The 288358-nt window shown below is 39.6% G+C and overlaps 2 protein-coding genes and 1 pseudogene across 2 annotated transcripts; 2 read left to right on the top strand and 1 right to left on the bottom strand.

Annotated features, from left to right (window-relative positions):
• The first annotated feature begins 36495 nt into the window (after positions 1–36495).
• PODXL (podocalyxin like) lies at positions 36496–46385 on the top strand. The gene is made up of 7 exons (XM_068972623.1): positions 36496–36991; positions 37926–38146; positions 38666–38737; positions 40570–40717; positions 40928–40989; positions 41253–41420; positions 42437–46385. Exons 1-7 carry the CDS (start codon positions 36526–36528, stop codon positions 42629–42631), a joined length of 1332 nt encoding a protein of 443 aa, XP_068828724.1. The 5' UTR covers positions 36496–36525; the 3' UTR covers positions 42632–46385.
• Positions 46386–58737: 12352 nt separating this feature from the next.
• Positions 58738–262261, bottom strand: MKLN1 (muskelin 1). The gene is made up of 18 exons (XM_068972702.1): positions 262164–262261; positions 208295–208364; positions 188155–188297; positions 186377–186465; positions 175523–175632; positions 172301–172493; positions 153768–153845; positions 151025–151090; positions 137271–137383; positions 126549–126761; positions 119081–119302; positions 116114–116243; positions 84504–84651; positions 83411–83525; positions 81389–81528; positions 75315–75417; positions 64391–64445; positions 58738–59045 (listed from the first exon to the last, which is right to left on the bottom strand). Exons 1-18 carry the CDS (start codon positions 262259–262261, stop codon positions 58924–58926), a joined length of 2208 nt encoding a protein of 735 aa, XP_068828803.1. The 3' UTR covers positions 58738–58923.
• On the top strand, positions 128072–128667 carry LOC138080164 (transcription factor BTF3 pseudogene; annotated as a pseudogene).
• Positions 262262–288358: the final 26097 nt, after the last annotated feature.

The raw sequence follows: 288358 nt of genomic DNA, 5'->3' as shown, positions 1-288358 counted from the left end.
CCCTCTCCCCACCCGTCTGCTGGCCAGGTACACTGAGGCTTGGAGCCGCTTTGTCACTCAAGAGTTAGGCTCCCCTGTCAGAGTGCTGGCCCCACGTGTCGTGATTGCATGTCTTTTCTCCCATTGCCTGGGCACCTCTGGTATCCGCAGCATGGAGGCAGAATCCAGTTCAAAGAGCAGGTGAGAAGTGATTGTTCGAGGACTAGTGCACAAAAGCAACATCATTTGCAGATTCAGGAGCAGCCCCTCCCCACGTGCCCCTCCCCACCTGCCGCCCTCCCCACGTGCCCCCCACCCCATGTACCCCCACACCACGGGCCCCTCCCCACGTGCCCCCGCCCTGTGCTCTCATACATGCGCTGCCGTGGACCACTCCCACAACCGGCACAGATCCCCAGCCTCTTGGACTCCCAGCCACCCATCCTCCCACTGTCCCCACCCCTTGCCCTGGCACGCACCACCACCACCCTCTCTTCCTTTGTAGCCTTACCTCCCTCGGGTCAGCCACCTCCAACTTCCCTAGGGCCAGGGCGCAGGGTGGCACCCTGTCCGCCAATTGTCATGGCCGGAAGGCTGTGGGCCTCAGCCCAGCGGGGAGAGAGTGTGGAGGAACGTCCATGTGGGGCTGGCCGTGCAGCTCTGGCTTGGGGTGCAGAGGACCCTCCCAGAGTTGGACCCCTGGAGATGCATGGGCTGACCTGGGAGCCCACAGCTGTCTGACCTCTAACTTTCCAGCTCAGGTCAGTGTGGAAGGGACAGTGGGAAGGCCAGGACACTTTGTAATTCTTCAACTGAACGTAGGCAAGGTTGAAGCCATGCCCCCTTTGCAGCAGGAATTCATGGAGCTCTGTCCGAGGGATCCCTCCATCTCCATCTGGTCTGATTCCTCTGCTCATCTGCTCAGATCCTGCTGACTGGAGTGAGACTTTCCAGCCAGGGCCACCGAGGTTGCCTATGGACAGCCTCTATCGCACAGATTATTCCAGAGAGGGGAAATGGAGGCCCCAGGCACCAAGGGCCACGGTAGACCACATAAGCAGCTCTTATTCCCCATGTGCACCTGCCTCATCTGACGTTTCCTTCAGCTCTCTGCTGCAGTGCCAGCTTCTCAGAGAAGCTTTCGGGCCTCCACACCCCGAGCCCTTCTCCCCTGAGGCTTTTCTCCATCTCTCCTGATGGGCATTCATTTCTTGGTCCCTCCGCTGAGTTCCACAAGGGCAGGGACTTCTGTTGGTCAGTGCTGTAGCCATAGTACCCACAGTATTACCTGGCACAAATAGGTATACGGTAACTATTTGCTGAGTGAGTGAGTGAGCAAGAGGCAGAGCGAGCTGTATTAGAACCTGAAATCTTGTCTGCCAGTTCTGGCTCTTCGACTGTGAGGCTCCTGACCTGACTCCAGCAGAGAGGCAGGTGGTAGGGAGGCTGGCCTCATCCATGGAGGAGTGGACACAGAGGCAGGAGGGTGAGCTGCCTTGTGGACCAAGGTGGCTACTCAGGCTCCAGTTGTCAGGAGAAAGGAACAGGAAGGCTGCAGCTGTTCTGCTAGAAACCACACACAGCCCATCCAGTTACAGTTTGTTGAATGAAACTTGGTACTATGCTCACATGTAGCTGCAAGGGAAGCGGGAAGAGTGAGCTTTATTTCAGGCAGACATGTGCCTAACCAACAATCAGTGCTTCTGTTGTGAAGAAGTGAAGGATGGTGGATATTGGAATAGGTCCCTGGCACATGCTATCATAGTCCTGCTCACTGGTTTTCTCTTCCCTCAGTCCTCTTACCTTGTAGTAAGATCCACTTTGCACCTGTCTGCACAAATGAAACAAGCAGTTGGCCCCTGTGACCTGAGGCTTTGCCACCTTCCGGTTCAGCCACATCCAGCTTGGCCCTTGCTTTCTGTGGCTCCAGCCTTTTCGTTTTGATGGAGCAGTTCCTTGTGATGCTCAGGGAAACCCAGCTCCCTCCCTCTCCAGTCCCTCAGCCACAAGCTGCACCAGTGAGCCAGGTGCGCTGGGGTCATCCCATGAGCAGGGCCTCAGCCAGGGCAAGCATGGGGGACTCCTGTCCCCCACATTTCTCTGGATGGGAAAGAAGAGTTTCTGAGCCCCATGCTCCTCTTCCCACCTCAGCAGGGCAAGTGCAGGGCAGCGGGAGGTACCGTTCTTAGGAGTTTGGTCCATGGACTCTTGCGAGAGCAGCAGCTGGAGGCCAGTGACACTTGAACCTGGTGGAGAGGTTCTGTGAACTGTTTTAGGGGCCTCCAAGAGCTTGGGGTACATTCCTGGAGGAGAAAACTAAGAGTAGGTCAGTTTGGAGGGATCCAGTTCACATCCCATTCACTTGGTGAGGCTCTGCATTTATCTGTTCTATAGCGTTGGTCTCCACAAAAGAAGTCTTTTGAGAGAAGTTCTGTCTGTAGTCAAAGAAAAATAGAAATCTCCTGGCATAATGCCCCAGGCTTCAAAGTCAGAAGCTTGAATCCCAAGTGGCTTGGTAGTAAAGAATCCACCTGTCAATGCAGGGGTTCTCTGGGTCAGGAAGATTCCCTGGAGGAGAAAATGGCAACCCACTCCAGTCTTCTTGTCTGGAGGATTCCGTGGACGGAGGAGCCTGGCAGGCTGCAGTTCGTGGGGTCACAGAGTTGGCTGACTGAGCAACTGAGCTTTTGTGGCTTACTAGCCTTGTGATTTCAGGCTTGTTTCCTGGCTTCTGCTTCCTCCGGCCTTCCTCAGTGAGGGTTGAATATTGCATGTGTCATGTCAGCGATGGGCCTGACTTGCTTAGGTTTTATTGCTTTAACTGACTTCAGCTCTAACCCAAGGTGAGGTGTGATGAAACAGATCCTGCCACTGCCCCCTCCCACACTGGTGCATCTGCCGTGGCCTCGCTGGGCTGAGCTTTCTCCTCCGTGACCTTTTCCCACTGAGTCACTGCAGCCAGGCCTCTCAGGATGAGGGCCTCGGTTCTGGGGGATTGGTTGCACACTGTAGTCCTGGGTGAGGGTGTGCTTAGCTACGAAGCGGCTCCGATGGTCAGGTCCTTCCTTCCAGGTTCCCACCCAGGTGCTTCTCACTTCACCCTTAGGGGGCACTGCCCTTCACTTTTGGGCTTCAAGTCAGAACAGGCTTTCCTGAAGCCCCTCAGATCCTGACCCTGGCAGCCTCTGAGGTTCTTCTGCCCATCACCCTATGAAATGGAGTCTCCCATCACATGGCTCTTTTTCCTTTTTTTCCTACAAATTTTATTTAGCTATAGTTGATTTACGATACTGTGTTATTTTCAAGTGGACACTTCAGATTCTGTCTATTATAGGTTATCAGTTAAACATAGTCCCCTGTGTTTTTGCAGGAGATCCTTGTTCTTTATTTTTCAATATAGTGGTACTTACGCTCAGTCGCTCCAGCCGTGTCCAACTCTTTGTGTCCCCGTGGACTGTAGCCCTCCAGGCTTCTCTGTGCATGGGGTTCTCCAAGCAAGAATCCTGGAGTGGGTTGCCATGCCTTCCTCCAGGGGATCTTCCTGCCCCAGGGATTGAATCCACGTCTCCTGCACTGCAGGCAGTCTTTATCCACTCAGCCACCCCGGAAGCCCCTAGTCATTGTGGTGTCCAACTCTTTGCAGCCTTATAGACTGTAGCCCGCCAGGCTCCTCTGTCCGTGAAATTCTCCAGGCTAGAATACTGCAGTGGATAGCCATTCCCTTCTCCAGGGGATCTATAGTGATGCATATCTATTAATCCCGTACTCCTAATTTATGCCTCCCTCCCCCTCTTCCCCTTTGGTAACTGTAAATTTGTTTTCTATGTCTGTGAGTCTGTTTCTGCTTTGTAAATAAGTTGATTTGTTCCATTTTCTAGATTACACATAGAAATGATAAATAATATGTGTCTTTCTTTGTCAGACTTAGTATGAGAATCTCTTAAGTCCATCCATGTTGGTGCAAATGGCATTATTTCACTCTCTTATGGTTGAGTAGTTATCCACTGCATGCATATATGTTACACACACACACACTCTCCATCTTCTTTATGCACTTACCTGTCAGCGGACATTTAGGTTGCTTCCTGTCTTGGCTATTGCAAATAGTCCATCTCTCGTTTTTCACCTTGGACAAGTGCTCCTCCCGCCACCCGTGCTCCACTGCCCTGTCCAGCATGTGGGTCTGAGTCTCTCCCTCTCAGTGGCTTCCTTTCTCCATCCATCCTCACTGTGACTCTGCGCCAAACTCCCAGTGACTCCAGCCAAGCCAACCAGTGAAGTGTGCCATTGGTCTTTGCACAGCCACCTCTATATTTTCTTTCTCCGGGCAGGAAAGGAGGGGAGGCCCTGGGGTTTACAATCCAGCCTCTGATGAAAACCAGGCAAACAAGTAGTTCCTCACAAAGTAGGAGGAAGATAGGAACTCCTCTTGGAGCTGCCTTTGGTTTTCTCCACAATAAACGCCAGTGGGGCATGTCCCTGTGCCCCTGTTTACTGAGATGGTAAATCTGGGCTAGCACCATATGGGCTTTTTTTTTTTTTTTTCCCTTTCACAGTTCAGTGAGATGAGCTGTGTCCCAAACTGTCCCAAAAGAACACTCAGTTCAGTTCAGTTCAGTTGCTCAGTCATGTCCAACTCTTTGCAACCCCGTGAATTGCAGCACGCCAGGCCTCCCTGTCCATCACCAACTCCCAGAGTTCACTCAAACTCACATCCATCGAGTCGGTGATGCCATCCAGCCATCTCATCCTCTGTCGTCCCCTTCTCCTCCTGCCCCCAATCCCTCCCAGCATCAGTCTTTTCCAGTGAGTCAACTCTTTGCATGAGGTGGCCAAAGTACTGGAGCTTCAGCTTTAGCATCATTCCTTCCAAAGAACACCCAGTACTACTCAAAATTTTAATAATTATGCTCTCAGTAAATGTTTGATAAGTGAATAAAATATTGTTTTATGAATAAAAGGGAACCATGATCCAAAACATTTGGGAAATGCTGCCTACTCTGCTCCCCTCGGTGGAAAGTCAACATATGCTAGGATCTGAAGTGGCCTGAAGGGGGCCCTCATTACTTTTGTTTAACCGTGAGATCTTCAGACACACGTTAACCGTGGAACCTTTTCCTCTTTTCCTTCCTCTTTTTAATAGAACATCTATTGGGGGAATGCCAATGTGAAGTTAGTGACCAACTGTCCCAGTTTACCCAGGATTGAGAGATGGTCTGGGATGGGTGGGTGACTTTCAGAGCCAAAACCCAGACAATCCTACGTAAAGAGCTCTGTGAGTGTGCTCAGTCATGTCCAGCTGACTTTTTGTGACCTTGTGGACTGTAGCCCCCCAGGCTCCTCTGTCCATGGGATTCTCCGGGCAAGAATACTGGAGTGGGTTGCCATTCCCTTCTCTGGGAGATCTTCCCGACCCAGGGATCGAACCTGTGTCTCTTGAGTCTCCTGAATGGCAGGTGGATTCTTTACCATTGTGCCACCTGAGCAGCCCATGTAAAGGCCTGGGCCAGGTTAAATGTAAAAACACAACTGGCTGTGTCTGAAGTGTTGCAAAGCAGGATCTTCTATTTATTTGTTACTTGCGTGTTCGTTTGGCTGCCCCGAGTCTTAGCTGCAGCACACATTATCCTCATTGTGGCACTTGGCTTCCAGAGCACAAGGGCTCAGTAGTAGCCCCCATGGAATGTGGGATCTTAGTTCCCCAGCCAGGCATCAAACCTGTATCCCTTGCACTGCAAGTCAGATTCTTAACCAGTGGGTGACCCCCAGGGAAGTCCCCTAAGCAAGATCTTCTTGACGTGGTGATGGAGCAGGAGCAGGCCCTCCTTCCTTAGGGGCTTCATAGGAAACTTCCTGGAAGGCTGTGGCTACTAGGAAAGCTGCTTGTACCTGAGTCTGGGCAGGATGAGTGGCATTCAAGGCTACTGGCCTCTCCTGGGTGCTTAAAGGTCAAAGCGTTTCTCACATGGAAGTTGGAGTTATCGTGAGGACTGCGGTTGTGTGTGTTCTGATGGTTGACCTTTTCGCTCCAATGGGAGCAAACGCAGTTTGCCAGTTACTTCCAGCTTCTTTCCTGTTGTGTGCCTCTGCCCCTGCTCTTTTGAGCCCCTGACCCTGACATCGTGATGTCTCTGTTTCCATTTCGATCTGAGTCTGTCATCTTGTCTCGAGCCTCGGAGAAGGGGGCTTCCAGAGCCAGTCCCCTAAAACGGCTCACCAGAGGCAGTGATGCTGGGACTTTCCACTCAGTGCTAAGATCTCATCCACCCTCGGTCTGTCATTTTCCTGGGACTCAGGGAACCACATGGCTGAAAGGAGTGTGTTTTTGTCTGCTGAGTCACCAGCTTGCCTGTGCTTCCCAAGCTGCCCCTGGCAGGTGAGGCCCCTACCTTCTCCCAGGCAGGTCCATGAGCTGGGAGCCCCTTGCTCAGGCAGGCTTAGTCCTGCACCCCAGCTTTAGGGGGCACTGCTGAGTAGTGTGGGCTGAGTCCCTGCCTTCCCACTGCGCTGTGCTGTCAGCCCACTCCCCAATGCACCCCTTCACCAGAAGACCCTTAGAACATCATGCAAGATTGCTTACCACCCCGCACCCACCTCTAGGTTATCCTGGTGTCAACTTCTCTGCAGATACAGTGGGTCAGGGCACTAGAGAGCTTATGCTATGGACAGCTAGCTTTTTGAGAGTCAGGCTCTTGTCCTCCCCTCCCGCTCCCCGCCTCGCCCCCCACATCCTGGGAGGTTGCAAGTAGCTAGAGAAACACTTTGGCTTTGCTGTGAATCCTGGGGGCAATCTGGAATCTGATCCTGACCACACAAATTCCCATCTCTGAATTCCATGGGCAGCTGTTTCAAGATACCTCCTATAAGTGCCCCTGAGGTCTCCTGACAGTTAAGGTAGGGGTGTGTGTGTGTGTGAGTGTGTACATGTGTTTTCTCATCTGTGAGTGAGGGGCTGTTACTCGGTGGTCTGAAAAGGACTGATTGCCTGATGGTCTCAGCCCCAGAACTACTGGCATATGGGAATGGATTCAAGCTTGTGGATCCATCTGGGGACCTGGGGAGTAGGGAGACCGGGGGAGACTAGACCTGGCAGCATGATGCTCTTGGGGATGGCGATGGAGGTGACGGGGTGGGGGCTGTTCTCATCACCGTTGGAGGACTGCCAGTGACCCCTTGAACTCCTGGAAGATGTCAGCTGCTCTCTCCTCTTCATCTCACCCCAAGTCAGATGGTTCCTCCTCCCTGTCTGAAGGCAAGGAGAGGCAGGACCTGGAACCAGGAGCGTAGGGCATATGCCCCCAGGATAGACAGCCACACTGGGAATTGGACCACAGAGTTCTGCTTACCAAAGGAGGCGTGATCTGTTGCCCAGGACGCTATCTGTTTGCCCATCTCTCCCGTGATGGAGGGGGAATCCATGATTTCTAGGGTCCCTCTGGTTCTGACGGCTTCCTGGTTAGTTCAGCTGGTAAAGAATCTGCCTGCATTGCGGGAGACCCTGGTTCGATCCCTGGGTGGGGAAGTTTGCTTGAGAAGGGATAGGCTACCCACTCCAGTATTCTTGGGCTTCCCTGGTGGCTCAGACGGTTAAGAATCCGCCTGCAATGTGGGAGACCTGAGTTTGATCCCTGGGTTGAGAAGATCCCCTGGAGAAGGGAAAGGCTACCCACTCCAGAATTCCATGGACTGTATAGTCCATGGGGTTGCAAAGAGTCAGGCGCAACGGAGTGACTTTCGCTTTCACTTTCTGGTTCTGACAGTATGACCCAGGGATGCAGAGGAAAGTGATGCCTGCACGGCTTCTAGAGCAGAGGACATACCCAGAATAGTCACAGAGGAATGTATACTGAGCTACATCCGGCCCTGTCTGCTCTGTAACTCTCTGCCTCTCTCTGGCCCCTGCTTCCCCAGCCTGAGGGGTGGGCATCGGCTACTCCTCTGGCTGCATCTTCAGGCATGATGCTGCCACTCTAAAAGCAAAGACCGTCTATAAAGGACCAGCCTCTCTGAAATCCTATGGCCCTGGATGTGCCACCTCCAGAGCACTGCACCCACTTTCCAGATGGGAAATTCGAGGCAGGAGGATCATGGTGGTTTACCAGAGTCCGTCTTCCACTTGAACACTTCTGTCTTAGTGCTTGAGATGTCGGGATACCAGAGACACTTGGCACAGACATCCAGGCTTCTGCACCCACTCGGAAGGTGGTGAGATGCAGTGAAGAGAGTGGGGAACAGTAGGGTCAGGAGCCTGTGAGGCCGAGGACAAGAGGTGGTGCCTCGCGTTCTCCACCTAGGAGAAGGAGCCCTGGGTCTGACTTCAGAATCACCCTTGTGTGACCCAAGCAACCCTGAACCCCGTCCTGACCTTTGGAACCTTGGAAGGAAACATTTCATTTTGCTTCTAGTTTCTTCTGAAAAGAACAACTGTGAAATCACTGCATGGGGTGTGGGTGTTCACACCTTCTGTCCTGGTGACATGGAGCCTCCTTGGCTACTTTTCAGTTCAGTTCAGTTCAGTCGCTCAGTCATGTCTGACTTTTTGTGACTCCATGGACTGCAGCACGACAGGCCTCCCTGTCCATCACCAACTCCCAGAGCTTGCCCAAACTCATGTCCATCAAACTGGTGATGCCATCCAACCATCTCATCCTCTGTCGTCCTCTTCTCCTACTGTCTTCAATCCCTCCCAACATCAGGGTCTTTTCCAATGATCAGCTTTTTGCATCAGGTGGCCAAAGTATTGGAGTTTCAGCTTCAGCATCAGTCCTTCCAATGAATATTCAGGACTGATCTCCTTTAGGATGGACTGGTTGGATCTCCTTGCAGTCCAAGGGACTCTCAGGAGTCTTCACCAAAACCACAGTTCAAAAGCATCAATTCTTCGGCACTCAGCTTTCTTTGTAGTCCAACTCTCACATCCATACATGACTACTGGGCAAACCATAGCTTTGACCAGACAAGCCTTTGCTGGCAAAGTAATGTCTCTGCTTTTTAATATGCTGTTTAGGTTGGTCATAGCTTTTCTTCCAGAGAGCAAGCGTCTTTTAATTTCATGGCTGCAGTCCCCATCTGCAGTGATTTTGGAGCCCAAGAAGATAAAGTCTGACACTGTTTCCATTGTTTTTCTCTCTATTTGCCATGATCTTCGTTTTTTGAATGTTGAGCTTTAAGCCAGCTTTTTCACTGTCCTCTTTCACTTTCATCAAGAGGCTTTTTAGTTCCTCTTCACTTTCTGCCATAAGGGTGGTGGCATCTGCGTACTGAGGTTATTGCTATTTCTCCCAGCAGTCTTGATTCCAGCTTGTGCTTCTTCCAGCCCAGCATTTCGCATGATGTACTCTGCATATAAGTTAAATAAGTAGGGTGACAGTATACAGCCTTGATGTACTCCTTTCCCAGTTTGGAACCAGTTCATTGTTCCATGTCTGGTTCTAACTGTTGCTTCTTGACCTGAATACAGATTTCTCAGGAGGCAGATCAGGTGGTCTGGTATTCCCATCTCTTTCAGAATTTTCCACAGTTTGTTGTGATCCACACAGTCAAAGGCTTTGGTGTAGTAAATAAAGCAGGTGTTTCTCTGGAACGCTCTTGCTTTTTCAATGATCCAATGAATATTTGATCTCTGGCTCCTTTGCCTTTTCTAAATCCTCTTGAACATCTGGAAGTTCTCGGTTCACGTACTGCCGAAGCCTGGCTTGGATAATTTTGAGCATTATTTTGCTAGCATGTGAGATGTGTGCAATTGTGTGGTAGTTTGAACATTCTTTGGCATTGCTTTTCTCTGGGTTGGAATGAAAACTGACCTTTTCCAATCCTGTGGCCACTGCTGAGTTTTCTAACTTTGCTGGCATATTGAGTGCAGCCCTTTCACAGCATCATCTTTTAGGATTTGATGTAGCTCAACTGGAATTGACCCCTTGACTACTACTTTTTGGGGGTGACTTTACAGTCATTCGGATACCTGGCTGTGGCCGGGCCTGACCCTGGGATTCCTGATTCACTTCCTAGGCGGGGTGAATAGGAAACTGAGCTTCCTTAACTGGGCTCTAAGGCCCAAACATGAGGACAACTTGGCTTTGTTTAAAAGGAACGTGGCTTTTAACTTTTCCTGCAGGCCTTGGTGGGGGACAGGGGGCGGGGCTCGCCCTCAATTGTTTGGCCATATTCATTTGGGAGGATTGTTTGTTCTTTTAAGCAGCACCCGACCAGACCCCCACTCCCCACCAGCCAGTCCTCCAACACCAAAGAAACCCAGGTTTCCTGCTCTGCAAGGGGAGGGGTAGTCTGCCTTCCCCCTGCTTCTCTGGGCCAAGTGCAGAGCAGAGTCATGGGTGATGGGGTTGGGGCTTTATTTAACCCACTTTGTAGAGTTAAGTGGGGTTTCACGCTGGGAGCACACTGACCTCAGCTCCTACCCACCCCCTCTCTCCCAAAGCGCTGCACATTTAGTGTGGGGACTGCGTCCTAACGTGGGTTTTCCTGCAGCAAGAAAGATGCAGGTGTTATTCCTGGAAGCGGAGGCTTCTCTCCAGGACAGGAAAAAAAAAGGTTTGGAAATTTGGAAAGCTGAGCCTGCGGCCTTCACCTTCAGCTTCCAGCAGGTGGAAATCTGTTGTTCCCTGGGAAAATTGCAGGCTGCCTTTCACAGAGCTTGCTCCCTCGGCTCCCAGCGGCCACCGGCAGTCAGTGCGGGACTTCCCTCTGGCTCCTGGTCCTTGTTTTGTTTTTGGCCCGAAAGTGGCGACTGGTCCCTGGCGGAGGTTTCCAGGGGCAGCTGAGAAACCCGTACACATCTGGCGATTTTCATGGCCTCGGGAGGAGGGGAAGGTGGCCGTGGGAACGACAGCGTGCTCCTGCGGAAAAATATTTACCAGTGTGTTTTTGAACTGGCTGCTGAGGAAGGAGTGGGATGCCAAACGCGCTCCTGCGTTGGCTGCATCCCAGGGCCTGGGAGCAGCAGGTGCGGTGCGGGGGGAGGGGCAAGGGCAAGGAGAATGTGGGCCTGCAGGGGGATAGGGGGAGAGCCACCTCCACGGACAGAGCCCCTCCCCAACCAAAGTCATGCTCCCCAGGCTGTGCCTGTATCTCCGCAGCCCGGGGCTCCATTACAAGGAGCATCATGAGGGCACCTCCCCAACACCGGATCGGGGAGACCCAGATGGGACCCTGCTCAGTCTGGCGGCTCAGTGTCTCGTCAATAAGACAGGCGCAGCAGTGCTGCTTATAAGCTCAGAGGAATGAGGATACACTCTTTCTGATAGTGGTTGGTAGAAAACTGCATGGTGAGAAGAGAGAGGAAACACATACCTGCCTGTGCCCTTGGCCTCAGGCATGGCACAGGTGCAGCAGGGCGTGAAGCCCCCCCCCCCCCCGTCTTGAGCTCTGGGCACAGCGTTTGTGGCTCCAGCGTTCAGCAGGCTGTTGGCACGGTGGTCAGCCCACCTTCCCATCCCAGCAGACCTGAAGAACTGGAGTATTTTGACACTCCCCCTTCAATGCTTAGACATTTTAAAAACATTCACTTTGTTCTAAGGGAGGCCTTTCTCTTTCCCCTAACCAGAAGACCAGGCCCCCCCAGGAAGCCCCAGGCTCATTCAGGACCCGGGTCTCTCTCCCACCCTCTAAGCTCCTTCTCCTGGTGGAGGCTTGTACATCACGCTCAGGGTCCTTGAAACAGACCTTAAGGAGAATCTGAAGGCGCTCTGCCCCTTCCCCAGGGTGCTGTCCCAACATCCTGACCTTTGTACGGGAGCCCAACTCCCCGGCGATGCCCAGTCAGCCGGGCATCACCCCGCCCACCGCAGGTCAGTGGGTTGGCGGCTGCTGGGCCGGCTGCCCACTCACACAGATCAGGCTTCACATGGTCGGCAGCAGACCGAGGGATTAGGAGGCCCGGGTAGGGTGTTGTTTTAAGGGGGTTAGTCTGTCTTTTCAGTACAGGAAGAGCCGCAGGCCTACCACGAAGCCTGATACCCTATGCCCAGCCTCCCTTAGGCACAGCAGTGAAGGTGGCTCAGAGGCAGGAGGCTGGTGCAGGCCGGGCACCTTGATGCGGGGGCTGAGGAGGAACCAGGAGGGGCTGCAGGCGCTCAGGTAGAGATGGGCTGACATCCTGGGTGGCCAGAGTTGACGAATTCCAAGCTCTCCTCTTTCCTCTCTGCCATCAGCAACAGCATTATGAGTAATCCAGAGAACGCGTTTTGAAGCGTCTTGTTACAGGGTGGGGATGGGGTTCTGCCCTCTGACCCCACCTGGAGAGCATCTGCTGGGGGTGGGGTGGGGGTGTGCAGCCAGCTCTGGCCTGGGGTTGTCACTAGGAGGGATCACAGAGCTTGCTGAAGGCCCCCTGTGCTAGCCTGGGGGATGGGGGAGATGAGAGCAGGGCTGCCCCATAGCAGGCCTCCTGGCTCCCCCACCCTGCTCCTGCCCCTCCAAACCTTCAAGGCCCACAGCACTGAAAGCCCACCCTTGAGTGGCAGCCAGCCAGTCGAGAGTGGTTCTGGGGCAACAGCCAAGTAGAGGGGCCCACTCTGGGGGCCTGAGATTCTGCCTGACTCTGGGACCCGGGTGGCAAGGGAGGCGCTCAGGAGGTGGGCCTGGGGCCAGCCCTCCCATCCTCGCCCTCCCATCCTCCCCCTCCCTGCACTCCAGCGCGCACCCATCCATGCAGCTCAGCTTCCACACGGACCCGCCCAAAGCGCGGCCCATGCCCCAGGGCCTGCCCCGAGGCCGCCCCAGTGCCCACCACCAGTAGGACAGACAGACACACAGAGCAGAGTACCACAGGGCAGTGAGTGGATGGTCCACACCTACATGCCACGATGAATCACACAAATGAAATGCCGAGGGAATGAAGCCAGACCCCAGGGTCACACTGTGTGATGTCATTGATCCAAAATTCCAGGCCAGGCAAGTGATACTTAAAGTCAGGAGAGAGGTTGCTTTGGGGATGGAGAGTGACTGGAAGGGAACAAAGGGAAGGCTTTGAGATGAGGTGTCTCTTCTGCCATCTGGGCGTTGGTTGTGTGTCCTCCCCTGTGGTGGGTGGTACATAGCTCTTCAGTGAGACCTTGCTAAAATAAAGGGGGAGGGGGCTGTCCTGAGGCTCCCCTGATGGCACGCCGCAGGAGCTACCTGAACCCACAGAAGCAGATGCTCAGTAGCCAAAACCCCGGGGCCCCAGGCAGACAATTCCGGTGCGCCAGCCTGGGAGAGAAGCTCTGTGGATGGGAGCAACCAGCCCCTGAGAAGAGAAAGGGAGCCAAGTTGGGTGCTACTGACCTGGGCGTCGGGCTGGCCAGCCCTGCCCCTGCCCCCAGCTGTCACTGGCCATTGCCCTAAGGGTCAGAGGGAGTTCCAACCAGGGGCTCCATCCCTGGGAACACTGGTGCTGTGCAGATTACAGGGCATGAAGGGTATGACTGTGTGGCCACTTCCATGAGCATCGCTTATACATGGTAACAGTCAAAGGGTGGCGGGGCAGCTCTGTGAGGACCGCTGCCCGGCTCACCCCTCTAGTGTCTGTTACTGGACTGCGGTGCTCTTAGATTTTTAGTATTTATTCTTTCTTTTTAGGGCTTTGCTCGTAGCTCAGTTGGTAAAGAATCCGCCTGCAATGCAGGAGACCTGGGTTCAATTCCTGGGTCGAGAAGATCCCCTAGAGAAGGAAACAGCAGCCCACTGCAGTATACTTGCCTGGAGAATTCCATGGACAGAGAAGCCTGGCGGGCTCTCATCCATGGAGTCGCAAGAGTCAGACACGACTTAGCAACCAAACCACTACTTACTTTTTAATTTGTTTTTTGAATAGGTAATGATTTAGGTGTTTCCCCTCGTTTGTGACCTGAGTAGCAAACACTTGTCCTGGTTAGCTATATCATGGCTGGATTTCCACCAGCAGGCCTGTGTCAGCGGCCCTTGTTGGGCTTTCCCGGGACATCACATAATGGGGTCCACAGCTGGATAAAAACCTAGCCTGCTAGCCCCAGACCCAGGAGGGATCGTGTGTATCAGGGGCTGGCAAACTGCAGCCTCGCTGCCTGTATCTGTATAAATATAGTTTTACTGGAAAGCAGCCACGTCTCTCTATTCACACACTGCTTGTGCTTGCTTGCTCTTGGGCTACAGTGGGGTTGGGTAATTGTGGCCAAGACTGTGTGGCTAGCAAGGTCTAAAATACTTAACTCTCTGTACTTCCCTGGTGGTCCCATGGCTGAGATTTCACACTCCCAATACAGGGGGCCTGGGTTCCATTTCTGGTCAGGGAACCAGATCCCAACTGCCGCAACCGAGACACAGCACAGCCAAATAAAGAAATAAACGTTAAAAAAAAAAAAAAACTCTTCACAGAAAAAGTCTGCCAACCCATGTTTTACAGTTCCCTGGCACAATATCATTATCCTGCAAATGGGAGGCAGGGCTCAAGAAATGCAAATGTCTTGCCCAGATAGTAGCATGCCCCCACCCCCATCTAGAGCCAGCCCCTGACTCCTCGTCAGCCTGTTCTTCAGCCCCACACCCTGCTTTGGAGGCCTAAGCCACCTGCGCACCACTTTCTATGGCGCTGAACAAGGTAGATATCGTTTCCCACCTTATTTTCTTAATAACAGAAACTTTTTTTGAGTTTTTTCCGTAAAAGCCCTGGCCCTCGGTTGATAGTATTATTTTATTTTTATTGAAGTATAATCAACTTACAATATTGTGTTTATTTCTGTTGTATAGCAAAGTGATTCAGTTGTACATACATATATAGGTACGTTCTTTTTTCTAGATTCCATATATGAGTGATAGTGTAAGGTATTTGTCATTTTCTTTCTGACTTATTTCACTTAGTGCAATGATCTCTAGGTCTATGCATGTTGTTGCAAATGGCATTATTTCATCCTTTTTTATGACTGAGTAATATTCCATTCATTAAAAAGAGTGAAATAATTCCATTTGCAGCAACTTGGATGTAACTAGAGATTATCATCCTAAGTGAAATAAGTCAAAGAGAAAGACAAATACCATAAATATCACTTATATATGGACTCTATTGAAAAAGGAATGTATTATGGACAACTGAGTCAGTCTGCCAACTGATATTCCATGGGGCTTCCCTGGCGGCTCTGCAGTAAAGAATCCACCTGCCTGTGCAGGAGACATGGGTTCAATCCCTGGATCGGGAAGATCCCCTAGAGTAGGAAATGGCAACTCACTCTATTATTTTTGGCTGGGAAATCCCATGGACAGAGGAGCCTAGTGAGCTTCAGGGTCACTAGGGGTCCCAAAGAGTTGGACACAGCTTAGCGGCTAAACAACAACAACAACAACATTCCATTGTACATGCACCACATCTTTATCCATTCCTCTGCTGATGGACAGATAGGTTGCTTCTGTTTCTCGCCTGTTGTGAATAGTGATGCTGTGAACATAGGGGTCCATGAATCTTTTCAAATTATAGTTTTGTCTGGTTACATGCCCGGGAGTGAGATTGCTGGATCATATGGCAACTCTATTTTTAGTTTTGTGAGGAACCTCCATAACGTTTCCCGTAGTGGCTGTACCAACTTAACATTCCCACCAACAATAGCTGAGGGTTCCTTTTTCTCCACGCCCTCTCCAGGGTTTCTTATTTGTAGACTTTCCAATGATGGCCATTCTGACCGGTGTGAAGTGATACCCCCTTGTCATTTTGATGTGCATGCCCTACTGATTCAGTGTTGAGCATCTTTTCATGTGCCGCTTGGCCGTCTGTGTGTCTTCTTTGGAGAAATGTCTATGTAGGTCTTCCGGTCAATACATCCTAATACATGAGTTGCTCACCTTCTTCACCCAGAGTCAGACGCTTCCTCAGACTCTTTCATCCTCCCCCACACCCCTCAGGATTGGGCTGGGGAAGGAAGCAGAAGTGTCACGGAAACTTTGTTTTGAAACTTGAAGCTTTGTTTCACTGGAGGAGGAAGCCCAGGCTGAGAGGGAGAGGGGCGTGCCCAGCATCCCTTCCCTAGCCCACCATGTGGTCCCTAACTCCAAACCCCGGTCCTGGAGCCCAGTCGGCCTTTAACGGCTCTCCCAGGAGGGAGGCTCAGGCCGCCAGTTGCCTCTGGGGTAGCTGAGCAGCCTGCAGGAAAGCCCCTGCCTCACTGCCTGTCTCTGCTCCGCCTCTCCCTTAGGCTTCTCTGTGAGGAAACACTTCCCTGGAGCCAGGCCACACCCTGGCCTCCGGTTCCTCTTCCTTCTCCAAGAAAATTCTGGCTTAGCCCCTGGTCTGAGAATTCACTGGACCACAGTCACCCTGGTGCTGTCATCTCCCCCACCCTACACGCCAGGCCTCACTGGGAAAGCTGGGGAGAGCCTCGCATCCCCCCGTCTGCAACACGAACATCTCAGGGGAGATGGTGGGACCTGACTTGGCAGGAATCTGAGACTCTTCCCCGCTCCCTTAGAATACCTGAGCATTTCCCCTGTGTGCTCACTGCTCTGAATGCCTAGAGGTGTGAGCTATAGTTACCATTAATCACCTTCCTCCACTTTTGACGGAAGGGGAAACTGAGGACCAGAGTGAAGACACGTGCCTGGCACATGACCAGGACGCGATGGAACAGGGCCTTAACCCAGCGGGTTGGGCTCCCAGCTGCAGGCTCTTAACCCCGCCCGCCTGCCCCCCCACCGGTCCCACTTTCAGAGTGAGGGTGGGGGAAGGGGTCACAGTGTAGGACTGGGCAGGGGTGTGTCCCCATCGGACCCACCTGCTTCAGGCTCGGGCCACATGCCAGGTGTAGGGCCAGGAAAGAAGGAAGAACTGCTGGCCTGGAAAAGAGGAGGAGCAGGTCCTCTGGCCACAGCGCCCACCCCTGTGGGGAACAAGGTGCCCGAGGGGAGCCTGCCCTTCTCCCGGGAGATACCCGTGCTAGACAGTGGCAGCCCTCTCCGGTGCTGGGAAACCGCCAGACAAGGCCCCACCCTGGGAGCAAGTGTCAGGCAGGCCAGCTGAAACAAGCTGATAAGGGCAGAACAATTCCAGATTTGAAGAATGCCTGGAAGCATCTCCCCGAGGGGGCAGCTCTGAGTCCCTCCGGGAGAGGCGATGCAGAGGAGCTGGGCCTGATACCCCCCTGGGGCGCTGTTCTGTTGTGCCGAGGCACCAGGGAGTCAGAGCTGCCGGGCCCTGGGGGAGGGACAGGGCGGATGGAGCATGGCCAGAACCTGTGGGTGCACTTGTCTGCCTGACCACTTGGGCTGACAGGGACAATGAGGGTGGCCTAAACAGCAGACCCGCCTGTCTCACAGTCCGGGGATCTGGAAGGGCTGAGATGAGGGTGGCGCCAGAGTCGTCTCCTGGTGAGGACCCTCTTCCTGGCTGGTAGATGGCCACCATCTGGTGTGTCCTCATGTGGCAGAGACTGGAAGCTCCGGTGACTTCTCTTCTTCTGTCGTGGGACCCCAACCCCTAATACCATCGCACTAGGGGGTAGGGCTTCAACATCCAAGTTGAGGGGGAGAGAGACCTTCAGTCCCAGAGCACCCCTTATGCCAGGAAAGTTGACCAGGCGCATCTTTGGGGCCCTCCATCCAAGCAGGGGGCCGTTTGGAGGGGTACAGAGAAGACTCAAAGATTATTGTCCTCATTTTTCAGATGGGGGGACCATGGCAGTCTAAAAAAAATCCACCCTTCCCAAAAGATAAGTACATCAAATCCCTGAAACCGATGATCACTGTCTTTGGACAGAGGGTCTTTGCTAATGTTACTGATACTAAGCTAAGGATGAGGTCATCCTGGAGTATCTGCATGGGCCCTAGATTCAGTGACTCAGAGACATAGCGGGGGAGGAGGCAGCAGTGTGGCCCCGCCCCGGTGGTGGAGATGGCAGGGATGCTGCCGCCAGCGAAGGAATGCCAACAGCCCCCAGACGCTGGAAGAGGCAAGGAAGGGTTCCCCGTGGAGCCCCCAGGCGGAGTGGAGTCCTGCCGACACCTGGATCTCACACTTCTGGCCGCCAGAGCTGTTAGGGAATCGGTTTCTTGTAAGCACCCCTGTTTGTGTTGTGGCAGCCCAAGGACATAGGACCCGAGGCCCAGAGAGGGTCCAGGCTCTCCCAGGCCCAGCGCAGCCCCGGGAGAGTGCCCACAGCCAGGTGGTCGAGGTGAGGCGAGTCCGCCTCCCTGTTCCTCTCCCTGGGCCTGCAGCCCAGAGCCCTGACCCCCCTTTCCCAGCTGTCGCCACTCCGAGCTGATGCTGTTCACCCAGGTCAGGCTCCCACTCCCTCCCTGCCCCTCACAAGCTTAAGAACTTTTCGGGGGGGTAGCTGACTTTGTTACAGCCACAGAGGACAAGCATTATGGCTCAGATGGTAAAGAATCTGCCTGCGATGCAGGAGACCTGGGTTCGATCCCTGGTGCGGGGAAGATCCCCTGGAGAAGGGAATGGCTACTCACTCCAGTACTCTTGCCTAGAGAATTCCATGGACCAGAGGGGCCTGGTGGGCTACAATCCATGGGGTTGCAGAGTCGGACACAATTGAGTGACTAACACTTTACTTCTCACCACGCAGAGGACTAATGAGATACCCAGGGCAGAACACCAGAGCAGGCAGCCTCCAAAGACAGGACTCGGCTGAGGCAGAAGCAGATCCAGAGAGGCCCCCTGGTGGAAGGCCTGGAGCTCTCAGCTGTGCAGGAGGGCGTGGCTGGGGAGGATGGCCAGACCCCCAGGTGTGGGGCTTGAGACCCACCTGGAGCGAGGAGTGTAGCTCAGCTCCTGGAGGGAAGAGGTGCAAGAAGCAGATGTCACGGGCTGGGAAAATGAGTTTCAAGGTCAGGCGGCTGAGTCAATAAAACTCTAGAAGCACGGAGGCAGGGACAGTACATGGTGGCAAGGGAGGGGGCATCAGATCTTTCAAAATGAGGGTAAGAGGGAGTGTGAGGGGGCTGAATGCAGGGTGAAGAGAGGACGTCTGATCTACTGGCCGTGGGGAAACATCCTGGCCAGGCAAACAGTGGGCCTGCAGCTCCTCTCAGCTCCTAGGACAGCCCCAGGTCCCTGCCCCACCCAAGAGTCTGGAGGTCTGTGTCCTTCCAAAGCTCCCCCCATCCTGCCCCACTCCTACTGAAGTGAATTCCCAGCTGCCATACAGAAGCCTGGCAATAATAAATGGGCCAGTTCAAGAGGGGCAGCAGGATTGGGGTGCTGAGGATGGGGGGCCCTAGAGAGCTGGGCAGGGCTCAGATTCCCACCAGGCTGAACCTGCGGCAGCATCACAGCGCGCCCTCCCCCGACATGCACAGAGCCTGCTCCTGGGAGGGAAGGAGGTGGCTTCCGAAGCAGATGTATGTCACAGGCTGGGAGAATGCATTTCAAGGTCAGACAGCTCTTGGAAAGGAGCTGGCCTCTGAAGTGGCTTGTTCCGCTGGCTCCGTTACCATGTCAAAAGCAGTGTTGTGCTTGGGAAAGTTGCATATACCTTCTTGGGAGACCTTAGAAGCGACACAGCCCATTTCACAGGTTTCAAGAGGGCCAAGGGCTTGCCTCCCACCCTTGGGGCTCAGAGAACCAGGACTAGAGGCTTCCGTTTGGCTTCGCGCCTTCCTTGATCACATCCTTCCATGAAGATGTTGGTTCATCCTGCCTGGTTTCTGCCCCTTTCGCTGCCTCCCCCTAGCTGCCCAAGAAGCTTCTTGGTTTTAACCACACTCAGGGGAGGTGAACTGGAGGAAACAAAAGACGAGGGGGTGGATGCTGGTGTCCAGGCCTAGGTCCTCCCATCTCCTGGCCTTCCCTGTGCACACCCTCTTCCTGGGGCATTCTTTTGAGCTTCCTTTCCCCCCCGCTATTAATAGTCCAGAGTCCATCCCAGATAAGAAAATGGCCAGGAGCCGGAGAAAGCAGGGCCTCAGACTGAGAGCAGCGCTCCTCTCATCCCAGGGGAGAGGAGTGGAGTCAGCCTTCTCCCACTCCTGTTTGGTCTCCCCGCTGGAGGTCAGCGTAGGGAGGAACTGGCTCCTTGCTAGCTCGACCCTTCACACCAGCTTCATTCTCAGCTCCTCACTGCTGCTCTCTGCCTACCTCTTCACTCCCCACCACTCATTCCTTCCTCTATGTCAATTCCCATCCTCTTTCTTGGGGAGCTCAGTACACATTCGGATAAACACTTAAATAGCCTGGCCTCCCATTTTCTTGACCTTTTTCCATCTCTACTCCTGCTAAGTTGCTTCAGTCGTGTCCGACTCTGTGCGACCCCATAGACGGCAGCCCACCAGGCTCCCCCGTCCCTGGGACCCTCCAGGCAAGAACACTGGAGTGGGTTGCCATTTCCCCTGCTGGTATTCCCATTTCACCCCCTGAACTTTATCATCCCCACGCTGTGCAGCACCTCTGCATTTCGTTCTTTGATCACTGTTTCTTTCCCTTCCAGTTCATTTGCTCAGGTATACCTGGACCACACTGCTTGAACAGAAGGCAGCCACTCTGATGACCCATGACTTTGTCACTGCCTCTCAGCCCCTGTCTGTTTTATCCACCCTATACGTCACCATCTACCATTATAATCCCAACCTTACAAATATGCTGAGGTCTCTTGCATCTTCTGCCATCATAACTCACCTGGCAAAAACTCCATTCCCGGGTGAACCCTGTCTCCTGTTCCTATGCCTACCTGCAGACAGTGGAAGGAAAAAAAATCACACAGTGGCTGATTGGGTTACTATTTTAAAATTCAGGATTTCTGGCCCAATTTGGCACCAGATACCACTTGACAGTCATCCTGTATTTTTCCGGTTGAGTGGTTCTGAAAGTGTGGTCCTCAGACCAACAGCAACAGAGTCACTTGGCAACTTGTTAAAATGCAAACTGTGATGCCCCACCCCAGATCTGTTGAATCAGAAATTTGGGCTGAGTTCCTAAACAGGTATGTTCACAAGCTCCCCAGGTGATTCTGATGCTCCCTAGAGTTTGAGCACCATTTTTCTAGTAGGCTCCCTTCAGTTCAGTTATTCAGTTCAGTCACTTAGTTGTGTCCAACTCTTTGTGACCTCATGGATCGCAGCATGCCAGGCCTCCCTGTCCATTACTAACTCCCGGAATTGACTCATGTCCATTGAGTAAGTGATGCCATCCAACCATCTCATCCTCTGTCGTCCCCTTCTCCTCTCGCCTTCAATCTTTGCCAGCATCAGGGTCTTTTCAAATAAGTCAGTTCCTCACATCAGGTGGCCAAAGTATTGGAGTTTCAGCTTCAGTGTCAGTCCTTCCAGTGAATATTCAGGACTGATTTCCTTTAGGATGACTGGTTGGATCTCCTTGCAGTCCAAGGGACTCTCAAGAGTCTTCCCAACACCACAGTTCAAAAGCATCAATTCTTTGGCACTCTGCTCCCTTTCCTACCCTAATGAGTATTTCATACTTTCGCTTCCACATTATTCCTCCTCCTCTCTTATTTCATCCTTGTCGGTATACTGATTTCCTCTAGACTTGGCTGAGAGAACTGAGGATGTCAAATGGAAACTTGTCGTCCTGTTACCACCGTTTCCAATGTCTTGATGGCTGTATCCATCTTCTTCCCTCTGGTTTCATAGGCAGAAGTATCCTACCATCTAATACACGGGTGTCTCCCTCTGCATCTTTAGGAGGGAATGAAACAAAAGGAGCATCCTTCTCAGCTCTAGCATCTCTCACCTTCAAGGAGAAAAGCAAAACGTTCCTGACTACTGCAGTTCCTTTCCAGCAACTGCCTTTTAATAGCTCGCCACTCCTTTTAATAGCTAACATTTGATAAAGTTCTTGTGCTTCCCAGGTGCCTGCCAGTGCAGGAGATGTAAGAGACTTGGGCTCCATCCCAAGATTCCCTGGAGGAGGGCATGGTAAACCACTCCAGTATTCTTGCCTGGACAATTCCACAGACAGAGGAGCCTGGCAGGCAATAGTCCATGGGGTCACAGAGTCGGACACGACTGAAGCAACTTAGCACCTTTGTCAGCATGATAAAGTTATTTACACACAGAAGCTCACTTCCCTGCCATTTACTCATCTTCTATCAGCCCCAGTTAGGCTTCCACCTGCACTGTTCCCATGGAAACTGCAAGTTGAGGTTGCTGGGAACTTCCATGTTGGCAGTTTCATCATCCAACACCATCAGCCACTCCCTCCTTGGAGAGGAAAAAAAAATCAGATGTCCCTGTTGCATCTTCCTATTTCCCCCAGAAGTGGCTGTTATCCTAAATTTAGTATTAAATTCTGTGTATAATGTAAATATTTTCTGTGTCTCTATTTCTAAAACTATATTGTTTAATTTTGTAGATTTTAAATCCTATAAGTAAAACCATATACATTTTTGTTTTGGTTTTTGTTGTTCAGTATAGTTTTTAGATTGATTCATGTTAATACACATATGTGAAAGTTGCTCAGTTGTGTCCAACTCTTTGCAACCCCATTGACTATACAGTCCATGGAGTTCTCCAGGCCAGAATACTGGAGTGGGTAGCCTTTCCCTTCTCCAGGGGATCTTCCCAACCCAGGGATCAAACCCAGGTCTCTCGCACTGCAGGTGGATTCCTTACCAGCTGAGCCACAAGGGAAGCCCAAGAATACTGGAGCGGGTAGCCTATCCCTTCTCCAGTGGATCTTCCTGACCCAGGAATCGAACCAGGGTCTTCTGCATTATAGGTGAATTCTTAACCAACTGAGCTATCAGGGAAGCCCTAATACATGTATCATAATACATAATATGTATATTACACAGATAAACATATATGTAACAATATAATACCTGTCTCTGATTTTCAGTGCTATGTGATACTCTGGTCTATGATTCTAAAGTAACTTATTTGTCACCAATGTTAATAACATTTGCTTGTTACCTGTATGGAGCCACGTTCCGTGGGACACTAAGTGCACAGGCCACAACTACTGAGCCCGCGCCACAACTAGAGAGTCTGAGCTGCCATGGAAGATGCCACGAGCCACAACTAAGACCCAAGCAACCAAAATAAATACTGAAAAACATTTTTACAAATCTTTAAAGTAATTTAGATTTACAGAAGAGCTGCAGAGATGATGCAGAGTGGCAGATACCTTTCCTTCATCTTCCCCTAATATTAGCATCTTATAAACCATGGTCCTCTTAACAAAACTACGAAATTAACTGTACAGTGCTATCACCTAACCTACAGACTTCATTCCTATTTAATCAGTATGTCTACTAATGATCTTTTTTGTTCCAGAATAGAGCACTGCATTTCACCATGTCTCATCTCTTCCAAATTGTGGCGGTTCTCTGGTTGCAGCGAGCAAGGGCGTGGGCCTCTCACTGCGGTGGCCTCTCTTGTTGGGGAGCGTGGGCTCAAGGGTAGCTATGGCTCATGGACTTAGTTGCTCTGCAGCACGTGGGATCTTCCCGAGTCAGGGATCAAGCTGGTGTCTCCTGCATTGACAGGGGGATTCCCCTCAGTCCCATATTTTTTAATTTTGTTGATCAGAGTTTTCCAGGTTTGCCTAGTGGGAGGTCTCAGGTTGGTTCCCTGAGAGCTGGACTTGCCTACTATTTTGTTTTTGCCTTTTTTTTAAAGCGCTTCTTTACTTTCTGTTACAAGATGTTCCAGGCTCATCTTGTATTTTATACACTGCTGGTGGGCATGTACTATGGTGCAGCCACTTTGGAAGATTGTTTGGCTATTCCTCAGAACACTAAATATAGAGTTACCATGTGACCCAGAAATTCCACTCCTAGGTATATCCCCAAGAGAAATGAAACATCCACACAAAAACTTGTACACAAATGTTCCGAGCAGCACTGTTTATAGTACCTAAAAAGTGGAAACAGCTTGAATGTTCGTCAGCTGATGAGCGGGAAAACAAAATGTAGACTATCCCTACCACGGAATATCATTCGGCAATAAAAATAAAAAACTGACGTGTGCCGCCACATGGATGAACCTCAAAAACGGGTGAATAAGTGAAAGGAGCCGCACACCGTGCACTTGCCTTTGTGGATCAGCGGTTGCCTGAAGCACGGCTTTTCTTCTGCTGAGTCGTCAGCGTGAGGGTTTATGTTCATCTAATCAGTGGGGCTGACTTGTTAACTTTTAAGTTAATGTTGGGAACTTGCCTGGCAGTCCAGCTGTTAAGACTTTGCCTTCCGATGCAGGGGGTGCAGGTTCGATCCCTGGTCGAGTGGCTAAGATACCAGGTGTTTTAAACCAACACATAAAGCCATATTGTAACAAATTCAATAAAGACTTAAAAACAAAGGGGAAACGGAAACCAAAACGGAAACGAAAAACAAAACAAAGAAGCAAACCCCTAACTTGATGTTACGCAGGTGAGACCCTGGTCCCTGCTTGCCTGTCAGTCTTCCTTTCTGCTGCTCCCAGGGAGCCTGACTTCGGCAGCCCCCTCCAGCTATACTCCACCTATCTTTACTTCATACTTGCTAGCATTTTGAGTTCACGGCAGGGTAGAAGCATATTCCCAGATATGTGCAAAGGCACTGGAACCTGGGGCTGGAGGGTGTGGGCTCTGCTAGTGTTCCTGTCTCTTTTCTAGAAATCCTGCTGGACTTAGCACGGATTCCTGCCCTCTCCCAGGAGCAAAGAGCTTTTTTATTTTTCTTGTTCCCTTCCCCAGCTGCAGTGGGTTTCCACCACTTCCTTCAGGTTATGCTTTTTTACCTTTCTCCTGCAGCTGAATGCCTTTGTCTTCCAGCAGAGAGAGGGGTGATGGATCTGGGCAGCATCTCCGTGGTGTTTCACCGGTACCTGTCATTTCCTCCCCCAGCTGTGGTGGGGTTTCCACCAGTGGCCTCAGGCCATAGATTTGGTTGCTGTCCATTGACAAGTCAGGCTTTTCCCCCCCAGGTGATAGGTCGCTGTGTAGAGTGTCAGCCCTCACTGCTGTTTCTTCTCTGCAGCCAGCCCCACGGGGGACGCTTTCTCAAGGCTGTTTCTGGGCATCTTTACCAGCCCTTGGTGGCCTTCCTGGTGCTGGGGGAGCCTCTACAAGTGTGTGAAGCTTTTGATTTCGGCAGTTCTCAGGTTTCCACTTTTACAGGAGCCCATGGTCAGCCTTTAGCAATTCATTAAACATTTTAACTTTAATCTTCTTGCCAAATTCTGTCATGTAAGCAAACCCTTGAGTCTGGTTTCTCCCTGTGGTTGACTCTCCAGTTTTGAGGCTAGTTGTTGTTTGCCCATGACCCAAGTTTGCCAGTGGGTTCAAGAAAAGTCATTAATTTTCCGTTTCTCCAGCTTTTTGCTGTTGTAAGGGTGGAGAAACATGCCTCAAACTTGTTAGCATTTGCTCATAATGGCCTATATTATAAATATATTACTGGTTTTATACCTCATATTTTGTATTTATGCCTTTCTGGGTTGTTATTCCCCTTTGGTCATCACCAAGGGTTATTTCCCTTACTGCTTTATTAGCCTTTTTTAAAAAATCAATTTTTAACTGTGCTGGTATTTGCTATTGTCCTTCATTCATTTGCTATCATCACATCATTTGAGAATGTGAAAAGATTCAGTCCTGATAACTGGACGAGCAGCTGCTTGTGTCTCTACTGTGGTGATTCAGCCTAGGTCTCAGTTTGCTGGGCTCAGAGGTAGCACTTTAACCCATTTTGATCCTAAAAAACACATGATTATTAGCCACTGTCCAGTTCCCCTCGTCAGACTACCCTGATTACCATGCTGGTCCTGCTGCCTAGGATATGGTTGTTGTTCAATTTCTAAGTCATGCTAGGCTATGGTAGAAGAGAAGGACTTTCTCAGTTGTGTCCGACTCTTTACAACCCCATGGACTATACAGTCCATGGAATTTTCCAGGCCAGAATACTGGAGTGGGCAGTCTTTCCCTTCTCCAGGGGATCTTCCCAACCCAGGGATAGAACCCAGGTCTCCCGCATTGCAGGCGGATTCTTTACCAGCTGAGCCACAAGGGAACCCCCGAGGGTACAAGCCACAAGGGTATGGTACCCACTTTTTTCCTGGAAATGAAATTCTGCTCATGCCCCGCTACCCAAGGAACGTGCTGTCCATTGCCACTGAAACCAGCAGCATCTCCTACCAGCATGTCGTTGTCATTGTTATTCAGACGCTCAATCATGTTTGACTCTTTGCGACCCCATGAACAGCAGCACACCAGGCCGTCCTGTCCTTCACCATCTCCTGGAGTTTGCTCAAACTCATGTCAATTGAGTCAGTGATGCCATCCAACCATCTCATCCTCTGTCATCCCCTTCTCCTCCTGCCCTCTATCTTTCCTAGCATCAGGGTCTTTTCCAGTGAGTTGGCTCTTTGCATCAGGTGGCCAAAGTATTGGAGCTTCAGCTTCAGCATCAGTCCTTTCAGTGAATATTCAGGGCTGACTTCCTTTAGGATTGACTGGTTTGATCTCCTTATAGTCTAAAGCCTTTGACTGTGTGGATCACAACAAACTGTGAAAAATTCTTAGAGATGGGAATACCAGACCACCTCACCTGCCTCCTGAGAAACCTATATGCAGGTCAAGAAGCAACAGAACTGGACATGGAACAATAGACTGATTCCAAATTGGGGAAAGAGTACATCAAGGCTGTATATCATCACCCTGCTTATTTTACTTACATGCAGAGTACATCATGCAAAATCCCAGGTTGGATGAGTCACAGGCTGAAATCAAGATTGCCGGCAGAAATATCAACAACTTACCAGCATACCAGGCTGATGAACAGTCAAAATAACATGCTCCTATTCCCCCAACAACACACCAAATTTAATCAAAATCCAGAACACCATCAAAAATAAAATGCACTATATTTTACGAACCATGCAGGGGAGAAAAAACACTGCCAGAGTGTGCCTTAAAATAATTTATAATTCATCCTCAGCTCAAAGACATGAAACGATGTCCTTTTTAGAGCACACGAAATACAGTACTTCTCAAAACCTTGAGGAAGGGAGTGTCATTTGAGCTCTCTGAACTGTGAACTCCCTGATGTTCAAGCTGGGTTTAGAAAAGACAGAGGAACCAGAGATCAAATTGCCAACATCCGTTGGATCATGGAAAAAGCAAGAGAGTTCCAGAAAAACATCTATTTCTGCTTTATTGACTACGCCAAATCCTTTGACTGTGTGGATCACAATAAACTGGAAAATTCTAAAAGAGATGGGAATACCAGACCACCTAACCTGCCTCTTGAGAAATCTATATGCAGGTCAGGAAGCAACAGTTAGAACTGGACACGGAACAACAGATTGGTTCCAAATAAGAAAAGGAGTACGTCAAGGCTGTATATTGTCACCCTGCTTGTTTAACTTCTATGCAGAGTACATCATGAGAAACGCTGGACTGGAAGAAACACAAGCTGGAATCAAGATTGCGGGAGAAATATCAATAACCTCAGATACGCAGATGACACCACCCTTATGGCAGAAAGTGAAGAGGAGCTAAAAAGCCTCTTGATGAAAGTGAAAGAGGAGAGCGAAAAAGTTGGCTTAAAGCTCAACATTCAGAAAACGAAGATCATGGCATCCGGTCCCATCAGTTCATGGGAAATCGATGGGGAAACAGTGGAAACAGTATCAGACTTAATTTGGGGGGGCTCCAAAATCACTGCAGATGGTGACTGCAGCCATGAAATTAAAAGACGCCTACTCCTTGGAAGAAAAGTTATGACCAACCTAGATAGTATATTCAAAAGCAGAGACATTACTTTGCCAACTAAGGTCTGTCTAGTCAAGGCTATGGTTTTTCCTGTGGTCATGTATGGATGTGAGAGTTGGACTGTGAAGAAGGCTGAGCGCCAAAGAATTAATGCTTTTGAACTGTGGTGTTGGAGAAGACTCTTGAGAGTCCCTTGGACTGCAAGGAGATCCAACCAGTCCATTCTGAAGGAGATCAGCCGTGGGTGTTCTTCGGAAGGAATGATGCTAAAGCTGAAACTCCAGTACTTTGGCCACCTCATGCGAAGCGTTGACTCATTGGAAAAGACTCTGATGCTGGGAGGGATTGGGGGCGTGAGGAGAAGGGGACGAGAGAGGATGAGATGGCTGGATGGCATCACGGACTCGATGGACGTGAGTCTGAGTGAACTCGGGGAGATGGTGATGGACAGGGAGGCCTGGCGTGCTGCGATTCATGGGGTCGCAAAGAGTCGGACACGACTGAGCAACTGAACTGAACTGATGGAAAAAAGAGTGTGAGCGAGCAGACCATACATGATAAACCACTGGAACACTTCCTATTCATTATTCCAGAGAATTTCTGGCAACTTTAATATGTAGACTACCATTGAGTTCTGGTTCAGTCAACCAGCTAAAACAGTTAGTACTGCTTCCAGCTGGTTGAGTCAGCATGATGGCCCCAGATCCCTGGTATGCACACCCAGATTGAGAAATTCAGCCTGATAAGAATTGTGATCGTCCTTCTCTGATCTAGCATCCTTACAGTCTATCATCCAGGCTTATTTGCTACACTTTTTGCAGATGTTTTTTTTTAAAATAGAAGCCTTCTTCTGGGTTAGACTCTGTCTTTCCCAGGCATCTGACTGTTATCACAGGTTTGAAAAACATGAAGAGTGGTAGAGATGATGGAAGGATATGGCTTTCTTTGTCACTGAGCTCAAGTAAGGTTATTGAGTTTTCAAGCAGGATAAAAACTGCATCATCAGACAGGAGAAAAGTGGTTGAGTCCTCCAAGCATGTTCCATCGCAGATTGAGCCTTTTTTAAAAAACTTTTTAGTTATTTATTTGGCTGTGTTGGGTCTCAGTTGTGGCACACAGGATCTTTCTTCCTTGCAGGATCTTTGTTGAGTCGTGTAGGATCCTCCGCCACAGCCCACTGACTCTCTGCTTGTGGTGAGTGGGCTTAGTTGCTGTGCGGCTTGTGGTATCTTAGTTTCCTGACCAGTGACTGAACCCGCATCTTCTGCCAGTTATCCCAGCTGGGAAGGGTACTATGTGTCTTACTATCATCTAGTAGCTAGAGACCTAACAACATCCCACACTGCATAGGATACTCTCCATAACAAAAGTACCCAGCCCAAGGGGCTTCCCACGTGGCACTAGTGGTAAAGAACCCACCTGCCAGTGCAGGAAATGTAAGAGACACAGGTTCGATGCCGGGGTTGGGAAGATCCCCTGGAGGAGGGCATGGCAACCCATTCCAGTATTCTTGCCTGGAGAAAATCCCATAGACAGAGGAGCCTGGTGGGCTTCAGTCCATAGAGTTGTAAAGAGTCAGACACAACTGAAGTGACTTAGCATGCATACATTCAGCCCCAAATGTCAACAGTTTGGGGTTTGAAAACCTCTACTTTCAGCTAGTCATCTTTGTAAGAAGTAACCATCCCACCCCGCATCCTTAATTTATTAAATATGCTGATGTTCCTCTCCAGCAATCTCATTTTTTGCCAGAAAGGTACTCTGATGTGATCAGTTATAAGAAGTACCACTGTCAAATCATAACACTACATTGATTTTTAACACATGTCCTTTTATGTATGCCCTTTATATTGTTCTGTGATAGTAGCCACTCAGTCCTGCCAAAGCCACTTTATGGGCACTTCATTCTGGATGGGGGGTGATGTTGTGACTGCCTCTCTGTGAGATGCTGTAGGATAGTAAAGTCACGTCACTTCGTGTCTGCAGAATTCCGCCTACCTTTAACCCCAGTAAGGTTGAGAAACTAGTTCTCACATTTCTATTGCCCAAGCCACTCCTCATGCAAATTTCTGATTCTCATTAGCACAATGTATGTGTGTTCATGCACACACATGAAAGCTGTTGGGTCGTTCTCCAGCTTATGAAGGAGCTGGGATTGCTGATGACCACACTTCGTTGTTGTTTAGTCGCTAAGTCGTGTCCAACTCTTTTGCGACCCTGTGGACTGCAGCCCACCAGGCTCCTCTGTCCATGGGATTTCCCAGGCAAGAATACTGGAGTGGGTAGTCATGCCCTCCTCCAGGGGATCTTCCCCACCCACTACCACTGAACCATCAGGGAAGCCCTGAAGACCACGTTTAGGGTCACCCTAAACGTCATCCGAGACAGGCTTATAGAACTTGTGGACGGCCCCTTCACTCACTGGCCCAGCTGGAGCTGACTCATTCATAGCAGCTTAGTGCATACCTAGGCTCTAGTCATAAGAGAGGCTGGCATTTTTCAGCATCTATAGTGTAACAAGAGGCAAATCCTGCTTCCATCGGTCTTACTGTGTGGGGAATTCCCCAAGCATAGCACTAGATTACAGATTCTGATTGGCTGTGAAGAATGGCCAGAGTCCACTTCGCTGAGTCCCAGCTCTCTCTCCCTTCTGCTCAAAACAGAAAACCAGGAGTCATCCTGACTTCTCCTCTTCCCCTCCCTTAGTACATCAGCAAGTAGTTGATTCTTTCTCCAAAATACAGTCTTGAATCCATCCTTGTTTTGGCTCTTGTGTCAAGGACTTGCTGCAGCTATTACCCACTTCATCTGAATTTCTGTAACAGCCTCTTTTCTTCCCATCTCCACGTCCGTGTTCTCCAGAGCAGCAAGGGGATGCGTCTTTGTAAATCACCCTCTCAAACTTGTTTGCTTTGTATAAGCCTTCAGTGACTTTTTTGAGCACTTAAAATCCCAAATCCTATTTTGGTCTAAGGAGGGTGATCTTATGTCTTCTTTTACATAGGATACAGTTTTTAAGAGAGCTTCTGTTTTATTCTCAAAACCCTACTGTTTGGACAGCATGTTAGTGCCCATTCACTGTGAGGCCCTAAGTTTTCTGGGCCCTGCCCATCCCCCCTCCACCAGAAAACTGCACTCAGATTTGTGTTCTCTGAGCTCTTATCCCTCCTTTAGGGACTTGCAGGTTCTTTCCTTCTCCCTGGTACACTTTTCCTCACCTTCATCGCTCTCGGCTTATTGTCCTTCAGACCTTAGCTTCATGAGGCGCTTTTCCTTAACTCTCTGTCCCTGAGGCGCTTTTCCTTAACTCTCTGTCTAACAGCATCACTTCCTTGTTCTTTGCATCATTTCCTTGTTCATTTCCTCCACGGAGTCACCAGAATGTGATGTTTAATTGTCTGTTGATGTTCAGTCATTCAGTCGTGTCTGACTCTTTGCAACCCCATGAACAGCAGCACGCCAGGCTTCCCTGTCCATCACCAACTCCTGGAGCTTGCTCAAACTCATGTCCATTGAGTCAGTGATGCCAGCCAACCATTTCATCATCTGTTGTCCCCTTCTCCTCCTGCCTTCAGTCTTTCCCAGCATCAGGGTCTTTTCAAATGAGTCAGCTGTTCGCATCAGGCAGCCAAAGTATTGGAGTTTCAGCTTCAACATCAGTCCTTCCAGTGAATATTCAGGACTGATTTCCTTTAGGATGGACTGACTGGTTGGATCTCCTTGCAGTCCAAGGGACTCTCAAGTGTCTTCTCCAACACCACAGTTCAAAAGCATCAATTCTTTGGCGTTCAGCTTTCTTTATCGTCCAACTCTCACATCCATACATGACTACTGGAAAAACCATAGCCTTGACTAGATGGACCTTTGTTGGCAAAGTAATGTCTCTGCTTTTGAATATAGTGTCTAGGTTGGTCATAACTTTCCTTCCAAGGAGTAAGCATCTTTTAATTTCATGGCTGCAGTCACCATCTGCAGTGATTTTGGAGCCCCTCAAAATAAAGTCTACCACTGGTTCCCCATCTATTTGCCATGAAGTGATGGGACTGGATGCTATGATCTTCGTTTTTTGAATGTTGAGTTTTAAGCCAGCTTTTTCACTGTCCTCTTTCACTTTCATCAGTCAAGAGGCTCTTTAGTGCTTTGCTTTCTGCCATAAGAGTGGTGTCATCTGCATATCTGAGGTTATTGATATTTCTCCTGGCAATCTTGATTCCAGCTTGTGCTTCATCCAGTCTGGTATTTTGCATGATGTACTCTGCATGTAAGTTAAATAAGCAAGATGGCAATATACACCTTTGATGTACTCCTTTCGCAATCTGGAACCATCTGTTGTTCCATGTCTTATTCTAACGATTGCTTCTTGACCTGAATACAGATTTCTCAGGAGGCAGGTCAGGTGATCTGGTATTCCCATCTCTTTCAGAATTTTCCACAGTTTGTTGTGATTCACACAGTCAAAGGCTTTAGCATAGTCAATGAAGCAGAAATAGATGTTTTTCTGGAATTCTCTTGCTTTTTCTATGATCCAGTGGATGTTGGTAATTTGATCTCTGGTTCCTCTCTGCTTTTTCTCAATCCAGCTTGAACATCTGGACGTTCACGGTTCACATACTGTTGAAGCCTGGCTTGGAGAATTTTGAGCATTACTTTACTAGTGTGTGAGATGCGTGCAATTGTGTGGTAGTTTGAACATTCTTTGGCATTGCCTTTCTTTGGGATTGGCATGAAAATTTACTTTTTCCAGTCCTGTGGCCACTGCTGAGTTTTCCAAATTTGCTGGCATATTGAGTGCAGCACTTTGACAGCATCGTCTTCTGCTGCTGCTAAGTCACTTCAGTCGTGTCCGACTCTGTGCAACCCCATAAACGTCAGCCCACCAGGCTCCCCCATCCCTGGGATTCTCCAGGCAAGAATACTGGAGTGGGCTGCCATATCCCTCTCCAATGCATGTAAGTGAAAAGTGAAAGTGAAGTTGCTTAGTTGTGTCCGACTCTTAGCAACCCCATGGACTGCAGCCTACCAGGCTCCTCTGTCCATGGGATTTTCCAGGCAAGAGTACTGGAGTGGGGTGCCATTGCATCATCTTCTAGGATTTGAAATAGCTCAACTGGAATTCTATCACCTTCACTAGCTGTTTTTTATAGTGATACTTCCTAAGGCCCACTTGACTTTGCAGTCTAGGATGTCTGGCTCTAGGTGAGTGATCACACCATCGTAGTTATCTGGGTCATTAAGATCTTTTTTGTATAGCTCTTCTATGTATTCTTGCCACTTTTTCTGAATATCTTCTGCTTCTGTTAGGTCCATACCATTTCTGTCCTTTATTGTGCCCATCTTTGCATGAAATGTTCCCTTGGTATCTTTGATTTTCTTAAAGAGATCTCTAGTCTTTCCCGTTCTATTGTTTTCTTCTATTTCTTTGCGTTGATCACTTAGGAAGGCTTTCTTATCTCTCCTTGCTCTTCTTTGGAACTCTGCATTCAGATGGATATCTTTCCTTCTCTCCTTTGCCTTTAGCTTCTCTTCTTTTCTCAGCTATTTGTAAGGCCTCCTCACCAGGTGGTTTTTTGAGAAGGAAATGGCAACCCACTCCAGTACTTTTGCCTAGAAAATCCCATGGAGGAGCATGGTAGGCTACAGTTCATGGGGTCACAAAGAGTCGGACACGACTGAGCAACTTCACTTTCTCAGACAACCATTTTGCCTTTCTGCATTTCTTTTTCTTGGAGATGGTTTTGATCACTGCCTCCTATACAATGTTACGAACCTCCGTCCATAGTTCTTCAGGCACTCTGTCTATCAAATCTAATCTGTTGAATCTATTTGTCACTTCCACTGTATAATCATAAGGGATTTGATTTAGGTTATACCTGAATGGTCTAGTGGTTTTCCCTACTTTCTTCAATTTAAGTCTGAATTTGGCAATAAGTAGTTCATAATCTGAGCCACAGTCAGCTCCTGGTCTTGTTTTTGCTGACTGTATAGAGCTTCTCCATCTTCGGCTGCCAAGAATATAATCAATCTGATTTTTGTATTGACCATCTGGTGATGTCCATGTGTAGAGTCTTCTCTTGTGTTGTTGGAAGAGGGTGTTTGCTATGACCAGTGCATTCTCTTGGCAAAACTCTGTTAGGCTTTGCCCTGCTTCATTTTGTACTTGAAGGCCAAGCTTGCTTGTTACTCCAGGGATTTCTTGATTTCCTTCTTTTGCATTCCAGTCCCTTATGATGAAAAGGACATCTTTTTTTTTTTTTTTGGTGTTAGGTCTAGAAGGTCTTGTAGGTCATAGAACTGTCCAACTTCAGCTTCTTTGGCATTAGTGGTTGGGGCATAGATTTGGATTACTGTAATATTAAATGGTTTCCCTTGGAAACAAACAGATCAATTGTTCTGTCATTTTTGAGACTGCACCCAAGTACTGCGTTTCGAACTCTCTTGTTGATTATGAGGGTTACTCCATTTCTTGTAAGGGATTCTTGCCCACAGTAGTAGATATAATGGTCATCTGAATTAAATTCACCCATTCTGGTCCATTTTAGTTTACTGATTCCTGAAATGTCAATGTTCACTCTTGCCATCTCCCATTTGACCACTTCCAGTTTACCTTGATTCATGGACCTGACATTCCAGGTTCCTGTACAGTACTGTTCTTTACAGCATCGGACTTGACTTCCATCACCAGTCACATCCACACCTGGGCATTGGTTTTGCTTTGGCTCCATCTCTTGATTCTTTCTGGAGTTCTTTCTCCACTCTTCTTCAGTAGCATATTGGGCACCTACCAACCTGGAGAGTTCATCTTTCAGTGTCATATCTTTTTGCCTTTTCATACTATGCATGGGGTTCTCAAGGCAAGAATACTGAGGTGGTTTGTCATTCCCTTCTCCAGTGGACCATGTTTTGTCAGAACTCTCCACCATGACCCATCTGTCTTGGGTGGCCCTACACGGCATGGCTCATAGTTTCATTGAGTTAAGACAAGGCCGTGGTCCATGTGATCAGTTTGGTTAGTTTTCTGTAATTGTGGTTTCCATTCTGTCTGCCCTCTGATGGATAAGGGTAAGAGGCTTGTGGAAGCTTCCTGATGGGAGGCACTGACTGTGGGAGAATCTGGGTCTTGCTCTGATGGGTAGGGCCATGCTCAGTAAATCTTTAATCCAATTTTCTGTGGATGGGCAGAAAACTGTGTTCCCTCCCTTTTTGGCCTGACGCCAAACTATGGTAGGGATAATGGTGGTAATGGCGGCCTCCTTCAGAAGGACTTAAGCCAGGATTGTTGTATTCAGTGCCCCCGACCTCATGGCAGGCAACTGTCAACCCACGCCTCTGCCAGAGACTCCTGGACACTCACAGCCAAGCCTACCTCAGTCTCCTGTGGGATCACTGCTCCTTTCTCCTGGGTCCTAGTGCGTACAAGATTTTGTTTGTGCCCTCCAAGAGTCTGTTTACCCAGTCCTGTGGAAGTTCTGTAATCAAATACTGCTGGCCTTCAGAGTCAAATTCCCTGGGAGTTCTCAGTCCCCGTGTTGGATCCCCAGGTTGGGAAATCTGTTGTGGGTCCTAGAACTTTAGGGCCGCACAAGTAAGCATCTGTGTCTTACTTTCCATTGTAATCCCAGGGCCTGAACCTGTCACTTAACTGTTCCCTCACTCAATCCCTGTTGTTGCTGTTCAGTCGCTCAGTCGTGTCTGACTCTTTGCAACCCCATGGACCTCAGCATGCCAGGCTTCCCTGTCCTTCACCATCTCCCGGACCTTGTTCAAACTCATGTCCATTGAGTCAGTGATGCCAGCCAACCATCTTATCCTCTGTTGTCCCCTTCTCCTCCTGCCTTCAATCTTTCCCAGCATCAGGGTCTTTTCTAATGAGCTGGCTCTTTGCATCAGGTGGCCAAAGTACTGGAGTTTTACCTTCAGCATCAGTCCTTCCAATGAATATTCAGGACTGATTCTTTTAGGATTGACTGGTTTGATCTCCTTGCAGTCCAAGGGACTCTCAAGAGTCTTCTCCAACACCACAGTTCAAAAGCATCAATTCTTTGGCTCTCAGCGTTCTTTAAGGTCCAACTCTCACATCCATACATGACTGCTGGGAAAACCATAGCTTTGACTAGACAGACCTTTGTTGGCAAAGTGATGTCTCTGCTTTTTAATATGCTCAGTCTCTGGCCCCTTGACAAGGCTGAGCTCCCATGCTAGATACAGAGAACCCCCTCAGTGTGTCTCATAGTTGTCCTTAAGTAGCAATTTTTGTAATTTCACTTTTCCAGTTTCTCCTTCTAGATAGATTTCCAGAGGAACAGAGGTCCCTCATGCCATGTTTAGAACAGGGCACTGGGATATGTGTGAGTCTGCTGTGTTTTCTGTAAGCTCCTGGGTCTGGGAGAAGGAGGCAGGAATGATGAGGGTTCTGGCTGGGATGTGGAAACCTTGAACGGTGCATGCCTGGGGCTGGATGGGGAGGGCAGAGAATGCACTGCAGGCTCCCACAGGCAGTGGGACTAGGTGCTGAGTCCTTCTCTGGAGAAGAATTTCTCTTGACTTCCTCTGCTTTCTCCTCAGCCTTCCTCTTAGAGGCTTCTTGAACCCCAGAGAAATCTGGGCACATCAAGGGCCCAGACTGTTTAGAGGTGGCAGGGATGTGAGCAAGGCCTCTGGATCCTGGGGAAGAGCTGGAGCAATGGAGAGAGAGACTTTCAGCTGATACCCTAATTGATTCTGTGTTATCTTTGTCCGTAGGAGATGCCCTAGAAACGACAACCGGCAAAATGTCAGCCCAAGCACCCAGGCAACATCCACAGAAGCCAAGTGTCAGCCTAAGCACCCAGGCAACATCCACAGAAGCCAATCATCAGAATTCTGATTTAACCGCAGTCAAACAAAGTACAGCTCCGACATCCAGTGTGACACCCACAGTGCTGACCACCGTATCCATGCCTAAAACATCTGTCACAAGTGTGGTATCAACCTCAGCCAAGCAAAACACAACTGCTGCAGCCAGGAGCACCTCTTTTGTGGCTCCTAAAGATCCTACAGCCGCATCAACCACCGTCTCAACAAATCCTGAAAGCATGAGCAGCCAGAATGCAATGAATGATTCGTCCACATCCGGAATCCCAGGTGCCCACAGTGTGACCACAGCCGGCGGGACCACTACGAAAGGCAGTCAGACGGTCTCCACCGCTCCAGACCCGAACATCACCCCGAGCAGCTCTCCTACTCTGTCTTCCTCGACCAGCCTCGCAGGCGCTCAGCAGCCTAGCGGCGGCCCTGTGACTCCAGCCCCTGGGCCTCCACAGCCCACAGGCAGCTCCCCTGCAGGATCAGACAAAATGACTGTAACTGCGAGTTTAGGCAGAAAGACAAGTCCCACCTTCACAGCCCGGGTGACCACACCGAGTAAGTGCTGCCTTGCCTTTTTGAAGCAGAAAGAAACTTTCAGATGTCTATGTTCTGTACCGTTGTTCAACTAGAAGGTGGAGATTGATGCTATGGGTTAAAGAGCGTAAATGTGTACCACCTTCGCTCAGCCTGTTTCCCATCCAGCGGTGAGCTGCGGCCAGCAGAGCTGTGTGCTGTGATGAGAGCTCGAGGTTTTGAACTGCCCAGTGGAGTATTTTCCTTTTTTTAAGTGCTAGTCTTAGTCCAGTAAATTCATTTCAAGCCTCACTGATGGATCATGAGCCTCATGGCCCATTTGAGATGTATTGCATCAGAGTCTCTTGGTGTGAATCTGAGCATTCGCATTTCGGGGGACCCTCCCACCCCATCCCACCCCTCTCCCCCTCCTGCTGCCATGTCATGTGGGTACATGGTGAAGTTACTAGAGAACCACACCCCAAGAGCACAGTTATGTCCTGCATAAGAGCAAGGGCCCTGAGTTGGATAAACCTGGATTCCAGCCCCTGCTCTGCCATGCGCTAGTGCGGAATTCATGAAGCTCCTCTGAGGCTCCATTGCCTTGTCTATGAAAGGGGTGATTATGGTACTTTCCTCAGAGTCACTGTGAGGCCTGAAGAAGAGAGTAGGACCCTGGCAGAAGCAGTTACTCAGCTGACATCTGCTCTGGCATTGTCACTGCTGTTGATACTTCTTCTCTCGGGTTCCCACACTGGCTCATCCAGTCTGCTCATCCTGTACTAGGTGACGGGACCTGGCTTCCTCCATCTGCCTCCTCTTTCTCATAGCTTGCCTCCTTCTGCTTGTGGTCTGTAAAGCCAAAGTGGGGTGGGAGAAGACTGGAGAACCTCAGAAAACTGAGAACAGGAAAAGACTGTCCTTTTTCTGTTTAAACCACTCACCTTTCCTCATAAGCTTTGTTTTCCATTTATAGAAACACAGGTCACTGTTGAAGGAACTCAGCACACCTCCAGGAAGACACCAGCTGTCACCATCACCGCTGGAGTTCAGCAACCCACAGGCTCTTCACTGGGACCTGGGACCACATCTCTGGTCAGGAGATCCACCATCTCCAGCACTCAGTTGACGTCAAATGCCCCCCAAAGTTCCAGCACCCGTTCTCCCACCTCAGTAATTCCAACAAATATAGGGCAGGTAAGAGAGCCCAGACTCAGAGAGAAAGGGACTCCAGGAAGAGCATCTTCACCCTTCTCTACCAGAGCCCCTGGTGGGGGTGTGAGGAGCCAGTATCCTTCACCCACTGTCTCTGGTTTTGCTGGACTCGGCCTTAGAGAACGGGATAACCAGGAACATACCTGGCTGTCAGACCCCAGCTGGCCAGCTCCCAGTTTGCCGCAAGTTACTTGCCTGGTGTCACCCACCTAACTGTGTATGTGTGTGTCAGTCGCTTCAGTCGTGTCCAGCTCTTTGCAACCCCATGGACTATAGCCTGCCAGGCTTCTCTGTCCATGGGATTCTCCAGGCAAGAATACTGGAGAGGGTTTTCATTCCCTCCTCCAGGGGAGTCTTCCCAACCCAGGGATCGAACCCTGGTCTCCTGCATTGCAGGCAGATTCTGAGCCACCAGGGAAGCACCTAAGGGAGGGAGGGAGGATTCAAAGATGAGATCTTATCAAGTTCAGCCTGGCCCTTAATCCCAGTGGCTTCTTTCAGATCCAGTGCCGTCCTCCTGAAAAGCTGAATGAGAGCAAACTCTCCCTGAACATCTCGGGAGCCAACAGTTGTGTGAGTACCTTGCTCCTCTGGGCCCCATCCTGACCTGCATCTTCCAAAGGCGGTTTAGCTCCAGGATCACTGACAGTGGAAGGGAATGGAGTGTTCCTTGTAGAAAGGAGCTGAGAGATGTGTTCATTTCCTGCCCTTGTTTTTGGTCCTTCCAATCTTACAGAGGGTCAGAACCAGCTTCTCTAAAGGAACCCCCGCCCACAGGACTGCTACAGGGCCAGAAATACCAGGTCTCCTGAGCTTTCATTTCTGAGAGTCTGACCCAAGCCCTGGTTCTTGCTTGCTTCTAGTTCAGGATGTGACTTTGCTAAGCCCATCTCTTTGGGCTTCAGAGGCCTCAGTTGAAAAGAAGAGGCTTAGTCTGCCTAACTTTCGTTGTTCTAAGAGTCTGTGGTTTTATATCTCCTGCTCCATGTATCATCTGACAGCCTGCCTCTAACCCAGGGGAGCCGTTGCCAACAGCTGTTCGTCCTCTCAGGGTGGTGTGTGTGTGTATTGTTTGAGGGAGCTGGTGTCAGCACGTGTGTGAGTCTGTTTGCATGAAAGAAAGAGTGTAGCCGTGTTGTCCACTGCCTTCAGACTGCCAGTCTCCCTAGGATTAAGGGCTTTAGTCTGGGGATATCTGCCGCAGTGCTTACTCAGTAGCTGAGGTCCGGGTGAGTGCTGGTGATGGATGGCTCACTGCCGCCCTCTCCTGGTCAGTGGCTATTTTGCAAACACCCCTAGGAACCAGAAAGTGAAAGCAAGCGGCAGGGAAAACTTGGATTTACAATACTTTAATGCTACCTATTTTCTGCAGTTGTTTTCTTTTGGGTGTCCATTTTGCTGGAATTTTCCAAGTGAACTATAGAAAAGCTGGAGTTTTCAAACAGAGTAGGGTTTTCCTGGGATTGGGCTTGTTGGACAAGGCGAGAACCACGCTGACGCTTGCCCAGCCTTTCCTCCAGCTCTCTTTTTGGCTGAAACTTGGCAGGGGTGTGTTTGGTGGTAAGCCTTCTTTTCCTTTGCCGTAAATGGGAAGAGGAAAGCCCTGCATCTTTACCTGGTAGGAGGGCTGGGAGTTAGTAGGCCTAAGGAAATTCCAGGTAGAAAACCCAAGGGATGGTTTGTGGGACAAGCCAAAGCAAGAGTCCTTTTCTTCATCTTGGTGTCCTTATTCCAAAGTCTGAGAAACACCAGTTTGGGGTGCCTCTGGATGACTGGATAAATCTCCCCACACTTTGCTTCCTCACCCTCAGCCCTAAAGCCACATCAGCCATGCTCTTTCTGCTTAGAAATATAGAGGAAGCCCCTCAAAGATGTCCTGTGCGTCTTTCAGACACTCCTGAGTCCCCCCCTGTGCAGTGATGGCCTTGCCCTTCTCTTGTCAGCCTATTTAGGTTTTTGGTCTTAGCCGAGGGATGGATGACCTTGAGCTGAGAGCCGGGCACTTCCCCTCCTGAGGTCTCTGAACCAGCATCAAGGACTGGTGAATGCAGGTTCATTTGGCATCTTTGCACTGGCAGTGCCTCCGCAGGTCCTTCCAGGGGAGAGAAATGATGACGGGCAGCAGGTCATGATTAAAGAGCTCTGAGAGAGAGGGGCACACTCAGGGGAATGGCATTATTCAACCAAGATGAGATAAACGGGACGGGGGGTCGAGGGAGGAGACGTCCACCTGAGCCAGAGAAGGCAGGGGCTGGCCCAGGAGGAGAGCATGTCACCCGCCAGTCCAGGCAATCGGTTCACAGCTGGCAACAGCCTTGTCCTGACCTTAGCTTGCAAGGGCGGCCCTGCAAGCCTAGGCTGCTGTCGTGATCCCCGAGCAATTACCTGTGGTCTTCCCACAACAGAACACAGTCGCTTCGAATCACAAACTGGTTGAGGTGTTGTGCCAAGCAGTAAAACCCTCCTTCAACAAAACTCAAGATCAGTGCTATATAGAGATGGCTCCTGGTTCACATGCCCAGGAAGTGGACATCAAACACATTACCATCATCAGTGAGTTGAGGGCCAGGGCGGGGAGGCCTCTCTGGGGTGGGAATGGGGCAGGGGGGTGACAGGAGCCACAAGGATGGGTCAGTTGTCAACTCTCCGTCACCTGCACGAGAGACACACTGCTCAGGAGACGGACGAACAGGAAGCCCCCTGTCCCTGCCGTGTCTCTCTGAGCTAGACCACTGAACCGGCATCTCTCCCTCTCCCCCTCAGCAAAGCTCCATCCCACGGACGTTTATAAATTGCTGAAAGACAACTGGGACAAACTAGAAGACGTAAGTGGGCAGCCCCACATGCTGGGACAGACTGGGTCAGGAGCCTGTCCCTCAGAAGCCCGCGGTTCCCCGGTTCCACTGTTTCTCATTGTTGAGGAACCTCTGGTTTGCAAGCATCTAGATGGGAGGATAAAACGGGACAGCAGGGTGGTGGAATAGGCCCCCCAAACCCCACGTGGAAGAGCTTGTAAGTGAATGGGAGTTCTGAGAGAGAGAGACCCAGAACCCGTTTTCTGCTATGTCACTCTCTCCTTCCTGGCCAGGTGGGAGTCAGAGACATGCAGTTTGATGGGCAAGGACCACCAGAAGAGATGGAGGACCGGTTCAGCATGCCTCTGATCATCACTATTGTCTGCATGGCATCCTTCTTGCTCCTGGTGGCGGCCCTCTATGCCTGCTGCCACCAGCGCCTCTCCCATAGGAAGGACCAGGTGAGGACCAAGCAGTCCAGTTCACTGGATGACTTTCACCCTGTTATTCCCGTGTTAGAGAAAAGCCGTGGGCCCTTTCGGATAGGCAGAGGTCACCATCCCTTATAGGAAATAGAAATTTGCCTGAAGAATTAAAGAGGTGGCAAGGGTTTTGGAGTCAAAGAAGACTTGGGTTAAACCCTAGCTCTGCCTCTGATTAACTGGGTAACCTTGAGCAAGTCATAATCTCTGAGCTTCAGGTTTCTCACCTGCGTAGTGGGAATATCCACCTTGCAGAGTTGCTCTGTGGATCCATTCCTGTAAATGGGCTGAGGCATACCCGTCTAACCAGAAGGTTTTTCATCTACCTTACTAGGATTCCCTTGTAACAGTTCTGCCCAGATTCAGGGTTCTCAACCCTGGCTGCACGCTGTGGAGAGCTTTAAAAGAAATCCCGCTGCTTAGTTTCCTCAAACCCCAACTGAAACGGCATTTCTGGGTCACTGTATTCGTTTAAAGCTTGCCAGGGACGGTCCTCTGCCACTGAGGTTGTATCCTGGGTAAAGAAGGAGAGAAAGCTCCCTTCAGATGGTTTCCACCTGCAGCGGGAGGGCAAAAGTTTCTGTATGTGTCATGTTTGGCCCTAGAGAAGTCCCAGTCATTCAGCCTGATGAAAGTCATTTTCTTAGAGTTCTTCCCTGTTCAGAGAAGTGGTGAGGAGGGACCTTGAGAGGAAGGTTTGATGGGGAAGGAGTGGAGGAGAGGAGATGGGAGAACAAAGTCCGTCTCTGCTGACGCCACATATTTGCTGCCAGGGGCCGAGCTGGGAATTCTAGGGATGCTGGGCAGGTTCTCATCTCGGACTTTCCCTGAGGCAGGCCAGCAGTCAGAATTGGCCTCCAGGACCACCTGTTGTTCACATTAGCTAAATTGGGGCTCCTGAATTATAGGGGTAGACGTGCCAATATTAAGGCTAGAGCAAGGCTGACAACTCTCAAAAACTACCCTTTTATCTTGGGTCACCTCTCGCACTCTAGCAACGACTAACAGAGGAGCTACAGACGGTGGAGAATGGTTACCATGACAACCCGACACTGGAGGTGATGGAGACCTCCTCAGAGATGCAGGAGAAGAAGGTGGCGAACCTCAACGGGGAGCTGGGGGACAGCTGGATCGTGCCTCTGGACAATCTGACCAAAGACGACCTCGAAGAGGAAGACACACACCTCTAATCGGGGCTGCTGGCCGTCTCTGACGGTGCAGAGCTCCAGCCCAGCCACCTCAAGTGCCATTTGTAAGGGGAGGAGGAAGATCCTTCCCCTTAGAGGGAAAGACTGGGGAAGGAGAGCAGACTCGGCGGGTCCCCTCCTCCCAGTCCCCACAGGCCTTAATTTTTCCCTTTTCAATCTGAACAAATCACATTCTGTGTAGAATCCTCTTGTAGAATAACCCACTAGTGCCTGAGCGCAGTGCTGCTGGGAGAACAGGAAAGAGCCATAGAAGGAACTTTTCGAGACCATCTACTAGCCTCCATTTACAGACGAGATGACCGAGGCCTAAAGAGGGTAAAGTCAAGGTCACACAGCCACTGGGTGACACGTCGGGATGAAAACAGAGATCCTTCATTCAGGCCAGTGCCCATTCCCACCGCACCACGCTGCTGGCATCACCCGTGCCCTCCCTCCAGAGCTAGCCCAGGCAGGGGCAGAAGCTGCCCATCAGCGGGTGGGCTGGGGGCAGAGCGGGGCTGGATCCTGCCTCCACAGGGTCTGGCTCCTTGAAAGGACAGGTCCCGTTCCTGTCTCATCTGCCGGCCTCGTCTACCTGCCTGTGTTCCTGTCCTTTGCTCTCCCTCCCTTCATTCAGTTTTTTCATCCCCACTCTGTTCCAGGGCCTCTGGGACTAACAGAGGTCATTCATGACCTTCAGTCTCGATTCTGGAGTCTAGTTTCCTGGCGTCTGCTTATGAGATCGGCACTGAGAGAGCACACTAGTCTCCCCCTGTGAACATGTCTGCCCACCAGCCAGCTACAGACGAAGAGAGAAAGGGAAGCCCCTCTTTCCAGGATGGGTCCCCACCTACCCCCAGGGCTCCCCAGTGCTGCCTGGCCTCCCCGTCCCACGGGGACTGAAGTCCACAGCAGCTACTAATGGCAAGATGCTTCCTGTTTCATTGTCGTTGCTCAGCCGATGCAATAGAGAGGAGATCCCAGCTCAGTCTTCCCCTCTGAGGTTCAGCGTGAATGAGCAGCTTTGGGACAGAGCTTCCTCAGGCCCAGTCAGCAGAGAGGTGTCTGATCAGACAATCGACTGGAGCAGCAGGAAGGACAGGCTTTACTTTTCCATCTCACTGGACACTCAGGGGCTTTGCAAGTTGTTGAGAGTTTTCTCTTTTAATCCAGCCCTCTACTGCCAAAGGCCAAAGCTCAAATCATTGAGACGTTTGAAGATTCCAGTCTTCTGTGCACAGGGCAAGAAGAGCCTGGAGGGGAGGTGCCCTTCACGCTGCGTAAGGAGCAGCCAGCCCAAGTAGAATCCCAGCGACCTTTCACTGTCAGGCATGGAGCTAGGCCATGCCGTGTGCCCTCCTCGGTATTCCTAGTGGGCTGGCTGCCCGGCGCTCCTGCAGGTTCTGGTGGCATCTCAGGGAAGCACAGTGCCGACTGTTGCCCAGTGGAGGGGTTTGGAGGGAGCTTAGCAGGTGTCAGCTACACAGACGGCACCTGAGGACTGAGCACAGCGAGCTTTCACCTGATTTTCTGAGGAGAGGGGATTCTGCGCGGAATTGTGAACTCTGCCCACGGTCTCTCTGTTGCTAGGCTTAATGCTCCTAGAGCTACTAGGAAGATGCTTCGGAGAATGAAAACGGTCACTTGGCCTAGGCTGCAATAGGCCTGAGAGAATAGGCTCTCTGCTTTGGGATGTCATTTTTTTTAAAGGAGAGGATCTTCGGGGGACAATCTGTCTTTCCTTGGCCTAATTCCCTCTTCATAGTCTTTAGCCATTTGATACCAAGGGGAAGAGGAAGGCCAGTGGTTCAAGTAGGGCCCCCAGTGAGTTTCCCACAAGCTAGAAAGATGCTAAGGTAACAAAGATCCTGAAGTATTTGCCCTGATTCTTCCCTGTTTGGAGGCTGGCAGGATGGAGAATACCCAGTTTGGGGGGAAATAGAGGAAAATGCTGTCTCACTGGGAAAAGACCTGTTTGCTTCTTTCCTACCCAGCATTTGGCTCTTTCTACCCAGTGGGTTTCTATCATGGCCACTGTGGGAGAGGCCAGCCTGGATTACTCCTTTGCTGATTCTGGGTCTCATTCCACCAGCCAGGTTTAGACAGAGACAGCAAATACATTCTGGAAGCCAATCAAAGGCCATAACCCACAGGCCTCTTGGGGAGCGAGAAGGTGACTGGCAAGGACCAGAGAGTAAAAATGAGGCTTGGTCAAGAGGAATGACTGTGGCTCTGTCCAGAGACAGCCTTGACAAGCTCTGGGCTGGTTCAGAGGCTCCTTTGGGTGCATCTGAACTGTATTCTAGCTTTCTGGGCAATTTGCCCTGGCTTGCTCTTGCCACTAGACACCTATGTCAAAGACCATATTGCCGTGGCATCTGTGTGGTCGTCATCTTCCCACATCTTTGCTGGTCTCTGATGCTATCTGGTTAATTCAGATTCTGGGGCTGAGAAAAGAGAAGAAAGCTGAGAACTCAGCATTGACTTGAAACAATCTGTGCCAGAGAGATTATAAACTCTTTTATTTTGGTGGCACACTGGTTTCCCTAAACTTCATAAAAGGCCAGAAACCATGAATCTGATGACTGGACGAAAGCCAGGGGTAAGCACAGTCAGTGGGGAGAGACGCAGCAATGCTTATGAAGGGGGTCACAGAATATTCTTTTGCGTCATAGGACAAGATACAGGTTTAATCGTCTAGATGCAAGACTGTTCTTTCCCTTCTTGATAAGGAAAGCTAGCAGAAAGTTTATTTAAATCACTTCTTGAGCTTTTTATCTTTTTGACAATATACTGGAGAAACTTTGAAAAACCAGTTCCAGCTGATACATATATATGTATTTTTTGAAAATGTAAATACAGCAGCCACATGTTAATCCACCCTGCACTGCTTTGAGTGAATATACTTCGAAAAAAACCTTTGTTAAGAGAGGCTTTTTTCCCTCTCAACAGGAATGTAAATGTCTATTTTACTAGAAATAACAAGCTTTTGTTTTTCTTTAATGAAAAATGAAATACGAGACAGGCTGATGATGAAGTATTTGTCTTCTAGACTGGGCATTTTTATTTTTAAATATGGTCCTCATCCCCTCCCCGTAAAGTCCCAGCATGTTACAATAAGGGTTGCAGTCAGCATGCACTGGTTGGGAAGAGACTCTCTAGTCATAGAGGGGTCTTAGAACCCAATCCAATCTTTATTTTTTCAAGAGAAGAAGAGTCTCAAGCCCAGAAAGATAAAGTGGCCTAGCGAAACTCACGTATTTAGTGACAGAAAACAGGCTTAAAACCTGGACTGGAAGACTGTCCAGGGCTCTGTGCCTCAGGAAGAATCCAACAAATTAAGGGGAGTGATAGCAAGGACAGATCTGCAGCAAGGGCAGGGAGAGCATGAAGACAAAAACAGGAACCTTACTGGTCTGTGGCTTATTTAGATCTAAGACTTATATGAGCAATTCTGTTCTCCCAGGAATAGTTTTGAATAGTTTCTACATATAGGACTAAGGATCAAAGGGAACAAGATGGGAAGGCAGAGGGGGCGAGAGTAAAGCAATGGCTTTCATCACTGTCTAGCTGACTAACTCAGGTTTGGTGAAAACCCTACCCTGAGTCAAAGGAGGGGATTACTATTTGCTCCACATCTTTTTGAAAAAATTAGTGAATGTTAAAAAGAGTTTGCTCAGGAGACTAGGGGAGCTGTGTCTTAGTGGACAGGGGTCTAAAGTACACTGGAATTTACTGAGAAACTTGTTTGTAAAGATTATTACTTATTGCCATTTTCTTACAAAAGTATATTTTGGAAAGTTGTATACTGTCAATTAAACTGCTTTTGTCTAAGCTGGCTCAAGCCCTGGTATTTCACTCTGACTGGCTTCCATTCTTCACCTGCACACACGACTCATCACTGAGGACACAGCGGGGCAACCCCTGCTTAGTTGTGCCTGCTTAACTACACAGGCCCAGAGCAAAAGGACAGGAGCGAGAGAAAGGACAAAGGGGATTCTGGAGGTGATGCCAAGTTCTCCAGATATTCTCAGGCTGCTTTAGTGAGGAGAACCAAAAGTGCCCCATTTTCCCTCACAACACATTTATCAATGTTTTACCCTCTTCCTTCTCTTTGTTTGCCTCAGAAAAAAATGTAACTCACCCACCACCAAAGATCCCAAGGGGGCTGCTGAACCCTGATCAGGTACGAAACAGTTTTAAGGACACAGCAAACATTAATAAAAATACAAAAAAAAATTTAAAGGCTTCTGTTCTGCCACTAAAAGGATCAGTTTACTTGTCAGAAGCCTATGCCTGTCCCTTACCCAGAGATATGCGAACATGTCCAGTAATGTCAGACTCAGACCCCATGGAGCCTTCCATGCTCCGCTGTCCCTGGGATTCTCCAGGCAAGGACACTGGAGTGGGTTGTCATTTGCGCCTCCAGGGGATCTTCCTGACCCAGGGATTGAACCCACCTCCTCCTCCATTTCCTGTGTTAGCAGGTGGATTCTTTCTCCAGAGATGTAGTGACGATGAAGGAGGCTCAGGAAAGGAACTGCTCAAAGGTGATTCTGATTCTCTTCATCTCTTGGGGTGGTAATTATCTATCCTAACATGCTTCTTCACTGCAAGAAGAAAACTTTATCATTCTTCATCTGCTGCAGGGAAACAGGTGTTCTGGTCCATGCTCATACTTGGCTATATGGCAGTGTCTTCTGTTTGCCTGGCATCTTACAGTTTACACATCTTATTTAGGAGTTGTCACCGTTCTACCAATAGCGAAACTGGGGACAGAAATGGAGGATTCTCTCAAGATCACACAGCTAGTTAACTGTACTCGGCCTCGAATCTGTATCTTTTCCTTCCAAAGTCCTACGTTTTCTCAACACCATATTGATGCCTGTGTTCCAACAACAACAAAGTATGTTTCCAGAATGCAATTATAATAGGATTTTCCTTTTACATGGGAGTTCTGAAAGGCAGTTAACATCCTTAAGGGTGCCAGAGTTGGGCCAAGGGCATTTTGAGGTTAACTTCAAGAGTGTGCCAAGAATACAAAAAGGAGTACCAAGAACTCAGGAAGGCCTCTGGCCATGCTCGAGGTACACTGTTCTAAGAGAATGACTCATCATTTATCACGGTCACAAAGACCTATGACTCCATCCTCTTCCTGAAGAGGCCATTCACCCTGCTCCCTGCCCTGCCAACCAAGAGGCACTCTCAGTTGTCATTTTTGTTATGCCTCTTGTAGTCACTGATAAGTCCCCATTTTACAAGCTCCCTCCCAAACCACATATTTATTTTGAATCCTAAGGGTCAAAAAATTAAATAGGACTAGCCACTATAATTAACATAGGTGATACTGAGATAGCTAGGATTTTTCAATGGCCTTGGCATCTTACAGATTAAAAGTCACTGGGAGCCTAGCAAACAGGGTCTTCTACCAGCATTTACTTAAAAGGGAAGGTGAGGCAAAGGAGTTGAGACTGCCCAGTGCTGCACAGAAGTCACTGGTGGATCTAGATATGAGCCTGGGATTCCTGACTCCTGCCCTGGACCACCCATCCTTACAGCCTGAGTTCAGAGGGCAGGTAGACAACAAGTGCTACAGACATTATACCAAATGTTTCTAACCTCCCCTTTGAAGTTTTACCAAACATCAGACTTACTAGCCTGGCAGTGGACAGACCAACAGTAGGAAAGCTACTTCCACTATAGCTTTTCTTTCTTCCCTGTAATACGAATGTTTCTGGACAGAATATAACTTGACGGCCTTCATCCACACTTGATATGGGAGCAGCTACCATCTCAACTGTGTTAAACACAAAGCCTTCTCTGCTTATTGCTCCCTTCCCACCAGATGACAAATACATCAAGGGAGAGGAGGTGGTGACCCACATTTCCATCCTTTTAATTCTCTAGAGGATTAACCCAGGAAAGGCCAATTCCTTACCTTATCACCACACACCATTTTCCTGTTTTGAAAACAGAGAAATGTTACTCATGGGCCATGCTCAAAGCACACTCTAGTAAAATGGATTATTTTTGATTTGTAAAGTGAAGAGAACATAATCCCTATTTTGAATAATATCAGTGGACAACTAACACCAGAATACAGGATCACACACAAAACCAAGAAAAATGTAAACCAGACCAGGAGATAGAAAGGGCCAAGAGGAAAGCTCTTTGGTAAGAGTGTCTGGAAAGCTCATACAACTCAGCCCAAACAATCTGTTATCTTTGTTGAGCATATTTCTGAGTTCATTTTTTTCAAGGATCAGCCCTTAAAATTTCTTCCCCTTCTTTGGGATCTGGAATTTTACCAGCCTTCAGATTCTCTTTATTATCTTTTCTACAATTAATTTTCAGTTGTTTTTTTCCTTCTGGTTCCTAACCTGTACAAGCATGCCCCCACTTAAAGAAAACCTGGGAAACCCAAGTCCAGATTTACAAAATGGATAAAGTAGGACTGGTCGTTAACAGCAGATGAAGAAAACACCACTTTATGAAGTCACTTACCAGTGCTCTTTAAAAATGGAAACTTCCCCTAGAAACTCAGTTAAGATCCACCAGAGCCAACACTGCCTCAAAGATAACAAGGTCTTTCTACAGTGTATGTAATTTGCCTGAATAAAACTCACCTGTTTGAGGGAAAATATTAACTTTGTAAATACAAAGTATGTAAATATTTCAAAAGTTGACTTCAAAAGTTTTACCAAACACAAGAGACATCTTGTAGTGTCCATATATAACTTTTTATTAAGAAAATGAACAAAATACATTCTTTCTCCATATGTACATTACATACAATGTAATTCTACAACTGCGACTGTTCAGCAGATCACCTATTTATTCACAAAGCAGTGTTAACACGTTCACCAAACCTGGGATCAGACCATTACTCATACTAAGAAAGAAAGCAAAACCCTAAAAAGGCCATACTGATAGGGCAAAAGTGAGATCAAACAGAGGATCATGAGCGGGGTGAGGGAGATTACAGAGCACACTCGACAGAGCCCAACAATTTAGAACATTAATGATGCCGGAGGATACCTGATGCCCCCAAAACGCTTCTGTTTAAACATTCTAGCTAGCCCATGCCAGTGGTTCCAGACCTATCTCATGATCTCCACTTCTGATTTAGGTACCCAAGGATACAGGATCTGTGTTGCTATAGAAGAGGAGAGGAAAGGAAGGGGTAGAATCCTGAAAGGTGGCAGTTTCTTCCTTCATACATTAAGAAAAGGACTCTCATGAAACACAAAGCTCCTAAATCTTAGCTGGTAACCAGAGAAATACATTTTTGGAGAGACAGTTGCTAAGCATGGTAAGGGAAATCTTGTATCAAGGACTCCTTATTTATATACTTATGCTCATCTCTTCTCTTGCTTTGCTCTTCTCTGCTTTTCCTTTGGCCTTGGAAAAGTACCTTATCCTTCTTAGGTGTGAGTTTAATGATGATTACATTAAAATAAAGTCCATCTAAACAGAAAACTCTTTGTTATGAATATGCTCCAAATGTCTACACTGGTACATAAAGGGTTTAAAAATCCAAATTAATCTTAGAGATAAAATTTCAAATGACCTGAACAAGGCATTTCCCTATATAGCTTTTGGGTAGTATCTTGTATCTATAGTTTAGGCTTAAAAATTACATTTCAACAGAATTATTTTCAGGCGGTTTATCTAAAAAGGATAATGTTTTAAAGGAATATGGTAAGAATAGAGAAAAATGCTTGTGGACAATGGAATGGCTGTGTCAAGACTTTTTATTTTTTTCCTGGTCTTTACCATGTCGGTAACAGAAGGAAGTCAGGAAAGTAAAATGAGTAAGTCTCACCAGTTAAATAAGAGTGGCTTTCCTTCTTCACACTCTGTAATTTCCTAAATTTCTATGATAAACATACTTTTATAATTACAAAACCAATAAAAGCTATTATTTAAAAGTCCCATTAGAAATGTTTAACACTCTTCAACTTTCAGATGAGCTGGCTGCTCTAACACCATATTTCCAGTCTGGGGGATGTTCTAACAGAGAGAAGGAACTATCCACAGCGTCAATAAGCAGATCCAGAAAGACAAATTTCACTGGCTGTGGATGAGCTGCACCGTTCTGCTCAACCTAATCCGCAGTCCAACTTTGGTTCTGAGGATCTATCTCTATCTAAATGGATCTTAATTTCTGGCCAAGAGATACGTCTAATTTGTAAGAGTTGACCAAAAAAAATTCTAACATCTTTCCCAAGCTGCATTCACAACCTCCCAACCCCCCCACCCCGACCCCCCATCTTTTCCATTGAAAAGGTGGAATATTGTTTGTTGCCAAGACCAACACAAGAAAAGGAGGCCCTAAGTTTTCCTATACTCTTCTGAGGCTGCAGACTCAGCTGTGGGAAGAAATCTCATTAAAAACAAAAACCTATTTCCATAAAAGAATCTGCCCACAGAAAAATGTCTCTTTACAGTTTCTAAACTGAGCTATACATAGAGGAAAATTAATACTATATTATTTAATTTGTTCACTTCAAAAGACATTTTATGACAAGTCAGAAAAGCAAGCTGGCTTAAAGAATAACAATCACAGTGTATCTTGGTTAGGCTAAATGTAATGCTTAAGAAAGTGAGCCCACTTTTATTTCTGTAAATGTGTGGTTTACAATTGAGGGGAAAATTGTTTTAAAACTGGTTACCAAAATCATTTTTCTGGGAAAGGAAAAAAAAAAATCTCAAAAAGGAAACTAAGTACATGACTGTTAAAAACATAGCTTCTCCACAGAAGATTGCTCACATTTAAACTTTTGGACTTTGATATCCTACAATCAAACTTGGGGTTTATAGCTAATGTGTATGTGTAAATCGTATCCGACTCTGCAAGCCCATGGACTATACAGCCCATGGAATTCTCCAGGCCAGAACACTTCGAGTGGGTAGCCTATCCCTTCTTCAGAGGATCTTCCAGATCCAGGAATCAAACCAGGGTCTCCAGAAAAGCCAAGTGAATTTAAGCTAAGCCTTTATAAAGGTGCAAATATCCTAAGACTTTTAAAGTACATAATTTTAAAAATGTAAAGCTACACATTTCTGTCCTGTTTCCCGCCTTTTACCTTAAGAAGGTAAACACAGCAACTACAAGGCAACATGCTGAAACAGTCACTTGCCAAAACCTGATGGCATAGGAGCCTCTCCTTTGCTGCAAAATGAATTTATAGAGCTCTGCCAGTTACTGTGGAATTAAACTCATTCTAGATACTTTCTCTAAGGTAGTCACTTCACAGATGGGGAGGAAACCCAAAGAACAAACCAAAATTATTAAGTACTCCTAATGCCAAGCCCAGAACTCATTTACTTCCTGGCAAAGTCAAATAAAGAGACTTTCTAGAGTATGTATAATTTATTTATTTTAAAACACAGAAACTAGAGTGATATCAGTTCAATTCTGTATGGGTTAGAAGTTAAGCATGAAATGATAATTTTCTTCCTAAAGGGCTAGAAAATGAATGCCAACCACATGACACTAGCTAAACCGTAACAAAGGTTTTCTTGAGATTTGTTAACAAAAGGAGAGAAATTAAGCTCAAAATTGGCTACTTGAGTAACTCCTTAATCATGCACAAAGGCCTGTTCAGTACATCACACAGTGTTTTTCCTTTCTGCCAATTAATTTTGCATTCATTAAGCACTGAATGAAACTGAAGAATGACGATCTTTTCGGGTTGGTATTCGCATGGCAGACAGCTCAGATATCCAAACTAACTGCTGTGAATAGCATCCCAGATGGTACAGAGCTGTGTGCAGCAAGAGCTTAAACTTGATAAAAAAAACAAGTTCCCTGGGAGCCCAAAAAACTTGTGTGTTAAAATGTTTTATTGCTGGTTTTTCCTCTGGATCCTTATCAAGGAACTGGCTGTACATAAGAAACTGCTCACCTACTTTAAGATCTAGAGCCCATTATAACTGGGTTCTGTTTCAAGATCTGTATCAGCTATTTGGGAGAGTGAGAAAAGCAACTAACCAAGAAATGCTGTTTCTAAAGACTGTTCAGAATAACTGCGCTTTGATCCCTTTTGACAGGCTTCTTCTCAGCACTGCAATAGATTAATTTATGGTTAGAAACGAAGAACTTTCTTTCTCATTTAGATCTGTGGACCTTCAAATCCATGGGCAAAAAGCTCCTATTTTTCCTTCTCTAACAAACCCTCGAATCTCCTATACAGATCTGTTCCTAAAGTTCAATACTTCTAAGTGAAAATGCCAAACAGCCAAAACAGGACATTACATATAATTGTTTAATAGTTCATCGAAACTGTTTCAACAGTGGATAAAAAGAAAAAGAAGCCAAATTAGTTCATAATTCCAAGCGATACACCTGGTCTATTTCCCTGCTCAACATTTCCCTCTTTATTGTTGCCAGCCCTGTGCCTGGCTCTCCGGTAACATCCACATAACACTCTGTTTACAATAAAGCCAGGCAGTGTTTGAGGACACGATAGTACGTATTTGTAAGTTTTACTTCCAAAGAATGGCTACTGTGGAAGATAAACTAGAATTACCCTTTGATTTTCAGGTTTTTACGTTATGAATTGAACTGGAGCTCAAGATCTGTAACTTCAGAGTTCTAAGAGAAAAAAGAATACAGATTCCCACAAGGGCATCTCCGTGTTCTATGAGAAAATCTGGTTTACTATCATTCCTAATGACTCCTTAGGTTAAGGGCTGTAAATCTACTGTCAGAGAATTTATAGGATTTATCACTGGCAAAGACTGGGAATAGGATTTAGTTATTTAAAATTTGAGCTAAATTCACATTCTTTGTTGTTGTTATTCTTTTTGCCCATGTGGTATGGCTTATGGAATCTCAGTTCCTTGACTAGGGATCAAACCCAGGGCCTTGGCAATGAAAATGTGGCGTCCTAACCACTGACCACCAGGGAATTCACTAAATTTACATACTTAAGGGGAAGAGACATTTATAAGACTGTACTACACTTTTAAATTTTTATTTATTTTTTTGGTCACATCAAGAGGCACGTGGGATCTTAGTTCCTTGACCAAGGATTGATCTGCACCCTCTGCACTGGAAGTGTGGAATCCTAAACACTAGACCACCAGGAAGTCCCTGTTCTATTTTAAGTAAAAAAAAAAAAACAAAAAAAAACAAGATGAATACCAATCATTTCATGGCAATTAAAGCTATTCCTGATATTCAATTATCTCAGAAATTGAAAGTCAACTCTTAACACAAAATTCAACTTTAGCAGAAAATCAATGCTACTCAGGGGAGGTAAGAATAGGAGACTGAAAGTTGCTCAGTGTCCGACTCTGCAACCCCATGGACTATACCATGGAATTCTTCAGGCCAGAATACTGGAGTGGGTAGACTTTCCCTTCTCCAAAGGATCTTCCCAACCCAGGGATCGAATCCAGGTCCCCAGCATTGCAGGTGGAATCTTTACCAGCTGAGCCACAAGGGAAGCCCAAGAATTCTGGAGTGGGTAGCCTATCCCTTCTCCAGGGGATCTTCCCGATATAGGAATCGAACTGGGGTCTCCTGCATTGCAGGCAGATTCTTTACCAGTTGAGCTACCAAGGAGGCTCTAAGAACAGGGGGAAAGAGGCAAAGAAATACAAAGACAACAGGCAAATGAAAATTCTGGTGATGTGCTAAATTCCATGAGCTCTGCTATGAAACTTGCACCTCATCTCTAGTGTAACTATACTTCTTAGTGCCAGGCAAAGCAACACTGGCTCTTCCATTAAAAGAATGCTATAAGCTATAAGCCATATTACTATCCCCCAAATGAAAATAATTCAAGCATTTTTATAGCAGTGTCTGGACGTTATAAATTCTTTAATAACATACAATTTTAAATTTCACTCATCTATTGTCATTATCAAGGATAAAAGAGCATGTTTGCTTCAGAATCATTTTGAAAACCCAGGAAGTCTAGGGCTAAAAAAGCCCCGAATAAAGTTATAATCACTAAGAAAAATAATGGAAGCACAATTCATAGTATTTGGGGGATAGGAAGAAATCAAGGTTTAAAAATTATGTATAAATAAAATCTCTTAAGACAGCATTTTTTTTTTTTAATAAAAAGAACATTTGGTGAAGAAATCAATTAACTGTAGTTATGAGTTCTCCCTGTCAAAACAAACAGTGCTGACTGACATCATTCAGCTGATCTAGCTGGCTCCTAATTATTTCAACCAACATCAAAATTTCCACCTTCAACTGAATTACCTCCAGATTAGAAGTTTGGGGCACCCATATCATTTCAGCATTAATACAAACCACAGGGAAATGTAGGCCATAGTCAAAAATCACAAAAGAATAATGCTATTTGACTAATAAGGAATACAAAAAATTTGAGTGAAAGAACCTGAAGACCTAATCTACAACTACTGTTATATACAGGCTCTCTCTGATTAATCCTCTAATAACTATAAACTTTCTCTAAGAAGCCTGTGTATCTTAGATTAAGGACTATCTTAAGAATTTAAAACGTAGTTAAAGTTCAGGCTAGAATTTCTGCAAAAGTTTGAAACTGCATGTGCTAAGTCGCTTCAATCGTGTCTGACTCTTTGCAATCCTATGTATTGTAGCTCTCCAGGCTCTTCTGTCCATGGGATTCTCCAGGCAAGAATACTGGAGTGGGCTGCCATTTCCTTCTCCAGGGGGTCTTCCCAACCCAGGGGCTGAACCTGCATCTCATGTGTCTCCTGCATTGCAGGCAGATTCTTTATCATTGAGCGACTGGGATATGAACGGGTATTGTTTGAGAGGAAAAAAAAAAGATTACAAAGGGTATATTTTTTAAAAGCTAGATGATGTTGTTTAAAGTACACATTGTGTGATCCTCTCCCATAGAAATAATTTCAAACCATAATTCTCAACTGCTTTGTAACACCCTACCAGCTAAAGAGGTAGCACGACATTCAGCTAGGAAATAATCAAATGACCCACAGTTACCTCATGAATTTCATCTTGTGTTAAGAATAATTATAGGGTAACTCCTTACATGACACTGAGTTTAATTCAGAAAACAAAATCAGAACCATACTGCTTTATAAGTGCGTTTGAGCCATTTAGTATTATTCACAATCTCTCATTGTGTCTCAAACTAGTTTCTGTTTATAAATCAAATTTTAAAACTGTTTTATTACCTGAAACTCTATTAACGTATCTCTAAATAGCACTTTTAAGGCAGATGTGAAGAGATCTACCAGAAAGATAAGTTGGCAAATCATTTATGTTCAAGACATATTTCACGGATGAATGTAGTTTTACAATCTTAAAACACTGAGCTCTAAACCCAACATGCTTTTCTGTGATCAATCAGTGTATTAACTTTCTAATGTTTTCTATCAGTTTTAAAGAAAACCAGGTCTAAAAGCCAATCTTGCTAAAGGTTAATACTGTCAGCTTTAGCACAGAGCTAGGCACCCAAGTCTCAATTCCTTTGCTTCACAGGAGGCCAATACATGTGAATCAATCAGGTTGGCCACATGAGGTCTCTGTCATTCCACAAGATCCAAGTGCATTTTGGAAGTATCTTACAAATCAGATAATTATCACGAGGTACAATCACTGAAAATAGTGTTAGAGCCTAGTCTATTTCTAGTTTATTATTCTGGAATAATATATTCCAGTGGAAAAAAGAGAATGGGGATGAGGTTGAAGTTAGGGGTAATGAATCTGAGCAAACTGTACTCCACTAATGAATGCATCTAAAACCAGGGTGTCTCAACTGGGGGCTCACTAAGCTAGGACAAAAGAATTTTTAAGTAGTAAAGCATAGATATTTGGCTACCTGAACAATGTATATAAATACCAAATTAGATTAAATTGTATAATATACTACTAGAATACTTGGAAATATATGTAGCTTTTCACTAAATATATAAACAAGTTATACATCAGGGTTTGGATGTCAAAAGTGAGCAGAGTGTCAATCTTGGTGGGTATAATGAAGCCCTACATTCTCCTGCAATCATTCCCAGCACTGCCCCAGGGTACAAATTCTGATTTACCTAGTCAATAACTTCCTAAATACAGTCTATGTCACTTAAGCAACACTAAATGGTTTGCTATGACTCAATCCTATTTCAACACGTTAGTGAAAAATATATATATATGTGAAAAAAAGAGAAAAGGTTTCACTTAAAGTGAGGAAAGATGAAATTAGAACAAGAATATTTAGAAAACAATCGGTAGAAAATCAGTTAGGGAAAAATAAAAGTAAACAAAATCACTGAGTCCAAGAACTAAGTTTCCTCCAAATACGGAATCTAAAGAACTACAGGAAAAAAATGGCCAAAAAAAGGGGGGGAAGGGTGCGGACCACCATAATAAAATAATTATCCTCCAATTAAAATAAATAAATTAATTAAAAAAATAAATGGCGGAGGGCAGCAGAATTTCATTTGGTTATTGTCTTTAAAAGTGCCAGAATTCACAGTGAGTAAAACTAGAGCTTTTAAATTTAGAGACTCTTTCCAAGTTCTTTCCTATCAACTTACTGATTTGTACTTGATTCCACAAAAAGACTTCAATAGATTATAATATTAGCAATAATGTTTTATGTTCTTGACTGTCACTTAGGGAAATCTTTTAAGTAGTAAGTAGATTCTACTTGCTCACCTGTAAAGTCAATGGGTTATTCTGCAGCTACATAGTGAGGTACTTCCTGAATTATGTATCCTTCATAAATCTAATTGTTTTATAAATCACTACTGATTGCTTTAGAATGCTTGAAAAGCCAAGGATCCCAAGATTCAAAGCTAGGAGTAGGAGAGATATATTTCTATCCATCTCCAAAAGATGAGAAACCATGCAGTAATGACTGACTGCAGAGGGATTGCAAAGTCTCATTCCTATACATGAGACTTTTCCAAAGTGCAAATCAATTTCTTCTTTCTTTGGTGAGGCCTAACCTTGCTACTCGGGACATACTAAATTCTCTGAAGGCATTCACTTGGAAGAGTCACTGGACGGGTAGACATTTATTATACTTGGTCTGCTTTAAGCGTGGTGGGTGTCAGCTGCATACAGCATACTTCTTGGCCAGGTATAAGTTTCCTATGCTGCATTCCAGAGCACCTCAAGGAATACATGTCTCCAATCTCCCCAACAAAAGGAACTGTGGAACTGCCTTTCTTCTAGTTAAATAAAAAAATATTTGCACCACTATTTTTCTTTTTCTCTGTTAAAAAAAGCCTGGTCTATGTGTTATTTGAAATGCCTGTCAGTTGTAGTCCACTGGACTACAAACCATTATTCTTTAAAATATCAGTATATAGAAGCAGACATAGGGAGCTAATGTGTATGGAAATAACACAGCTCTGAAACCCATTATCCCAAATGGAAATGCTACAAAGAGACAGCATTTATAGGAAGAAATTGACAGCATACAGGAAGAAATTGAAGCCCTGGCCTTGAACAGCTCTGCCACGGGAAGGAGTTGTTTTCTTCCAGAATTACTTCAACAGTATCAATGAACGTATCAGCAGCAACCAGAATCCTCCTGCTGGTAATTTTGAGAACGGCTCTTAAAGGTTCTGAAGTATATTCTCTCCTCGGTTTAAGGTTTCTGTGACTCAAAGTTTTGTAATAATCACTATAAAATATATCATTATAGGAACACTATATACCGATCTCAGATAAGTGCGTGGGTCAATCTCAGGTTTTGCCTTTTAGTTCTATGACAAGGAGCCCTCTGTCCCTCCCACTGTTTAATGTAATACAAGACTCTAGTCAACAAAGACACATATATCACTTAAACATACAGCAACTGCCCTACAGAACTATATACTGTTAAGAATGAAGTAAAGAGGTAACAGATGATATAAATCACTTACAAGCAGTTGGATGATGCAAGGTAAAGTGAAATGGGACGAAAAGAAAAAGAAAGAAAAGACAAAACAAGCCAACAACAAAATCCAAATCCTTGTAGCACTGAGTCCGTGAACAGGGCTTACTTGTCCCAATTTTAGAAAAATGAAATAAAAATCACTGCCTGATTATTTTTTTCTTTTATACTCATGAATTCTTAAAAGTTAAAGAAAATATATATATTTAATGGAAAGTATATACCAATTTTACTTTATTAGCCTAATTTAGGAATGGGATGAGGACGACGGGGTCAAGGTCAGGTGTGAAGGAAGAGGGTTAAAACTTGTGACAGCAAAGATCCCTTCAAAACTCTGGTGCAGTCCTCAGTCACTGTAGCCTAACTGTCAGTCAACAGAGCTGAAATCCAGAATACCAAAAGCAGACTCCTGTGCTCCAGTTCTGTCCAGGGGCTCTTCAGTCACAGTGTGATGAGGTCCACCAGGTTGCCTTTAGGAGGTGTCATGCTGTCAGGAAAGAAATTTACTAAGGTGTCAAAGAGCTGAGTTCTTTGAGCATAGGTGTGATCCACGTCCGAAAAGCCTGGTGAAAGAAAGATAACAAAGAAACTCATCCACTGTGTTTAACGCTCTACACATAACAGTAAAGCTAGTTGACAAAAGCAGCAATGTATAATGGAAAAATCAAAACCAAATCAGGCTTTGAAACTAGAGAGTGATGGGCTCTGATTCCAGTTCTGCGACACAGCAATGGTATGATCTTACGTAAAGTAAGCAGCCTTTCTACAACTGTTTCCTCAGCTACAAATCTGTGATAATCCTGTTTATGTCATAACCTTCACAGTGCAGATTAAATGCAATCATCTGAATACCATCCAGCAGAATGATTAGTATTTTAGTAACTAATATTGATTTCTCTTCCTTTCCTTGTAAGCATTTTCCTTTTCTGGTCCACTGAGGAATTTTCATTTCTCTTTTCTTTTTAATGCTTTTGGCCACTAAAATTGTTTTGATAATAAAAATCTAATAATATTAAAGGGCTCTTTAGAAAGTAGTGGGCTTCCCTTGTAGCTAGCTCAGTCAGTAAAGAATCTGCCTGCAGTGCAGGAGACCAGGGTTCGATCCCTGGGTTGGGAAGATCCCTTGGAGAAGGAAATGGCAACCCACTCCAGCATTCTTGCCTGGAAGATCCCATGGACAGAGGAGCCTGTTGGGCTGCAGTCCATGGGGTCACAAAGAGTTGGGCATGACTGTGCGACTAACACTTACACTTACTTAGAAAGCAGTATAAAATCATTATGCCACTGACAGCTGGAAGAAGTCTCAAAGAACTGAGTGAAAATTCAGATAATCCAGAAGAATGTCCTTCCAGAGGATGGAAGCAACATTTTTTATTTTTTTAAATTTATTTTTAATTGGAGGGTTATTGCTTTACAATGTTGCATTGGTTTCTGCCGTACAACAACAAGCATCAGCTGGAACTATACATATATCTCCTCTCTCTTGTGCTTCCTGGCCACCACCCCCATCCCAGCCCTCTAGGTCATCACAGAGCACCAAGTTGAGCTCCCGTGTCATACAGCAGCCTCCCACTAGCTAGCTGTTTCACACACTGCACTGCATATATGTCAGTGCTACCCTCTCGTATCATGTCCACAGGTCTGCTCTCTAAATCTATGTCTCTATTCTTGCACTGCAAATAGGTTTATCAGTACTATATTTCAAGATTCCATATACGTGTATTAATATACGATAACTGTTTTTCTCTTTCTGATTTACTCCATTACTTTTTGAGTACCTCCTCACTTTCTGGCACAGTAGGACCTCCAAGCTTATCTTTACACAGCTTTGGAATCTATCATTTTCCCTAACAGTTCTAATTCCTTTTAGTGGCAAATGATATTTACAAACCAAGATCAGTGGTGCTGTTTCTAGGACTATATATATGCACACATATAATACGCATATCTCTTTAAAAGGAATAAAATCATTAGTCCATGCTTTTACTGCTAATTTGTTTTTTAAGGAACCTCACAGGATTCTTCCTCTCCTTATTTCATTCCATATTTATATCTCTTTTCTCCTACTAGGGAAACCATCTCTCTCAGCAATACCATCGTATGTATTCATTTGCTCAACCTAAAACACACACAAAAGAAGTTCCAGAATTACTATACCCCAATCAGTACCAGCAAAATTCAAGATTTCCTTGCTTTTGCTATCTTTAGAATATACGTCACTTAGAGTATACAGTTTAAGCTGTACTTAAAAGACTTAATTCTCTTTTTTCCCCTATTGTCTGATTATGTCACAAATTCAATAAACATGTCTGTTTCTGCTCACATTCAACTTCAGGGCATTCTCCACCTTTGCTTCATTTGTAAGAATGTTGTGGTGTAAAAAAATGTTGTGGTGTACTGTATTTTTAAGAGAGGACATTGATTCTGTGGTAGTACTTATAATATCATTGTCATGAGATCAAATGATATGGGAGGGAAGGAAATAAACAGAGTCTCCTACTACCTGCTAGGTTCTTCATGTATGACCACATTTCACTGTCACAAAAATCATATGAAGTAGTTACCATAAACTCCAATTTCAGATGAGACACTTAAGAGAGATTCATTCATTCAATAACGTATCACAGTTGGAGAGGAAAGAGAATGGAGTGTGAACCCATGTCTGTCCGACTCTAAAGCTCATTTATTTATTTTTATCAAGTATCTGAGTACTTATTAAATAGAAAACCTATTTTTTATTTTTATTCACCATTTACCAATAAGGAACGTGGAATTTACACTATCATTAGATGAATGGTTAAATTATGGTAGATCCCTATTATGGGACATTGTGTATCACTTACAAATACGATAAATCTAGTATAGTTTCACATAAGCATCTCCAAGCCACATTGTTAAATTTTAGAGTTATGTGGAGAATACACATTTTTATATTACATAATAAATAGAACCAGAACACATAAAACAAAACATCTGTGTGTGTGTGTGTACACGTATACAGTTGATCCTCATTATTCACAGATTTCATATTTGTGCGTTTGTCTACCTGTTAAATTTGTAATCCCTAAATCAGTATTGTGCCACTTTTGTGGTCAATCACAGACAGGCACCAAGTGGCAAAAAAATCTCAGCTGCCACATGTAACTATACGTTCTCAGTTGAGGTCAAACTAGATAGTGCTCTGCCCACTTGTTTCAGCTCTCAGACTATAAACAAGCGCTCTTTTCACAATCTACTTGGTGTCATGTTCTTCACATTTTGTTTTCTGTTGGTGACTTCACTGCTTAAAATGCCCCCCAAGTGAGGTGCTGAAGTGATGGCTAGTGTTTCTAAGTGCAAGAAGGCTGTGATGTTCTTTATGAAGAAAACACGTGTTAGATAAGATTTGCTCAGGGTGAGATACAGTGCTATTGGCATGAGTTCAATGGTAATGAATCAATAATATAAATATGTAAGTAAGGTATGTTCCTGCTGTAGCAAAACTTTATGTATTAATTAGTTGAAAAAATTCTGTGACAAGAGGCTTGAAGGACCCTAACTCTGTATTTTCCATAGGAGCAATGGGTCAGTATTAAACAAATGCAGGGTTACAGGTAACTGTATAGAATATTATTGTGAATTGTGGGAATCAACTCTATCTGTATGCCTGTGTGTAAAGATCTGCCAAATGCAAGCAGTCACACTTGAAGGAAGGAGACAGAGATTGAGGGAAGTTGTTCAAAGACAACCTGAATATTAAAAAAAAACAAAAACCCTTTAAAATGTGTGGGGCACCGGGAAACTCAGCAACATTACTACATAAATGGTAGTGACAGGACAAAAAGGCTGTATTGATTTTAACTTTCATGTTCTTAAAACATACCTTGCTGAAAATATGCTTTTAAAATTAGCTAAAAGTCAGAAGTCAAGCTTCAAAGTGTCCACAGCCATAGCCACAGCAGCCTAAGCTAAAGATCCTCAAAGGTTATTTTTCTCTGAAGTCATTTTTCAAAACTAAGACAATGCCAGCAGTGTGTAAACCATTTTCCATCTTTCTAAATTTTTAAATTACAAATAACATTAGCAAATACTTATTAATTCTGAGAGGTTAAGATAAACTGGATGAATTCTGAAGGAAGTCAAATTTTAGTTGAGCCAATTTGGTGGGTAACATAATTTAGAAAATGAAAGTTATTTATACATGAAAAGTGTACACATCCATACTTTAAAAAAAATAACCCACTAGATTTAAATTCTCAGTGGAGTGAAGGTAAAACAATCAGATAGAAAATGAACGAGAAGAACTAGGAACTCTAAATAGGCATGAAACCTTATGAAAAAGACTTTTTAAAACAAATGTCAAATTTCTCTTTATGAAAATTGGCATATAGCCTGAATTTACTCCATATTTAAATTCACCAATGTTACAAAGCTTACATTTATAAGGCAGGTAACAGAAGTGGTACTCTAAATAGAACACTTACTAAGCATTTCATTTTGCTGTTTTCAAGAATACTTAATTCTCTCAACAACCTGAGGTCACTACTCTGCTTACCTTCATTTTACAGATGAAGAAATTAATGATTCATGATTAGAAAGGTGACTTGTTCAAAGTCACTTTTAAAATTAGCAAGTGGCAAAGCTGATATCTAAACCTAGATTCTGACCTTTAACCACTATACTACATTCTTCCAGAGCTCTTAACTACTACACTGCTTCCCTTCAGACAAGGTAGGAAACAAAACTCCACAGAAAATTTCCCTTTTTGTATTTATTTTCTGTTGTGTCTGTACTGATCTCAGTGTATCTAAGGTCTGTTTAGAATCCAAGTAAAACAAACTGTTCCTGACAAAGTATATTAACTGACAGTGAATAGACCAAAGGAAAGAGTTAAGCTAAAGGTAAAATATTTGCTGACAATAGTTTAATATATTTAAATGACTGCCAAGAAATTCTTGTTCTAAAGGCTAAATATAAGTCAGCCAGAGACATTTTAGTGCTATCTACCATTAAAATAAATGGCTCTGGGCTGCGGTATTCATACATAACAAGGCACGCATTCACTCAAACTCAATATCTACGTGCCAGGCTCCCAGTTTGTCTATCACTAAATCCATTTCAAAAGATAAAATTCAAAAGGGCATGAACTTTCTAAAATAATGCATATAACTAGACTCTATCTCAGGGTTGAGATTCCTAACAACCTGAATACACTTAAAAATTTTTTTTTAACTAGTTTATTTATTTATGGCTGTGCTGGGTCTTTGTTGCTGTGTGCGGGGGGCCTTCTCTAGTTGGGGCGAGCCAGGGCTACTCTTCACTGCATTGCACAGGCTTCTCCTTGCGGTAGCTTCTCTTGTTGTAGAGCGAGGGTTCGAGAGTGCAGGCCCAGTAGTTGTGGTGTGTGGGCTTAGTTGCCCCGCAGCATGTGGAATCTTCCTGGACCAGGGATCGAATCCATGTCCCTTGCATTGCAAGGCAGATTCTTAACCACTGGACTGCCAGGGAAGTCCTTTTTAAAAAGCCTTTCTGTGTGTGGAATGGTGGTAAACCATTATGTCAATTTTTAGAAGAACCTTCTGAAGTTATGTTTTATAGCAGTCCTCTCGCCTTGTGGTGGAATGTTAACTCATGGTAAGTATATCAGTAATACAGTCTGCATTCCAAAAAAATGGTACACAAATTATTTTGACCAGGCTTCTGTGCCGTCTATTTGCATAATAACCCAGCAACTGGTACAACAGGAACTGCAAACTGACCCATGAACTGGGAACTGATGCCAGTTATCAAGAATTTTTTGCATGTTACCTTGAGACCTGTTTCATTTGTTTGGATGACATCTCATCTAATGTTTCATTTTGAAGAAATCAAAATCAAACCTCCCCAATGCTAGGGCATATGGCCAGATAAAGTACACTGCAATACTTACCTAAAGCTGTGAAATCTGAACCAGATTTAAATAGAGCTGAAGCTAGGAGCTGAAACTGTGGGGAAAAAAAGAAAGCAAATTAGCTTAGCTAGGAACTGCAGTGTCAGTCACTCAGTCGTGTCCGACTCTTTGCAACCTCATGGACTGTAGCCTGCCAGGCTCCTCCATCCATGGGTTTTCCTAGGCAAAGATACTGGAGTAGGTTGCCATTTCCTTCTCCAAGCTAGGTAAGCACACTGGAGAAAAAAAATTCCTATAATTTCAACCATTTATTAGTTACTGGATGTTTCTCCATATGTATTGCTTAGGTCTATTTACCAAACAGAAAGACTGAAGGCGGGAGAAGGGGACAACAGAGGATGAGATTGTTGGATGGCATCATCGACTCAATGGACATGAGCTTGGATAAGCTCTGAGAGTTGGTGATTGACAGGGAAGCCTGGCATGCTGCAGTCCATGAGGTCACAAAGAGTCGGACACAACTGAGCGACTGAACTATACCAAACTGATTCACCACCAAACAGTGGAAAGAAGAACATTGTATTTAGATTAAAGAATATGCTAAATTTTTTTACTGGACTCTCTTATCATTTTTCAAAATACTAGACTAAGTCCTGGAATTATTTTATTTTAAAAATATATTAAAGTATGTACTTGTTAAGGAACAATTTAGTCCCTAGTACTGTCTTCAGTCGTGTCTGATTCTGTTGGAATCCCCTGGACTATAGCCCACCAGGCTCCTAAGGAACAAGAGGTCAACTGAAATAAAAAATTACTGCTACCATGTGATCCAATAATTTCACTCCTGAGTACATATATACAAAGAAAATGAAAACATTAATTGGAAAAGATATATACACTCTGATGTTTCATAGTACCATTATTTACAATAGCTTGATATGGAAGCAACCTAATTGTCCATCAACAGATGCATGGATAAAAATGTGGTATGTATACACACATCCACACCCACAACCCCCTACACACTGGAATACTACTCAGCAATAAAAAAGAAAAAAATTCTGCCATTTGCAACAACATGGATGGATCTGGAGGGTGTTATGCTAAGTGAAATAAGTCAGACAGAGAATAAATACTGGATGTCAACATTTACATATAGAAACTAAAAAATAAATGAATGAATAAAACAAAAGAGAAACAGACTCACAAACAGAACAAAACAGTGGTTACCAATGGGAACACAGGAAGGGTAGGGGTGAAACAAGGGTAAGATTAAGAGGTACAAACTACTATATATATATATAAAAACTAGACACAAAGATATATTATTCAGTACAGGGAATATAGCCAGTATCTTACAATAAACCTAAATGGAGTATAATCTGTAAAATACCGAATCACTATATTATACATCTGAAACTAATACAATATTATAAATCAACTATACTTTGATTAAAAGAAAAAGAAAATTACTTATGTGGGAATCTATCATAGAGAGATTGATGCCCAAAATACAGTTACTGAACTTTAGGGATGGCTTATACATAATATAAACTACAACTTAGACTGGTATTCCATGGTATGTATAATTGTAGTATTATATAATTATATAATTTTAAAGGCTCAAAGTGAAAAAATGTTGTGTTGATTAGATTCTCAGATTAGTCAGTCAGTTTAAATCAGACAATGTAGCTGAATGACGACAAAATAAAATAAGACAAAACTATTGCACTGGGGTACTTTAATAAGTTGGTAAACAAAAATTTAGGCTTCCCTGGTGTCTCAGATGGTAAAGAATCCACCTGCAGTGCAGGAGACTTGGGTTTGATCCCTGGGTTGGGAAGATCCCTTGGAGGGCATGGCAACCCACTCCAGTATTCCTGCCTGGAGAATCCTCATGGGCAGAGGAGCCTGGTGGGCTACAGTCCATGGGGTGGAAAAGATGGACATGACTAAGCGACTAAGCACATGAGATAAAAATTTAGGAGAACTACTGATATTTATCTTGACTGAGGATCCTGGAAAACAGGTCAGGTAAAGGTCAAATAAACAGAATCTCAACAGAGTTACTTGACACTTTGCAAAGCTTGAGCCACTGATTCTTCAGGATGAATTTCACACTTATTCTTGTAGCCTTTAAAATTTCAGCTATCAGTCACCTGATTAATCATCCTTTGAAGGTAAGAAACTGGACAAATAATCCAGAAGCAACTAACCAAGAGTTAGAGGGGGAAAAGGGGTATAAAAGGAAGAGTTACAAATATATGAAACTTCTTCATGTATTTTGGGTATCAGTACTGTGTCAGACATATCTACTACAAATATTATCTGGTCTGTGCCTTGTCTTTTTTTTTTTTTATTATTGCACCGTTTAGCTTCTGGGATATTAGTTCCTTCAGCCAGGGATCGAACCCAGGCCCTCTGCCGTGAAAGTGGGAAGTCCCAACCACTGGACCACCAGGGAATTCCCTTCTATCTTTTAAAAAAATTTTTTTGACAATGTCATTTAATGAGTAGAAATTTTAATTGTGTTGAAGTTCAATTTGTCAAGTTTTCTCTTGTCATATCCAAGAAAGCTTTGCTTATCCCAAGGTGGTGAAGATAATCCGTTTTCTTCTTTTAGTTAGTTAGTTCAGTCACCCAGTCGTGTCTGACTCTTTGCGACCCCATGAATCACAGCACGCCAGGCCACCCTGTCCATCATCAACTCCTGGAGTTCACCCATACTCACGTCAATCGAGTCAGTGATGCCATTCAGCCATCTCATCCTCTGTTGTCCCCTTCTCCTCCTGCCCCCAATCCCTCCCAGCATCAGAGTCTTTTCCAATGAGTCAACTCTTCCCATGAGGTGGCCAAAGTACTGGAGTTTCAGCTTTAGCATCATTCCTTCCAAAGAAATCCCAGGGCTGAACTCCTTCAGGATGGACTGGTTGGATCTCCTTGCAGTCCAAGGGACTCTCAAGGGTCTTCTCCAACACCACAGTTCAAAAGCATCAATTCTTTGGCGCTCAGCTTTCTTCACAGTCCAACTCTCACATCCATACATGACCACAGGAAAAACCATAGCCTTAACTAGACAGACCTTTGTTGGCAAAGTAATGTCTCTGCTTTTCAATATGCTATCTAGGTTGCTCATAACTTTTCTTTTAAGGAGTAAGTGTCTTTTAATTTCATGGCTGTAGCCACCATGGCTGCAGTGATTTTGGAGCCCAAACAAAGTCTGACACTATTTCCAGTTTCCCCATCTATTTCCCATGAAGTGATGGGACCAGATGCCATGATCTTCATTTTCTGAATGTTGAGCTTTAAGCCAACTTTTTCACTCTCCTCTTTCACTTTCATCAAAAGGCTTTTTAGTTCCTCTTCACTTTCTGCCATAAGGGTGGTGTCATCTGCATATCTGAGGTGATTGAGATTTCCCCGGCAATCTTGATTCCAGCTTGTGCTTTTTCCAGCCCAGCATTTCTCATGATGTACTCTGCATAGAAGTTAAATAACCAGGGTGACAATATACAGCCTTGATGTACTCCTTTTCCTGTTTGGAACCAGTCTACTGTTCCATGTCTAGTTCTAACTGTTGCTTCCTGACCTGCATATAGGTTTCCCAAGAGGCAGGTCAAGTGGTCTGGTATTCCCATCTCTTTCAGAATTTTCCACAGTTTATTGCGATCCACATAGTCAAAGGCTTTGGCATAGTCAATAAAGCAGAAATAGATGTGTTTCTGGAACTCTCTTGCTTTTTCAATGATCCAGCGGATGTTGGCAATTTGATCTCTGGTTCCTCTGCCTTTTCTAAAACCAGCTTGAACATCAGGAAGTTCACGGTTCACGTATTGCTGAAGCCTGGCTTGGAGAATTTTGAGCATTACTTTACTAGCGTGTGAGATGCGTGCAATTGTGCGGTAGTTTGAGCATTCTTTGGCATTGCCTTTCGTAGGGATTGGAATGAAAACTGACCTTTTTGAGTCCTGTGGCCACTGCTGAATTTTCCAAATTTGCTGGCAAATTGAGTGCAGCACTTTCACAGCACCATCTTTCAGGATTTGAAAGATTTTCTTCTTAAGGATGGACTATTTTGGGTTTTATATTTAGATCCATAATCCATCTTAATTTTTGTGTTAAGAGTGAAACAGGGGTTGAGATATCCAACTATTTAGCATCATTTGTTAAAAGGACTTTCTTTTCTCTATTGAACTTGGTGCTTTGGTAAAAAAAAAAAAAAATCAACTGACTGCATATGTAGGAGTCTATTTCTGAATTTTATTCTGTTCTTTTGATCTATTTGTCTATCCTTAAGGCAATACCATACCCCTGTGATTACTATGGCTCTATACAGAGCCCTGAATTCAGGTAGTAAGTATGAGACCGTCAACTTTTTTTTCAAGATTCTTTTAGCTAGTCTAGAGTCTTCACATTTCCACTGAATTTTAGAATAAGTTGGGATACTGACAGAAACTGCAGTTTAAATTGGTTTAAATTATAAACCAATTTGGGGAGAATGGGCATCTCAACACTTCTACAGTCTTTCAAACCATAAATGTGGTTTCTCTCTCCATTTATTCAGGTGTTGTTTAATTTCTTTTAATTACTTACTTCTGTATATTTGATTATGATATTAATATAAAAATTTAAAATTTTTCATTCTCTTTTTTTTTGAAGCAAGGAAAATGACTTTATTTGGAAAGCCATCTGACCAAGAAGATGGCAGGTTAGCACCTCAAAATACTCATCTTATCAGGGTCTGGATGCCAGGTTCTTTTTTATAGATCAGAGAGAAAAAAGCAGTGAGGAACTAAAGTGAAAAGGCAGAATACAGAGAAAGTAAATAGTTCATTTCTAAGTGCTCATTGCTAGTATAACATTGGAACTGCTTTTTAATTCTATTGGCCTTGTATTCTGTAAGCTTGTTGAATTCAGTTATCTTAGTATATCTTTTGTAGAGTGCATGATGTTTTCTATGTACACAATAACGTCATTGAAAGATGCAAATGGTTTCACTTGCTCCTTTTAAATCTATATGCTGTTTATTTCTTTTCTTATTGCACTAGCTAGTACTTCTGGCACAATACTGAATAGAGGTGTTGACAGCAGACATCTTTTCCTTGTCATAATCTTAACGGAGAGGGTTTAATGTTTTATAATGAAGTGTGGCACTAGCTGTATATCTTTCATAGATGCCCTTTATGAGGCTTATGATTTTTTTTTATTCCCACTTTGTTAAGAATTTTTATAATGAATGGGTTTTGGATTCTGTCAGATGCTTTCTTCACTTACTGAGATGATCTATGGTTTTTCTCTTTCATTCTGCCAATGTGGTGAAATATAGTGACAGATTTTTAAAAGTTAAAACAACACTGTACTCTAGCATAAACCCCCTTGGCCACTGTGCATTAGCCTTTTCATACAGCTGGATTCAAGTGGCTAAAACGTTCTTAAGAATTTTGTATCTACATTTACAAGGGGTATTGGTCTGCAATACTTCTTTGCTTCTAATGTCTCTTTTGAGTTTTCATACCAGAGTTAAGCTGCTTCCTAAAAGGATTTAGAAACTGTTTTGTTTTCTTCTGATATCTAAGAATCTATACCAAATTGGCATTTTTTTCTTCCTTAAAGTGTTGATAGAATTTACTGATATAACCATCTAGCCCTAGCATTTCCTCTATTGGAAAGTTTTCAATTACAAATTCAACCTCTAATTCCTTAAGATTTTCTAATTCTTCTTGTTTTTGTAAGTTGTATCTTTAAAGAAATTTGTTTATTTTATCAAGCTGTTGAATTTGACAAGTTGTTTATAATATTTCTGTAATATACTTTTAATGTACAGAGGCTTGTAATGATTTCCCCTTTTCATCTGTGATGTTGATAATGTGTTTTTATTTCTTTTCTTGATAAGTCTTGCTAGAGATTGACTAACTTTAGTTACTTTTTCATAGAACCAACATTTCACTTTTTACATTTTTTTAATTATAATCCATTTTACTAATTTCCTATATTCTAAACACTTATTTGGGATTAATTTGTTCTTCTTTTCTAACTTCAAAGATGAAAGATAAACTTCATAGGCTCTATGTAGATGTGGGGGGGTGGGGAACTGTTATTTTCACTATTCAATTAAGTAAGTAGCGCTGATATGTACTGGCCTAGAATTTTAACAGGTACCAAGCCTACTCTAGTACTCTTGCCTGGAGAATCCCATGGATGGAGGAGTCTGGTGGGCTATAGTCCATGGGGTCGCTAAGAGTCAGACACGACTGAGCGACTTCACTTTCATTTTTCACTTTCATGCATTGGAGAAGGAAATGGCAATCCACTCCAGTGTTCTTGCCTGGAGAATCCCAGAGGTCGCACAGAGTCAGACACGACTGACGAGACTCAGCAACAGCAACAACAGCAACAAGTAGCAGTACACAGTCTGAATAAAGTCAGACCTCTCCCTGCAACTCCAGACTTGAATATCCAACTCTCACTTCAACATCTCGAGTAGGCTATTGCATAGGCATCTCGAACTGAACACATGAAAAATTAAACTCCCAATTCGAGTCAGAAGTCTCCACCTTCTCATTTCATCCGACAATAACTCCATCCTTTAGTTTTTCAGGCTCAATACTCTAGAGTTATTTCTTTCAACCCTATATCCAATCATAAAATGTTGTTGGTTCCACCTTTAAAATATATTGAGAATCAAAGCTATTTTACTCATCATTTCTATCATTACTATTCTGATCTAAGCAATATAATCCCCCTTGCTTAGATTTATACACCTCCCTCAGAGCTCTCTTTGCCTCCATCTGTGTTCCTTTTCAGCCCATTTTGAATACAGTAATCAGTGTGACCTAATTAACACATAAAGCAGATTGTATCACTCCTCTGCATGCACAATACCCTGATCTGGCTCCCTATTCAGAGTAAAAACCAAAGTTCTAACAATGACTTACAAAGTTATTTATAATCTATTCTGCCAATAGCTGTTCTTACCTCTCTGCTGCTGCTGCTAAGTCGTTTCAGTCATGTCCAACTCTGTGCGATCCCAGAGACAGCAGCCCACCAGGCTCCCTCGTCCCTGGGATTCTCCAGGCAAGAACTCTGGAGTGGGTTGCCATTTCCTTCTCCAATGCATGAAAGTGAAAAGTGAAAGTGAAGTCGCTCAGTCGTGTCCAACTGTTTGCAACCCCACAGACTGCAGCCTACCAGGCTCCTCCGTCCAAGGGATTTTCCACCTACCTCTCTGACCTCACCTCTAATTACTGTCTCCTTACCTCTCTATTCTAGCCACAAGGGGTGTCTCCTTGATGTTCTAAACAAAGCCACATCCTCTCATCCTAAGGTCTTTGTTCTAGCCCTCCTTTTGCTAGGAACTACCTTCCCCAAACTGTCTACTTAGATCACTCCCTCATAATTCTTCAACTTTCTGTGCACATCTGATTTCTAAATGAGGTCTACTATGATTACTCTACTTAATAGCCACAACTGTCCAATTCTTACCCCATATATTTTTAATTCTGTTTAACTTTCCTATAATCCTTATCAAATTCTAATGCACTATATTTGTTTATTTAGTATGTTTATTGCTCCTCCCCACTAGCTTGTAAGTATCTCCTGGGCAAGTATCTTGTTTGGTTCACTGGTGTCTCTCGTATGCCTGGCATATTGTAGAGACTCTACACATCTGTTAAATAAATGACACCAGTACTTCAGAAGCTCAGTAGAAGATAATTAATACAAAATGTGCAAAACTGCCTGAAAACTTTTTTTTCTCATTCCTTCTTTATTATAGAACTCTCTCTAAAAAATGGTAGAATCAGTTTTAGGCAACCTTTTCTTGGCCCTTTCCTAGAAAAAAAAATATAATTTTCATAAACTTTATTATAATCTCATCACCAATTTAGAATCCACGTTCTGGAGACTGAAGAAAGCAAAGAACCATTACTGGGTACATAGTTGACAGTCTACCAGCATTTTCTCACTAACAGGCACAATGATGATTCAAAAAAGGGGGAGAAAAATCTAAAAACCATTTTTGAAAGTGAAAGTCACTCAGTCATGTCCAACTCTTAGCGACCCCATGGAGTATACAGTCTATGGAATTCTCTAGCCCAGAATACCAGAGTGGGTAGTCTTTCCTTTCTTCAGGGGGTCTTCCCAACCCAGGGACTGAACCCAGGTCTCCTGCATTGCAGGTGGATTCTTTACCAGCTGAGCCACAAGGGAAGCCCAAGAATACTGGAGTGGGTAGTCTATCCCTTCTCTAGTGGCTCTTCCCAACCCAGGAATCGAACTGGGGTCTCCTGCACTGCAGGAGTATTCTTTACCAACTGAACTATCAGGGAAGCCAATTGCTGATAAAATCATTTAACATTTTGTAAAACATACACAGAAAGCAAAACCAAGCTACTACAGAAAATGAACAGCAGTATAGGCCTTTTTCAGTAAGGGGAATGATTTCTTACAAAGAAAAGTGAAGATCTACATGCCCCACTAACAAATACTGTAAGTACATATACATACTGGAGCTGTCACCAAGGGATTTCTTTCCCCAAACAAAATCTGGCCACACATTTTTAAACAAAACAATAAACTTACAGATCAGCAATCCTCAATGTTTTAGATGTGTTTTCAGTTTTCCATTATAAAAGAGTAGACAGAGAAGAATCTTCGAGTGTGGGTATTGTTTTGAAAAAGTTTCTAAAGTGATTCTGATGCTGACACATACATGAATAAAAAGAATAACATCACTTTTTCCTAACTTCTACGCTATTTAAGAAATAGAATGGAAGTCTGTGGCATACAAAATCATAATTTGATAGTCTTCAGGAAAACAGAAACTCATCATCAAAATTCTTAATATGACTATTTGAACTTGAGATACCTCCCTGTCCTGGTTTTTCCCATTAGCTTAGCTTTAAGAACAAACTGTCTGTTTTCTTTGGCCTACTTGCAGCTCACACAGCTGAAATTATTTACGCAGTATTTTGTTTTGGTTTGGTTTTTAAAAATAAGAGAAAAATGAGTGTTCCCGGATTATAGCCATTTTAGACAGAGTATAGTGAAAACACAAGAAAATCCATTTATCTCCCAAACATACAAGTCTAACAAAATGAACAATAATGCACTTTTCACAACTATCTTCAGCTTATTAATATAATTCATAACAGATTAATCTAAATATATTCTGCTACTTGGCAAAATCATGATTACTGTTATAGCTAATCTGTGCCCGACTCTTTGTGACCTCACGCAGCACACCAGGCTTCCCTGTCCTCCACTATCTCCCAGAGTTTGCTCAAATTCAAGTCTGTTGAGTCCATATCCATCTCATCCTCTGGTGCCCTCTTCTCCTTTTGCCTTCAATCTCTCCAAGCATTAGGGGATTTTCCAATAAGTTGCCTCTTCACATCAGGAGGTCAACTTATTGGAGCTTCAGATTCAGTATCAGTCCTTCCAATGCATATTCCGGGTTGACTTCCCTTAGGATAGACTGGTTTGATCTCCGTGCAATCTAAGGGACTCTCAAAAGTCTTCTCCAACACCACAATTCGAAAGTATCACTTCTTCAGCACTCAGCCTTCTTTATGGTTCAACTCTCATGTCCGGACATGACTAGGGAAAAACCACAGCTTTGACTATATGGACCTTTGCTGGCAAAGTGATGTCTCTGCTTTTTAATACCCTGTCTAGGCTGGCCATAGCTTTCCTTCCAAGGAGCAAGCAGCTTTTAATTTCATGGCTGCAGTCACTGTCTGCACTGACTTTGGAGCCCAAGAAAATAAAATCTGTCACTGCTTCCACTTTTTCCCCTTCTACTTGCCATGAACTGTTGGGAGTAGATGCCATGATCTTTCTTCAGGAGGTTTTAAATTGTGTTTTGCTGATCCTCCACCTGCTGAAGGGCTGTAACCAATACTGAGTAAGAGAACTGGGACTTATTTTCATCGTAGGCAACTATGAAAGACTATTTATTTGTTTTGGTGCCAAGAACATGCAGACTCTTCTGCTTGAAAGTACAATGAACCTGGTGCCTGAAAGTCATTCGACATTAAATCTGAAATCTGTGTCAATGCTGAACAGAGAAAAACACTGTGTGATGTTGCTATTATGAAGCCAAAGGACTGCAACAGCTAACAGGGAAATAGATGAAGGAAGGGAACCACGTATGGTCACCAATTCTGAGAATGAAGGTAAATGGACTGCAGTTCAGATGCTGTTGAATGAAGCATGAACAAGAATAGCTGGTGAAAGGAAGAAGTGACAAAAGGAGTCTTAGAAGTTAGCAGGAAGAAACATTAGTAAGACCATGAAACTCACGGCAGGTGTATTCACATAATAGGGATAAGCAGATACACCCTAAGAATATTCTTACAAACAGCTGCTTCCGTCCCATGTTATGTATCAAAAGAGAAAACCGAAAAGTAATGATCTGTTACTAATTTCTCAAGCTTAGGGGCTACTGATGAACAAAGCTTGAGGCCTATAGTAAAACTGTAGTGCTATAACATTCATATAACATTCATATCAAGCCAGCAAAGATGTTATTCCTACCAACCTCTCTTCACTCTCTTCTTGTATTAAAGGAGAGTTTTCCTTCTTCTTTTAAGGGATTTTGAAGTACTGATAGAAAAAGTTTATACTGAACGTTACATAACCCTTAAGTAAAAGAAGCATGGAACTATGGTAGAAGTAAAATTTTCTATTTCCTTCCCAATACAAACACTAATGTATAAGTTACAACTTCATACCTGAGAATTCTTTTCTGAATGGATCACAAGTTTCTGACTTGAATCTTACATTATTAAATAGAAATATGTCTATTCAATTTCTATTTCATCTGCTCCATACCATTTTAAAACTATTTAGTGTTATCATATATTCCTCACTTCCCTTTAAACACTCAAGAACAAAGTCAACAAATGTAAGTTAGAAACTTTTTTAAAAACATTCAATTTCTGAAATTTATTATCACCTTTACCTCTTTAGTCTCTTCTGGGTCTGAATGATCCACAGTTATATAAAGATCATTTTGTAAATATTTCAGAGCACTAAGGGGATCCATTTGGGCCTTTTCTTCAAACCTAGAAAATGCAAACAAGAATAGTAATTGCTTTAGAGTTATGAAAAAGCATCAGAAATGTCTTTCAAATCTGGAGAGAAATACTCTGTATCTGAGGAGATATTGTGGATATACAAAAAATCTGTGTTTAAGAATCCAGAAGTAAGAATACTGCCACTTATATAAACAGTGTACATGTGGAGCCTCTGGAAACAATGGTAATGCCAGGCTGTGGTGCTAGAGACTAGATAAGAACATATCCTACCCTATTCTTACGGACTTCCCTGGTGGCTCAGACAGTAAAGTGCCTGGCTACAATGTGGAGACCCGGGTTCAATCCCTGGGTCGGGAAGATCTTCTGGAGAAGGAAACGGCAACCCACTCCAGTATTCTTGCCTGGAAAATGCCATGGACGGAGGAGCCTGGTAGGCTACATTCCATGGGGCTGCAAGAGTTCACTACCCTCTTCTTAAAACTATAAGCTAAGATTAAGTCAACTACTAACACAGTAGATGTATCAAATATTTTTTATAACAGAACTACAAAACAGTCAAGTGTGTTTCATAAAAACGTAAGTAGGGATAAAATAAAAATACTTTCCTAGATTTGCGTCACATACTTTCCACTGGAGGTGTTTAATAGATACTTCAGAAAACAAAATGACTATAGTTTCTTTTAATGATTATTTTTTAATGAGACTACTTTCACATCTCAGTCAGTAATAACAATAACAAAAACAACTGTACTAACCATTTATCAATTGTTTGTGCTAGATACCATATCAAGCATCTTATATATATCATTTCATTTATCCTCACATAACCTCTATGACAAGTTGATGATCATTTAAAAAGCAAAAGAGATGAAGAACTGTTGCCCAGTAAATGAATTTGGCCATGCTAAAACCTAGTAAGCAGCAGAAACAGAATTAAACTCAAGTTTCTCTGATTCCAAAGCAGAAAGGAAACAATGAGTTCTCCTAAATTAAAAGTCTGCTTCAACTATGTATTTAAATAATGATAATTCCTTTTGTAACAGAATTATATATGGATTTATTTCCAAAAAATTGGTATGCTTTTCAAAGTATTATACAAAAGGAAAGAAAAGACATTAAATTTCATTTGGAAAAGGAAAATAGTAATAAGCCTTTCATGACTATGTTCAGCTGACAGCATCAACAATTTCCTGTGTTTAGAACTAACCTAAGTGAAAGGGTACCTGCAAGGAGGGGCAAAGACTGGCAAAATATTACAGTTTTCCTGTATCAGATAATACCCTGATTGTCACCAGCCTTACAACCCTCAGATGAGAGTTTTAGTCATGTTATACTACCATCCTGTCCACAATGAATTAGTTTTGGCACCTGAACCAAAAGCAGTCATCTTGAGCTTGCTGAGCCATTTATAAAGTAGTCTGGCAAAATTCTTTCCAGGATACACTCTCCAGGGAACTTTCTCTAAGATAAGCTCTTAGAGAAACTGAATGAGAGATACACAAGAACACAAAAACACAAACCACAGAAGGCAACAGGTAGAAGACATGAAATGGTAGATCCTTTCCCTTCTTTCCTCTCCCTTCCTACCTAGCTACCTACCAAAGCCGTAAGGGAAGACAGAGTCAGGAAGTAGAACAAGAAAACCAGACAGAAAGAAGCAGAAAGAGAAAGGCTCAATTACAAGGAAAGTTACTTCAGTAGCTTCTAGCTAATCAGAATTGTCTCAGTATCTTAAACAATTCTTCATTAGGCTTCAATGTTCAAGTGCTAAGAAAGTACTTTAATTCTCTGGATATACTCTTTCTTTTCCAGTGAGATACTCTAAGTATGTCTTTATCCTTTGTAATCTGATAACTTAATCAATACATATCTATGGTTCTATTAAATAAATCCAGCAAAAGCATCCTTTTTCCTGGAAATTGTGTTTTTTCTAAGCTTTTTTGGTTAGCCTGCTAAAACTTATTACTGGACTTATGTCTGCCATATAGAATTATATTTCAGCCAATAACTGTGCCCTCTACCTAAAAGAACAAGGGACTAATCCTATCAATAACAGTTTTCTTTTGCCCCTTTCTATCCCCCAATCATATGTTTGGAAACTTGAATGTTACAGAATAGTGGCACTTTATTTTCTGTATCATGTTGGCACCATTAAGAACAAAGACACATTCTTGGCAGTCAACACACTCCTCTCCCTCCAAATTTGTATTTTAACTAAAATTTATATTTTAACTAAATAGTAACAAATTTCAAAGGCTTATTATTTGCTCAATCACACAAAACTGTCTTTCAACTTCAGTCACTTTATTTCATGAATCACACTCACAAGATTTACTAGTCTTTCTTCATATAATTACAAATTTAAATAATTTGTTACTGATTATTATTTTCCTTATTCACTTTCATGCCTCACTTTGTGCATATACTAGCACAAGTCACTAACAATGATGCTTTGTATCTAAAACTTAAAAGATGCCATAATATTTCATAGTATTTCAGATTCCCATAAATTGTCATTTTGCCTGCCCACTGATAGATTTTTAAAGGAGAAAAACTGCCAAAGATCAAAAATAATGTAGCCTGCCAGACTCCTCTGCCCATGAGATTCTCCAGGCAAGAATACTGGAGTGTGTTGCCACTTCCTTCTCCAGAGGATCTTCCCGATCCAGGGATCGAACCCAGGCCTCCTGGATTGCAGGTTGATTCTTGACCATCTGAGCCACCAGAGAAGCCACAGAGGAGCACACAGACTTACATGATAACATTAACCACACTGTTATTTCTGTTATTTATAACTGCAAATAAGTTAGAAATAATCTAAATATTCTACAAAAGGAGACTAGTTATGTAAATTATACAGAGTAGAACACTATGTAGCCATTATATTTACTAATGTAAGGAATAAGACGTTTATAGTACATCACTTATTAAAAGAAATCAGATTCAAAGCAAGATGATTCCTATTTTTTAGTTAAAGCAACAGAAATTTATTTGTGCACCTACAGTTCACGGGATACATAACCAAAATATTATTTCTGAATGGTGGGATGAGGGATGATTCAATTCTCTGCAGTAGAGAGAGAGGACTTTTTTATCCTTTTTTAACCATGTATTACTTTTCTAATTAAAGGCCAGAGGGAAGTATTTACAAGTAAATTCCAATTCTTTTCATATAGTACTACACAGCTCTTTTAAATCTCTAGTGGGCTTTTGGTCAGGAAATTGTTTTCAAAAACCAAACTCAACATTCTAACTATAGTTGTTGTATCTGACGTAGGGAAGGAAAAAAAAAAAAAAAACCGACTATGATTTTCCCAAACCTGTCTTATCCCTTTAAAAACAAAGTTTAACATTAAGTAAAATACCAAGGAACAAAATTTTAGCAATGCAAAATAACATTAGCTGAAGGAAAGTTATGACCAACCTATCCATATTGAAAAGCAGAGACATTACTTTGCCAACAAAGGTCCGTCTAGTCAAGGCTATGGTTTTTCCAGTGGTCATGTATGGATGTGAGAGTTGGACTATGAAGAAAGCTGAGTGCCGAAGAATTGATGCTTTTGAACTGTGGTGTTGGAGAAGACTCTTTGAGAGTCCCTTGGACTGCAAGGAGATTCAACCAGTCCATTCTAAAGGAGATCAGCCCTGGGTGTTCATTGGAAGGAATGATGCTAAAGCTGAAACTCTAATACTTCGGCCACTTCATGCAAAGAGTTGACTCATTGGAAAAGACCCTGATGCTGGGAGGGATTGGGGGCAGGAGGAGAAGGGGACAACAAGAGGATGAGATGGTTGGATGGCATCACCAATTCGATGGATGTGAGTCTGAGTAAACTCTGGCAGTTGGTGATGGACAGGGAGGCCTGGCGTGCTGCGATTCATGGGGTAGTAAAGAGTCGGACACGACTGAGTGACTGAACTGGAACTGGACTGGAAGGTACTTTAAGCTTAAATGTTGCTAGTAAGACAGAATTGATCTCTTGCTATCCATCCAACCTGACAGTTCAGCCCCTTTCTCCTATAGATTCTATAGGAAATACTCTTACTTATTCATAGTAATGACAAAGCAACAGAAACACCTCATATCTCTTATCAATTTGTTTCTTAAGCACAACTTGTGAAAGCAGAGTAAGAAATAACAGGTAAACATGATATGATAAAGAAATAAAAATCTATTTTATACCTACACAGAGGTTTTAATTTTATTCTATATATTAATAAAATATAATACATAATTATATAATAAACATATAAATACACATAAGTATGCATGTCTGTGTATATACATATGTGTATGAAGTAGAAGTGGTGGTGGTGGTGAAGTGGTAAAAACTCTGGAGTCAGAATACTCAGGATCAAATCCTGCTGTTACAGCTGAATGACCTTAGATAAGTTACACAATCCACTTAAAAATGGCTCCATTTCCTCTTTTACAAAAAGAGTAACTGTAACAGTAACTTCTCCACTGACTTATTGTGCAAATAACATGCAGGATTTAGCATACAAAAATTGTTCATCAGTTCAGTTCAGTTCAGTCACTCAGTCGTGTCCGACTCTTTATGACCCCATGAATCGCAGCACGCAGGCCTCCCTGTCCATCACCAACTCCCAGAGTTCACTCAGACTCACATCCATCGAGTCAGTGATGCCATCCAGCCATCTCATCCTCTGTCGTCCCCTTCTCCTCCTGCCCCCCAATCCCTCCCAGCATCAGAGTCTTCTCCAATGAGTCAACTCTTTGCATGAGGTGGCCAAAGTATTAGAGTTTCAGCTTCAGCATCATTCCCTCCAAAGAAATCCCAGGGCTGATCTCCTTTAGAATGGACTGGTTGGATCTCCTTGCAGTCCAAGGGACTCTCAAAGAGTCTTCGCCAACACCACAGTTCAAAAGCATCAATTCTTCGGCGCTCAGCTTTCTTCATAGTCCAACTCTCACATCCATACATGACCACTGGAAAACCATAGCCTTGACTAGATGGACCTTTGTTGGCAAAGTAATGTCTCTGCTTTTGAATGTGCTATCTAGGTTGGTCATAACTTTTCTTCCAAGGAGTAAGCATCTTTTAATTTCATGGCTGCATTCACCATCTGCAGTGATTTTGGAGCCCCCCAAAAATGAAGTCTGACACTGTTTCCCCATCTATTTCCCATGAAGTGATGGGACCAGATGCCATGATCTTCATTTTCTGAATGTTGAGCTTTAAGCCAACTTTTTCACTCTCCTCTTTCACTTTCATCAAGAGGCTTTTTAGTTCCCCTTCACTTTCTGCCATAAAGGTGGTGTCATCTGCATATCTGAGGTTATTGATATTTCTCCTGGCAATCTATTATCATCATTAAAAGCTGTCTCTCCCCCCGAACTGTAAATTTTGATTACAATCTAACACTATTAGCAACCAAGGGAACAGATGTATTTTTCTACATTTTTCAGTAGCTTATCATTTGCTAAGGCTAAAAAACAAACAAGACTGAGGAGATATATATGAAAATGTTTGATTACATGATTTTGCAATTATATTGCAAAATTAATGATGCAAAACTATAACATTTTAAATTGTATTCTGAAACATCAAAGTATAAAGATTATTTGGTCAACTATATCATCATATTTACTGTTAAGAGAATCAACAATAGGTCTGTCAAATGCCAATAATTCTAGAAATGATATTATTTGCAGTGTGTTAGGCCTTTAGTTACTTGAAGGTAAGTTCATCATGTTCATAGAAACATTTTCCATTATTTTGACAGTTGCAATATATCCTTGCTTATCTTTAATAACTTTTAGCATTAAGATCTATCTTCACTTTGTACCTTTCTTTAAAAGAGAAAGAAAAAAATAAGGAGAGTAACAGAGCATTTACAAAAGTCATGATCTTCACAGTATTTACACTGTCGTGTCACTAAATTTCCAAAGATAAAGTCACATCTCCAAAGCTTAGGTAATATCAACAATAGCTGATAATGCTAAATAATAGTTTTTAGAGAATTATTTTTATACCTGTGTTTTCTTATGAGGTACTTGCAATGCCGCAGTAAGTAATCTTTTGAAGGCCTACACAATTTCAGTGACCAGAAGTCATCTAATCTCATCTTTGGGGAGCATGATTTTCCTGGATTCCCACCAAATAAATAATGAACCTATAATAAATAAAGAAAATCAGATATTTTAAAAATGCATGCATACTCAGGAAAGTCGTAGTAAAATTTCTTCATTTTGGTAGTAGTGTATAACATGTAACTTGTTTAGCTTTACTCATACCAAAAAAACTAAAACATTCCTGCATGTACCAAAGGCTTCCTCTGATTTTTCTCAAGTTTTCATTTTACTTTAAAGTACTGTGATTACTTCCTTAAATTACATTTCATGTTAAAATAAGCTGTATTATCACAGTTACACTGAAAATGAAAGACATAAAAATAGAGCAATGGTAGTAAGAAGCTATCCTAAGATACAGTTTGCTTAGGCAACAAATAATGGGGATTATCAAGTTAATCAAGGGTCGATCATAATAAAAAATCATCTTTTAAAAAAACTGACACACAAGTTGAATTACTGAAGGTCAAAAATAGCTAGAAGTTTTAAAAATTTTAGCATCTTAACTTTTGTTGAATATGTTTCAATATGAATATAATTGAATATTAGCCTTAATGCTGAATATTAAATGAGATGTACGATTTGTGAAATAACTTTTAAAATATTATTCTATCATATAATTAATACTGTTAGATAGTTAGAATAGGAAACAGGAGTCCAATATAGCAGTGGCTAAAAGACAAAGAAAGGAAAAAGACCACAAAAACAGAACAAAGGAAGTTCCAAGGACTGGAGTGAGAACCTCAGGTGAAGCAAACAGCCCTCCTGGCTAGCCCGATTTACACAGGGCAGGCTCAGGGGGAGGAGAAAAGTCATATAAAAAGAGGAGTCAAAATTGAGCCCAGCGCTTCTTTTGGGTTGGCCCACCCTCACTCCTAGAGGATGCATTTTCCCTTGCTTGCCAAATAAAACTGAGCTGTAACTGAGCTGTAGCACTGGTCCACTGCTTAAACTGAGCTGTAACCAAGCTGTAGCACTGGTCCACTGCTTAAACTGAGCTGTAACCAAGCTGTAACACTGGTCTGCCACTTCAATTTTTGCTGTGGCAGGACAGAATGAGGAAATTACACGCTCCCCTGACAATACCACACAAGAAATGTGAAAGGAATGCAATAATGGCATAATGACACTATTAAAGGTTTAGTAATAGTCTGTATTCAAAGTGGTAAAGCATTTTTTGATATTTTGAAACATTTATAATCAGCAGTGTTATACAACAGAGATATTAGTTCTATCCTATAGATGGGAATTCATTTAACCTTCACTTTGGGAGACTCTCAGAGAAAGGGGTTTTAGTTATTCAAATGGTATCATTTACCTAAAGATCTCAAATGATTGAGAATTTAACAGAAAGAATATGGTTCTGTCAGTAATTTACTATATAATCTGAGCCCAATTATTAAACTATATGTAAAGTTTAAGGGAGAAATACCTAAAGAAACCACACTAAACACTTAGTGACACGAAAACTTCAGAATTCAGAACTATTTTCACAAGGCTGATGGAATAGATATGTCAATCATAGGAAAAATAAAGATTTCTTACACAACAGGAAAATCTAAAATCAGGAAGTTATATATATCTTTTCATATCATGGAAAAAGGTATACAAGTGCTGAAAACTGTGTATCTTCTACTTGAATATTCATATTATAGAAACAATAGGCCATGCTATATATCAGATCTATGCAGCTAAGAAGCAATAGCCACTGGCCATTTTCATAAGAAATGTGCCAGGAACTATGGATTATGCAAAAATGTTTATTCTTTTAAGGAATTTCAGGGAGAAGTGATATCTGTGCTACATATTCTAGTAAATGTTGGTTATTTTTATTCAGATCTACTGAAAATAATCAGAAACAGTTATTTTGAGATTCTTTCTGATTGTACGTCATAGAAAGTTTACCGGTCAATGTAGTTAGGATACCTTGTGTAATTCATCATATACAAGCTGATGGGCAAATCTTGGACATGGTTCTTCCTCCTGAAGACTTTTACTTGGATTATCCTTTGCAGCTTGATCATTCTTATAGACACAAGACCTGTAAGACATTGCTTTTAAGGCATTCTATCCTAGAAAATTAGCAGTACACATAAGGTTAATATAATTGTAGCAAGCAAGTTAATGCAATGTCTAATTACCAACAAAAGATTTATAAATTTGTTCACATCAAATCTTAAGGTTCTAGTCACTCTCATATAAAATAATCCGAGTTTGTTAGAACTGAGTTCTGAAGTTCTTTAATGTCCATCAAAATCTCATTTAAGAACAACCTACTTTGTGTTATGAAATAGGATCAGCATATATGAAGGCTTAAACCAAAGGTTGAAAGAGATGATATCATGTTTATCTATTATACAATAAAAACTCACAACAGATTGCTTTCATTCTTACTATAAATAAATGTCCTATTTAGAAGATAACAAATCCCTTAGTTGCCGAGCATCACCTTCCATTACAGAATGGAAGTTCTCAGAAGTTCCTCTGTTCTGGAGAGTATTCACTTAGGTAGTACTACAGAACATTAGAGCTGGGTCCTCTAGGTCAGTGTTTTTCAAAGAAAAATGTATAGCAGTTCTGTGAAGTGCTCTGTGACAAAAGGGTCCTAGGTTTGAATATGCTAAATAATAATACTCCCCTTCCCTCAATCTTGCTCTAGTCAAACTGCTTCATTTCATAAAAACTAAGAAAGGCCTGGGAACATTAAAAATACATTGTTCTCAAGCTTAACCATCTACATGGTAGCAATAGCTAGACTAAAATATAATTCTCCTGATGCTCAGACCAGGAGATATCTACTAACTGAAAAATTCAGAGGTAAAATCCATTGCTGGACATCATTGTAAACATGGGCACCAATACTGACTCTTCCAATCCCTAATACTGATATTAAAATATATGACATCACAAACTAAGGTAAGCCTTCTACCTCCCTCTTCTTCTGAATAAACCGACAACCTCAACCTTAACCTCAAAGAAATGTTACACAGGGATTTCAACACAGACAAGAGCTACTTACCAACTATTTCTTACAATATCATAAATCCAGAATGAATTTCTGACATTCTCTTCCCTCTTTTCCTTGTCTTTGCTGAGTCCAGATAAGACATGTATTTCATTCAGCTCTGGATCAATGGTTGCTCTCTGTGTGAATCCTGTCATTGGAACTATAAATTGAAAGAGAAAACAAGAGGACAGTGTTAGCATTAGGTAACAGGTTAGTACTACTTCAGCACTTATCTTCTAACATATGACATAACTTTTATATTAAACAACAATCAAATGTTTATTGCCCTCTCCTCACTCTAAAACATAAGCTCTATAAGGGCAAAGGTTGTTTGGATCACTGTTTTGTTCCCAGTACCTAAAACAACTGCCAGGCATGTAACAGTTACTCAACTATTTGCTGAAATAAATGAATGATAACTATCAGGATGGAGTTAGAAGGAGAAAAGAGGTAGAACGAGTGCGCAATATAATTATTTTTATTGAGGGAAGGGGCAATGCTTTATTTAACTGATTTATTCTCTTGACTGGTTCTAATTTAATAGCAGAGACAAAATATTTCAATCTTGACTAAGAAAAACAAAAATTTGACGCACAGGTTTGTTTAATAAAGTCAAAGTCATCTAAAATACCTGTTCAAGACATATAATGAAATGACAAAGATTCCAGGAAAAATACATATCTGGGGGTAAAATATGTCATTTTGTTTTCCAGAGTGGTTTGCACTCCCTCAGTCAGTCAGTTCAGTCGCTCAGTCGTGTCCAAATCTTTGCGACCCCATGAATCGCAGCACGCCAGGCCTCCCTGTCCATCACCAACTCCCGGACTTCACTCAGACTCGTGTTCATCAGGTCACTGATGCCATCCAGCCATCTCATCCTCTGTCGTCCCCTTCTCCTCCTGCCCCCAATCCCTCCCAGCATCAGAGTCTTCTCCAGTGAGTCAACTCTTCACATGAGGTGGCCAAAGTATTGGAGTTTCAGCTTTAGCATCATTCCTTCCAAAGAAATCCCAGGATTGATCTCCTTCAGAATGGACTGGTTGGATCTCCTTGCAGTCCAAGGGACTCTCAAGAGTCTTCTCCAACACCACAATTCAAAAGCATCAATTCTTCGGCGCTCAGCTTTCTTCATAGTCCAACTCTCACATCCATACACGACTACTGGAAAAACCATAGCCTTGACTAGACGGACCTTAGTTGGCAAAGTAATGTCTCTGCTTTTGAATGCGCTATCTAGGTTGGTCATAACTTTTCTTCCAAGGAGTAAGCATCTTTTAATTTCATGGCTGCAGTCACCATCTGCAGTGATTTTGGAGCTGAAAAAAATAAAGTCTGACACTGTTTCCACTGTTTCTCCATCTATTTCCCATGGAGTGATGGGATTGGATGCCATGATCTTCGTTTAGAGTCAATTTTATGAGAAAATATTTTCCTGAGAAACCCATTAAATGAGTGATGGTCATTTTGCATTATCCAGTAATTTGCAAAACAGTGAAATGGCAAATGCAAATCTTCTCACTATTGTTACTTGGAAATATTCAGTTCAGTTCAGTAGCTCAGTCGTGTCTGACTCTTTGCGACCCCATGAACTGCAGCACGCCAGGCCTCCCTGTCCATCACCAACTTCCGGACTTCACTCAGACTCACGTCCATCGAGTCAGTGATGCCATCCAGCCATCTCATCCTCTGTCGTCCCCTTCTCCTCCCGCCCCCCAATCCCTCCCAGCATCAGAGTCTTTTCCAGTGAGTCAACTCTTCGCATAAGGTGGCCAAAGTGCTGGAGTTTCAGCTTTAGCATCAGTCCTTCCAATGAACACCCAGGACTGATCTCCTTTAGAATGGACTGGTTGGATCTCCTTGCAGTCCAAGGGACTCTCAAAGAGTCTTCTCCAACACCACAGTTCAAAAGCATCAATTCTTCAGCACTCAGCTTTCTTCACAGTCCAACTCTCACATCCATACATGACCACTGGAAAAACCATAGCCTTGACTAGACGGACCTTTGTTGGCAAAGTAATGTCTCTGCTTTTCAATATGCTAACTAGGTTGGTCATAACTTTCCTTCCAAGGAGTAAGCGTCTTTTAATTTCATGGCTGCAGTCACCATCTGCAGTGATTTGGGAGCCCCCCAAAAACACCTATTTCCCATGAAGTGATGGGACCAGATGCCATGATCTTCGTTTTCTGAATGTTGAGCTTTAGGCCAACTTTTTCACTCTCCTCTTTCACTTTCATCAAAAGGCTTTTTAGTTCCTCTTCACTTTCTGCCATAAGGGTGGTGTCATCTGCATATCTGAGGTTATTGATATTTCTCCCCGCAATCTTGATTCCAGCTTGTGCTTCTTGCAGCCCAGCAATTCTCATGATGTACTCTGCATATAAGTTACATAAGCAGGGTGACAATATTCAGCCTTGACGTACTCCTTTTCCTATTTGGAACCAGTCTGTTTTTCCATGTCCAGTTCTAACTGTTGCTTCCTGACCTGCATACAAGTTTCTCAAGAGGCACGTCAGGTGGTCTGGTATTCCCATCTCTTTCAGAATTTTCCACAGTTTATTGTGATCTGCACAGTAGTAGAAATATAATTTTGTGATTGACAACATACTTGCCACAGATCTAAAAACAATGTCGTTGTTACAGTATTAAATTTCCTTTATACAAAGTATCATATACTGGAAAAGCTACACAAACATCAGCTTGAAGTAAAACATCTCAATCAATCCATAATAATACGGAAGCAGATGCTAACCACACCGATACTCATTCATCTTCATCTACTTTAGTAGGGTCAAATAATGCAATATTGACTTTTTCCTAGTTTAATCCATCTATCTTTATATTCATATTCAATAAATTTGTTAGGAATATTTTAGAGACTATCCGAATGTACCCCACAGTAAATATAGTAAAAACTGTATGCACACACACATATGTAACATATGCATCCATAGAAAAACACATTTATCTTAATACACACATACACCAACCTAACCTTAATAATAACCTCAACTCTCATTCTACACCATTTTTAGTGGTCATGTAAAGCCTTGTATTTTCTAATTAAACCCTGGTAAACTTTCAAAAGTACCTTGGTTCTGACCTGTTCCTCAGATAATCTTGGAAGATAAAACAGTAAAGAAATGAAATCATTTTCATTAATGGTAGAAGCAGAGGACATAACTGCCTAAATTTTTTGCCCTGAAATTTCTTCATTCCATTTAGAATTCTATAGCATGGGTTGACAAACTATGGCTCCATCTGATTTGCTTAGGTTCAAATCAGGCCTCAGTCAATCATTCACACTGTGTCTGTGGCTGATTTCACCCCACAATAGCAAGGTTGAGTAGCTGCAATGGCAATAATTACAGCTGGTTCTTCACAGAAAACATCTGCTAATCCCTATTCTATAATCTTTTAAAATGCAAATATCAGAGATGTATGACTTATAAATGAATGCAGCAAACTGCTTACCTTAAATAAGGACCCACTGAGGAAATGGAAATTTCTGGGTGGAATGGACATCAGTAGAGTGGGAAAGAGATTTTGAATTATATTAAAACAGGGCTGGAGTCACTAAGAGGACAATAAAGGAGTCCTGGGCTACACAAGGCAAGGAAGAATGCAGAGGGATGTAAGACCAAGTTTTACATGCTTCCTCGTCCATACTGTCACATTTTTACCTAGAAGCAGCTTTGTAACACATGAAAAAAATGACAAGTGTTCCTTCTTAAAAACAAAAGCAGTGGGCCAGTTTACAATACTTAGGGAGGCAAGACTTCCATGTTTACCAAATGTGTATTATAAGAATTATAAAAAGTTATTTTGATTATAAAGCATATTAGAAAACATATACTTCCCATTTCTTTGCTCTTTCACATACAATATGTCTTTTACTCTACGTAACACTGATTTTCGCATCAGACTTATATATTTAAATCTTTTATTGGCTTTTTAAACAACTTTACTGAATATTAACCAAATACCATGTGATTCACCTATTTACATAGCTGGGTTGTTTTTTTTTTTTTTATCCACTGTAAAAATATCATCATAATCTAGTTTTAGAATATTTTCATCACTCCAAAAACAAACCCTGTACCCATCAGGAGTCATTTCCCACCCCCTTTTGCCCACTGGGTCACAGCATCATTTGACATGTCTACCAACAATGAGTGTGCAGCAGAGACAGGCACAGTGAGAGGATCCTGAGACACAGAGATCAATCAGAAGGCTGTTAAGAATGCAATAGAGTGGAATGAACAAAAGCAGGAAGGAAGTATCAATAAACAAGCATTTATTTCCATCAGCACAAAAATATAAAACTCTCTGAACTGGCTTAAGAGAGACGTGGAATGGAAACTTGTGAAAAATAAGAGTAAAAATGTTTCACTGAAATTTTTTGGAGGTTTTCAAATATTTTACTCTAAAATATTCAAATGCAAAATCTCTCAAGGACAGAATTTCTACTAATTCTTAAGTTTACAGATCTTTACAAATATAAGTTTTATTGCATACTAATGACAAGAAAAATGTTCACATATAAAATATTTACATACATGTGAATAGAAAAAAATATGAAAGTACATAAAAATAATAGTTACTGGAGAGGGGGAAGTTAGGACATTTTAACTTTCTAACTGTATAATATGAAAACTTCCAATATATATTGCTTTTATAGTTATAAGAAAAGAAGAACAATCTAAATCAAAATATAGAAAAAAAAATCTGGGTATACATACTGGGAACTTTTAGTAATAAGTGAAAAACTCACACATCCTCTCAAATTTCTCAAGGACAAAATATTTTACATTAATATTTGAAATGCTGCTATTTACATGGAAAGAGAATTCAGGTTTCAAAAGACAATTTTAATGGCACTAAAAAACCCTTTGTTTTTAAATCATTTAGTTACAAACTAAAACTAGAGATTAAAGTATTTTTTCTCTAAAAACTAAAAATGAAAACTTATATCTAAAGAGTTCCTAAAATTAAGGGTTAATTCAAACTTACACTGAATGCATCTATGTTAATGGCCTTTCGCTTAAATTTTACAAACTGTACTTAAGTTTAATTCCTATTTCCATTCCACTCTACAGACACTAACAATTCAAAGAACATTTCAATAAGAAACCAATAAAAATAAAGCTTTTCCTCTAATTTGAAAAGATACACCCAGCCCAGTATTCATAGAAACAATCTTTTCAATAACCAAGACATGGAAGAGATTTAAATGTCCACTAACAGGTAAAAGGATAAAGAAGATGTATGTGTGTAGAAATATATATAAACACGACTCCGCCACAAAAAGAATGAAATAATGCCATTTGTAGCAACATGGATTTTGCCTTTTCATACTGTTCATAGACAGATGGGCACAATAAAGGACAGAAATGGCAAGGACCTAACAGAAGCAGAAGAGTTTAAGAAAAGGTGGCAAGAATACACAGAACTATACTAAAAAAGATCTTAATGACCCAGATAATCACGATGGTGTGATCACTCACCTAGAGCCAGACATCCTGGAATGGGAAATCAAGCGGGCCTTAAGAAGCATCACTATGAACAAAGCTAGTGGAGGTGATGGAATTCCAGCTGAGCTATTTCTAACTCTAAAAGATGATGCTGCTAAACTGCCACACTCAATATGCCAGCAAATTTAGAAAACACAGCAGTGGCCACAGGACTGGAAAAGGTCAGTCTTCATTCCAATCCCAAAGAAAGGCAATGCCAAAGAATGCTCAAACTATCAGACAACTCCACTCATTTCACATGCTAGTAAGGTTATGCTCAAAATCCTTCAAGCTAGGCTTCAGCAGAACATGAACCAAGAACTTCCAGATGTACAGGCTGGATTTAGAAAAAGCAGAGGAACCAGAGATCTAGTTGTCAACATCGGGTGGATCATAAAGAAAGCAAGAGAGCTCCAGAAAAACATCTACTTCTGCCTCATTGACTACACTAAACCCCTTGACTGTGTGGATCACATCAAAGAGTGGAAAATCCTTAAAGAGATAGGAATACTCAGTTCAGTTCAGCCGCTTAGTTCTGTCCATCTCTTTGCGACCCCATGGATTGCAGGACACCAGGCCTCCCTTCCATCACCAATACCCAGGGTTTACTCAAACTCATGTCTGTTGAGTCAGTGATGACATTCAACCATCTCATCCTCTGTCGTCCCCTTCTCCTCCTGCCTTCAATCTTTCCCAGCATTAGGGTCTTTTCAAATGAGTCAGCTCTTTGCCTCAGGTAGCCAAAGTATTGGAATTTCAGCTTCAACATCAGTCCTTCCAATGTATATTCAGTACTGATTTCCTTTCCTTTCCTTGGTCCTCCTTGCAGTCCAAGGGACTCTCAAGAGTCTTCTCCAACACCACAATTCAAAAGCATCAATTCTTTGGCACTCAGCTTTCTTTATAGTCCAACTCTCAAATCCATACATGACTACTGGAAAAACCATAGCTTTGACTAGACGGACCTTTGTCAGCAAAGTAATGTCTCTGCTTTTAAATACGCTGTCTAGGTTGGTCATAACTTTTCTTCCAAGGAGTAGGCGTCTTTTAATTTCATGACTGCAGTCACCATCTGCAGTGATTTTGGAGCCCGTCAAAAATAAAGTCTGTCACTGTTTCCACTGTTAAAAATACTAGACCACCTTATTTGTCTCTTGAGAATACTGTATGCAGGACAAGGAACAACAGTTAGAACTGGACACAGAACAACAGACTGACTCAAAATTGAGAAAGGAAGTATGTCAAAGCTGTATACTGCCACCCTGCTTATTTAACTCATATGCAGAGTACATCACGCAAAAGACTGGGCTGGATGAATCACGAGCTGGAATTAAGACTGCCAGAAGAAGTATCAACAACCTCAGATATGCAGATGATACTACCCTACTGGCAGAAAGCAAAGAGGAACTAAAGAACTTCTAAATGAAGGTGAAAAAGGAGAGTGAAAAAGCTGACTTAAAACTCAACATTCAAAAAACTAAGATCATGGCCATCTAGTCTCAACACTTAGTGGCAAATAGATGGGGGAAAAGTGTTAATTAACAGTGACAGATTTCATTTTCTTGGGCTCCAAAGTCACTGCGGACAGTGACTGCAGCCACAAAATTCAAAGATGCTTGGTCCTTGGAAGAAAAGCTACGACAAACCTAGACAGTATATTAAAAAGCAGAGACATCACTTTATCAACAAAAATCCATATAGTCAAAGTTATGGTTTTTCTAGTAGTCATGTACAGATATGAGAGTTGGACCATAAAGAAGGCTGAGCACCAAAGAATTGATTGTTTCAAACTTTAATGCTGCAGAAGACTCTGAAGAGTCTCTTGGACTACAAGGAGATCAAACTAGTCAATCCAAAAGGAAATTAACCCTGAATATTCATTTGAAGGATTGATGTTGAAGTTGAAGTGCCAATACTCTGGGCTCCCTGATGCAAAGAGCTGACTCATTGGAAAAGACCCTGATGCCAGGAAAGACTGAGGGCAGAAGAGGGAGACAGAGTTTGAGATGGTTGGATGGCATCACCGACTCAGTAGACATGAGTTTGAGCAAACTCTGGGAGATAGTGAAGAACAAGGAAGCCTGGCATGCTGCAGTTCACGGGGTCGCAAAGAGTTGGACAAGACTTAGTGACTGAACAATGACAACAGCAACATGGATGCACCTAGCAATTGTTATACTAAGTGAAGTCTTTAGAAAAAGACAAATACCATCACTTATATGTGGAATCTAAAATATGACACAAATGAACATATTCAGAGAACAGGACCAGACTCACAGATAGAAAATAAACTTATGGTTACCAAAGGAGAAAGGGTAGGAAGGGATAAACTAGGAGTTTGGGATTTGCAGATACAAATCACTACATCCAAAATAAACAACAAGGTCCTATTTATGGCACAGGGAACTATATTCAGTATCCTGAATAATCTATAATGGAAAAGGATATGATGGAATCATTTTGCTGTACCAGAAACTAATACAGCATTGTAATTCAATTAAAAAAAAAATAAAGTTTTTCATATCTACCTTCAAAAGAAGTCTGGATTTGTTACCTCCTTTGTAAACAGAAGGAAAAAAAACTTACTTTTCATTTTAAGCAAAGATTTTATGAATTCTTACTAAAGAAAATTACATGTTAAATGTTACATATATATAGAAACCAAAAGTTATGGTCTAGCCCTAGTAGGCATTTTAGAGTTGAATTTTTACTACCAACAGCTGCTGCTTATTAAATCAAAAGGTTGGGGCTTTTGGTTTTAGATAGCAAGCTAAACCTTAACCACATTTTTCTTCCTTCCCAGCATCCCACTTGAAATGGCAGAATTCTAGCCAAAAGAAAAACAAAAAAACAGGACTGGAAATGTCAAGAAAGTACCAACAGATAAGAAATTCTGAGGTATCTTGAGAAACAGCAGTTGGGATTATACTGACAAAGAAATCACAGCCAAGGAAGAGAGCCCAACCCACTAGCAATATAAGATGGAAAATTTCTGAGTAAATTATCAAATACAAAAAGCAGGAGTGGACCCTGAGAAAGACTCCTGTGGGGAGCTTATAATAAGGACAAAGGGGCCTGAGCAAGAATGAGAGCAGAGCTTTAGTGACTCCAAATCTTCACCACAGATGCTAGATGAAGATAGGAAACAAGGCAGCTGTGCTTTGATAACCATGTACATGTCCCAGCCTGCCTTCCTATCCTCAGTTTATGCATCCTGTAAGAAAGCCTGCATGCATATAAGCTTGCATTCTGTAAGAAAGGTTGCAAAACTGTCAGTCAGAGTCTGGTTAAAGTGAGATGTCTACTGAAAAAAAAGAGACATACAATGCACAGGAAACCACTGTCAACTACCTTCTTTAACTAATATAGTCCTTTATTAAAGAATTTTGATGTTTAGATAAGAATCACATGATAATATAAGAAAAAAAAATCAGCAATGTAAAGAGAGGGACCTAGATGAACAAACAGAACAACAAGAAAAGATAAATCACAGAAAGGAACAGAACTCTGAAGAAAAAACACAAACTCATTTTCCTTGTAGAAAGTAAAGAAAATATTACATGTATAACACAAAAATAAACTTCCACAAAAAAGAGGCAGAAATTATGAAAAGACATTAAAAAGTAAAACTATAACAGAAAATCAAATAGAATGAAAACAAAATGTGTATAGGAAAAACAAAGTCAGTCATTTCAAGATATAACTGACAAAGTATTAGAATATATAGCATAAAGATATAGAAATTATGATTAAGATATAGAAAAATGTTAAGGGACACAGAGGATAAACCCATGGAAGTAAAAATTTTCTCTGAAAAGTACGCCAGAAGGAGAAATGAAATAATGTAGAAAAAAGAAATAAAGAAAACTTTCCTGAACAAAAGAAATAAGTGGGTGTTCTGTTTGAAAGAGCCTGGGGTACTAAGCACACACATATACACACATCTCCCAGTGAAATTTCAAAAATTCAGGGATTAAAAGAAAATTCTAAAAGCTTCCAGAGAGAAAAAGCAGGTTATTATATACAGAGGAATAAGTATCAAACTAACATTAGACCTTTTATCAGTAATAAAGAATGCTAGAATATAACTAAGCAATTAACAAAATTTTTCTTGGAAATAAAGATATGGAACTAAAAATTCTATTTCCTATTAAACTAGCAATCCCAATAGTGAGGGCAAAATAAAGGGATTTTTGGACCAGCAAATATATTTAAGTTTATACTGATGACTGCATCTGAAAAAATTCTTTGAGGAGCTAGTCCAACTAAACAAAAATGAATCCAACAAAAAGAAAGACATGGGATAGAAGAAACAGTGGCAGTGATTCAGTGATAGTGAAGTCACTCAGTCGTGGCCGATTCTTTGCGACCCTGTGGACTGTGTCCATGGGATTCTCCAGGCAAGAATACTGGAGTGGGTTGCCATTTCCTTCTCCAGGGGATCTTCCCGACCTAGGATCGAACCCAGGTCTCCCGCACTGTAGGCAGATGTTTTACCATCTGAGCCACCAGGGAAGTCTATATATGTGATATATGACACAGGAAAAGAAAAGGAAGCTTGAAAGGAAATGAAGGCCCATTAGGTCTTAAGCACTGTGTATAAGACATTTTGGAATGAAAAAGTTTTAATAATGTAGAACATTTTTTCCTCTGTAAGTCCAATCACAACACTTGAATTTATATAGTGCCCCTTCCCCCTCTGTCATATTTGGATGCTTAGAATTTTGATCCTAATGTTTCCCTTCAGTCAATAATAAATTTCCTCAAGATAATTTGATTACCACCTCTCACCTCTAGATTTCTCATGTCTCACTTTCAAATGGGTTTCAATATGGGTCTTCATTTGGTAAACTTCAAGGCAAAAACATCTGATAATATTTTATTTTATCACCATATGAAAGTTAGGGGGATATAAATTGCTTGGTTCACAGACATTTTCCTTGAGTATTTTCAAAGTTTACTATTTTCTTCCATTCACTTTGCTGTTGAAATGATACCTAGCTATCTTGTTCCCTACAGATCACCAACTCTTTCTCTGAAATCTTTAAGAATTTGCTTTACATCTTTAACATTCCTAATTTTACTTTAATAAATATGTCTTAAGTATGTGTTCTCCCTTATTTTTCCCATTTAGCATACTATAAACCCTTTCACCAATCTGAAGCCTTTTATCTTTGAATTCTAGGAAACTTATCTCTTCAATTATCTTTATTTCTTCAATTATTTCATCTTCTTAAAATTTCATTTTTGTCTTCTCCTGGAATTGCTGTTAAGATGTTGGTACTTGCACAGTTCTTTTCTATATCTTTTCCTTTCCCATATATATGAGTGTCTCATTTCAAATTATTTTCCCATTTAAGTTATTACTATTTACTGAGAATTCTCTGTGCTAATTAGTAGGTCTGTTGGTTATCTATTTTGAATATAAAGTAGTGCACACCTGTCAATCCCAAACTTCTAATCTATCCCTCCCCCATGACACTGGCCCTCTGATAACCAAAAATTGGTTCTCTAAGTCTGTGAGTCTGTTTCTGTTTCATAAATAAGTGCAATTTGTATCATTTTTTTTAAGATTCTGCATATGCATGACATCATATATCTTTCTCTGATTTACTTTATTCAGTATGATAATCTCTGGGTCCATCCATGTTGCTGTAAATGGCATTACTTCATTCTTTTTAATGGCGGAGTAATATTTCATTGTATATATATGTACCAATCTTCTTTATCCATTCATCTGCTGATGGCCCTTTAGGTTGCTTCCATGTCTTGGTTATTGTAAACAGTGCTGCAATGAACACTGGGTGCTGCTCTTTCTATTTTCCATCTCTTCATCTTTATTTCTTTCCTATTTCTTCCTGGAAGAGTAGTCATTCTAATCTTTCAACTAATTAATTCATTCATATCCATTCTATTTATAATATTTGTTACATTCTTCATTTCAAATATATTTTTCATACTTAATATCTCCATTTGGTTCTATTTTTATAATCTTATTTCATTTTATGAATATGTGTTTCCTCATATCTTTATACTGATCACAGTTGTTTTAAATTCATGGTTCATCTATTATAATAATCCTGCTTTAGATCATGTATGCTGTTACCTTACTAATTTCTTTAGGGACAGCTGAAATCCTCAAATGTTTAGCTTTATTGGTCTGTGAGATAATGTTTCTCGGGTATCAGCAATTCTATCAAGATATGTACTAGGGGTCACCAGAGGCCAGGCCTTAACTACCATCAGCACCAATGAGTTTAAAAAAACTGGAGGGAAAGAGTCATCGGGTAGATAATGAAGCATAGAAACTGAGAATCGATACATCACATACATCCACACCTTTATGCAAGTATTTCCTAGGTTGAAACCCTTCGGAGGAAGTAGAAGGTAGTCTCCCTGGACTTGAAGTTACAGAGAGGAAGAAATGAATTACTGAGAGTAGATGGTCAGTCCACATCTGTTTTTATCAGTACTTCACTGCACTAGGGTTTCTGCATTGCCATAATGTTGTTCTCTGGATTCTGGAACTAGTGGTATGGGCTACTACTGCCAGTTTCCATAGTGAAGGAACAAGAATTAACTCAAGGTATTTTAGTGGAGAGGCTGCCTGAGTCTCCGAGTTCATGGAGGCCAGCTGCCTCTCATTTTATTTTTTCAAGAATGATTTTGGGAAAAGGAAACAGCAGCTTAGGTTAGTTAGCTATGTTGGCAGAAATACTTTTCATTTCGTAGCATTCTATATTATTTGAACTATTTTATTAATTATGCATAACATCATTTCTGCAATAATTTTATAAAAATAAAAACTAGTCTAACAAAATTGGCATTATCAAAAACTAAAAAGACCTAAAGGTCAAAACTAAGAAAGAAGTTTTCTGTCCAACATGTCATAATGATTAATTCTGTATTAGTTCTCTTCCCAAGAAGAAAACAAGCCTGTCTTGAAAAGATTTAATAGTTTTTAATGGTAAGAGAAACCCAAGTAAGGTAGGTGTTCCAAGAGGGCATCAGAGGGCAGACACACTAAAATCATAATCACAGAAAACTAGTCAATCGGATCACATGGACCACAGCCTTGTCTAACTCAATGAAACTAAGCCATGCCGTGTGGGGCCACCCAAGACGGGCGGGTCATGGTGGAGAGGTCTGACAGAAAGTGGTCCACTGGAGAAGGGAATGGCAAACCACTTCAGTATTCTTGCCTTGAGAACCCCATGAACAGTATGAACAGGCAAAATGAAAGGATACTGAAAGAGGAACTCCCCAGGTCATTAGGTGCCCAATATGCTACAGGAGTTCAGTGGAGAAATAACTCCAGAAAGAATGAAAGGATGGAGCCAAAGCAAAAACAATACCCAGTTGTGGATATGACTGGTGATAGAAGCAAGGTCTGATACTATAAAGAGCAATATTGCATAGGAACCTGGAATGTTAGGTCCATGAATCAAGGCAAATTGGAAGTGGTCAAAGAGAAGATGGCCAAGAGTGAACGTCGACAGTCTAGGAATCAGCGAACTAAAATGGATTTTAATGGGTGAATTTAACTCAGATGACCATTATATCTACTACTGCGGGTAGGAATCCCTTAGAAGAAATGGAGTAGCCATCATGGTCAACTAGAGTCCAAAATGCAACACTTGGATGCAGTCTCAAATGATGCAATCTCAAAAACGACAGAATGATCTCTGTTCATTTCCAAGGCAAACCATTCAATATCACAGGAATCCAAGCGCATGCCCCAACCAGTGATGCTGAAGAAGCTGAAGTTGAACGGTTCTATGAAGACCTACAAGACCTTTTAGAACTAACACCCAAAAAAGATGTCCTTTTATTATAGGGGACGGGAATGCAAAAGTTGGAAGTCAAGAAACACCTGGGGTTAACAGGCAAATTTCGCCTTGGAATATGGAATGAAGCAGGGCAAAGGCTAATAGAGTTTTGCCAAGAAAATGCACTGGTCATAGCAAACACCCTTTTCCAACAACAGAAGAGAAGACTCTACACATGGACATCACCAGATGGTCAACACCAAAATCAGACTGATTATATTCCTGGCAGCCAAAGACGGAGAAGCTCTATACAGTCAACAAAAACAAGACCAGGAGCTGACTGTGGCTTAGATCATGAACTCTTTATTGCCAAATTCAGACTTAAATTGAAGAAAGTAGGGAAAACCACTAGACCATTCAGGTATGACCTAAATCAAATCCCTTATGATTATACAGTGGAAGTGAGAAATAGGGACTAGATCTGATAGATAGAGTGCCTGAAGAACTATGAATGGAGGTTCGTGACACTGTACAGGAGACAGGGAGCAAGACCATCCTCATGGAAAAGAAATGCAAAAAAGCAAACTAGCTATCTGGGGAGGCCTTACAAATAGCTGTGAAAAGAAGAGAAGCGAAAAGCAAAGGAGAAAAAGAAAGATATAAGCACCTGAATGCAGAGTTCCAAAGAAAGGCAAGGAGAGATAAAGCCTTCCTCAGCAATCAATGCAAAGAAATAGAGGAAAACAGAATGAGAAAGATTAGAGATCTCTTCAAGAAAATTAGAGACACCAAGGGAACATTTCATGCAAAGATGGGCTCGATAAAGGACAGAAATGGTCTGGACCTAACAGAAGCAGAAGATATTAATCAAGATGGTGTGGTCACTTACCTAGAGCCAGACATCCTGGAATCCAGACATCCTTGACTTCCATCCTGGAAACCAAGTGGGCCTTAGAAAGCATCACTATGAACAAAGCTAGTGGAGGTGATGGAATTTCAGTTGAGCTATTTCAAATCCTGAAAGATGATGCTGTGAAAACTGCTGCACTCAATATGCCAGCAAATTTGGAAAATTCAGCAGTGGCCACAGGACTCAAAAAGGTCAGTTTTCATTCCAATCCCTAAGAAAGGCAATGCCAAAGAATGCTCAAACTACTGCACAACTCCACTCATCTCACACGCTAGTAAAGTAATGCTCAAAATTCTCCAAGCCAGGCTTCAGCAATACGTGAACCGTGAACTTCCTGATGTTCAAGCTGGTTTTAGAAAAGGCAGAGGAACCAGAGATCAAATTGCCAACATCCACTGGATCATGGAAAAGGCAAGAGTTCCAGAAAAACATCTATTTCTGCTTTATTGTCTATGCCAAAGCCTTTGACTATGTGGATCACAATAAACTGTGGAAAATTCTGAAAGAGATGGGAATACCAGACCACTTGACCTCCCTCTTGAGAAACCTATATGCACGTCAGGAAGCAATAGTTAGAACTGGACATGGAACAACAGACTGGTTCCAAATAGGAAAAGGAATATGTCAAGGCTGTATATTGTCACCCTGCTTGTTTAACTTCTATGCAGAGAACATCATGAGAAACGCTGGACTGGAAGAAACACAAGCTGGAATCAAGATTGCCGGGAGAAATCTCAATCACCTCAGCTATGCAGATGACACCACCCTTATGGCAGAAAGTGAAGAGGAACTAAAAAGCCTCTTGATGAAAGAGGAGAGTGAAGAAGTTGGCTTAAAGCTCAACATTCAGAAAACGAAGATCATGGCATCTGGTCCCATCATTTCATGGGAAATAGATGGGGAAACAGTGGAAACAGTGTCAGACTTTGTCTGGGCTGCAAAATCACTGCAGATGGTGACTGCAGCCATGAAATTAAAAGATGCTTACTCCTTGGAAAGAAAGTTATGATCAACCTGTTGCTAAGTCACTTCAGTCATGTCCGACTGTGTGACCCCACAGAAGGCAGCCCACCAGGCTCCACCATCCCTGGGATTCTCCAGGCAAGAACACTGGAGTGGGTTGCCATTTCTGTCTCCAATGCATGAAAGTGAAAAGTGAAAGTAAAGTCACTCAGTTGTGTCTGACTCTTTGCGACCCCATGGACTGCAGCCCACCAGGCTCCTCCGTCCATGGGATTCTCCAGGCAAGAGTACTGGAGTGGGTTGCCATTGCCTTCTCATGTTAGCATATTAAAAAACAGAGACATTACTTTGCCAACAAAGGTCCGTCTAGTCAAGGGTATGGTTTTTCCAGTGGTCATGTATGGATTTGAGAGTTGGACTGTGAAGAAAGCTGAGCGCCGAAGAATTGATTTTGAACTGTGGTGTTGGAGAAGACTCTTGAGAGTCCCTTGGACTGCAAGGAGATCCAACCAGTCCATCCTAAAGGAGATCAGTCCTGGGAATTCTTTGGAAGGAATGATGCTAAAGCTGAAACTCCAATACTTCGGCCACCTCATGCGAAGAGTTGACTCACTGGAAAAGACTCATGCTGGGAGGGATTGGGGGCGTGAGGAGAAGCGGACGACAGAGGAAGAAATGGCTGGATGGCATCACACCGACTCGATGGACATGAGTTTGAGTGAACTGGAGTTGGTCATGGACAGGGAGGCCTGGCGTGCTGTTGTTCATGGGGTCGCAAAGAGTCGGACATGACTGAGCAACTGAACTGAACTGAACTGAATGGGTAGTACCCACAGGAGGGGCAAAGGACAGAAGATCTGCAACATATAATATTTTAAAGCATTTCAGATTCAACTGCTAAAAAGTGACTGAATGCCCAGGAACTTTAACCGTTCTTGAAAAATGGACTCAAAGTAAAATTAATCAAACAGATCAGCCAACAAGATCGTATGTTAGTCAGGAACACATTTTGGAAGGACACTTGTCTGTGAAAATAGAGAATAAGAATTGTACAACATACAACTATTATTGCCAATCTGTTATTTTTATAGTTTTTCCAAGAAATTACAATGATAATCATTCAACTCTACTATTTTTTTGTTAGCATCTTTAAAACTTGAAATAGAACTGATAAAAGGGAAATCCAGTAAAATATTTTATCTGACAGACTCACATTTTTTTTTTCCCTTTGATTTACCTAATAGGAGAGTACCAGAATTTGTAATACAAGGAAACCTTATAGGGAGGATAAAAACATAAAAAATTATTTCAATTTCTGAGGAGATACCTTTTTGCCTTCATGAACTAATCTGAACTCTATTTTTGCTTCATGATCCAATGCACCTACATTTTCATTATTATTGCTTTAAGACAGGAAAAAATAATTTTTAGAATTGACACAGAAAAATAAGCTTCCCTTGTGGCTCAGACGGTAAAGAATCTAGCTGCAATGCAGGAGACCTGGGTTCAATCTCTGTGTTGGGAAGATCCCCTGGAGAAGGGAATGGCTACCCACTGCAGTATTCTTGCTTGGAGAATTCCATAGACAGAGGAGCCTGGCAGGGTTGAAAGAGGCGGACACAACTGAGTGACTTTCACAGAAATATGAAGTTTAACAAAAACAGATTTCCACAAATTCTCTGTTAGAATATTTTCAGCTTCAAGTAACAGGAAATCTGAATAATTATAAATTAGTTCATAAAATATATTTTTGCAAGTAGATAGTTCCAGAATGGTTTCAGCAATTCAACCAAATAATAATGCTAGGTTATCATTCTTAGAATTCTCTTGGCTTTCCATTCTTTTCAAGTTGCCAGTACCAGCTCTAAGCATCACATTGTTTTATAGAGTATTCAAACCAGAGAGGGAAAGGACTCTTTCGGCATTTGTTTTCTTCTGGAAAATAGTTTTTGCAAGTGTCCTCCTGGAGCCTTTCCTTGTGCTCACTGGCCAGAACTGTATCATGTGGAAGGCAGGGAAAATGAAATAATCTGGCAAAGGATAAAAATGACTATTTTAGAATAATCACTATTCAACTCCTGGGGTTGGGCAACTTGTCAGTAAATAAAATCATGGTTTGGTTAACAAGAGCTAATGATTATAGGGTAGCAACTGACAGTGTCTGCCACATTCTTTTCTTCTAAATCTGGGACATTTAAAGTTTTGAATGAGATCCTACTCAGTTTCAGCTCCAGTTTAAAACTTCTACTATTTGCTTTCATTGAAATTGATTTATTGTTAGTTTTAGGTGTACAGCACAGTGATTCTTTTTTCTGTAGATTATATTCCATTATGTGCTGTGTGCTCAGTCATGTTCAACTCTTTGTGAGTCCATGGACAACAGCCTACCAGGCTACGCTGTCCATGGGATTTTTCAGGCACAAATACTGGAGTGGCTCACCATTTCCTTCTCCAGGTAGTCCATTATGGGTTATTATAACATATTGGGTACAATTCCTTGTGTTATACAGTAAATCCCTGTTGCTTATGTGTTGATAAACAGTAGTTTGCATCTGTTAATCCCTTATTCTTAATTTGTCCCTCCTTCCTCGTCTCTTTAGGTAACCAGAAGTTCATTTTCTATATATATTCATTTGTATTATTTTTTTAGATTCCACATACAAGGGATTATATATTATATAGTATTTGTCTTCTTCTGACAAGTCACTAATCATTATATTCTCTAAGTCCATCCATGTTGCTGCAAATGGGAGTATTTCATTCTTATTTTATGGCTGAGAGGAGCCTGGGGAAGCAGGCTACATATAGCCCATGGGGAAGCAAAGAGTCAGACACGACTGAGCAACTAACCCACAAAAATATTTATACACACACAGACACAGTGAGCCATCTTCTTAGGTCAACTGTCTGTTGACAGGCACTTGGGTTACTTTCATGTCTTGGCTATTATAAATAGTGTTGCTATTAACATCGGGGTTCATGTATCCTTGCAAATTAAAGCTTGTACTTTTTCCATATATACACCCAGGAGTGGAACAGCTGTATCATATAATAGTTCTATCTTTAGCTTTTAAAGTAACCTCCATATTGTTTTACATAGTGGCTGCATTGATTTACATTTATACCAACAGAATACAAGGGTTCCCTTTCCTCCACATCCCCTCCAACATTTGCTATTTGTATACATATTGATGATAGCTATTCTGATAGGTGTGAAGCAATACCACTGTGGTTTTTGATTTGCATTTCTCTAATAATTAGCAATGCTGTGAATCATTTTGGGCTTCCCTGGTGGCTCAGACGGTAAAGAATTAGGAGACTTGGGTTTGATCCCTGGGTTGGGAAGATCCCCAGAAGATGGAAATGGCTACTCGTGTCAGTATTCTTGCTTGGAGAACTCCACGGACAGAGGAGCCTGGCAGGTTACAGTCATGGGGCCGCAGAGTCAGACACAACTGACTAACAGCCAGTTAGCCATCAGAAAGTCTTCTTTGGAAAAATTTATATTCAGGTCTTCTGCCCACTTTTTGATTGGGTTGTTTTTCGACACTAAGTTGTATGAGCTGTTTGCATATTCTGGATATTAATTTCTTGTTAGCTGCATCACTTGCAAATGTGTTCTCTCATTGCATAGATCATCTTTTCATTTTGTTGACCATTTCCTTTGTTGTGCAAAACCTTTTAAAATTTCATTCAGTTCAGTCGCTCAGTCGTGTCTGACTTTGCAACCCCATGAATCGCAACATGCTAGGCCTCCCTGTCCATCACCAACTGCTGGAGTTCACCCAAACTCACGTCCATCGAGTCGGTGATGCCATGCAGCCATCTCATCCTCTGTCGTCCCCTTCTCCTCCCGCTCTCAATCCCTCCCAGCATCAGGGTCTTTTCCAATGAGTCAACTCTTCGCATGAGGTGGCCAAAGTATTGGAGTTTCAGCTTTAGCATCAGTCCTTCCAATGAACACCCATTAGGCCCCATTTACTTTTGCTTTTATTTCTTTTGCCTTGAGAGTAATCTAAGAAAATACTGCTAAGATGTATGTCAGTGTTGCACCTATGTCTTCTAGGAGTTTTATGGTGTCGTCATACATTTAGGTCTTTAAACCATTTTGAGTTTATTTCTGTATATGGATGAACTTGAGTTTATTTTTGGACAAGGGAATGTTCTAATTTCATTGTTTTGCACATAGTTGTCCAGTTTTCCCAATACTACTTGTTGAAGACTGTCTTTTCTCCACTGTATATTCTTGCCTCATTTGTTGTAGATTAACTGACCATAAGTATGTGGGTTTATTTCTGGGCTTCCTTTTCTGTTCTGTTGATCTGTTCTGTGTGAATACCATGCTGTTTTGATTACTGCACTTTGTAGTATAGTCTGAAGTCTGGAAGGGTTATACTTCCAGCTTTTTCCTTCTTTCTCAGGATTACTTTGGCAATTCTGGGTCTTCTGCAGTTCCACATAAACTTTTGGATTTTATTAAAACTATTATTTTACCTGAACCTAGGTTTCTACTACTCATTATTTGCCTTCTGTAAAATTCCAACTAGCTTTTGACACCCAACAATGTAGTATTCATTAATCTATCTTAATTGCATGAAATTACAAAGAATTCATCTCATTGAATAGAGCAAACATAACTGGTTAGCTACTGGTGGATAAAGTTGTTTCTGTATTTCTTAACTCTTGCAAACAATGTCACATTAAGTATCTCTGTATAACTTACTTTTATGCATCAGTACATGTGTGAGCAGGGTAAATTCTGGAAAAAAATGCTTGGTCAAAGAGTATATGTATACTTTATTAGATAAAAACATTCAATGAGTGATCCTTTAATTTACATTTTAAAAATTATGAATGGAGCTGTGCATTATACAAAAGTAAATCTGTCAGCTACCTGAGTTGTATTTTTCTTTGAACTATCTAGTTCTATCATTTGTCACTGTTCTACTAGAAAATTATTCCTTTTTTTAATTGATTGGTAAGAGTCTTTTGTTTAAAAAATAGGACATTAACCTCTGTCTCAGTTTCCAGTTTGTCATTTATCATTTGATATTTAAATATTTATATATATATATAAATTTTAATTTGCAAAAAATCAATCTCTCTCTTTTTTTTTACAGCTTCTGGGTTTTCTGTCATGGTTGGAAAGGCTTCTCTATCCTAAATTATTAAAAGCAACTAGACTGATATTTTTGTTTGTTAAGTATAAAACTTGAGTGTACCCAGAATTTTTTTTGTGATATATAGACATCAATTAGAGTCAGGATTTTGCTTTTTGCTGGTCAGGTCTTAAGTGACATCTCAGTATCATTTACTGCATAATCTATTTTCCTTCTCTGACTGGCAATGACACTTTACCATATACTAAATTCTCATATGTAATTAGGTATATTTTATAGTGTCTGCTGCATTCCATTCCATTAATCTGCACAAAATTATAGCTTTCTAAATACTTGGTAATATTATATTATCTTTCATTTTCAAAACTATCTTTAGTGTTCTTGAATGCTTCTTTTTACAGGTGAACTTTAATTCACATTTACTATCAAATGACCTAAGTCTTATTTTTTCACTTTTGGCTGCACTGGTTCTTTGTTTTATGCAGCCTTTCTCTAGCTATGGCAAGGGTGGCTACTCTTCGTTGTGGTGCACAGGTTTCTCATGGCAGTCGCTTCTCCTGCTGTGGAGCACAGGCTCTAGGAGCACGGGCTTCAGCAGCTGTAGCACACAGGCTCAGCAGTTGTGGCTTGCAGGCCCTAGAGCATGGGCACATGGGCTTAGCTGCTCTCAGCACGTGGAATCTTCCCAGACCAAGGACTGAGCCCGTGTCCCCTACACTGGCAGGCTGATTCTTATCCATTGCTCCATCAGGGAAGTCTCATATGACCTAAATTTTATATTGAAAATATGAAATACCTTTATAAGCTTATAACTAGCAAAAATACCCCTGCAAGAGTGAAAGGGGGAAGTTATGGAAAGTTATTACCACCAGTAATGTTGAGAAGAAAAAAAGTACATAATCCAGTTTATCAGAATATAAAAGATGCTAAACAGAAAGCAATGAAGTCTAGTTACATTAAAAATAGGCACTCTCATCTCCTAGCTCAGTAACTAATCTGTGTAAATGACAGCAAAATATTAGTTTCAGAGTCTTCTCTACACTGCCGAACTGGCCTTATTTAGTTAACTGTTAAGAGTAAAAGGGTCAAAAATATAGGAACTTACACACACACAAAGATTAAAGAAAAACAAAACACCAATGTCAATAAGCACATTCCAAGGCTGAAAATCAGTAGATTTTGCATTTAAAGTTTTCATGAAAATGTTTATAGATAAATCAAATCTTGCAGACCTGACTAACACAGCCCTCATTTTTTATTTTCACAGCCTGATAACGGCAAAAAGGAACAAAATTTAACTGTCAAAATTTTGGAGCTAAATGACGAGCCTTTAAGATCAACTGGTCCAATTCCCTGTTTTCAGATGAACAATCAGGTCCAGAGAAATTACACAATTTTGCCAAAGCTACGGAAGAATGAGTGGCAGACCCAGATGAAGAAAGATCAGATCCTCTGATTCTGAATTCACTATTCTTTCAATTATAACAAGCTGCCACTATGGTTAAGACAGAATGGTATAAACACTGGCAGATGTGGGAAAATAGAGTCGACAGAATTTAAGGAACACAACAAGTAAACACACTAATTACTACAGAATAGGAACTAGATGTTTGTAAGAGTTCTGTATCATCAATGCCCTATTTAGTATCTGGCAAATGTTGAAGACACAATATATGTTTGTTACCTTGAATAAAAAAAACAGATATGAGAAAGTAGTTCCATTATTGTCAGCTGAGTTTCTAGAGCAAACCATAAAGTTCTGGTTGTGTGACAGATCTTCTAAACATAATTTTCAATTAGTGTTAAACAGAGCTTACATATGGGAAGTCTGCTAAACCCCCTGTGTTCACAGACCTATTGCCAAAAGTTATGCAGAAATAAACTCAAATTTTTGATGTGCTGAATTCTGATGTAATTATGTATGTGTTAGACACAATACCAGTAAATCCTTTTTTCCTAAGCAGCTGTCAATCCACTGATTTAAATTTTAATTTGCTTCTAAGGAAAACACAAAACTGTTATACTCTAGTTAAAAAAATTAGAGTTGAAAAAAAAAAAGAGTTGATGTTTCTTTAGGTCTTAAAATGCTAAATCTGAGTTAATTCATTTAAGTCATAAATAGCAATCATTTAAGATTTTACAGTATTTGATACAATAAGAAATTATAACAAGAAGCAGTAATTTTACAACTAGATATACTATCTCTAATTGGTGGTCTCAACAGTTCATACAAATTTCTATTATGACTGTAAACAATCCAATTTGAAGCTCACATAAAAGCAGTTTTCATCAGATAACTCACATTACTGAATCACAGAAACATAGCAATTATGTGTTAAGTCCATCTCAAATTATACTAATTAACTATAATAAAACAGGTTTAGAAGAACAGTTAATAAATAGAATGTTTAAATAAACTACAGAGCATCCATATAATAAAATTGGTATTTTCTAAGGATATTTAATAATATAGAAGTTTAAATAGTACTGTGTCTTATCCTTAAAAGGACTTTGAATGGCTTACAAAGTAAGTAATTATCTAACAAGATAAAATTAAAATTTAAACAGACTTTAAAAAATCAGCTAAAAGTAACTCTATGGGAGGACAATACATACACCATAGTTCTGACCTGAGGTCTTCTAATTGGTCTAACTTAAGCCAGTGAAAAAAATTTTAGACTAGGAGTACTGAAAAGATTGAATACTCTTTAAGAAATCCTGAATAAAGTCTGTGTATTTCAGTTTTTTTTTTTGAGGTTTTGAAAAGCAGAGTCAAGATTATACTGCCAGATGGATATTCAGAATCATGTTAACAACTAAGGTTAAAACAATATGCTCTAATCCCTAACCTGGGTTTGAGGAGTTAAAGAATTTCAGGAGACAATGCTCTATAAGCTAAGATCTGAAACATGAGCAAAAATCAGCTACACTTTGGAGGTAGGAGGAGTGACTTAGGTAGGGAGAACACTATGGGAAAAACCTCAAAGGCATGAAAAATATGCCATTGATAATTAATATTCACTGGTCATGAAAAAAAGAATTGGTGGCAAGGTGAGGGTGGGTATCAAGAATGGGGAACTAACTAAGCTGAGGCATATTGTAAAGGAATCTGTGAGTTAGGCTGAGTTTAGATTTAATCTGAGGGCAAAGAAGAACAATTAAAAAAAAAATCTTAAGCAAGGGAGAGAAAAATGATCAGGTTTCTATTTTTAAAAGATTTTCTGGGAATCCTGGGGTGGTCTAGTGATAAGGACTTGGAGCTTTCACTGCTGGGAGCCTGGGTTCGATCCCACAAGCTGTGTCACATGGCCAAAAATAAGGGTATTTTCTTCTCTTATTAGTACTAATCAAAAGGTAAGGTGTTAATCTACTATTTTTTCTTCCCTATGCACAACTATAAGATCCATGAAGTTAGAGCTCTTATTTATAGTTTTATCCCTAGTGCTTAGATTATCTGGCACCTAGAACATGACCAAAAGGTATTTGTTGAATAAATGTTAAAGTATACGGCTCTGTACTTAATTGGTAACACAGAAACAGTTGCATTCTGCTCAAAGTGTGAAGAATGGTTTAGGGGAGGGATGGGATACACAGGAAGAAGAATACTAGAGACATAGGTCAAGCAGGTGCTAGCAGTCCAAACTAGTGAAATAGCAATGAGAACAGAGAGAAGATGGAGGTAAAACTAATATGACTTGATTACTGGATAGATCAATGAACCTGTAGGCCGTATTGACATACACTTGTGAAAACTGAGGTACCCAACAATAACACCAGCTCAAACTAGTGTCAATCCACTTCTACTCCTAGAGTGGCTATAAATGAGATACCATTTTACTTAAAATATAATTTGGGTCACTTATAGACACGCAAAGTAAGGCTTAACATTAAGTAACCTGTCCATGCTTACTTGATTAAGGACTGAGATAGGCTCTGGAGAGCTAGAAGAGTGATTCTTAATCCTGGCCACTATTTAGAAGTCCCTCTTAAGGAAGGAGTGGAGGATGCACCAAGAAGACAGACAGAGAGAAAAAAGGGGACTTAAAGAAGGGAGCAGAGAAGGGGAAAATGGAAAGGAAGAGAGAGGAGTAAAGGAAGGAGGGATGGAAGGAAGTGACCTAAGGAAAGGAGAAAGGGAGAGATGGAAAAAACAAGAAAGAAAAATGAAAAGAAAGTAATTTCAGTTTCATTCTAATATGCCAGCAGAGACACTGAGGTTTCACAACTCCAAGTAGTAATGCCAACAGTTTTAGGCAGGTTCTAACCAGATGCTCAACTCTGCCATAAAAATCTTCAGTTAAAGGATGTACACATAGCCTGTTGTATACATAACCTTTGGACAATGCAATTTACAGGCATACTGTTAATATTAAACACTTGGAAGATGTACATTTAGACAAAAGAATAATATTTTCAAAACTTTAATCAGATCAAAACCCTAGCATTCATTTTCAGCAACATGGATGGAACTAGAGATTATCATTTGAACTGAAGTAAATCAGACAGAGAAAGACAAAAATCATAAGATATCACTTACATGTGGAACCTGAAACACGACACAAACAAACTTATGTACAAAATGGAAACAGGCTCACAGACAAAACAAACTAATGGTTACCAAAGTGGAAAGGATGGGGATGGAGGGATAAAGTAAGTATTTGGGATTAGCAGATACAAATTACTATATGTAAAATAGATAAATAACAAGGTCCTACTGTATATTATAGAAAACTTTACATTTAGTATAATAAACTACAATGGAAAAGAATCAAAAAAAGAGCATATATATACACACATAAATATGTATACACACATACTCAGTTCAGTTCACTCGCACAGTCGTGTGTGACTCTGCGACCCCAGGGACTGCAGCACGCTAGTTTCTAGAGTATGTGTGTATTCTTGGCAAGAGGTGGCAAGAATACGCACATACTATAGAAAATTAAATCAACTGTATGCCAGAAACTAACAGAACACTGTAAATCAACTACACTTCAATTAAAACAACAACAAAAAAGCCCTTAGCATTAAACCTTTCGATAATCTTCTATATTTTTTAGGGGAAAAAAAAACAAATTTCTTGTATTTGTATTGTACAAGGCACTGAATAATCAGACTTAACTATTTCTCCAACCTCACTTCACGTAACTTGTCTCACCTTTGATATGCACTAGCTCCCTCTGCTTTGGGAACACATTAAATTCTTTTCTGCTTTGAAATCTTTGTATATGCACTTCCCTCAGTTCGTAACACAGTTCTTCCTAACTCTCTGTTTCTTGTCTGAAATCTTAAAGATTGCCTCCCTGGAAACAGTTTCCCAACCTATTCTATCTAAGTGGGTCCTCTCATGTTACTCACTATTATAGCATTCAATTTTTTTTCTTCACAGTACTCAGAAAGCAAGCGTAGGTCTCTCTTCACTAAAATGAGTCCTTTGAGAGAAGGTATCTTATCCTCTAGTCCACAGCTATGAACCTAAACATACTTAGCATACATAAGGCACTGAAATATATTGGGAGAAAGGGAGGGAGAAGGCCAAACTTCGATGTTAGTAGATGATCAACAATTACTATTAAATTAACAAAAAAACTTGCTTGCACTGTGGGATAATTCACCACAAAGCAATAAAAAAATTAAAGAACCCATAGCAATATTGGTGACTTTCATTTTATAAAAGTTGATTAAAGCAGTAATTAAGCAATAAATCCACTTATCTTTTGGTAATAAAACCATAATGACAAAAATATACCACAATTTAATGTAAGTTTAAAAACAGAACTGTCAGTCACTCAGTGGTGTCTGACTCTTTGTAACCCCATGGACTACAGCACACCAGGCTCCTGTGTTCATGGGACTTCCCAGGCAAGAATACTGGAGTGGGTTGCCATTCCCTTCTCCAGGGACAGAATATAAAATTGTGCTAAATTTTATAAAATAAATAAGCTTAAAAAGACTAGAAGGAAATACATTAATAAAATTTTAACAGATTATGTCTGAATGGTTTGATATAGTTTCTTTTTTACATCTTTCTGTATTTTTCAAATTCTCTACAACAAGCATATTATTACTCTTATAATCAAAACAAAATTGAACAAAAAGAACAATTATGGCCATTCATTGCTGGCCTTAAAGTTAGCCATAGCAATGAATGAAATATATTGACCAATTCTGCAAATTACTAAATAATAATAATTCATTTTTAAAATATTCAAATGATAGTTATTAAAGCCTATTTATTGTCATAGTGCATTTTTTTTTGCTCAGTCTTTACCACTATCACTTCACCACTTTTTCCTTTTAATCTTGGGGAGTACTTTAGGATGGTCAAGAATAAAAAACCGAAAAAACCTTTGCACCTCAAAAAAACAAACAAAAAACCTTCTTTGCACCTCAACTTCTAAACCCTGGCTGTATCATTATCTAGTTGTATATTAATAAGACAGTACTTCACTAAGTTTAATTTTTCTCATCTAGTAAATGAGACTAATACTACCAATAAGAACAATTTATGAAGTTCCATGCTTAGTAACTGGCATTTAGGGTCTAAATAAAGAATAGCCATTAGGAAATCAACTCTGAATATTCATCAGAAGGACTGATGCTGAAGCTGAAGCTCCAATATTTAGCCACCTACTGTGAAGAGCCGACTCAAGGGAAAAGACCCTGACAGTCAAAAGATCGAGGGCAGCAGAAGAGGTGGCAGAGAATGAGATGGCTGGAAAGCATCATCGATTCAATGGACATGAGTTTCAGCAAACTCTGAGAGAAAGTGAAGGACAGGGATGGCAAGCTGCAATTCATGGGGTCACAACGAGTTGGACATGACTTACCAACTGATCAACTATAATCCATCAGAACTTTACTTACTAGATATATTATAAGCACTCTGAGAGACCATGATCATCTAGTTCCAATGTATCCCCAGTCTAGCATGAGCCAGCATGTAGAAGTTTTTAACACATACCTATCGAATCAATTACTATTTTCACTACCTGTTTTTCAGGCAGAGCTGCGTCAGAATTGTAGGGGATTATTATTCCATCTTCCTAGTAATTTAAATGGAAAACTAGATTAAGTTTTAAAAGCTAGAGGAAATCAAAGATTAAATCATATGCCTCCACATTATCCTATGGTAGTAGAAAATAAATGAGTAAACAAGATGGAAAATTTTAGACATGATAAATAACATTATTAGTCATTTCTTAGAATATTTCTTTCTATGGAATTTCAGTCCATGGAATTCTCCAGGCCAGAATACTGGAGTGGGTAGCTATTCCCTTCTCCAGGGGATCTTCCTAACCCAGGTCTCCCAAACTGCAAACAGATTCTTTACCAGCTGAGCCACAAGGGAAGCCCACTTCTTTCCATAGTTTTACATTATATCAGCACCTACTGACTTCTGGTTATAGTAGATGAAGAATTTTACTACCTTGATGCAATCTTCCCACTAAATTTTATCCCAATTTTTGGTTAAATTGATTTTAGCTTTTGCATTATTATGAAGAGGGGAATACTGCTCATTGTAGAGCCAAAAACTAGACTATGATGAGGTCTGCTTTTTAAAAATATTTTCTTTTCCTACTGTGTTCCTATCCTCTTACATCAGATATTATTTACCGATTAATACCTTTTATATTCCAATTGTTCAGCATCTATTTAGTCTACTTTTATCTTTTATCTACTTTGAGTCAACCTCACTTTTTGGTGAGGAGGAGAGGTCTATTTTCCTATGTCCTGCTGCTCCAATATAAACTGGGTGTTCATACATTTGTTGTGCAGGTATCATGTTGGGATGGACCTTCATTGCTTTCCTGTGTTAGATTCTCTTTTCCTCAGTTCTCAGAATGTTTTCTTTTTAACTACTTTTACTCCCTTTTGTTAGTATATATGTCGTACTAACTTCTGAAAAAGAGTGCATAAAAGATGATCATTTTTTAAATCTTGTGTGGCAGACACTGTTAACTGCATGATCCAATAGCCATTTCCAAATCCCTTACTCCGTATACTATACAAAGGCTGGAAAAGCTAAATGCTTGCTTTCCCAGACTCTCCTGAAGCCATGTTTCATAGTTCTAGTCAATGAAATGTCAGTAGGGAGCTTTCTGGGCACATTTGGCTCTCCTTCCTTTTTTCCAATTTGGAAGGAAGGCTTGATGTTAGAGGTGTGTCAGTCAACTTGCCACCATGAGGTTCAGTTCAGTTCAGTCACTCAGTCGTGTCCGACTCTTTGCGACCCCATGAATCGCAGCACGCCAGGCCTCCCTGTCCATCACCAACTCGAGCAGTTCACTCAAACTCATGTCCATTGAGTCGGTGATGCCACCCAGCCATCTCATCCTCTGTCATCCCTTTCTCCTCCTGCCCCCAATCCCTCCCACCATCAGAGTCTTTTCCAATGAGTCAGCTCCTCACATGAGGTGTCCAAAGTACTGGAGTTTCAGCTTTAGCATCAGTCCTTCCAATGAACACCCAGGACTGATCTCCTTTAGGATGGACTGGCTGGATCTCCTTGCTGTCCAAGGGACTCTCAAGAGTCTTCTCCAACACCACAGTTCAAAAGCATCAATTCTCTGGCGCTCAGCTTTCTTTCTAGTCCAACTCTCACATCCATACATGACCACAGGAAAAACCATAGCCTTGACTAGACGGACCTTTGTTGGCAAAGTAATGTCTCTGCTTTTGAATATGCTATCTAGGTTGGTCGTAACTTTCCTTCCAAGGAGGAAGCGTCTTTTAATTGCATGGCTGCAGTCACCATCTGCAGTGATTTTGGAGCCCAAAAAAATAAAAGTCTGACATTGTTTCCGCATCTATTTCCCATGAAGTGATGGGACCAGATGCCATGATCTTCATTTTCTGAATGCTGAGCTTTAAGCCAACTTTTTCACTCTCCTCTTTCATCAAGAGGCTTTTTAGTTCCTCTTCACTTTCTGCCATAAAGGTGGTGTCATCTGCATAGCTGAGGTTATTGATATTTCTCCCAGCAATCTTGATTCCAGCTTGTGCTTCTTCCAGCCCAGCGTTTCTCATGATGTACTCTGCATATAAGTTAAATAAGCAGGGTGACAATATACAGCCTTGACGTACTCCTTTTCCTATTTGGAACAAGCCTGTTGTTCCATGTCCAGTTCTAACTGTTGCTTCCTGACCTACATATAGGTTTCTCAAGAGGCAGATCAGGTGGTCTGGTATTTCCATCTCTTTCAGAATTTTCCACAGTTTATTGTGATCTACACAGTCAAAGGCTTTGGCATAGTCAATAAACCAGTTAAAAATAGAAAAACATATGAAAAAGAACCTGAGAGCATTTATGACATTTCTTATACATCAGTCCCAGATTATCTACATCTGGATTTCTCATCCTGTGAGACAAAAGATTCCCGATTTGTTTAAGCCATTCTCTTGGTTTTCTATTATGTGCAAACACACACATACCCCACTGATAAACCTGGTATATCTGAAAATATCATTTCTTCCCTCATTTCCTTGGTGTTTGGCTAGAAATAGAATTCAAGGTTGATGATAATTTTCCCTCAGAATTTTTAAGACCTTGTTTCCCCCTTTAGCTTCCAATGTTGCTGAAATTTCTAGCATTCTAAGACCTGTTTCTTTGAATGTGACCTCATTTTACACTGGTAGCTTTTCAGATATTCTTTTTATGACTGATATGTAAAATTCCACAATGAGCAATGATGTGTCATCTGATTGAGAAGTGTTTGTTTTTTAATTCAAAGTACTGACATTCAAAAGGGGCCATTTATAATCTGCAGACCAACACTTTTCAGTTTAGGGAAATTTTCTGTTAGTCCTTCATTTTATAATCTTGTCTCGCACATTCTCCTTGCTCTCCATAGTTAGAGAAACTCTAATTAGTTTAACACCAGACCTCTTACACTGATTTTCTAAGGTCCTTATTTTCTCCAATTTCTACCATTTCTGTCTCTTTGTCTATTTCTCAGGAGATGTCTTACTACTCTTCTACTTTTTAACAAAATTTATTTCCAAAAGGTCTTTCTTAGTCTCTGATCTTTCATTGTATCCTATTACTGTTTTATGGATGCAATATCCCTTTCTCTTAGAAAACCGATCTTGATCATTAACTGACAGTTCATTTACAGTGAAGAAATAAAATTTAACTGAAAATAGCATTTATACAATGGGGAACACCGCAGGGGAACTGGGCCATGAAAGTAACCACTGTACTGGGGGCTAGCCAGAAAGATCAGACATCTTAGTGGAGGCCGGTACCCCAAACAACTGTATCTGGAAATCTTTTCTATGACACCACATATTTCCTCTAGAGAAGGTGATACTAAACTTTTGTAGGAGACACATGCCTAGAATCCTAACAGCAGGGAAAGGGTTAGAAGTTCCACTATTCAGTACATGGACTTAATTCTCCTATTTTACACCCTGTTCTCTCTTCCTTCACAGAGCCTATATTTCTCCAGGATATGAAATTCTAGCCTCTGCCCAATAGGAAGTATGGGGGAAGGATCCTGAGGGTCAAACTGCCTCGCATGTACTTTTTTATTACAGTGTTATCTTTCTTTAAAAAAACTCTTCCTAAATATAAGCAACTATTATAAATATATATATATAATAAATAGTAAAAGGAAAAGCAAAAACAAATAGATAAAAGGAAAAGCAAGCTAATCTAATTTCTTACCCTAATGCTCTAATTAGGCACTTTAAAGCACTGAGTCTTAAACAAATATCATTATTCTGTGTATACTAAATGCAGGCAAAGAGACTACTAAGCAGGGTAACTATGTAAGTTTTCTAAAATAAGAAACTTTTGAGAATGAATGGGACACTATTAATAATTATGTAGAAACTGGGATTATTTCAGGCAAACTAATCACCTTATTATCAGGAGAATAACTTTCTGAATGCTGAGAATATAAAGTTATAAGGCATTACCAATGAACGATGTGAAGTCTTCCCTCAAGAACAAAGATATACTCTACTATATGTGTCTAACATATAAGTCATCTTAGCGAAAATGGAAGGTGGAAAGAACTAGGAAACATAGGATCATACAGTTTTCAAAAGGTATTAATTCTTATAATCACCCTTAACAAGCGCACATATAAATAATCTCTTTACAAATTTGCATATTGTCTTTCTGTTAAAGGGAATCATCATAATAATAATTCATATAGCATTTTTAAACAGGTTGAACTAAATAATTTAGCTGGTAGAGACTTTTTTCCTCTTACTCAGAATTACTTTGATTAAGCAAATGGGAAAAGCATTAAGAATGGTTAGAAAGAAAAGCTAATGGGTTATAGTCTTCTACCTGAAGTAGAATTAAGACATGAGAGAAGAATCACTAATTGCGTTTACCCATTCCAGAGTCTTTCTTGGTACCATCTGATATTATGTCTACATGATCAGAATCCACATCATAACTAAAGAAATCATTCAAATAGGTCTTCGATCGCTGGCCACCAAATACATATAAGCAACGATTTTTCTGTAAAATAAAAAAAAAAAGGGAAAGAAGAAAAAAAAGTCATTTTCACAAAGAATTCAGAATAATTCTTTTAAAATTTAAACGTCTAGAGAAGTAATTTATGAGTGATTCCATGCAATGAAGTACTTACTGTACTGGTATAAAGTGGAAAAGGAAGCTCTGCATATACTGCTAAGGGATAATCGCTAGGATATCCTACTGAAGTAAAAAAAACCCCCCAAGGTGCAGAGTAATGCATATAGGGTGCTACCTCTGTGTATGGAAGGAGAAAAAGGAATGTGTGTTGTGTTTGTTTCTTTCTTCAAAACGAAACAAAGGAAACTAGTAACAACATAATTAGCTACAGGGAAAGGAACAGAACAGAAAGACAGGGAAAATAACCCTATCTCTCCAACAGCATAATGACAGTTTTGCCTTGAGAACTATGTAAATGTTTTTCCTTAATTAGAAAATAAAAGTAAAAGAAAAAATAATGTCTGAAATTTGGAAAAAAAAAAAAAGAAACAAGTAAGCCTATATACAAAACCTATATACAAAGATACAATTGGACAGAGACACATGATCATGCAGACAAGTAATAGTATTTCTAGTGATTTTAATTCTCTCTTTTTGACTACCCATCCCTAGTGGGCTATATCCTAAACAGAAAAATAATCAGAAAGAAATCTTAAATGGCATTCAGTGATTCTATTAGTTTTGCTATCCAGTAAGCTACCATAGAAAGAGCAAGTAACATATCATCAGAAAGTAGGATTTTAACCATAAAGTTTCACAAAATCAAAGATACAAAATTTTAAATTCTATAATCTTAAATTTAACTTGGATATATCAGTATAAACTCATGATTTTTTTTCTCTTACTAAAAAAGACATATGTATATATGTGTGTGTATATATGCAAAGGTATACTAGGACGTGGGTACTCCCACTGGTCAAAGATGGAGAAAAATTAGGGAATCAGAAAGAATAATGACAGCAAGTTAAATACATCAAATACATAAAAATCCATGAGTTTATAATAATACTTATGAAAAACTCACTGGTAAATTTTGGAGCCTCAGCTCATTAAAATGAAAAGACAATAGAGGAAAAGAATCAAAATATTTATATTACCTATCCTGTGTGGTTTACATATTAGAGTAGCCAATTAGTTAATGAGGATAAGTTTTTATAGCAGAATCAGTTAATAAATAAAGAAAAAGGTAATTAGAAAAATGACCACTCATCAAACCCTACTAAAATCTAGTCTATGACTATAGACTATAGTGACTGCTAAAACCATTAGATAAAAAGTTGACAGGAAACTTAATAACTGATCAATCAGGTTGATAACACCTAAACCCATCTGAACAATTTTAACACCACCAAAGTTGTGACAGCTAGACATTAAATGCTCTTTATATTTTATAATCGGATCAGCTGTGAAGTATACTTGCAAGTCCCCTTTTGGCCCACCCAAAAAAGGAGAGGAATCTAAAATTAAGCCTCCGAGTCTAAATACCAGCTCACAGGAAATATGGAAAACAGAGGATCATGTTAAATGACACTATAATAAAAATCAGTCAAACTGAGAACATGGGAAATTCCAAAGCACACATGAGACTTTCTTAAACAAAAAAGCAGTATACAGAGGGGGGCAAAAAAAGGAAGCGGGAGTATTCTCATGGATTAGAAGAAATTTAAGACCTATTAACAACCAAATGCAATACACAGACCTTTTCTGGATCCTGACTTTATAAACCAACTATGAAAAGTATTTTTCAGCATGGCAGGGGAAAAATGAGTGCAGTATTAAATGATGTAAAGAAATTGCTTTTACTTTGGTTGGGTTTCATAACCATACTCGGAGAAGGCAATGGCACCCCATTCCCGTACTCTTGCCTGGAAAATCCCATGGACGGAGAAGCCTGGTGAGCTGCAGTCCATGGGGTCGCTAAGAGTCGGACATGACTAAGCGACTTCACCTTCACTTTTCACTTTCATGCATTGGAGAAGGAAATGGCAACCCACTCCAGTGTTCTTGCCTAGAGAATCCCAGGGACGGGGGAGCCTGGTGGGCTACCATCTATGGGGTCACAGAGAGTCGGACATGACTGAAGTGACTTAGCAGCAGCAGCATAACCGTACTACAATTATGTTTTTAAAAAATATTTATGTTAGTGACACACTATGGTATTTATAGTTGTAATGATATAATGTCTGGAATTTGCTTTAAAATACCCAACACAATAAAATTTAAGAATAGACATAGAATAATAGTAATTGTTGAAACTGGTAAATAAGTACGTAGGAATTTATTATACTGTTCTGTCCACTTTGGTAATATGTTAAACATCTTTCATAGTATATTTTTAAAGTTTTGTTCATAGCAGGAGCCCATGTTCTCATTATAACACTTAAAAAAATTAAATGTCTGTATGCTGGTTTTTGCTGATAAATTCTAATTCCAATTCTATAAAGTCAATTCTTAATTCTTTGCACTTAATGGAGAGTAACAAAAGAGAAAATAAGAACAGATAATAAAATCAACCTTCCAGATACTAAGAGAGAACAGTAAGTAAAAAGCTATGTAAGAAAGAGAAATAGCTACAACATATAAACACTGAAGTCAGTCATAAAAATGCTGAGATAACTACTTAGGAATTATTAGGCTGATGGGAAATATACTTAGCAAACAGTTCACCAATAAAGGTGGTTTTGTTTTTCCTTATCATTGTCAACACTTATTCATTTCTAATGAAAAGTTTTGCTCTCTTACTGAAGAATTAGATTGCATCACTTCTCCTATTGAGAGATACATGACAAAATAACATAAGACAATGTACAGAATATTCTTACTGAGTGGAAGAGCATGCAGTGTCCTATCCGAGACTGGATGTCCTCAGGACCAGCATTACAGGAGTCCTCTCGAAGAAGTTTCCAGGTTTGACATTGGCAGTTGAAAGCAAACAATCCACTGAATTGTGGTTCACTGGCTCTGCTGTCGTCTACACTGCCATTACATGTCAAAATCCTACCACCAAAGGTGTAGATCATGTGTTTTTCCGAGTCCATACACATCTACAGAACAAGGCAACAGGTTGAATAGCTTTAGACTGTTCCTGTCGTATGAGTTAAAATTAAACCAACGTGTGTAGTTTTAGAATCTAAAAAAACTGAATATTGTCCAATACCATCCCTGATTATTATATGCATTTATTAATTCATATTAAAATCCTGCTCTGCTCACTACATGGAAGAGATTCAGGATCGATTTCAAAATAGGTTGAAATCGATCCAGGTTTCCTCTTTTTTTTTCCCCAGTGAGAATATAATATGTCAGGTTAAGGAGTTTTATGCTTTCTCAAGTTGCATAATTTTTACCAAATCAACCAAAAATAATTTAGTTATGGATTTAATACTGAACATATTCTGCGGGTAAACCGTGATCATATCATCCTTATAAAAACTCCCTTTTTTCCATTCTAGTACGTGCATGCTAAGTTGCTTCAGTCGTGTCCAACTCTTTGAGACCTTATGGACTGTAGCTTGCCAGGCTCCTTTGTCCATGGGATTCTCCAGGCAAGAATACTGGATTGGATTGCCATGCCCTCCTCCAGGGGATCTTCCCGACCCAGGGATTGAACTCACATCTCTTATGTCTCCTGCATTGGCAGGGCGGGTTTTTTTTTACCACTAGTGCCACCTGAGAAGCCCTTTCCATTCTAGGCAAGCATTCTATTCCTCTTGCTACCATTTAATAAAAGAAAGGATATGTGAATAAGCGTGATGTAGCTTGTATCATTTTGTATTTATTTTACAAAATTCTCCCAGTTATGTTTTTACCAAAACAAACATACGAAAAGACATTTGCAGCAATCCACCTTTGGGCTGACTTCTGTGGTATGATGAATCTTGCCTCTTTTTAACACAATATGTAAATTTAATTTTCTTTGAGGTACGTCAAGCAATTCATCTTCAAAAGCCAACCCTGACTCTTCCATTCTTTCAACTCAAGATTGTTTTTACAAAAATATCTCTGGGAAAACAGCCACTGGTCACAGGACAATAAATAAGAAACAAATTCTATTTCAAAGAATACATAAGTACAAATTGGTAATCAGAGACTGAATACAAGTGGCATTTATGCTTAAGTAATAAATTGTATACATAAAACATCTATTTTTTGTTGTTGCTAAAGCACAAATACTGGCATTATATGTTCAGTTCTCTCCTCCTATCAAACTACTTCTGCTGTTTATCTATTTCTGGTATTGTTTTTAACCAAAAAACTAAATAATAATAAAGCTTATTTTAAAATTAGTATTTCATCTTAAGAAGAAAGGATTCTAGTCTAGCACCTCCAAATCTTTACCACTAAAGATTCACTCACTTGCCATTTCCCAGGTTTCTGGCAGACTTCTATAAATTAAGATGAAAATCTGTAATTCCCAGGGGTGAAATCTTGGGGAGCACAGTTCAAAAACTATGATGTCAAAGTTTTCATGTCCCTGGCACTCAGAAGAAAAGTGATCCTATGCTTGAATCTTAAATGATTATATCATGAAAAGCAATCCATTATATCCAAGAAATCCAACTATATCATGAAAAGCAATCCATACATTGCTGAGGGACACATATAATGTGAGCGCATTTTCATTTTCTTAAATTCACAGAGTCATACTCATTTTGTTCAGTCTCTGTTATCTAGCTGTTATGGTTCTACTTCAATATGACTACAAAGGGCATTTCTCTTTCCTTTGGGGGATATTTAACTTTATTTTTGATATGGCTATTCTCATTTGTTATCAGAGAAGCATAAACATCTTTATTTGGTAGCTCTTTCTTGCACAGCAGGCCAAACTCAAAGACAGAGGAAGATACTGCAGTAGCTTGACGAGTCTTTCTCATATCTTAGAACAAACAGGACACAAAATAGAAATAATTTTATTCCTTTAGCTTGGGTGTTCCCTGTAAGACACCTAGTTTCAGTGAGGGCCGATTATCAGATAACAAGTTTTAATCACTCCAGAAAACTCTGCTGTTCATCAGTTTATGGTTTCAAATTTTTATCTCTGAAAAATGTTTTGAAAATCCAATGGCTTATTCAACTATGCAATCCACAGAATCTCTTCCCTCAAGAAATCTTGAGTCTACTCTGTCAGGACAGGTATTTAATTTCTAAAATCAAATAAATAATGGATAGCCACTTATTCCTCACATCTATCCCCAATTGTCCTTTAATTTGAAAGTATCTTATTTTACTTTATCACATGAACACAAGGTTGGCTAGGATTAGGGTAGGTTCAAAATTAATTTCCTCCTCACAAAATCTGAAGAAATTATTATAAAGCTTTCTAAGTAGTGTTGTCCAACCCATTACCCTACCTCCCAGCAACATCCAAAAATCCTCATGTTAAATTGATTCTTGTGTATGTTATGCATTTGTGACCCCATGGACTGTAGCCTGCCACTCTCCTCTGTCCATGGAGTTTTCCAGGCAAGAATACTGGAGCACATTGCCACTTGCTCCTTCAGGGGGTCTTCCTGACCCATGGAACAAATCCAAGTCTCTTGTGTCTCCTGCATGGGCAGGCGGCTCCTTTACCACTAGTGCCACCTAGGAGTCTGACACTTACTACTCTCGAAGGTAACCAGTTTTTTTCTCTGTAACTTATAGGATTTTCTCTTTCTTGATTCTGAAATATCATTAAGGAAGTATCTAGGCAGGGATATTTTTCACTTATCCTGATCTTTACTAGGAATTTCTTTCATTCTGAAAAGTATCTTTCTTCAGTTCTGATAATTTTCTTCATTTTTACCTTGAGTGGGGTTTTTGTTTGTTTTTTGGCTTCCATTCTCTTTCTAGAACTATCAGGTGCATGTTTGAATTTCAGGTCCTTTTGTTTAATTTTTCTCTCATAATTTCAGAGAGAAACGTAATAATTTAGTAACCATTTAGAGGTGAGGATGTCCACATCGCTTTTTAATCTATTTACTGAGATTTTTAAATTTCACTATCAAATCTTTAATTGATCATTTTTCTATATATTTCCTTTTCATGGATGCAATGGCCTCCTGAATTGCTCTAATCACTTAAAGATGTCCTCAGTTCACACTACAAGCTGTGTTTAAGTCTTAATTTGTTGAGTTCAGTATCTCTTGTCTCGTAGTATTAAATTATCTTCAAATATTTGGATTTGGGCATTACTGTTTTAGCCTTCTTCGTATCTGAGAACCCCTATTCATCTGCCTGTTGCATATACAGTCTACCTAAGGGACTGTGTAGGGCAAGACAAGACATAACGCTGTGAAGGGTGCTACAGCAGCTCTCCAGTGCTTTATCTGTCCAGCTCCAATGTCCACACTGAACACTTGACCTGTTAATAATGACCACAGTCCAGCGTGACTCAAACTGGAAACTGTCCAGCTGTTTCATCCCCAGTTGATCATGTGCTGTTTGCCCCAAAATACATACTGCGAGACTCCAGTTGCTGCTGTCTTATCGCTTTTGGTTTATTTTGGTTGGATCTAATCCTACCTGCTTTCTAACTCACAGGAATTCCCTCAAATATTTTAAGTTCCCTAAGGGCAATCTTTCTTGTTTTTCTACACAATTACTGACGTATTCTCTTGTCATTTCACAGGATGCTGGGCAGGAAGATGGTAAAAGTGCATGTTCAATGATCCACACCGGCCCAGGGAGAATGTCAGTAAGCCAAGATCTGCAATCTTGTGACTGAAGTTCCTCCTGTCATTTCTTGATTAGCTCATTTTACATTTTCTAGTACTTTATGTCAAGTCCTTGGCTCATACTGTCTTTTCTTTGAAAACCTTCTAGATACTGTCTCTTAGCACTGAATGTAACTGTAGAGAAATCTGATACTAGTTTTGTTTCACCTCTGGATTATTTTGTCTAATTCCCCCAAAATGGCTTCTTTATCTTTGAAATTCAATGTCACTAATATATTATCACAGTTGAATTTTTTAGAGTTGAATGCCTAGGGCAATTTTCTCTGGCTATAACACATCCTTTTACACTATGTGCAATAGGTTTCCTTCTTGAGGAAATTCTTCTTGAACTTTATGTATAAATATTTCTTCTGTTCCACTGTTTTGGTTTTCTTCTTTAATGTGTCCAATAATGTATACGTTGGCTCTCTTTTGCATGTCTTTTCCGTCTATACTTTCCTAGCTAGCTGTTATATCCATACTTGCTTTCTTTATCTGCTTTTGGTATTTCTTATGACCCTTTATGTTCCTTGTAAACTAGTGAAGTTTACTATATTTTTCTTCAATTTCTTCCCTGAGATTTACCAGGCCCAGTTTCACCTGCTTTGATTATTTGGCCATCTCATCTGCATTCTTGAATGTATGCCTTGTAGTTTTCTTCAGAGTTTCAAGTTTCATAAAGTCATTTAATTTATGTTAGAATATTGGAATACAATTTTCATCTGCTGTTAGCATGAAAGAAAGCTTCTGCTATTGTTTCTACTTTCACTGTTTTCCTTTAGAGTACTTCACTAAAGATCTGTTTACTACTGATTACACTGTTTACTACTTATTAGTTTTTCATATTTAAATAACATTTAAATATGGTTTCCCATATTTAACTGAGCTGAATTTCCCTGCACCAGATAATATAAGGTTCCTATGGAGGTATGATATTCTTTCTCAAGGACTTCCTCCTCTATTTCTAATGAATTGCATGGCTTCTTCAAAATATGGAGCTTCTGTGAAGCCATGTTTTCTCTAACTGAATCTCATCTGGCTTAGGGGGCTCTATCTTGAGCCTTGAGCTCCCCCAGTTCCTTCAATGGACATGCAGAACAAGCCACTGTCCCAACTTGTCATGGTGTTTCCAAACCTCTTATGGGCTTTGCTGGGCATTTTCCACATGGTAAAAGTCAAAGTGAAAGTCGCTCAGTCGTATCCGACTCTTTGTGACCCCATGGACTATACAGTCCATGGCATTCTCCAGGCCAGAATACTGGAGTGGGTAGCCTTTCCCTTCTCCAGGGGATCTACCCAACCCAGGGATCGAACCCAGGTCTCTGACATTGCAGGTGGATTCTTTACCAGATGAGCCACAAGGGAAGCCCAACAATACTGGAGTGGGTGGCCTACTCCTTCTCCAGTGGATCTTCCCGACCCAGGAACTGAACCCGGGTCTCTTGCATTGCAGATGGAATCTCCACCAAACTGAGCTATTGGGGAAGCCCCCATGCTACTTAACTGATTTCCTCATTAGCTGCAATGAGTTCAATTTCTGCTCTGCTCATGACACTTCCATTAAGATGTACCTCTGCTAGGCTTCCTCTGCATTCACAGTTCTCCCAATTAAACAGTTGTGAGCTTCAATACAGCTTCTGGGTATTCCAGTTATTTCTGCTAAATTTACAAGGAATTGGGAGTTGTGGGTTTTCTTTGGCTTCTGGTTTTGCTGAATATGTGACTTGTCTTGTTTTTTTTTTCCTTTTTTAAAAATCTTTTTGTTTGGTTCTCATGGTTCCTGAAGAATCACACAAAGCAACAACATGGAAAGCTTCAGCACTAAGCTGCCACTATGTCCTTAGGAAATCTAAAAGTCTTTGAATTTTAATTTTTTTAATATGCTAAAATTGAAAATGGCAAAGTAATTTTTAAACATATCTTCAGGCCTCTAGCTTTCTCACGATCCTCTCAAATTGAATGTTAAGTGTCAAATCTTATGGTGTTACAAACTTGGGAGTCGGTTCCAACTCATAACTTTGAATTTGCATGAAACAGAACAGAAAATGTATGCTAGTACATTATGTTAATTGTTCAAGGTCACAGAAGTAGCCACTGGCTGAATCAGCACTGCAATCCTGGCCTCTTCACCCCTAGTGTCCTGTTAATAACATCTAATGAGTTAAAAATGAAGCATTATTTAACAGAACCTAGGCTTCAGGGGACATTCTATTTAACCGAAGTCAGGAGAAACATAGGCCCACATGAGCACAACATATGCGATATCCTCAGACTACCCCTAAGTTATTCTTTTTTTCAACCTGTAAAAACATAAGCATCTTTTGGAAAAGATATTTGGAACAAATTGGAAGAAAATAAATTGTTTCCCTAATAACGTTATCTGTTGATGTTCTATTTTTAAAAGATCAGAGCAAGTCTAAGTTTTTTGGAGTTCTTATTTTCTACATGAACAACACTGAGTATGTCAGCAGGAAAGTGCAAAGCTTTACAGAGCTGGGTTATGTACAGCCAGCACAAGTTACAAATTCAATCTGGGGAGCACTCTCAAGACTAATGTTTTTTATTTTCCACACACCACATACTCGGTAGGCATATAAGGCACTCCCTTCACCATTCTCCTATAAAATCTACTTGTTAATATAAATACGGCAGGAGGAAAGTTTTAAAGAATTAACAAAAATTGGCAAAGAAGCAGTAAATAAAGACTTTGGTTTTAATGCCTAGATATTAGGCATAGATTATGTCATAAATTCTAGCACCACGCCCCAATTTCTCAAGTGCTGATATAATGCTTTGTTCATTAATAGTATAGATTTTTTTTAAAGTCTTTTTCTTCCCCATACTCCAAAAACTTTGGACATGGGCTGAGCCAAGCAAAACTGCCTACTGAATTCAAAGTGGTTACTATTTAGTTTGAAGTAGTACTGACCTAAACTGAACTGATACAAAATAAGAATTTAAAATAAAAAAAAGGATTCAAAGATAACAATGATAACAGGGATGATGAGAGCTATACACATTCTGATATTTATATGGTTTATGAGACTGCTATATGTAGTCTTCTTGTTTATAACATCATTATATGACTTCTACTGGTCCTGAATTTAAACTTCATCTAGTACATGCCAAATTCTTTTCTATCTTATACTGAGTTTGTGATTATATACAAAAGTGAATATACTGTACTTGCACTGGAAGAAACACTCTACATTTCAAATCCTTGAACTCATTATAAAGTAATTTAAAATTTTTCAGGAATGTAGAATAAACAATTTAAAATTTATTGTTATGATTTATGAATACCATAGAACTACATGGTAGTTCCTCACATGTATTGCTCCCTCTACTCTCTGTAAAGTTTTTATAAATTAACAACTGTGTTCTGAGATCTTATCACTTTATTTTGTACCAAATAAGAGAAAAAAAATTTAAGGAATAACTTTAAACTACTGAAACAATAGTTTCTTTTATTATTTGTCATAGGTATTTGTGGTAGAAATCACTAACAGAAAACTCAGTATAACATCTGAAATTCGAACAGCAAGAGTGACTAAGCACTAATTAATTCCATCATATAGTTATCTATGCACCAAACCTGATGATCAAACACTAGTTTCGGTCCTCCATCAGCAGCAGTATCCTCACTGAGTAACATCCATGTGTTTGTGTCAATGTCGTAACGATAGAAATCACTTTTCAGAGATTTGCTGTTCCTCACAGAGGAATCCAAATAACGCCCCAAAGTGTAGATTTGCCTTCGTTGAATGTCAATGCACATTTTATGACATGATCTAGCACTAGGACCATTCTGTGGAGAGCAAACAAAAAAAAAAAAGAAAGAAAGAAAGAAAATTCAAAGAATAAATAATACAAAACAAAATTAAATGCCTCTTTTTGCTGACTTTCACGAACAGGTCTGCTCAGAAATTTGATCAATTCCAACTAATATATATCCAATATTAGACTTAAGTCTCTATAGAAAAATAAAAGAAGCAATAGGAGACACAAATATTAGCTTAGAAATGCTTAAACTCTACCAGGAAACATGAGAACAACTATTTTCTATTCTATTGCACTCTGTTTATAACACTTCTATGGCTTCTAATGTATACTGCATTACATTTTAGTCATTTGTGTACAGAGCTTAATTCTTTTGTACATGTCAATCTACTCAAAGACACATTTGGTTTTTCAAAATATTTTTGTACACTTCATCAGAATCTAGCATAAAACAGATACTTCAAGAATATTTAGAATTTAATAATTGGTAGGAACCTTAATAAAACTTGTAGTTTGATGTTCTCCTTTAAAAAATAAAGATGCAGAAGCTCAAAGAAGAAAGATAGCCTCCTGAAAGTAGTAAGCTAGTGAAAGAAGCAGAATGAGAATCCAAGTCTTTCACTACTTCTTCCACACTTTGTATTATATAAAATTGACTCTCCTGACAAGATAAATAATTCAGCTACATTAATTAGGGAACAAAATGAAGAACAGTATATTATCAACAGAAATTAATTAGTTGAGATCACTTGTATCACAGGACAGAACAAAAGGTTAAAAAAAATTGTAGTATAGGCTTAAAAAAAAAGAATTCATGAAAAGAAAAATGGAACTTCAGCTGGGTAGGACTGGATTAGTTGAAAGAGGGAAAAGGAAAAATATCTTGTATTTGTTAAATATCTCCTAAATTCTACCTATATTATTACTATATGTGCAAGATAAGAGAAACAAAAGCAAAAATACACTACAGTATGTGCAGTTATGACTGAGATGAAGAATTCCTGCCACAGAAACAGCAGAGTTGAAGTATAAGGTAGAAATACAAAGCCTGTGAATGACTGACAGAGAACTGAATATAATCTTGCAAGCATTAAAGAACTATTATAGATTTCTAGAGAAGGATACGACATAAAAAAGCAGTATTATAGGATGAGTAATCCAGTATTATTTAGATTAGATGAAGGAATAAAAATATCAGACAGGAAAAACAGTTTGACATTCGTGTGAGTATTCACGCTAATTACTATTTTAAGATTATTGTTAAATATTTTTGTCAAGGAAAATATGCAGCAGAAAGGCAGAAATTTTATTTAAGAAAGAATTTCCGCTCTGGCTGCCATGTTGTGTCCCCACACGTGTGCATCTAATTTCAGCCGGTCTGTGGGAGGCTCCATGAGCACCAAACCTAATCCCCCAGGGAAGCCCCACTTCTGCTCCAGCAGTAGGAAAGAAATGATCGTGAACCAGAATAAACTCACCAAATGGCAAGCACAAGTGCACATTAGTGGGAAAAAAAACTGTCAGCAGAAAGAAGAAGGTGGTTCTCAGAACAGTTACAACAGACAATAAAGAAATTTCAATTCTCCTTAAAGAAGTTAGAGGTAAACAGTATCTCTGGTATTGAAGAGGAGAAGATGTTCACAAACCAAGGGTCAATGATTCACCTGAATAACCCTAAAGGTTAGGCCTCTCTGGTAGCAAAGATGTTCACCATTACAGGCCATGCTGAGACAAAGCAGCTGAGAGAAATGCTACCCAGCATCTTAAACCTGCTTGGCACAGAGAGTCCAACCAGTTTAAGGAGAGGGGCTGAGGCTCTGTCCGAACAATCTGTGGATGGAAAAGCACCACTTGCCACGGGAGAAGATGATGATGAGCAAGTTCTAGATGTTGCGGAGAATTTTGATGAAGCTTCCAAGAATGAAGCGAAGTAAGCCGAGTCAACTTCTGAAGAAGATAAATCTTGAAGAAGTTATTGGGAGTTGCTATCTTATATTATGACTGCTCTTTAAAATTTTATGGATCTAATAAAATCTAGATCTACTATTTTTAATCCCAAGCCCCAAGACAATGCAGCTCTTCGCATTTTTTGCTTTTATACAATTCATTCTTTGCAGCTAATTAAGCTGAAGAAGCCTGGGGGTAAAGTCTGAAACGAAAGTTAATAAAGTTCTTTACCTGGTTGAAAAGAAAAAAGAAACAATTTCCTCTGTAATTAAGCAATTTCAAAAACAAATATGAGGCAACATATAATGAATCTATGCCATATTTCCTACAGTATGAAATCTGAAGTTTTAATAGGAGAATAATGGAACTTTCTTGCTTCAGTTTAATTAGCAAAAGTGCTATTAAAATGATGAGCAAATTACTTTCCAACTAAGAAGAAAAACGGGAATAAAGAAGAGAAACCAAGAAACTGGGGAACAGAAGGAAAAACAGAGAAAACTCATACAGTTTTTTGTTCTTTCAAAAAAATAACAGAATGATTAACAGAATTATAAACCAGTAGTAAGGCTAATTTTTTTTTAAAGAGAGAGAAAATACAAATTACCAGTATCAGAAATGAAAGCAGTACCATCAAAACAGGCTCACTAGAAACTAAAAACAACAAAGAACTATCACGAAAAATACAGTAAAATTTGACTAAGAAGATAAAACAGACATATTCATAACGCTAATTTTTCACTTAATGGTGAAATACAGAATGCTTTCCTGCTAAGATATGAAATAAGGATGTCCATCTGGTGCAGTAAGACATTAAAAAAAATTTTTTTTAAGAGTGGAAACAAAGAAGTTAAAATCATCTCTACTCACAGAGGACAGGACTGTTTAAAACATCCTAAGAAATCAACATAGAACGAACAAAAGACAAACTATTAGAAATAATTAAGTGGATTCACAAAAGTGATGATACAAAAAATATTAAAACATCAATTTACTTCAGTATCTTATGAGGAAACAAGTTGAAAATTAAAAATGTTTAAGTTTCATTTACAACAGCAAGGAAAAGCAAAATATACTGGGGTCCATTTAATAAAAAAGACCTCTAATCTGCAAACTCCAAGTGCTGAAGGAAAATGAGTAAGACTCAAATAAATGGAAATTTAGCCCTGTTCATGGATTAGAAGGTTCAGTATTAAGACATCAATTATCTCCAGGCTGATTTATAGACTGAACACACATCCAATCAAAATTTCAACAGTGTTAGAAACTGACATGATTCTAAAATTTATGTGAAAATATAAAGGACTTAGAAGAATCAAACCAATTTTTAAAAACAAGAACAAAAAGGTCTTATACTACTTGATCTAAACTCACATTGGAATATAAATAGATTAAAAGATAATGGGGCAGATTCGAATATCCTAAAAGACCAATATACTTATATACTCCATTGATTCTTGAAAAAGGTGCCAAACAGGGAAAGAAGATAGGAAGCAACCAGAACTCACATACATTTCTGGAAGGAATGTAAAACAGTACAACCACTTTGGAGAAAGCTTTAACAGTTCCATCAATGGATGCTAAAAGGGCAAAAGTTTGATGCTGCTGCTGCTAAGTCGCTTCAGTCTTGTCCAACTCTGTGCAACCCCATAGACAGCAGCCCACCAGGCTCCTCTGGCCACGGGATTCTCTAGGCAAGAATACTGGAGTGGGATGTGATTTTCTTCTCTGGAAAGTTTGATGAGTAACACAATATTTTCATAGTCTCAAAATGTCTCCCCTCAAATTACTTAATCATGCAGTAGGAAATCTGGTGAGCACATCAGACACATTGATGTAACGTGCCTGTCTCCTGACAGGACATATTTAGGAGGACCTGATGTTCATACGTGGCATCCCAGCTAGAAATGCTTAACCTATATCCAATCCTAGGGAAACATTAAGCAGACCCAACAGAAGGATAGTCTACAAAACTGCCATAGAGTCTTCAAAAATGCCATGGTCAAGAAAGACAGACAAGTCAAGGAACTAAAGGACACTAAAGAAGCATGACACTGAAATGCACTGTATTATCATGAACTGGGTCCTGGGTCAGGGACAGAGTTGCGGTAACAGTAAGACACCTATAAAGGACATTAAGTAACTCGAGTGGGCAGCCTTTCCCTTCTCTGGTGGATCTTCCCAACCCAGGGATCAAGCCCAGGTTTCTTGCATTGCAGGTGGATTTTTTACCAGCTGAGCCATAAGGGAAGACAAGAATACAGGAGTGGGTAGCCTATCCCTTCTCCAGCGGACTGTCCCGTCTCAAGAATCGAATCGGGGTCTCCTGCATTGCAGGAGGATTCTTCACCAACTGAGCTATCAGGGAAGCCCATAAAGGAAACTGCACTATTGGGATAACTACCTATATGTGAAAAAGGAATGGGGGTTACAATAGCACATCAGGGATCTTCAGGGACTCTATAAAGTCAAAGCCATTTTTATAACAATTGTTACTGTTGTTCAGTCACTAAAGTCATGTCTGACTATTTGTGTCCCCACGAACTGCAGCATGCCAGGCTTCCCTGTCCTTCACTATCTCCTGGAGTTTGCTCAAGCTCATGTCCACTGAGTCAGTGATGCTATCTAACCATTTCATCCTCTGTTGCCCTCTTCTCCTCTTGCCCTCAATCTTTCCCAGCATCAGGGTCTTTTCCAATGAGTCAGCTCTTCATATCAGGTGGCCAAAACACTGGAGCTTCAGCTTCAGCATCAGTACCTTCCAATGAATATTCAGGGTTGACTTCCTTTAGGAATGACTGGTTTGATCTCCATGCAGTCCAAGGGACTCTCAAAAGTCTTCTCCAACACCACAATTTGAAAGCATCAATTCTTCAGCGCTCCATCTTCTTTATGGTTCAACTTTATGGTTCAGTCTCATATGTGACTACCAGAAGAATCATAGCTTTGACTACACAGACGTTTATCGGCAAAGTGATATCTCTGCTTATACACTGTCTAGGTCTGTCATAGCTTTTCTTCTAAGGGGCAAACAAGTATCTTTTAATTTCGTGGTTGCAGTCACCATCCACAGTGATTTTGGACCCCAGTAAAATAAAATCTGTCACTGTTCATAACAATACTATTTTCACTCTCACTCTTACTCACTTGCTACATGACTTGTGATATAGCAGCAGACTGAATTTAGAAGCAAATATAAACCTACCTGCCTTCTATTCAGTCACAATTAACGAGACTTAGAAAACTATGAAACAGTACTACTTGACATATGACGGCTGTCTTAAGGAAAAGCATCTATGCAGTTGTTTTAGTTGCATTCTGATCTAGCTGCTTTTTCCACAAAACATGGTATTTACTCAAAAGAAAACTAACAATCCAGGTACAGTTATTCAGAGATTTTCTGAAAAATAAATGAAGTATTTTACTTTGAAGGAAAACAACTGATAAAATCTGTTGCCAGTAATAAAATGTACATTTTAAAGCCAATTTAGAATTTTAGAAAACTTCTCCCTGCCACTGTGATTGTGACACCTTCCCAACACATAAAAGACTTTGCTAATGAGACTGATAGTGATATTAACAAATGTGGTTTGGTATAATAAAATATGTCAACATCTGAAGACCTGCCTAACTCACAGAACCAGTATTTTTCAAGTGACCATCACACAAGTAAAAAAACAAGCACAGGAAAAACATATATTTAAAGAGCAACACAGATCAGTGGATCTTACTGTAACAGAATACAAAACACTAGCTGATGAGGTCTCAGAGTCTATAGTGCAATTACCTTTAAGAAGCAAACAACAATTTGTCAATTTGGGGTATAAGATCCAAAAAGAATATGTTCTATACATGAAAAGGCTACAATTAAAATACTACTAAAATACTACTAATAATAATATTAATATTCTTTCCAAGAATATATAAATGTGAGGTCCAATTTTCTTCATATATTTTACATAAAACAATATGTTGTAAAAGATGACATGCACAAGAACATATGAGAATCTAGCTGTCTTCCACTAAGATAGACATTAAAGATATTTATAAAAATGCAAAATTAAAAATATAATTTTTTTGAACCAATAAAAACTTACATGCATATATACATGAACATTTAAAATAATTATTCTAAAAGCTGAGCCATTCTACTGTCTTTCGACCTACTATGTGTTATTAGATACATTACTTAATCTAAATGAATTAAATTACTTTTGTGTGTGTGTGTGTGTGTGTGTGTATTCAATATTTTTACAGATTCTACTCCATTTAAAGTCATTACAAATTAATGGTTCTATTTCCCTATGCTGCACAATATATCCTTGTTGCTTAATTATTTTACACACATTGAGTAATGTGTGTAAAAAAAGCACATTCTGCTTTTTAATTGTATATAATACTTTTTTAAAAATATGCACCGAGGTATCATTAAATAATAAAACTTGTACTTACTGTACTAATTTTGTAGAAAACAAAATTGGATACGTGAACATGACTTCAATTTTGGAAGGAATGAGCATTTTGCTAGAGCCATATATCCTCATTCACTTCACTAATGAAACAAAGGTTTTTAGGTGTTTAAATGAAGTAATAAAAAACTATAATAAATCTTAATTCCAATACTGGATAATCAACTTATCTCTATTGATTTGAAAATAACAGAAAAGTGTTCTCATCAGAATAATCTACTATTAATTGCATCCTAAATATTACTTAGAATATTACATTAATATTACTTTTGAGGACCCCTATAATTCCTCTCTCCTGACAAAGCAGCCACTTTTCTGAATTTTCTATTTTTCATTTCTTTGCTTTTCTCCAGCATTAACTTTTTATCTAACTTATCTGAACTACTTACTCACTACAGAGTAAGCATCCATGCCTTAAGGAATTCAGTTTCCACTGGGAAATAGAAATATAAACCAATCACTGTAGTAACCCACTCAAGGAATGTAAAGGGTTAAGTAGTCACACCAAAGGAAGCTTCCAATTCTGGTTGGGGAAGTCAAGAAAAGCTTCACAGAGGAACTGAAGTTTGAACTGTGTTTTAAAGGGTAAGGAGGCATATACAGTTCCAGAAAAACATCTATTTCTGTTTTATTGACTATGCCAAAGCCTTTGACTGTGTGAATCACAATCAACTGTGGAAAATTCTGAAAGAGATGGGAATACCAGATCACCTGACCTGCCTCTTGAGAAACCTATATGCAGGTCAGGAAGCAACAGTTAGAACTGGACATGGAATAACAGACTAGTTCCAAATAGGAAAAGGAGTATGTCAAGGCTGTATATTGTCACCCTGCTTATTTAACTTCTATGCAGAGTACATCATGAGAAACGCTGGGCTGGAAAAGAAGGACAAGCTGGAATCAAGATTGCTGGGAGAAATATCAATAACCTCAGCTATGCAGATGACACTACCCTTATGGCAGAAAGTGAAGAGGAACTAAAAAGCCTCTTGATGAAAGTGAAAGAGGAGAGTGAAAAAGTTGGCTTAAAGCTCAACATTCAGAAAACGAAGATCATGGCATCTGGTCCCATCACTTCATGGGAAATAGATGGGGAAACGGTGGAAACTGTCAGACTTTATTTTTTTGGGCTCCAAAATCACTGCAGATGGTGACTGCAGCCATGAAATTAAAAGACACTTATTTCTTGGAAGAAAAGTTATGACCAACCTAGATAGCATATTCAAAAGCAGAGACGTTACTTTGCCGACTAAGGTCCGTCTAGTCAAGGCTATGGTTTTACCAGTAGTCATGTACAGATGTGAAAGTTGGACTGTGAAGAAAGCTGAGCGCTGAAGAATTGATGCTTTTGAACTGTGGTATTAGAGAAGACTCTTGAGAGTCCCTTGGACTGCAAGGAGATCCAACCAGTCCATTCTGAAGGAGATCCACCCTCAGATTTCTTTGGAGGGAATGATGCTGAAGCTGAAACTCCAGTACTTTGGCCACCTCATGCGAAGAGTTGACTCATTGGAAAAGACTCTGATGCTGGGAGGGATTGGGGGGCAGGAGGAAAAGGGGACGACAGAGGATGAGATGGCTGGATGGCATCACTGACTTGATGGACGTGAGTCTGAGTAAACTCCAGGAATTGGTGATGGACAGAGAGGCCTGGTGTGCTGAGATTCATGGAATCGCAAAGAGTCCGACATGACTGAGCGACGAAACTGAACTGAACTGAACTGAGGCATACACTAGGTGAAAGCTGAATACATGGGAGGAGCAGCCTCTGTTAATTCCAAACAGGGAAAGAACAAATTGCATACCAAAGAACACAGGCGAGAATGTTGAATAAATTCTAGCACTCACAAGTATGGCTAGCACAGCCAAATAATGAGGCTAGAAAAGTAGGTGGGGACCAAATCATGATGAGAAATTTGAAGTTTTCACACTAAGCAAATAGAACTAAAGTAGATAAACTTGTTTATTATTGCTGTAACTGTTATTACTCATGCTTTCCTGATCTATGTCCCTGGGTAGTGCCACCCATCACCCATAACTGTGGATTTGATCACATGACTTCTTTTGGGAAAATGGGACAATAACAAATTTAATGACGTGCATATGTCTACATCATCCCTGCTGCAGCCTTGCCCCTACATGAGAATAAGACTCATGCTAGTCAACAAGAAGGTGAGTGGCTATGCAGAACAGAGTCAAATAGTCCCAGAAGCTATTCTAGACTAGAGACAGTCAGCTGACTTCCAACACATGAGTGAGCCCAGTTAACCTACAGATTTGTGAACAAAATAAATACTTATTATTATATGCCACTAAAGTTTCGTGTGTGGATGTGAGAGTTGGACTGTGAAGAAAGCTGAGCGCCGAAGAATTGATGCTTTTGAACTGTGGTGTTGGAGAAGACTCTTGAGAGTCCCTTGGACTGCAAGGAGATCCAACCAGTCCATTCTGAAGATCAGCCCTGGGATTTCTTTGGAGGGAATGATGCTGAAGCTGAAACTCCAATACTTTGGCTACTTCATGAGAAAAGTTGACTCATTGGAAAAGACTCTGATGCTGGGAGGGATTGGGGGCAGGAGGAGAAGGGGACGAGAGAGGATGAGATGGCTGGATGGCATCACTGACTTGATGGACGCGAGTCTGAGTGAACTCCGGGAGGTGATGATGGACAGGGAGGCCTGGCATGCTGAGATTCATGGGGTCACAAAGAGTTGGACACGACTCAGCAACTGAACTGAACTGAAAGTTTTGTGGGTACTTGTAATATATGGAATATATTGTGATATGTGGGATGCAGTAGATAATTGAAACAGTTTGACTGAGATTAATTATAGGGTTTAAGCAGAGATGCTATGTGGCCCAAAGAAAAAAACTGTTTTGAAGACTATGTTAATGAATGAAGACTAGGTTTGGAATCAACAATGGAGGCAAAAAAAATTTTAGAAAGAAACCACAACCCTGAAAGGAATAGAGAGGAAAAAATGTCTGAAACTCAATATTGGGTGCTAGAACTGGTGGAACTTAGGCCCTAATTAGACACAATTCAATAAAGAGAAAGGATTTCAGGATGAATTGTAAACTTCTTGCAAAAACAATTCAGACACAATCAACCTAGATTTAAAATAGTTTAAGAGAAATAAGAAAGGTATTCTTTTAAGATCTGCCTTTGTATTTTTCAGGAAAGAAATAATCATTTCAGAAAATGGTACTTAATACTGAAAAGGAAAAGCCCATTTTTACAGGGATAATAATAATTTTAAGATCTCTTTAGAAAGATTAAAAAATACTCAAATATTTAACAAAGGAACACACCAAGTAAGCAAGGATCCAGTTTCCTAAGATGATAGACATAGCACCAGAGTTTTTAAAAAATGGCCTTCCTAGATTAAAATTGGTGGCTTTGAATTGAGTCTTTTCTTCTTCTTTTCATTTGCTGTTACAATTGTTTTTAGTTTATTTTTCACCCTGTAATCTAAAACTGCTTGGATGGAAAAGTACAAAAAAAAATTCTACAAAGATATTTAAAAAAATACATGAATATGTGCCTTATAGCAGTGTATAATTAATTATACACTTATTTAATTCAAAATCATAAATTCAAGACATTCTATTCACTATGGAAGTTTTATGTGTATATGCATCAATAGACAGACTCACACATGAATAAACAATTTTAGTTAAAAATAAAATATATATCATTTGTGGAAACTGATAATACAGTCAAATAGTGAGGGGCCAAAGTAGTAAGATAGTGAGGAATCAAAAGCATGTATTTCCAGAGGAAACAAAAATAAATGTACAAAATAAGAACAGAGGTGACAGAACATGAGAAAAAAGATAGTTTATACAGTTACATTTTAACTAAAATGGTTAAAATCTAAGTTACATTAGATACTCATTTCTATTTATCTCTATAACATAGATTTGTTCATGTAACTATAGTTCAAGAACCTGGTATAGAAGCTGGAATGCAAGAATGCTTAAGCCAAACTTGTCACCACAAATTCTTCTGCTACCACTGCTGACACACATTAGAAAAGAACACAAATCACTCAGAAAGAGAAGTGTATGCCCACACCCCTCTCGTAATAAAGATGGGTGAGAACTCAAGTCTGAAAACTTGCCTCTTTCTCAGTGTCTCTAGAGATACAAGTCCACTGGTTCTCTTTCACACTGTACGCCCAGAAGTCAGCAAGATCTTGCGTTCCATCCCAGCCACCAAACAAATAAACAGTCTCTGTGAAAATTAGAAAAATATGTTTAAAAAAATAAACTTAAGACAGAATTTAAGCAAAGGCACCCATATTTAGCCATTGCTTCTAAGGTCATTTAAGAAGGTACCTCTAAGTAACCTTAAAAATGAGATTTTTAAACTAGTAACATTCCAAAATAAATATTACTATTTCCTAAACATAAGCATAAGGAAAGGCTGCTGCAGAACCAGTATTTTGATAGATTTATAAATATGAAGGTAACTAAGAGGCATCCCCTAAAATTCTGATTCCAAAGGTCCTTTGTGAGTAAAAAGAGGCAGTACTTTGGCAGTACCCAAGGGGAATCCCGATGAGCAGCCAGTTTAGGATCTTCTGTGTTAGGCCATGAAAAGTTTACATTTACCAGCTTCTCAACAATCCAGCTTCAGAGTCTTAAAAAAAAAAATTCCAGAGGGATATACAGTGCAGAAAAAAACTTCACAGTAAAACTGTTTTCTACTACAATATCAAAACTTATAGTTAAAACTAGCTGAGTTGAAATTAGATATCTTAAGAATAAAGTGATGTATAGCCTTGATATTCCCATGGAAACTGGGGGAAATTACTGCAAATATATTGTGGTAGATTTAACTCCTCAGAAATCAACTTTTAAGTCACTCCAGGTATCCTGAAAATTTGATTTCTTGTAACTCTGAAATGTCTATTTTATCTATGGACTTTATCATGCAACAAAACATTTCTTGCTCAGAGACTAGTGAAAATTTTTATATACAACACTGTGAATCATCCACTTTCTTTAAAAAATAATAGTGCCTTTCTTTTCTTCAAATATTTATATCCATTGTAAATATCTTATGTCTACCGGTTATACATACCATTGGAAAAGACCCTGATGCTGGGAGGGATTGGGGGCAGGAGGAGAAGGGGACAACAGAGGATGAGATGGATGGACGGCATCAACAACTCGATGGACATGAGTGAGTAAACTCCGGGAGTTGGTGATGGACATGGAGGCCTGGCGTGCTGTGATTCATGGGGCCACAAAGAGTTGGACACGACTAAGCAACTGAACTGAACCAAACCACTTTTTAAAGTTAAATAATATATTACAGGAAAACTATAAAGCCATCTACTTTCTAACTGACATGACCGAAGCCTATATATATGGAGACTGTCATCTACATTACATCCTACCATGAAGGGTTAAAATGCAGAGTGCATACAGAAATACTGTAACACTACTTAAGAAAATTCCTGCCATTCATAGAGATATCTTATAAGAGATTTTTGTCATGTTTTCAAGTAATTTCAAACTCTAAGTGAATCTTCTAAATGAAAGAACCTAGAGGAAATCAAAACAAAGCTGTTGGATAAGAACAAACCACTGGAACCGTTCTAACGCTAACTTAGTAATCATGTATAGGTCACTTCACTTGCCTGGGTCCTGGTTTTTTCATTTATAGAGCTCTTAGTGTGGTGATAAAGATTTTCAGATATAAGTTACATGAAAACATTCTGAAGACTGTTGTCAACCATGAACAGCATTTCTACCTTTAAAACATGCATACACACACAAAATACTTTCTAGTTACTAAGCACCACAAATGCAATAAAAATAGTATTACTGTATCTGTTTCCACGTTTAACTTAAGTACCTAGAACACTTTGGTTCTGTACAAATGTGAAATAGTGGAAACTATTAAACTGCCATCTCTCAGAAATATAAAACAATCCATTATCATTAGTTAAGTAACATTCTATTTCCCAAATGAAACACAGTAATGCCCAGATACTGAGAATTTTATAGGAAAAAATTTAAGAATTTTCATCTGACATAAAAATTGTTTGCCAAACCCCATTAGATTCTAAAGCCTGGAGAGGGAGAAGGTATATAACTAAATAGCAGTAGCAATTGACCTTTTGTTTTAATAGTGTTTCTGGGCAACCTCTGGATAAGGTTACCCTAGTTCATTAACTTTAATAACCTTTCCTCTTGGGCTCTGGGTTCTCAATGTTCTTTCTGAAAAGCAAGTTTCTTTGTACGCATAAATTCTCACAGCAGAGAAAACCCACATTTCCACAACAGCCTCATTGATAGCTGAGCAAAATAAAATCTGGCACAGAGCAAGCATCCCAATGGAATTAATCCAAGATGTCATTCTTGTCTGTGAATGCTTTGTGGTCCCAGTTAAAAGTTTAATAGTAAAATTGAATGAATCAAGATAGAAACAGGACCTTTTGACATACCTGAATGAAATGAGTAACACAATTTTAATTAAATCATCTAATCATTTAAGTTAAATCATTCGGAGATAAAAATATCTAGAAATGAACACCAGCAAAAATATTATTTAATGCATAAAGAATATAAAAAACTTTTAAAGATTATAGAAATAATCAGAATTGTAGTGAGAACTAAGAAAGCACAAAAGAGGAAATGCTGTTACTTGCAACATGGCAGTAGCTTGGTTTAAACTCTCATGGTTATAGGTTATATAACAATTCATGCGCAGCTCAAAACCAGGAAAACAAACAGCCCAATTAAAAAAATGGGTGGAAGACCTAAGCAGAACTTCGTCTCAAATGAAGACATACAGATGGTCAACAAACGCATGAAAAGATGCTCAACGTTGCTCATTATTAGAGAAATGCAAATCAAAACTACAACGAGGTTTCACTTTATACCAGTCAGAATGGCCATGACCAAAACTATCTACATACAATACGTGATGGAGAGAATGTGGAGAAAAGGGAATCCTCTTGAACTGATGGTGGGAACATAAATTGATACAGCTACTATGGAGAACAGTGTTCTCCATTCCTTAAGAAACTATGAATAAAACTACTATATGACCCAGCAATCCCACTACTGGATATACACCCTGAGAAAACTGTAACTCAAAAGACACATGTACCCCAATGTTCACTGCAGCACTATTTACAACTGTCAGGACATGGAAGCAACCTAGATGTCCATCGACAGATAAATGGATAAGGACGGTGGCCCAGAGGTTAAAGCATCTGCCTGCAACACGGGAGACCTAGGTTCGATCCCTGGGTCGGGAAGATCCCCTGGAGAAGGAAATGGCAACCCACTCCAGTATTCTTGCCAGGAGAATCCCATGGATGGAGGAGCCTGGTGGGCTACAGTCCACGGGGTCGCAAATAGTCGGACACAACTGAGCGACTTCACTTTTGCTTTCTATATACAATGGAATATTACTCAGCCATAGAAAGGAAAGAAACTGGGTCATTTGCAGTGATGTGGATGAATCTAGAGACTGTCATAAGTCAGAAAGAGAAAAACAAATATCGTATATTAATGCACATATATGGAATCTAGAAAAACGGAACTGATGAACCTAGCTGCAGGGCAGGACAGAGACGCAGATGTAGAGAATGGACTTGGGGACACAGTAAGAGAAGGAAAAGGTGGGACCAACTCAAACAGTAGCACTAAAATCTATACACTACCAAGTATAAAACAGCTAGCAGGAAGCTGTTACATACAGCTCAGGGAGCTCAGCTCAGGGCTCTGCGATGACTTAAAGGGATAAGATGGAGGGATGATAAGGAGGCTCAAGAGGGAGGGAATGTTGCTGTTATTCAGTTGCTAAGTTGTGTCCAACTCTTTGCGACCCCATGGACTGCAGTACACCAGGCTTCCCTGTCCTTAACTGTCTCTGGGAGTTTGCTCAAACTCATCTCAGGGAGGGGATATATGTATACATACAGCTGATTCACAATGCTGTACAACAGAAGCTAATACATTGTAAAGTAATTACCCTCCAATTAAAAAAAAAATTTAAATAATTCATATACATGCATAGGGTAGTAAATCCTCCCCAAGCAGCAGCCCTTTCTCTATTGTCTTTTCTTAAAAGGAGCATAGGCCACAGAGACTATTTTTCCCAGATGCATGGGAATGTCCAGTCAGTATTTTCTCAGTACTAATCTGAACTGGCAAGGCGCTTTAGAGAAAAAAAACAAACAAAGACAACATCGTCCCTCCCCTCAAGGAGCTTACAATCTAGTGAAGAATATAAAATGTTGAAGCTTCCATACTTTGGCAACACATTAGAAAGAGCCAACTCAGTGGAAAAGACCCTGATGTTGGGAAAGATTAAAAGCAAAAGGAAAAGGGGGTGGTAGAGGATGAGATGGTTAGATTGCATCACCAACTCAAAGAACATGAATTTGAGCAAACTCCAGGAGATAGTGAAGGACAGAGAAGGCTGGCGTGCTGTAGTCCATGGGGGTCACAAAAAGTCATATGCAACTTAGCAATTGAACAACACCAACATAAAACAAGTACATAAATCACCACAGTGCAAGTGCCATAAGAAAGGTAAAAAGATCACCATGGGAGTTCACAAAAGGAGAGAGAATACAACAAACTGAAGGGACCCAGGAAGATTTCATGGTGACAAGCGGTATCTGACCTATGCATCAGAAGGTGGCTTTGTTGACAGAATGAAAGAAAGAGAAGAGGACTTTTTCAAGTAGGGTACAAAGTAAAATAAAGGTACAGAGACAGAAAAACACACAAAAAGTGTTTTAAAAGACAGAATCTAAAGCCAGGCAGACCTTGAATGATATCGCAGCTCTACCACCGTGGCTGTGGAACCAACACCACATTCCTTAACCACTGGTTTCCTCAGCTCTAAAATTCTATGAGACAGAATACCTATCTCATAAAACCGCCATGAGAATTCAATAATGCATGTACCATGGTGAAAGCTGTGTGATGAATAAACACACCGTTCATTTTAAAAGAACAAAAAAGGTAGAGGAATATAGTTAAGTTATAAAGACAGGCAGCAGACAGATCATGAAATGGGATAAATGGCAACATAAATGTTTTGAACTTGACTCCACAGACAGTATGAACTTCCTGTGTAGGTCAGAGGTAAATAATCCTCTGGTCGATGCAGGAGATGTGGGTTTGCGGGTTCAATTCCTGGGTCAAGAAAACTCCCTGGAGAAAGAAATGGCAACCCACTCCAGTACTGCTGCCTGAGAAAGCCCATGGACAGAGGAGCCTGGTGGACTACAGTCCATGGGGTCACAAAAGAGTAGGACACAACTGAGCGACTAACAACAACTACACACAGTACAGATCCACAGAAGATTTTATGCAAAGCTGTGACATGGTCAGATCTGAACCTGCAGCATATGGACTCACTAAAAAGGATGAGCCAAGAAACAGAAAGATTGGGAATAAAGTGATCACTAATAGCCAATGTTAAAGATATCAAGTCAATTTCATTCTCAGAGACTAAATGGATCAATCACCAATCAGTCATTACTTCAGCCACAAAAGTTAAAATGCAGCCATTTTCGGTATCAGTACTAGATAAACCCTACAACTACTTACTACCAAAAGTACTAATCTATACATCTCAGATACACTAAAAATAAGGTAGAAATGTTATCACATCAGTGTCTTCACACCATTTTGCACAAAGAAGCAAGCTTTTTATTTTACAAGCCCAACTGCAGTATCTATCCTCCTCTGATTCTTAGGGGTAAATCAGACTCTGCTGATTGCATAATCCTCCACAAGATGGCACACTACTATTCATAATTAAATCCACTTTTCCACTTTGAAATAGTACAGAATGCATATACTATGGACTGACATACCATGGGTCCAATCTCAGATAAAATTCTAATGTCATGCATTTAAAATGGATAACCAACAAGGACCTACTGTATACAGGAACTTTGCTCAATGTTATGTGACAGGCTGGATGGGAGGGGAGTTTGGGGGAGAATGGATACATGTATATGTATGGCTGAATTCCTTCACTGTTCACCTGAAACTATCATAATACTGTTTGTTAATTGGCTATACCCTAAAACAAAATTAAAAAAACTTTTTTTTAAATTCAAGTCTCAAAAAGAGGGAAGAGGAGGGTTAGTAGCCTTGTAAAAGAGGTTAGCTTAATGTCTAGTGTAATACACAATTTCTAGTGTAATACCATAGAAAAACAAATGAAATTTTTAAAAAAGCTTTTAAGAAACACAAATTTATATCCAAGGTTAAATGAACTCTGTCAGGACATTTAGTTTATGAGTCTAATCCCTCTGAAAATGTAGCTAAGACCTTAGATTGACATGAGAATTTTTGAAGGGAGGAATAAATTAGAAGGGAAAAAGATATTTTATGTGCTCTTTAACCTTACTTTCTTTAGCCATTCTCTTGAACTCTCAAGACCCAGCAGATTATCAACTGGATTCATCTGTCTCTCTTTAAAAAGAGCTATATTTCTTACGTAAAGCTATGATTACGAAACTACAGACTGATCTTTTGGGTTATTTCAGTATATTGCTATTTCCATGCTAAAAGGTTGTATTTTCTGCCTATGACAATACACTTTATACTAGGGCTATATTTTAGAATTCCTTTCTGATAACCCTATGAGAGAAACAGATTTATGTCACATGAAGTTACAGAAATATACCATCACATGTAGTTACAGAAATACAACCATATGAATGTATTTGTATTTAAAAACTAAAGCCCATGTTTACCTACTTTCTTCAATGGTTTCTTTAAAGAATATCAAGGAAAACCATTATGTAGAATTAAAAAATAAAAAAGGAAGAACTTTACATATAAAGTATACAGAACAGTCAGGTTCAGATTTCCATAGAAGGGCTCTTTCCAGCAACTTCTTTAACTCTTTAAAAGATATCAAATACTGGGGTTTTGCCTAAATCTTATCACCTATTCTGCTTAAGTCAGAAAACGGCTGGTAATACAGGTTCTTAAAATTCAATGAGAGTTGAACAAAGAATTGCCTGGTGCAATGAAGTTTTCATCTGGACAGACTTCCACTCTGAAGCAAATCAGACATGTCTTTTCTCTCTATTCGCCTTATTTTACTCAGACTTGAAGCACAACTCACAGTTGAAGAATGTAAGTGGAAAACTGCCAGGTGTAGGAATTATGATCAATAAAATTGACATGCTCTTCCAAGTAGGACAAAATACAACATTCCTTCTCTAGTAATAACAACAGAATTCACTTGGAAGAAAACTTTGAAAATTAGAGTAAAATCTGTGCCTCCATGTACTTTTTAAAATGGCCTTGTATTTTTAGAGCTGTAGCAAAATTGAAGAAAAAAAGATCTACAGACTGAAAAACGAAAAGAAAATTTAAGGACTATTACATTTTTAATATTTAAGAAAACAAGATACATGAAACACTGGGAATCAATAATTGCTCTGAAATACAAGTCACTTCAAAGAAGCTGAAATGAGCTCTGTGAAGTTTTAGTCTAGTTAAATACCTGGCACACTGCAAGCACTCAATAAATATTAGCAATTATTAGGAAACCTGTTGTCCCTCACTCCTTATATCTGCAATAGCTTTTAATAAGAATGTAAAGGAATTAACTATGTTTTTCAATTTCACTTTATGGTATTTTATAAGTGAAGTTATATGCTTTATTACTATTTACATATTTAAAATTTGCTAAGGTCTCAGGAGTTAGCTCTCACAATCTACTGTGTTTTCTCTTTTCTGCTATTACACCGGAGACTTTCATTGTATCTTCAGCATAAGAATCTAAGAATCACCAAGGTAACAGCAGCATGAACACAGGCTTTGGAGCCAGACGGTCCTATAGACCTAGGTTCAAATCCCAGCTCCACAGCCTTGGACACAACATCACCTATTCTGTATAATGAGGATTATCTACCTTTCCAGTAGTAAATAAAATAAATGAACATATTAAAGTTTTAATCCCAACCTCTACATATTGTAGGTATTCAATAAATATTACTCCTCAGGTTTGAAAAAAACTTTTTAGTCTAGTGAAAATGTTCTTAACTCTTTGATGATCTGAATTCATGGATTCTCTTTCAGAAAAATGAATATGCAAACCAAATATTACATATAATTTCAACAGATTAAGAACCCTGCTCAGGAAACCTATGAAATGCATATTTAAAATAAGGACTGGACTTCTCTATACTTCACTACGTAGGCACCAACTTTATAAAGATAGAACTTCTGGTTTCTTCAAATTCTACTTGAGGAAAGTCACAACCTACCTAATTCTTACGAGAAAGTTCTTAAAATGATTTTCAGTATTTTTTTCTAAAAATATAAAAGTATACTTATGGTTTCCCTTACTTTCTAAAACATCAGTAAGGGCAATATATACAAAAGATGAAACAAATATACTGAAATAATACTGGTTAGAATGTGGAATTACGGGTGAAATTTTTTTTTTCCCTTCAATACTGCTTGCTTTAAATTGCTTTTCAAAAATTTTTAAACTGCTTAAAAATATTTCCACGGTGAGATTATATCAAAAACCAAAAGACCTCTAAATTTACATCAAATTCTCTCAGAAGAACTAATAAGTATGTATTTGTATGTTAATATTGCATATAAATAGTATATATTTATATGTTATAAATTATTTCATTTAACTCCCACAAATCAATTATTCCTATTTTTATCATCATTATAACTCCTTCAAGATCAAATAAAAAGTCAGTGGGAAAAAAAAATCAGGATTGAAATCCAGATATGTTTAACAAATACACATATACACTTCCCTCCCACAAACTCAATCTCCAACCACTATATCTGATTGTTATATCAATAAGACTGGACTAGAAAAGGTTCTTTCTAAGACTTAATAAATGCATCTTAGAAGATGATTAAAATCAACCTAATGGTAGCAGTTATAAGAATACATAATGAAATAAAGTATATGAAACCACTCTGGTAAATTATGCTTTTAATTTTATAATAGAAATAGAAGGATTTGTAGAGAAAAGAAATCTCAAAGATATCCCAGATTCTCTTACACTCAAATTAAATCCAGAAAGCACCAATGTTATCCTAAAAAAACACAAAGTCTATAAACCATTTTATTTTTCTACCTACATCCCAAGGTAGTAACTACAGCTGTAAGATAATATAGTCTATATACAGAACAATCATCAGAAAATTTAAATATATTAGAGTAAAATCAATAATATAAATTTACCTCAAAAAATATCAGCATATTAAACAAATGGCATCATGACATGATCTACTCACCAAGGTTTAAAGCAATGTAAGAATGTAGTTTCTAAATAAATATCTTTCTTTCCACTCAAAGGAAAATGGATTTTAAAATTCTGATTCAATTCAACAAATATTTAGTTCATACTCCATACCAGGCTCTGGGGCCACAGAAATAAATAATGCAAGATTCCTCTCTCCCCGCTCCTCGGCCACAGTAAGACTACTGGGGATGGAGATAGAAAGGAGAGAGCAATGGGACACACAACACCTACACAAGCAATTCTAAACCAATATGGAAATCACGATAGTAACAGTAATAGGATGAACACAGTTCTGTGCAAACACAAAAAAAGGAAATGATTATTCAGCCTGGCCCTGTCTTCTGAAACCCAAAGTAATATATCTAACCACTTATTAGAAATATCTACTAGGATCTCAAACTTAACCTGTCTGAAATCAACCTGCTGAACAACGGACCATTAATCCTCTTTTTCTACCCATCTTAGGGAATGGCTATACTATTTTCCCAATTAATCAGATCAAAACCTTGAGCTATCCTTTACTCCTTTCATTCACTCATATCCAGACTGTCAGTAAATCCTGTCAGCTGTATGTAACATTTTCAAAATACACCCACAATTTAATTAATTCTCATCACTATGATCACCAATCTAGTAAACTCCAATGCTATCATTACTTCTCTGGTAAGAACTGCTTCCTAAAAGGTCTCTCTACTTCTGCCCATCACCTAATTAGTTTTGTTAAAATGCAAAGTCAATTATTAACAGTAACATTTCTCAAAGCCCAACAATATTTCCCATTAATCTCTCACTATGAATAAAGGTTAAAGTTCTTACAAAAAAAACCAACACAATCGCCCATCACTACCTCTCTGACTTTATTGCCTATACTCTCTTCCTCACCCACCACCTTATACCAAGCAGCAAATAATCTGGAAAGAAAAACAAGAGTAGAGGAAAGGGTGGCAAGAGTTCACTTTGTAAACACTATTATTTCAATAGGAATACCACTTACACAGAGCGAGAAATTTCATTTGAAATTTTATATGAATACCAGCAGTATTTACTTACTGTGGAATGTCAAAACTTATGAGGTATTTTAATCCTTTAAAAAATAAATAGGTAATGAATCTTCCCAGAGAGCTCCATAAAAGCAGACAAAAATATTACATACCATTTCAAGAGTATCATGGGCCTCCTTAGAGCCCACTTATGAAGCCTCATCTAAGAAAACAAAGAAATACCAAAAGAATAGAGCACGGCAATAGAAAGGACTATAGACAGCAAAGGTTAGCCGAAACAAAAGATTGAGAATGCCAAGGTATAGAAGTTACTAGACTTTTGAATGGTATTTTTAAAGTTCCTTTTGTTTTCTCTTGATAGAGCAGATTCCTGGATTACCTACCTCATAAGTAAACACCTGTTTAAACTTAACCTAAACCACAATTCTAGAATCTTATGAAAGTACAAAGCTTTTTCTGACTTGGTTGAGTCCTAGGGCATCTTGCCTTACTTTTCTCTCTGCTTCCAGACACCTGAATCCTCAGAAGCTGCATTCCTTCTCTACCTCAATCTGGATTCCAATCTTAACTGCATCACTAGTTTATATGTGTGTGCATGTGTGCGTGCGTGCATGCCTATCAGTCACTCAGTGGGTGTGTGTGTGTGCTAGTCAATGTTAGCATTTGTAAGTATGTGTGTGTGTATATATATATGTATGTATATATGTATGTATGTGTGTGTATGTGTGTATATATATGTTTGTGTATGTATGTATCTCAAAAGGAAGAATTCCTCACCAATAAGTTTTACACACCAACCCTATTACTCATACAAAGGATCACTGGAATGTGGTTAAACTCCTTGAATTTCACCGTTCACGTAGTTAGTACTATTTCCACACTATAAGCAGCAATGGTAACACTGACCATCAAGCTCACTTGAGTTATGGACAACTTTATGTTAACTGAGATTATCATGATTATTTAGTTTACCAGACTTTAAGTTTTTGGCTCCTGTTTTAAAGGCTCAAAATTTCATTTCATTGTCACATGCATCTGGCCATGCTCAGTCGTGTCCAACTATTCACAATCCCGTGGACTGTAGCCCACCAGGTTCCTCTGTCCATGGAATTCTCCAGGTGAGAATATTGTGAAGTAGGCTGCCATGTCCTCCTCCAAGGGATCTTCCTGACCCAGGGATCAAACCTGCATCTCTCTTGTGGCTCCTGCATTGGCAGGCAGATTCTTCACCACTGAGCCATCTGGGAAGCAGCATGGGCCTAAAGAAAGCCTGACCCAGCATTTAGAAAGTCTAGGGGGGAGAAAAAAATCACTGAAACAGATACAAAATGGCTCTAAATTAAAATCCCTCCATTTGGCACAGTGGATAGAGAGGCCTGGTGGACTACAAATCCATGAGGAAGCAAGAGTTGGACACGACTGAGCAAACACACACACCCACATACAGACATACTGATAGATAAATCTCTAAATTTCCTATGGTAGAAATATTTGCTCAAAAATATATTCACAAAGTATTTTTATTACACTTCTATAAACCAGTCCTCAAACAGAAGTATGGATACTGGTCAATTTTCATTGTAGATCTTGGTTAATCTATAATAAATCCTCAGAAGCTATGAGAGATTAATCCTTTAAAGATTTCATCTGGAATATGTCCCATGCCTATAAGTCATTCTTACTTATTTACAATGACTTACTTTAAGTCATTGTTTTCTTATAGTTTCTAAAGCAAATGAAGTAAATACTGAAACAACTCTTTTCCTTTCCCTGAAGTACTTTTTTAAAGGGAGTGTAGGGATAAGGATCTTGACTAACAAGAGTCTGCTGAAATCCTCCCCTTAATTCATAAAACAAAGATATTACCAAAAAAAAATGTCGATCTTTATCACTATATGCTGTAAGTATTTTACTTCAAGATCTCTGACCCGAAAAGTCAGATTTTAATTGTAAATGTCTCTGCTTATACCAAGTTCTGTTAGGACATCTGCCTATCATTTGAATCTTCTCATTTTCCATTCTCAAATATCATAGGTCACAAAAAAAGAAAATCTTTCTCTTTTGTTACACATGTACTTTAACCTATTTTATATAGGCCACATTCCATAATAAGCAACACAGAAAGCATTATGAAAATTCCTTCTGCTCCTTGATAAGGAAAACTTTAAATGTAAAAGTAAACCACATTATTTCCATATTTAAGAAAAATAGCATTTTATCTAGGAGATAAAAGTAGCTTTCCAAACAAACACTCTTTTTTAGTATTTTCTTAGCAATTTTTAAAGGAGGACCTAATAATATTTTCATCGTGACTGAGAAAAAAAAGGAATGACATTAAAATTCTACTGTATGTTCAAAAGAGAAAAGCTACTATAGACAATCTAAACACAAAATTTTACCTCTTTTTTCATATAAACTTAACTCTTTTGGATTAAAAAAAATCAACTTATATGTAGATCTGGTTCTCTGAGAAATAAGCATATGCATTATTAATTGAACTCTCAGGTAGGAAAAAAAGATGCTCAAGACTACAGCTGAGTCAAACCTATTTCTGTGGGAAGGAAAGGGTCTGGGAAGAGAAGCTAAGACTAGGAAAGCAATTTCCTATGCCTCAAAATGAACCTTTTCCAAAGAGACACTAGTAATACTAAACAAACTCACAGGTTACTCTACAAATTTAGCAGTGGGTTTTAAATAAAATATTATAATTTCTCCTTTTACTTATAAAACATGTGTGATAATGCCTAGATCATTATTATCTGCACTGTAATAATTTTTTTAAATTATGAATCAAAAAGACTATTCCTGGAGAACTACTGTCAGCATAACACAATACCAACAAAACAGAGTTTCTATTACAAGCAAAATGTTATTTGGGTGAATATTGGCATTTTATGTGGTAAAGTTTTTTTAAAAACCAAATAAAATAAAACTATACAGAATTCTTAGTATTATTTGCTTCTCAAGATGGTAATTTGAAGCCAATTATAATTTTAGCGTTAACCTCTAAATATAACAGTATTTAAGCTGTTCTAGGCTGTAGAAACCTAGGGAAAATTTGTATTATCAAGTTACAGAAAATTAAAAAGGCAAGAAAGATTAACTAAAACAAATTATTTATACACCTATGGACAGTGTTTAGCAATTAATGGATCTACCAACATTAGGCTACCTAATTTTGTATCCTCTGCCTCTGAAAATATACCTTAATTTCTCTTTTACTACAACAATTCCCATAATATGGCATTAAAATATAAATGCACTAAAAATCAAGAAATATTCCAGCTAACTGTGAAATCAAGCACATATAAAACTATATACACATACACACACACACAAAGGTCTGCACAATACATTTCTTCTAGGTTTTCTAATTTCATCTGTGCAGCAGCCTCCCCAGGCTGATGTGCCATTGCCTGGTTTTGGTTATATCTGAAGCTAATGCCTATTTTCTTTGCTCCTTGGTTATGGCCAATAACATGTAACCTCTGCAAGGAATGGAAAGAAGTATATATATGCCTGAGTATCTGATATTTAATAATGTATCATTTTTAAAAAAATCTCCTTTCCATTCCAAGTAGTCCTTACCTGTCTGGACATCAATAACCATCTGATGACCTCCCCTCATTCCTGGCCGGTTATCTTCTCCATCACCTGAAGTAGAAACAATATATTTTTTAAAATAAGTAACAACTGCATATCCAGAGTAACTTCATTCATAAGTCTGTAATGAGTAGTGAAAATAACACACACTTATTCCTTCAATATTAAGAATAAGAGGACTCATAGAAGAAATAATATTACTTATAATTAAACTTATAATAATTATCTTGCTCTTTTTTTCTAACTGCTTTCAGGGTCTTAACGCACTGGAAGCTACTTTCAACCAATGCCATTAAGCAGCAAAGACATAGGATATTCCACAAAAACATAAAATCTCTAAACTAGTGGAGTGACAAAGTGAAGGTGCAAAACAATTGCAGAATTAGACTGCAGGTCTTACAACTCTAGGCGTGGTTTATTAGTAAAATGAGCAGTTCTATTTTTATTATAAAAAAATTTATTCTTATTTATTTGGCTGTACTGGGTCTTAGTTGCAGCATGTGAGGTTCTAGTTCCCTGACCAGGGATCAAACTCAGGACCCCTACATTAGGAACACATAGTCCTAGCCACTGGACCACCAGGGAAGTCTCTAATGAGCAGTTTTAAAGTTCATTAAACTAGCTACTGATAACTACAATGTTATCAAGTTTTACATTAATGATAATTTCCTCACTGTATTAATTTCATTTTCCAATATTTCAGAAATCAGTTTCCACATAATCCACCACTTTGAGTAGTACTGTGTGACAAAATGTGAGACTTGCTTTCTTTTGACTCTTATTTACACATCACAGAGCTTAATAGGCAGGTTTAAATATAATCAGTGAAGGGATTTCCCTGCTGGTCCAGTGGTTAAGAATTCGCCTTTCAATGCAAGGGACGTGGGTTCAGAACCGGTTGGGAAAAGGTCCCACATGCTGCAGGGCAAGTAAGACGGGGCACTAACTACAGAGAAACCAAGCACTGCAATGAAAGATCCCTCATTCCACAGCAAAGATCTGCATGACACAACTAGGACCTGATGCAGCCAAATAAATAAATACAATGAGTGAAAATTTTAAACTTCAGTAGGAGAAAACTATTATTCAACTTTAATCTTACTTTATATCAGATCCTACATAAATGAAGATAAGATTTCATTTCCATGGTTCAACAGCTACAAGATTCTAATGCCTTACTTGATGTAAACTTGAAAACCTGAACTTTTCTTTGCAACTCTCCCATTAATTGAAATGTATTACGTTAGCTAATAACTTTCCCTGAATCAGCCTTCTTCTATGTAAAATAGGGACCATCCAAGTTTTTACTGATTTCACAGGGGTACAATGAAAAAGACCGAAATGTAAGTTCTTACATATTATACATAAGATGCAAAACTGAAGCTATATTCAAGCACTAACCAATCAGAAGTTTCCTGCAAATTCTTTCTCCTTTTTAATAGATAGGTTTAGATTCTGCAGCTCATTACTGTAGAAGTTTTACCCTTTTCTTCCTTCTTCTCTCCAATCAGTAAAGTCAGTATTACCACTTTCAGGAACATATTAAGAAAACACTGAAATAAATTTATTGTCAGTATGCTTGCATTTTATATATTTAATCTATTAGCTTTCAGATATACAGCTATAATCTGTTTGCTACCACATGCAAACATGTGGTAGCATGTTTGAAGAACGCTTCTTCATCTTTGAAGAAAATTACCTTGTATGTGACTGATAAAATAGGAAAATGTGGTAGCATGTTTGAAGAAACATGCTTTCTTCATCTTTGAAGAAAATTACCTTGTATGTGACTGATAAAACAGGAAAATGATGCCAATGTAACTCAGAACTTATGGAGGTTCATAAGCAATTTTCTCCAGTATACTGATGTTTAACACTATCTGGGAAAGCTTTCACAAACAAAATGAAGGCTTTGACAATGTATGAAGACCAGAGGAAGAAAGCTGAACATCCACAGACCTGCCTTCCTTTACCACAAGTAGCTGCATTTAAGAACTGCTACACTTTCCATTATGTTAACCATCTGACAAAGCAATGAGTGCAGATGGAGGAGTGACAAAAACTCCTCCCATACGAAAAGACAGATTAATGAAGAACATCACACCCAAGGTCAGATTTTAAGTTTTGATAAAAATAGTCATTAGCATCAAATGTCCTCTAGTGTCTACAGCTCAAAGAAAGAAATGTGAGACCCGAGGTTTAAAGCTCCAAAATCACTGTGATGCTTAATATAAACGCCTATATTTAACTGTTGTTGTTCAGTCACGTCAGACTCTTTACATACTAGCATTCATTCTTATTAGAATTACTACACTAGTTTTTATTAGTATCTGGCTATTAAGTTCCATAGATTTAGAATGGTATGTCCCATTTCTACCTCTCTCCTAAGTCCTACGAGCTTTAGTGAGCAATTTTGCAGAATTTAAGGTTTTCGAGGGACACATGTTTGGCATTATAATACCATAACCTATAATTTTACAGAGACTCTATATAAAAGCAGTTTGTGCTGTTATTCTCTATAAATAATGCCCAACCTTCTGTTATAGCCATAAAACAAAAAAATTTAAAAGAAAAAGTTAATGTAATAAAATACCTCTGCCATCTTGCTGAGGAACCTTTGTCTTTTTTTAAGCACCTGATTTTCAGTAGTAGGGTACAGTGAAACTTGAGTACAAATGAACTGGAACATTAAAGCAAAAGCACCCACAACCTAGAAGGTCAGACTTACCTTTGGTGCTTTTGGGAATGATCTGACTCCATCGTGGCTTATATTCCTGCTGACTGATATACTGGTTAAACAAGCCATCTGCAAATATTAAAGGAGAGAGAATTACATCTTAATAGCTTACACTTTTTATTACAGCAAAAAAGACCAAAATGTGGAAGCCTACATTAAAGAAAATCACTAACATGACACTAAAACAACAGCACATTTTCATAAAATATGTCACTTTAGTTTTTATGCTACCTCAAATATAAATAGCAAAATATTAAGTTGACACGACCATGTACACAAATTTTTTCAGTGGCAGCTATTAAACTTACTAAGTTCTCCCCATTTTTGTACTATTATCCCAAAAAACTAGAAAAGGAAATGGGAGCTCCAACAACTTTGGACTAGGCCCTTGTATCGTCGGGAAAAAACAAAACTAGTCCTTTAAAGTGAAAATACCATTTTTACAGTTTAAGTATAAAATTGTACAGAGATAAAAGTACCAGTAACTGTAATAGTATATTTATTGAATACTAAACATTAGAATCTGTGCAATCTTATCTGATTTAATTCTAAAATCAACTTTTTGAATTACACATTATCATCTTCATTTTATAGATGTGGAAATGCGTACTCAAGAGTCATCAATGAATTTAACCCAAATAACAGAGCTCTTAAGTAGTCGGGCAGGGACTCATGTTTCACTATACTTTACTTTCTTCATTTAATAAATTCTAAATCTCGTTCTTAACAGGAGTTTTACAGAATAGTGACTAGTTACATTAGGTACTATGATGGTCTATACTAGGTACTATGATGGAGACTGAACTCCCCACATACATCCATTCTACTAGAAATTATTATCAAGTCCTAATCCTGTGCCCTTCAACAAAGATTAGTTTAAGAATGGTATGAACCAATCTCTGGCTACTGAATCATGAGGATCTCCTGTCGGGTGGGGAGGGTTGCTTTTAGTTCACTTCAGTTCAGTCGCTCAGTCATGACCCCATGAATCGCAGCACGCCAGGCCTCCCTGTCCATCATCACCAACTCCCGGAGTTCACTCAGGCTCACATCCATCGAGTCCGTGATGCCATCCAGCCATCTCATCCTCTCTCGTCTCCTTCTCCTCCTGCCCCCAATCCCTCCCAGCATCAGAGTCTTTTCCAATGAGTCAACTCTTTGCATGAGGTGCCAAAGTACTGGAGTTTCAGCTTTAGCATCATTCCTTCCAAAGAAATCCCAGGGTTGATCTCCTTTAGAATGGACTGGTTGGATCTCCTTGCAGTCCAAGGGACTCTCAAGAGTCTTCTCTGAAACCACAGTTCAAAAGCATCAATTCTTCAGCGCTCAGCCTTCTTCACAGTCCAACTCTCACATCCATACATGACCACAGAAAAAGCCATAGCCTTGACTAGACGGACCTTTGTTGGCAAAGTAACGTCTCTGCTTTTGAATATGCTATCTAGGTTGGTCATAACTTTTCTTCCAAGGAGTAAGCGTCTTTTAATTTCATGGCTGCAATCACCATCTGCAGTGATTTGGGAACCCCCAAAAATAAAGTCTGACACTGTTTCCACTGTTTCCCCATCTATTTCCCATGGAGTGATGGGACCAGATGCCATGATCTTCATTTTCTGAATGTTGAGCTTTAAGCCAATTTTTTCACTCTCCACTTTCACTTTCATCAAGAGGCTTTTTAGTTCCTCTTCACCTTCTGCTATAAGGGTGGTGTCCTCTGCATATCTGAGGTTATTGATATTTCTCCCGGCAATCTTGATTCCAGCTTGTGTTTCTTCCAGTCCAGCGTTTTTCATGATGTACTCTGCATATAAGTTATATAAGCAGGGTAACAATATACAGCCTTGACGTACTCCTTTTCCTATTTGGAACCAGTCTGTTGTTCCATGTCCAGTTCTAACTGTTGCTTCCTGACATGCATATAGGTTTCTCAAGAGGCAGGTCAGGTGGTCTGGGATTCCCATCTCTTTCAGAATTTTCCACAGTTTATTGTGATCCACACAGTTAAAGGCTTTGGCATAGTCAATAAAGCAGAAATAGATGTTTTTCTGGAATTCTCTTGCTTTTTCCATGATCCAACGGATGTTGGCAATTTGATCTCTGGTTCCTCTGCCTTTTCTAAAACCAGCTTGAACATCTGGAAGTTCACAGTTAACGTATTGCTGAAGCCTGGCTTGGAGAATTTTGAGCATTACTTTACTAAAGTGTGAGATGCGTGCAATTGTGCAGTAGTTTGAGCATTCTTTGGCATTGCCTTTCTTAGGGATTGGAATGAAAACTGACCTTTTCCAGTCCTGTGGCCACTGCTGAGTTTTCCAAATTTGCTGGCATATTGAGTGCAACACTTTCACAGCATCATCTATCAGGATTTGAAACAGCTCAACTGGAATTCCATCACCTCCACTAGCTTTGTTCGTAGTGATGCTTTCTAAGGCCCACTTGACTTCACATTCCAGGATGTCTAGCTCTAGGTGAGTGATCACACCATCGTGATTATCTGGGTCGTGAAGATCTTTTTTGTACAGTTCTTCTGTGTATTCTTGCCACCTCTTCTTAATATCTTCTGATTCTGTTAGGTTTGCTTTAGGGAAATATTTTCTTACTTTTAAATGAATATACAGAGAAGGAAGAAAAAATCTACTTTTGTTTCCCTGGAAATGTTTATATCAACATGCAAATGTACATAACTGCTACATTCAAGAATGAAATCAACTTCTGTAATGATGACAGGACAGACAGAGAGAAAGAAACTGAATCACTGAATCCACTAACCATGAAATCTACCCTACCTCTGGACTTCTTGTTATATGATAAAACAACATTCCCTTACTTTTGAAACTAGGGTTTTCTTTTACATGAGCTCAAACAGATTATAATTTACAGTTACTTTTACTGTAAATTCTGTCATTTGACTCTGATTTCAATCTGAATAAAGGCTTTCCTTTTGCTTCATTTAGCCACTGAAAGCAAATACTTTTGCAAAGAACTTATATGTTCTCCCTGACTTGTATACTTGCCAAAGACTGTGTAATTTACAGAACCTCCCTAATGTCTTTTTTTTTCTGGGCAATTATGAAGCTCAATTGCTACCACACCCTTCAGCTTTCAAGTCCTTTCACATGGCTTTGAGAAGGAAAGCTTATCTCATAAATTCAACTACTTTCTTTTTCTTTGCTTGTGGACTTTAAAAAATTATTGCAAAAAGTAAGCTCTCTCCTTCTTAAATTAGCACTCATAAATTAGCATTTATATTTTAAATGTTAAAGTAAGGGGAACAAATAGACTTACAGCATGTTTTATTGAGTGTTTCTATCAATATTATCTACTCCCATAGGTTTTCATGACAATTCTTGCCCCATTCAGTCTATTCTGGCCAATAGTATTTTCCCATTACAAGAGTGGGAAATCTTTTTTAATCCAGACAAAATGTTGTGGTGCTCCTACTAACAATAATGATAAGATGACAATAAATATAATAATTACAAATTTAGAAATAAAACAGTACATTTTAGTTCATTTTGTGAAAGGCACATAAAAGTTAAATGATCCTTCTTACAAACTGTAAACAAGACAAGATAAAATTATTTAAGATAAATAATGATTTTAAAATATTCTACATAATGGCTAACTGCAGAGGAGAGAGAGGAAAAAGTAAAAGATGAAACTATACAGAGATAAACAGAAAACTGAGGGAGATAAGAAAACGGCAGAAAAATACAAAGCAACAATAGAGACAATTAGAAAAGTAATACATTTTGTATTTTTTTGCGTGTTAGTCACTCAGTCGTGGCCAACTCTTTGTGACCCCATGGGCTGTAGTCCACCAGGCTCCTCTGTCCATGGAATTCTCCCAGCATGAATACTGGAGTGGCTTGCCATGCCCTCCTCCAGGGGATTCTCGAGAACCAGGGAATGAACCTGGGTCTCCTGCATTGCAGGCAGATTCTTTACCATCTGAGCAATCAATGAAGCCCAAGCCAACAGAGGAGACATAAGAGATGCAAGTTCGATCCCTGGGTCAAGAAGACCCCTGAAGGAGAGCATAGCAACCCACTCTAGTATTCTTGCCTGGAGAATCCCATGGACAGAGGAGACTGGCAGGCTACAGTCCACAGGGCCGCACACTGTCACACAAGACTGAAGCGACATAGCATGCAATTGTCCTATTGCCTAAGTCTCCGACAGTAATTTATTACAGGACTTTTGATAAGTCAATTAAGTTCCTCATCTATAAAGCTGGTGTCTAAGAGTTGGATAGAGCCTGAGGTTCCCTCCAAATTCTGCCATTCTAGGATTCCATCACTGTTAGAACCAACAGATTTATTTACTTCAACTGTGTGTGTCTGGCTGATTCCACCTTATGTTCACATTAGAAAAGTCTCCATCTCCTCTTTCTCCTTAAAGTCTTCTGTGACTATTCTGAAAAAGAAATCACAATCCACTGGGGGAAATTCTTCTAAGAGCCTCTAAGGTAGTGATCATAGGAACATAATCAGATGAAGCACTTCCTGATCTTTAAAGTCATTCTGAACATTGGAGGTAAAATTCTGTTTCTTCAACCAATCTTTCTATCCTCACTCTTAACTAACCTGAAAAGCTTACAAATACTTTATCCATCAAGAGCTTCACAATTTCTCTTCTATCAAACACAACCATCTTATGAAAATATTGTCAGGAATTTTTCAAAGTAAAAAAAGCAATTCTCAAAACGTTATGTAATTTTTGTAAAATCAATTTGTAAATACCACACACAGACAGAAAAACACACACTGACATACATCAAAAACTTAAAAGCGACTTTCTTTGGTTGGCAGGAGTAGAATAATTTTGATTTTTGCCTTCGTATTTTTTGTCTCCCCCCCCCTTTTTTTTTTTTTTGCATTGAGCGCTATTACTATCAGAAGAAAAGCCACAAAACAACTAGATACAGGATTTTTTCCCATAACTTAGGGAGAATTTTGCAACATACTGTTATTACCAATATAAACCATTATCACATATACTTTGTTACCCTTGAAATATCTCTTCTTCAAGGCTCACTAGACATATTCAGTTTCTATAAGCAGTGCTTTGTACATTGACATTAGCTTGTTTTAACAAGGACAAAGAGACCTAAGCATGCACAAAGGATTCATACTCAGGCATGCAGAGGAACTTACTTCCAAAATTTAAATATTAAGTACTCCAAACTTAAAATTAGAGATTATGATGATTTTACTATAGATACAGTTAACCTTCTTTTGAATAATGACACTTAAGAGTATAACATCGAGATGTTCAGTATATAATAAATGCTTAGAATGGAAAAAAGAGCAAGACATGGAGGGACTTTCCTAGCCACATGGTTGACATTTCCTTTGAGTCATCTTATTGTTACTAAGTTCCTTACATTTCAACAAACTGTTCATAAAACTCCTACTTCCAATGAAGTCAATTTCTAGTACATAATGGCTCCCTGATAAGTCACACCATCTTGCAAAGTAGTCAAGCAAATATTTAAAAAACATTGTTTGGGGAACTTATTAATTTGCCTCCCTCTATCTCAAATAAATCCCTTTCCTCTTCACTAGTCTAAAGGTCACACAGTTCTCTTTGGTATCTCTTATTCGTTCTTCAGTTCAGTTCAGTCGCTCAGTCGTGTCCGACTCTTTGCGACCCCATGAATCGCAGCACGCCAGGCCTCCCTGTCCATCACCAACTCCCGGAGTTCACTCAGACTCACGTCCATCGAGTCCGTGATGCCATCCAGCCATCTCATCCTCTCTCGTCCCCTTCTCCTCCTGCCCCCAATCCCTCCCAGCATCAAAGTCTTTTCCAATGAGTCAACTCTTTGCATGAGGTGGCCAAAGTACTGGAGTTTCAGCTTTAGCATCATTCCTTCCAAAGAAATCCCAGGGCTGATCTCCTTCAGAATGGACTGGTTGGATCTCCTTGCAGTCCCAGGGACTCTCAAGAGTCTTCTCCAACACCACAGTTCAAAAGCATCAATTCTTTGGCACTCAGCCTTCTTCACAGTCCAACTCTCACATCCATACATGACTACTGGAAAAACCATAGCCTTGACTGACTATCAGAAAACTTGAAGAAAGTTACTTCAATATAGAATTATCAAACCTGGAAGCAAATCTTTAAAAAGATCTTACCAAGGTAGAGTTGACTTTTATTGCATACTTACTGTGTGCAGGACACCAGAAAGGTTAACCCATTTACTCCTTAAAATAAATCTATGCAATGGCTATTACTAATTATTGCAAAGTTTAGAAAATCAAGGTTCAGAGAAATTAGTAAGCTATTTCTGCTTTATTGACTATGCCAAAGCCTTTGACTGTGTGGATTTCAATAAACTGTGGAAAATTCTGAAAGAGATGGGAATACCAGACCACCTGACCTGCCTCTTGAGAAATCTGTATGCAGGTCAGGAAGCAACAGTTAGAACTGGACATGGAACAACAGACTGGTTCCAAATAGGAAAAGGAGTACGTCAAGGCTGTACATTGTCACCCTGCTTATGTAACTTATATGCAGAGTACATCATGAAAAACGCTGGACTGGAAGAAACACAAGCTGGAATCAAGACTGCCGGGAGAAATATCAATAACCTCAGATAGGCAGAGGACACCACCCTTATGGCAGAAAGTGAAGAGGAACTATGAAGCCTCTTGATGAAAGTAAAAGAGGAGAGTGAAAAAGTTGGCTTAAAGCTCAACATTCAGAAAATGAAGATCATGGCATCTGGTCCCATCACTCCATGGGAAATAGATGGGGAAACAGTGGAAACAGTGTCAGACTTTATTTTTTGGGGCTCCAAAATCACTGCAGATGGTGATTGCAGCCATGAAATTAAAAGACGCTTACTCCTTGGAAGAAAAGTTATGACCAACCTAATAGCATATTCAAAAGCAGAGACATTACTTTGCTGACTAAGGTCCGTCTAGTCAAGGCTATGGTTTTTCCAGTAGTCATGTATGGATGTGAGAGTTGGACTGTGAAGAAGGCTGAGCACCGAAGGATTAATGCTTTTGAACTGTGGTGTTGGAGAAGACTCTTGAGAGTCCCTTGGACTGCAAGGAGATCCAACAAGTCCATTCCAAAGGAGATCAACCCTGGGATTTCTTTGGAAGGAATGATGCTAAAGCTGAAACTCCAGTACTTTGGCCACCTCACGCGAAGAACTGACTCATTGGAGAAGACTTTGATGCTGGGAGGGATTGGGGGCAGGAGGAGAAGGGGACGAGAGAGGATGAGATGGCTGGATGGCATCACGGACTCGATGGACGTGAGTCTGAGTGAACTCCGGGAGTTGGTGATGATGGACAGGGAGGCCTGGCGTGCTGCGATTCATGGGGTTCGCAAATAGTCGGAGACGACTAAGCGACTGAACTGAACTGAACTGAAAGACTCTAACGAAAAAGGTAAAAAGCCCAATTCCAAAGTCTAAAGTATTTTCAAGTCTTTATAGAGAGCATGTAAATAAAAATAAACACACACATATAACTAACACAAGTAATAGTTGTTAAATTACACTCTCAGATTAAACATTGTAGTAAAAGACAACAATGTACCTATTCAATAACACTTTAAAAAAGGCAAGAGTCTGGGAAACAAAACTCACATACAATATTAAATATTCTAATAAAAGTGGGATAGAACAGTTGAAATATGTCACATTAACTACAATTTAAAGGAAAAAATGTAATCTCACTGTTAAATAAAAGGCCTATTGGACACTGAAGCTCAAGTTTAACTTTTTATGTTTCATTTTCTCTCTGCAACACTGGTTTGCCACTACTCCAGATCACTTTCTTATCTGAAGTATTCATGTCAGTTGGAAGTTGTTCCAGAAAACAAATGGCTAGTTTCATAAGCTAACTGTTCTACCAAAAACTAAAACTAAAACCAAACAAAACCAAGCCAAAACACAACACCTCTTTTGGAGATACCATAAGACAGAAAAGCTATAAACATAATTCCAGCTCTCTCATACCTCTCCACACTCAACTCTAAATTCTTGTACTTTCATTTTGTAATCTTAAACTATATCATGACTCAAAATTTTAAAATTACTTAAAATGTTGCATTTTGCAGAGAAACATGATAAATTAAAGATTACCCTCATTTAATCTATTAGAATACATATTATTGCCTACTGAGAGAGAAACTGGGTTATCGTTAAATAGTCCAGATCAGATCTGAAGCAAATTATATTTAGTAGCTAATTTCAATGAAATAACATGCTTAAGAATCTTCTTTCATGTCCTCAAAAAGAAGAATAGTAATATAAAGTTTATTAATATACTGTTTTCTTGGTGAACAGTCATTTCAAACCCATAGGAGACATGCTGCTGCTGCTGAGTCGCTTCAGTTGTGTCTGACTCTGTGCGACCCCACAGACGGCAGCCCACCAGGCTCCGCTGCCCCTGGGATTCTCCAGGCAAGAACACTGGAACAGGTTGCCATTTCCTTCCCCAATGCATGAAAGTGAAACGTGAAAGTGAAGTCACTCAGTCGTGTCTGACTCTTTGCGACCCCATGGACGGCAGCCCACCAGGCTCCTCCATCCATGGGATTTTCCAGGCAAGAGTACTGCAGTGGGGTGCTATTGCCTTCTCCAGGAGACATGCTAAAGAGACTTTATTTTTTAATAGGATAAGTTAAAATTTTCAAAATTAAACAGTCATAAGCTTGAAATACTTGAGGTGATCAATAAAAATGCTATAAACATTATTAAAGCAGGGTAAAGATGGGACTTCCCCGGCCATCCAGTAATTAAGACATCACTCTTCCACTATGGGAGGCATACATTTGATCCCTGTTCAGGGAACTAAATGGCAACCCACTTCAGTGTTCTTGTCTGGAGAATCCCAGGGACAGGGGAGCCTGGTGGGCTGCCATCTATGGGGTTGCAGAGTCAGACACAACTGAAGTGACTTAGCAGCAGCAGCAGCAGCAGGGAACTAAGATCCCACATTAAAAAATAAAAAAAAACAAAAAGGCAGGGTAAAGATTTTTTCAAAATATATTGCTTTCAGTTCCTTGTTTTAATGTTAAAGAACTCCTTTCAAGATCTAATAACAAATGAAAAGTTTACACCTCTGCTGCCCAAATAATTTCCCTATGTTTCCCAAATTTCTAATTCTAGAGAGGTCTTGCTTAGTTAATAAGCCTTTTGTCTGGTATATTTCCTTGAATATATTCTAAATGATTGAACACAAACAACTGAGCTTTCTACTGAAACAATGACATTCTCATCTACAAAACTATGAAAACAACTGTTATATTATTTTAAAAGTCCCCCAAACAAAAAAAGTACAGCATTTAAATGGCTATGAACTATTCAACTTAAAAGATTATTTTCATATTTTAAGAAGTCTGGCAGTTGCTAATATTCTTATATGTCTATTTTTGACAAAAACCTAAACCAGGAAATCAGAAGGGTCTGCCAAGAATAAACTATCAAAAAGAACTGAAAATATGACTTCAGAGAAATCACACTAAGATCTAGTTGCTAACAATTCTCAAACTATTGAGAGTCTCCCAGCCCAATACCATCTCATTTTTCCTCTATGATTACGACTATAATAAACACATTTCATTAAGTCTTAACCAGGCACAAGCTGATTCTGTCTCTAAGAATGAATATTCTTTTAAAAAGGACATGGTTAAAAAAAAAAAGCAACTTAGGAAGGAAATTTTAATCAAAAGGAAAATACTACGGTCAAACTTCATCCAAGATTGAAAAAAAGAAGTACTGAATACAGTATTAGGGCCTACATTCAAACTTTTATCAAACTGATTTTTTACCAACACAGAAATTTTTTTATAAGATTAAAAATTCACTTATAAGTACAGCATAAAAAAGTTTTTGATAGTTCAAGAAGAATAATGGATGGGTAAAACAGATTTTTTAAAAAATTATGCATTTCAGCAGTTTGATCAAATTCTGACAAGAGAAATACATGATGTATAAAAATTTACATTACAACAATAAATACTGGGGAAACTAAACCAGTAAATATTTACCTGGATGGCAAAGCATAGTGGTAAAGTGAACAGACATAAAATTTAGCTCTGCCACTTACTAAGTACACTGTCTTAGGCAAATGACTTAATCAATGTCAGCTATTAAATTGAAATAACAATATTTGCCTAGAAAGTAGGTATGATAATTAAATAAATTAATTCATATATAGTATTTATTATGTATTAAAAAGAAGAGACAACAATTTGTCGACCAAGGTCCGTATATTCAAAGCTATGATTTTTCCAGTAGTCATGTATGGAATGTGAGAGCTGGACCATAAAGAAGGCTGAGTGCCAAAGAATTGATGCTTCTGAACTATGATTTGGAGAAGACTCTAGAAGTCCCTCAGACTGCAAGGAGATCAAACCAGTCAATCATAAAGGAAATCAACCTTGAATATTCATTGGAAAGACTGAGGTTGAAGCTGAAGCTCCAATACTTTGGCCACCTGATGTGAAGAGCCCACTCATTAGAAAACATCCTGATGCTGGTAAAGACAAAAGGCGGGAGGAGAAGGGGATGACAGAGGACGAGATGGTTGGATGTCATCACCAACTCAATGGACATGGGTTTGAGCAAGCTCCAGGAGATGGTGAGGGACAGGGAACAAACTGATGTCTCTTCTTTTTAATACATAATAAATACTATATATGAATTAATTTATTTAATTATCATACCTACTTTCTAGGCAAGTATTGTTATTTCAATTTAATAGCTGACATTGACTAAGATGGTGACTACAGATGCTGTAGTCCATGGGGATGCCAAGAGTTGGACACGACTGAGTGACTAAACAACATAGTATTTATTACAGTAGATGGCATATTTGCCTTTGATATAATAATTATATAATAATGATATATAATAATATAAAAATGATATATTTGGAACTATATATGGCAGAAAACTAATAATTTTTTATATACAAAATAAGAAAAATGGCATAAAGGCAAACAGAAATTAAGAGATGGAGGAGCAACTGAAGTGCAGGAATAATTCTGGAAAAGTAGCTTGAAAGAGCTGGCCTTGAGGAATGAGTTGGAAGCAAACAGTGATAAAAAGGTAAAGTAATCAGGGAAGGCAAATATACAGCACAAACAAAAGTACAAAGGCCCTGATGGTTCAGATGGTAAATAATGTGCCAGCAATGCAGGAGACTCAGGTTCAATCCCTGGGTCAGGAAGATTCTCTGGAGAAGGGAACAGATACCCACGCCAGTATTCTTAACCTGGAGAATTTCATGGACAGAGAAGCCTGGTGGGCTATACAGTCCATGGGATGGCAAAGAGTTGAACATGACTGAGCAAATAACACACACAAATAGCTGATTCAGTCTGCTGTACAGCAGAAACTAACACAACACTGTAAAGCAACTATACACTAATGAAAACTAATTTTAAGAAAAAGACATGAATGAACAGGAGTTAGGGAAACAAGTCATGTTTCCGGAAGCAGTCTGGTGGAAAAAAAAACAGAGAGAGAGATTTTGCATTAGGAGTACTGTTGAGAAGAAACAATGTCCCAAGAGAAAAGCAATACCATAAGAAAAAATCTTTCTGTTCTAGAACACAGTCCTAAGAGCCTATTTAAAACAGGAAAAATTTATTTCTTCCAAAGATTACTAAATGCCAAAAACAAGCAATTCAAGATTTTTTATGAGCATATAAAAAAGAAAAGGAAGAAAAAGTTTTGAAGTGGCAAAAAAAAAATCTGATTCAACATCAAAACGTAGTCATGTAATAGATGAAAATGGCCAAATACTTTTCCATGAAGATAAAAAAGTAAGAAACTCTCTTATAGAATATTAGCACAGTTAGAAATACAAACAGAAAACAGAGATATGGAAAAGATAAGGTTTGAGAACAAAGGTAAATAAAACATGAATGTCAGAGTCGAAGGAAAAAAGGAAAAGAAGAATACATAACAGAAATGAAGATCAAAGAAAGAAAACATTAACAATATAGTAATGGAAATGAGATAAAGATATTAGAGAAGCTTAAAAAATTAAACATAAATGTGCAATTAAAATGAGAAAATGAAAGAAATGAAAAATAGGCAATGTACCTTTAACTTGAAAGAAAACCAAAATACATAATAGTTAACAGGGTCACCACACTGGAGTTGCCCTATTTACATAATTATAAAATAACCTAAAACAAAGGTATAGCTAATATACTTGTATATTTAAACAGCCATAGGAAAAAAGACAGACTGCATCTAAAAAAGCAATAGCTGAAACTACCAATAATGAAAACTGATTAACAGTGAAATGATACCCAAAATGTACTTGAAGAAAATAACTGTCAATCTAGAATTCCATGTAAGTTAAATGTTAGTCACTCAGTCATGTCTGACTCTTTGGGACCCCATGGACCACAACCCGCCAGGCTTCTCTGTCCACGGAATTTCCCAGGCAAGAATACTGGAGTGGGTTGCCATTTTCCCTAGAATTCTATACCCTGTAAAATATCTTTCGAGAAAAGAGGCAAATTTTCAAGCAAACAAAAACTGAGTTAATCTTCATTAGAAGAAATTCTAAAGGATGTGCTTAAGGCAGAGGAATATGATCTTAGATATAAAATCAAAGATTCAAACTGCAATGAACAGCAAAAAAATCAGTAAAATTTGATAAAATTAATGGATACTATAAAAATCAAGATTAGTAATGTCTTCTAGGATCTCTGAACATAGTACGAAAATAAGGAACAATAGCATATGAGCTGGAATGTAAGTAGATGGGAGTTGAAAGTCTATTACATTCTTGTACTGATAAATTTTGTTAAGTATTTATATTTGTAGTCATTTACAGACTCACCATAAAAGAATATAAACAGGCTGCACTACTTCCAAATAAATAAAGAAAAAATAGAAAGGTTAAAATTTAAAAAAAAAATAAGAGATAAGAACCAAAGAGAAGAAATAAAGGACATGACAAAATTTTTCAGTAAAATGGTAGGATTAAACTCATATATTTACCAGTAATTTAATCAAGTAAGTAAATTAATGTTCAAATCAAAAGAAGACAGATTTTTTTTTTTAAACAACCAACTAAATTTACAGGCAATACATCTCTGAAAAAAGGATACAGAAAGCTTGAAATTAAAACATGGAGATAGATATGCTATGTAAACACTAACCAAATAAAGGCAGTTATATTAATGTAAGACAATCTATGCCTCAAGGTAAAAACATTACTAGAGATAAAAATATACTTTAATACAAAAGCTTTCATTCAAAATTAAAAAATTAAAAATTTGTGTACATCTAGTAATATAGCTTCAAAATATACCAAGCAAAAGCTGACAGAATTATATGAAGAGAGAATTTCATAATCATAGTTGGAAGCGTTAACACGTTTTCTTAGTAACTGAGAGAATCAGATGGAAACCTTACTAGGAAGGCAGACTTACACAACATGATCAGCAGACTAGACTAGCTGGACGGCGATGAAGCACCGCACCAGCAACTAAAGACTGGATTCCGTCCAAGTGCACATAGTATGTTTATAAAAATTGAAAAAGGAGGCAACATGGTAAGTCTTCTCAAATTCTGAAGAACTGGAATGTGCAAAATATACTTTGACCACTATGCATTTAGTTAGATAGAAGTAATAAAGAAAAGAGCCAGAAAACCTTTATGTATTTGGAAATTAAAAACTATATTTCTTACATAACTATGACTCACAAAAGAGCAGTATCATTTCCTAATGAAATTAATGAACTGGATAAAAATGAAAACAGTTCATAGCACAATTAAAAAATAAGAAGAGGGAAATTTATGTCCTTAAATGCATATAACAGGAAAATAACAAAGTCTGAAAATTAAAAAGCTAAGTATCCATCTCAGTAAACTATAAAAAGCATATTAATCTCAAAGAGAAAAAGAAGACAATATTAAACACAGAGTATAAGTCAAGGACATAAAAGTTAACATAAAGAATCAACAAACCAGAAGTTGGTTCTCTCAAAAGATAAACTTATGGTAAAAGTAATGAATTGGGGAGGGAGAAATAATTCATAAATAATATTAACACATTTTAAGAAATCCTACAAACATTAAACAGATAATAGGGGGGTATTAGGTACAGTTTCATGATAGTAAGTTTGAAATTTTAGGTGATCTTATTAAACCTCAATCAACCAATCAAATGACTCTGCATAGTCCTATAAAGTTTAAAGAAATTGAATTGGTAACCTAAAACTATTCCTGCAAGTAAATCTCAAGCACAGATAGTTCAATGGTAAATTCAACCAAGCATCTGAGAAAGAAATAATTCACATCTTACACTTATTCAGAAAACAGGAAGAAAAGGTTAAATCCTAAACATTTTACGTGAATTAGTCTAATAGGTATTAGTCTAATTAGGTATGTCATGAAAGCATAAAATATGCAGATTCTACCCTATCCATATTTATATAGGCCATAAGCCTATAAAATATAGGAGATCAAACAAGTCAATCCTAAAGGAAATCAGTCCTGAATACTCATTAGAAGGATTGATGCTGAAGCTGAAGCTCCAATACTTTGGCCACCTGATGCAAAAAGCAAACTCACAGGAAAAGATCCTGATGCTGGGAAAGGCTGAAGGCAGGAAGAGAAGGCGGGGGACAACACAGGATGAGATGATTGGATGGCATCACCGACTCAATGGACATGAGTTTGAGCAAGCTCCGGGAGTTGTGAAGGAAGGGGAAGCCTGGCATGCTGCAGTCCATGGTGTTGCAAAGAGTCGGTCACGACTGAGCGACTGAACAACAAACAAGGGAGTTTCTAGGCAAACAGGAAGTCTATTAAAGAAATAAATATACCCCAACATTTTCTTAAAATACAGACTATACTTGAAGAAGAGCATACTAATACATCAAATACACTAAAAGTAGTTTTTGTTTCCTCCACCATAAGAAGTCTGAAAAATGCTTTGGATTCCCTAGACTTTCTTATGATCAGGCAGAAACTTCTTACCTTCTCTACTATGTTTTTAATGGAGCACAAGCCAAAAAACTTTGCAGTGTTTACTTCCTTATTTGTCCAACAAATCATCATCAGTGAAGTCAGCAGCAAACTGAATAACCCTGGAAGGAATGTTTATTAACTAAACACTGTTCCAGGCCAGTGAAGTGTAAAAAAAGTATGACTTGGCTTTAAGTCTCAAGCACAATTACTACCAATTTCCCTAAACTTGGTTCCTTCCTAGAGTCAGAAGGATAAGTTAACTGTCTGCAATAGCACAGTTACACATGATTTTAACTTCTCTTAAATGAGTCTATTGCTAAACAGGCAGTTCTAAAACCTGTTTTTAGCTAATTACATAAAATTGCTGGTGGGTCTGTTGTTTACCTTAACAAAATATTAAATGCCATAAAAAGACTTAGAACATAAAGTTACTTGTGCCTTCATCTACAAAGTTAAAAAAATATAAACTCATTCTTAGAAATGGTATACATACATATATATACACACACACACGTATATACTTTCATTAGTAGCATTTTGATTATAAGAGATTATTACATATGTTCTATTTGTATATAGTCCAAAGTATATTCTATTTAAACACAGTAATCATTTATTTGAAAGTATCATCATCAATTAGATAAACAGTAACAATGCCTAAGGTTGAGAGGCAGGTTTGTTGTTATTACACAGTGAAGCTGGGAGCAATTCATTTTAACTTAACTTTAAATTTATAAACTCAAAGAAGGCACTGGTTCTGTTTCTCTAACTGTAAAATATTCAACCAAATCCTAAAGGAAATCAGTCCTGAATATTCACTGGAAGGACTGATGCTGAAGCTGAAGCTCCAATACTTTGGCCACCTGATGTGAAGAGCTGACTCACTGGAAAAGACCCTGATGGCTGGGAAAGACTCAAGGTGGGAGAAGAAGGGGATGACAGAGGATGAGATGGTTGGATGGCATCACCAACTCAATGGACATGAGTTTGAGCAAGCTCCGGGAGCTGGTGATGCACAGGGAAGCTTGGCGTGCTGCAGTCCATGGGGTTACAAAGAGTCGGACACGACTGTGTGACTGAACAAGAACAACAACTCTGATAAGTGAGTGCCTAATAATAATGAAAGATAGTGATAAGATTAAAATATATGAAAAGAGGACCAGGAAAGTTTATTATTCTTTGTTTCTATTAAAGCAATAGGATTTCTATACAACTTTTTGCATCATTTCACAAGTTTTATACTGAGCATTAAGCTTTTTCATTCACAGTGCTTCTGACTCCAAATGTGTGGGTTTTCTCCTTACACCAATCATTTCTCCAATTCTCTGATTCCAACTTGATATCCAACAGAGATTCAACTCAATTCTGACAGTATCTCCCTGGAGTTAAGTGTCAGATCTCATAAGTTAAAGGACTTAGTCTGACAAGACTATCCTCGCTTCAAATTCCAATCGTAAATTCCATTCCACTGGTACTTGACCTACCAGCTGTAAATTGGGGTTTCCCACAGCACCCTTCAGAGTCAATGAGTCTAGAGTAATTACATAATTTGGGAAAGTACTTTAGTTACTATCACTGGTTTATTATAAAGGATTCAAATCTGAAACAGCCAAATGGAAGAAAACTGTAGGGCAAGGTACGAGGGTAGAGGGTGTGTGTGTGTGACTGGAAGTGTGTGTAGCTTCATGTGTGTGTGTGACTGGAAGTGTGTACAGCTTCATGTGTGTGTGTGACTGGAAGTGTGTGTTTGTGTACCTTCCATACCCTTCATGCCACGCTCCCTAGCACCTCAATGTGTTCATCAAACTAAAGTAGTCTGAACCCCACTGTTCTGGGCTTTTGGGGAGATACCATCGAGTGGGCATGACTGATTAAAACATGGTTTTAGGTGACTGAACACCATCTTTGACTCTGCTTCACTCCCCAGAGATCAGGGATGGGGCTGAATCACATGGTTTGATCTTTATGGAGATCTGAAGTTACCTAGGGACTTCAGCACCAGTCATCTCAGCATACAAAAGACACATCACTCTGCAGATCCCAAGGGTTTTAGGAGTTGTGTGCCAGGAAACAGAAAAGACCAAATACTTATTTTTCATTATAACACAAGCATCTACTCTGTACTCTGTTACTATGACAGTTAAATTTTTTAAAAGCATTAAGACAGAGTTCCTTAAATAACAAAACACAAGACCTTAAATATTTAATTGGTTATCATCCTCCAAACAATTACCTTGGGAGATTATATTGTTAGGGGAAACACACACCCTGGTCAGGCACCATAGTAACCATCTGCATGAGTTATTTTACAACAGGAGGTCCTAGTAAAGAACATGGAATTAATAAGCTACCTACCACTCTTTCCCGGAAGAGTTCGGGAAAGGTCAAAAGGAGACCATGTGTCCCACCATCTCCCAGATTTCTCACTGGCATCTCTCTTGGCTGAGCAATGCGTGTGGCCCCAGGAAGGACTCTGAGTCGAAATGATTGGCCAGAGACAACCCAGAAACTAATCCCATCACAATAAAACCTGAGCCTGCGAGCCACATGGCAGAGCGGTTCTCCTGGGTTCCCTTATCCTACTGCTCTCTGCCTGGGCGCCCCTTCCCAATAAAGTCTCTTGCTCTGTTGGCACATGTGTCTCCTGGGATAGTTCATTTTCCAGTGTTAGACAAGAGCCCACTCTCAGGCCCTGGAAGGGGTTCTCCTTTCTACAACAATATTATGCTCTAACATTCACATTTCTTTCAGAATCAGATCACAGGCTAGCCAAGAAAATTAGCAATTATGTAGCATTCACATTACACAGACAATGTTTCTAATACAAATCTCTTCATTATCAACTATATCATTATTAACTGTATACTAATAAAATTTTTTGTCTTATCCAAGCACTCCCCACCCCCAAATTGTATGTGTGTATATATCAGGCGCTCAGTGGTGTCCAACTCTTTGCGACCCCATGGACTGTAGTCTGCCAGGCTCTTCTGAACATGGAATTCTCTAGGCAAGAATACTGGAGTGGGTTGCCATTTCCTCCTCCAGGATATCTTCCTGACCCAGAGATTGAACCTGGGTCTCCTGTGCTGGCAGGCAGATTCTTAACCATCTGAGCCACCAGGGAAGCCCCAAATTACACTATTAAAAAATGACAACTTGTTATCAATAAAAATATGTAAAGGACTAGGTCACTGGTACTGAAGGTAACATTAAAAGAATTTTTCTAAGTTGCTCAGTGCTAGTCAATGTTAGCATCTGTAAGTACATGGTTTTCCAAGATGAAAACTTAAATTTAGATACGTGAGTTCAAATATGTTATTTGCTTATTTTTCAAGTTTCATTATCACGTTACGGACCTGTCTTAAAGAAAATAAGTCCCTAACTCAAGGAACTAAATCTTTAGAGTAAAAAGATGGGAGAGAAGAAGGGAAAAAAGAAAAGAAAACTAAGAACTGACATAAACTTATATATTCTTTAAAAAAAAAATCCTGTTTCTTGTATATACTTAAAAATCGCCCTAATAACCAATCTAAGTTACATATTTATGACATACCATTTACAGCTTTTTCAATCAATTCTTCACAGGCATCAAAATCACCCTTCAATACCAATTTATCATGCAGATCTGTTAACATTGGATGTTCCAGGGCAATCTTAGTTTTCTTTTGCAGTGATTCAAAGGCTTCTGTATAGTTATGTTGTCTAAAGTGTTTTAGGCAAAGACGAATAGCTTCCTGTTCACGGTACTACTGGAACACAAGAGAAGGTATGAAAAAAAGAGATCTGGTTAGTTATTACTTTAGGAAATAAGAAGTGACAATTACTAACCTAAAGTGAGCATTTTAAACATTAACTAAACATACTAAGCATAACTTAGCGTTGTACTAATCCTATTCATTAGTATCATTACTAATTCTACTATTAAATGGCAAAGCTGAAGCTTAGTCAATTGTAATAACTTGCCAAAGGTCACAAAGTATATAGCAGAAAGATATTAAAGAGATGAAGATATACAGATATATTACTGGCATATTATTTCATGAGGATAAAAGATAACAAAAGATGAAACCAGGCCTAATTCTGAACTTTCAAGAAAAGAACCAGAAAAAATATTTATCAAATCTTACTTAAGATGGTAAAAATAATAGCTTCCAAGCTTTTTACTAATCGGGCTACAACGTTGGTACTGAAAGCACAGAAGCCATTAAATACATGCTCTTTATTCTTAGTAATAAGTTATTAGTTGAATGACAAATATTATCAAATGTTCATGTATTTCAAATTCACAAACAGGTTTTATGACTCAAAATCATCAGGGAGAAACTATTTAAGTTTCATAATTTTTTACCAACCCTGAGCTAATCCACTGATTAAATAGCTATAAAGTAAAAAAATCTCAATTAATTACAATCCAAAAAGAAATATTTAAAGTACTAAGTCTCTTCCCTAAAAAGATGAATGCCAAAAAACAAGATCACATATAGAATTTAAAAGAAAATTTAACTTCAAGTATAGTTATGACACAGGAAACAGACTTATAGACAAGGGCAGGGGAGAAGTGGGAGAGGGTGAAATAAATAGAGAGAGCACCACGGATGCATGTACACTAACATGTGTAAATAGACAGCCAATGGAACTCGAACTGGGGCTGTGTAATCACCTAGAGGGGTGGGAATGGGCAAAAGGGAAGAGGGAGATTCAAGAGAAGGGGGGACATATGTATACCTATGGTAATTCATGTTGATCTATGACAGAAATCAAACCAATACTGTAAACCAATCATCAATCAAAAATAAATAATTATTTAAAAAAAGAATAAGTTATAAGACTTCCACAAATTTCCTAAATAAGAATACAACAAACTGACATGGAACCAATGCATAATAACCAAATAAAAATATAATTTACTTGTCAGCATTACTGTTTAATAAAGCAGGAAAATTTACAAGACTCAAAATACTGATCAGTTTATAGTTTCTGATATTTTATTAATGACAGGTTACCAAAACACTTTTTCTTAAACACTATAGCAAGGTTTTCCCTCATCAATCAACAAAAGAATAATTTATATACAAACTAACTTGACATTAATAGCTTCATATGCTTGCTGCTAAGTCGCTTCAGTTGTGTCTGACTCTGTGCGACCCCAGAGACGGCAGCCTACCAGGCTCCCCCATCCCTGGGATTCTCCAGGCAACAACACTGGAGTGTGTTGCCACTTCCTTCTCCAATGGATGAAAGTGCAAAGTGAAAGTGAAGTCACTCAGTCGTGTTCCACTCTTAGTGACCCCATGGACTGCAGCCTACCAGGCTCCTCTGTCCATGGGATTTTCCAGGCAAGAGTACTGGAGTGGAGTGGCTTCTAAATAAAGATTTACCTAACTATTTGGAACCATATTAAACAGTAATACCTTGTTATCATGCTGACTTTAATTTCTAAAGGTTTACAATAACACAGAGAACTTGATGAAAGAATGACCAAACAATTTTAAGTTCTCAAATACAATCTGTCCACAACGTGGGGGGAAAGGTGCAATCTCCAATTTCTCAAAGTATCAAGTGATTTGTGAATATATTAAAGAAAGTACATGTACATATCAGAGGCTAAAGAGAAAATTTTTTCCAGTATCCTTACTCATTAATTTTTTTAAAAAAAGAACCAATAGAATTTAGAAGACTGTAAGTATCTGCTAAGCGCTGTTATATGTATAACACTGTAATTATCATTTTTAATGTTTAAGAATATCATCTCAACCTTGAAATAATTTAGAATATTACAGGTAATCCCAGAAAATATATTAAAAATACAGAAAAACAAAAACCCAGCATCTACTTTAAACTGAATATAATCAAATCCCCACAATAAATTAGTCAAACAAAAAGTTCCTCAATTACACTGACCAGAAAAGAACCGAAATTCTATTAAAAAAAAAAATCTTAGAAAGAACCTATATTGTTTCCCAACCTCCTAAGAGATAAGTTGACAGTTCAGTCCAAGAAGTCAGGAAGCAGTGATTAGATTAAAGCTTATCACTTCCCTAACGAGAAACAGTCCTCCCCTCAACAAAAACATAGCCAAAAGAGTTAAATGGATATACATCAGAAACAAAGACGAAACATTAAAGGTATTCAAAAAAACCAAAGACCCATTTCTTAATAATTTAAATTCATACTTCTCAGGTTGCATTTATTATATAAAATGACCTATGAATAAAATTATTAAATATTATCTTTATACTTCCTATAAGAATAAGATCACACTATTTATAGAAACTATCTCAAATTTTAGTTCTTTAAAAGAAAAAGTAAACACTGCTATTTTACTCGACATAAACACAAAGGAGGAATACATAAGAGCAATCCAGAACCACAGCTACCCCACTGAAAACTATGTATAAATGTTTCTATCAATACAGATTTGGTATATTAATGTAATAGCAGATTCTGGTGCCACCCTGCCTGCGTTGATGCACTGCCTGGAGCACTTGACAGCTGTGTGTCCTGAGGCAAAATACTTATCCTCTCTATGTTTTACTTCATCATCTGTAAAATATGGATAATAATTGTACCTATCTCATACAGTGGCAATGAGTGAATAAGTGACAAAGAACGTAATAACCTGGCAAAATGCAAATGTTTAATAAACACTGATTCATCTTTTTAATTATCATTGCTGTTCTCAATATTTTAAATTAATCTCAAGACAAGAGCATGACACAATTCTCTATTACAGGCATCTGAAACATAAAATCAGGATTTTAAAATACGGTCCTACCTTACTATACCAGTTGAGACAGGGCTGTACTACATCAGGATCATCAATGCCACTAAGTTCAACATACCAGATGCTGAAGTTAAAGCTGGGTCCCCACGATAAGAGTGGAACTTGGAGAAGGGAAAAAAGAAAGAAAAAAAATCAACATAGTTCAAATAAAACTTTAGCAAAGTAAAACAACAATTCAAACTTGATACCAAATTTTCTGAATACTTTCTATATGCCCAGCACTGTACTATTGGTGCTAGGGCCACAGGAACAAAATGAAGCATATGATCTATGCCATTATGAGGCTGCTTTAATTATAAAAACATGACGATATATTCAAAGTGTCATGTATCTATCCCCCCAAAAACAGGGCCAGGGCTAGATGATTTATTTTAGCAGGTTAGTTTTTATCAATGCCACAAGAAACAAATAATTACTATAAAAGTTATTTATAATTTAAACTGTATCAGAGCACAGAAAGAGACAAACTTCAATTGCTTAGCAAAGTGGCATATCCCAGAAAACAAAACCAGAAAAGATTTAAGGATAATATCAGCTCTGAGTATATATTCAAAATTTTAAATAATACTGATTTTTTTTTTAAAAAGCAAATTAATTCTACCAGGTTTTCACAGCACTAAATAGAATTAGTTCAAGGAATGGAAGGTTGGTTCAACAGGAGTGATATTAATGTAATTCATCATGTTAAGTAAGTAAAAGAGAAGCACATTTGATTACTTCAACAGATGCTAAGAGCAAACTAATAAAATTTACTTAAAAAACCCAAAACTCTTAAGGAACAGAGGCAGAAGAAAACTTTGCTACCTAGATTTTTTTCTTAAGAATCAAAACCTCAACCCACCACCCCCCTCAAACAAACCAAAACAAAACAAAAAACTAACAGAGAAACTTAAATATTCCCACTCAAATCAGGAACATGACAAAGAGGCCTAATATCTTTACTATTCAACACTATATGGGAGATCCTAGCCAGTGCAATCAGGAAAAACCCCTGCAAATTGAGAAAAAAATATCACTTGAAGATGATTTAGTTTATCTACCTAAAAAATTCAAGACATTTAACTGAAAAACTTTTATTTAAAGTTTATATGCAATAGCATATTGAAAAGCAGAGACATTACTTTGCCAACAAAGGTCCATTTAGTCAAGGCTATGGTTTTTCCAGTGGTCATGTATGGATATGGGAGTTGAACCTGAAGAAAGCTGAGTGCCGAAGAATTGATGCTTTTGAACTGTGGTGTTGGAGAAGACTCTTGAGAGTTCCTTGGACTGCAAGGAGATCCAACCAGTCCATTCTAAAGGAGATCAGCCCTGGGTGTTCTCTGGAAGGAATGATGCTAAAGCTGAAACTCTAGAACTTTGGCCACCTCATGTGAAGCGTTGACTCATTGGAAAAGACTCTGATGCTGGGAGGGATTGGGGGCAGGAGGAGAAGGGGACGAGAGAGGATGAGATGGCTGGATGGCATCACTGACTTGATGGATGTAAGTTTGAGTGAACTCTGGGAGATGGGTGATGGACAGGGAGGCCTGGTGTGCTGTGATTCATGGGGTCGCAAAGAGTCGGACACGACTGAGCAACTGAACTGAACTGAACTGATGCAAGAAAAACAGAAAAAGCTTAAAATATCTCGGAATAAACTTTAAAATATGCAAGGTAGTAAAATTTTAAAACATAAATATTTCATTTAATATGTTTCTAGATGGGAAAACTCAAAGGTTGTAAACATGTTCATTCCCCTCAAATTAATTATAAATTTAATGTAATCTCATAATCCTTATGGTATAGATCCTATTTTTTTGACATCAGACAAGCTGATATGAAAAATATCAACAAGACAAAATATCTAAAATAATACAAATAATAAGAAAATAAACATACTAAAAGATACAGGAATTTTAATTTTGGTATTAGTGAAAGAAAACAAAGTAACATTAAGGGAGCACAAGAGTGTCCAAAAATCTCTGAAGAGTCCAGAGGAATTTCATAGAATCAAGATAACATTTCACATCAGTAGTGACAGGACACAGGAGACAGAAGTTTTTAACCTGTGACTGATAGGCTCCCACAACCCTTTCAGAAGGTCCCATGTGGTCAACACTACTTTTCGTAATAAGACTAAGGCTTTACAGCCTTTCATTTTTTTCCTAAACTGTACTGACATTTGCACTCATGGTACAAAGGCAATGCTGAATAAAACTGTTGGCATCTTGGTAGTGCCATAAAAAGTAGTAGTATGAGAGTGTTCCAGTGTTCATTCCTTAATAGAGTGTGAACTGAACTGTATTCCTCGCCATCACACACCTGCAGTTAAAATACAAAATGACAATTCATTTAAGAATGTCTTCTGCAAATAGATAGCCAGTGGGAATTTGATGTATGATGCAGGGAGTGCAAATCCAGTGTTCTCTGACAACCTAGATGGTGAGATGGGGTGGAGGTGTGAGGGAAGTTCAAGAGGCAGGGGACATATGCATACCCATGGCTGATTCATGCTGATGCATAGCAGAAATCAGAGTAATACTGTATGGCAGCTATCCTCCAATTAAAAATAAATTTATTAAAAAAATAAAATGCTTTTCCATAAAAAAGAAAATACCATAAATAAAGTAAGCTACAACAATATAGCTTACTACACAGCTAATATAGCCAACATTTTATAACTTTAAATGGACCATGCTGCTGCTGCTGCTAAGTCGCTTTAGTCATGTCCAACTCTGTGCGATCCCACAGATAGCAGCCCACCAGGCTCCCCCACCCCTGGGATTCTCCAGGCAAGAACACTGGAATGGGTTGCCATTTCCTTCTCCAATGTATGAAAGTGAAAAGTGAAAGTAAAGCTGCTCAGTCGTGTCTAAATGGACCATAAGATATAAATGGAGCATAAGATATATTATATCATAACACTGTACACTTGAAATCCACATAATTTTATAAATCAAGTATACTTCAATAAACAGTATAAAAAGTAAATATATAAATAAATTTATTTCTTGGTTTGTGAAAAGTTTTCTAAATTTTCTTAAATGATGCTCACTTTCATAGCTCCTAGAAACACATAAATTTTTTTAATAAAATGTCATTTTGCCTGTATGTAATATACACTTAAAAATGCAATATAAACTCCTAAAATCGTGACTGCATTATCAATTTAATGTTAATTTTAACTGCAATGCTTAATTGTACATTCATCCTTCTAATTAAAATAATATGATTAAAACATGAAAAAATGTCTCTGATGATGTGTAAAAATTAATTTTAGTAAACTCCTATCATTAAGTACACATCATTTTAATATTCTGTGTGGTACAAAAAGTACTTTTGCTGCACATTAAAGTATGATGGCATTTTCAAGGAAAAGAACCTATGTAAGTTGTGAGCTGAAACAGCCATTGAAATAGCTCTGTAGGATACTATTTTTTCTTAAAAGAAAAGCTGACATCTAGTATTTAGATTTCAGTATCTGACAGACATTTACCTGTCATTTCAAAGACAACAAAATAACAGTATTTGTTGCCATGGACAAAATTCAAGCTTTTGAGGAAAAATTAGAATTTTGGAAATTCAGTATTCAGCATTGTGAGCTGAGTTACTTTCCAATACTTTTCTGATAAGATTGGTGGTAATAATAACAAGTGTGATTTTTAAAAAAATATTATATAATGAAATGTTCCCAAAACACCAATACCAATACAGTATACTAACACATATATATATGTAAGTTAGAAAGATGGTAATGATAACCCTGTATGCGAGACAGCAAAAGAGACACAGATGTATGGAACAGACTTTTGGACTCTGAGGGAGAGGGAAAGGGTGGGATGATTTGGGAGAATGGCATTGAAACATGTATACTATCAAGTAAGAAACAAATCGCCAGTCTATGTTCGATACAGGATACAGGATGCTTGGGGCTAGTGCACAGGGATGATCCAGAGAGATGATATGGGGTGGGAGGTGGGAGGGGGTTTCAGGATTGGGAACTCATGTACACCCGTGGCGGATTCATGTCAATGTACAGCAAAACCAATACAGTATTGTAAAGTAGAATAAAGTAAAAATAAAAATTAAAAAAAAAAAAGAAATGTTCCAACATTTGAAAGATTTGTATAACTCAGTGAATCACATTTTCTAAATTACCAATAAATGATTTTACAAAACCATACATGGATAAAAGACTGGTTCAAAGTACAAAACAGAACAATGGATTTTAGTATCACACCAACATGGTTCAGACTGAATAATGTAACTAAGAAACTAATACTTGTCAATTTTTGATTAAGTATCAAAACAAAATATCTACAATATTTAATATCAGGTCTACTAATTTCCAAGTCCACTGCTTTTTCCTAGCATATGAGGCTCAGTGCAGAGCTAAGATGTACTAGGTCAGATGCTTTCCTACTTTTGCCATCTAAAGGATGCTGGATGAGTAAAGACAGAGAAAAGCAGCAGGATATACACAGGGTTCCCGGAACATTTAACATGACCTTCAGCTTATATGTGCAAATAGCACAAACTTCAAGAAGTTTTATACCAACAAATACTGAATTATCATCACTGCTTTGGTGTGCATTTTTTCAGAAGTACCATTTTAAAAGCGTTATCTACTACATCACAGCAATAACCATTAAGCAGTATAAATATCAGAATAAAACAACATTCTAAACCCAAGACCCCAAGAAAACAGTCTGTAAGTGTAACTTATTAGTTAGTGATCTGAAATCCATTCTTAAGTTCCAATTTCAATAAAATCAGGAGGAAAAAAAGCTTCCTATCACATCTATTCAAGTCAGAAAAATGTTCATTTATTAAATCCTTATAAGCAACTGTGGGAGGGAGGTTAATTAGGAAATCATGTCACAAGATCTTATATTAGACGAATAAAGAGTACAGTGAATTTTTAACAAACTGAAAGCATATATACAGGATGAGGAGAATGATATATACCCATTTCAAATATACACAAATGATTTTTGGTGGCATTAACAACACTAATACTGAATATCAGACCCAATCTGTGCTGTGTATCAGCAATCTAAATGTGAACTGGAGCGCCAAGCACACCTTCCTTGCTCCCTAATAAAAGATGCCTTTGTCCTCACCTCAAATAAAAAAATTTTTTTAGAAACTCCTCACATCCCAAGGCTAAGACTGTATCCTAAGATTCACTATTAGTTCTTCCAATGGGATAATCAGACAAAGACAAGATCAGGATCAATACCTCTCACAGATTTTCATAAAATGGCATGCATAGAAAATGACAAGATACTTAGTACACAAGCACACTAGGTTTTAGGATTCAGTGATTCTAGGATTGGCGGGGAGTCAATGTACATATGTACATATACATTCAATATGCTTTGGCAGTATCATTTGGAAAGCTCTGGTCTAGATGACTAAACAGCTGTTAGAAGATGCTACTAATTTTAAGCTCAGGTTCTGGAAGACTACAAAAATTCAAGATTAACTTCGCTGAAAGAGTGCATCTACTCTTACTCAGTTCAGTTCAGTTTAGTTGCTCAGTCAACCTCATGGACTGCAGCACGCCAAGCTTCCCTGTCCATCACCAACTCCTGGAGCTTCCTGAAACTCATGTTGGAGCTTCCTCAAACTCATGTCCATTGAGTCAGTGATGCCATCCAACCATCTCATCCTCTCTCGTCCCCTTCTTCTCCCGCCTTCAATCTTTCCCAGCATCAGGGTCTTTTTAAATGAGTCAGCTCTTTGCATCAGGTGGCCAAAGTACTGGAGTTTCAGCTTTAGCATCATTCTTTCCAATGAATATTCAGGACTGATTTCCTTTAGGATAGACTGGTTGGATCTCCCTGCTGTTCAAGGGACTCTCAAGAGTCTTCTCCAAAACCACAGTTCAAAAGCATCAATTCTTCAGTGCTCAGCTTTCTTTATAGTCCAACTCTCACATCATACACGACTACTGGAAAAACCATAGCTTTGACTAGATGGACCTTTGCTGGCAAAGTAATGTCTCTGCTTTTCAATATGCTATCTAGGTTGGTCATAACTTTCCTTCCAAGAAGTGAGCGTCTTTTAATTTCATGGCTGCAATCACCATCTGCAGTAATTTTGGAGCCTCCAAAAATAAAGTCAGCCACTGTTTCCACTGTTTCCCCATCTATTACCATGAAAAAATGGGACCAGATGCCATGATTTTAGTTTTCTGAATGTTGAGTTTTAAGCCAACTTTTTCACTCTCCACTTTCACTTTCATCAAGAGGCTCTTCAGTTCTTCTTCACTTTCTGTCATAAGGGCAGTATCATCTGCATATCTGAGGTTATTGATATTTCTCCCAGCAATCTTGACTCCAGCTTGTGCTTCATCCAGCCCAGCATTTCTCATGATGTACTCTGTATATAAGTTAAATAAGCAAGGTGACAATACACAGCCTTGACGTACTCCTTCCCTATATGGAATCAGTCTGTTGTTCCACGTCCAGTTCTAACTGTTGCCTCCTGACCTGCATACAGATTTCTCAAGAGGACAGGTGGTCTGGTATTCCCATCTCTTGAAGGATTTTTCACAGTTTGTTGTGATCCACACAGTCAAAAGCTTTGGAAGACTGTAAAAATTCAAGATTAACCTCTCTGAAAGAATGCGTCTACTCTACTTAAAATGAATGAATGCAGGAAGTACACAAAACACTCAGCACAGTAACTGGCATATGGTAGGGGCTCAATAAATGCTATATATTAGTATTATTAACTCCTATTCCTATAATAATTTTCTTCTTAATAGTATACTTTTAAAATGTTACCTTTCTCTACATGCTCTCATGAAAGCCACCATTGGGGTACGTTCTTCCCCCACCTCCCCACCTCCCTCTGACAAGACACAGTACTCATCCTAGACTTCCAGACTCCTGAGGATCCAGAATGCAGGTTGAGTCCGGTCAAAGCTAAAGCTTCTCTCTGAACCTCCGACACCCACTCAGGCTACAAAAATCCAAAAAATTCATAGAAATCTAAGTCATCTCATCTACCAAAAACCAGAACTCCTCCAGAATCCTTTCAAAAAATCAGTACTTCCTTCTGCCTTCACATCACCTTATTTCCTAATACAAATCTTCCTAGTCACCATATAAGTAATAACCTTATCCCATTCAACTTTATGTTTTCAGCCATCTGATCTAATCGCCCACTGAGGTTTTCCCTTCCAAACTTTAAACTTGCTCTCTTGAATCTAACCACCCAAACAACTACTCTCCTTCCTTACTAAACTTTCTCTTTACTTACAAAGCTTACCTGAAACTAAGCTTCTTCCTAAGGCCAACTCTCAACTTTCACACTAAGTCCTACTGAAGACTTCACTCCAGTATGGGCTCTTTGGTTTTTTGTTTGGTGATTTCCCTTGGATATTCAATGAACGCTGTGACCCAATCCCTCTCAGATTTAAATGTAAAATGAAAAGTACAAAGGATTCAGAGTAAGCAAACTATATTGAAATATAGCTATAAAAATAACTAAGATACAAAATTATGATATAGAAATATATACGCTTTTATTAGCATATTAGCTAACAAGATTCTAGTGGCAGGTCTAATAATTATCATACTTTCAAAGATATAATGTTTGCCACAGTGTAATGTGATGAGAAATATTTATAACTTCTATCCAAAACAAGTCACAGGTAATGCCAATACTGTAAGCTACTGCCTATATTCATAATTGAAGAAAATGCTAAGAGTTTAGAGAACACAAAGTTGTAACACACAGCCACTGATTAATCCCTATAAATCTCTGTATAATAAACTCAAAAAGTAAAAATAGGATGTCTCTAATGAGGCAAGTAGTTTGCTTGATGCTTCTGAAATATGAGCAAACAGAAGACAGTTGCTATCACCAAAGATTTCAGAATCTACTTGAGGAAACAAAACTTTCACCCATCACAGAGTAAAAGAATTCAACATTCATAAAAAGACAGACTTAGGTTTGTATCCTATCTCTATGTTCTACTGTACAGTTTGGTCTAATCATTCAATCTACCTCTAAACTTCAGTTTTCTCATCTGAAAAGTGAGCATAATATACCTATTTCACAGAGTGTTAGATGTTTCATAACCAACATCTGTTTATCACTTCAAAGTAATATAAGCACATATCCAAAAGCATATACCAAATGCTATGTCTTTGATCCATCACTTACTAGCTATATACCCTGGGACACATCATTTGACTTCAAGTCTCATTTTCCTTAACCAAAAAAGGCAAGATTTTTTATCTTCCAGTGAAATGCTCAAATGAGATTCCACTTGTGAAAACACAAATGCAAAAGCAGTAAAAATAACACATTCAACTCTTTGCAACCCCATGAACTGTAGCCTGCTAAGCTCCTCTGGTTCATGGAATTTTCCAGGCAAGAATACTGGAGTGGGTTGCCATTTCCTTCTCCAGGGAATCTTCCTGACCCAGGGATTGAACCTGCAACTTCTTTTTCTCCTGTACTGGCAGGAGGATTCTTTACCGGAGCCACCTGGGAAGCCCATTAAAAACATATGAAGTTCTAAGTAATGACTGCTGAAATGACATGAAGGCTCAAATCATGTGCATATACTTTTTCTATGTCCAACTGATGCATAAGAGGACCTCTGTTCTCTTATAAATTTTTTAAGGGAACAAACTATTCAACAACCCTAAACAGGCTTCTATTCATAGTTCTTCTAATGAATAATATTAGAGGATTAAGAATTTTAGAAGCAGCAGTAGTACTTTCCTTCAAAGAAAACTGATGGGTATAGAAAATGTACTCTGAAAATTCAAATAAAATAACTTAAAAAAAGAGAACATTTCATTTTGCATGACTAAGCAATCAGATGTAGAATAAGTACTTTAAAATTTTTAAATCTAAATTTATTACATGAAAATATAAAATATTTTCACTGCTGCTACATTTGGAATGTAAGAATTGTTCAAGCATTGTTCAAGAATGTAAGAATCTATAAGAAATGGCTGGCATGCATACTGAGGAAAGAATTATATATTAGGATGAAAGAAGAACAACTAAAGAATTTATTTTAAAAATTAGCTTATTCATCAATTTTCATAGATAAACAGGATACAGGTTTTTACTTCCAATTACTTATTATAACAAACTATAGCTTCTGCCTCAAGCACTGTTACACCAAGCTCAACCTGGGCAGCTATATGGTGCTGCAAAGGGGGGTTCTACTGCAAACCCCCACTATCAGCAGCTGTTTAAGAGCAAAGGCAACTACGACTAAGGCTTTGGCTGGAAGTAGCACAAGGAGCTCTGGGCCCACACGGAGGCGGACCCCGGCACCAAGACAGCCTGAGGCCCTCTAACCATCCACTCTCCCCCACCCTCGCTCAGGTAGATAGCCTGCATTAGGCAGCAGGAAGGGTGGGAGAGAGACTGGACAGCCGTGCCCGCAGTGAGGGTGGGGGCAGCGTCCAAAGGGCAAGAGGCCACCTTGCTCAGGCAGCTTACAGGGGCAGGGCTCTGCTCCAGAATTCCTTCTCTCCCTCAGTTGGTAGGGGTTCAAGAAGCAGGATTGGGGTTTGCTCATTTCCCTGCTTCCTGTTTCTTTCAGGCTTCCCAGGTGGTGCTAGTGGTAAAGAACCTGCTTGCTAATGCAGGAGACATAAGAGACTTGGGTTCGATCCCTGGGTTAGGAAGGTCCCCTGGAGGAGGGCATGGCACCCTACCCCAGTATTCTTGCCTGGAGAATCCCATGGACAGAGGAGCCTGGTGGGCTGCAGTCCACGGGGTTGTACAGCGTTGAACATGACTAAAGTGACTAGCACGCATGCCTGTTTATAAAAGAAAGTAAAAAACCTAAAAGTCCAATGATTCTAAAGATAGTTTTCCCTCTATAAATAGTCTTTTCAGATTTTTTTTTGTCTAATTCCATGTACAGAGGAGCCTGGTGTGCTATACTCCATGGCATCAAAGAGTCAGACACACACACAATGAAACTATTTGACTCAATGAAATGAACAGGCCAACTTGCAACAGACTGGCAAATAATAATGGAGCTGTTCGTTTCAAAAGAGGATTTTTCTCCCAAATCAAAACACAGGATTCTGGCTTTTATTACTATTCTTTAAGGAATATGATTCACCATAATTACAATTTTAACATACTATTTTCAAAGGTATGAAATAAAGATGGAAATTAACAGTGAAGTCCTCAACTTTCACACCCTCTAACACAACTTATGAACAAAATAATCCTAAAAACACTAGTTTTGAGGAGGTATTACAAATACTTTTAAAGTTAAAACACTTGCTAAAAAGATAAATGCCTTAGATAGCATTTTTCAAGAATTACTTTGAAACTAATTAGTGGGTTATGAAATTAGTTTTATCTGTTTGACCAACATTACTACACACACAAAAATGAAATACAAAAGAAAAAATAAGAAAATAACCATAATATACTGCCTTAAGGAATCCATCAGTATTTGGTTTTAGAATGATGTAACTTTAGAACTGATAAACCTTCCATAATACAATCAAGGCTCTCAAATCACTGTATCTCATTAAATGATAAAGTATTTAGAAAAGCTTCTATTTGAAATAACTGTCACCCAGGTACAGATTTATAAACCGGGGGCCAGCCAAACAGTAAACATTTTGGGCTTTGTGGTCTATACTGTCTTTTGCAACTACTCAACTTTGCCACTGTAGTGCAAAAACAGAGAGATACTATGTGAAAAACGGGCATGGTGGTGTTGCCATAAAATTTTATTAAAAACAAAAACAAAAACAAAACAGTGAACCTACAGGATTGGGCCCACACAGGCTGTCGTTTGCTGATTAATGGAATAAAGAATTTATTTCTATTCCAGAATGCTAAAAGCCTTACCTATTTTAATGAATCGACACGGAAACATCTGTTCATCAATTTTATGCTTTAAGGTAAATGTTTCTTTGTTATAATCATTCTTTAAGCCACTGTGGAAAAAAAAATAAGGTTATTAAATCTGATTTCATAATTTAGTAAACATACTAAAACAAAGATTAATAACATACCCAGATTTTAAGGTTTGACAAATACAAAAGGGATAATATAATGAAGTAGTTGAACATGAGACTATAGGACAAAGCTTGTATATTCACATCAACTGCACTATATGGTGGTCTCTTAATTAAATGAGGGATAATGAAAATGTTCAGTGTTAATTAAAGAATGTGACTACAGTGCATGAAAATGTGTGACAAGATCCAGTGTCCTTTGTGTAGAAAGAAAGAAAGTGAAGTTGCTCAGTCGTGTCCGACTCTTTGGACCCCATGGACTCTAGCCTATCAGGCTCCTTCGTTGATGGGATTTTCCAGGCAAGAATGCCATTTCCTTCTCCAGCAGATCTTCCTGACCCAGGGATTGAACCCAGGTCTCCTGCATTGTAGGCAGACACTTTACCGTCTGAGCCACCAGGGAAGTACTGAATACAATATAAAATATTCAAGCAGTAACAAAATTGAAAAACAATTCATACTCATATCTTACAACCTAAACAGAGCCAGATATTTGAATTTGCCAAAGAATTAAGTCATTAAATTCTGACTGAGATGCCAATGTTCCTTTTTATAGCTCAATACATTTTCAAAGATAATCTTACACTGTTGGTTTAATAGCATCCAGTTTATCCTATATAAAAAGAAATTAATATAATTTCTGTACTTAAACAACTTAGGACTGATTCAAGTATTTATGGAAAAGTCACTTACCTTCAGGCTGCCTTATATTCAACTGACATACTTTCATGGCTTAAATGAAATGCACTCTAGATGTAATAATACTTATATAAAATACTGTGCTAATGGGAGACACTATGTCACAAATATATTCTAAAACTGCATGACTTCATTTATCCGCTCCATTTTATAATCCATTTTTCATCATCTAGAGGGCAAATTAACATTCATTCCTGGTGGTCTATGCTGTCAAAACTCAAATTTACTGAGTTCCTTCCAAGAGGTGGGGCTTTCTGGTGGCTCAGCTCGTAAAGCATATGCGGGAGACCTGGGTTCGATCCCTGGGTAGGAAAGATCCCCGGAGAAAGGAATAGCTACTCACTTCAGGTATTGTTACCTAAAGAATTCCATGGACAGAGAGGAGCCTGGTGGGCTATAGTCCATGGGGTTGCAAAGAGTCAGACATGACTGGGTGACTGACACTTTCATTTTTTCTTTTTTTTTTTCAAGAGGTATGCTCTGCACTTGGTGCAATCACATAATTTTACTCTGTTTAGTCTCCAATTTATACTAAACTCTCAGGGCAACCAATCTTAATGTTTTCAACAGATTATATATTTTTATGGCAAGGATTACAGCAAAGATTTCAATTATAGCTCAAAAGTATGTCTGAAGTCATTAACATTTTAAAAATAAGACTGAAGAATAAGAAGTAAAAAAATAACTCCAATTTTATTCTTTCTGCTTTGGTAACAATATTAATTAGTATCTCGGTGGAAAAAAGTTGACTCAAGCCACAATATTAAAATAAAGCACTAGAAATAAAATAGTAGAAGTATTCTTTTCTCCCTTGTAAGAAATATCAAGCCATGAAGATTTAGCTACAAAGAGACTAAACTAAGACTACACTGAGAAGACAGCTCCTTCCTCCCCATAATCATAACCCACCTGGACAACAGCTCTGTCATGTTTTCTTCATTCATTCCACCAAAGACTTTAAATTTCTTCAAATTGCAGACATGAGTTTTCTCATATTTTCCAAATGTGATATTCTGGACTATAGCAGGCCTTTCAAGCTTCAGAATCAAGTACTACAAAAAGGAACAACCAAATTATATCCTCCTCCACTTAAAACAAATGGTTAGACAATCTGAATAATTAAAATATTGGACAACGGACTGAATAAGGTTCATCCTGTCCATCCTACACCAACAGATTTTTTTTTTTTAATGTGAAAGGATAGCATGCAATACCCAGGCTACCATAACATCACCACTTTCACCCAGGAAACTACATTATTTTGAACAATGTAGATGAAAGAGGGGAAAAATGGACTAGTGACATAACTTCTAATCAAGGAATAGCATTTAATAAAATAGGCTATGAATAATCAAATAAACTAGAATACAAAAGTAACAATTACATATTCTCAATGACTACATTTCACTAATAAATTCAATATTCAAAATCAGTGATAAAATTTTAACCTAGAAAAAAGATTCACCAGTCACCCCTGACAATTTTATAAATTAAAAAACTCAGACCTACCATAGACATGTCTAATGCAGCTCGAGTTTTCTAAGTATACACAGAATAAAATGGGATCAGTTACTTAGGGAACGTATTTTACATTATGCAGACTGTTTTCAACTATAAACATTAAAAAGGAAATTACCTATAGTCAAATACATGGGAGGAAAGCTATTTAGACAACAACTCAGTTGTTATGTTGCAGTGGCTTCATGCTTTGTGATAATGGGTAATACTCATGATAAAGGAGAATAGAATGAAGTGGATGGTCTTACTTTGTACCAAACACAAAAATTAACTCAAATGTAACCAAAATGATTCAAAATCAATCCTTTACAATAAAATATAAGGCCTAATGTTCAAGCTGGTTTTAGAAAAGGCAGAGGAATCAGAGATCAAATTGCCAACATCTGCTGGATCATGGAAAAAGCAAGAGAGTTCCAGAAACACATCTATTTCTGCTTTATTGACTATGCCAAAGCCTTTGACTGTGTGGATCACAATAAACTGTGGAAAATTCTGAAAGAGATGGGAATACCAGACCTGCCTCTTGAGAAATCTGTATGCAGGTCAGGAAGCAACAGTTCAAACTGGACATGGAACAACAGACTGGTTCCAAATAGGAAAAGGAGTACGTCAAGGCTGTATATTGTCATCCTGCTTCTTTAACTTATATGCAGAGTACATCATGAGAAATGCTGGACTGGAAGAAACACAGGCTGGAATCAAGATTGCCGGGAGAAATATCAATAACCTCAGATATGCAGATGACACAACCCTTATGGCAGAAAGTGAAAAGGAGCTAAAAAGCCTCTTGATGAAAGTCAAAGAGGAGTGAAAAAGTTGGCTTAAAGCTCAACATTCAGAAAATGAAGATCATGGCATCTGGTCTCATCACTTCATGGGAAATAGATGGGGAAACAGTGGAAACAGTGTCAGACTTTATTTTTGGGGGCTCCAAAATCACTGCAGATGGTGACTGCAGCCATGAAATTAAAAGACGCCTACTCCTTGGAAGAAAAGTTATGACCAACCTAGATAGTATATTCAAAAGCAGAGACATTACTTTGCCGACTAAGGTCCGTCTAGTCAAGGCTATGGTTTTTCCTGTGGTCATGTATGGATGTGAGAGTTGGACTGTGAAGAAGGCTGAGTGCCGAAGAATTGATGCTTTTGAACTGTGGTGTTGGAGAAGACTCTTGAGAGTCCCTTGGACTGCAAGGAGATCCAACCAGTCCATTCTGAAGGAGATCAATCCTGGGATTTCTTTGGAAGGAATGATGCTAAAGCTGAAACTCCAGTACTTTGGCCACCTCACGTGAACAGTTGACTCACTGGAAAAGACTCTGATGCTGGGAGGGATTGGGGGCAGGAGGAGAAGGGGACGAGAGAGGATGAGATGGCTGGATGGCATCACTGACTCGATGGACGTGAGTTTGAGTGAACTCCAGGAGTTGGTGATGGATAGGGAGGCCTGGCGTGCTGCGATTCATGGGGTCGCAAAGAGTCGGACACGACTGAGCGACTGAACTGAACTGATAAGGCCTAAAGGTAAGAGATAAAACTATAAAACTCTTAGACAAAAATAGGGGTAAATCTTTATGACTCTGGTTTGGCAATGGAATTCTGAGATATTACTCCAAAAGTATTAGCAACAGAATACAAAATAAGCTGGTCTTTATCAAAATTAAAGTTTTGTGTGTCAAAGGGCACTATCAAAACAGAAAAATTACAAGCTACAGAATGGGAGAAAATACTTGCAGATACTTATCTCATGAGGGCTTAGTATCGAGAATATATAAGGAATTTGTACAACTCGATGACAAAAACAAAGACAACCTAATTTTAAAATGGGCAAAGGACCTCAATAGCCCTTTGTCCAAAGAAGAGAAACAAATGGCCAACAGGTACATGAAAACATGTTCAACATCACTAGTCACCAGGAGCTGGGTTATGGGAAAAGGAGAGAATGCTTAATTGGTACCAGGTTTTTTTATAGAGTAATGAAAAAAACTAAGTAGAAATGACAGTTGTATAACACTGTATATTTGAACACTTAAAAATGGTTAATTTTATGTTATGTGAATTTTACCTCAGTAAAACAAAAGAATGAAGTTGGTGGTAACACGAAAGATGATGATATAATCAGAAATAATATCTCGTGAGTATTAATTCCCTTGACTTACAGATTACTCAGATTTTTATGTATTTTATCTCATTTTGGTGAGATAAGACAGTAAAGCTTGGTGGCTCAGACATAAAGTATCTGCCTGCAATGCAGAAGTGAAAGTGAAAGTTGCTCAGTCGTGTCTGCCTCGTTGCGACCTCATGGACTATACATATACAGTTCATGGAATTCTCCAGGCCAGAATACTGGAGTGGGTAGCCTTTCCCTTCTCCAGGGGATCTTCCCAACCCAGGGATTGAACCCAGGTCTCCCACATTGTAGGCGGATTCTTTACCAGCTAAGCCACAAGGGAACCAACCTGGGTTTGATCCCTGGGTCAGAAAGATGCCCTGGAGAAGGGAATGGTTACTCATTCCGGTATCGTTGCCTGGAGAATTTCATGGACAGAGGAGCCTGGCGGGCTACAGTCCATGGGGTCACAAAGGGTTGGAAAAACTAAGCGACTTAACACTTTCACTTATCTCATTTTAATAGGAGTAGGAGGAACAGGAGTAGTATTTTAAGAACAATAATCATCCTCTTCATCCTCATTTTATGGATAAAAAAGTTTTGGCTTAGAAAGGCTCAGTAACTTGCCATTGTTACACAGTTAAAAAATAGCAGAGTTTAAAAATCAGTCTATCTGCAAAGGAGGCAAGAATATACAATGGAAAGAAGACAGCTTTTCAGTAAGTGGTGCTGGGGAAACAGGACAGTTAGCTACATGCAAAAGGACAAAATCAGAACATTCTCTAACATCATATTCAAAAATAAACTCAAAATGGATTAAAGACCAAAATGTTAGTCCAGATATTATAAAAGTCCTAGAGTAAAACATAGAATAGTCTTTGACATAAATCACAGCAGTATCTTTTTGGATCTGTCTCCTGAAGTACTAGAAATAAAAACAAAAATAAACAAATGGGACCTAATTAAACTGAAAAGCTCTGCACAGCAAAGGAAACTACCAACCAAAACAAAAAGACAACCCACAGAATAGGAGAAAATATTTACAGCAATGCAACCAAAAAGGGATTAATTTTCAAAATATATAGACAGTTCACATAGCTCAATATCAAAAAACCAAACAAAAGATGGGCAGAAGATTTAAATAGACATTTGTCCAAAGAAGACATACTTGGCCAACAAACACATGAAAAAATGCTCAACATTTCTAATTATTAGAGAAATGCACATCAAAACTGTAAGGAGGTATCATTCACCCTAGTCAGAATGATAACATCAAAAAGTCTATTGTCTATTGGGGAGGGTGTGGAGAAAAAGGAACCCTCCTATAATGCTGGTGGGAATGTAAACTGGTACAACCACTATGGAGAACACAATGAAGGTTCCTTACAAAAACTAAAAATAGAATTACCATATGATTTAGAAATTTCTCTCCTGGGCATACATCTGTAGAAAACTATAATTTGAAAAAACACATGTACCTCAATGTTCACAGCAGCACAGTTTACAATAGCCAAGACATGGAAGCAACCTAAATGCCCACTGGCAGTTGAATGGATAAAGAATGAATAATGAAATATTACACATCTATAAAAAATAATGAAATAATGCCATTTCCATCAACATGGAAATTATCATAATGAGTAAGCCAGAGAAAGACAAATATCATATGATATCCCTTACATGGGGAATCTTTAAATAATGATTCAAATGAACTTATTTACAAAACAGAAATAGATCCACACACACAGAAAACAAACTATGGTTACCAAAGAAGAAATAATGGGGAGAGATAAATTAGGAGTTTGGGATTTGCAGACACACACCACTACATACAAAATACACAAACGACAAGGATCTACTGCATAACACAGGGAACTAAATTCTACACTTTATAATAACCTATCAGGGAAAGGAACCTGAAAAAGAATTATATACAAATATGTAAACCAAATCACTGTGCTATACACAGGAAACTAACACAATACCGTAAATCAACTGTAGTGAAAAAAAGTGAAGTCGCTCAGTCGTGTCCAACTCTTTGTGACCCCATGGACTGTATGTAGCCTACCAGCTCCTCCGTCCATGGAATTTTCCAGGCAAGAGTACTGGAGTTGGTTGCTATTTCCTTCTCCAGGAGATCTTCCCAACCCTGGGATCGAACCTGGGTCTCCCGCATTGCAGGCAGACGCTTTACCATCTGAGCCACCAGGGATGCCATTAAAAAAATTTTTTTTTAATCAGTCAATCTGACTGTCTGATACTACTGGTTGGCTGACCCAATTTCCATTCTCAATCCAATTCTTCCTAGCCACCTTCCAGGCAAAAATAGATACATGGCAAAATTCTGGTCAATGAGATATAAGTAGAAGTAGTGGGATAAGTTTTGCTTTTCAAAACAAATGTTACTTCTTTACCATCTGAACTGAACCCCCCACCCCCCTGCAACAAGTAAGAAAAGATCTACTAACAGTCATCTGTGAGACACAACTTTCACCAGCAGCTGCCTAACTCTAGTTTTCTTGTGCTGGCAGGGACAGAGATAGGGACGGTGACAGGGAAAAAACTCATTTGTTTATTAACCCACTGTTATAGGACCTTCTGTTATTTGATGCTAAAAACATTCCTACTGCTTGACTAACCTCACAGTCGAACCTTTATTTAACCACTATACAATCACAACTGCTTAGGTTTATAAAATGTTTATATTCTAAGGAGCTATTAGGATTTCTTTATTATAGAAATTGCCATAGGAAAATTGAGCTTGCTAGTCTTAAATCATTATCCTTCTCATCCATATCAAATTAATAGGTGTGGTAACATGATTTTTGGTTCATTGAGTTTCGTAAGAATACAGCTGTATATTGGAGAAAAGACTACACAGCCAGGTAAGAAAGTATTCCTATCTCTAGGTTTCTCATGAAATTCCACTTCCTCCCATCTCTTTCCCCTTCTTTCTCTCTTTGGTCATTCTTTAAATTCTCAAGTTTAAAAGTCAGTTTTCCCTGACTATTGGTTAGTCAGGTAGTAAAAACAGATCTTTACATTAATACAATCTATTGTACACTATCCATCACCCCATATACAACAGCTCTAAATACAACAGAAAGCATTTGTCTATATATAATTTTATTTATGCCAAACAGGATTTTGTTATTAAAAATTATGTAAGCAAAATGTAAATTCTCTAACTGAAGTAAAGCACAATGATCTGACAAATACACTACAGGTAAAAATCTTAGTGTTTAACCACATTATGTATAAATTTTGTGACTTCATTTTTCAAACTCTTTGGCCTCAATGATGAATATGTTACTATTAAACAGTGTTATCCCATAGTTAAATAGATTTCTGTTACTTTTAATTTAAAGAAATAACTGCTGTAGATTTAGTAACAGAAACTGTAAAAAAAAAAAATAAATTGAGAATGAACATTTGAAAAAAACTATTTTACAATCTCTATTACCAACCTTTAAATTATGTATTAATAAATTAATTTTAAAACAAAACATAATGACTCACAATCTCTTTATCAAAGCAACTTAGGTTCATAAAGGATCAAAGAACTATCTATTACATGATTCTTAAATTAGGCATAGAATTAAGCAAACAATAAAAAAAAATTAATGTTCAAAACTGCTCACAATTTCAGCCCACAGTGATTTTTCAATATTAAAAATAAAATATATATAAAAAATCATTTTAAATCATAGGAATATTAACAATTTATAAGAAATAAGATGGTATAAAAGGAGAATACTTTTGCTTTAGATAGGTCTATCATCAAAAGTATCTCCCAGGAGCTGAGCCTTAAAGGATGAGGCAGCATAGTGTCCTCAGGCTGCCATAACATATTACCACAAACCTGGTGGTTTAAAACAACAGAAATTTATTCTCTCACAGTTCTGAAGGCCAGCAGTCTGAACTCTAGATGTTAGCAGGACAATGTTCCCTCCGAAGGCTCTAAGAGCAGATCCTCCTTTGCCTCTACCAGTATCTAGTGGCTCCTGGTGCTCTTTGCTTGTGGCAGCGTTAATTCCAACCTCTGTCTCCATCCGTCACATGACCTTCTTCTTTGTGTCCCTCTGTGTTTTCTCCTTTTCTGTGTCTAATAAAAACACTTGTCATTTGATTTAGGGCTCAATCTAATCCAGGATGATCTCACTTTGAGACCCTTATCTTAATTACATCTGCTAAAACCTTCATTTGAAATAAGGTTACATTCTGAGGTTGCACATATCTTTCCCCCCCCCCCCCAGAGGGTAGTGGGGAGCACTAATCACCTACTACACAGAGCCAGTCAGGCAAAAAGGCTTATGAAAAATGAGTTCTGGAAACTGTTAAAAGGCCAGCATGACTGGAGCCTAGTAAGCAAGGTAGAGAATGGTATATGTTGAGATTGAAGAGAAGTTACCATATCACACATCATAAATGCCATAGAATCTATTAAGCACAATGGAAAGCCAAGATATGATTAACATCAAACACAGTCTATCTGGTAGAAAATGGATCAGAGGAAATGGCCGATGAAATGGATACAGTTATAATAATTCCAACAAAAGGAGAGATGAAGAAGATTTACACTCAGGAAGTGTGGAGACAGAGAGGATTAGACAGTTTTGACATATATTTTGGAGCAAGAACAAAAGGGACTAAGTAATGGCTGGATATAGGGATGGATTGCTCAGTTGCTCAGTCCTGTCCTACTCTACGCCACCATATGGACTGCCGCATGCCAGGCTTCCCTGTCCTTCACCATCTCCAGGAGTTTGCTCAAATTCATGTCCATTGAGTCGGTGATCCAGCCAACCATCTCATTCTCTGACACCTCCTTCTCCTCCTGCCCTCAATCTTTCCCAGCACCAGGGTCTTTTAAAATGAGTTAGTTCTTCGAATCAGGTGGCCAAAGTATAGGGAGGGGAGAAAGTAGCAATAGTGGTGATTTAGTTTCTGACCTGAATAACAGGGTAATTGAAATATCATTTACTCTGATGGGAAGGATTGACAAAGAAATAGGCAGCATGGAAATGACACTAGAAAAGTCCAAGATTATATATCTGTGTAAATCTCAGTGTAATAAATCAGTGTCTAAAACAACAGTCACTTCATGAAGTCCTACCACTTCATGGCAAACGGAGAAACAGTGGAAAAAATGACAGACTTTATTTTGGGGGGGGGGTGGTCAAAAAATCACTGCAGATGGTGACTGCAGCCATGAAATTAAGACGCTTACTCCTTGGGAGAAAAGTTATGACCAACACAGACAACATATTAAAAAGCAAAGACATTACTTTGCCAACAAAGGTCCGTCTAGACAAAGCTATGGTTTTTCCAGTAGACATGTATGGATGTATGAGTTGGACTATAAAGAAAGCTGAGCACCGAAAAATTGTGGTGCTGGAGAAGACTCTTGAGAGTCCCTTGGACAGCATGGAGATCCAACCAGTTAATCCTAAAGGAAATCAACCCTGAATATTCATTGGAAGGACTGATGATAAAGCTGAAACTCCAATACTTTGGCCACCTAATGAAAAGAACTGACTCACTGGAAAAGACCCTGATGCTGGGAAAGATTGAAGGAGGGAGAAGGGGACGACAGAGGATGAGATGGTTGGATGGCATCATCGACTCAATGGACATGAGTATTAGTAAGCTCCAGGAGTTGGTGATGGACAGGGCCTGGAGTGCTGCAGTCCATGGGGTTGCAAAGAGTTGGACATGACCTAGTGATTGAACTGAACTGAACTGAACACAACAGTCCCCTTCTGTCGTCCCCTCTTACCCTCTGTCGACAGGAGGGGACTGTTGTTTCAGACACTTCTTTCCTTAGTTATTTCTAAAGTCTCGTCACACAACCACTTCTTTTTCTTTGGGATAGTTTTGGTCACTGCTTATCATACAATATTATGAACCTGCATCTATAGTTCTTCAGGCACTCTGTCTACCAGACCTAATCCCTGTCACCTCTACCGTACAGTCATAAGGAATTTGCTTTAGGTTGTAACTGAATGGTCTAGTGGTTGTCCCTATTTTCTTGAATTTAAAGCCTGAATTTTGCAATAAGGAGCTCATGATCTGAGCCACAGTCAGATCATGTTGTTTTTATGGACTGTATAGAGCTTCTCCACCTGTGGCTGCAAAGAAAATAATTAATCTGACTTCGGTATTGACCATCTGGTGATGTCCACATGTAGAAAGGTTTCTAGGGTTGTTGGAAAAGCATGTTTACTATGACCAGAATGTTCTCTTGATAAAAGTTGGTTAGCCTTTGCCCTGCTTCACTTTGTACTCTAAGATCAAACTTCCCTGTTATTCTGGGTATCTCCTGACTTCCTACTTTTGCATTCCAATCCTCTATGATGAAAAGGACATCTTTTCGTGTGTGTGTTCTAGAAGGTCTTATAGGTCTTCAAAGATCCAGTCAACTTCAGCTTCTTTGGCATTAGTGGCTGGGGGACAGACTTGGATTACCGTGATGCTAAATGATTTGTCTTGGAAACAAACCATTCTGTCGTTTTTGAGATTGCACCCAGGTACAGCATTTCGGACTCTTTTGTTGAACATGAGGGCTAATCCACAACCGAGTTTCATGGCCGCTTTGGTCCAGCCCCTTCATTTTTTCTGGAGCTATTAGTAATTGCCATCTACTCTTCCCCAGTAACATACGGAACACCTCCAACCTGTAGGCCTTATCTTCTAGTGTCATATTTTTTGCCTTTTCATATTGTTCATGGGGTTCTCACAGTAGAATACTGGAGTGGGTTGTGATTTCCTCCTCTAGTGGACCGCATTTTGTCACAACTCTTCACTATGACCTGTCCATCTTTGGTGGCGCTGCAAGCAGGAAGGGTAGGCTAACTCTACTGTTTTGCGTAAATGCAGTCGGGATTATGATCAGGACTGTCGTTATCTATAATGCTGCTAACCCCAAGTCTTGAAGGGAAAAGATAAACACTACCTGCCAGTCTTTTGGTTGTACAATAAAAAGGCTTGGGTGAAAACCCTGTTTCTGGATTGGCTCCACTGATGCTTTGTCCTTGATACAGGAATTGTTCTGCCAGTAAGAAACTGCCTTTTAAAGCTCCTTTCATACTGGACAATACCTCTGGCCTACCTAGAACTCTGTGAGTGCAACATCAAAGGTGTCAAAGTGGTCTGCTGCTGCTGCTGCTAAGTCACTTCAGTCGTGTCCGACTCTGTGCAACCCCATGGACTGCAGCCTACCAGGCTCCTCCGCCCATGGGATTTTCCAGGCAAGAATACTGGAGTGGGTTGCCATTTACTTCTCCGTCAAAGTGGTCTACTTGCCCCCAAATACAGTGTCTCTAATTCAGCCTCTAGATCAGGAGTCATAAAGATCTTTAAGGCTCATACTCCATGGGAAAGATTGTCAATGCTATGGAAGAAAACTCTGATAGAACATCATGAACATTTGGAAAAATTTCACCACTGAAGATGCCATGGTTATTGTAGAAAAAGCTGTGAAAGCCTTTAAGCCCAAAACAATAAATTCCTGCTGGTGAAAACTGTGTCCAGATTTCACATATGATGTCACAGGATTTATAGCAGAGCCAATCAAGGAAATCTTGAAAGAGAGAGTTGATATCAAAAAAAAGGTGAGGGATGAAGGATTTCAAAATACAGACCTTAGAAAAATTCAAGAGCTAACAGACATCAAACCAGAGGAATTAAAAGTAGATAACTTGATGGAGATAAGTGCTTCCGAACTAGTGCCAGACGACGAGGAAGAAACACCAGAAGAAGCCGTGCCAGAAAACAAACTGACAACAGACGACCTGACAGAAAGAAGGGTTCCAGTTATTCGAGACTGCTTGTGACTTCTTTTACGGCATGGACTCCTTCATGACAAGAGGCACTAAAACTAAAACAAAGAGCGGAAGAAGGATTGCTACTGTATAAAAACATGTCTACAGTAACGGAAAAGCAGAAAAGTCGGAAGCCACCAGGTATTCACGCACAGTTACACCAGGTGTGCCTGCCTCTCCTGGCAACTCCTCTCCGTCTTCCACTGAGGCCACTCCTGAGACAGTGACACCAACCCCTCATCTTCCTCCTCCTCCGCAGCCTACTCAACACGAACATGACAGGAACCAAGAACTTTACGACGACCCATGTCCACTCAATGAGCAGTAAGCAATCATCATGCCACACACCTGACAAACCTCTCTGCTGCGCATGTGTGTGTCATTGCGTGAACATTTAGTAACTGGCCAGCAAGAACTATACGAAACCACTGTTGTGTGATCATCACTGCCTAAGTATTCATTGTATAGAACACTTCTGACTTTTGTACGAGACTTGTACTGAAATAGATAGCCAATCCTTACATAGGCATGAGGTGACTAACATTTTATATAAAATTAATAGTTTTCTTACTGTTTTGCAACTTTATTTTCAAATAATTATCATTATTTGATAATTTGATATCAACAGTATCATACAGTATGCCCCCTCTCTCTTTAGTAATTGGAAAAATTACATATCAACCTATCAACACAGTTAAGAGGCTGCCGGGAGCCAGCGTGAGGAACTCCGCCCATGGCAAAGGTCATGAGGAAGGAGGCTTCGGCTGTGGGATTGAGCCTCAGGAAACCCCCTGTTCCCGAGCATCTACCCCCAAAACCAGAGTCTGATTTATGTTCTCACCTACACCTCTGACTTTACGGGGGGTTCTCCCTCATCACCATTTCTCTCGGAGAAGGAGTTAACTTGCAGCTCCAGTTAATAAAAATTCCTGGGCGTGACAAGAGTGTTTCAACTTACAAACTCCTCTGAAGGTTCTCTAGCCTGCCTGAGCAGGTTCGTCCAGCCACATGTGACTGTTTACAGCCTCCCAACTGTGAGAGGCACGAGATGCTTTAAACTTTCTATATACAGACTCTTGAGAAGTTAGAAAATTATTAGTATAGTATAGTACATTGATTAGAAATTATATTGGTGAAGGGTTTTCATTTGTTGAGCCAATATTTGCTGCTAAATCTCCATATTCCCTGCCCGTATAATGAATATAACTAGCATATAGGAGAAATAAGTACTAACCTTTAAGATTAATCATGTTAAACCTTAGGCTAAGTAAATTCCTTTTCTTGATTGTAACCCACTACACCCTCACCCTATAGGAATGCAACTTTATTTGGAGGGTGGCACTTGGTTTAAGAAAAAAAATCACCCCTGGAAAAAATAAGTTTTCTAGTTGACTGACCGTTATCAGAAAGGGCCATAAAATGTCAGCAGGCCTCATGGCCAGAAGATGATGTAAAACCCCAAGACCTTTGTATAATTTTATATGAAGCACCTGATTATGACAAGGGTCAGGTCTGCTGACCCCCGAGTGACTCTGTATTCATCCCTATGTATAACAAAAAGTATATAAGCAAACCTGAAAAATACAGAAATCGGATCAGTTTCTGGAAAGACTGATTTCCCCCATGTCGTTCTTTCTTTCCCCTTCTGGCTGAATTCCCATCTGGAACGTGGGTACTCACCAAGCCTGCTAATTTTGCCTGGGCTTCTAAGATCGGACCGGGGAGGCTTCAGTGCCTCCTCTCCTTCGGGAGAACGGAAAGATGCCTGTGGCCTACATAGGTGGTGCAAATTCCTTGTCTTGGAGTTTTACTGGTATTCCACGTAAACCAAGTTATTCAGCCTCTTTTTCTCCACTAATTTTCCTACTACACTATTCTTTTCTAATCTCTCTTTATATCTGTAATTAAATAAGTTTTTTCCTAGGACGCCGATTCCGTCTCCCCTTCAAATTACCCTAGATCCACAGGGGCTGGACCCTGGCAAGAGGCTTTTGAGACAATGTCAATAATGTTTTAAGTACTGTATTATGAATACAACTGCAATAAAATATACCATAAATATTTTATGGTATACTCATTCATTAGTATATAGGGTAAGGTACTGTGAAGCAACTGTATCAATTACAATGCTACCAAAGAATTGATGCTTTTGAACTGTGGTGTTGGAGAAGACTCTTGAGAGTCCCTTGGACTGCAAGGAGATCCAACCAGTTCATCCTCAAGGAGATCAGTCCTGGGTGTTCATTGGAAGGACTGATGTTGAGGCTGAAACTCTAATACTTTGGCCACCTCATGCGAAGAGTTGACTCATTGGAAAAGACCCTGATTGGGGGCAGGAGGAGAAGGGGACGATTAGAGGATGAGATGGCTGGATGGCATCACTGACTCGATGCACATGAGTTTGGGTGCACACCATAGGTGTCCCAATCGATGGACAGGGAGGCCTGGCATGCTGCGATTCATGGTGTCACAAACAGTTGGACACAATGAGCGACTGAACTGAACTGAACCATAAAGCAATCATATTCCTGCTTCTTCATTTATCAATGAATGGTTATACCTGTAAATATATACAAATTTCTTTTCCACATTTTATCTTTTCATTTTTGGTCTCTAGTGTTGGTAATACATCTACAGAGTTTTGTATCATGTAATAAAATACTGATGTAGATATGGACAGACCATTCATCTTGTACACAGCATAAACTTATGATATCAATAAACACAGTAGAGTAAAAGTACTTTCTATTCCTTATGATTTTCTTAACATTTTCTTTTCTCTAGCTTACTTTATTATAAGATACAGTATTAATAAATAATACATTTAACACACAAAATACCTGTTAATTGACTATGTTATCAATAAGGTTTTGGACCAACAGTAGGCTATGAATAATGTTTTGGGGGAGTCAGAAGTTAACATGCAAATTTTCAGCTGAAGAAGAGTTGCCACCTCCTTGCATTGTTCAAGGATCAACTGTATCTCTACCTTGTGATGTAGCAACTTTACCTCCAAACATTTATCTCAAATAATTGAAAATACGTATCATTTAAAAAATCTTGTAAAAGAATATTTATATAAGCTTTCTTCACAATCACCAAAAACTTAAATGTAACAAATATCCATAAATAGGAAAACAGATGAACAAATTGTGGTATATCCATAGGAAAAAACGGTATTCTGTTAATGAAAAGAAATGAAATACTGATGCACATATGAAGTGGATAGCAACCCCCCCTCAAAATCCTAAGTATAAAAGCCATATATGAAAGAGTGTGTATATGCTCTGACTCCATTTCTATTAAATTTCAGGACAAGCAAAACTAATCTGTGGCAAAAGAAATCCTCTTGCCTCCGGGTAAAGGGTGGGAGACTGAAGGATTCACTGCTAAGGGACAGAAAGAATCTTTCTGACGTAATGAAAATGCTTGACTTCTTGATAAGCATATAAATTAATGTGTGCATTTTTCAAAATGAATGCCATGCACTTTAGGTTCATGCATTTCACTATATGTAAATTATATGAAACAAAACTGTATTATTGAACACATACAATGTTCTTTTCACAAACCAGGGCAAAATACCATAGAGAAACTTCATAAATTTGCTGGCACCCTGGTTTCACAGATAGAAATTACATCGAATACATATATTTTCTGTTTATTCCTCACTGTACAAAATCTTATTCCCATAATATTGTTATGGTTCACCTAACAGAAAGAGTAACAGGAGTGTATTGCAAAAGCTATAATATACACATACCCCAACTGTATTAAATAATCACTGAAGTTTCTTGACCTTCAATAGCAGAATGCCCACAATTTGTTAAACTTTCAACTCTTCTCTCTCCAGGCCCAGAAAGCAAAGACTATTACCTAATATAGTACTTTTATTTAAACTACCTCATAAAGAAATTATAGTTGTAGCAGAAAAATTATGATTTAATCTTTCTTAAAACAATTATCAAGACATATATAACCACCTGGACATTTTCATCAACCCTAGGGCACTCCCCAGTCACCCTGAAAGACGTGTTTTCCATGGCAGTATTAGTAACTTCTATAAAACACATCTGATGTGGGAGAAGGAGGAAATTACTATCTTAAAGTAGGTATGGGGTTTTCGTTCATGCTACATTTACTCTCTACCAGTATGGACAGATGATCCAAAATTGACAGCAATGCTTTCCTCACTAAGTCACCAAGTATTTGCTCCCTTCCACAATGGAAATGGCTTTCACTCTTTTTTCTAATTATATAAATTATAAGTTGAAAATGAGAATCACAACAAAAGTGTAAGAACAAAATTTAAAAGAAATTAAAATTCCTAAATTCCATTATTCTGATACAACCACCACCATTTTGATGATTCAGTTGAACCCTGTTGTACACACTTACACAGACATACACTTTACATAATTTGAATATCATATATGTTGTTTTTCATGGGAATAACTCTTTCAAATGGTTCTTTTATCTCTCTTTCCTCTCTCATCTCCTCCTCTCTTAAATAACCAATGTCAACAACCAGATATACATCCTTTCATATCTTTACCTGGTCTCACTGTATGAAATAAAAATACACACATATACATACATACACACTGTTGAAGGACGGAGAGTTGTTATTCAGGTAACAATAGTAGGATCCTATTACAGATGTTTCTCTGCATCATGTTTTTTTCATTTTATGGAGGAAATTCCTCCAAGTTAACTGGTATGAAGCCAGTTCACTGTATTTAAATGACTGACAATACTCCATGAAAAATGTATTCAGCCATTACCTTGTAGATAAGTACTCTTTTTCTCCTGAGCCAAAATCTGACCCTAACAGGGTGAAATAATGTTTGTTTTTAACTGCTAACTTCTGTGGTAATTTGTTACACAGCAACTGAATGACTAATATAGACTCCAAGGTCAAAAGAAATATTAACAGTTCTACTTACTAAGTAGTTATATCCAAACAATAAGTATTCATGTCCTGACAATTGAGTAGCCACCTGAAAAAAAATTCTTAACATACATTACAAGAAAAGTATTTCTATTTTTATCTACCCCATTCATAGTCCAACACAAGCTTTAGAAAATTGTTTAGAGTTCATTCACTCTGGGATGCCATTCTCAAAACATGCCATACCTCCTAGCATCCATGTACACACATAGTCCTTCCTCTTTATGGTTAAAAAAGGAGTAGTTGAGAGGCTTTGAGTTTGTTTCCCATCCTTTTCTAAATAACTACACAGTAACTTCTGTATCCACTTAAGCTGCACATACTAAACATAATTACAATATCTTACTGACAAAGTCAAGCACTATATATCAAACTGTATATCCTAATAACAGCAATGCCTTAGATCTATGAAGTCTAATACATAGCCACTAGCCACCTGGGGCTAAGTATTCTAAACTAATTAAAATTAAGTAAAATTTAAAACTGCATTCCTTAGTTGTACTAGACTCATTTCAAATACTCAACAGCTATCTGCTGTTAGCAACTGCCATACAATACAGTGCAGATTATAAGAATATATTCATCACCGTAGAAAGTTTACTATAAACAATATCCTAGAGGTTAATGAAATACAGAGTATTCTTGCACTAAAGACCCACTAAATGTCATACTATTGGTTTTCTATTTGTTACTTATTCTATCTTCCCTTTTATGACACTTTGCCAGTTATCAACTTGCTGTTGATGTGCTTATCTTTCATAGCTATAGTCCCCATGCACAAAGCTGCTTCCAGCTGCTGAAACCTGAAGAAACAATGAACCAAACAGAATAACATTAAACGCAAAGTGGATTCTTAAGAAAAGGCTATTAGAACCTAAAAATCTCATCACATTGTTTTTGATTTTTCAGAGTCCTCTTTTCCTTTCTTTCTAATCTCAGACCTGTTTAAAATATGATAAATGAATTGTTGGTTACAGTACAGCTGTTTCTATCTTTTCACAGATCTGGTACTTGCAAATTCATCTACTGATTGAAATTTATTTGTAACATCAAATCAATATTCTCAAGTCATTCCTGGACATGCACAGAACAGCAAAAAATTGAAGTGGCCATATGCAATCCCATGGGCAGACGAGCCGGGTGGGCTAGTCCACGGGGTTGCAAAGAGGTGGCTACAACTTACTGACTGACCTGGCATTCACGCACACTCTCTGAGCTTAAGGTCAAACAAGGGACCCTACATACTTGCTCTCATACAAGTGTCTTTCTCATGGTCTATTTAGTGCCACATTTTAAAATATTTTTGTGTTTGCTGTTGGTGTTTCACTGCTAAAAGGGCCCCCAAAGTGTAGTGCTGAAGTGCTGCCTGGTGTTTTTAAATACAAGAAGGTAGCGATGTGCCTTATAGAGAAAATATCTTTGTCAGATAAGCTTTATTCGGGCAAGAGTTACAGTGCTAGTGGCTGTGAACTCAATGAAATGAATAAACCATATACACAAAGTAAGATGACTTTAAACAGAAATGCATATAAAGCAACATTATTGTATGGACTGGTTGATAAAAATCCAGTAACCAAGAGTAACAAGAGGTTCACAGAAACCTAACTCTGAGTTACAATGAACAATCCACCAGTCTGGCAAAATCTAAAAATCAGTCATAGAAGTGATGGGGAGAGTACAAGACACAGCAACTTTCATACACTGCCAATCAGAGTACAAACCATAGAGACATTTTCTAAAAATTTTTGCATTACCAGATAGAACTCAAATACACATATCCTCTATGATCCAGCAACTGTATGCCAAGGTATATACCCTAAAGAAACTCTTGTATGTGTGTACCAGGAAAAAACATACAAGAATGTTCATAGCACTCTGTTCCTAACAGCAAAAACTATAAAAACTCAAAAGCCTATCAAATTGAAAAATGGATAAATATATTTTTGCATACTGATATACTAAACTATCAAAAAGTTAAAACTGTATGTGTTAAGTCACTTCAATTGTGTCTGACTCCTTGCAACCTATGGACTATAGCCCACCCGGTCCCCCTGTCCATGGGCTTCTCCAGGCAAGAATAGTGGAGTGGGTTGCCATGCCCTCCTCCAGGGGATCTTCCCAACCCAGAGATCGAACCCATGTCTCTTATGTCTCCTGCACTGGCAGGCTGGTTCTTTACAAGTTAGCACCACTGGGGAAAGTCAGTCAAAACTAACAAACTACAATTATACTCGGCAACATTAATATCATAATGATTAACAAACAAAAAGCCACAGAAAATGTATAAATGGGTTCAATTTCTATTATATTTACATAAAGTCAAAACCAGACCACCTGACCTGCCTCTTGAGAAACCTGTAATGCAGGTCAGGAAGCAACAGTTAGAACTGGACATGAAACAACAGACTGGTTCCAAATAGGAAAAGGAGTACGTCAAGGCTGTATAGTGTCACCCTGCTTATTTAACTTCTATGCAGAGTACATCATGAGAAACGCTGGGCTGGAAGAAACACAAGCTGGAATCAAGATTGCTGGGAGAAATATCAATAACCTCAGATATGCAGATGACACCACCCTTATGGCAGAAAGTGAAGAACTAAAGAGCCTCTTGATGAAAGTGAAAGAGGAGAGTGAAAAGGTTGGCTTAAAGCTCAACATTCAGAAAACAAAGATCATGGCATCTGGTCCCATCACTTCATGGGAATTAGATGGGGAAACAGTGGAAACAGTGGCTGACTTTATTTTGGGGGGCTCCCAAATCACTGCAGATGGTGATTGCAGCCATGAAATTAAAAGACGCTTACTCCTTGGAAGAAAAGTTATGACCAGCCTAGATAGCATATTCAAAAGCAGAGACATGACTTTGCCAACAAAGGTCCGTCTAGTCAAGGCTATGGTTTTTCCTGTGGTCATGTATGGATATGAGAGTTGGACTATAAAGAAAGCTGAGTGCCGAAGAATTGATGCTTTTGAACTGTGGTGTTGGAGAAGACTCTTCAGAGTCCTTTGGACTGCAAGGAGATCCAACCAATCCATTCTGAAGGAGATCAGCCCTGGGATTTCTTTGGAAGGAATGATGCTAAAGCTGAAGCTCCAGTACTTTGGCCACCTGATGCGAAGAGCTGACTCATTTGAAAAGACCCTGATGCTGGGAAAGATTGAAGGCAGGAGGAGAAGGGGATGACAGAGAATGAGATAGTTGGATGGCATCACCGACTCGATGGACATGGGTTTGGGTGGACTCCAGGAGTTGGCGATAGATAGAGAGGCCTGGCATGCTGCGGTTCACAGGGTCACAAAGAGTCGGACACGACTGAGCAGCTGAACTGAACTGAAAGTCAGACAAAATTTAAATCACAGGAATTTATAAACATATACATATATAATATTGTGAGAATATGGTTAACAAATAGTGAAGTCACTCACTTCGTGTCCGACTCTTTGTGACCCCCATGGACTGTGGCTCACCAGGCTCCTCAGTCCATGGAAATTTTCCAGGCGAAAGTGCTGGAGTGGATTGCCATTTCCTTCTCCAGGGGATCTTCCTGACCCAGGGATCAAACCCGGGTCTCCTGCATTGCAGGCAGACGCTTTACCGTCTGAGCCACCAGGGAAGCCCATGGTTAACAAATATGAAATAATAATTATGGAAGTGGGATTAGAGGACAGATGCAAGATGGGGCTCACAGGAAGCTTCAAAGGTTGCAGTGGTTTTCCATTTCTAAAGATGGCTGAAGAGTACATAAGTATTTGTTTTATTATTCTTTAAATTTTATATATAAGTATGTATATTTTTTCCCTTTGAATATAGCATATTTTGCAATGAAACACTTAAAACATGAGGTGATCCAAAAAGGTTTGTACACAGTAAAAAACAATTAAAAGGAAAAATAAGTACAGAGACTAGGTTTCCAAGAATTATAGTAAAATTAAAAATTAAGTTTTATTTATCCAACTTCTTTACCTATCAGAGCATTAATTTCCTCCAGGATATGGACATAATAAGTGTAAATGCTGAAAGTGTATAAATGAAAAATGATTATTTTTTACTTCAGATGACTTCAGACACTATTTGTCAAGGAAACAATTTAGTTCACGGTCCTAATACCATCTAAGTACACTTCTTTAGTAAAATAACAAACTATGTTAAGTTTATTTTTTCTAAAAGGCAGTTACTGAATCACTGAGTAAAAGTTCAATTTACTAACATCACATTAAATATTTACAGAATGACTTGAGTTTAAGTGCAGTAGAAGCCACAAACTGTTCAGATCTGTACTCTGATCAGTTACTATTCAGAATAGTAACCAGCACCACAACCTGTTCTTTTTAGTTAACATTTTTCTCAAAATGTAACAAGAGACTTAGTTTTGTATCATTAGTAAGCCCCCCTCTAAAATTAGATTTTAAATGTTCCAGTAGAGAGAAATAAAATCTATGCTTCATCAAACCCCACACTACATTTGCCTGTGAAATAAAAATTCTTCCAAAATGTAAACAAACAAAAAAAGGGGAAATAAAAATTTACCTAACAGTTTCAAAGACTGAATAAACTACTGATGTAACCCAGATAACTGTTAACCATTCAGTACTTGCCTATTTAAAATATGACTTCTAAATGGAATCAGGAATTAAACATAATCTTACCTGAGGAGGGTAGTTGCTCTCTGAAGACCACCTTGAAGACTGGTCATTTGGTTTATCAACTAAAATGTTCCTGAAATTAAAAAAAAGGAAATTATACATTTAATTAAAAAGAATAAGTGAACAAAAATATGTAAAGAGGAATAATCTACCAGATACTAAAATTATCACTAAGTTATATAATACTGGGAACTTGAATAAGAAGAAAACAGAACAAGAAACACAGAAAATGTCTAGCAGTTTTAAGGTTTTTAAATATGATAAAGGTAGTATTTTAAACAACTGAAAAAAAGCATTTTATTTATATATATGTGTACACACAGAGAGAGAGCTCTACTTCATATCAAGTGACAAAATGAACTGCAGGTGTACTTAGGAATTTAACGTAAACAAAGTAATAAATACTAATAATACTATAAATTTACGCACACATATATATATGTGTGTATATATATATTCAGGAATTTAAGGTAAATAAATAAAAGACCTAATAATTAATATAATATGATATCATACATACACACACATATATGTATATGTTTATATAAATATATAAATCTTTTTTTTTTCAATCTTTGAATCAAGAAGTTCTTTTAAGCCCAGCACCTAAAACAGACCTATGAAAAAAGGAACTGATATATGTAATTTTGGAAGGTGGTGCTTTCACTGGAAATTGTAAGGCTAAAGACAAACAGAATCACACATAAAAAAACGACTTTATTTGATACAGTTATTTCTCAGAGGGATATGGGTTAATTCTGAAACACTTTATACTGGTGTCAAACAAACAGTAAATGGACAGTAGATGATGGGAGTCAAGCGTCTCACTTTGGAGTAGAAAGTAACAGAAAAGCAAGGGGATGAAGGTTGGAATGAACCCAAGGGTACTGAAATAGAGTCAGAGACATCAGTGTGAACTCATATTAATATTCAGCTTTATATAGATACAGATAAAGAGATTCAATAATTATATGTGAGTGTGCGCACACACACTGGCACAAATAGTACTCCCAGCTCTGTTCACTAATAGGGACTACAATCAGTGACACTCCAGTAGCAGTGAGTACACTCAATACCAATTCTTGGTTTCTACAGACCACAGTCCAATAAAAAGAAACAGGGATTCTTGGGAAAGGAGCTGATTCTAGGCATAGAGCAGGGAATTCAGAACATTAGTCTAGAACATCTTGTAGTGCTCAAAACAACCACAAAGGTCGGGGGGGGGGGGCATGTCAAAGGGACACAGAGGAGCCAATCTGAGAGAATGAATGGCCAAAGCTAAAATAACTAAACAGCAAAATAAATAATGAGGTACTGGATTACAACCCAAATATCCCTGAGTCTCTAGTGATATAAATAACTCTAGTCTAACAATCAGAAAAACATCAAACAGATTCAGACTTACAAATATTCAACAAAATACATGACCAGTACTCCTCAAACTATCAATATAATGAAAAATAAGGAAAGATCAAAAAGCCATCACAGACCAGAAGAGAGTAAAGGAACAAAATAAGTAAAAGTAATGGTATCTTGAATGGGATCCTGGATCAGAAGACACTAATAGGAAATCTAACAAAATTCAAATAAAATGTGAAATGTAGCTAACAGTAATGTATCAGTGTTGGTATCTTGGTCATGACAAATGTACCATGGTAATATAAGATGTCATCAACAGGAGAAACTAGATGAGGGGCATACCTATCACAGAAAAGGTACTTAATAAATGTCAAAAAGATGAATGAAAATTTTTAAAGATAGAACTATAAGAAAAAGAATTTTCTTTACATACACATTTTACAAAGATAAAACATGAATACATGAAATGACCTCAAGCATTCTAAAAGGTAAAAACCAGCTAGAAAAATATAGGCAATGTAAAACACAAAAGGCGAATTAAAATTTGAATATTTAAACAGCACTTAATCATAAATATAGCCTTCCCACGCGGCCCAGATGGTAAAGACTCTGCCTGCAATGTGGGAGACCCAGGTTTGATCCCTGGGTTGGGAAGATTCCCTGAAGGAGGGCATGGCAACCCACTCCAGTATTCTTGCCTGGAGAATTCCATGGACAGAGGAGCCTGGTGGGCTACAGTCCATGGGGTCACAAAGAGTTGGACACGACTGAGTGACTAAGTATAAATAGCCCATACAAAAACTGGCAAACCCAACCATTCAAAATCAATAATAACCAAAAATTAGAGATTGAAACAAAGATACACATTATCCCTATAAAATTGAGCCTATACTCACAACAACATATTCGAATCATAACTGCAGTTGTTGGCCAGAGCTGGTAAAATGGTACTCTCCTATTTTGCTGGCAGAAATGAAAATTGATACAACTTTTCAAGACAGAATTTTAATATACTATATATCAAAAACATTTCAAATATGTATATCCTTTTAAATAAAAATGATAACAGCCATGATGACAACGATGATGTTTGTATCTAACATTTCTGAGCTTTTATGACATCCCAGACTAAGACATCCTGGTCTAAGTGCTTTCCATATATAAACTATTACCTTTAACGTACAGATTAAGAAACTGAGAGAGATAAATTAATATACCTAAGTGGTGGTGGCGGTTTAGTCGCATCCAACTCTTTGCAACCCCATGGACTGTACCCCGCCAGGCTCCTCTGTCCATGGGATTTCCCAGGCAAGAATACTAGAGTGGGTTGCCATTTCCTCCTCCAGGGGATCTTCCCAACCCAGGAATCGAACCCAGGTCTCCTGCAATGCAGGCAGATTCTTTACCAACTGAGCTACAAGGGAAGCCCCCCTACACACTGAAAAAAGAATCTCAACCCAAGGCGATCTGACTCCAAAGTCAATGCTTTTAATCACCATAGTACACAGTTTTAGCATATTTCACTTCCTGGAACTTAACCTAAACAATAATCCAGAGGATTTAAAACATCCATATTCATCACAATTCAATTTATAACAGGAAACTGTAAACAAATTGTCTAACGAGAGGGTGTGTTAAAAAAACTTATAAAATGTCTATGTTACAGAATAACATGTAAGCATAATGTATATTATGGCCTCACTTTAACGCTGTTGGCAAATGTTTATTACACAGTGAGTGAAGGGAAAAGGTAGTTTACAGAGTATGTACACTGAATCAAGCATTGTAAGTAATAATAATGTTCGTGCATGAAAAGAAAAGATCAAGAAGATATGCTAAATTGCTAATGTAGCTATCAGTGGTGAGATTACAATAACTTTCTTCCTTCTTTGCACTTTTTTGTACTTTTCAAATATTCTAAAACTAACACATCAACATATAATCAGAAAAAAAAAGATGTGTTTTATTAAGCATTACAAAACAAAGATAAGAACTCTATGAAAAGACTGTAGTACTGTTAAAAACTAAAGCTATTAAACTAGGGGGGAAAAATCACTCTGACATGAAAGTATGAAAGAAAATCTAATGTAACTATGATAAATTGGGACCACAAAAATCACAAAGTATAATACATTGGGGGAGGGGAGATCAAATGACATGTGAGTTAACGTCATCATTTTCACAGCTCTTAAAAATAATGTTTCCGAAACTGATAAAAAGAAAGAGACTCAAGAATACGGAAATTTAGAATAAAAACATACTACCTATCTTATAAGTTATTTGAGACAGAATACCAACAACAACAAAATAGCAAAAAGGAGCTAACAGAAGATTAAATGAAAGCAAGACAGGCTGAAAACAGAAAATTTTAAATACAATATTAATACAAAGAATCTAAAACAGTCAGACATATAAATGGCCTAAAATAACATAGTAAGATATCCTTTGAACTGGGTGTTAGAGTAGTAACATTACTATTACATGAAGGCACACACACATTAATAGAGTGACTAGTAATGACAGATACAATCTTTGCAAAACTAAGAGGAACTTAAAGAAACAGTATTAACTGGGATTATAGGGCTCAAAGGTAGAGATAAAAAAATAAAATTTAAAAAAAGTTTGGACTGGAGGAAAACAATAAGATAATAAGAGTTCAAGCTAAGATTGTGAGTCAATGAATTAAATGAAAACAAAGTAAAAAACACAGAAGAAACTAATAAAACAATAGCAGGAGATTAAAGTCTCTCAGCATCTAGAAAATTAATAAACAAACATCTATACAATGTCGAAGCAGCAGTAAGTATTAACAGTACTATGAAGAAAAACAAAACAAAGTAGAAGAGAAACAGACCTGGATAATGTGAGGGAGTTAGCCATGTCATAATCTGAAACATGAGCAGATAGATCACTAAATGCAAAGCTGAAGGGGCAAATAGTTACAGAATGTTACGGTCTTGTGAATTTTGAAATGCCTATTAAACAACCCACTGGAGTTTCAGCAGCTGGATTAACTGAGGCCGAAATTCAAGGAAAATGCCAGAGCTGAAAAAATAGAGCCATCAGTATATCAAATGCTAAAACATATAAAGCTATGACACTGAATGAAATAACTCAGGGGATAAAAAGGAGGTAGAAGAGAAGTTGCACCCCCTCCCCCCCCAACATGGCACTAATGGTAAAGAAGCTGCTTCCAATGCAGGAGACATAAGAGACATGGGTTCAATCCCTGGGTCTGGAAAATCCTTTGGAGGAGGAAATGGCAACCCACTCCAGTATCTTTGCCTGGAGAATCCCACAGACAGAGGAGCCTAGCAGGCTACAGTCTATGGGGTTGGATACAATTGAAGCAACTTGGCATGCACAGAGAAGCTGAAGGACTGATTATGCTCTGGAGGGTCCATTATTTGGGGGGCCAGAGAGAAAGATCAAGCAAAGGAGACTGAGATGGACCAAAGATGAAGAAACTGAAAACTTAGAAACCATGATGTCAAATGAAGAAAGTACTTTGAGAACAAAGAAGTGAAAAACTATGTTCAGTGCTGCTGAGAAGACAGGATTTGGGTGGTATTCACTTCATTTGCCTAACTCCAAACTTAAAAGTTGCCACACAGGGAGTGCTTAATAAATATTTGATAGATATGAACAAATAGCAAATACATAAATAGCACTAAAAGGAAAAAAATTCAAGTGATTCTATTAAAGCATAGAGTATATTAATTATATTAAACAAATATATTAATATATTTGTTATCTGTAATTTAAAGCTTATACTAAGATAAAAGAGAAATATGTACACTTGAAATTTATACAATATTGTAAATCAATTGTATTAATTTAAAAAATAGATAAAAGAGAAATATGATGCAGATCAGAAATGAGGTCAGGTCTAAGGTGCCTTGGAAAGATGGAAGCTTGGAAAATATTCCTGATGATTTCTCTCTAGTTCCAACACTAAGTCAACTACCAAGTACCTCTCTTAAGCCCAGAAGGTAACAGAGACCAGAACCAGAACTTTTAAGAATTATCACAAAAGCTTATTAGTACTAGGAGGACCACGAGATCCATGGATGCACCTTTCCCGAAGAGAAATACGGTAACTAAACAAGCACTCCTGGAACAACAGGCTAGTCTCCCTGGCCCACAAAGAGCTTCAGGAGAACTTTACTGCTGAATATAAGAACGTACTTCTCTTAGCTGAAGGCATTTAGTTGCTGAGAGGTGGCTCCCAGTGATCCATGGAGAACCACAGAAAGCTAACAATATACGAAATGTTACACAAAAAGCCACAAGACAAAGACTGCCAGGCCACAAGACAAAGACTGCCAGGCTGTCCATAATCTGAGGTATCAGAAGCTCTACCCAAAGAGTACACAATACAAAAAAGTTCATATAGAAAAATGTACAAAAAGAGCCAAGAAAATTTATTTAAAAAGTGAGAAGAGATCATTTTATCAGCTTTTAAAACACTTCAAATTCTTTATAATTAAAACAGTAGGGATAGGAACAAACCAAGAACTAAGAAACAAAAATCCAGAAATTGAGCCTGGTGTGGATGAGAACTTAATATTTTATGAAGGTGATATTTTATTTCAATGGAAATGATACTTCATATTTAAATGATGCTTATACAACTGTATATCCACAAGAAGAAAATAAGTTAACCCCTACCTAATATCATATACAAAATTAATTCCAATTAAAGATATAACCATACAAACATACATAAATATCTCAGAAAAAAACTGAGGGCCAATATATACAACCAAAAAAGTGTTAGAGATCTTTCTGTCAAGAAACAGAAGCTTTAAAACAAAAATTTTATTTAAAAAACTTTAAAATTTTGTATTGTAAAAAAAAACTCCATAAAAACGGATAGGAATCACATGGGTCAAAATGGCCATCATCAAAAAGTCTACTAAGAATAAATGCTGGAGAGGGTGTGGAGAAAAGGGAACCCTTTTACATTGTCGGTGGGAAAGCAAACTGATACAAGCACCATGGAGAACAGTATGGAGATTCCTTAAAAAACCAGGAATTAAAACTGCCATATGACCCAGCAATCCCACTACTGGAGATATATACTGGACATATATCCTAAGGAAACCATAACTGAAAAAGACACATGTACCCCAATGTTCACTGAAGCACTATTTACAAAAGTTAGGACATGGAAGCAACCTAGATGTCCATCGGCAGATGAATGGATAAGGAAGCTGTGGTACATATACACAATGGAGTATTACTTAGCTTAAAAAAGAATGCATTTGAGTCAGTTCTAATGAGGTAGATGGACCTAGAACCTAATATACAGAGTGAAGTTAGTCAGAAAGAGAAAGACAGGTATCATATATTAACAAACACATGAAGTCTAGAAAGATGGAACCAATGATCCTATGTGCAGGACAGCAAAGGAGACAAAAACATAAAGAACAGACTTTTGGTCTTAGTGAGAGAAGGAGAAGGTGAGATGACTTGAAAGAATAGCATTGGAACATATACACAACTGTACGTAAAATACATAGCCAGTGTGAATCTGATGTATGACGTAGGGCACCCAAAGCCGTTGCTCTGTGACCACCTAGAGGGATGGGGTGGGGAGGGAGGTGGAAGCGGGGCTCAGGAGAGAGGAGACACATGTACGCCTATGGCTGATTCATAAAACCATTACAATGTTATAAAGTAATTATCCTCCAACTAAAATATATAAAACTTTTTCAAAAAGACAGGAAACAAGCCATAGTTCAGGAAAAAGTACTTGCAACTCATATGACTAACAAGCTAGTAATCATATCCAAAATAAGTAAAACAGGGTTTCACTTGAGAATAAAATGAATGCGTGTCACTGAAGAGTCATTAAAATTCAATAACTAGTAAATAACAACAAAAATTTTTTTTATAAATCCCTGTGTCAGGGAAAACAAATTAACACATTAAGATATCTTTTTTCACCCCTCAAATTGATTAAGCTAAATCTTTACTTAACAGGAAATCTCAGGGAGAAACTGTGGACATGTCCATTATTCCAACCTTGATGGAAAGTCAATTTGCAATATCTATCAAAATTCTAACTGTACATATTCTTTCACCTAGCACTCTCAGAATCTATCCTATAAAAATAAAATCATCAGTATATAAAGATCTATGTATAGAGACTCACTTATGAGTCTAGCTGCAATAGCAGGGAAATAAATCATAAAACACTATACTGCCAGATCTATGCCAGCTAACTTGTAGGGATTTCTGCAATATAAAAAAAAAGAAGGAAGTATGATTTTATTGTTAAAAAATTATTATTTATATATATTTGTATCCAACTGTGGCTTCCCTGATAGCTCAGCTGGTATAAAGAATGCACCAGGAGACCAGGGGACCAGGGTTCGATTCCTGGGTTGGGAAGATCTGTTGCAGAAAAGATAGGCTACCCACTCCAGTATTCCAGGGCTTCCCTGGTGGCTCAGATGATAAAGAATCTGCCTGCATTGTGGGAGACCTGGCTTTGACCCCTGGATTGGGAAGATCCCCTGGAGAAGGATCTCCTGGCCACTCCGGTATTCTTGCCCAGAGAATTACATGGACAGAGGAGCCTGGCAGGCTACAGTCCATGGGGTCACAAAGAGTCCAACACGACAGAGATTTTCACTTGTATCCAGTTGAATTAATAAGCATGTGTGGTATTACCTGTTGGGCTTCCCTGGTGGCTCAGACGGTAAAGCGTCTGCCTGCAATGCGGGAGACCCAGGTTCAGTTCCTGGGTCGGGAAGATCCCCTGGAGAAGGAAATGGCAATCTACTCCAGCACTCTTGCCTGGAAAATCTCATGGACGGAGGAGCCTGACAGGCTACAGTCCATGGGGTCACAAAGAGTGACCCTGGATTGGGAAGATCCCCTGGAGAAGGAAACAGCCACTCCGGTATTCTTGCCCAGAGAATTACATGGACAGAGGAGCCTGGCAGGCTACAGTCCATGGGGTCACAAAGAGTCCAACATGACAGACATTTTCACTTGTATCCAGTTGAATTAATAAGCATGTGTGGTATTACCTAATTTACATCAAATATACAAAGCACAGATACAAGCCAATAATGAAGCATGAAAGTCAAAGTGAAAGTCGCTCAGTCATGTCCAACTCTTTGGGATTCCATGGAATTCTCCAGGCCAGAATACTGGAGTGGGTAGCCCTTCCCTTCTCCAGGGGATCTTCCCAACCCAGAAATTGAACTGGGGTCTCCTGCATTACAGGCAGGTTCTTTACCAACTGAGCTATCAAGGAATCCCCAAAATGAAGCATAAGTACCATTTTTGAGTTTTATTTATCTTCTTCTACTTATCATATTCAGATTTTAAACATTATATAAATATATAACATATTGTATAAACAAATATATAAACATTATTTATATAAGCATTAAAGTACTATAAAAATATTATGACAAACTTTTCATATTTATGGAAAACTGACTACATCATCATCAGATGGTCAAATTGGGCTCAACTTTTCTTTCTTTTTGAAGACACAGATGATAAAGAAGCAATTAATAAAGATATAACTGTTTCTTAAAATTTTTAAGTGACAGATTATCCCTCAAAGCTTAAAGTCAACTACAGATTAATTTTAGTTCTTCCTCCCAGATGCTCCTTCCTAAAATCCATTTGCACTCTCCTAGAAAGCAAGTGAGAAACCAGTTGTGACAGTGACTATTATTAACGTTACTCTTCATCAACAGGGACACAGCCACTATGATAGCATTCTATAAAACATGTGCTTAAGTATCCTTACTCATAACTCCCAAAGATCTATAAAACCCACCATCATTACTGACTGGTATAGTTTTTCCTTCTTCTAACACTCGAGAGGCATTAACCTCTTTCACTACAAACTGTCAATCATGATACTAGCTCACTAGCCCTAATCTCTGAAAGGGGAAACATCCCATCCACAGCCTCTGCTGAAGAAGCAATCACAGACAGACAGTGATGTTTTTACTTGTGACTCAACTACGTCAGTGACAGCCAATCTCAGCCTAGCTAAGAAAGAGAATGGGTCATATGAAAATAATGTATAAAAAGTAGAACCAATGAAACAGAGGGAAAAGTATACAGAATAAGAGATAAAAGAGAGGGAATAAGGCAGTCAGTAGTAAGGTAAGACTGCAGCAGACATGAAATAGAAGAGACTCCAAGGAATAACAGAGAATAGAAATTAATGGCTTTTTGGTTCTAGCTTACAGGAGGCTGTTTTTGGCCACCAAAATATGTGATCAAAACATACTTCTAGGTGCTCCATGACTAATGTTTAACATTTTAACTATTGTCTGAGAAAACAAGTAAATGATCAGCAAAAAAAAAAAAAAATTACAGAAGACAGAATTCAGTATAGAAACTATATGATCCAAATAATGAAAAGTAACCTACTAAGATTAAGCTCAATATATGCCATTCTCAAATATATTTTAAAAAGCAAAATACAAATAACAACTATCAGAGAACTTGTTAAGAAGAACCGGTAAAACAGATGGGCTAAAGACTAAAATGGTTTCCCTTTTTCATCAGGGTTAATTTTAAAAGGTACATTTTTATTCCTACCAATGCAAGATGAAAACTGAAGGAAATAAAAATGAGCCATACTAAGTCTCTTAGATATAGGCTAAAAAAGGCGAGGCTGTGAATAATTAATTTTTCTATTAAGACCATAAAAATCTATAGTGAAACACACACACAACTGAAATAGGGGATGCAACATTAATTTTTTCCCAAGTTTTATGTCTCTATTTTGCAAATGTTTTAAGGTGGTATATTTAATTATACTACCAACTACATGTCAGGAACAAACTATTGAAATGCATTATAAGAAGATAATTTACTGGACATTTTGAGTTCAAGTCAGCAAATTGAAAATCTTTTGATTAAGCATGTTCAAATCTTAAGCCTGCCTGGCAACATCTTTTAAATTGCTGCTCTTAAGAATACTTAAACGCAAAAAAAGCAGCACTTGGGCAAAAAAAATGGAGCACTTAACATTTTTTTCTGCTAATGGATGCTCAGGATACTTAACAGTAAATCCAGTCGATTTTAAATTGAGAGTTTTGGATACTCAAAAGCTACCTCTAATTTCAATGTGAAAAAGTCAGTCAAGCCAAGTCTGAGAATATTTTTCTTCTGGTAGTTTTAAAATATCCTACTAAAACCTGTGCCCGTTGGTTGAATAATGTGACAAAACGCATCTAGAAGAAATCACCTCTGACTAGGAATGATAAGATCCTGGAGCTTGGCCACTAATTTGCTGGGTAAGGTTAAGCACATCACATAATCTCTCAGGACTTTAATTTCTTTAACTGTAATGCAAAGGGTTGAATTCCTTGATCTCAAGTTTCTTCCAGCTCTAACAGGAGCAGTGCATTTGCACAACTCTAGAAAACACCATTCATGAGGCCATGTTAATATTCTACAAGTCTATGAAAGGATTTCACATATTTCATTCAAGGCATCATGTATAATTCTCCTCTTACACCGTAGTCAATAACAACACACAATCCACTGACTGTAAAACAGCTTCCATTATGTGTAAACACTAAATAGGGTAACACCACAAAAGTATAGAAGGGGTACCTGTGGCCAAGGATATTATGATTTAATAAATAGTAAATGTATATAGCATAAAATGTTTGAGACACAAAAACCATACATAATAAAAAGCCAATTCAAAATGCAAAACAGAAATCAACTCAAACAATTTTGAATATCCACATTGTACAGTGTTAAAGAGTATACTATAAAAATTATAGCTTTTCCAAAAAAATCGCTTGTACACTCACTTTCAAATACTTCCTAATTTTCACACAGGAGCATGGTGAAGAGGCCTGACCATAAGCTGAAGTTATTCAAGAAATATTTACTCATCTCTAAATGCTAGATATTGTGCTAGGCTCTAGGAATACACTGATAAATAAGACAGAAAGAATCCCCACTTGTGATGCTAAGGTTCAAATGAGAACTAGCAGAAAGTAAACAGGAACAGCTGTAGACAAGGTAATGACAGATCATAATAAATGATGTAAGAGAAATAAACAGGGAGATGCACTAGGGCAGGGGAGTTCTTTTATTTGAGGTGGTCCCCAAAATGCTAATTGAAAGGATCCACTCCTGGAAAAACAAAAGAAAAGTCAACTCCTCACAAAGAAATCAACAAGCTCAAAATCAGAACAACAGGAAATAGTCTATGGAAACCATGTAAATCTGAGAACTAGACTAAGTCCAATAATGGCCTCACAGGCTCTAAGACAAGATAAACGCAGAGAAGGTAAATCTCCAAGGGGTCCTGAGAACATTCATAAAATGTTGAATCTAGACCGTAAGAGGATTTCACAACTATCCTGCAAATATTTCCTTATTTTTAGGAAGACAGAAACCCATTCTGAAGAGAAATTACTAGGAACAGAAAATAAATTAAGCAAAGCATAAAGAATGACAACTCCTAGGAAAGGTAAGATTCATATGCTAAGTTGGCAAAAGTCCAAGCAACATAGAACTCAAGACATATCACAGAGCAAAATACATTCGAAGATGCCTCTCCTAAAAGCAAAATATTTGCAAAGCACAGATATAGATATAAAAGCAAATAGCTTTATTGTATCTCAAAAGTCCAAATTTTACAAATATTTCCCAAAGGAGAGAAGTCTTGAGCCACAAAGCTCAAAAACTATACTTGTCCATTCCTTCAGCCTACAGAAGTTCTTCCATCTAAAACTATTAGAAGTGAATTCTTCAGTGGTCCAGTAGTAAGGCCTCCATGCTTTCCCTGTTGAGGGTGCTGGTTCAATCCTCAGCCAGGGAACTAAATCTCACAAGCCACACGGGATGGCCAAAAAAATAAATAAATAAAACCACTGGAAAACCGAACTTGTTTAAACATTAGAAAGTTAAAATGAAAGTCCACATGAAGAAATTGTAGGAAAAATAATACATGTAAAATAAATCACATTCTAACAGATAATAAAAACACATGAGAAAAATGTGGCCACAAAAAATGATGACCATTATTATCTAGTGTTTCAACATGAGCTGAAAGAAATTAAGAAAACAGCTAAAGCTTTATTAAGCAGTAATCAAAATTATGACATTTCAGAAATATTAGACAACAGTAAGAGCTATTAAGACTCAAATGGGACACCGGCAGCGAAGAAGCAGGCAGCCCGTGGGTGGGTGGTGGCTACCCTAGCGCAGCAGCTGGAAGACGTAATGAAGAAGCTGCCCACTGCTGGAGTCCTGTGCAGATTCACAAGGGCTCAGTATGGGTGCCACGGAATCCGATCAGATGAGCATGCTCGGGTGCTATCAGTTCTAGCCCAGCAAGCAGCTAAGGTAAGCCCAGACCCCACTGACACTCCTTTGGTGTATCTAGAATCAGGTAATGCGAACATTATGATCCAGAAACATGATGGCATCACGGTAACAGTGCACAAAACGGCCTCTTGACATCCTGTGTCAATTCTCCAGCAGCCTGTCACAGAAATGCAGTCCTACGTGATGCTGATTATCTTACAGAACTATTAGAATTCCAGTAATTAGCCCATTAGTGTAATATGCATTGGGCCCTTTTCTATTAATTTTAGAGTGAGCTGCTTTTTGACACTCTGAACTAACTTATCAAGATACTAGTTAAAAAGCATCATGTTTTGAAGCAGCAGGTTTAGGTCACCTTGTATACATAATTATGTTATGTTTAATAAACCTGGTTGGAGAGGAAAAAAGACTCACAAATGAGGGGAAATAGATTTCTTTCAGAAAACAAACTAAATTAGAAATAATTAGACTAAATTGTTAACGTGGTAACCATTATGCAGTATATCAAACACTACGTTGCACCTGAAACTAATATAATGTATGCCAACTGTACCTCAACTAAACCACACACACACAAAGAATATAACCCCTCCTCCCCCAACCCTGCCCAAAAACACCCGATAAAGAAAAAACAGATTACAAAACTAGATTAAAGATTTACTGAGCACAGCCCCGCCCATCAGAACAAGACCCAGTTTCCCTCTCAGTCAATCTCTCCCATCAGGAAGCTTCCATAAGCCTCTTATCCTTGTCCATCAGAGAGGAGACAGACTGAAAACCACAGTCACACTAACCAATCTGATCACATGGACCACAGCCTTGTTTAACTCAATGGAACTACTGAGCCACAACATGTAGGGCCACCCGAGACAGACGAGTCACAGTGGAGAGGTCTGACAAAACGTGGTCCACTGGAGAAGGGAACAGCAAACAACTTCAGTATTCGTGCCTGGAGAACCCCATGAACAGTATGAAAAGGCAAAAAGATAGGACACTGAAAGATGAACTCCCCAGGTCAGTAGGTGCCCAATATGCTACAGGAGATCAGTGGAGAAATAACTCCAGAAAGAATGAAGAGAGGGAGTCAAAGCAAAAACAACACCCAGTTATGACTGTGACTGGTGATGAAAGTAAAGTCCAATGCCGTGAAGAGCAATACTGCATAGGAACCTGGAATTTAGGTCCATGAATCAAGACAAATTGGAAGTGGTCAAACAGGAGATAGCAAGAGTGAATGTCGACATTCTAGGAATCAGCGAACTAAAATGGACTGGAATGGGTGAATTTAACTCAGATGACCATTATATCTACTACTGCAGACAGGAATCCCTTAGAAGAAATGGCGTACACATCATAGTCAACAAGAGTCTGAAACGCAGTCCAAAGCAATCTCAAAAACGACAGAATGATCTCTGTTCGTTTCCAAGGTAAACCATTCAATATCACAGTTATCCAAGGCTATGCCCCAACCAGTAATGCTGAAGAACCTGAAGTTGAATGGTTTTATGCAGACCTACAAGATCTTCTAGAACTAACACCCAAAAAAGATGTCCTTTGCATTACAGAGGACTGGAATGCAAAAGTGGGAAGTCAAGAAACACCTGGAGTAACAGGCCAATTTGGCCTTGGAGTACAGAATGAAGCAGGGCAAAAGCTAATAGTTTTGCCAAGAGAATGCACTGGTCATAGCAAACACCCTCTTCCAACAACACAAGAGAAGACTCTACACAAGATGGTCAATAATAAAATTAGATTGATTATATTCTTTGCAACTGAAGATAGAGAAGCTCTATACAGTCAGCAAAAACAAGACCAGGATCTGACTGTGGCTCACATCCTGAGCTCCTTCTTGCCAAATTCAGCCTTAAATTGAAGAAAGTAGGGAAAACCACTAGATAATTCACGTATGACCTAAATCAAATCCCTTACAATTATACGGTGGAAGTGACAAATAAGATTCAAGGCATTAGATCTGAAAGACACCGTGCCTGAAGAACTATGGGCGGAGGTGCGTGACACTGACAGGAGGCAGGGATCAAGACCATCTCCAAGAAAAAGAAATGCAAAAAAGCAAAATGGCTGTCTGAGGAGGCCTTACAAATAGCTGAGAAAAGAAGAGAAGCAAAAGGCAAAGAGAAAAGGAAAGATATAGCATCTGAATGCAGAATTCCAAGGAACAGCAAGGAGAGAGAAGAAAGCCTTCATCAGCGATCAATGCAAAGAAATAGAGGAAAAGAACAGAATGGGAAAGACCAGAGATCTCTTCAAGAAAATTAGAGATACCAAGGGAACATTTCATGCAAAGATGGGCACAATAAAGGACAGAAATGGTATGGACCTAACAGAAGCAGAAGATATTAAGAAGAGGTGGCAAGAATACACAGAACTATACAAAAAAAGATCTTCATGATCCAGATAATCACGATGGTGTGATCACTCACCTAGAGCCAGACATCCTGGAATTCGAACTCAAGTTGGCTATAGGAAGCATCACTATGAACAAAGCTAGTAGAGATCATGGAATTCCAATTGAGCTATTTCAAATCCTAAAAGACGATGCTGTGAAAGTGCTGTACTCAATATGACAGCAAAGTTGGAATACTCAGCAGTGGCCACAGGACTGGAAAAGATCAGTTTTCATTCCAATCCCAAAGAAAGGCCACGCCAAAGAATGTTCACACTACCACACAATTGCACTCAATTCACATGCTAGCGAAGTAAAGCTCAAACTTCTCCAAGCCAGGCTTCAACAGTATGTGAACCGTGAACGTCTAAATATTCAAGCTGGATTTAGAAAAGGCAGAGGAACCAGATATCAAATTGCCAATGTCTGTTGGATCACTGAAAAAGCAAGAGAGTTCCAGAAAAACATCTACTTCTGTTTTATTGACTGCGCCAAAGCCTTTGACTATGTGGATCACAACAAACTGTGGAAAATTCTGAAAGAGATGGGAATACCAGACCATCTGACCTGCCTCCTGGGAAATCTATATGCAGGTCAGGAAGCAACAGTTAGAACTGGACATGAAAAAACAGACTGGTTCCAAGTTGGGAAAGGAGTACGTTAAGGCTGTATATTGTCACCTTGCTAATTTAACTTATATGCAGTGTACATCATAAGAAATGCTGGACTAGAGCTGGAGTCAAGATTGCTGGGAGACATATCAATAACTTCAGATATGCAGATGACACCACCTTTATGGCAGAAATCAAAGAGGAACTAAAGAGCCTCTTGATGAAAGTGAAAGAGGAGAGTGAAAAAGTTGGCTTAAAACTCAACATACAGAAAACTAAGATCATGGCATCTGGTCCCATCATTTCATGGCAAACAGATGGGGAAACAATGGAAGCAGTGAGAGACTTTATTTTGGGGGGGCTCCAAAAATCACTGCAGATGGTGACTGCAGCCATGAAATTAAAAGACACTCGCTCCTTGGAAGAAAAGCTATGACCAATCTAGACAGCATGTTAAAAAGCAGAGACATTACTTTGCCAACAAAGGTCCATCTAGTCAAAGCTATCATTTTTCTAGTAGTTAATGTATGGAATGTGAGAGCTGGACTATAAAGAAAGCTGAGCGCCAAAGAATTGATGCTTTTGAACTGTGGTGTTGGATAAGACTCTTGAGAGGCCCTTGGACTGCAAGGAGATCCAACCAGTCCATCCTAAAGGAGATCAGTCCTGAATACTCATTGGAAGGACTGATGCTGAAGCTGAAACTTCAATTCTTTGGCCACCTCATGCGAAGAGCTGACTCAACTGTAAAAGACCCTGAAGCTGGGAAAGACTGAAGGCGGGAGGAGAAGGGGACAACAGAGGATGAGGCGGTTGGATGGCATCACTGACTCGATGGACATGAGTCTGAGTAAGCTCCGGGAGTTGGTGATGGACAGGGAAGCCTGGCATGCTGCAGTCCATGGAGTCACAAACAGTCGGACAAGACTGAGCGACTGAACTGAAAAATAATGACATACAAAAAATAGAAAGCAACAGTAAGTAGACGGTCCAAAAAATATGCAATTGGAACTAGACAGGTATTTCAAACTGTGCTAGAAGCAAATTTTCCTAAAATAAATTTGAATCCACATTATAAAGGACACATATTAGAGAAATTCAACTGAGAATATTCCTAGTATAAACTATTAGACTTTAAAGACTTTAAACATCCAGGTAGAAAGACCAAGTCTCTTACGAGAAAAAGAAGATTATGGTTTCAAGGAACTTCACAACAGCTATGTTTTGTACACAAATAAAATGAAACCAAAAGTTGTAAAATACCCAAGCACACACACAAAAAATGTGACCCCGGGATTTCATATATAGTTAAACTGTCCTTCAAGTTTACAGGCATAGATGGTCAACAACATATAAAGTTTCCTGAGACTTTCCTACAACTAAAAAACAAACTATACATATTCAAGAAATGACCTGAAAAACTTCACAGTAAAATCTGATCACATAAATTAAAGGCACTGAACTAAAGAACCAAAACTAACCATGAAGACAACAACATAACAGTATACAGACATGTTCTACAACAAGGTAGAACAGATCCATCAAAAACAGGAGAAGAATGGAGGGAATAAGTAGAAGTCAGAATAGACTTATTAACTGCCTCACAAATACTGTCTCTTAGAAGGAAAGATCATCGTTTACAATTAGATACTGGGAGAGACAGGAGGAAGAAGAGGTTCCCAGCTAATTTCCTCAGGGAGACACTAGATTGAAGGAAACTAAAAAACAAAATCACAAGCCATCCTAAATGCCAAAAAAAACTTGTTTTAATAAGAGAAAGATCAAAGAAAAAAGACAACATAGTGAAAGATTCTACAAGTTTATATAAAATATCCCACAAAATAGTAGAGCAGAACTGACATCAAACATATCAGTAAACGTAAATGGCCTTAACACATTTTTTCTTAATTTTTAAGATGCGGTAGCAAGGCAAAATTCCAATCCTATCACATATATAAAAGACATAAATAAAACATTACATTTTAAATGAATAGCAAAGACAGACCAAGCAAATGAAATAAAAATAAAGCAAGGTTCAAATTTAATTTCAGACAAGAGGAAATACTAAGCCTTAAGCAAAAATAAGAGTACTTTATAATAAAACACTATAGTTTATAATACCAAGTAATGCTAGACATTAGTAACAAATTTTTTCAAAAAACACCAAAATCTAAAACATCTCTCCAAGTGAATAAAAAAATTCTATTAAAAATTATTAGGTCAAAGGAGAAATACAAAGCAAACTGCAAAATTCCTACAAAATAATGCTAATAGCAGTGTGACAAATAATACAGCAGTAGCGGCCAACAGAACCTTCTGTGAGGATAAAAATCTTCGGTATTTGCACTGACCAATACAATCGCTGTTAGACACACGTGGCTACTGAACACTTAAAACATGCCTAATGTGAGACTAAGGAACTGAGTTCTAAAATTCAATTTGTATTGCTACACGTGGAGTCATTAACCTCAGATAACCTCATTCACTCTGGTGGAGTTATTAACCTCAGATATGCCGATGATACCACCCTAATGACGGAAAGTGAAGAAGAACTAAAGAGTCTCTTGATAAAAGTCAAAGAGGAGCCATATGGGGTTGCGAAGAGTTGGACGTGACTTAACAACTGAACAGCAACAAAATCTGGTGGCCCAGTGATACAACAATTTCCCTGCTAATGCAGGACACACGGGTTCCATCCCTGGGTGGGGAAGATCCCCTGGAGAAGGAAATGGTAACCCACTCCAGTATTACTGCCTGGGAAATCCACGGACAGAGGAGCCTGGTGGGCTACAGTCCATGAGGAAACAAAAGGTCAGACATGACTACGCAGCTAAACAACAACAAAACAATCTAGTAATTGTCACACTGAATAGTGCAGCTCTCTACAGTACGCCAGAAACTCAAAATTTAATAACTGTGTCAATATAAACTAAAAATTTAATATCGGGAAAAATTAAAGAGAGAAAAACAGCCAGCAAAATTAAAAAAAAAAACCTGCTAGGCAGAGACTATTTTAAGAATCACACAGCTATTCTGCAAGTCTACAAAGATAAATTTGAAAACTTGGATGAAATGTACAACTCTCTGTGGGAAAAAATATACCAACTGACCCTAGTAGATACAGAAATTTGAAACAGAGAAATTTCCCTAGAAGAAAAAAAAAAGTTATCAGAACCCAACTATCAAAAAACACTAGGTAGGTAAATTGTTTCCAGAAAGGAAATCTTTCGAAACATTTACTAATGAAGGGATTAGCTAATATGATTTTACAAAGGAAAGCAAAAGGACTTCCAGATTCAGCTCCAAAATGTTAAGAGCTTAGCTGCTTTCTCTCAGTCTTATTGAGAGAAGATAAAAGCAGAACAAGGTGAAAATCAACATCTTTCTTTAGATTCCTCAAAGAGCTGAGGTCACTGGGGAAGAAACACCCTGTAATCTGGAGAGAAGAGCAAAAGACAGATAATCACAGCTGAGATCACCTTATCTGAAGCAGAAGCCACTGGAGCCAATAATTGGTAGGAAAAATTACAAGGACATTTTGATAAATTTCTGGAGACTGAAAGTGGGCAGTTTGACAGAAACTCTGGGGGCACAGTTTTAGGGATCTCGCCTACTTTTGTGGGTTTTACTTCCAATAAAAGAAGGTGAGAGGAAAAAAACCCTGCCTGAAACAGAGCAGAGGAAAAGCGACCATTTAAAAATATCGACCGAGTGTTCCTCATCACAAAAGGCAACTAGCCAAGTCCAGCCCCCTCTAGCTTTCCTTTCTCACATTAGGGGAGAAAAAACAAAGGCTAGAAACACTCTGCAAAGTAAGAGTACAGGGACTCAGACCCAGTAAAAACTGGGATTTAATCATAAGATAGAAGAATGCTTCCCTTCCTTCGCATCTAGCCACCACAACAGGGGTAATGTATAATTACAGGAGACTACAACTGAGAGCTTCAAGACACAAACTATGTAAGAACTTAGGGAACAACTCCGCCACCTACCCACTTCCCCCAAAAGAAAAAAAAGAGAGAGAAAATATGAACACTAGAGGAAAATGAGGCCTCTGGCACCTAGGGCTACATCTAACACTAACAGCCCAACTTCTAACATGATGAACATAAAACTTCAAACAAAAAGCCTAATTACTTCAGTTCCTACTCTCCAATACATCCTGCTGCTGCTGCTGCTGCGTCGCTTCAGTCATGTCCGACTCTGTGCTACCCCACAGACGGCAGCCCACCAGGCTCCCCGTCCCTGGGATTCTCCAGGCAAGAACACTGGAGTGGGTTGCCATTTCCTTCTCCAATTCAGGAAAGTGAAAAGTGAAAGTGAAGTTGCTCAGTCGTGTCCGACTCTTAGCGACCCTGTGGACTGCAGCCTTCCAGGCTCCTCCGTCCATGGGATTTTCCAGGCAAGAGTACTGGGGTGGGGTAACACTGCCTTCTCCGAATACATCCTAGATCCTTCCAACAAAAAACTTCAGCACGCTAAGAGACAAGAAAAAGCAGTCTGAAGAGGCAAAGCAAGCGTCAAAACCAGACTCAAATATGATGTGGATTTTGAAATTATTAGATAGGGAATTTGAAATAATTACGATTAACATCTTAAGAGCACTAATGCAAGATAGATGGGTAATGTATCAAGGAAAGAATCAGGAAGCTTGAAGTTAAGTCAGCAGACAGTTCCCACACTGAAAGAGAAAAAAAAATTAAGGAAAAGAATTTCAAGGAACTGTGAGAAAACTACAAAAGCTATAATATATGCATCATTGCAATAAGAGAAGGAGAAAAAAGAGAGTAAGAAGTGGAAGAAATATATGAAGTGATAATAACTGGAAAATTTCCAAAATTAATGACAACAAGAAACTAAGATCCAGAAGGTTCAGACACAACCAGGATATATGCAAAAAAATCTACACAGAGGCATTATCATATTCAAACTGTAGAACATCAAATAAAAAGAAAATCTGACCGTAATCAATGGGAAAACTCCTTACCTACATAAGAACAAGCATAACAATGGTGTCAGGTTTCTTACCAGAAATGATACAATCCAGAAAGTGTAGAATGAAATACTTAGAAGCGTTGAAAGAAGGAAAAAACCACCAACCTAAAATTCTGTATGCAGTGAAACAGAAACAAATGAGATCTCTTAAATGTGACGGAAAAATAAAACTTCCCAGATGGCGCTAGTGGTAAAGAACCTGCCTGCCAATGAAGGAGACATAAACAACGTGAGCTGGATCCCCAGGTGGGGAAGATCCCCTGGAGGAAGGATGGCAACTCACTCCAGGATTGCCTGGAGAAGCCCACGGACAGAGGAGCCTGGCGGGCAACGGTCCACAGGATAGCAAAGGGTCAGACTGACTGAAGTTACCTAGCACATATGCACACAAAACAAACACTGAGAAAACCTACCGCCACGAGGATCTGCCTTGCATTAATGTTAAGTATTTCTTTGAAGGAAAATAATATAGGTCAGATACCTGGATCAACACAAAGAAGGACAGAAAAGGACTATAAGATGCTGACATAAAAAACCTGTATTTTCTTATACCTAACTGAGTGATAGATATCTGGTTCAAAGAAATAGAAGCAGTAATGTATGGGGTGATTAGAGCATACAGAAAAGCAAAATGAATGAGAGCAATGTTACAAGGGAGGGAGGAATCAGAAATATTTTGGTATTAATATAAGGTACTTGAACTACCCATGAAGCATCATTATTGTTGTTCAGTAACTCAGTTGTGTCTGACTCTGCACAGGCTCCTCTGCCAGGGGTTTTCCAGGCAAGAATACTGAAGAGGGTTGCCATTTCCTTCTCCAGCAGCTCTTCCCAGACTAGAGATCAAACCCATATCTTCTGCATTAGCAGGCACATTATTTACCACTGAGCAGCCAGGAAAGCCCATGTCATTTAAAGCTGGATTAAATTAGTTGTAAATATAGCAATGCAAACTCTGGGACAAACACTAAAAACATATTTAAAAGAATTATAATTGACATGCTACGTGGAGAGAAAATAAAAGCATATTCAATGTTCATTTCAAATCAGAGAAGGCAGAGAAAAAAGAAAAAGTAAGAAGACTAAAGAACAAGTGCAAAGAATAGAAAATAATAATCAATTTAATAATCAATTTAAATGTGAATGATCTTAATCAAATAATTAGAAGATAGAGACTGTCAGAGTGGACTAAAGAACAAGATCTGAATATACTGCCTGTAAGAAACCCTATGGGCTTACCTGGTGGCACAATGGTAAAGAATTTGCCTACCAATGCAGGAGATGCAAGAGATGCAGTTTGATCCCTGGGTCAGGAAGATTCCCTGCAGTAGGAAATGGCAACCCACTCCAGTATTCTTGCCTGGAAAATTCCATGGACAAAGGAGCCTGGCAGACTACAGTCCATGGGGTCAGAAAGAGTCGAACACACATGCACAAGAAACACACCGTAAAGACACAGGTTGATGAAAAGTAAAGAAATAGAGAAAGATAAACCATGCTTTCAAAAGGAAGCTGAAGCTATATTTCTATCAGGCGAAAGATTTAAGAACAATGAAAAGCATCAGGGATAGATAAAGAAGGGCATTACATAATGAAAAGTGTCAAATTCTCCAAAAAGACGTAGCAATCTTTAAGATATCTGTACTCCCTTCCCCCCCAAAAAATGTCAAAATACTTGAGGGAAAAACTGACATAATTACAGGGGAAAAAAAGACAAATCCAGTATTATAATTGAAGACATCAACATCTCTCTATCAGTACCTGACAGATCCAGGAGGCAGAAACTCAGCAATACAGTTGAACTGAACAGCACCATCAATCAACTGGATCTAATTAACATTTATAGAGTATTTTATCCAACACAGCAGAATACACATTCTCCTCAAGCTCACATTGGGATATTGACCAAGATACATATTAATAAGTGTAGAAGAACAGAAAATTATTCAAAGTATGCTCTCAGGCCACAATGGAATTAAAACTTAATTACACTTAATCAGTAGAATTAATTTAATCAGTAACAGAAAGAGAGGTGGACAATCCCAAAATATTTAGGGTAAACAATACTCTTCTAAATACAAAGGTCAAGTCACAATATAAATTTAAAATTGTATTGAATTAAATGAAAATAAAACATCAAACTCTGGGCGACAGCTAAAGCGAAACAGTGAATATAGTACTGAAAGCACACGTCAGAAGATGGATCTAAAACCAATGGCCAAAGCTTCCACTTTCGGAAACTAGAGAAAGAAGAACAATTTAAGTATAAAGCAAACAGAGAAGATAGACAATAAAAAGCAAAAGTCCACGAGACTGAAAACAGGAAATGAAAAAGAGAAAAAAAATCAACAAAACTAAAAGCTGGCTATTTGAGAAAACCGTAACATTGACAACTTTCTAGCTAAAGCAATCAAGAAAAAAAAAACAGAGAAATACAAATTTCTAATATCAGATATGAAAGAAAGCTCATCATTACTGATCACTTGGATACTAAAAGGTTAATAAAATAAATATTATACACTACTCTATTTCTACAACATTGTAAGAGATGAAATGGACCAATTCGTTAAAAGGCACAAACTACCAATATTCAAGGAGAAATGTGTTAGTCGCTCAGTCCTATCTGACTCTTTGTGACCAGGGACTGTAGCCTGCCAAGCTCCTCTGTCCATGGAATTCTCCAGGCAAGAATATTGATGTGGGTAGCCATTTCCTTCTCCAGCGGATTTTCACGACCCAGGGATCAAACTCAGGTCTCCTGTATTGCAGGCAGATTCTTTACCGTCTGAGCCACCAGAGAAGCTCCCCAAGGAGAAACATCTTCTGAATAAGCTGATAGCTATTAATGAAATTAAATCGACAACTAATAATCCTCCAAAAATGACAGCAACAGGCCCAGATGGTTTCACTGGTGAATTCTAACAGATATTTAAAGAAAGTAATGATATCACTTCTCTGAATTTCTTCCAGAAACTAAAAACAAAGTGAAAACTTCCTAACTCTTTGTATGAGGCCAGCATTATTCAAATACCAAAACCAGATAATGACATTACAAGAAAGAAAAATTCCAGCCCATCTTATGAATACAGATACAAAAATTCTCAACAAAATATCAGCAAATCAAATCTAACAATGTGTAAAACTAATTACATACTACAATCAAATGGCATTTATTCCACATACGCAAGAGTAGTTCAACATTCAAAAATCAATTAATGAAATTCATCATACCAACAAGCAAAAGAAGTAAGAGTCATCTATCAATAGCTGCAGCAGAAAGCACTTCACAAAATCCAACATGCATTCACAATGAAAAATCTCAGCAAACAAGTAGAAAGGACATTCATCAAATTGATAAAGAACACCTCAAAACACCTATAGCTATTTAAAAAAAAAAAACCACCTGTAGCTAACATAAAGGTAAGAAGTTGTATGTTTCTCCTTAACACCAGGAACAAAGCATTCCTATTCAACATCATACTGGCTCCTCCATGCATGGGATTCTCCAGGCAAGAGTACTGGAGTGGGTTGCCATTTCCTTCTCCAGGGGGTCTTCCTGACCCAGGGATGGAACCCGGGTCTCCCGCACTGCAGGCAGACGCTTTACTGTCTGAGCCACCAGGGAAGTCCTACTGGAAGTTCTAGCTAACGTAATAAAACTAAAGAAGGAAATACAAGGTACACAGATTGACAAAAAAGAAAATCCCAAAGAATCAACAACAATTAAAAAAAAAAAACCCTCCTAGAACTAACACACAATTACAGCAAGGTTGCAGGACAGAAAGTTAATACACAAGTCAACTGCTTTCCTACATCCTAGCAATAAACTGGAATTTAAAAGTAAAACCACACCTGCAAGCCACAACTACTGAGCCTGCGTGCTGCAACTCCTGAAGCCTGTGCGCCTGGAGCCTGTGCTCTGCAGCAGGGGAGGCCTCCAGTGAGGAGTCTGCGCACTGCACCAGAGGAGCCCTGCTCGCCACAACTAAAGAAGGCCTGCAGAGAGCAATGAAGACCCAGCGCAGCCAGAAATAAACACGTAAATTTTAAAATGAAATAAAGGTAACACCACAATACCATTTACATCAGCACTTAAAAAACAAAATACTTAAAGACTAAGTCATATATATATAAGATTTATATAAGGAAAACTATAACCTCTAATGAAAGAATTCAAAGAAAACCTAAATAATTAATAGAGATATTCTATGTTCATGGATATAGGCTTCAATATTGTTAAGATACTAGTTTTTCCCAATTTGATCTGTACACTGAACCCAATTTCAAACAAATCCCAGCAAACTATTTTGTGGATATTAACAAACTGATTCTAAAATTCATATGGAAAGACAAAAGACCCAGGGTAGCCAACACAACACTAAAGAAATACAAAGCTGAGGAATAACATTACCTGCATGTGGCCTGGGTTTGACAATGACTTTAAACACCAAAAGCAGATCCATTAAAGAAAAAAACTGATTAAGTTGGACTTTATTAAAATTAAAAACTTTTGCTCTGCAAGACACTGTTAAGAAAAATAAACAGGCCACTGATGGGAAGAAAATACTTGCAAAACACTTATATGATAAAGGTCTGTATCCAAAATCTACAAAAGAACTCTTAAAATTCAAAAATAAGAAAACAACCCACCCAATTTAAAAACAGACAAAAGATGTGAATACACATCTGTATAAGGATGAAAACTAAACAAATGAAAAGATGTCAACATCGCATATCATTCAGTTTAGCTCAGCCGTGTCCAACTCTTCGCGACCCCATGGACTGCAGCACACCAGGCTTCCCTGTCCTTCACCAACACCCAAAGAGCGCTCAAACTCATGTCCATTGAGTTGGTGATGCCATGTAACCATCTCATCCTCTGTTGTCCCCTTCTCCTCCTGCCTTCAATCTTTCCCAGCATCAGGGTCTTTTCAAATGAGTCAGCTCTTCACATCAGGTGGCCAAAGTATTGGAGATTCAGCATCAGTACCTTCCAATGAATGTTCAGGGTTGACTTCTTTTAGGATTGACTAGTTTGTTCTCCCTGCTGTTCAAGGGACTCTCAAGAATCTTCTCGGGCACCACAATTTGAAAGCATCAATTTTTTGGCGCTCAGTCTTCTTTATGGTCCAACTCTCACATCCATACATGACTACTAAAAAAACCATAGCTTTGACTAGACGGACCGTTGTCAGCAAAGTACTGTCTCTGCTGTTTAACATGCTGCCTAAGCTGGTCACAGTTTTTCTTCCAAGGAGCAAGCATCTTTTAATTTCATGGCTGCAGTCACCATCTGCAGTGATTTTGGAGCCCAAGAAAATAAAGTCCCTCACTGTTTCCATTGTTGCCCCATCTATTTGCTATGAAGTGATGGGACCAGATGTCATGATACTAGTTTTCTGAATGTTGAGTTTTAAGCCAGCTTTTTCACTCTCCTCTTTCACTTTCATCAAGAGGCTCTTTAGTTCTTCACTTTCTGCCAAAAGGTGGTGTCATTTGCGTATCTGAGGTTATTGATATTTCACATGTTCAGTTCAGTTCAGTCGTTCAGTCGTGTCCGACTCTTTGTGACCCCATGAGTCGCAGCACGCCAGGCCTCCCTGTCCATCACCAACTCCCGGAGTTCACCCAAACCCACGTCCATCGAGTCGGTGATGCCATCCAGCCATCTCATCCTCTGTCATTCCCTTTTCTTCCTGCCCCCAATCCCTCCCAGCATCAGAGTCTTTTCCAATGAGTCAACTCTTCGTATGAGGTGGCCAAAGTACTGGAGTTTCAGCTTTAGCATCATTCCTTCCAAAGAACACCCAGGACTGATCTCCTTTAGAATGGACTGGTTGGATCTCCTTGCAGTCCATGGGACTCTCAAGAGAATTACAAATTAAAACAGTAATGAGTTATCATTACACACGTATTAGGATGGCTCAAATGAAAAAAAAGCTGATAGTGCCAAAGAGAACTGAGGATTGAATTCCCACAGTTGGTGGAAATATCACTGGCAGCGTGATCATATTTTCCCATACGATCCAGCAATCACTCTGCTAGGTATTTACCCAAATAAGTTTAAAAACTAATGTCTAAGCCAAATCTTCACATGAATGATTATAGCAGCTTTTGCTCGTAACTGCCAAAACTTGAAAGCAATCAATATATGTCCTTCAATAGTTGAAAGGATAAACAACCCACGGTATATCCATACAATGGAGTATATTATTCATAAGTAAAAAGAAATGAGCTATCAAGCCATGAAGAGACATGAAGGAATCTTAAATGAATGCTGCTAACCTTTAAAAATTAGATGAAAACTTGGAAAAGACAAAAAACTTTATACAGTAATAAGATCAGTTTGCCATAGGTTTGGTGGGAGAAGGGAAGGGATGAACAGGTGAAGCACAAAGGCTTTTTAAGAGGGGGTGAAACTATTCTGTATGGTTCTATACGGGTGGATATACAACATTATACATTTGTCAAAACCTATGGCACTCTATAACATCAAGAGTAAACCTTAACTCATGCATACACGCTCAGTCACTTCAGTCATGTCCGACTCTGCGACCCTATGGGCTGTAGCCCGCCAAGATCCTCTGTCCATGGGATTTTCCCAGCAAGAGAACTGGGAGTCAGTTGCCATTTCGTCCTCCAGGGGATCTTCCCAACCCAGGGATGGAACCAACATCTCTTATGTCTCCTGCATCGGCAGGCGGGTTCTTTACCACTATCGACACCTGGGAAGTCCCTAACGCATGCAAGTTTAAAAAATTACGAAGTTAGAGGCTTTCACAAAAAAATGCAAACTGTGACAAGAGAATCTAACTGTATCACAAATGCATGAAACAACCCAACTGAAGGTAATGGGGAAAAGGCACTGACTTAAGTAACTATGTAAATAAATGAAAGAACTATATAAGACTAAAGGCAGAAGGGACTGTACTTGAGTACAGTACTCTAGTTAATAAAGTTGATTTCTGCAAGGTACGGATAAACAATTCTGATACTGCTATACATGTATACTGGAACTGAACAATTAAGATGCTTGGCAAATGGTTAGAGCCAGGTTTCTAACTACTGGAGTGGAATGTACAGATCAGCAAGGGGAGGAATCTGGAATTATCCATGTGGTAATGGATTAGAGTAGACAGTATGGGTAGGAACCAATGTTTAATATAATTACTAATGGTTACATATAGAAATATTTACAGGTATGTGCCTATACACAGGTTACTATACATCAATTTATTTCTTCACTTTGTCAGCTGAGAGTTACTAAAATAAACAACACCCCAGAAGCAAGGAGCATACCTAACACCCACATCTTAGTTTCTGATACCATTTTCCAATAAAAGGAACTAGGGCTCCATGAAGAAAAGGGTCAGGAAATACATGAGTCTGGAGCATCTTGTGGTGCCAGAAAGTAAAGTAGTGTTTAAAAAAAAAAAAAATCTGTTGATGAGGGTTATGTCCAAAGGGCACAGGAGCCAAATAAAAAAGCTTCAAATAGCCAAATCTGGAACAATTTGAACAACAAACTAATATTAGATTATAACCCAAAGAATAAAGTAAGTACACATTAAGTACAAAGTGATATAAATTATTGAATAAATTAATAAATGGCCAGAGGGTAATCTCCCATGCAGAATTCTGAATAAATTATGTAGAAAAGCTACCCTAAAGGAGGAAAGCATAATTCCCCACTGTATGTGTGGGCGGTACAGTGGGGTGCATGTAGTAATTTCCTCCCAAAGACTATTGTGTGGAAAAAAGAAAAAGAAATAACTTTCCAGTAGAGAAACCTGACAAACACTATCTCAACCAGGTTATTCAAAGTCAAAATCAACAGTGAAAAATCATGATAACAGTATATGCATAAAGTGATGAAAATGGAACTTTACCTCTTTGCTTTTTCTTCCAAAACACCATAACTCATCTTAATCATGAGAAGAAAAAAAAAAAAAAAATCACACAAACTCCAAGAGAGGGGCCCTGCAATGTACCTGACCAGTCCTCCTCAAAGTATAAAAGTCATCAAAAACAAAGAAAGTCTGAGAAATTGTCCAGTCAAGCTTAGGAGACATGACAATTAAATACAATCCTGTATGAGATCTTGGAATAGAAAAAGAATGTTAGGTAAAAACTAAGGAAATTTGAAGGTTACAGTAATAATTATGTATCAATGCTGGATCATTAACTGTAATAAATCAATATAATATGTAATTTGGGCTTCCCTGGTGGCTCAGACAGTAAAGAATCCGCCTATAATGTGGGAGACCTGGGTTTGATCCCTGGGTTGGGAAGATCCACTGGAGGAGGGTATGGCAACCCACTCCAGTATTCTTGCCTGGAGAATTCTATGGACAGAGAAGCCTGGCAGGCTTGCAGTCCACTGGGTCACAAAGAGTCGGACACGACTGAGTAACTAAGTACAATATGTAATTTAATGTTAGTTATATGATTAATAATGGTAAAAAATGCTGGGAAGTATATTTGTACCCTGTACTATCTATCTGCTTCATATTCCTGTAAATCTAAAACTGCTCCCAAAAATAAAGTCTATAATTTACTTAAAAAAAAAAAGGCAAAGCAATGACAACATACATATTAGAAAGAAAAATAAAAAACTACTTGTTTGCAGACAAGATTACATACTAGAAAACACCAAAGACTCAATAGAAAAAAACACTATTAATTTAGTTTTTAAATATATATATCAAATTAAAATACAAAAAGTTTCAGAAGCCTTGAAACTTAAAAGCAAAAAGCAGCTAGAACATATAATGGGAAAAAATCCACTTACAACAGCAATAAAATAAAATACTAGGCATAAACTTAAAAATGTATGAAAATTTTTTAAAATCCTAAAAGGCACATATGGGTGCTTCATGGTAAAAAATCCACCTGCCAGGGCAAGAGACGTGGGCTCAATCCCTGGCTCCAGATGATCCCTTGGAGGAGAAAATGGCAACCCACTTCAGTATTCTTGCCTGGAAAATCCCATGGACAGAGGAGCCTGGTGAGCTACAGTTCATAGGGTTGCAAAGAGTCAGATTCAAACAAGCAACTGAACATGCAAAAGGCATATAAAGTAAGCCTAAAACAAACTTAAGGGCATACTGTGTCCTCATGGAGAAGGACTCATCATCATAAAGATGTCAATTCTCTCTACATTAATTTATAGTTTAATTACACTCAAAAATAAGAACAAGTTTTTTCCTGAAACTAGATAATAAATAAAGGTGATACATACAGTTCAATATTTAAAAAAATTTTTTAATGGGCAGAAGATCTAAACAGACATTTCTCCAAAGACAACATACAGATGGCCAAAAAGCACATGAAAAGATGCTCAACATCACTAATTATTAGAGAAATGCAAACCAAAACTATAAGGAGGTGGGACCTCACACAGATCAGAATAGCCACCATCATAAAGTCTACAAACAACAAATGCTGGAGATGGTGTGGAGAAAAGGGAACCCTCCAACACTGATGGTGGGAATGTAAACTGGTACAACCATTAGAGAAAAAAGTACGGAGGTGCCTTAAAAAACTGGAGAACTACCATATGATCCAGAAATCCCACTCCTGGGCATATACCCACAGAAAACCATAATTGAAAAGATACATGCACCCCTATGTTCACTGCAGCACAATTTACAACAGCCAAGACATGTTTGTGCACACGGACTCAGTAGTGTCAACTCTGTGACCCCATGGACTGTAGCCTGCCAAGCTCTTTCATCCATGGGATTTCCAGGCAAGAATACTGAAGTGGGTTGCCATTTCCTCCTCCAGGGGATCTTCCCAATGCAGGGATGGAACCTGATGTCTCGAACACAAGACATCTTGTGTCTCCTGTGTTGACAGGCACGTTCTTTACCAGCTGAGCCACCGGGGACACCAAGACATGAAAGGAACCTAAAAAAAGTCACAAAGTATTAAAAAGTAAAGGCATAACCTTGCTGACAAAGGACTGTATAATCAAAGCAATAGTACTTCCAGTAGTCATGTACAGACTTAAGAGTTGGACCATAAAGAAGGCAGAGTATGGAAGAATTGATGCTTTTGAACTGTAGTGCTGAAGAAGACTCTTGAGAGTTCCTTGGACTGCAAAGAGATTAAACCAGTCAATCCTAAAGGAAATCAACTCTGAAATTTGCTGGAAGGACTGATGCTGAAGCTCCAATACTTTGGCCACCTGATGCTAAGAGCCAACTCACTGGAAGAGACCCTGATGCTGGAAAAGATTGAAGGCAAAAGGAGAAGGGGGCAGCAGAGGATGAAATGATTAGACAGCGAAACCAATTCAACATCAATTCACTAATTTGAACAAACCCCAGGAGATAATGAAGGATAGGGAAGCCTGGCGAGCTTGGGGTCGCAAAGAGTCTGACATGACTTAGTGATTGAATAATAAATATATAAAATAGATAACTAATAAGAAGCTGCTATAGCACAGGCAACTCTACTCGGTACTCTGTAGTGGCCTATAATGGGAAAAGAATTAAAAAAACAAAAAAGAGTGGATATATGTATATGTATGACTGATTCACTTTGCTGTACACCTGAAATGAACACAACATTGTAAATAACTACACTCCAATAAAAATTTTTTAATATAACTCAGGTGATATAATTCACAGTTAATAAAGTTTATATAAAAATTAAGCCAGTCTCAAAACCTTGAAAAAAAAAGATCAACAAGGGGAAGACCTTACTGATGTTAAAGCAGATATGACAGGGTCGGGGGTGAAGGGTGGGGGTGAGGCAGGTCATGAAGTCTCTGTGATTAAAACAGTGGAGGATTTTATACGCAAATAGACATTTTGGAACAAAAGAGAAATTATCAAAATAAAAATTCAGAAAAGTCAATAAATGATCAAGGTAGCACCACAAGTCAGTAGGGAAAATATGAAATTCCTAAGTGACAAATAACTGGACAGTCATTTAGAAACAATATGATTAGATTTGTATCTCATTCTGCATACAGGTTAAATTTCAAATAGATAAGAAAACAAAATACAAAAACATGTAAGTACTAGGAAAAAAACACATGCAAATCCATTACAACCTGACACTGAGAACATCCCTATCTATAATTCAAAAGCCAGAAGAAATAAAATAAAACCTGACAACGCAACTAAGAAGAAACACAACTTTCAGAAAGGAAAAAATGAAACTTTCCTTATTTGTAGATGGCATGATCTGTCACATGGAAAATCCCAAGGAATTTACCGAAAACAAACGACCAACAAAAAAAACTTCCTAGAACTTAAGTGAGTTCAGCAATGTCACAGGATACAAGATAAACACACAGCAGTCAACTGCATTTCTACAGCCTAACAATAAACAAGTGGAACCCGAAATTAAAAGCACAAAACTATTTACAATGGTTTCAAAGGAAATAAATATAAATATCACAAAACATGTAAGGAACCCCTCTGCCCTAAAAATTATAAAATGCTAATGAAAGAATGAAAAGCAACCTAAATAAATGGAAAGATATATGGTATTTATGGATTGAAAGACTCAACATAGTAAAGATAACATAAAAAAACAACAGAATTATAAAATTATATAACTTACAATCCCATAAATCAAATCTAAATTGGAAACAGCAGTATGAACTCAAGATACTTTTTTTTTCCTTAAAAAAAAAAATTCCTAGCTATGTCCCTAAAACAGTCTAAAAGAAATGACAATCCAGTAACAAATGTTTCTAGTTTCCAACTGTGAACTCTAAGCACCATTCCCTCATCAGGGTATGATAAACAAAGGACACTTTGCCATACTGAAAAGCAAGAAAACAAAGATTAATGAGACTGTGTCACAGGAACACAGGAGTGGCCAACCTGAAGGGGCTCCCATTTGCCAAGGATGGACCAATGTGGCACTAAAAAGAATAACTACAGAAATTTTTAAAAACACAATGAATACATAAAAATCTAAGGTTCATAAATGCTTTAAAAAAAAATCAGACACCTGGAGGTATTATATCAACTCATTACTCTGAAAACTGGTCATTAAAAGGAATTAAGCATTTATCTTGCTTTTCCAATAAAACTATTTCAGAGCATTAGGGAGAACTGTATGCAAAAATTCAGGTAGTAAATGTGAAAGGAACGTTAAGAATCAGAAAAATCCAATACTGATAACCATTGTTAGAATAAGCTACTTCACTAAAGTTATCACTGGAGATTAAAACCATTAATGAAAGGTGGATGGAAAACTACAATAAAGGGACCAAGCTATCACCCCCAGAATTTGTGTCGCTGAAAGTGATACAAGGTACACAGGTCTTTCCATATAACTTCTAGTTTACACAAAAGTATGACAGAGGAATTAGTCAAATGTTACTACAAAGAAGCAACTGGACAAATTCAGAAAGTAGGAGCCTTTTCAGGATAAATGACAGATTTCTTCAACAAATCAATGGATGAAAAAAAAAGGTAGGAGACTAGTCAGAATAGTTAAAATTACTGTTGAAAATAATTTTAAAAAGCTATAACAACAAATACAAAGTGTTTGGATCCTGATTCAGATAAACTATAAGAAGGCATTTTTTAACAAACAGAAAACTGAATATAGGCCAGGTATCAGACATTACTAAAGAACTACTGCTAAATCCATTAAGTAAAATAACAGCGGGTTCCCAGGTGGTTCATGGGGTAAACAATCTGCCTACCAATGCAAGAGAAAAGGGTTTGATCTCTGAGTTGGGAACCCTCCTGGGAGGAGGAAATGGCAACCCACTCCAGTATTCTTGCCTGGAAAATCCCATGGACAGAGGAGTCTGGAAGCTATAGTTCATGGGGTCGCAAAGAGTTGGACAGGCCGGAGCACAAAATAACGGCATGGTGGTTTTAATAATTAAAAAAAAAAAAAAAAAACTGCCTCTAGCAGGGAAATCCAAAGATGACTCCAAAGGAGCCCTTGTTCAGTCCCTAGTAACTTGCATCTAACCAACAGAATACACAGCAAAAGTAATGAGGTATCATTTCTGGGACCAGGCTACAGAAAAGTGTGATTTTCATCTGTTAGCACATTCTTCCCACTTTCTCCACACCATGTTGTGGAGGCCCACATGGCAATAAAAAGAGGACGCCCTCTGGCCAACAGTTCTCAAGAAAATGAAATCTGCTGAAACAAAATCACACAGGAGCTTGGGAGCAGATTCTTCCCCACTCAAGACAACTGATGAAACCCCAGGTCTGCTCAACACTTTGACTTAGTAGCCACATAAAAAACATGAAACAGAGGGTTCATATAAGCTATTCCTGAAATCTTGATCCTATAAACTATGAAATAATAAATACTGTTTGAAGCTGCTAAATTCATGCCAATTTGTTAGGAAGCAATCAATAACTAACACAATGTCCCTCTGGCTGTGAAGCAGATAAATGAGAGAAATGGGGTTAATGCAAAGTTTTTTTAACGATTAGTGAAAATTAGTCTGATGGGCACTGAATGAGGGGTAACAATAGGAACCGAGTGGTTGATAACACAGGAAAGAAGAGTCAACTGATGCATAAAATAAAAATCGGATCTAAAGTATAAGAAAAAAAACTAAAATGATCTCTCCCATTTTGATAGATAAAAAGATGGAGAAAATGACAGATCAGTTTCATAGCACTTAAGTGTAACTTGAACATATAACAATTTCACTTTCATTGACAAAAAATTTATGTTAAATCTAAATAAAACTTAAATTGTCTCACATTGTTAATATGCTCTTATCAAATCATGTAGACAATATGACTGAATTTAAAAAGATGTGAATTCTAAACTCAGCTCCAATGCTTACTTCATAAATGACTGTTATACTCTTATTGGCCTCAGTGTATATATGTAAATCAACACCTACAGTACACTTCAAAGAGTCACTGTTGAGAATTATAGGAAATCAATGGTCTAGTAACTGGTAGGTCATCTGCTTACCATTACCCAGAGCAAAACTCAACTCTGTTTATTATTACCAAGCACTTGAAAATGTCTGATATAAAGTAGTTATCTCAAAGCACATTGGGAACATATACCTACCTACACAGTCTACACAAAGAAATGCAGCAACCATGGGGAAAAGAGAATGGTAATGAAATAAAGAAACATTCCTATATAGAAGAACAGTAAGATAGGAAACTCTGGCTCGCCAAAAAATCAACTTGGAAAGCTAGTTTATGTGATGTCCCCCCTAAAACAAAAAAACAAACAAACAAAACCTGCTGAGACATTCATATAAAAAATAGTTCTCATTTGCTGAGTATCTCAGAAGGCTGAGTCATCAATCTTTTCTGAAATTAAACATTTAGCCCCTTCAGAATATATTTCAAAGCTAAGAAGGGTCTCTTTCTACCAAAAGCAAAGACTGTTTAAGTTGGACGTGATCTGGGAAAGCTCTGAAAGTGAAAGTCACTCAGTCTTGTCCTACTCTTTCCATGGAATTCTCTAGGCCAGAATACTGGAGTGGGTAGCCTTTCCCTTCTCCAGGGGAATCTTCCCAACCCAGGGACCGAACCCAGGTCTCTTTACCAACTGAGCTACCAGGGAAGCCGTGGGAAAGGTTTAACGCTGCTTAATACATACACTCTTCAAATCTCAGACAAAATAACTATATATCCAAAGGAATTATAAATATTTAAAATAAAGTGTTTTCAAGCACCCTCAAAGGTTTCACTTATATGTAAATAATTTTATGGAAATAATCACTATCATCTTTGGATTCCTCAAAATATCTTTTTTGGGCAACAATTTAGCTTGAGTTATTGTATGTGTCATGGGTTGGGAGGGGCTACATTTATTTTAAAAAAACTATTCTGTAATACTCCACGCTATCCTGTGCAAAAACGACCTTAAACATCTGATCCTCTTGGTTTTTATGAAAACAAAAGACTGGAGAAACTAAAGACCCCAAATTACCAATTAATTAATGACAGAACTGGGATTAGAACCCAAATCTATTCTTGTTCACTGTTCTCTCTGTACTACACTATTCCCCTTTTCTTCATGTTTTCCTCTGTATTGGATATAACTTTCTTCCCAGCTTAATGTAATAATTTAAACTGTACTAATGGCGAGAGGTCAAAGGATACTAACTAACCCAAATCTGTTTTGGGGGAATTCTCCTCTTATCCTCCTAACAGGTTATCTTTGAGCAAGGCCTAAATCCTACAGCACAGCATTTTTTTCTCTGTTGCTCAGAGAGATTCCACAGGATCTAAGTTTTTAAAAATATTTTTAAATATTTTAAACTAATCTTAATACTATTAAAAATGCAAAAATATTCTAGACCAAACATTACTACAATGGATACCATGCTCCACAGCAACTTGTTTATCTTATTTTTGTGCAAAGTTCTGAGTAAATTTCTTTGGACACCTCTGTACCTCTTCAAACTTTTCAAAGTACATCACTTTGAAATATAGCTGCAATCGTATGCCAGTCTTAAATTCAGTTCTACATATATCTGTTCATGTAAAATTCATAAATAAATTCACAATCATAATGTAATTAATAACTGAACAAGGTTCAGAACTGTTTGGTTCTAATACTCTCCTCAAAGACTAAGGAGATGTCACATTACAGATCACTGTAGCACAGAATTTGAATGAGTGCTTTTTCTGACTTTTTAAATTATTATATGGAATTTGTGTAGTTTGATGACACTAACCTTGAAAACAAGTTTATTACAAGTGATAAGCAACATTCCTCATTTAACTTTCAGACAACCCACACTTTTGTATCTTACATGCTTAGAGCTCTCAGATTTTCCTTTACCAAATTCAGAATGTTTATCAGTTGATCCAACCAATAGTCCAAGCGACTAGACCAACATGCCAACATGCCCCACATGCCAGCCAGTGTTTGTTTCCTAAGCACTGCCTTCTTCATAGTTCAGAGTCCATTTTTACAACTTTTGAAATATTTTACTGCATTTCTACTATTATAAGAACAGAAAATGAAAACACAGAAGCCTACTAGTAACATTACTTCAACTGAAACAATAATGGGCATCATAAGGTGTTGCAAATGAAAAAAACTTCAGACACTAAGCAGACTTAACTAGCTTAAGTATAAACAAAACACTGAGAAAAATGGTTAATACATAACATCAAAAGCTAAAGTATAGGTGGGCCGATTATGGATGTATTCACTCTCACTTCTAAACTCACCCTTCTTGTCTTTTCTTGGAAATTGACTTGGGCTCTTTCAGCATTTTTTTCTTTGGCAGCTGGCACAATGTCGTTTTGTCAGTAGAGAGAGGCAGGAGAGTCATCTCTGCATACAGTGGCTGTCTTTGCTTCTTCCCTAATGAACTGAGGGTTGTTTTGCTTCCTAGCTCAGGTGCACTTCTCCAGCTCTCAGTTCCTATAGTAGAGACGCTTCTCTAGCATCCGCTCCTAGAGCACATGCAGTCCCCCCAAAGCCCAGCTGACATGTGCATGCGACCAGCTTCTCTAGCACCAAGTTTCTAAACCAGAATAATATAATATATGTGGGTATTTTTTTTGTTTAGCCTCGTCACATTCAGCAGGCCTTTTCAAACTAATGAATAGCATGAACCTTTCCTGAGCTCAGAAAATTTTTCCTCTTTCTTAAAAAACTTCCCTATTTTTTCTGGTATCATTCTGGACTTACCAGGCAGAAGGTGCTGGGCTGTTACATTAGGTTGTAGGCTTTCCTGGTGGCTCAGACGGTAATGAATCAGCCTACAATGCAGGAGATCTGGTTTCGATCCCTGGCTCAGGAAGATTCCTTGGAAAAGGAATGTCTACCCACTCCAGTATTCCTGCCTGTAGAACTCCATGGACAGAGGAGCCTGGTAGGCTATAGTCCTTGGGATCGCAAAGAGTCAGATACAAAAGTACTGGAGTTTCAGCTTTAGCATCAGTCCTTCCAAAAAACAAGCACCTAGTAAAGGCAATGTGGCTGGGAAGTGGGCCACACTTTTTTAGTAGCAAGAGCCTAAACCACAGGCAGGTTCTCAGGCTTGTCAATTTTTAGGAGAGAACAGACAATAATAATAAAACTCAGGAAACGGAATCCTTCAAACTATTTTTGCCAACGTACCCCCTGGAAAGTCTACATGTACTCCCAGGAATAAGCATGCCCCAGTCTGAAGACTGCTACTCACAATCAGTTACTCAAAATCAACGAAATCAGCTATTCAAAATCAATGAAAATTACTGGCTTTTAAGAGTGCTTTAAAATTTTTTTTAGTTTTACAGAAATATAACTAATTTTCAATGTTGTGTTTAATTTCTGCTGTACAGCATGGTGACTCAGTTATACATGTATTTCTTTTCATATTCTTTTCCATTATCATTTTTCACAGGATATTAAATATATAGTTCCCTGTGCTACACAGTAGGATCTTGTTGTTAATCAGGTGTTTAAATTTTTAAATTTTAAACCACTGACTTTAGTTACATCACTTTTCTACCTAAATTATTTGATGACACCACATTTTCAAAAAAACAAAATGCAAAGTCACCAACAAGGAAATGGGCTTCCCAGGTGGTGCTAATAGTAAAGAATCCACCCACCAATGCAGAAGATACGATACAGTCCCACAAACCTCTATTTTTTTTAAAATGTATTATTTATTTAAATAAAATTTAAAACTCTGGGCAATGTCCAAAGAACAGACATTAAAAAATAAAAATCAACACAATTACTACATCCCAAGATAATCACTGTTAAGACTTCAGTTAATTTGTTTGCAGCCTTTTCTATATGACTAAGCATACAAATATGTGTGTATCTTTAAAGATAAACTGGAGCAAACCATTTGAAAAGGCTTTTTAAATCTGTTTTTTTATATGCCATTATACCTGAAAGATTTTCTCTATATAATTAAAAAATATTCTAAAACCTACTTTTTAATGGAAGCCAAACAGTCCATCATAATCTCAAAAAAATTATTCTGTTAAATCTAGTAAATCTCAGGACAACATCCCTCTATCAATAATATTAGATATTTGCTAGAGGATTAATTTGCAATCCATACATTATATTTTAGATAATATAAACATAATCACTGCCCAAAATGCCACGGAAAAGCAGGTTAGAATACCATAAAAAATTCAAAATATCTTACTAAGTTTCCTTGAAAAAACTGTTAGGTAGTTAGAATAGGGAAAAGGGAGTCCAAAATGGCGGTGGCTATCCCCACAAAAACAGAACAAAGGAAGGTCCGAGGACCGGAGTGAGGACCTCAGGCAGAACAAACAGCACTCCTGGCTGGCCCGATTTACACAGGCCAGGCCCAGGGGGAGGAGGAAAAACACACAAGAAGAGGCGCCAAAGGGCCGGGGGTCTCTCTCTCTCTCTCCTCTTCGTGTCTTTTGGGTCATCATGCCCTCAGGCCTCGAGGATGTAGTTTCCTTTATTTTCTAAATAAAACTGAGCTGTAACACTAGTCCATCCGAGAGCTGTAACGCTGGCCAGTCTGAGGGTTGTAATGCTGGTCCATCGCTTCCAATTTTTGTTGTGACGAGACAGAACCCAGGAAATTACACACTCCCCCGACAGAATGAAATACAGTTTAGAGTATTGTTTTTATTATACCTAAATTTCTGCATAGAGAGAGGAAAGCTTCTTAAATGCATATGTGATAAGTGAATGCTTATGTCTTCCAATATGCAAAATCATAAAGGAAGTATAAATAAATAGAGGAGTTCACTGAAAAGTAATGGATAGGATAAATGTTAGCTATTTGGTAGGGAATATAAGCCAGTGACTTTGGAATACTATCAGAAAAGCTTCCTTCAGTATACAGTATCTTTTGTAACTGACATATGAAATAAACCTGAATAAGAACAAAGATTGACTTAACACCTTTTAAAATGGTGAATCTGGAGGGAAATGTGGGCAAGGACACCAGTCCATGTGTGTAATATATGGAAGAAGCACCTGACCAATGACCCAGCCTGTATCAAGTGCCCTGTACACTATCTGGGCTAAGCCTACCTCCAAGCATCTTTCTGGCTCTAATACACTACACTAACTCCACAAGCTCCAAATGTTTACCTAATTTCCCAAAGAGCAATTCCTAAATACACACAAGGGTAAATATAAATCCTGCATTCAAAGAATTTAAAGCATGCTTAAATAAATTGTATCTGTACACAAAGGAAGTCACAGCTCGTTTACCTCTTTCAGGAAGTCTCCCCTCAAGCCCATGTAAACAACAGAGCTTCATTCTCTGAATCTCACTTCTGATTTCTGTAACATTTACTGCTTTTGTCATTCATCTGAACTCAGATGAACTTTTTTGCTACCTTCTACTGCACTATTGAATGTATATATAGTTCATCACCAGAAATAAATAATATTAAATTAAATGATAAATAAATACTCTCTTATAACTTCAAAGAGGCCTAGTTGTTACTCAGGAGTTAGAGGCACCTAATAATTTGTTTGTTCCAATAATATTTACTGGAAGGAATGATGCTGACGCTGAAACTCCAATATTTTGGCCACCTGATGCAAAGAACTGACTCATCTGAAAAGACCCTGATGCTGAGAAAGATTGAGGGCAGGAGAAGGGAATGACACAGGATGAGATGGTTGGATGGCATCACCAACTCGATGGACAGGAGTCTGAGTAAACTCCGGGGGTTGGTGATAGACAGGGAAGCCTGGCGTGCTGCAGTCCACGGGGGTCACAAAGAGTCAGACACGACTGAGCGACTGAACTGAACTGAATAATTTGTTTATGACACAGACAGCCAAAAATGTGAAGAGCCATAATTGTGATTCAAATACCACAATGTAGCAACAACAATAAAAAACACAAAGTCTTCTTTAACCTGTCACCCAAAGTAGCATTTGAGGTTGGAGAAAATGGAGATGGTGACAGATTTCAAAGACTTAACTTTTATATTTTGATATGTGAACTTTACAATCACCTGAAATTTGAAAAGAAATTATTCTGTCAAACTTGACATCATTTTCAGCTCTTTTAAAATTTATGCCTCAGTTTGTTTAAGAATTCATAAAAAAGTTTCATAAATATCTCCCATTCAGTATTTTACACGTTAACAAACTATACAAACTTTAGGGGAAAAAATACCGATTTTCAATTAACATCCCCACCATGAACTACTTACCAAAGTATGTGTAAGAATGTACACTGATAAGTAGGTAAGTAACTTAAAAGACGAAGACATGGAGCCAATCCACACACATGCATTCTGAACAAAAATAAAAGAAGATAAAAGACTAGATCAACTGTGACAGAAAGTTCTAACAGACTTGAAGTCAAGCAATTTGCTGTCTAATTCCAGATGGTCATTCTCCTTACTGGGCTTCAACTCATATGCACTAATCAGTCTGACAAAATTTCAATAACAACAACAAAAAAATCAACCAACGATAGCCTGGCAGTTCCTTAAACAGTTAAACACAGAATTACCATATGACCAAAAAATTCTACTCATAGGCATTTACCCAAATAAAAACATAAAACCACACAAAACACTTGCACACAAATTTTTACAGCATCATTATTCATAAAAGCCAAAACAGTGCATACAACCTAAATGTCTATCTACTAATGAATGGATAAAAATGCTGTATATCCATACAATAGAATATTGCCTGTCATAAAAAGAATGTAGTACTGATACATCCTACATGCTACAACATTAATGAACCTTGAAAACAATATGCTAAGTGAAAGAAGCCAATTACAAAGAATACATATTATATAACTTTATATAAAAGGTCCACAATCTACAGAGACAGGCAAATCTATACAGAAAGTAAATTAGTGGTTGCTTAAGGATAAGAAAGTAAGCAGGTCATAACAAAGGGTATTGTTTTCTTTTTGAGATTATGAAAATGTTCTAAAATTGACTGCAGTGATGTTATACATATCTCTGAACTACTAAAAGCCACTGAATTGTACTTTTTAAGTAGCTGAATGCATGGGATGCAAATTACCAATCCCAAAACATTGTTAAGTCAACTAACTTTTTATATTACTTTTTATATTTCATATTGAATACTTATATTCAAGGAATTGGAGGAAATGATCCTTATCCTAAAATTAATCAAAATATTCATAATATATTCTAAAACTATTAAAAGCTATTAGCCAAATCAGGCTCTGTAATAAACTATGCTTTAAAGTTCTCAAGGTCTCATTGGAAAAACTGCCTATAAGAATTTTAAATAACCTTAACAATAAAAAATTCTTAAAATACCAGGATAGATAAGAAGCTTTCTTTTCCAAGTCCTTCAAAACTCAACATCTTCAGCCCAAGATAATCAATTTCACTTAAAACACTCTCTGAAATTGCTAAAAACTATGAAAAACATGAAAATTTATAGCACAGATTTAAAGCTTATCATTAAAACTAATTATTTAATATATTTAACATAGCCAGTATATGACTCCATGTAGTCCCAGAATAAAACTCTATTAAAAGAAGAAAAGTAGTCAAGGTGCTTAGTTAATTAATTCATCCATGCACTTAACACTATGCTGGACTACCGGCTCAGCTGGTTAAGAATCCGCCTGCAGTGTAGGAGACCTGGGTTTGATCCCTGGCTTGGGAAGATCCCCTGGAGAAGGGAAAGGCTACCTTCAGTATTCTGGTCTGGAGAATTCCATGGACTGTATAGTCCATGGGGTCCCAAAGAGTTGGACACGACTGAGTGACTTTCACTCACTCACTCTTGCTGGACTACAATGATGGCAGGGGGCGAAATTTCACAGTCCTTATGGAGCTTGTGGTCTAACTGGGGGACAGCTATAAATCAAATAATTATACAAATAAATCCATAACTATAAACTGTATGAAGTGATATATGAGAAGGGTATATATCTGTAAGAACACATTTAACTACAGGGGCAGAGAAGGGTGCAGAGTTCTTTGGTGGGACGGGATCAGTCATATATTCCTATGAGAGTGACATTCCAGCTGATAGCTGAATAATAAGTATGAGTTAGGTTTTGGGACTCTTTTGATCACACTATTTAAAAGGGAAGAAAGGGGACAATGAAAGGAAGGGGAAAGGAGACATATTCAAGGATGCTTAAAATAATTTAACGTTTCTATTTATCCAAAACAATATGCCCTAACAACAAATACATTGCTGCCATTGTTGTTTTCAGTCGCTCAGTGGAGTCCAATTCTTTTGCCACCCCATGGACTTGTAGTCCACCAGGCTTCTCAGTTCATGGGGACTTCCCAGGCAAGAATACTGAAACGGGTTGCCACTTCCTTCTCCAGGAGATCTTCCTGACCCAGAGATGAAACCTGTATCTCCTGCATTGGCAGGTGAGTTCTTATTTTTCTTATTTATTTAGTTTGATTGATAGATCACTATAATATTGTCATGGTTTCTGCCATACATCAGCATGAATCAGCCACAGGTATACACGTGTCCCCTCCATCCTGAACCCCCTCCCATCTCCCTCACCACCCTGCCCCTCCAGGCTGTCACAGAGCACGGGCTGTGGGTGCCTAGCAGGTGGATCCTTTACCACTGAGGTGATAACCATAATAAATAACAGTCAGCTGGAAGAAGTGCGAGGATATTTTTAAAGTCTTAAATACTAACAATATTTACAACTCAAAAAATTTACATTGGACCCAAGATCTTTCTTTTAAACAATGCTTTCACATAAATACTCCCATGAAAGTTCTAAAAAAATAAAGAGATAAATAATACAAAAATCATATTTTAGGAAAGGAAAATAACTATAACTATATACTATGAAGCAAGGCAAAGGCTATCAGAGTTTTGCCAAGAGAACACAAGGTCATAACAAACATCCTCTGCCAACAACACAAGAGATGTCTCTACACACGGACATCACCAGATGGTCAATACCAAAATCATTGATCATATTCTTCACAACCAAAGATGGAAAAGCTTTATACATTCAGCAAAGACAAGACCTGAAGCTGACGGTGACTCAGATCATGCTCATTACTGCAAAATTCAGGCTTACACTGAAGAAAGACCATTTGGGTATGACCTAAATCAAACCCCTTATGATTACACAGTGGAAGTGATGAATAGATTCGTGGGATTGAAGCTGTAGACAGAGTGCCTGAAGATCTATGGACAGAGGTTAGTAACACCAGAGGTGGTGACCAAAACCCCCCAAAAAGAAATGCAAGAAGATAAAATGGTTGTCTGAGGCAGCCTTACAAATAACTGAAAAAAGAAGAGAAGCGAAATGCAAAGGAGAAAAAGAAAGATATACTTAACAGAATGCAGAGTTTCAGAGAACAGCAAGAACAGATAAGACAGCCTCCTTAAGTGAACAATGCAAAGAAAGAGAGGAAAACAATAGAATGGGGAAGACTAGAGATCTCTTCAAGAAAACTGGAGATACCAAGGGAACAGTTCATGCAAAGATGGGCACAACAAAGGACAGAAATGGTATGGACGTAACAGAAGCAGAACAGATTAAGAGGAGGTGGCAAGAATACACAGAACTATACAAAAAAAGGTCTTCGTGAACCAGATAACCACAATGCTATGGTCACTCATCTAGAGGCAGACATGCAGGAGTGTGAAGTCAAGTGGGTCTTAGGAGACATTACTATGAAAAAACTAGTGGAGGTGATGGAATTCCAGCTGAGCTATTTCAAATCCTAAAAGATGATGCTGTTAAAGTGCTGCATTCAATACATCAGCAAATTTCGTAAAGTCAGCAGGGGCCACGGGACTGGAAAAGGTCAGTTTTCATTCCAATCCCAAAGAAAGGCAATGCCATGGAATGTTCAAACTACCATACAACTGCATTCATTTCACATGCTAGCAAGGTAATGCTCAAAACCCTTCAAGCTAGGCTTCAATAGTACCTAAACTGAGAACTCCAGATGTACAAGCTGGATTTAGGAAAGGCCGAGGAACCAGAGATCAAGTTGTCAACGTTGGCTGGATCATGGAGAGTGCTAAGTAATTCTAGAAAAACATCTACTTCTGCTTCACTGACTATGTTAAAGTCTTTGATTGTGTGGATCACAACAAGCTGTGGAAAGTTCTTGAAGAGAAGGGAGTACCGGACCACCTAACTTGTCTCCTGAAAAACCTGTATGCAGGTCAAGAAGCAACAGTTAGAACTGGACATGGAACAATGGACTGGTTTCAAATTGGGAAAGAAGTATATCAAGACTGTATATTGTCATTCTGCTTACATGCCGAGTACATCATGTGAAATGCCAGGCTAGATGAATCATAAGCTGCAATCAAGACTGCCAGGAGAAATATCAATAACCTCAGATATGCAGATGATACGACCCTAATGGCAGACAGTGAAGAGGAAGTAAAGAACCTCTTGATGAGGGGGAAAGAGTAGAATGAAAAGGTTGGCTCAAAACTCAACATTCAAAAAAGGAAGATGACAGCATCCAGTCCCACAGAAGGGGGAAAAGTGGAAGCAGTGACAGATTTTATTTTCTTGGGCTCCAAAATCACCGCAGACAGTGACTGCAGCCATGAAATTAAAAGATGCTTGCTCCTTGGAAGAAAAGCTATGACAAACCTAGACAGCATATTAAAAAGCAGAGACATTACTTTGACAACAAAGATCCATAGTCAAAGCTACGGTTTTTCCAGCAGTCATGTATGGATGTGAGAGTTGGACCATAAAGAAGACTGAGCACTGAAGAATTGATGCTTTCAAATCGTGGTGCTGAAGACGACTCTGAGCGTCCCTTGGACAGCAAGGAGACAAACCAGTCAGTCTTAAAGGAAACCAACCCTGAATTTTCTTCATTGGAAGGACTGTTGCTGAAGCTGAAGCTCCAATACCCTGGCCACCTGATGCAAAGTGCCAACTCACTGGGAAAGACCCTGATGCTGGCAAAGATGGAAGGTGGGAGGAGAAGAGTGTGGCAGAGGATGAGATGGTTGGGTGGCATCAACAACACAATGGACATCAGTTTGAGCAAACTCTGGGAGAAAGTGTGCTCCTTATGGGGCATGGGGTTGCAATGAGTAGGACACAACTTAGCTACTGAACAACGACGACAAAGATTAAAATCTCAATTTCTGGACCTCAGAAACAAATAAGTCTCAAAAGAGTCAATAAGTATTTAAAACAGCTGCTAACAAATAATGTTATTTATAGTCCCTAAATTTTCCCACCAGATATTAGGAATAAGTAGTTACGGTATCTAAGGGCAAAATGATGGAAAACATTGAGCAAAAATATCTAAGGCCCAAGTGTTAGGATACTACATTAACATAACCATGAAGAATTCAGAAGCCTACAAAATGTAAGTCTATTCCATAAGGACCAAACACAAAAAGATTTCTGGTTTTGGTTATGACAGAATAGCCCACTGCAGACCAACATTAACTTTTATAACCAGAAAAGCTGTATAAAATAAAAACAAAGTTCTTAAGGTATCAGAGACTTTCTGAGGTAGTTAGGATTTGAAATAACAAAGAACTTGTTAAAAGAAGCCCCAGATTCTGTGCGGCTTTCCCTCTCAGGGCATTCCAGCTATTTCTTTAAATGGCACAGAACAGGGACTGAGGGACTTCCTGGGTGGTTCAGTGGTTAAGACTTCATGCTCCGAATGCAGGGGACCTGGGTTCAATCCCTCATCAAGGAACTAAATCGCCCAGGCCACAACTAAAAATTCCATGTGCCACAACTAAAAATTCCATGTGCCACAACTAAGACCCAGTGCAGCCAAATAAACAATAAATTAATTTTTTTTTTTTTAAGATAAGGAGCTGAGAAGCCAAGAAAGGACAGCTACTAAAGGGCAGAAAAGTCAGCAGAGGTTTTGGCATCTTCAAGGAGGTAAAGGGACAAAACTTGGTAACTGGATCTTGCCAAGACGTGCCTGACTTGAGGGATTAAGATCCTATAGAAAAGGAAGGTATAAAAGAACAAACCTGACAATGTGTACTGATTTTCATCTTAAAGCATCTGTCAATTCCTAAAACGAAAAAAAGCAGAAAGCTAAAAAGCCAGCAGAAAACAACTGAAAGCAAGGAGCTCCTACTTTTAAGAGCCTCATGCTGTTGGGAAGGCAAAAGCAGAAGCAGCCCGAGAAACACCCAGTCTCTCAGCTGTTCTGGAGGGCTACCAAAGTTGTACAAGCTAGATGTTTACAAAATCTGAACCCAGCCTCAAGTCAGCTCAATTCCAAACTGTTGAGGTGATCTGCCACTATTTTATCTGCCTGCCAGAAGATGAGTGAACCTTCTCTAGAGAAATGCTAGAACAGTATATGCAACTAACTATAATTTCTAATTGTATCTAAAATTCTAAATATAATGTCTGGTAGTCAATCAAAAGTTACTCCCCAAAATAATGGTAATAACCACCATCAAGATAAAAATGTGTGAATAAAGAAAATAGAAAGAGACCTAAAAGTGATCCAGACAGTGGAGTTTTCAGACAGACTCTTAACCAATTTGGCTGATGTCAAGAAAATAGACCACAATATGGAGATTTTCACCAGAGAATTAGAATCTATTTTTTTTAAAGAGGGAAAATCAAATGAAAAGTCTAGCACTAAAAAAAAAATAGCTAAAATCGAGAATAAAATAAATGGGATCAAAAGCTGACAAGACATGCCAGAACAGAGGACTAGCGAACCTGGAACACAGGTAAGTAAAGCCTATCCAGAATGAGAAACAAGGAGAAGGAAAAAAGATTTAAAAAACGGAAAAAAGCATAAAGGATATATGGGACAAGACAAAAGGTATAGAATGGATTTAACCAAAGTCAGAGAAAGAAGAAGGAAAAAAAGGGGGTAGAAAGAATATTTGAAAAAATTAGTTTGGAAAATTTTTTCTGAACTAATGGGAGTCATACTATAGATTCAAGAGGTATCAGAAACCCCAAACAGAATAAATATAAATAAAACCATTCTTAGGTGCTAATAGCTACATTTCTAAAATTAAAATCTATTGGAGGGAATTCTCTGGTGTCTCAGTGGGAAAGAATCCTCCTGCCAATGCAGGGGGCACGGATTCAATCCCTGGTCCGGGAAGATCCCACACGCCATGGAGCCGCTAAGCCCGTGTGCCACAACTACTGAGCCTGCGCTGTAGAGCGCAGGAGCCACAACCACTGCAGCCTGCTCGCCTTACAGCCGGTGCTCCGCAAAAAGAGAAGCCACTGAAGTGAGAAGCCTGCGCACCGCAACTAGAGCAAAGCCCAAACAACAACAAAAACCCAGCGCAGCCAAAACTAAATAAATAAAATCTCTCGTAATTCCAAAGATGAGTAACTGAATAACTGAAATACAGCAGTCAGATCACCAGCAACAGCTGAAATGTATCTTATCAACATGTAGAACATCCCGGGATCAGCCTTAAAAAAAAAGTTAATGCAAATAACAGGGCTATTTGCCTATCTGCCAAAAAAAGAAAGAAAAAGTAAACATAATACTAAACCTCCTAGTATTTGATCAAGATAAGAAGTATTGCTACATAGAAGGAAACTGACAATGCTCAGAGAACATCTTAATAAAAATCACAAAGATCCAATCCTAGGAGTCAGCTCCACAGATTCAATCTCCAGTTCATGATGCATCTCAAACTTTTCCTATATCCTGGTATCTTTATTTTCCTAAAGTTCTAAGATCACCAGACTGAAAATCAGTCTTAGAACAATCAGTGAATAGTAAGGTTCCCAAGTCAGGGAACCCAACTAATTTTAATTTTAGTTTAGGGAAAGGGAAAAAGGAGTAGGAAAGAAAGGAAGAGCATGACAGTCCCCAGTCTCCAGGGGAGTCCAAATAACTCCAAACTAGGGATTCACAACTCCTGGATTTCAGAAGCCTACAGGATTGTAACAAATTCTCAAATTTATATGCACAGTAATCACTGTCTATATTCCAAACAAATAATAAATCTCACAAATCTATTCTACTTTTCAAATGTATATGATTAATAAACTAAAAATCCATTTAAAAGCTAAAATAAAGGAAGATAAGAGAGAAGAAAAAAGAAATGACAAGGAGCAATGTCACCTTTGAATTATGTAACCACTCTCTAGACATCTCTAAGGACCTATCTGACCAAAACCACATTCTTAACCCCAGATTACTAAGGGTAATACCAAAGTAAAGCCAGGGTATATAGAAACAGAGTTTCCTACACAAACAGCAGAAAAATAATCTGATATCTTTAATCCAACAATTCAATATCTCAGAACTCTTCATAAATGAATTCAAGATTTGTTTCTATAAGGCAAAATGCCTTATTACTCCTGATGGCCAAAGAACAATAAAAGCAAAACAAACTCAAGGAGCCTAAACATTCCAAAATAGGGGGTCAATGAAATAAAATGCCATAAAATCATTACAACAAATGATAATGCAAAAGAATATTTAAGAACATGAGGAAATATTTATCACATATTAAGAAGGAAAAAGAATACAGAACAGCAACAGAGGGTAACAATATCAAACTGGAAAATAGATACAGACATAATGGAATATCTGGAATATCGCAGGGTGATTAGCTATCTCTGGGTGGTGGGATTGAGAATAATTTAAATTTTGTTTCTATCAGTCTATTTTGCAAATATTCCTCCCATAACTCAGGGTGGGTGTTTTCGGCAATTAGAAAAACATATTCATTTTTAAATGTAAAATTTTAAAATAGCTGAAACAGGTTCATCTCTCTTCTAAAATGCAAATCAGTGTTTTTTATTATTTATTAATTTAATTTATTTTTCTTGGCTGCGCTGAGTCTTTGTTGCTACGTGAGCTTTTCCCTAGGTGAGGTGAGCAGGGACAGTGCTCTAGGTGTGGCTTCTCACTGCGGTGGCTTCCCCTGTTGTAGAGCACAGGCTCTAGCGTGTGCGGGCTTCAGTAGTTGCGGCACATGGGCTCAGCAGTTGCAGCATGCGGGCTCGACAGTTGTGACTCCCAGGATCTAGAGCACAGGCTCAATACTTGTGGCACACAGGCTTAGTTGCTCCCCAGCACGTGTGGTAACGAATCAGATCCTGGGAATCAAACTCGTGTCTGATTCGTTACCACAGAGCCACTCGGGAAGCCCTGAGATAGGTTCATCTTTTATCCTACATACAGTTTTAAATAATGTTTGATTTTAATACAAAAGACTAACAGATAAAAAAAGGTTAACATTTCAAAATGTATCCAATTTTACTACCTAATGAAGTCTTTCACTATATGTAAACAAGAGAAGAATCATCCCATATTAATAAAATTACTTAACATGTACATATACTTTCAAAGGTCCTCCCAATTTTTATATTAATACATTAAAACTTAAATGTCAAGGTAATATAGTATATCTAAATATATCTTTCCCTCTCTCCATTCTAACCTTATAGCACTTTTTAATCTGTATTCCCAATTAGGAACACATTACAGCCATGTAAAACACTGAAGCAGCTTTGATAACAGAAGTCAGGAAGTCCAAGATCAGTCATATCTCCTACCCTTTCAACTCTTAGAAGTGGACAATTTTTCTTATCTCTCTGAACCCCAGTTTCCCTAGCTATAAAAGAGAATGAAATATTTATCATAGAGGTTTTCTGAAGACGAAACCAAGGAAACATGCCAAGTCCTAAACATGGTGCCTGATCATTAGGAGGTACTCAGGGGGGTGATTACTAGAGGTACACACAAGAGTTTTTAAATCTGAGAACTTGCCAAGCCTCCTGAAAACTCTGACCTTGGGCAAGTTACTTGACCTATATGGACCTCGGTTTCCTCGTATGCAAAATAGATACAATACCTATCCACCAGGTTTGCAGTTAAGGATTTGGTAAAATTATATACAAAAATCATCTTGCACACAGTAGGTGCTCCATAAATTGTAGTATCACTATTAGCAAGAACAATACACATCTGAGTATAGAGATCAGCAGTTTATAAAATATTTTTACATATTAGAGTGGATCTAAGAATTAACCATCATTTAAACAGATACATTTCTCTTAATTCCCAGAGTAGTTGTAAACTTCAGAAAAAGGTAAAACACAAGCAGACTTTTTAAGCAAACTGAAAAGTCAAAGGATACTTCATTAGTTTCAAAATAAAACTGTTATCTATAATGCAATCTGCTTTAACATTCTTGAAGTCCAAATAAAACTAAAAGGGTTAGAAGAAAAATGTCCCTTACTGCCTTTGAAATAAAAAGTTTAAGTCTTCAGAAAAAAAATCTAAGATCTGAATTTTTCTTTTTTATGACTTCACAATATCTTTCAGAACTAAAATGTAAGTGCCTTTAATACAATAACCCTTTCAAATCTTCTCCACCTTTGTGCAAAAGCAGAACAGCTCCAAAGTTTAGACCAAGCCTGACTGCCTGAGTTCAAATTCTGATTCTGTATAGGAGTTAAAACTTGACCAGAGGCAAACTGTAATGTCTCCATGTCAGCTGAAAATGAAGATTTCTCACATAACTGCTGTGAGGATGAAATGAGTTAACACACTTATGTATTCATAAGAGAGCCTAGCAAATGGAAGGCACATTATGTTCCCCACTGTTGTTACTGCCTTATTATTACCCCTCAAGATGCCTTGATCAGTGACTTATAATCAATAAATATTTGCTACTCTGTAGACAATTTCATTGCTCAATGCTCAATCATGTCTGACTCTTTGCAACCCCATGGACTGTAGTCCACCAGGCTCCTCTGTCCATGGAATTCTCCCGGCAAGAATACTAGAGCGGGTAGCCATGCCCTTTTCCAGAGGATTATTCTCTGTTGGCTCAGATGGTAAAGAATCCACTTGCAATGCAAGAGAACTGGGTTGGACCCCTAGGTCAGGAAGATCCCCTGCAGAAGGGAACGGTTACCAACTCCAGTATTCTTGCCTGGAGAATTCCATGGACAGAGGAGCCCAGCAGGCTATAGTCCATGTGGTTGAAAAGAGTCAGACAGAACTGAGTGAACATTTTCACTTTTTTTCAGACAATTTCAACAAAAGGCTTTACTTAAAATTAGACTTTAACATGACTCTCACTGCCAGTAAAGGTACAGCAATTGCTGTTTATAGACGTTAGGACCAAAGTAAGTAAAGTCAATCCCTTCCTTAAGCTTCCTAGCATACAGAGCTACAACTTAGCCTTACTTGCCAATAGAAGTTCAGAGTCATTCTTATTTGCAATTAGAAGTTCAGGTATGGCATACACCAATCCAGCAGACATGAAACTCTCAAACCCAAGATCCATAATACTCAACTCCTTCGAAGAAAAAGTTCAGATTACTCCCCTAATATAATAGTTTAGTGCTTTAAAATAAAAACTATACTGCATAAGTCAACAGAATATCATAAAGACTAAAAACACAATAAATGAAATTGTCTGAAAGTCAAATATGCACTAAATACTAGTTTACCAATTTATCTGAGAAAACAGCAATCGATTTCTCCTATTACAAATGGCTGTGTTAACTCCAAATTTAGTATGCTGTCCACTTCAAATCTGGTGCCAGGACAATGAGACAAAGTCAAAGTTGCCATCCCACTAAATCACTGCCTGCTTGAAACGTACACTTCCCTTTTAATTCCTAACTCAGATAAGACTTATGATACCCAAGTCTCACCCCATGAACAGAAATTTAAGGAGTGAAATCCTAGAAGCAGTCTAACTTGAAACCAGGAAAATGTTCCCAGAGTTATTAGATCAAACAATGCCAAACCATTTCCCAACTCTATGTGATCCTAACTTGGGTACAGAAAAATGATGATTACCTTCAGACTCAACAATTTGGTAAGCCCTGAAAATCCGAAGTCAAGTACCTAGGGACGCATTTCAACTCCAGCTGAGGGCTGGAATGTTTACCTGGTTCACTCTCACATTAAAAGCTGGACGTCGTTATCAATCAGGGACACAGTCACACAGCAGCCACCAACAGGACACACGGGCCACATCAGGCCACAGGCCACTTGGCATCCTTCACTGAGCCACATCCTACTAAAGGCCTGACTGCCAACCCTTGACCTGGAGAACAGGACAACGGGCTGGCAGTCAAGAGAGTTCGATTCTTGCAGTTATAGATCTATTTTTAGATTTTTTACTGATTTGACTAGAGAAATCACATTTGAGAAAGAGTAAAGAACTTTTGAAATATAGGTGGCAAACTTCTGAGCCATGCTTCACATATCTAGTCACTTTATTTGTTCAGTAACATAAAAACATATGACTTGTAACTTGTTTTGCTCATAAAATCATTTCTGGACTTGTAAAATGATGGTCCAGGGGGACAACCAGCACTTTTCTTCAGGGTCTGCACAGATCTTAAAACTTCACTAAGCTCGTTTCTCTATCAGTATGTATTGATAAAACTGGAGTTCGATTTGCTCCTTCTCTCCAAGATGAGCTAAAGCTAAGTAAATACTGAACCAAAGTACTGTCAGCATTTCAGAAGCAATCTGCTACAGAAAAACATACGGTTTTCCTGCAATTCCTTTTAACACCTAAGTTGGGGGATTCAGACCGAGCGAGTGTTGGAAGTCAGATTCATTAAAGTCAGACTTTTTTGTCTGTATTTGAGCTTCTGCGCTGGGAAATTGGTCTGTGTCTACATAAATCTAAGCTCTGAGCCATCATATAATGGAACTCTTCTGTTCAGAACAACCAGCCGGAAAAGGTACCCTCTGCAAATCCTACAATGTATGCCCACTTGCAAAGACTTCACAACTTTTCGGCCGCCTGTGACTTCTACCACTCCTCTGGAGCTAATCGCTTTTAATGACCACCACCCCCTTCCCCCAGGAAGAATCACTCTTCTCAGCCTTACACTTTGTCCCGGCAGCAACCGACTGAACCTTCTCCCCCGTCTCCGGAGCCCTCGGCGCCCTTAGACATCTTCACCAGTTTGTCCGCGGTCCCGACCCTGAGAGCCGCGACTCCTGCCTCACGTCCCTGAGCTGCCCGCCCCCAAGCCCTTCTCAACTCCCAAACACGGCCGCAGCATCACCTGGCTCCCCGCTGATCTACGCGCCCCGGCGCCGCCACACACCTCGCCCCTTTCACCCCGACCTTGCTCTCCGAATCCTAACCCCTCCCCGAGGCGGGGGCGGGCAAGGGCTCTTGGCAGCTGCACCGAGACTCCAGAGGCCGCGCGTCCCCCTCACCAGGCCCCGCCTGGGCCTCTCGGCGCGGCTGCCCTCCACGGCCCTCCTGCCCGAGCCGTGCTTACGCCGAACAGTAGGGCAGCACGAGCCCAGGACTCGGCACTTACTCGGGAAGATAGGTGGAGGAGAAGGAGCTCCACTTGTGTAGCGCGTAGGGCAGAAGCCGGCACTCGGGCGCCGCAGCAACAGCCCCGCCAGCCGCCATCTTGTCAGCACCGAAGCGGCCGCCACCGACCGCCCGCCTAGCCGAGAGGAGGGAAGGGGCGTGGCCTGCACTTAAAGGCGCCGCGGCCCGCCTGGGCGGTCAGCTCTCCGGGTCTCGCGTGGTGAGCGCTGAGTGAAGCAGTGAGACGCTCGAGGGTTGGCTATTCACCCCGGGGGTCTCCGCCGCTGAACCCTCCTGAATGACTGACTGGCGGAAACTGGCACTGGAGGGTGAGCACCTGAGGGGCTCTCCAGTGGGGCTTGCAAAGAAATGGCTTAAATTATTTTTCTTGAAGGCTAAGGTAAGGGAAAGGCCAAAAATATTGTGAAAAGAAATAAATTGTAGTTATGGGCCAGGATGGGAAAATGAGAAGAACTTGGAGAAGGGACCGCCAGAGAGACTGGAAGCCACGGCTCACTGCAGTTTCTAAATTCTTTAAGGAAACGCATTGAAGGAAACGAGTGGCACAGCTAACGGCCCTTCCTTCTGGAGTTGTCCTGGTTTTAAATGTCTTGTCGCCAGTTCCATACAGTCACATGGAGACAGGAAGAGGAAAGTCTCGGGTGTCCCCTCACCCTGCTCAGTTTTCAGTGTGTGAGGCCCTTCGTGGTAAGCATCTTTTGGGAGCCCGCTCAGACCCGTCTTGCGCAATCCGTTTGCCCAGTAATGACATTCACCCAGAGACCAGAAAAACCCTGAAGGAATCGGGAAGCTGGGTGTCGTCATTCTTCCAGCTGGTAAGTCTGCCTACATTAAGCTGACAGATACTTATTTAGCCCCCAAATTCTGAAAGAGCAAGAGACAGTTTCAGGAAGATGACCACAGAGGGACTACCCATATGCTCGGAATTCCATATGGTCATCGTGTGTGGGCTTAGTCGCTCAGTCGTATCCGACTCTTTGCGACCCCATGGACTGTAGCCCGCCAGCTTCTCTGTCCATGGGATTCTCCAGGCAAGAATACTGGGGTGGGTTGCCATCCCCTCCTCCAGGGGAATCTTCCCAACCCAGGAATCAAACCCAGGTCTCCCACATTGCGGGCAGATTCTTTAGCATCTGAGCCACCAGGCAAGCCCATGGGCATCACACCAGCTTCTTATCAAAAGAGGAACACTTGACTTGAAATATCTAGCAGCTTTAGGTCATGTTCCCATCAAATACCTGTTGGTTAGCGTTGGGCATATCTATTCCTTGTCTTAGCCACTTCAATACCAAGAACTCTTCTCTCCTTGTCTAAGAGGTTCTACTCCTGCTGCACAGCATCTTTGTCTCCACCTGACCTGACTGATGGAAAAACTCAAGCAAAGCTGTATTCTTTTCCCATTATAATCCTTAATCTGCCCAAAGTGATTAAGTACCCTAGTGGGTTGCCATTTCCTTTTCCAATCTGCCCAGACTTCCTTTCCTGACTTCCAGCTTCCACAGAGGAGAACTTGGTAGTGGCCTCCACTAGCATCTCAGATGGAGAATGCCAAATAGAAAGGCAACAGTATGTTAACCTTTAAAAAAATCTTACATGTTCTGAGTGTTGCAGCATGTTAGAAAAGTATTTGGTTCTTGACGTAATGCTGTAATCCCAGAAATGAAAGTGGGACTACAGAGGCAGTGGAAGAGGCCAGAGAAGGTAAATTAGTTCCAAAGATGATTAGTGGTTATTTGGGCAGGGGAAGAGGAGGGAGATACTTTTAAGAGGAAAAGGTTAAGATAATAACTCAGTTCAGTTAGTTTGGGACTCAGAATTAGTTTTGGACTCTTTTCAGTGACTTTCTATTCCCTTTGGGTAACGCTGAAAGTCCTTAGCATAGGCCTTTCATATCCTGCTTTGATTACCTGTCTAGTCTTCCCTCTCTTCTTTCTCCTTTGCACTCCTTACTCCAGCCACACTAAACTAACACACTGACTGAATTGGCTTCTATAATTCTGTGCTCTCTCTGGTTTCTAGGGCTTAGTCTAAACCAAGCTTGGAATACTCTCCCCACTTTCTTCATCTTGCTAACTTCTGCTTGTTTTCCAGATTATTTCATTCTGGAAAATCGGTCGTCATCACCTGTTTTGGGGTTAGGTGCCATTTTTTTTACATTTCTCTTGTTACCTTGAGCTTCCTTCCTTATTGTAGCAAACATCACAATACATTTTGATTTCCTCTTTATTTCTCATTCTCTCCTCCTAAACTATAACTCCCTTGAAGGTAGGATTCATGCATATTTTGTTCATAGATGTATCTTAATCCTGTTAGTCTTACGTATAGTGGGTGTTCAGTAAATATTTATTGAAGAATGAATTAATTGTGCTAAAAGAGTACTTAGATTGCAAAGGAATAAGAATCCCAGGGACTTCTCAAACTACAAAAATGTATCCCTGAGGTATAATAGCCTCAGAGAATGTAAAGATCCAGAATAGCATGGCTTTCCTGCACCACAGATTTCACAAATGGTAGAATAATTTAAAGCATTCACATGTTAACAAAAATACAGATAGGGATGTTATGATTCTGAACCCCAAATTCATGTAAGTGTTAAGATGAAATAGAAGACTAAAGAAATTTCAAAATCTACAGAAGTCAGCCATAGTTCCGATCTCTTAAGGGTACGTATTTACCTCCTCTGCCTTTGGGGAATTGCCTTAGTTGATGAGGTTTATTGTAAGGATACTGGGAAAGGCCTGGAAACTGTAGGCAGCCATTCTAGTTCCCCACACTCAAAGATTAGTATATACTGATGACCTCATGGAAAACTGGACAATGGATAATCATTTTTCAGGGATCGACAGCTCTAGTAATCCAGTTATCTTGTCATCTCCTAATAGAAGATTTTATTACTCCCTGATAATGTCTCAACAAGTTTCTCATAACAAACACTGCTCAGAGTAACTGATTATATTTGGCTTATCACCATTCACTGCCTTTTCCTGCAAAAAAGAAAAAGATTTATTGAGAGGCTGTGATATGCCAGGCTAGAGTCTAGGGAGGCAGGGATAAACAGATAAGCCAAACAAGGACCCTGCTTTCATGAAGCTTACATCCTGACAGGCCAACATATAATAAATGTAGTAAACAAGTCAACTAGATAATTTTATTCTGCATATTTTTGGTGCTAATAAAAGACTGCTGCTGCTGCTGCCGCTGCTAAGTTGCTTCAGTCATGAAGCGCAACCCCACAGTGGAGTAATATTTAGATCGGATGGGAAACTGTCTCTAAGAAGGTAATGTTTGAGCTAATACCTGTGCAGTGCAAAAATGCCACCCATGCAAAGGCTGATAAAAAACATTGTGGGAAGAGAGAATAAGTAAGCTCTATGGGCCTAAGGGGAGAGAGGAATTATTGAAGAAGAAAGTGTGATGGTAGCATAGTGATGGAGAGAGAGACTAGAATCAGAACACATAGAGCCCTAATAGTCGTGGTAAAGAGTCATGACATGGAAATGTGAAGGGGAAACCTGTATGAGGATTCAAGCCATGTGATCCACTTCACATTTTGTACAAATCACTCTGCAAAACAGAAAATGGGATGGAAAGAGGCAAGAGTTGGAGGGAGGAGACTTGACAAGAGGTTAAGCCAAGGCAAGAAGTGATGGTGGCTTGCACTAACAGAGGAGGTAGGGAGAAGTGGTTGAATTGGCATGTATTTTGGGAGTAAAGCCAGCTAGACTTGCTGATGAGGGAGGGAAGGCAGGAAGAAATGAAAAGAGGAAAATTCCTGGGTTTTATATTTGCACTGAATATAAAACTGAGTAACTAGTGATGCTTTTAACTGAAAGAGGAAGATTTAGGGTTAGAACAGTTTTGAGGTAGAAGCAATCAAGAATTCTGACTTCAATATACTATAATGGAAGCCTAATGGATATCCAAGTAGAATTGCCAAGCATCCAATGTGGGGATCTATATTGGTCAGTCTTATATCAGACCACCTCAAATAGGCACTTGACCTTCCTCATATCTCACCAATCAGTGCAAGCTTAGGCACTGATTCCTGGGTTAATCAATTTTTCTCTAAATAGCAGAGTCAGTATAGCTCTGGATATAGCATCTCTAGAAAGGAGAAACCATCTGTGGCAGCCTTCTGCAGAAGGGGATCAAGGGATACAGAGTAATAAGGGAAAGAAACCCAGAGTATACATCAAAAATCTTGTTTGCAGTCCCAGTTCAGCTACTTTTCTAGCTATGAGACCTTGGGAAAGTCACAACTTCTCAGCATCTCATTTTCCACTACTGCAAAGTGGCTGTAATAAAATCTGTCTACTTCACAGTGAGGGTTTGAACATCAAGCAAAGGAAGAGGGCCTAGCTTCTTTGCTCTAAGTTCTCATCTTAATTCTCACAAAAACTCTGAGAGAGAAATATTGTTATTCTCTTTTTCACAGATAAGAAAAATAAGACTCAGAAAGGTTAAATAATTGTTTGTTATCTTTAGTTTGCCCTCCTAGATGTGTAGGAGGGAGGAGAGTAAGCTTGGAGTGTGCCTTCCCCTGACCTCTCTTAACTGTAAGCACAGTGGGCTGACTGGTCCTTTCAACCAAAGGTCACAAGTCCTCCCAAGTGGCCTCTCTACACAGCTCTCTGGTACTGGGTTCCAGTAACCAACCCCTCCCCGTGCTCCCTGTGGTTTCCCAGTATGTTCTCAGATCTTTATAAATAGTCCCTTTATTAAACCTCTCCAATTTCCCAGTTTGAGAATGCCATCTGTTTCCAGCTGGGACCCTAACTGTTACAGTAACTTATCCAAGGAAATATAGCTAGTCAGTAACAGAGCCAGAATCTCTGTTTCAAAAAGCCCATCTTGTTTGATAGCATCCCCATTCCTTTCAGGTGGGAAGAGACTTAGCAAACTGTAAAGTGCTATTCAAAGACAGTGTTGCTCGTGTTGAAAGTGTCAGTTGCTCAGTCGTATCTGACTCTTCGTAACCCCATGGCCTGTAGCCTGCCAAACTCCTCTGTCCATGGAATTCCCCAGGCATGAATACTGGAGTTGGTAGCCATTCCCTTCTCCAGAGAATCTTCCCAACCCAGGGATCAAACCCAGGTCTCCAGCATTGCAGGCAAATACTTTACCATCTGAGCCACCATGGAAGCCCATTCAAAGATAAGATATGGTCAAATAATAAAGAGTTTAAAAGCAAAACAAATCCAGCTGACTTTATTTCTAGGCAAAGGAACATAACCAATTGACTGAGGGGGAAAAGGTGTTTTTTAATTTTTAGGAAGGGCTGTCATGATGTGTTGTACTAATTAAAGATTCAAACAAATATTCTAAATAGGCTGGACTAAATCCACAGCTTTGTACATATAATTGGTTAAAACAAGCCCCATACTTCATTGATTAGGAAAAAAGTCTTCAGATAGGCCCTTTAAGGGTCTTGCTTCAGCTTACCAGGATCATTCAAAGTTCATGGTTTCTTTAACAATTTCCAGCTGGTTAGGAGAGCTGAAGCACAACACAATACTCAGTGTGCTTGCTATGTGGTAGGCAAGCCGTGCTGTAAAAAGAATTTCTCTTCACGATATTATTATGCAACAGATGAAGAAACTAATACCCAAGTATGTTCAATGTGACATCTAAGGTCATTTTACAAGTGGGCTGTTTGCAGATCTGAATCTGTTAAGACTCCAAGCACCTAATTCTCCATCTCTTTTTCCCTAATATAATTAATGGAGGGGCTTCCCTGGTAGCTCAGTCAGTAAAGAATCTGCCTGCAATATAGGAGACCCCAGTTTGATTCCTGGTTCGGGAAGATCCACTCAAGAAGGGATAGGCTATCCACTCCAATATTCTTGGGCTTCCCTGGTGGCTGAGCTGGTAAAGAATCTACCTAGAGACCTGGGTTCGATCCCTGGGTTGGGAAGACTCCCTGGAGAAGGGAATGGCTACACATTCCAGTATTCTGACCTGGAGAATTCCATGGACTGTATAGTCCATGGGGTCACAAACAGTCAGACACGACTAGGTGACTTTCACTTACTCACTAATTAATGGAAACTTTTTAGGTCTACACCTACATTATTTTTTAAATCCTCTGTAATTAGCACACAGCACACAGGAGATACCCCCAAAATATTCCTGAATTAAATCTCTTAGTTCCTCCTGAATTTCTTCTCACTCATTGTTTTAGTTTAGGCTGCTATAACAAAAATACCATAGATTGGGTGGCTTCAACAACAAAGATTTATTTCTCACAATACTAGAGACTGGGAAGTCTGAGATCAAGACACCAATAGATTGGTATCTGGAGAGGTCCTTCTTCCTGGTTTGTAGACAGCCAACTTCTTGCTTTTACTCCTGCCCCACAAGATGTATGTCCTTACAGACAAAATACATGCATTCCATTCCAACAGTCCCCCAAATCTTAACTTATTCCAGCATCAACTCTAAAGTCCAGGAACTCATCTAAATCAAATGTGAGTGAGACATTCTGAGGCAAAATTCCTCTCCAGCTGTGAACTCGTAAAACCAAAAGGACTAGAAGAGACATTTCCGTTCCAAAAGGGAGAAAGAAGAGAGGGGTAATGAGTCCCAAGGAAGTCCAAAACCTAGCAAAGCAAACTCCATGATCTCTTAAATCTAGAGATTAATCCCTTGGGCTTGACACTGTACCTTCTGGACCCACCTGGAGTAGCCCTGCCCCAGGAGCTCTGCCAAGCCAGAGACACACCCACCCAGGGCTCTATCAAGTGGCGGCCTTGTTCTCAAGACTTTTGTTGGAGGCTGTATGGCCTGTTGAAACCAAGGTGATCCTCCCCCCTTCCCAACCCACATAGCTTTTAAAAACTGATTTCTGAATTGCCTTCAGAGTCATTCTTGTCTTTTGTTGGGCGGGATAGAAGGGAGTAGGGGAGGAGACACTGTGTAGCTTGTTACAGGATCTTAGTTCCTCTATCAGGGACTGAACCCTGGCCTTTAGCAGTGAAAGTGCCATGTCCTAACCACTGGATCACCAGGGAAATCTTGAGTCTTCCCTTGTCTTAAAGAATAGCTTATGTTCCCACTAAATAGTTATATGGTCCCACTCCGGTAAAATCCAAGAAGTCCATCAGTCCTGCTTTCTCATTTTGGTTTTTTTTTTTTATGATATGAAAATGAGAAAGAACATGCTTCTCATTTTTTGTAATATGGACAGGCTGAGAATTTTCCAAGTCTTTAAGTTCTGGTTCCATTTTGCTTAAAAGTTCCATCATCAATTCATTTCTCTCTTCTTATATTTTGCTGTGCAAGTAATCAGGAGGAACCACACAGCTCCTTCAACACTTTGCTTAGGAATTTCCTCAGCTAGATACCAAATTTCATAACCTGCCAATTCTTACCTTCCACAAAACACCAGAACCTGAACATAATTCAGCCAAGTATTGGGCACTTTATAACAGGAATCCTCTTGCCTCTGGTTTCCAATAACATGTTCCCCCTTTACTATCTGAGACCAAAATGGTCTTTACTGTTCATACTTCTACCAACATTCTATTCATGGTTATTTATATTCCCTAAGAAGATGGAAGCAGTCTCTCCAGCTCTTCTCTTCTCTTTCTGAGCTGTCACCAGAATTACCTCTAGGCAGACAGCTCAAAAACCTTCCAGCATCTGCCCATTATCCAATTCCAGAGCTGCTTCCATATTGTTAGGTATTTGTTACAGCAGCACCCCCACTTCTTTTTACCACTTTTTCTCTTAGTCAACATAACAAAGGCTGCTATAACAAAATAACATTTACTGGGCATCTTAAACTACAGATGTTTATTTCTCACACTTGGAGGCTGGAAAGTCCAGGATCAATGTTCTAGTAGATTCAGTGTCTGGTGAGAGCCCTGTTCCTAGCTTGCAGATGGTTGCCTCCTTGCTGTATCCTCACATGCCCAAAGGAGAAGAGCTCTCCTCTCTTCATCCTCTTGTAAGGGCACTAATCCCATCAGGGGCTCCACTGTCATGACGGTGTCTACAGTTAGTTACTTCAGAGGTCTTGTCTCCACCTAACAGCACATGGGATTAGGGCTTCAACATATGAATTGTGGATGGGGGTACCCACAAACATTCAGTCCATAGCAATAATTTATGACTATATTTTAAAAAAAAATGAGTTAGCCTAGGGACCATCTATAGTCAGAAGACTGAAAAGAATTAAAGACATGGCAGCTATCAATCAATTTCTGGTTGGTAAATGAAGAAAATCACCATGGGCATTAGAAGAGTAAATTTGCCTCAGTATAATTCCCATTGAACATTTCTCGCATACCAGGAACTTACGTGTTATTCAGTTGCTAAGTCATGTCCAACTCTCTTCGACCTCATGACTGCACCACGCCAGGCTTCCCTGTCCTTCACCATCTCCCAGAGGTTGCTCAAATTCATGTCCATTGAGTCAGTGATGCTATCTAACCATCTCATCCTCTGCCATCCACTTCTCCTTTTACCTTCAATCTTTCCTGGCATCAGGGTCTATTGCAGTGAGTCGACCCTTCCCATCAGGTGGCCAAAGTATTGGAGCTTCAGATTCAGCATCAGTCTTTCCAGTGAATATTCACAGTCGATTTCCTTTAGGATTGACTGGTTTGATCTCATTTCAGCCCAAGGGACTCTCAAGAGAATCTTCTCCAGCACCACAATTCAAAAGGATCAATTCTTTAGCACTCAGCCTTTGTTATAGTCCAACTCTCACATTTCGTACATGACTACTGGAAAAACCATAGCTTTTTTATTTGGACCTTTGTCAGCAAAGTGATGTCTCTGCTTTTTAATATCCTGTCTAGATTTGTCATAGCTTTCCTTCCAAGGAGCAAGCATCTTTTAATTTCATGGCTGCAGTCACTGTCTGCGGTGATTTTGGAGCCCAAGAAAATAAAGTCTGTCACTGCCTCCGCTTTTCCCCCTTCTGTTTGTCATGAAGTGATGGGACCTATATATTATCTCAATTAATCCTCAGAACAGCCCTGCAAGTGAACTCAGATTTTTGGAGTTAAAATTCCAATGTGTCCTCACTATTATACAATTCTCAGGTGGATGCATTCCTAACATGCCCCCAGGATTTAGGATTCAGAAAGCCAAGAGAACAAATCAGAGCCTTTTCCTAAGGCTCTGCCTCAGCCTTCTGTTTTCTCATGGTTTACATATTAATTCATTGCAATTTTGTCATCTCTGTTTAAAATCATTTCTTTGAGCACAACGCTGCCAAAAGGAGTAGATTAAAAGCAAATACTAATATTTTATAAGTAAAGGGATATCCCTTTTATTTTCTAGAACCAAGGAACTTCAGCCTAGCCCCAGTGCGGCCTTTGCCCAAGTCACAGGTGAACCCTGAGACTAGCTTCAGGTAGGAAGCTCAGGTCTTTCTTTCCCCAGGAGGTGGCAGTAGTGGCAGCAGCCTCCACTTGCTGGAGAAGTCAGACAGAATTCATCCTTTCGCCTGTTGGCATCTAAACCGAGAAATTCCTCCTTCCAGGGACCACTTTATCCCTCCTTTGGTTTGCTGAGCTTGGTTGAAGCCAGGGCACAGCGAGTGCAGGGACTGGCAATGAATCCTCTCATAAGTGCCTAGTTTTTCTGTAAACACTTTGGTCTGAGCTGTGACCTTGAAGCATGTGTGAAGGAGGACCAGAAAGTCTCTAGCCAGGGAAAAGAGCTTCAAAAAGAAACAAATAGTAACTTGAACACTCATATCCACACAGGCGTAAATCCAGAGGACCCCAGCTCACAGTTTGGTGCCACAAAGAACATAGATTCTAATCCCAACCTCCCAGCTACCAGCCAACTGACCTTGTTATTGACTCTGTCAGAGCTGCAATTTCCTCCTCCAGCAAGTATGGACGAGATGATCTTTATGCACCTGCTAAATCTTAAATTATGAGTTAGTACACTTTTATTTTCTGGATTAAGTAGGATTGGGCCTTTACCCTTTCAGAATTTTAAAAATTCTAGACACAACAAAGCACTACTGATTCCAAGTTAATCCCAGGTGAGCACAAATCCTGGCAAACACTGCCTAGGCAGTGGGCAGGAATCCCAGGAAATGTCGAAACACCATACAGCTATGGATGAACTGTCAACTGCTGGGGGTTGCTTTGCAAATTACCACATCTAAATGAAGCCGACAAAATAATATTCCAAAAAGCAATTAACACTGATTTCTACTGTATTTGGAAGCAAATGGTCTTTTGGGAAAAGTGAAAGTGACTCAAAAAAATAAAGTATCCCAGCCCTCTGGGTAGAAATGTTTGAGGTTAAGGGGATTCATCAAGTCAGGATCTTTCAGTGCAGTTGTCCATGATCACTGTCAGGGTTAAACCTGGCCTTTGTGAAAGAGGAGATGGAACTATCTCCTCTCTTTTCTCCGTTGTTTCATCCTGCTTGCTCTCACTTTTATTGCCTGGACTGCTTAAACTTTGATCCATCCATTCAGTAAACAGCTACTCTGTGCCAGGTGCTGGCACCTAGCTGTGAAAGAACTCACAATCAAGTAGACAGATATTAAACAGGTTAATACACAGACAGAAAGGATTACCATATATAATATAAGAGCATAATGGTAGTCATAGTGGTTAGTAGTAGCATTATCTCTGCAAGGCCACAGGCCAGATATCATATTTCTTTATTAAAGCTACCTCCAGAACATAGTAGAATCATCTAGAAACAATCCCATAGGTCTACTGGCATTCCCTCCTTTGGGTCTTGAAAGCAATCTATATTCTTCCTATTTCACATGAAAGTCAGCCTATTAGAATCCCTTCCTACACTAGGAAAGTTTAACTCCAGGCCACTATACATGGACATATGTCTATGTTACCTAGCATGAAAGGATGGGACTGATTGGGAATTCCAGCTTCCTCCTCTATCTTTTCTCATTAAGAATATTACCATAGTTGAAAATTGTGAAAGTGTTAGTCACTCAGTCGTGTCTGACTCTTTGTGACCCCATGGACTGTAGCCCCCCAGACTTCTCTCTCCTTGGAATTCTCTAGGCAAGAATACTGCAGTGGGTCAGTCAGTTCAGTTCATTCGCTCAGTCGTGTCCAACTCTTTGCAACCCCATGATTCGCAGCATGCCAGGCCTCTCTGTCCATCACCAACTCCCGGAGTTCACCCAAACTCATGTGCATCAAGTCGGTGATGCCATCCAGCCATCTCATCCTCTGTCGTCCCCTTCTCCTCCTGCCCCCAATCCCTCCCAGCATCAGGGTCTTTTCCAATGAGTCAACTCTTTGCATGAGGTGGCCAAAGTATTGGAGTTTCAGCCTCAGCATCAGTCCTTCCAATGAACACCCAGGACTTGTCTCCTTCAGAATGGACTGGTTGGCTCTCCTTGCCGTACAAGGGACTTTCAAGTCTTCTCCAACACCACAATTCAAAAACATCAATTCTTCAGCGCTCAGCTTTCTTCACAGTCCAACTCTCATATCCATACATGACCACAGGATAAACCATAGCCTTGACTAGACGGACCTTTGTTGGCAGAGTAATATCTCTGCTTTTTAATATGCTATCTAGGTTGGTCATAACTTTCCTTTCAAAGAGTAAGTGTCTTTTAATTTCATGGCTGCAGTCACCATCTGCAGTGATTTTGGAGCCCCTCAAAATAAAGTCTGACACTGTTTCCACTGTTTCCCCATCTATTTCCCATGAAGTGATGGGACCGGATGCCATGATCTTCGTTTTCTGAATGTTGAGCTTTAAGCCAACTTTTTCAGTTTCCTCTTTCACTTTCATCAAGAGGCTCTTTAGTTCCTCTTCACTTTCTGCCATAAGGGTGGTATCATCTGCATATCTGAGGTTATTGATATTTCTCCCAGCAATCCTGATTCCAGCTTGTGCTTCTTCCAGCCCAGAGTTTCTCATGATGTACTCTGCATAGAAGTTAAATAAGCAGGGTGACAATATACGGTCTTGACGTACTCCTTTTCCTATTTAGAACCAGTCTGTTATTCCATGTCCAGTTCTAACTGTCGCTTCCTGACCTGCATATAGATTTCTCAAGAGGCAGGTTAGGTGGTCTGGTATTCCCATCTCTTTCAGAATTTTCCACAGTTTATTGTGATCCACATAGTCAAAGGCTTTGGCATAGTCAATAAAGCAGAAATAGATGTTTTTCTGGAACTCTCTTGCTTTTTCCATGATCCAGCGGATGTTGGCAATTTGATCTCTGGTTCCTCTGCCTTTTCTAAAACCAGCTTGAACATCTGGAAGTTCACGGTTCACGTATTGCTGAAGCCTGGCTTGGAGAATTTTGAGCATTACTTTACAAGCATGTGAGATGCATGCAATTGTGCGGTAGTTTGAGCATTCTTTGGCATTGCCTTTCTTTGGGATTGGAATGAAAACTGACCTTTTCCAGTCCTGTGGCCACTGCTGAGTTTTCCAAATTTGCTGGCATATTGAGTGCAGCACCTTCACAGCATCATCTTTCAGGATTTGAAATAGCTCAACTGGAATTCCATCACCTCCACTAGCTTTGTTCGTAGTGATGCTTTCTAAGGCCCACTTGACTTCACATTCCAGGATGTCTGGCTCTACGTGAGTGATCATACCATTGTGATTATCTGGGTCGTGAAGATCTTTTTTGTACAGTTCTTCTGTGTATTCTTGCCACTTCTTCTTAATATCTTCTGCTTCTATTAGGTCCATACCATTTCTGTCCTTTATTGAGCCCATCTCTGCATGAAATGTTCCCTTGGTATCTCTAATTTTCTTGAACAGATCTCTAGTCTTTCCCATTCTATTGTTTTCCTCTATTTCTTTGCATTGATCGCTGAGGAAGGCTTCCTTACCTCTCCTTGCTATTCTTTGGAACTCTGCATTCAGGTGCTTATATCTTTCCTTTTCTCCTTTGCTTTTCACTTCTCTTCTTTTCACAGCTATTTGTAAGGCCTCCTCAGACAGCCATTTTGCTTTTTTGCATTTCTTTTCCATGGGGATGGTCTTGATCCCTGTCTCCTGTACAATGTCATGAACCTCCGTCCATAGTTCATCAGGGACTCTATCAGATCTAGTCCCTTAAATCTATTTCTCACTTCAACTGCATAATCGTAAGGGATTTGATTTAGGTCATACTTTAATGGTCTAGTGGTTTTCTGTATTTTCTTCAATTTAAGTCTGAATTTGGCAATAAGGAGTTCATGATCTGAGCCACAGTCAGCTCCTGGTCTTGTTTTTGCTGACTGTATAGAGCTTCTCTATCTTTGGCTGCAAAGAATATAATCACTCTGATTTCGGTGTTGACCATTTGATGATGTCCATGTGTAGAATCTTCTCTTGTGTTGTTGGAAGAGTGTGTTTGCTATGACCAGTGTGTTCTTGGCAAAACTCTAATAGCCTTTGCCCTCCCCCATTCCATATTCCAAAGCCAAATTTGCCTGTTACTCCAGGTGTTTCTTGACTTCCTATTTTTGCATTCCAATCCCCTATAATGAAAAGGACATCTTTTTTGGGTGTTAGTTCTAAAAGGTCTTGTAGGTCTTCATAGAACCATTCAGCTTCAGCTTCTTCAGTGTAATTGGTTGGGGCATAGGCTTGTATTACTGTGATATTGAGTGGTTTGCCTTGGAAATGAACAGAGATCATTCTGTTGTTTTTGAGATTGCATCCAAGTACTGCATTTCAGACTCTTTTGTTGACAGTGATGGCTACTCCATTTCTTCTGAGGGATTTCTGCCAGCAGTAGTAGATATAATGGTCATCTGAGTTAAATTCACCCATTCCAGTCCATTTTAGTTCGCTGATTCCTAGAATGTCTACATTCACTCTTGCCATCTCTTGTGTGACCACTTCCAATTTGCCTTGATTCATGGACCTAAATTCTAGGTTCCTATGCAATATTGCTCCGTACAGCATTGGACCTTGCTTCTATCACCAGTCACATCCACAACTGGGTATTGTTCTTGGTTTGGCTCCATCCCTTCATTCCTTCTGGAGTTATTTCTCCACTGATCTCCAGTAGCATATTGGGCATCTACCAACCTGGGGAGTTCCTCTTTCAGTATCCTATCATTTTGCCTTTTCATACTGTTCATGGGGTTCTCAAGGCAAGAATACTGAAGTGGTTTGCCATTCCCTTCACCAGTGGACCACATTCTCTCAGACCTCTCCACCATGACCTGTCTGTCTTGGGTGGCCCCACACGGCATGGCTTAGTTTCATTGAGTTATACAAGGCTGTGGTCCATGTGATCAGATTGGCTAGTTTTCTGTGATTATGGTTTCAGTGTATCTGCCCTCTGATGCCCTCTCGCAACACCTACCATCTTACTTGGGTTTCTCTTACCTTGGACGTTGGGTATCTCTTCACGACTGCTCCAGCAAAGTGCAGCCACTGCTCCTTACCTTGGACGAGGTCGCCCCTCCTGTCCTTGAACGTGGAGTAGCTCCTCTCTGCCCTCCCGCGCCAGTGTAGCCACCGCTCCTTGGACGTGGAGTAGCTCCTCTCGGCCACCGCCCCTGACCTTGGACGTGGGATAGCCCCTTGCGGTTGCTCCTGTGCCTTCACAGCCTGGTGCTCTCGGTTGCCACCCCTGACCTTGGGCATGGGGTAGCTTCTCTGAGCCACACTTTTGCGCGGTCCATCACAGCTGGCGCGCTTCTGCACGGTAGCCATTCTCTTCTCTAGGACTTCTTCCCGACCCAGGGATCAAACCCAGGTCTCTTGCATTGCAGACGGATTCTTTACCATCTGAGTTACCAGGGAAACCCAAGAATACTGGAGTAGGTAGCCTATCCCTTCTCCAGAGGATCTTCCCATCCCAAGGATTGAACCCAGGTCTCCTGCATTACAGGCAAATTCTTAACTGTCTGAGCCACTAGGGAAGCATAGGTGATCAGAAGGTTATATAAGTTCCATTGTTACTGAAACAATGGGAACTGGATAGAGGGAACTGGGGAATGACAGAAATAGGAGAGCATGGTGATAGCAATTTTAGGAGGCTCCACAAAGAGAATAGAACTTGAATAGGTCAGAAAGTAAGGGAACACAGGAATGCCCAGTGGGACAGGGGACTGAACTGAGCTATAGAGTACAACAAACAAGCAGAAAAGAAGCCAACTATTTCTCCTGGTTCCCCATCTTAGATCCATCTAAGCACATCAACAGAAGCTTGTCTTCAAAGAGACACCAGATGTTGGAATCAGGTCAAATTATTTCTCAAATGTAGATTTTTATACAGACTTTCTTACCATGTTGATAATTTTGATTTGTTTTCTTCCTGTATATTTCCAAATAAGTTCAAAATAATCTTCTCCCCCCACTTCCAGGATCAGTTTTTAGCAATGCCACTTACTAAACATACAGTACAAAGTTTGAGAACCTCTGGCCTTTGGCCTAATTTTATTCAGTTTAATGTTGGAATCTCTGCTCTCATAGCCCCCCCACAATAACCGGCCTCACAGTGGGATTCTCTGATGAGTACATTTCTTTGTGCAGTCAAGGTCGAAAACTTTTTCCCGTTAAGCCTCAGGAGAGTGGCAGGCCAGTGGTTATAACTAACAGCTGAGCTCTCCTCCTCCCTTTGGGGTTTCTCCTGAGAAGGCAGCCTCCAGCAACCAGACACTGCAATGGCACCTAGCTTGGACATCCTCTTTATAAGGTTTCCATGTCAACTTTCTCACCTTATCCACCAGGTCTACAATTAAAGTGATTTTAGTGCTTAGAATTGTGAGCAGTCGTTGATGGTGGTATAAATGCCACGTTCTACAGATCCCACATTCATCTTAAAAACAAACTTAGATGCTTTTTAAAAAATCCCCCACATTACTCGGTCTGTTGTCTGCTCTTTCTTTATTCCTGTTTTTCTTCCACTTCCTCTCTCTTCCTACCTACCAATCTCCTTCACCTGTTCTCCCATCCTATTACTGTCTTTTTTATTCCTCTTACCCCTGGTTTATCTATATGACCCTCTGCATCTTCCTGTCCTTCTGCATCTGACTCCATTTCTTTTACTCTATATTGTCTCCTGGTTATCGGCAACACACAGCTCCCTCCTCTGTTTCACCATCATTCCCACTTGTGGCTCCTTTGTTGACTGTGCTATAGAACAAAACCATTGTCAGATATTTATAATTATTAAATAAGAAACTTGTTATTTTAAAACCAGATAAGTTCTGAAAATACTATATTTTTCTCTCCAAGGAGAAAAAAATACTTGCTCATAGTTTGCTACTGCTAAGTAATTCAGTCGTGTCCGACTCTGTGCGACCCCATAGACGGCAGCCCACCAGGCTCCCCCATCCCTGGGATTCTCCAGGCAAGAACACTGGAGTGGGTTGCCATTTCCTTCTCCAATGCAGGAAAGTGAAAAGTGAAAGTGAAGTCGCTCAGTCGTGTCAGATTCTTACCGACCCCATGGACTGCAGCCTCCCAGGCTCCTTCATCCATGGGATTTTCCAGGCAAGAGTACTGGAGCGTGGGGCCATTGCCTTCTCTGTGCTCATAGTTTAGTACTCCTTAAATACTAACTATAATCATTATTTTTCTTAGAACTTCCTGTGTTGACCTTCTCTTACTTTTTTTTTTGTAGTTTGGTGACCCTCAATAGAAAAATGGTTCTCTGTTCTTCAGTCATCCTGACAATAGCAGCTGACATCAATGTAGAAAGAGAAGCAAGCTAAAAACAGTAGTTTGAGTGTATGCATCCTGAATTACATATTCAGTTGCAAAATCATCATCATCGTTATTATTGTAATTGCAGAGGGGAGGCATTTAAATAATTGTTCAAAGTGTCTTCTTGAGGAAATAACTAAATCAAGGCCAGCTGTCACAAACCAACCTACAATAATAATCCCATATGGGCATCTTCAAGATTCATGGCAACTCTTCAATAACAAATTAAAGCATTTATCTAATGTCCTTAAACAACATAGAAAATAACAAACATACCTTGGTCAGATCCAGTGTCTTACTTACAGTGACCTGTGTTTCTAAGCAGTGTCCCAGAACAACCTTCAAATCACAAACTATGAAATAAAAATTTCATCATCAATTCAATAGGAAACCAGGGTGTGTGGTCCGGAATCTACCTGCTGTGTCATGGCCATAAATCTAGGTACCCAAGGAGAGTGGAAACCAGGTAGGTACATCAGCAGAAAAATATCCACAAAGGCAGACATGTTTTACTGACTTGAAATTTGTAAACAAATGGGAACTGTGAGAAAAGAGGGACTGTCTTTAATTTACTTGTGAAATCACCCAAAAGTATTTGAGATTTTTTTCTTCCCAAGATACTGCTGTGAAATGACTAATAGGAATTAAGTGAGCCTGTACCAGGAACTGAATGTGCCTCTTCACTGGGAACAGAAAATGTTCCCCTGATAGAGGCTATCCTCTCAGATTATTACCTGGGGTGTCTTAAAGAGACTCAGCCAGACGCGAATGTGGTGCTTTTATAAAAAAGCAAGAATCATCTGAACACCTTTGCAAATTTTCCCCATATCTCAGTACTTTTGAGTCATGTTTATATCTTAGTTTCCAGGTTCCTGAAAAAACTCAGGAGAGAAGGAGAAAGAAAATGTCCTGTCGCATTTCCGCCACAACACCCCGCCCCCCGCCCCCCCCCCCCCCACCGCCTTGCTGGCTACTGTGGCTTTCCAACAGGAATCTTGCTAAAAGGTGAATGACCCGAGGCTGCTTAAGAAAGTTGCTAACTGCACTGATCCAGGCTAGCTGGATTCTAAAAATCATACACCCAGTTGCAGTGGCTCGATACTCCTGGCATGTTTGCATCCTCATACATATTTATCTATCCACAGCCTCATCTTGCTTCAGTAATTTAAATATTTTCTTCAGAAGTATCAGAAGGGGCACTGATTGACATTTTAAAAGCTGTTTCAAGGCATGATCTGTGTATATTTTTTCATTGTAAAAATAAAAAGCCTTTGACTGTGTGGATCACAATAAACTGTGGAAAATTCTGAAAGAGATGGGAATACCAGACCACCTAACCTGCCTCTTGAGAAACCTATATGCAGGTCAGGAAGCAACAGTTAGAACTGGACATGAAACAACAGACTGGTTCCAAATAGGAAAAGGAGTACGTCAAGACCGTATATTGTCACCCTGGTTATTTAACTTCTATGCAGAGTACATCATGAGAAACTCTGGGCTGGAAGATCAAGCTGGAATCAAGATTGCCGGGAGAAATATCAATCACCTCAGATATGCAGATAATACCACCCTTATGGCAGAAAGTGAAAAGGAACTAAAGAGCCTCTTGATGAAAGTGAAAGAGGAAACTGAAAAAGTTGGTTTAAAGCTCAACATTCAGAAAACGAAGATCATGGCATCTGGTCCCATCACTTCATGGGAAATAGATGGGGAAACAGTGGAAATAGTGTCAGACCTTATTTTTTGGGGTCCCAAATCACTGCAGATGGTGATTGCAGCCATGAAATTAAAAGATGCTTACTCCTTGGAAGGAAAGTTATGACCAACCTAGAGAGCACATTAAAAAGCAGAGACATTACTTTGCTGACACAGGTCCGTCTAGTCAAGGCTGTGGTTTTTCCAGTAGTCATGTATGGATGTGAGAGTTGGACTGTGAAGAAAGCTGAGTGCCGAAGAATTGATGCCTTTGAACTGTGGTGTTGGTGAAGACTCTTGAGAGTCCCTTGGACTGCAAGGAGATCCAGCCAGTCCATTCTAAAGGAGATCAGTCCTGGGTGTTCTTTGGAAGGACTGATGCTAAAGCTGAAACTCCAATACTTTGGCCATCTCATGTGAAGAGCTGACTCATTGGAAAAGACTGTGATGCTGGGAGGACAGAGGATGAGATGGCTGGATGGCATCATCAACTTGATGGACATGAGTTTGAGTGAACTCCGGGCATCGGTGATGGACAGGGAGGCCTGGCATGCTGCAGTTCATGGGGTCGCAAAGAGTCGGACACGACTGAGTGACTGAACTGAACTGAACTGAAAACACCACTAATGAAAATAAAGTCAACTTCAAAAAGCTTTAAAACAGAAAAATCTTTCCACTTTTATCTAGAGTTGTTGTTGCTGTTGTTCAGTCACTAAGTCGTGTCCAACTCTTTGTGACCTCATGGACTGCAGCATCCCAGGTTTCCCTGTCCTCCACTGTCACCCAGAGTTTGCTAACATTCATGTCCATTGCTACCTAACCATCTCATCCTCTGCTGCCCCCTTCTCCTTTTGCCTTTAATCTTTCCCAGCATCAGGGTCTTTTCCAATGAGTTGGGTCTTCACATCAAGTGGCCAAAGTATTGAAGCTTCAGCATCAGTCCTTTCAATGAATATTCAGAGTTGACTTCCTTTAGTATTGATTGATTTTATTTCCTTGCTGTCTAAGGGACTCTCAAGAGTCGCTCATCCCAAGGTAAGCACTGTTAACTATTTCTTGTGTATTTTTTCCACATAAACATATTATCTATGTGTTTTTCCCACAAAGCAGATCATAAAATATACAAATATATAGTATCCTATTGCGAGATAATAGAAAATATATACATTGAACTGTGGTCCAGTTCCAGCACAGAGCTACTAAACCCTAAGTGATAAGAACACTGGGAGCATCTTTTGTTCTGATATTCGGTCTTCGACACTGCTTCCTGACAGAGTTCCTAAATAGCTTTGAATTTCCTTGGGGTTTGTAGCCTCTTATTTTAGTGAGGTGAGCTATTGGATGGCTCCTGGATGAGGCCTGGTCTCCAGAAAGACCAAGCCAGGATTGGAAGCTTGGTATTTTCAGCCCCACCACCCATTCTCCAGAGAGGGGGAAAAAAGAATAGAAATGGAATTAATTGATCATTCCTGTGTGATGAAGCCTCTATAAAAATCTCAATAGTATTGGGTTTGGAGAGCTTCCAGACAGGTGAACACATCCACCTAGTGGGAGGATGAACCACTCCTGCCTTCGGACCCTCCCAGACCTTGCCCCATGTGTCTTGTCATCTAGCTGTTCATCTGGATCCTTTACATTACACTTTGTTATGTAATAAACTGATAAACGTAACTGTTTCTCTTAATTCTTTGAGCTGTTGTAGCCAATAAGGCAATCCAAGGGGTAGGAGATCATGGGAACCTCCAGTTTGTGGCCAAATCAGACAGAAATCATGGATAATCTGGGAACCTGGTTAATCTGAAGGCGGGGCGGGGGGCAATCTCATAGAACTGAGCCTTTAACCTGTGCGATAGTGTCCAGGTAAATCGTGTCAGTGAAAGTGAAAGTCACCCAGTCGTGTCTGACTCTTTGTGACCACATGGACTATACAGCCCATGGAATTCTCCAGGCCAAAATACCGGAGTGGGTAGCCTTTCCTTTCTCCAGGGGATCTTCCCAACCCAGGGATCAAACCCAGGTCTCCCGCATTGCAGGCAGATTCTTTACCAGCTGAGCCACAAGGGAAGCCCCTGGGTCAAGATTGTATTAAATTGTAGGACACCCAGCTCATGTCATAGAGAATTGCTTGAGGTGGGGAAATTTCCCATGTATCTGGTGTCAGAAGTGTTGTAAATGTGATTGATAGTGAAGGAAATGGAAGAGAAAGAGTGAGTTTTTCCTAATTACCTATACCTTGTTTTATTCATTTAATAATATATCAGAAATATTTCCATGTCAGCACATACAGATCTTAAGATCTTTTAATCATTGGATGTGCCACAATTTATTTAACCACTGCCCCATTGATGAACATTTAAATAATTTCTGGTTGTTACTACAAACAGTGTCTCTGTGAACATTTTTATACATGTATCATTGGAAATTTGTATTGCTCTATCTTAGGACAAATTCCTGTAACTGAAGTTGCTAGGTTAAAGTATATATACATTTAAAAATTGGGTTAGATGTTGCCAAATTGTAACCTCCAAACAGTTGTTCCATTTCCACCAACAGTAAAAGTTCACTTATACCCTTGTCAAAATGAAGTTCTATCAAACTTCCAAGTTTTTGTCAATCTGGTAGATAAAAATGGTATCACATTGTTATTATTTCCATTTTTTCTAAGTATTAATGAAATTGTATTTTTTTCCAGGTAGTTTTGCCATTCTTATTTTCTTTATGAAATACCTGTTCATATTCTTTGCCCTTTTTCCTGTTCATTTTTTCCTTGTTAAACTGTAAGATCTCTTTATACAGTAACAAAATAAACACTTTGTGTTGTGTTACAACTAATTATTTTCTTCTGTGCCATTTGTCTTTTGGCTCAATTTATAGCATTTTCTTGTTGCCTTTGTCATATTTGTTTTTACCATTAAAAAGTTTCAGGTATTTTACGCTAAAGCATTTATTAGCACTTTCCTTTTTGGTTTCTGAGTTTTGTCTATGTTTTCAATATTAGCTGTCTTACAAGATGGGTCTCTTTACAGTTGCCTAAGCTTTAGTGTACCAAGGCATGATTTGCATTTTACTACATCATAAGTATAGGCTAAAAAAACTGGATTTGGAGGACTTTCCTAGTGGTCCAGTGGTTAAAACTTCACCTTCCAATGCAGGGAACATGGGTTCTATTTCTGTGGGGGAACTAAGGTCTCACATACTGTGAAAGTGAACATGTTAGTCGCTCAGTTGTGTCTGGCTCTTTGGGACCCCAAGGACTGTAGCACCAGGAGCACCAGGCTCCTCTGTCCATGGAATTCTCCAGGCAAGAATACTTCTCCAGGGAGATCTTCCCAACCCAGGGATCAAACCCAGATTTCCCACATTGCAGGCAGATTCTTTACTGTCTGAGCCAAAATTTTTTTTAAATAATAATAAATAAAATGAAAAATAATTAGATTTTACTTTGAAAAGAGAAGATTCACAATATCTTTAACAAAAGGGAGGGCCGAGAGACCCCATTCTCTTAGCGTCCCTGGCTGACCTGCTGGCCTCACAGAATGGTTTTCCAGAGAAGGGAATTCTGCCCCTCTTTTGGTCTCCTTCTGGTATACAGCAAGTTTGAGAGTAGCCCTATCAGTGAAAGGAATTATCCAGACTGTTTTGGCATCAGGCAACCTGGATTTTGGTGCGAGCTGTTTACCAGAGTTGTCTGGGAAACACACACAAGCTGCCCAGCCATTGGCTTTTGATCCTGTGGGGTGTTATGCAAAAGAAAGGAAACCAGTAGTCACATGAGAAGCTGGGCTTGTGTATAGTTCCTTAGGCTAGGAGAAGCCCCCTTCCACAGCTCCAACCCCTCATACCTGGTATGAGCTAACTCTTTATCCAGGCAACACAGAATGATTTAGAACGCAAGATTTATTTAGAACACAACACAAGATTTATTTAGAACAAGCCTGCTCTTTGTATCATATTAAGTCAGTAAAGAGTCACTCAGTGCAGGTGAGACTAACACTTTTTACCCCCAACATTTCATTTTGAATATTTTCAAACCCATGTAACTCAAAAAGAATGATATGATGAATGACCCTATACTCTTCACCCAGATTCACCGACTGTTAACACTTTGTCACCTTTCCTTTATCTCTTTCTATAAACATACACTTTTATCCACTGAAGCATTTGAAAGTAAGTTGGAATACTTTATGAGGTTTCACTCAAAATAATTCAGCATACATCTAAGAGTAAAGGCATTCTCCTACATAACTGCAATACTACTTTTAGACCTAGGAAAATTAATGATTCAATATCTTTAATTCCACATTCAAATTCTTCTAATCATCAAAATATCTTTTATAACCATCTTTTCTTTTTTGTCCAAGATCTTAATAAAGTCCATACATTGCATTTGATTCTGTCTCTCGAGTCCAGTGCTTTGAGGTAGACATTTAGCAATGCCTGGAGATACTTTTGATTGTCATGACTGGGAGTGCTACTGGCATCAAGTGGATGGAGGCCAGGGATGCTGCTGAGCATCCTAAAATACACAGGACAACCCCCCACAACAAAAAAGTATTTGGCCCAAAATATCAATTAGGTAACAAGGTAACGAAGCCAGCCTAGACTCAAGTGGTCAATCAATCAACTACCTCTTGATTGGAGTTGCTGCAAAGTCACATTACAAGACATGTGCCTGTTGCACTCAGTCTATCACACTGATACTGTTTACCTCTTCTTGAATAATATCAGGAGGTATACATGTCAGATTGTCCCACTGTTAGTGATGTTAAGTTTGTTACCTGATTTAAGTGGTAACTGACAGTTCTCCTTTGGAAAGCTTTCTCTCTCAAATAAACAAAGTGATATTTTGGTGTACTTTGTCTGTCCTGCTTGGTGTTAATTTCCTAGGGCTGCTGTATCAAAGTACCACAGATTGGCTGGCTTAAAACAATGGGAATTTATTGTATCATAGTCTGGAGACAAGAAGTATAAAAACAACGTGTTGGTAGGCTCCCTCGGAAACCCTAGAGGAGAATCCTTTCTTGATTCTTGCTTCCAGCTTCTTTTAGCTCCAGACATTCCTTGGTCTGTAACTGCAGCACTTCAATTCAGCCTCAATCATCCTGTGGCATTCTCCATGTGTCCCCATATCGTCCCATGACTATCTTCTTACAAGGACACCAGTCATTGGATTAGGATCCCACCCTTCTACAGCATGACCTCATCTTAACTAATTACATCTCAACAAAACTATTTCCAAATAAGATCACATTCTGAGGGCTGGGGGTAAGATTTCAACATACCTTTTTTTGGAAACGTAATTCAGCCCATGACACCCATCTACCCTTTACCCAAAGGTTTTATCATCCACTGATAGTCCTTGATTGAATAAGTTATTATATTGAGAATTGTACAACAGTGTTCTTCTTAACCCTCATCAATTAGTCAACATTTATGAGCTGGCATTCTTCTGTAAAGAAGATTTGGTTTTTCCCATTTCTCCCCTATCTCTTCTTTCCTCTCCCTCCCAACTTTTCAAATCACTTTGAATATGTGACTTTCTTTTGATACAACCGATTGAATTGTGGTGATCGAATTGTCTCAAATTTAGTTAATTAGAGTCCATAAAGTCAACCATAGGGAAACTGGTGGCTCAGTGGTAAAGAAGCTACCTGCCGATGCAGGAGTGCAGGAAAAACAGGTTTGATCCCTGGGTTGGGAAGATCCCCTGGAAGAGGAAATGGCAGCCCACTCCAGTATTCTTGCCTGGAGAATCCCATGGACAGAGGAGCCTGGTGGGCTATAGTCCATGGGGTCACAAAGAGTTGGACATGACTGAGTGACTGAGCAAAGTCAACTTAGCAAGTAAAAGTACAATAAGTATTTAAATTTGCATTAAATTGAAAATTCTTAAAATGTTACTTCTTCACTAATCTATCCCATAAGACCTACTTCGCTTGTCCAGTTAAGTTGGGGCTCACATATTTCTCCCTGGAGAGGCTCTGATAAGTCTCCTCATCATTCCCAAAGTATAACCATTTAAAAACCCCATCATTTATTGAGTGTTTTACTTTACATATATTCTTTTCGTTGTCATAATAACTGTGCCTTAGTAATGTTACTGTGCTGTGCTGTCCTGTGCTCAGTTGCTCAGTCATGTCCGACTCTTTGCGACAACATGGACTGCAGCCCACCAGGCTCCTCTGTCAATGGGGATTCTCCAGGCAAAAATACTGGAGTGGGTTGCCATGCCCTCCTCCAGGGGATCTTCCCAATTCAGGGATCGATCCCAGGTCTCTTATGTTTCCCACATTGCAGGCAGATTCTTTACCATCTGCATAAAGAATCTGGAGTGGGAATTCCAAGAATACTGGAGTGGGTAGCCTATCCCTTCTTCAGGGGATCTTCCTGACCCAGGAATCAACCAGGTCTCCTGCATCGCAGGTGGATTCTTTACCAGCTGAGCTACCAGAGAAGCCCAGTAATCTTCAGTTCAGTTCAGTCGCTCAGTCATGTCCGACTCTTTGCGACCCCATGAATCACAGCACGCCAGGCCTCCCTGTCCATCACCATCTCCTGGAGTTCACTCATACTCACGTCCATCAAGTCGGTGATGCCATCCAGCCATCTCGTCCTCCGTCATCCCCTTTTCCTCCTGCCCCCAATCCCTCCCAGCATCAGAGTCTTTTCCAATGAGTCAACTCTTCGCATGAGGTGGCCAAAGTACTGGAGTTTCAGCTTTAGCATCATTCCTTCCAAAGAACTCCCAGGGATGATCTCCTTTAGAATGGACTAATTGGATCTCCTTGCAGTCCAAGGGACTCTCAAGAGTCTTCTCCAACAACACAGTTCAAAAGCATCAATTCTTACTACATGTGAAATGTGAAATCTGAGGCTCAAAGTGAGACACTTGGAGGAGCATGGATTTTGCAAGCCAGTGCTTTGTATATGGGCTCTATCACCTATTAGGTATGTCATTTGGGGCCTCTGTGGCCTTGGTTTGTTTATCTATACTATGGGAATGATAATATTTTCCTCATAGGTTTGACTCAGCAGCTTATCCAACCTAGAGCAAGTGTTTACTAATTCTCTTCTTTCCATATCCTGATGACAGGCCATGACTTCTAGGTCAGGTTGGATAAATGACTGTGCCACAGAGTCCACTAGCAATTAATCAGAAGTTGATCAATTTTATTAATTCAGAATATGCTCACTACTAATTTAGGTAGCTTTACCTAAGTTTCAGCTAAAATTTACCTTTACTGTATTTAAGGGGGAAAAAAAAGGTTTGCTAATGAACTTCTTAAAAAATATTGTGGGAAGGAGATCTTATCTACTCAACCTAAGAGAACAACTTCAAGGAGATCTTTTGCATTTGCATAGGAATCTCATTTACAAATCAATCTTCAGAATATGTGGACTCTTTACCTGAAAACTGCATTCATTCATTCCAAAAATAGTATCGAGCATCTAGCACATGCAATGGTCTAGGCTCTTGAGATACATCAGAGGATAAAATAAATGTTTCTGCCCTTGTTTATCTTCTAATTGGAGGAGACAGATGAAAAACAAGTAAATATGAAAACTGTATAGAGTATTAGAGTAGATAAGTGCTAATGAGAAAAACAAAGCAGGGGTGTACAGGAGGAGATTGCTATTTTAAATAGGGTTGTCATCCTTTAAAAGGTGATAGTTGAGCAAACACTAGTGGAGGAGAGGAAGCTGGGCATGTGGCCATCTGGGAGAACAACAAATACAAAGGTCCTTGGGCAGGAGTGTGCTTGGCCTTCTGGAGGCATGGAAAGGAGGCCATTGTGGCTGGAGTATAATGAATAAGAGGAAGTATGTTATTTATCTAACACTTAGATA

This window comes from Capricornis sumatraensis, chromosome 5, assembly GCF_032405125.1.
Source record: "Capricornis sumatraensis isolate serow.1 chromosome 5, serow.2, whole genome shotgun sequence".
Taxonomy (NCBI): domain Eukaryota; kingdom Metazoa; phylum Chordata; class Mammalia; order Artiodactyla; family Bovidae; genus Capricornis; species Capricornis sumatraensis.
The sequence above is the reverse complement of the archived record's forward strand: the minus strand, read 5'-3'. Positions and strand labels throughout refer to the sequence as shown.

What these genes read in the sequence shown, in the direction of transcription:
- PODXL (XM_068972623.1), top strand. Translation starts at nt 36,526, where the DNA reads ATGCCTAAAACATCTGTCACAAGTGTGGTATCAACCTCAGCCAAGCAA. An exon ending in TTCCAACAAATATAGGGCAG is followed by an intron (nt 38,147 to 38,665) that starts GTAAGAGAGCCC and finishes GGCTTCTTTCAG; the next exon opens with ATCCAGTGCCGTCCTCCTGA. An exon ending in CAAACACATTACCATCATCA is followed by an intron (nt 40,718 to 40,927) that starts GTGAGTTGAGGG and finishes TCTCCCCCTCAG; the next exon opens with CAAAGCTCCATCCCACGGAC.
- MKLN1 (XM_068972702.1), bottom strand. Translation starts at nt 262,261, where the DNA reads ATGGCGGCTGGCGGGGCTGTTGCTGCGGCGCCCGAGTGCCGGCTTCTG. An exon ending in CTAGAGACACTGAGAAAGAG is followed by an intron (nt 126,762 to 137,270) that starts GCAAGTTTTCAG and finishes TGCTCTCCACAG; the next exon opens with AATGGTCCTAGTGCTAGATC. An exon ending in TATATGATGAATTACACAAG is followed by an intron (nt 81,529 to 83,410) that starts GTATCCTAACTA and finishes TATTTATTATAG; the next exon opens with GTTCATTATTTATTTGGTGG.